This window comes from Bombus terrestris, chromosome 10 (assembly GCF_910591885.1).
Source record: "Bombus terrestris chromosome 10, iyBomTerr1.2, whole genome shotgun sequence".
In the NCBI taxonomy this organism is placed as follows: domain Eukaryota; kingdom Metazoa; phylum Arthropoda; class Insecta; order Hymenoptera; family Apidae; genus Bombus; species Bombus terrestris.
Window position 1 is genome coordinate 11,062,893 of NC_063278.1, and position 288,358 is coordinate 11,351,250.

The window sequence follows — 288,358 nt, forward strand, 5'->3', positions numbered from 1 at the left end:
TCTCTTGATACGAAAATCCAGCTTTTATTTCAGCTTACCTGATTGACGTATGGAATTGGATTTGAAAAGTGTAGAATGTTGTATCACTGAATGAAATCTCCTGATTTCCTCAATCTGTCACCAGGAATTTGCCTGGAAGATTTTCGGCTGGCTTCAGCCAACATATGGTAAGATGCACGAGACCATACTACGTATACAGACAAATTCGCAACGCGTTTCCATTATCTTATTTCGACCTGAAATACGTAACTGCGTGTCTATATTTCGCAATAATAAAAAGCATAAAATTTCAACGAATCGAAAATATCTACACCGAAGAATCTCATCCTGCGTGTTCAAGCACAGATTATCACTGTAATTATCGATCGAATATTTTAGATACTACATTTTTATTCGTATGAAGTTTTAATAGGTAATTCCGTTAAGTTGAAAGTAAACTGGAGTGGAAAGAGGGAAAAGAGGAACGATGAAAACACCGTTGAAATAGCATGGAACGTTGAATGGCAGATGTTACGTGAATAATGGATTAACAGGCGAGCACTCCCCTTAATCCCGAGATTATCTATTCTAATACCGTGGCGCGATCGGAGCTTGGCCGAGATTAAGCTGACCGATCTGACTGATGAACTTTTTCTTCATTCGCATAAATCGAATATCGTATATCGATATCAATAACTTCTCTCGCAATCTGGGTTAAACGACTTTTGCTGTTTCATTTAACTGAATATAAAGTATGTATCCCGATGTGCGCATTCAACGCGTCATTTGATAAATGGAACAACTTTATAAATGAAAGCAGAAATAGCACCGAATTTAAATAGTAAAAAAAGATAGAAACGGTATACTTAAAATATTTTAAACGGTAATCATTATTATAGTCGATGCACCGGAAACCGGAACTGATACGGAACGTCGCGGTAGATATAAGCAATCTATTACTCCATATAATCTGTTACAAATGTTGAACAATCATAACGACATTCGTTTTGAGATTTTTTAAAAATAGATTTTCAGTTATCTTTTGGTCTTTATTTGCGAATTTCTGTGTTTAATAATCAATACTCTGTTTTCATTTCCATAGATTAATTTAGAATTAATTGCGAAAGATACTTGCACATTGCACTAAGACCCTTATTTTCACACACCCTTGATGCAATGGTGAATATCTTAATTTTTCTGACATTCCACTTTTTATTCCATTATTCGTTCATTAATTTCCAGTGTTTTTCACACACAAGTCTATTTGTTATCTTATTTCGTTATATTACTCTCAATGTCTTTATGTGTGAAACTCAATGAATATTTCTACTTGAATTGAGTGTATGTGAAACCATACATGAGTCATATACGAATGTAACAATTTATGTTCGTATAGGAGAATATGCAAGAACAGCGAGAAGCACCGAAATTTCACAGATATGTTAACCACGAATAACGTTATTACTTATTCGTCGTCGCTTATGCTTGCTACAAATTAATTCCCTCGAATCGTATAATCTGAAGCCAAAATCAACGCAAGTATCGTCCATGGTGTATGTCCCTTGAGTGTTAGCCCCTTTGATCTAACGTTATCTTTGTTCTTACACTCAAATATGATTTGGTAAATTACAAAATTTTATTCAAATAGAGATTTTATTAACGCGAATTAATACGAACATATCGGAATAGCGAAAAACCAATATTAGTTACTCGACTAAATCAAATCAATAAAAGCTATAGGATTATTTTATACAAAAATGTAAAGAGTTTAAATGATGCGATAATTTCAAAGGAATTATCGAACGAATAACGTGTCATCGCATTTTAGTGCTAGAAATAATCATGTACCATTATAATTTTTGTGAGAGAATTTCAATTGAGCGAATTCTGTAGCTGATAATATATTTCGATATCCATTTATGTTCTTTAACATTTTAAACACCCACTTCGAGATGAACAATATTAATATATCATCTATTTTTCATAAACAGAGGCATTATGCCTATTCACGAATAAACATCAAAATTTTATCTAAATTGCATTTAGCGACACTCATTTTGTATTTTATAGGTATAGTATAAATTATTATTTTTATAATTCGTTATCTGTCGATTAAAAGACAGTGCGTTTATGAACTAAACATGAATGCATTAAATATACGTGATATGAGCTAAATATGAATTTAGTTCTGATAAATTTCATATACAACTAAAATTATCCATTAACGTCAATTTTAAACTATTCCTCAATACTTACCTACGTTTGTATTGTTATTGTTAAAAGAAAATTAGTTCGATATTTGCTTATCATAATAGATTTATCATAATAATTTAACCGCATTATAAAACCACAATATACACAACAAAATTTAATTTTTTAATATAAAATTTTTCAGCTATATAGATCTTTAAACGCTGCTGTACTTTTACTGTCCAACTCAACTTACAAAATTCTCTGAACTTGAAATCTTGAAATATAAATACCATTAAAAATACTAAAGCATTTTCTTTTAATTGGGAGTTTAGAATCGCATCAATATCTTGACTATTAACAGCTACTTAGTAGTTAGTATTGTATACTATAAGTTTAATTCATACTGCCTATCTACTAAGTAATTTTTATATTCTAAATTGTGTATAAAATATAAAACATAGAAGAGGACTTTTATCAAGGAATACGTAATAACAATGTGTAGATATTACAACTACAATCAATATATTCTATCATTTATAATTTTATTTTACACTGAGAATTTTCAATTCTATAAATAATTAAATTTTCTAAACGAATACTTCTTAGTTAAATTTTGTTTTATTATTAAAACAGTGACATTGATTATAGTAAGCGCTACGAAGTATTTCACTCGATTTATTGCGACAGAAATATAATACATTATTTATGTATGAGCTATTATATACTTTTAGTTTGTCTGAAAATAATATAAGTCAATTTATAGATTCGTATACACAATTACACATTATAACAAAAAGAAAAGCATTCCTTTATAAAGTATTTCTATAATATTGCCGATTAAAAATAATATTAATATTACGATACATAAACGTTAAAAATAAAATTAATATTGTAGATAAAACAATTTTAAAGAGTAATATTGAAAGATGTTCGTCTCGACAGAAATATCAAAATACTTGTTTATTTTGAAGTTGAAAATAAAGAGCGTATATAAATAAATATTCTATCGTACGTAAATATTTCATTGTACATTTCTTTTATCTTGCTTCATTTGAATTTCCCCGAGTATTAAGAAGTTGCTATTATTAGAAAATTCACAGCCAATATCAAAAAGTATATCAAGCTTAAACTCTTTCCGCGAAATGTTTTTGCCGAAGCAAAACGTGAATAAAAGGCAAAGAAAACTGACACAACTGGATGAATACAGAAAGATGAGAAACTCCTTAGTGCAGAAGAACAAACCCATAGCCGAGGAAACAAGTTAGAAGGGGCAGGATCGAAATCTTCGTAAAAGATCGTAATTCTCCGTCTTCCGGCCCCTGGTCTGCGATGCCCACGACGAGATGCTTCGCACAGCGTGTTGCAGGTACACAGGTGCAACGGTGTACGTGCATCTTATCTCTAGACACACCCCCGGACTGAAAGTGGTACAGCTAAGAAGAGCGGGGTATATGGGAAAACTAGCTCCCGGACCAGAGAAGTGGGAGTCGAATTATAGCGAAGGAGAGAGACGGAATGAGGAGAGGAGGGATCAGAAGAGAAAGAAAGGAAACTAACAACATCAGGAGGGAAAGAGAAAGAGAAAAGCAGATATAAGTAGACACAAGGTGAAAGGGGTGAATAAGGCGAAGCAGGAGAGAGTAGAGGAGACATGGAAAGAAAAGCAAAGAGAATCGAAGGACCAGGAAACTTTAAACGAAAACTTGAAAGAGAAGAAGATGAAAGGACGACGAAAGATAAAAAAGGGTAAGATCGTGCGGATGAGTAAAAGACAAGGATAGAGGATATGACGAATCACAGGAGAGAAAAAGAAAAAAAATGAAAGAAAGATGGAGTGAAAAAAGTGAGCGGGGAGAGGGGAGGAGAAAGAGGAGAGGAGGAAAGAGAGAAGCGGAGAAACTGCACGGATGAGGAAGGTAGTTCCGGAGGGTTTGAGGGTGAACCATCCAAGTGAGGACCAGGATAGTCCTCGACGGTGGGCGATGGTAGCTGGCGAGGTGGTGGGGTAATAGCGACGGCGGGTAGGGCGTCGTAGGGGCAGAACCAGCGCCGCGACGCTTCGGCACGCACAGTCGCGGCTCGAACGCCGTCCCATGCGAACGTGTTATTCTCGCGGTTCGTGTATTCTTTTTCAGCATCGTGTATAATATTCACGACCTGTTCACATTCAGATCGGGATTTCGAAAGAACATGATCGAGATACATATTACGAAAATCTTTCGATCCACGTTCCGCCCCGAAGATGGATTTTCTTTCAAGATCGATGAAAATCAACGTTAAGTTTCTGAAAACATGACTGAGAATAGTGTTCATTGACGATGTCGTACGATTAATAACTGTGAGACCGTTTTAAGATTAAATCTGTTATCGATTGTTCGGAGTGATTTTGACGATGACATTGAAGCTTTTCAAGCTTGATCAGAGTTAATCAATCGAGACCGATTTTCAACTGAAACGTCATACGATTGGCCGATCGAAAATCAATTTGATTTAGTGACACTTTTGCAATTTACTTAACCAAGAGTACATGTTTTAAACTCTCTTAAAAGACTGAAATATTCCTGGAGTGTTTTGCAAACAATTTTTACCAGTGCATATATTATTTATTGACATAGTGTTTCTATTTAAACGTACAGTGAACTTCTGTTCCAAAAAATCAAAAGCTATCGTATGTATCGAAAGAAACTGAAATTTAATATTCGATCGGTTTAACATTTTTAGTGTAAAGTCGTGTTCCATACATGCGCTGTTTTCATTGAGTTTCGAGATACTGTCGCATCATTCCGCAAACACGTGTGTGCAAAACCATTTTTTCTCAATCTAGTCATAAGTGCGCGCGGTCGACGCCGTTATTGATCCAGTGATTAAATCAATTTTACTATTCGATGATAGTAATATAATGTATTCTTAATGATCAATAACGTGGCGGTAAAAAAACTTCTGCCACGAGGATATAACCGTATGTACGTAATTACGGTTAATGAGATTTGAAGCAAAGTGTATGTCCTATATTAGAGTGTATATCTTGTGTATGGTATTGTGTATGCTAAAAAATTGACATTAGGAAACGTCAATTAATTAGAATAATTAAGGACGTTCGAAATATGAATAGACACGGTTGTGACTTTACAAAAATTTTATATTTACGTGATGAGTAGCGAGAAGGTGTAGCGATTTTGGGTCTTATTCGTTGATAAATTTCATGAACTAAGGACAAACATTAATCAGTGAAAATAATCGAAGCAATAAATGTCAGTGTAAAATAAAAAATGGCGGCGACTTCCGAGTCCCAGGATAATTATTGAGGAACTCTTTACGAGGGAATGGATTTTCAGAGCGCTATGGACACGTTTGTAGAGGCATGGATGGCTGCAAATACGAAAACAGATCAAGTACAGGTAAATTATATGTGTATCATTAATAGTTAAAAGCAAATGATTATTCAAACATCCCGTTTGCTTTTGATATTCATATCGAAGAAATAATATCCCGATTTTGGCATCCGTGAATAACATCATTGAAAAGTAACCCCTTCTAACATTACACAGCCAATTGGCCACCCTAGCAATTTCTGCCCTCCCGGAACACTTCAACTTGCCACCAAGTTAATTCCCCGATATCAATCTGCCACTTTTCGTTAGATCTTAGAATAGACAGTTTACTTGGATACAAGAGAAAGTATTTCAAATGTAAATTTTTATATTAAATAAATATAAAAAGTATAAACAATCAATTTTATTATATAATGCACGAGACGGACAATGATTTATATAGATATATTAATCATAAGTTGGCAATAATTATGAGTTAAGTAGTTAAGTTAGTTGAATAGTTAGTTGTACAAGTTAGTTGTCTTAACATATCCCAAGAAAATTGCAAGTTAATCACCGATTATAATATTAACAGGTCAGTTCTCAAAAATATAATACCTACATAGAATACGTGTCACATCAGAGATAGTAATTATTAAAAAATCATACCGTGGTAAATGAATAAGAAATAACTTCAGTTGAATCCGAGAATAATCTTCAACATTTAAAAACATCAAATTCTTTTAACAGATAATCAATGAATTATATATTGCCTTTAATAAAGTTAAGACAATTAAAAGATTTAATGCTATCTTGTCTTGCAATTTGCTGATTATTCTAAAATTTTTTAAGATAAAATAATTTACGAAGGAACAATTACGGGTACCACAAAATGCGTCGAGGAAAATAAAAGATTCAACTTGACGATTACGGATTATGTCGAGTACAGAAAGTGCTACAGAAAATGGAATTTAAAACTTCATATGTACTTAGATAATATTGGTTAACTCGATCGTTATATATGGTCCTCCGTAGTAGGAATCTCTTAAGTAGAAGAAGTCGAGTGAGGTAGACAAAAGTGTCAAGTATGTATATAGATTCGGCGCTCTAAAATTTCAGAAAGGCAACCGGAGCGGTACTAAAGGTGGTAGAAGTGGTAGAAAGGGTTGTCAGATAATCCTTGGTAAAACCGCGGGTCGTATGTGTTGCGTGGATGGCCATACGTACGTTTACACGTGTACGTACGGGGGGTCACGGGTTCTGACCACGATACGGATGTGCCCCTGCCTTCTTCCTGTGCTACGACCACGTCCACGTTCTGGCATTCAATGCAATAAGACCGCATCTCCATTGACCAGTCGATCTCTCGATCGTCAGAAACTTCTGATTTTTATTTCTGACCTAGATATTCGAACGTTATTCCGATCTCGGTGTACCAACATCTTGCTGTCTTAAATAAAAACCCTATCGTCTTCGTGGTACGTTCCACTCTATCTGTAAACGTTAAGAATAACAAAATTCTTCGTAAAATAATATTTAATCTCACAACGAATGTTATTGTTTTTATACTACAACGATATTATCATTGTAACGTCAATGGATATCCGAAAATTCCCGAGACACGGAAGTTCAATGTGCTCGTCATATGCATGTACTAGTCACATACTTTTTCTAACTGTTACTTCTAATGCGTGTTCTCAATACGTTTCACTTTGTAGATAGAGATTAGATGGAGCAGGAAATAGTTCGAAAAATATTCCTTGGACTTTTTCTTAGTCGCTCGATTTCTGAGTGCACCTGCACGTATAAAAACACGACTAAACTTGGTGCGTGAGAAGCGACGAAATCAAAGATAATCCGGTAATGCCTGTTACTTCGATTTGTCAGGGAATCGAGAGATTTCCTTTTTTAGGAATGTTGCACCTTGTCAAGATTACGCATAATGCAATCCGTATTTTTCCTCAACAAACACAAGAACAATATTCCGTGAGGGATTCGGTAGTATTATATGGGGTTTGTTGGACATCCAAATCGGCCCCTCCCTTGCTATTCTCTGAAGTGTAACAGGCATTTACCTTCCGCTCTTAAAAATTGAGGGGAAGATGTAGGGGAAGCAACTCTACACGTCATAGCGACAAGTTAGTTTCATATGCAAATAAATTTCGAGTTTTTCTCAACTGGTCACTACCGAAGTACCTGGTAATAAATATTAGCGTTGCGTATTAGGTACATAAATGTCACGTACGTCGAACGTAAATTATCATATATCGTTACATTAGATTTTACGCGCAGAACATTGGAAAAATTTCGGAATAGGCAGATATTTTTATATTCTACGAAATTTACTGACAGAAACTATAGTATCCTATATAATGTTCGATGGCGAACATAATGTACTTTTATTGCAATATCAAGAACAATAACATTTTGGAAAAGAAATTGCTATAAAATAATATTACGTACGTGAAACAATAATCAGCACAAAAGGTTATTAGACAGAATTGTAAAGGTATTCATTAAATCAGATCTTTCCATAGATTAAATTCATTAAAAGAGATCTTGTGCGAAATAAATAACATAAATATTCCACATGTGATATTTAAATCACGAATTTCTTGCACAGACAGCACGACGCGACGTTTTTTAATTTAATGGGCATCGTATGCTTTCTGTTAACATGGTAACCCAATGAGAGTTGGTAGCTTTCAAGATAACCGGAATACATATTCGGTGTTCCAAAATTCCAGTAGTGAAAAGCAGATTCCGGTAGTCGAAGATGCGTCCTTGTCGTATTGCGCGCAGGAGTCTACCGTGTACGAACACCGAGGCCACGTGTGCACTCGAAAGTGCGTACATGTACGTCCGAGGATAGGTTCGAGGCACGCATGGTCACGGTATTTGACCACCCCAGCTACCGGAATGATTGTAATCCATCTATCCGGCCGCCGAAGCCGATACATCAAATGCACATAGAACTTTTCTCGTCCCTTTCCCTGACAGTTCCTCACCCAAGTTTTCTGTTCGGTTATCTTCAACATCGAACACGCTATGAATATCTTATTAATATTTATAAAAGTGTTGATACTTAGCCTTACATCGTACGTCATTTGTCTAGAAATGGTAACATTGATGATTTATTTCTGTAAGAAACGTTTATCACGTTTCTTCAGGTACATCGCGACCCGTTAAAAATGTCTAATCAACACACAATAATCAAGGTATTCCTGTGGTAATACAATTTTATGCGATCACATTCGTTGTAGGTTACAGGTACGTTACAATAAGTGCGACGTTTTTAAGGTGTAAATAGAAAATAAGATATCGTTCGTTATCTTCATTTAATAGGGAAAATTCTGCGTGAAAATAATAATTTTTCGTGACCTCTTACTTATCGTGTTACTAATCGTAATAAATTATTGTAAATAATCCAATTCAATAGTACATAGGAAAGTTTGAATATTTAAAATTTTGAAACACTCGTTGCATGTGTTACGATTTTATTGATTTCGTTCAGCGAACGATTGAAATGATATTCTTTCTGTTTCACGTAGTCTTCTTTCTTTCTTTTTTTTTTTTTTTTTTTTAGAAATGACTAGAAGGCAGCGAACATCTGGTAGCGAAATGAGCAATTTACGTAACGTAGTCGTGGAAGCATCAATCCGTGGATTATCTACCGCGGGAAGAGGGCCAATTATTGTACGTGGATATCGGCCATCTGATATTTCGATAAGCCTGATTAGAATGTTGCACGATTAACGTAAACCACAGAGACATTTAATTCCATTCTATCGATATTGGATAAAAACAGATATTACATTGGTCGGTGTTATTCAATCGCTAATCTCTTGTCGGGAGGACATTTTTTAAGTGCTTTGCTTTTACGAAATTGCTTTCGTCAATCATCCAATGCTACTTATAAATTGGAGTTGAAAGATGAGATGTGATCGTTGATTTTGAGCTTGTACACGCTTATACAGAATATTTAAAACGTAGAAAACCAGTTTACAGCGAGTCACCGACTTGTAAACTGGTTTTTTCGTTAATAAACACTAGAAGATTATATTGATAAAAGGAGCATATCATTTAGAAATTGAATTAAATGTTTTATCTATCGAACGTTTTAAATGCATGAAATCCACAATTCGTGTAAAACGATACAAATTAAAATTGTTCCAATTAATCAATTAACAATCAAAAGTAAGTTATTTAATACGATTTTAATCTATCTTCCGCTTCAAGCAATATATTTTCAAATTTGAAAACCTCCAGACAATTAAATTTAATAAACGCCACTGTTATAAATAAATTACACGTCGTATCTAGCGCTGCTTTCTTGCATAATGAATTATCCGCATGAAGCCGTGTTACGAAAATATAAATTCAAATTCAAGTTACAGGTAATATGCAAAAATAAAATAAATCGTGATCACCGTTTCGGATTTCGTTCGATGCTGGTGCACGTTGTGAAGAATAGAAATCAGCATTCGTAAAGAAAGAAACCATTTAGAATTTATCAGATCAAATGCAAATGGGAATGGAGTCCTACTAAAATTATCTGGATAAGAAGAACGAAAGTTAGAATTTCAAGAAAATAATGCGTGTGGAATACTGGATAATTTACGCGTTATGGATACGGTGGAAGAACACGAGCGGCAAGATTCGACACGAAAGACGTCGCAAAATTTCTGATAGGAAGATGTATCAATTTAGAAGGTTATTGAAGCTGACGCAAGGAGTACTCCGAACTGGACCTATGTTCAATTGCCAAACATTGTAGGCCGACCAGTTCTAGTTCGAACTTACGTAAGCTCGTTAGAAAGACGCGACACAAGTCTAGCCGCAAATAAATTCACGGAATTTCTGGGGCCTTTGATCGTCACAGGACCAGGCAGCATTTTACATTGGTCGGCGATTAAGGTTATCGTCTTAACGGGAAACACTCTAGCAGGAAACGTCGTTGACGCGTATCTCTGTTACACCCGGTAGATAAGCTGATCCGCCGATAAACGATGCCGAACCGTTGTTTGCGATGCTGGCATTAATTCGTGATGATGTTGCATTTTGCATACAACAACCGAGTTTACTTTTTATTATTCGTTTAACTTTTTTCAGACTAACATTGATAGGCACTTCCTCTTTTATTAACAAGAGAAACAGCCACGAATTTGCTCGGTATAATTTGTGAATTCTTTGCTTCGCCCAGAAATTATAGATTGTTACTTTCGCTTGCGAAGGATAAAATCGGTAGCCACGATAATCTAGAATTTATGGTTACATCAGTTATATGTAATATATGTAAGTATATATTTGTATATATACATACGTAACTGCATAGAAAGACAAGGGGTAATTTAAGTAATTACTTAAGTCAAAGAAAACAAAATTCCCTCTCGTGCAGATTTAACATTGAATTCCTATCTTTAAAACTACAGTTGCGAAACTTAGGTACGTACATAAGAGTACTTTGATTCTGTTAAATTTGTCCTCGATTGGGACGACGATATTTAAATTTCGTTTGTATTTTAAGCATCAATTTTTCTTTTTTTATCGAATTTTTGAAGATAATATTAAAAAATCAATTAAATCAATTAAAATTAGGTAATCGAAAAGATAGTACAATTAAGAAACGGAATAGGTAAGCAGTGGAATTTACGTTGATTCGAAAATTGTTGGGATATACAAAGGAACATGAACGCACCTTTGCACAGTGAATAGTGCATCCCCTTTCGCGTCACGTCGAAGTTACCGCGATATCACTTGGGGCGTTAGCCGGATAAGCCGCTAACCCCATCCACCTGTTGCCTTTTCTTATGCGTTCCCGCTTACAGGCCCGCGTTCATCCTCATTCCTCGCGTAGAAACGAGCCAAGGAGCAGTCGTCCTCTTTCAATCCTCGCTCACCTCCGGACTTTGCCTTCCTCCCTCGTCCACTACTTTATACACCGGTGTCAGGCTTGTGCTCCTTTCCTCTCTTCGCCGCTTCCACGGTGTCTTCGTCAGTCTCTTTTCTTCTACGTTTTCCTTCTCCACCTCCTCCACCAGCGCCGTCTGATTCTTTTGCTCCTCCGTCCCTTTCTCTTTCCTTCTCTCCTGCAGTTCCTTTTCTCACCACCTTGTACCCTCTTGCTCTCGCACCCAAGCCCGGGTCTTCAGCGGTCTGACGTGTTTTTTGCGAGTGCATACCTCGAAGCAGCTCCCGAAACAGTAGCTGGTACCCCGGTACAGTCCGGACCAGTGAAAAAATCAGCGACCCGAACTCGGTCCTCTCGTTGCCTATCCACCGATCAACGCCAACCGTCGAATATTTCTTCAATCATTTTCTTGCGATAGATTATTGCACCGAGATGATGGGATTTACACGAATTTAACACCAACGTACCACATCACGTTATATTCGCTTTAGTTGTTTTTCCATTATTTATAGCCAATTCGTGTAGTCGACGTACAATAATACTGTGTAGATTATAAACAGATACATTGAAACAAAATCTACAGCAAAAAGAGCCCGCTTTGTTTATTCTATCGCCTTCGTGATAGGCGAATATGAAAAAAAAAGAAAAAAAAACAGTAAGGAGTAGGTATACAATTTATTCTTGAAAGTGGAAGGAAATGCCAACCTATAAAACATAAGATTTTATCATTTGCAATTATATGTAGAATTCAAGAAAATCGAATCGCGCAAAAGAACGTAAGATCGTGTTAGAAATGGCACGATCAAGCCTACTACTGATTCAATATTGCTTATCTCACGTCTTTATAAAGTTTCGATGATACAATCTGATTGAACTTTGAATCTATTAATTCGGCAGTGGCAAAAATCTATCTATAATGGCCGTACAGAATTATCGTAATAGTTTATCAAAACAATGTATCGAGTATAAGGTGTGTATCTATATTTCGAAGAAAGTATTGTCACGTATTTGACTCTAAGAACTGTTTAAATAGCAAATTAATAAATATCACGAATTGATTAAATGATTTTTTATTTCAAATAAGTTAGTTAAGTTTTGTACTTTTGTTCGTTTATTTCCTATGGATATTTTCTTTTTAGGAAACAATATACAATAGAATAAATATCTTAGGAAACGAGGCATAATGAATTTATTTTCTGTAAATTTACCAGGATTAAACGCAAAGTTTATATCGAGAGTACTGTGTTAGGTATAGGAAAATAATGCGAAGAACGTTGATTCGATATATTCGTAATAAATAAAACTTGACAAATTTTCATAGCATACTATTATTAGATACAAAGATAATAAAATTTGCACAAGGGACTAAATTATCAACCATTTATGTTACTATACAGAGGCTATTTTACTTAACATTCGATATATTACAAGAACGTTATTATGCAAATTAATGTTTTATAATGTAAACTAATTTTATTTATAATTTATTTATAATTAAAATTAAGATTTATTTATTATGAATTTTAGAAAGTGATATTGCAAAATTATAAAATTATAAAATTTTATTAAATTTGATAAATAGTCGATAATATTAACAATTTTGTAAGCAGAAAATGATTTTGTTGATTCATACATTTTTACAGCACCTCCTTTTCAAAAAATAATTTTGAAATTCATTCGTTCCTTACTTTATAAAAATATTACTGATTAATTATGATGATTTATATCATTAATTATAAAACACTCCATATATAACAAGTATTTCTAAATATACTTACTGTATTTTTTTGTGAAATGTGCGCTCGCCTATCTAATCAAATTTGATTTAAGATCTTGATGCAGCCAGTGTATTCAGTATACTTCTACTTTAATTTAGCTATATTTTTAGATAAAACAACATGTCGATCATACTAAATTAAGCATTATTTTATCACTTGTATTATGATATAAAAAAATGTATTTTTAATCTTCTAATTTGATTTTAATCATTATTACATCTCTTACTAGGTTAAGACATTTGATTCAAAATTAATTCAAAATTAATTCAAAATTATTCGTACTGAACTTACTTATAACTCACAAAAATTACAAAAGATATAAAGTAAACGAACGTAATTAATTGTAAGTATCTACTATGGCTACATGGACATTTTTCGCTATTTTTTCGATCGTTTTATTAGCATAGTAGGATAACGGCTAATAAAAATTGAGAGTAAAATGCGTTGCGGATCGAGAAGATAATGACGATAGAGTATGAGAGGGTTAAACGGTTTCTTGGTCGATTTGGTCATGCAGTTCCTCGGAAGCGTCATCGACGATCCAGTTTTCAGACAACGAAAACTGCCACGCGGTGCATTTCGCACTTCGGTCGTAGTGTAGGATTGTCGCATTCTGGGCCCACTTGACCCTCGTTGACATCGTGAACGGCTTAGCCGTTAGTGTTAAGTTCAGTTCACTCATACATAAATCTAAGTCCGCGCTTATGCCTTAGCAGACCGTTGTCGGAATTGAGCACGTGTTCAGATTTCATCGACGAGAACGCTTAGATCATCCGGCTCATTCGATACGACCGAATCGTCGCGGATTCGACTATGTTAAGAGTGTCGTCTCATCGGAATTAATGACGAAATTATTACGTTGTTCTCCTTATGTCTATTATTAAACCGCACAATTAATGCACAGCTTTCCCTGCGTCTACTTTATCTATCTTTACGTGTACGCTAACGATTGTTGATGATCGTTTAAATTTATCATTTTATTTCCACGAAAGTTACGTTTTACTCCTTATTATTAATCTTAACATACACACACACATACACACACAATAAATGTTATATTAATTTATATTACTAATAATTATCAACTTAAAACGTTACAAATTCTCTGTGTTTGATAAGACGAAAGCGAGATTAAAATGCAATGAAATTGGGAAATCGCAACAGTGTTAAGGTTATATTACAATATATAAGCTATAAAGGTAATTAAAGATTACTTTTTTTCGATGTATAATAAATATTTTGCATTTTAATTCACAAGTATTACATCACAAGATTACTTTTTTTCGATGTATAATAAATATTTTGCATTTTAATTCACAAGTATTTCACAGTTTTATATATTTGAAAGATTTGTTATTGCTGTTATCACCAGATATTTCAGAAAGAATAACATATAAAACATAAATTATGCTATTATCACGAATCTTTATATATTAAGTAAAAGCGAAAATATAATATATATTTTCTTAGAATATAAATTTATCTTAAGAATATTTTAATTCGGTATTTCATGTACTTTAATCCATTTAATTATAACCATATCAGTAAATAGACACGTCTATAAACTGAGAATTTGAAATTTTCAATGAAATTAATGAGTATTACAGCCTTTGTGTAACGTAGCATGATAATCATAAACCGTAACTGTAATCCGTAATAATTGCAATTCAGTTATACACGATTTTTGAAAGCAAGATACGCACGTGGTTCTTCGTGCAAAATGTATACAATTCCCTTTTTATTATTTTACACGATTATCATATGTACAGTTCATGCATAAAACATCATGCATCTGACAGTTGTGAAATAAGGAGGAAGAGAAGGGGGGAAGTTATAAAAAATCTCATTGTATTTGACAAAATGATAGTAATTAATGGTTTTTAAATATGCACATGATTGGACGTCTTTCTGACCTATTAGTATTTCTAGTTTAGTATGTCATTCATAATATTGTTACTCACAGTTCACCAACATTTACATCTAAGTGTATGTATGCATTTTTGGATTAATAAATTCATCGTGAAATATTAATATATAAACTATCACTACCTTTGTTGATATTTGAATCTATGAATATTTAATTATCAAATGTATAACAATTTTAACAAGTTTTTCTAAAGTATTGTACGTACTCAACGAACGAGAATTTTTTGCGAGAATTCAATGACATTGTATTATATTAACGACGAGTGTATGTTAACAATATGTACATATTGTCTGAAACTATACACGATAATTTTCTAAGAAATCTTGGGAATGATCCGACATAAGTAAATAATTAATTAGGAAGTTGAACTCTTTCGTTTGCAGAGCCAAGCTTTGGCATTGACACACAAGACCTCGCCACCTTCGAGGCCAAGCAGTGTGTCCTCGTTACCGAGGAGTCCTCAGTCTCACCAGTCCCAACAGTCTCAGCCGCAGAGTACAACTCAGCTTCCGCCGGTGCATCCTCATCAATCGCAGACACCCCTAAGCACGCCCCAGACACCGTTTGCTGCGCACAATCAACACCCCAAGCAAGAAGTAAATACAAGCCCCAAACAGGAGGGATTCGATCTCAGCAAATCTACCTCCAGTACGGGTGAGCTTTATCATTTTTTCCATTTCTTTCATCTATCGTTTGATGATCGTCGATGGTCGAATTAAATCAAGTAAATTGCTTCACAGTGATTTCTGATAAACAACTGAAATAAGATCGGGAGAATTTTATTACAAATAATTTCATACTGTCGGGTGAAACCGCTTATTCATAAAATATTAGAATTAATATTTAAATGATATAATATATTCTATATGATAGAGATATTATGTATCGTACCTTATGACACCGTACCGTGTATACAATACAATAAAATATATATCGTATTTTATAAAACACTTGCATTTGCGGTACTGTGCAAGCTGTTTATAACAAACGACATTGTAAAGTTTATTGATTAATTTTACGAAATTATAATGAAAGATTTTAGCGCGGTTCTTTCATACTATAATCGAATTTACTAATTATTTTGATCACTTTAGGATTATGAAGGCAGAGATTCCAATTTGTATCATATTATTATATCGACATAAAATTTTAATTCCATGAAAGTATTGCGGCATAGTTTCCAAGTTGCATGATTCCAAAAAAAGAAAAAAGAAAAAAAAAAGAAAAAACAGAACATCAACGCAATATTTTATTCGCAGTTATTTTTTAATCAATCTACATTATTCAATTCTGTCTTGTGACACTGTGGATACGAAAGGATTTGCTCGTGAAGTTGCTTAATATTTATTTCATCACTGTTTTATTTTCTACCAAATTGCTATAATTCTATTAAGTTTGAAGAAATTGAAATGTTTACAAGGGTAGCGCTTTTTTTTACATCATAGCGATTCTCTATCTGATTTGTTTAATGCCTTGTAAGAGATATATAAGTTACTTTATTTGTGTTTTTTGATAATGTTGTATTTACATAAATTTTATGTATTATTTTACTACTTGGTGTTTCAAAAACCAGCAAAGTTATTCAATTTTCTTTTTCGTTTTAATTCCTCTTTTGTCTCGCTTATTTATTTATTCTTCTTAACTACGGTTTCATCCAAAATCACATTGAATAGCTCACGTGTTATTTTCTTGGACGTACATCACCTTCATGGTATTGGATCGAATAAAAACGACTTCTATATGTTTACATCGTGAACCTTGGTCTAGACTATCAGTGTCGATGATGCCACCAAACTATCCTTCGCCACGTATTAAGTTATTCTTTAATAGTAATTGATGCGCTTAAAATACGCCCGTTTAAGAAAATATCTATTTGAAACGATTTGATTTAATATAAAAAATAAATGTTTCCAATTAAAGATATTTATTCTACATTAAAAATTGAAAACGTTCTCAAATTATTATTTCTTATTAATCTATTATTTCTAATCTACTTTACTGTGTGCTAGATAGGATGTTAATATTATATTATTATTATATATGTATTTTTTATTTAGCTGTATTAGCTATTATTAATATATTATATGTAAATTTTATATAATATTATCGTACATTATACATATAACAATTAATATGAATATATATGTAGATATAGGTACATATTGCGTAGAATGAAATATATATATAAACAAAGAATCTTTTTTACGAAATGCGTGAAATGTAATACTATCATGATACTTTCACTGGTAATTAATGAGCATTAATAATAAAAATAACAAACCAAGTTATCCTGCAAATATTTGACAAAGTATTTTATATGACAATAAAATTATTAACGAAACATTCTGCAGTTGCAGAAGCACGTAAATGTACGTTAAATTTTGCATTACGATGGTGTCCCTATTCTTGAAAGAAGCGGTTCTTTTTCGTCAAGTTTTACATTTGATTTTCATGATGTCAAATTTTTCTAGCCATACAAAAGCACTACTAAATGATAGGAAGTGTAATATAGGTACTTGGAATTAATTAATTAGTGTGTAAATGCTATGATAAATATCTATAACGGTGTTTTAACACTTTTTGTATTCACTGTATATGCACATGCGATTGTTCTAATTTTTAATTCTACCAAACTTTATTGAATATACTATAAGCGCATCTCTTTTTAATTTACGTATAATTCTGATGCCTTAATTGGTTCATTTTGTGTTGCACTGATTGGTTGTTTTTTAGTTTAGCGTAATGATCACTGTAATCGTCCAATTAATCCCGCGTCTTTTCAAACAATAAAAATAACCCGGTAATACTGTTCGAAGAACAGTGGAACCGTTAACCATCGCAATGTACAAGTTAAAGAACTTGGACTCCGTGTTCGTAGAGCAAGTTTCCATCGAGAATGACGAACAACTCGTGTGCGTAGACGATGGAGGTCGCTCGAAGGGGTCGTTAAAGCTCGTAAACGAGATAGACTATCGGCGGAATTTCCTTGATCCTCGATAATGCAGTGGAAACAATTTGCACGCGTCCGTTTGCCGGAGCGAACGAAAACCGGAGTCCACGCTTGGCTTCGAGACGTATCGATCCCCTTTGACAAGTGTTTCAACGCGTTCCTTAAATAGCAACATGGATCTAGAATATATCTATTTATTTGCTAACGTAAAAAAAGAAAGAAAAAAAGAAGAGAGGAGAATAAAAACAAATTAAAGAATCCTTCCCTTTCGTCTAAATTAGTTAAATTAGTTTCTTTTTAACATACTACTCGTAATAATTACCATCAATCTGTATCTCCTTTTTCTCTCGAACCGTTAATATGATAATATACTGTTACGTTTAACCATTTAAAAAGCTAAAAAGTTTAGAAGAAAGATAGTTTACGGGACATATTCGAATGTTTTTGAAAGATATATCCCAGTGGAATTCCCATGATCGTGACTTTGGGTAAGAAAACGGTGATCGTTGAAATATAGGGAGCGGAAAAGTACATATTTGCCCTTGGAATTTCGAATGACGAAGGCAAAAAGGAAGGGAAGACGTGGAAGCACGCACTTCTTCAATCTACGGATTTCGAGGATCCTCTTTAAATCTTCAGCGTCAAGACTAATCCTCGGTCTTCAGCCGATACCTCCTTTTCCCACTCTTCCGCCGTCTCCGTCGCTCTTATCTCGACTTTCCCTGTCGTTTTCGATTTTTTTAAATCCCATGAAATTCTACGAAACCTTGGGATCGATGGAAAGAACTGTTTGCACAACTAGCTCAGTGCAATGACTATGATGATTTCTCTAGCGCATAACAAACAAATTTATTGCTTGATACTTCATACCGAAAACTATCGAGATATCTGACGACTGACTATGATATTTAATACAACATGCATAAAGTTGTTAGAAGGTAGGATAGTCAACTGGCTCAGCAGCAATTTGTAGAATTTACTTTAATTTAATTTGCTTTATCGACAAACTTGTTACCGTTGTGCAAGAGGATTTATTAACGCCGGTAGCTTAAAACTTGCAACATGTAAAATTTCGTTTAGAATATTAATTTTATCGTACAAAAGAGCTCAGCTAATATATTTGTTTAAGTTCACGTACAGTCTGTTTACATTTAAGTTTGATAAGTAAATTTTTTAACTAGTATCATCCATATCACATAGACGTTCCTTTAATTATTCATATATAAGTCTAATAAATCTAAATCAAAGATTTCTTGCGTTTTTATATTAAATTGCGTCGATTGTGAAGTCTCTTAATTTATTTTTCACGAAAATTAAGTATTTCTGCTTTTACTGTTACTTGCAAATCTTTCTTCTTATTTCGTTAGAATCATGCAGCGTTTACTATTGTTCGTAACACTTTTAATTGGAAAGTAATATTTCTACAGTAGAGTTAGGCAGAACCTCATCGTTAAATTTCATACGTCCTACTACTATCTGTTGGAACTTCTTCACAATAGCTTTACTGGAAATCCAGTACAAAAGAGACGTTGAATAAAAATACCTTTATATTTCTTTGATAGAAATTGCGTCGTCTTGTTCATTGGTTGGCGAGTACGACAATCGCGACTTAGGGTAATAGAGTGCGTGTACATGTGTCTCGGTTCTACCTGTGCGAGGCTAGCTTGATTTCTCGTGTACGTATAAGGGTTGAGTATCGAGAGAGAAGGATATTGTAACCCTTACAATCTAATCCGGATTAAATTTGAATCCCTGGCTATGTGGCTGGGCGATCCGCGAACATGTACTACACCGTCTTGCAGCATACGATTGAACTCGTTACGACATTTAACCCATTCTCCAACTCCATTTAGATTGCTACGGAACTGAAAATCGAACTTTTGATCCCTTTGCCTACTGTTTATCATTCAGAAGCTCTGAATTTATTTATCGATTCACTTACACCGATATATTACGGTTCCATACGTTCGAACGCCCATTATTCTTTAATCATTTTCAATGGAAACTTTAATCAGCTATGTGATATTAACTATGAAAGAATCAAAAGCGACTCGTCATTTGAAGACTTTATCCGTCTTTCTAGTCGGATGTCAATAGTGTTCCATTCGGTTCGAATTATTAATTGGTAAATTAATGAAGGAAATTTGAAGCAAGTGATAAAACTTGTATGGAAAGTTCCCTAAATGTCCAAATTTATGATATTTTTAGTAAAATTAGCACGTATCAACGTTATATCTGATTTATAAAAACTTTGAGACTGTGTCACGTTGTAAGAAATTATTAAACACTTAAAGATAAAAATGATCTGTATTGCAGAAATTATCCTGTACGCATACAGCTATATATGGCTTGTAACTTGACCACACAGAAAGCTAAAGACAAAATCGATATCATTATTTTGACAACGTTCATACGATGTACGAATATGTACGTATCTCTCATTACTTACGTGTGTATATATGCGACTAATTTTCATTGTCTATTCATTCATACGTGATCTTCTCTATTACAAGCTATACCTTTTGACAGAAGATGTTACTAAATATGTATTATCTATCTATTTTCATATTTTCCATTTGCTATTCTAAGAACTATGAACATAAGTAATGAAATACAACTAGTGGAAAGAAAAAAGTTTAGCTGTAAGCTAGTATTTAGTAAAACCAATATCTACATGTAAATGAAAAAGTACGTGTAACGAATAACACGGAAGAAGATTATTGATTTACAGATATTCTATATTTATATGGAATGTATATTACATTAATATATATGAAATGTACGAAAATTTAATGTAATGTAAAATGGTAAATTGTAAACCATCATCGAAAATTATTGCGACGTTGAGTAGTTCTTAACTATGAACGCAATGTAATGTCAAAATCTATACTTGAGCGTGGATAAATCCGCATTACTCGTATTTAATCGTATCGCGATGTCATTCGTCCGAATAAGAACAAAGAATAATCCGCTTGATAAATATCAATCAGCACGCGAAATACCCAAATTTTTAAAAATGATCCTTTAAAAACACCGAGATTAAATTGTTAGATAACGACAGTTATAGTGAGAACTCGTGAAATTAATGTAATCATATAATATAGCATAATACTAGAATTCGAAAGAAAAATGATTTCATTCGGTCGCGGGAATTCCTAGCTTAATAGGAGTTCCGTTTAAGCGAAAAGAAATACACGCGTAACAAAGCTGATTCGGAACTCCGTTTAATTGCATTCCATTTCGACGAAATTCGCGTCTATCGGATTTAATTAAGATTATTCGAAAATGTGAGTGAAATTTGTTCTCCGGAAGGACAGAGAGCTCCGTCGTTGAACTGGTCGTTAAGACGAAAAATCGAACGAAACGAGGTTTAAAACAGAGTGTGTCCCGAGCGAAATGAAAGAAGAGTCGGTTGTAGACTTTCACGTACACCCTGTAGATAATGCCTCGACTGTCGTGGAACACACAGGATATGCCAAGAGTGGAACACTGGTGGTGTGAGCGCGAGATGCGAGGAAGAGAGGATGGGGGTTAGGATTAGCTGAGTTGTGTGCGTTGGATTTCGGATTTGGGCAGCAGGCGGTGGGAGGCGGGCAGCGCACACTCGACCAATAATCCCGGATTAATCCCAGATTCGACCATATACGTATACACATGTACCGAACCAAGGACTCACACAGTTACACCAATATATATATCCTCGCAACGAGTTACCAGTACATTCGCAAGGGACGCGCATGGAGTCCGGTCAAACCAAGTGACTGAAGTATACGTGGTCGCAATACGCGTACATTTACACGAACGTGCACCTGCAGTGAGGCGCGATCGCGCACACCGAGAGAAAACGGTGCACGCGCGTCAGGACTCGGAGGAGAGAACCAGGCCGAGCCGCCAAAGGATTTGGCTACACGCACACAAAGCCACGCACACACGTGAGGACACATCGATGCAACGGCCAAAGATAATCCTCACGAATACAGAACCTGGATAATCCCCGTGTAGAACCGTATATACGGTTGCCGGATCGCGTATGCGTATACACGTACGAGAGCACACCTATCACGGACGCAGATGATGGTCCGTACAAAAGGGTGGCGCAGAGAACGACGGCGGGGGTGGATCAAGGGTGGCGACGCGGGGAGCTGGAGGACTATGGCAGAGCACACAAGGTTTAGAGGCTAAGCGGCTCATCCCCCAGAAAGCTTTACATCCCGTCCTGATACGACGGGAATTCTACGAACGATTCGAAAGATATCCTCTTTGTGAGTTGGGGTCGAGGCGCGAGTATGCGCGGCGTGACGCGCCGTACTGCTTCGGTTTGTATGGAAATATTGGTAGGTAGTCGGTGTGAAAGGGACGCAAGACGATTTTACTGCTCATCGTACGGCTGACGATTACAGGAATGCGCCGTGTTTTTGTGGATTCTGTTTGTTTGCCTGTGCACGGAGAAGTTCCAGTTTTTGGCGAAATCCTGAATCGTTTGCGGAGGATTAAACACAAGGAAGATACGCGCTGGCCGGTATCTGCGACTCCAATTACTCTTCGATGTATGTATATTTCATGCAGTTGGGAATATCGGCAGTAATAATTTATTAACATCAGACGATATTAATTTATAAGACACAAGGTTTCACCGCTGAACACAGAGAACGTGCAAGCAACTGCATGTATAACATAGTTATGTATAACATAGTTATTATGTGAATTCCATTTTCCTCGAGATAGAAGATAGATTATGACTTGGGATTTAATTTGTACTTTTTACTATTAAAATTCGAATATATCGTATGTAAAACCTTATTATTCCACGAAAGAATCTTCCTCGGGGCACTAATTCATGGAGACCCATATGGATTTTATCTCCCTCGTTCCTCTCCGCGGAGAAGAAAAATGCGGGGACACATTCGCAGAGGCCCACTCCTCTGTGACCATAATCTTAATCCTGGATTAAATGATCTGGGGTTTGTATAATCTCGCCATTTTGTCCCTGAAACGAATCTCAGGATTAGAGAGTCTAAAACCTCGCAGTCGTACTATGACGATAAATCCGTGGATCATATAACCTCAATACATGCACATACTCTTAAATACATTGTAATAAATGGCACATATAAAGTTTATTGACTTTGACGTGTTCAGCGATGTTTCAACGTTTGTATAACATATTTGCGAAAATAAAGATAGTAAATATCGTCACTTTTAATTAATTAGTACGACCAAGGGTACATTTCATGTTCTTAAAAAAAAAAAGATATTCAATATTATTTAATAAGGGGAAACAATACTCACATATTAGAATATAATAACGTCTTCGCCATGATATTTTAAAATTCAGCCTTTGTAGAAAAAAACTCTAAAATTTCTGAAAAGAATGTACATTGTACAATCGATTTAATTTTTCAACGAAACATTAGCTAAAACTTTTCGTCTTAATAAACTGTTTTAAATCTAAACTTTGAAATGGTTAAAATATATATTTCGTTCTGAAAGATTTAACGAATGTTTGTCTTAATAATAACCTGTACATTGATTAACAAAAGTGACAATTTAAAAAAAAAGAGTTTTTTACCTATTAAATAAATTAAAGTCCTTATATGAGCGCTCGAAGGTTTCGCGACAGATCATTGTGGCGAATTTCTCGTGTCAGGATAACAGAATGTGGCAAGGATTACAGCACACGGAGGGTCCTTCTTGGCGCGTATCGTCGTAGGAGCGTTCTTAGCCTGTTGCATTTGACGACGAGAAAGAGACAAACGGTGGCACTATAAAGCTTTTACACTTCGAAAGCAATACAACTTTCTTACAATTAGGACTGTTCTGTCTGCTGGGCTGGGTGGATTTTGTCCAGAATCCGGTCAACTTTAACGCGAGAATTGGGATAAAGAGCGAGCAAGGACATTAGGATCGCAGGAAAGAAAAAGGTAGACTTCCTTGTAACATCGATAGCATAGAACATAGGATATGAGGGCCTGATCCTCGTGGATTTTTAGACTTTTCAGGATAATCGATTTGGAACACAGGTAACAGTGTTTTGTAATTCTTCTTCTGTGATCCTGGTGTTCAAGGGTCATTTCTTACCCTTTTTACCTTCCCAAACACCTCCTTACTTAGTATGTTATCCGGATATACGATTTGTGAAGCTTCGGCAAATAGATACAAGTTGTATCATACAACGTGAAATTTCTCTTAACATTTTTGTAGTTTTTCCTCTTTATTTTATATTTTATACGATATAACTAAATGTTGTTATTATTGACTGTAACTTAATTCTGTAATTTCTTATCAATATTAAACTACATACACCAATTATATTCAACAGTATTTTCGTTTTAAATTTTTATTTACAGCAATGCTTTCAGATTTTCCGTCTAGAATTAAAAATTTTAATACTTCATATATTATTATAATTAATCGTATTTCTTTTTTCACTATCGTACCTATGCTATTCTCAAAAATGATCTTGTCCATAATTTTTCCTATTTTATTTTTGCTACTTTTTTATTGATTGAAATTCATTAGAGAATTATTCTATCTACAAATTACACAAGGTCCCAACAGTTTTCAAATGTAAACTTTTCTTAATCTTTTTATTTCTTCCCATTTTTTATACCGTACATTTTCACTATTTACTAGAAGTTTCCGAATGTCGGTATAAATTATAAATCGATTCCTAATAATTTGTAGGCCTACTAGACGTCTCGTGGATTGGGCGCGCATATTTCGTTAGAAAGTAACCTATCTCGGATATTCCCGCCTTGGCCCGTTATTCGTTGGCCAAAAAGTCACAAGTATCCTTTTTACTCGAAAAGTATGCAAATGAGATCCTTTGTTTGACACCTGCCGCCTTATTTTAACGAATGGGAAAGCAGAAGCGTCGAGTAGGTGTCCTAAAGCACATTCCGGATTGTAGAAATGGTTCGTGACCCAAATAAGGGCTTTTGTAGGATCCCGACAACCAGGATAGCAGGATGGCAGGATACCTCGCCCTTGCACGCGAGCTTTATTCGTCGTATAACGCGTGTCTCCCTCCACACTGTTCACTTTCTTACAAAACTTTTCTCGTCGCATTAGTTTTTTTATATTTTATATTTTTCATTTTCCGTTGTTTATTTTTAGAATCTCTTCTATCTACATATTCTACTTGATATATTCATCTTCTTCTTACTCTACTTTTCATCTATATTTTCCTTCAACGATAAATTTCAAAGGATTATAAATACAAGCTGTAGCTGTTCTGCTACTTTCTTATGTCTACAAAAAAGGAAAAATAATGCAGTAAATATATAGAAGTTTAACTTCTACAGAACTCGAAACGATTTAAACTTCTGCTTATCAGTTTCGTCAAGTTCGTTTAGTCGAAGATTTGATGACTTATGCATCGAAGGATTTTCATGTAGCACGTAATTGATTGATTTGTTAAGGTTTTGATTGCATGTCAATTGTTCGAATTCAACGTACAAGATCGTTAAGGAGTTAGGAGATGGTAGAAACTTTTACGAATGCGATCGATTAAATAATGTTCAGCTTCTGTGAAGAGGAACAAGTAACTATGGAAATTATATACATGATAGCGAGGATCTCGGTGGAAAGAATACGGCCAATTGCTCTTCATTATGACTGATTTATTTTTAATAAGAAATCATTGATAAATTCTGCTTTTGTAAGATCCTTGACATTTTTTGTGAATGATTCATATACCTTGACAACGTGTCTATCGTGTTTATCGACGTAGCACATAACGGCGCACATTGATGTTAAATTAATTACCCTGTGTCTATCTTACGTCTAATCCTGCTCTAAATAATCTTCTGGATTATATAATCCCGTCATTTAAGACCCAGACTTACTAATCCCTGAAGCGTCTTTGGCAAACAAAACGGTAAGGTTGCATAATCTTGAGGATTATTTAATCCAAGATTAACAGAGAGACAGTTGGATGCATTAGTAAATTTTTCGCGCAACTTTTACAAGATAAATTAAATGTTGATTTACAGATATACACTAATTATATTCTCAAATATATTCGATTAATTTTTTAAATCACATTTACCTTTGCATGTAAAAGAGAAAAGTAAAAGTTTTTTTTCTTTCTTAAATTCATTACATAAAACTTCTTTGTGATTTCATTTCTTTTTTCCAAATACAGAAATGCTGCATTATAGGACATATATTTATTGCGCTCAACAATATGAACGAGAAATCGTTTTTAAGGAATTATTATTAACATAAATTATATCACATCTTTAGGAACATTTCGAACAAGTATACGCATTTATGTCTGCCATAAAACCGACTTTGATCGACGCGTGACTGTGTACAGTCTGCGTTGTAGATGATGCGCTTAAAATTGTAAGTTACGTTCAACCAAGACCGAATAGAAACAAATGCAAAAGCCATATAGAAACTGTCTTTGTTAGAAATTCGAAAAGCACCGAGGAAGAGAAATCTTTGGTATTGGAAAGATATTTTATTCACTACACATTTCTACTTTGTATTTTGTTTAATAAAATATAGATGTACGTGTTTCAACTATACTTGTTCAACATAATAACTTGCATTTATTATGATTGTAATACATTTTGAAATATTGAACTCGTAAGGTACTTTCATCTCTTGTTACTTTTGGCTGCAGTGTACCATAAATAAATTTATTGACCAGAAATTTGGGAACGTTACAGAAATTGTTGAAATTGTAAAAATTCTTGAGATTGTTCTTTATGTTCGATTGTTGTGATAAATATTGATCTTGCTAGTAGAAAAAAGAACCTTTCAACAGGATGGAAATAGGAAACATCCTGCCAATGTTCCTTGGGAAACTAGGCTGCATGTTTCCCTAATACTCGAGTAAACAAGTTTCGCTTATTTTTTACATCATGCGCATGTATTTTACACGCATCACATGAAGTGCAGGACGCACCGCTTGTAGAATAACAATGGAAAATATATCCATGAAACGATTATGAAATAATTCTGTATCGCTGAAAACAACAAAAGGAACGTTTCAATGAATTAGTGAAATTATTATGAATTTGCAATTTGATAATCATCAAAAGTTATTTAACCCAATTTCATAATACGTGGCATACACAATTTATCCCCTTTTAATGGTTTAACAAATTTCTTTATCCGAGATTTCCAAATTACAGAGTGTTCAAGTATAAAATACAATGTATTCCTTTTGTTTCTGTAATCATCTGTTTACCGGAATGTAACTCGCGTAAAGATATTTGCTTGTCCTTTTTGAACGATCGTAAAAATACTTTGGAAAATAATTTTAAAAAGTCATCTTGCGTTTCAAACGTGTTATGCTTGAAAATATAACGTCTTTCACGTTACGATTGCTTTATCGAACAAATTTAAAAATACAAAGTACCTTGATTATAAAATTGACTAGTTAGAAAATTAAGCTGTACGAATACATATTACAACGAATAAGAGATTCATATAACAGTATTGTTCAATTAGTAACCATTCCGTGCATTTATATAATAAAGATCCTGACATTTTTTTCGAGACCTTTGATATATTCAACAAGCTAGTGACCCCTTATCAGTTCTTCCCATCGTTTCTGTTCTCCTGGGATAGAGAGGTCACACAGTACCCTTACCTACATTCCCATGGGATAACGTGGAGACGCCAACAAGGATAGCGTCAGACAGCAACAAGCGTAAGAACGAACGGACACCGCGTCCAAATATAGGGATGCATTTGTACATGAGACTAAAGGCGATCCAGAGGGGATATACGTAGAAGGTGTTATCAGGATTACAGATCCTTGCAAGCGGTTCAGCCTCCCTTCGCACTATGTGAAAGGAAGAGGAGTAGCTGTATCGTAGCAATTGATCTTGAGGCAGAGGCGCGAAATAGAATTGATATTCACGTTATTGAATTTACATTCCTGCTATTCTATATTATATAATTGTATGATATAGTAACGTGGTATTATGCTAATTCAGTCACTCGCTTCAAAACATTCGCTCGTACTATTGACAATTAATTTTCCTGAGATACGTCGTATAGAAGCTTTATTTTTCGAGTTGATGGACAATAATCGAAATAAAATGTAACAACAGCAATAATTTGGAAAACCGTGATATATTATAGAGGATCAAAAGGATTAATACAGTATAAGATATAATATATAAAGGAGAAACATACTTCTTCAATTTTTGAAGGGAAAATTTGTATTTCATAAGTTTAACATTTGGCGTGTGCTAGTGCAATAAGTATTTAGTTATCTGACACATGTTATTAATTATTTATTTTCATTTGTTAGTATGTCTTTCTAGAAAATATTTTAAGGAGGGTTTTATTATTTCAGAAAATAATCTGCTTCTGAAGTAGTGCAATACTTTCAAATACTTGCGAGTCAAAACTGATTGAAACAAGCACATTTAATTAAGGACTATCCTGCCAGGAATCCTCAAAGAAGTTGCAAACGATTCCTGTTGTGCTTATGAACTCCTGATATTAAAACTCCTTATACTGGGCTTGAATCTAGGATCAACGTGATCCTGTAGCCGTTTAGCCTGCTCCTTACGCCAATAAAGGATTATGCTATACATTCGTCCTATAAAACCCTGATACAGAAGACCCTTCGATTTTAACCTAAACAAGACGATAGGAAACCAACCTCTATAGCTTTCCGATTTCTTTTCCACGTTCCCATTGACTAAAGAACTCGCTCATCCTTAAAAGCTTAAACATTGAGCCTTCCTTTTTCGTTTCTTTCTTGCTGGTCAATTTAAATTCCCTTTAAAGAACATTGCGCATAGCATATAATATGCATGCTACATTTTGCAATACTCTAACGGTGCAACTCATGTTTCGTAAAATACTGCAATTTCATCGCAAACATAGTTTTAAAAAAGGCACTAATTTCGGCTAATGATCCTAAACGCGAGTAACTGTACTTGTCAGTTCCGTAAATACACACGTTCAATACCGTACGATTATATAAGAATTCATTTTATATTACGTTTCGTATATTTTACACATGGTGTTCGCGTTCGTTCTACGATACTTTTGTTATCGTGGGTTTTTTTAAAAGCAATTGGTCCCGCATATGACGTTAGCAGAAATAATTTAATGATTCGCAAAACTGATTGATATCGAAACTCTCTTACGAACGATGAAAAAATTAGCAAATTGCTGCAAGATCGATAAAATGCATTTTCCACTTTAAAAGAGTAATACGTTCGTAGGCCGTTGCTCGCAAATAAGTCAACTCGTCCTCGAATTAATCCTTGATCCTCGAAGCAGGTCGAAATAATCTGAGATTAAACCTCGCACTACGACATCCCTGTACAAACGAAGTGCACGAGGTACTCGTATATGTGTAGCGTTATTTCGAGCAAAAAGGGGTGAGAACGAAGAAAGTAAGAGAAAGAGAAGAAGAAAAGGAAAAAGTGGCAAGAGAGGCCGATGCGAAAAAAGGTCGGAACATGATCTTAATTCCGTCGAATAGGGACCCCCACAAATCTCGATCTTCCTGCTTAGCTGAGTTGTACCCGGTAGAACAGAAAAGGCAGAAGGGAGAAAGGAAATAATTTCCCTAGGTCGACCTGGTTAAGATTCATAATTTACGATCTTGGAAATAATCCGTGGTGTAGAATAGAAGGGAGAGGGAACGCGGATAGAGGGGAGAGGAAAAAGTGTGTGTATGAAAAAAGAGAGCGGAGGTAGGACTTATCCTTTGATCCAGGATTTATTTAACTACGGTCCTAGCGCGAGCTTATCCCGGGGGAGGTTTTAGCCATCGAGGGGCCACGCTATTGATTTTTAGCTCGAGGATTAAAAGCGCACTTCCGTGATGCTGTGTGCAAGACAGCGTATGTGTGCATTGTGTACATGTGTTACAAAATAATCATTGGCATACAAGATGAAAAAAGATAGATATAACATTTACACTCAACATTGTTGTAATATTATGTATTATACGGTAATGAGTAAATTGTATAATATATTATACTTTTGTATATGACCTAGAGAAAGAGAGAAAGAGAGAGAGAGAGAGCGTGGATATGAGAGTAATCGATATTTTTTTTTTACAGGAAATAAAATATTATCTTGGCATTTATTAAAAATTATTGCACCGAGAAATATGATCGTTATAATAATCTGTTGTATAACTGCAAATTGTACAATATTATGTCAGAATTAATATAAACTGGACACATTATGCTGGCTATTAAGCTCTAGCATCATCGTAGTATGGAAGGACAAACTTGGGTAAAATTCGGACTTGTTCGATGCGTATAGTATTTTTCAAGATATACTGGTCAAGTATTTACTCTTCGTTGCTAATGTAGTTGATACTAACAAGCTTAGAAATCTATTCTGTTCTCATTCAATGATCTTCTCATGTGAATCCGAAGTGCTATAAACATTTGTACTTAATAATGATGTAATGTTCAAATATATATCAGTAATCTAAACAATAAAATTTGACGAAAAGCTCATGGAGATTTCTTAACTGAAATGAAGTAAATAATACTATTATAAATACCACCGTGGCTAGTATGAAAATATGAAAATAAAATATAAAATTAAATAATATCATTTCAATAATGAATGATAAAATAAAACAAACTTTGAGGCACATTGCGTAATAATTACAAAATATAGATATAAAGAAGATTTACACGTTGATATATTTGAAAGAAAATAGAATGGATTCCCTTACATTCTGAAATTTAGTTCTGTTATACCGTGTCCTGTTTGTTCCATCTATGGTGAAGGAGCCATTTATAAAAATCTAAAAGTTTATTTCGCTTCGGGTCAAGCAAGAGTAGAAATAACCTTGCAGCGTCATACACTACATCTCTAATAGATCTAGTTGATCCAACTAAGTGGAAATACTTACATATTTAGCAATTAAATAGTCAATGTGAAATCGCATAATAAGTTTCTTTCATACATAGGTATATTAAATTTAAATAATCGTATACGTTTCAATAACAATAATTCCAACCTTTAACAGTCACATAAACATAGTGTTTCGTTACCTTTCTACGATAAAAAGAAGTATAATTTTGTAAATTTTCTAATACCAAAGGTTTAAATAGAATTTCAGCTCGAAATAAACAAATATTTATAATATACCTGTAACAAAGTATAATTTTAACGAAAAATTGCTAAATGTATAACAAGTATGTATATACAGAGTGTGGTACGGATTGATCATAGCGATATTTGAACTGATCCTCAACTTAACGTCACAAAAGCATTTTTCGAGCGAATGTTCATTGACGTTAATTGAAGAGGGTATTAGTATTTTTTTTAATAAAAAAAAAATGGAATTTTTTGAATAACATTGTACGGATTGATCATAGCGATATTTGAACTTTCATTGATATTAATTGAAGGAGATATTAATACATTTTTTAAAATAAAAAACTGGTTTCTTGAATAACATCATGTACTTTCCTTTTCTTAATCTCAAACTGCATGATATATATATATTTCCAAAATAATTTCTCCTTATAATCTAAGAACATGGACAAGATATTTTATATCTGTTTACAAATATGATAAAACAATGGAAGGGTTGTATCTGTACATTGAATAAGAAAGAATAAAATAGTCATCCAGGAACGGCTATATAGCTCCATTAGCTATGGAGTTTCAAAAACAAATTTTTGTCTGTCTGTCCGTCTGTCTGTTTGTGCTTGCGTCACGTAAAAACTACTGAACGGATTCTGATGGGGCTTTCTCTGTTGTATAGCTTAGTGTCGGAGAAAGAAAATAGGGTACATTTCGTCTTAATCCGTTTTGTAGAAACTGAGGAACAGCTTAACATCTGAGTTGTATACGTTCCCATGTTTTGTAGAAGACGAGCAACGATTACGTTATTGTTCATGTCATGTTTGTTCTGAAATCGATCCTTTTCGTAATTTAATATTTTTTACTATTTAATATTTTTAGAAAATAATCTAGCTGATAGCACAAAAGGTATCTGGCCTTTTAATCATAAAAATTCATCTGCTCAAAAATCATTCCGTATATTAATAGTCTACGTGAACGAAATCGCGAGCAAAAGTTAATTCTATTTAAAAACCACAAGATGATTTCGGTTTATCATAGAGAGAAAATATTTCCTTCTACACCAATAAATTCCTGTCTTCATTCGATGCTAATTATCTTTTGCTTGAAATAGTTTTCAAAGCTCAAATATCATGATAATTGAGGCGCGTTTTAGCCCGTATAAATATCCCGTAATCGACTTTAAACGCGGTCTTTGCTAAAAGGGATTTTTATTCTGAAAGATGAAAATTACATTGACAAAGATAAATTCAAAGCAAGTTTTGAATTAACACATAATCTCATGAGTATGTAAATGCACGCATATAATAATATCTATAGCCGAGCATGATCTTGGGTATGGTTACACAAATGCGTAGCATGCTAATTTTGAAGTGTAGGATTTAGTGATCGCTGCGGGTGATTCGATGAGATTATCTAATTTCATGGTGTCAGAAGTGGATCTCAATTTAAAATGATGACGTATTTTTTTGCTACAAGAATGGTTACAAGATAATAATCAAGCGTTATCATAATTTTAGAAACGAGGTCACCGATATTCTAAATGGAATTTCACACTTTCACCTAATCTCTCGATCTTTATCATGTTACATTAAGCTCGTGTCACGTTATCTTATTTTTATCTGTATTATTGTTTACGATTAACCTAAGATGCAGTCAATAAAATTAATTCTTTGAACAAAGAGAGTGATTCACGCTACATTTCATGGTTACAATGTATTGTGCATACAGCATTCAAAATGTACGTTGTCGTATGATTTACTTTTTAATAAACTGTGCAAATAATATATGTATAATCTGTCAAATCCATAACGAAATGGTGATTGTAATCTTTCAATATAAAATTTAATAGCGCTACAGTTTTATAGGGAATAAAAATGATCGATAATATCATTCTGAGAATATCATTTTCAGCATATAAAATCTTCGAAACGTATGTACGTTTCTTTTTTAATAATAGTACGTCACATTTACGATTAAGTGTTCTTAAAACGCATCATACGCAATTTTTAATTTTAAAATGTTTAAGTAATTTTCGCAAGAAGATACGCCTCTACGTGTTATCCTATAAAAAAAAAAAACTCGTTCTTCTCGGCAAATAATTTAAATAGCAAAATTCTTCTTCTCATTACGCGCATAAAGTGTATAATAAATCCAATCGTTTATAATTTCTTGAAATATATCTTTGTCCGAAATTGGATAGGCTCTGAAGCCATTATAAATATTGACGAAATTTGGATCAATGAGAAATGGCGAAAGATATCGGGTATTGTTGCAAGCTGCGGAACAGGTAGATACAGCATTCGCGTACAGAAACTGTTCCTTCCCCTTTTCTCTTTCAACGTCTTGTTTCGCTGGCCGATGAATGCGTTATCTGGAACGCGATTCCTTGCGGCGTAAGCGCGTGCGAGCAGCTGAAAGTGCAATGAACGGCACATCGGAAATCCGAAAGCTAACGATGCAACGCACGAAAGGGGTTGATAAAAAAGTCGCGGCTTACGAGAAGCGCATGGACGACGAACCGATCGACGGCTTTAGGAATATACGGCCGGTTATCTTCACGGGTCACCGGCCACGGCTGCTGGCTTAATCTTCGCCAACGTCTGACGAGAGGAAGAAGACGAAGGAGTCTCACAATCAGAAGAAGAAGGGTCGACACTTATCTTTATCCGAGCGACTAACAACCGTTGAGTGCCACTTGGCTCCTTCGTTTTACCCGCCGCGCCATAACAACGATTAGCCGCTATGTTTTAATCTTTTAATCGGTCCTTGCAGTTTCATCAATCTGTAATATCTTGTAGTGGAATAGCGGCGACATTTCAATAACATCTCAGTCTTTGCCGTTTCTTATTGTTAAGATGGGAGAAAACTGCCGCCTTGTTGTGCGATTGAGTCCATCCTTTTCCTTCGTTCAAGTAATTGAATTAACATTGTAGCATCAAAGAGTAGTTTAATCTTCCTTGTCAAAGATCTCATTGGTGCTTGTTAAATAAAAATTTTCATTAGAACTACCCTCTTCGTTCTTGAGAAATATAGATTGTTTTTAAAATGGCAAGACCGAACTTAAATTATTGCTTGCTGACTTTCACGGATAAATACGTATGAAATCAATTTTATCGAAATTTTTATATATTTCTAGATATTTTATATAATTTTCGATAAAATAACAGTACCTTTCGATAAAAAAACATATGTTTATTACACTATATCTGTAATGCATATTGTATGTTATCATCATAAGTATATTGAATACACTATATTGAATACAAATATGTGTCAGATTAAAGGGAAGGAATAGGAATTAAAATATATGTTAACGTAAGGTAATAATCTTTTCGTACGTACAATATACAGAGCTGTAAATGTATACCTAGAACAGGAGAGACGAAACGATACCGCGACATTAGCGAAGTCCGATGCCTTAATAATAAAGCTTTTCATCCCAAGCTTGTAAATCATTGATTTTAAAAGACACGATTCAATCCCTCTTAACATTTGAAGTTGTTTGCTACATTACATATCATGCGTCTATAATTAACTATATGAGTATCTCTCCTCCTAAACTATAACAATAGTCACGTATTTTACGCCGTTAAATCATAACCAACGAAAACAACCTTAAGGTACACCAGCTGTGTGTTCAAAACTTATTTATATCTTTCAGCACTTGCTTTTTAATCGTTATTTAAATTTATACCAGTTCTCTGGCTGTATACTTTTTATGACTTAATACGCTCACTATCTCGGCTACACAAGTATTAGCGTTTTATATTAATCATATTTCGCTGGTACGATTTATCACTGAATCATTATCTTCGAGCTTTCCATAACAAATTGTACAGCCCCTGCTTATTAATATTTCTCCGAAAGACAATGTAAACTATCTCGAATAAAAAGATGATTTATTCGACATCGGTATCGGTTAATTAAAATTCTTGCGGAACGCGAGGCGCCCTGGCGACAGTCAGGTGCAATGTCGCGAATGGTTATGGGCGTCAGCGAATAATGTGTGCGTCCCTGCGAGCACGAGCTGTGTAAATCGTATTAGGGATTATTGCACGATCAAAAATATCCCCGTAGGATAATCCTCGAAGGTGGCAACGGTGTGTGAGTGGCATTAACTCTCGTGTGTACCATGACGCGTGTAGGTATACACTGATCCCTTCATCTTCGCTCTTTCTCTTTCCACTGTATCTCCAACTACGTTTTCCAATGTACTGGTGGATACGAGTTTGTGTGTGCATGCCACCACGTCGGCCTCTGCGAAAATCCACGCCTCTGCATCCTGTTTTCGATTTATCTTTCTCCTCTTTCAGGCTCACGATGGGGCAGGTGATGTCATCGATGGGTGCCTCCGGCCCTTTCCGTAATCACGCTTTAAATGTTTATTCCCGGGCGTCTATTCGATTAGATTCTAAGTTAAAAAAAATCTTTTGGAGCAAGGCAAATACCCCGAATTTACCTCAGCCATTCTAGCACATGTGGGACTATAAATTATTACATATTAACTTTTGTACAAGTCTAGCGTAAGGTATGCATTAACATTTTAATTTGAGTAATATTTGTAAGATACTTTACACGTGTTTTATGCGATGCCAGTAATCATTATAATGGATATATTAGATATTAAATAAATTTTTACCGTGTTTCTTCCTCTTTTACCACTAGAAGATTGTATATAGAATATAAGGTCCGTTAAAAAAGGCATTAGCATACGAGATCTTTATTTAATGTTTCAATATTTATTGTTCAATAATTTTTCAATATTTACATAACACATATTTATCCAATTTAAGTAAAATATGAATATTTAATACAGGATGTTGGTATGTATTAGATGTTTCCACAAATTATTCACTCAAGCGACATATTTTCATTTGCATCTTTGTTTGCTCTCCAATTTAAAAAAAATACTACTACCTTGTTAGAAAGGATAAAGAAAGTAAAACTTATAGTTTTTAACACAAGAATATTACTGTGTTATTATAATGTAATACATTACATGATGATAAATGCAAATATGTTTTAACCGTATCGATCTTGGATTTGAAGGGATATTATAACAGAGACAAATATCTTATTACATATATAAATAGATCAAGGAAAATATGAAACTTTTATATTAATAGAAATAAATTTTAAGGCGACTAAATTTCAATAACGGTAATTTTCTTTTGAAGTCGTCTTAAGAATCTTAAGAATAGCCTGAAGCAGGATAGAAAACAGAAAGGATGTGTCGTTGAATTACGAATTCGCTCTCATTGTATAATCATAATAGTCTCTTCTGGAGCCTTAATATTCTAAGACTCTTATAAATATAGATATAAGACAACATCAAGTCTCCGCCGACAACGTCTTCTGACTTTATTTTTAATAGGATTTGTTAATTGCTTTTTCCTTATGTTGCAACGCGCATGGACAAACAAACTGTATACTGGATCCGCGACGAATTATAAAGAGTTTCTCCACTCGAAAACTGATATCATAATTATTTTCACATTCATATCGTCCGAATTTAGATATTTATGTTTAACTATTTAATTTTCAAACGTGATTAAACCCCTGCAGCCAAAATTTTGTACACCAGTAAGAGAAGTGATTCTTAATATCGATTACAAATTTTTAATTTAATTTGAAACTTGGGGGATAATTATTCTCATAGATGAAACGTTTACTATCGATATAATAACGTACTAACAAGATAAAATAAATAGCATATCGACAAGCAAATAAAATAAAATTTGAAAGCTATAAACATAGATTATGTGAGTTGCAGAGTCCAGAGCTTCAGATTCAATCTTATAGGTTTTGAAACACAATTACCAAATTGTATGTTAAATATTTGTATATTATAAAATTGTTAAATTTGTGTTGTATGTTATAAAAATATGTACAAGTATTTCCGTTTGTGCGAAAAGTAATTTGGCTTACTTCGTATTATCAGAAGTGTGCTATGTAATTATAAAGTTTCGAATTCTGTTATTGATATTGTAGTGCTGACACCAGGAATTATTGCAAAACATTTGAACTAATTAGTACAGACGGATATGAAGTACACGTGAAGTTTATTATTTTACATCGAATAATTACTATTCGATATTTGAATTATTCAAGTTTTTTCATGGTAAAATTTATTGGCGTATCATAATTGAAAATGAAAGAGGGAATCTCGATCCTTTATATGAAATTTAACAAATCCACGATTAAATTGTATTAAATGTGGAGCGAGGTATATGAAGATATTTTCGTACCAAAATCGATTAATTTCCTCGGCACATGTTATGCAAAGATAAAAAGTCGTGAGATTCAGTCATATTATGTTGAAATTTTGATCCATTCACTAACTACATGATAAATTATAATGAAGACAATGTGGTCCACTCTGTGCTTTAAACGTTTCTAGAACTTCTGATATTACATCTATCGAATCAACTAAACATCATACCGATTTTGAAATTTTTCCAGGATAAGAAACAAGGAATCGCTGTTTCGGCAATCGTCAATTATGTAATGTACTCAAAATATCGGCGAACTGATGCAATTACTTATCCATTGAATTGAATCAATAATCTGTTCCTCGATGTTAATCTATCGTTTATACATATTTGAACATTTTCATATTATTTATATTGTATAATAAATAGATAAAATATACTTTTTAAATAAAACCACACTAACTTAATTTTGAGCCATGATTTTGAATCTCGGTCAACTGCGTACAGTTAGTAAATATCGATACATAAATAAAAGAACAATAGTTGGAGTTGGATAAAAATTAGTTCTACGAAGATACCTGGATCTAGTGAGTTTAAGTGGTTCTAAACTGAGTTTATTCAACGTTAAGGTTTTACAATTGCAGCGATTAAAACACGTGCTTCTATATACCTACGTTCTACAAGAGCATACAGATTTTATAAAGCGTCAGCCATTTCTTACAAATAAATATAAAGCTAGAGTAACGTAATATGTTGGTATATTACTTATTTCAGCTTAAGATTACCAGTATTTCATTTAACCCTAGTTATGGAATACTTTTATACTATAATTCAGAAAATGTAACAAGGATACGAATCTTTTATATCAAATTGCATCAGATGCTGACATAATTTATGCACGGTAACGTACACGATTACACGAATGTAACCAAACGATTATCTTGCGTCTGACATAAAATTAAACATAGCATGTTGCCAGCTGTTCCGTTGTAGTAAAAAAGAAGTTACACTTCCATGAATTTTCTAAGCTAACACTTCTAAGGTGACGCAAAAGGAGATCGTATAAAATAAAGAGAGGCCCTTGGCATCTGCTACTTTTTCGAATGAAAAGGTTTCTGATCTGAACGTATGCAACACGGAACTTCGATTCTTTAAGAAACGCATTGGCAGTGTGCGAAAGAAGACGGAAAACGGCTCGTCACCTTCGAACAGGGGCAGGGCAATCCTATTTCTTTCTTATGCAAAATCTTCGTGCGCGTAGCCGTGTTAAGGGATTAAAAGTCCGCTCCGCAGGGTCAGCCGAAGGCTTAGAACGCCTAACAAGATTAGCTTAAGACGCCGAGTCCGCATACCCCGAGGATTACACATTATGTATTCACCTGGATGTATTCACGCAGAGATCTAGTTCGAGTTCCTGTTCGCGTCGAAGACGATGCTCGCGAAAGCGCGGCTTACCAGAACGACGCGTCGGTGACCGCGCGATTCGATCCGTTCAAGTGATTTCCCGACCAATAGACTTGCGTATTAGGCTTCTCGTAAGTGATAAGTTTTTCTTCGCAAATATTCTTGCAGGTTTAAGACCACGAAACAAATAACTATGCGCTGCATACAGCTCGTTGTTGTAATACATGTTACAGAAAGAAGAGTTTCGAATTTATCGAGCTTCTGCTGTTCACCGAGAGAGAGATAAAATATGTAATTGATAGACTGTGGATGTTTATGCATTTATGGGGAATTCAAAGGCGAAAGAGCCAGATAGAATGCGCGTGCGAGACAAAAAGGCATGAAACATCAAAAAGTATAGTATTCGTTATGATATTTATATAGTGGTTCGTTTCAGAATCTATATTAAAGAAATATATATTAGGTTATTTTCCTTTGCGATACTCTATAGATTACATATTAGAGATTATACACATTTTTCGGTAACTTTAGTTACATTTCAATTTGATACATATTATGCTGAAACTAGCAATGCGAATTCATAAGAGGGAATAAATAAATTTCATATAAATGTTTTGAACTATGATTGAAGTAATTAACTTTATTAGAATCATAGTCGCGTTAAGAACAGATAATATGAATAGAATAATTAATAGTTCGTGTTTAATCATATGTCGTTTTACAGTAGAAAATTATTTTCTCGAAAATTTCTCTTACCGTCTTGTGAAAATATTATTTACGTTGATATTCGAAAGTCTTATGTTTTCAAGCTCTATGTTTGGAAGTAATAAGCACAACAATAAAGTTTGATTATGAGTGATTGCAGTGTACGCTTCAGTATTTGGCATAGATTTAAGTAGTAAAACTTAATCCTAACATACTCGAATAACGATAAAATAAATAAAGGCAGTGTTTATTCGTAAGAGAATTTGATTCCTAAAGATCAAAACTTTTTAATTAATTTAGAGAAGCTTGAAAAAAAGAAAAGAATAATATTTCTACGCAGTAGGGAATGCATTAAACCTTCGATCATTAAGGTGTTATCTAATGCCAGGGGAACATTTTCATAGGATACGACATAATCTTCCGTGGAAGAAGAAATCACACGCGACTCTGTTGAGCTTGGCTGAGTGTATTGTAATAATAGAGTGCGTTTAGACAGCGATCCTATAAGAGTAGAAGAAAGAGAGCAGCGTCGAGGGGGAGCCTTATCTTCCCTGGTTGACTAGAACTTTATTTCGAGGCGAGATACGGGGTCTCTCCGCGGCTTTTAATGTCTTTTCTCTCCGTGGTTTGATTAAGAGAAGCGAGCTCCGACAAAGGTCCCGTGGCAAGAACGTGGAAGAGAAAAGGAAGAATGCGAGTGCCGGAGATAGTGCGCTGGCTAAAGTCTTGAGTAATTGTAGCCTTATGGTCGTCAGCTCGTCAAAAGTCACATTTACCTGTAGCACCGTGACAATTCAAAACAGAGGTGAGACTTTATTATCCGTTATTCTCTGCTGGGAATTCTATCAGATAACGACAATTGATGATGTGTAGTTATATTGTTATGTTATATTTTTGAAGTTAAAATCGAATATAAAAACTTATATTAAGAATCAATTAACAATTATACGTGTATAATAGGCATATATGTAATAGGTATACGCATATGGCAATAATTAAATGCATATGTAAAAAAAGTATATCCATCGTAGTAGGCGGAAATTCAACACAAATAAATATCACAAAGTATTTGTAATAGCGATGATTCTTTTAGACTAAGTTACCCTAACGTTTATGACGTTATATAATATTTAAGCAGTGCATAAACGTAGTTTTTTCTAGAGGGACGAAGAAAAAATAGCAATAAAAATTTTCTTAGGCGGATACCACTGATATCAAGCAAGGATGGTACGAGTAAGTGGTGGTTTTGGCAAGGGGATGTTCTGATGCGATTTCACGCTGGATTTGCCTAAGATCTCCGCTAAGGAGCCCTTTAACCCTCCCCTTTTACCCTCCTCCAGTCTTCACCCTTCCATCACCGATTCGATGCTCGTGGCTGCCGTCTTCTTCGACCCCTCTCTCTTACCGACCTTAGCTTGCTCCGACCAGCGTCACTTCCCGAGAAACCCCCGAAGATTACGTGCCTTAGCACAATGTCGCATAAAATGCCTCCATTGTTCAAAAGAACCGGCGAAACTGTTGTGTTTCAATTATAACCCTTCCTGCGTGGTATTTCCAGTTGTGCGAAAGAAGAGCGATTAGCCACAGAAATGTAGCAGAAACGTGGCAATAGGATATGTAAATTATACATATGATGTAATATAGTTGATATTACGTCGATGGTAACGTGAAATATTACGTAATACGTAATACGTAATACGTAATACGTTAGTAATACGTAATATATTAAATTGAAAAATTCTCCATAAATGTTTACTGTTCGCAATTAAACACAATGTTAAAATTTTTTAATATTCTACGAAATGGAAAGAAACGAGACTCAAAGAAATTGAAAGATAGAGGTTTAAGACATCATTAGCAAAATGAAACTCGTCGGTCCTCCGGGAAGCTATAAGCTCTTTGAAACGTTTATTTTTCCATGGCAAGTCGAGAAGGAATCTTGCTCAGTTCCTTTGCATATCCGATCGTCTTTGATGTTACTTCAGAACGCACGCAGCTCTCATCGATCTCCCTAAATATTTTAGATCGTCCGAGCAAGTGGAATAGCTAAATCCAAAGTGTTCCTCGGCCGATGGCGGGTTCAGGTTTTGCTGAAACCCTCGTGGATTAGGAGCATTCGTGTTGCGCGTATATCCGTATTTTAAGGACGCGTGCAAGCCACTGTATACAGTACGTTTGCTTGTGTGTGTATCCTGATTTGTGCCGGTCTCTCTCTCTGCGCGTGTATGCAAACCCTTATGGCTTAAGCTAAGGCTAAGGCCGAGGCTCTCCCGTGGGATTACTACGTCATTCTGCAGGACTCTCCGGTCGCCGGAAGGATCAGCTCTCTTCCTTCTGAGGATTTCGTGGAGGACTCCATCCCGTTTCTAAATCAGGTTGTCAGCCACAGGCTGAATCATTTCATACCGTTTAGCGCTTCTTTCTTTTAAATAATCTTTGATAACTTTCTTCTTATAACTTTCTTCGTAAGGTACATATATCTCTAGGAAATAGGATATATCTTGAAGGTTGTACGACATTAAGGATGCACTGCATATCTTGTACAATTATAAATGGCAATTTGAATAATTAGACATTCGCATTCTAATACTGTAACGCATTTAAGCTCGGTAATTGCGTCGGAAAATATTTCTTGATAATTCTCTCCGTAAGATTTGTATTCATATTTAATGAATTTTGACAAAATGTCTAAACGATAATTGAATTTTTCTCAATTGCGAATCATCTGATAACTTCTTTACGAGAATTCCTTTCTTATAAGGAAGACTTTGTGAAATAATTTCCCGAACAAAGTGACTTGTACAGGTGAAAAGAATATTTTCTACTCTTCCTCTTATAAAATTTTCTTTCCCCTCTCTTTCATCTTTCACTGTAAAGGAAGCCTAGATTTTCTATAATACGTTTTTTAATTTTCGAATTTCCTTCCTTTTTTCTTCCTCAATTGTTTTGAATATAAAATAAAAATTCTATTTGTCAAATATATTTCATCCTTCGTTTATTTCAGAAATTTTACATACAGTCCCATATAAGTTATATTAATTTTTAACTTTTAACACTGTGACTAAATGTCTCTATCTAAATGTCTCTAGTAGGAACAGATATATTGAGAAAGGCGGGCTTCCTACAATTTTCCAATTGTATACATCTGACGCGAATACGATAGCTGAAAATCGTTTAGAAGCACACTTTATCGATGCATTGACATATAAACGTCTGACACTTACAGGAAATTCCTGCGATGTAAACACTGGCTTTAACCGAAAACAGTTCAGCGACATACGTTAGGCACTTGCAAGGAATCCCACGTTAAGCGAGAATGATTGTCAACATTCCAATTTCTGAACTTTTAAGATTATCTATATTTTTTGACGACTTTTGAGAGTTTAAAATTTTAGATTTTTACATTCTTTGAAACGAGACAATTCAACGACACATAAGAACATTACTCATAGGAAAGAATGAAATTACACTTGTGTGATATATTGAGCTTCGACTAATTTTTAACGGCACATTGTTTCATTTACATTGTTTGTACGTACATGAAAAAGTGAATTCCATTAACTTGTATAAATAAATAAATCGATAACTCAGTAAATTAATAAATTGTAACTGTATAATTGTACACAATTTTGTAAACGATTTTTATTCTGTAGGATATGATACTTGGAAATAAAATTTAATTTGTTATCGTACAAGGAAAGAACTGATGCGTATGTGTCCCAACCACCTGTGAATTTATCGAGAATCATACGACTATTTATAAGTAAGGAACAGCATTTGATTTGTTTCTTCAAAGTGTGTAAAAACGAACAGTGATCACTTTTTATGGTATTTTAAATAAAATATACATATACGCGGAACGTATCGCTCGCGTCATACAGGTCTCCATTGTATGTACAATTGATAAATTTTATGCAACAATAAAATTTTTTTGGATATGTTATCTTGTTTATCCTCTCGCTACAACGCGTATGTGACGCACTAGTTGCTCATTACAGTCCTATAATCACACATACATGACGCATTCTAAAAGCTCCTTGGATCGTCTACCTATCATTTTTTTTATTATTACATATATACGTAAAAATATATAACATATTATGTAACATGCTGAAAATTGGAAACTCGAGCTGCGAACAGCGACTTTTGCCTTAAACGGCGGTAGCGAAAGTGTTAAATCAATGTCGAGAGCCTGAAATTTCGCAACTTAAAATCTTGAGAGACGGAGCTATTGCTTATTGAATCGTTAAACTTTGCAAATTGTTTACATACAGTCGAACAATAACGAAAATATTGCAGATGCTTAGGATGACCTATATTCTTCAGAAACGTGACAAGAATATAATATTTAGCGTATAACTCGTCATGTGAAAGATAGCGCAAAAATTAATTCATGCTCAAAAGCGATGAAACAAATTCATACAAACGATGTGTTCGATTCAGGTAACAAACTTTGTATTTCGTACGTTACGTGAAGGAATGGCCATATATACAGAATCGAGAAATGTCAACCTATGTGTAGTTATCCTTAGAGCGAATAAGATAGTATCATTTGTTTTGCTAGCCTACTTAAAAGTACTATCCGGTACAATACAGTACAACGGTACAACAATTCATTCCTAGAATGTTTTTCACATATTGAATTGAACATAAACATGGTATGTTTGCTGCGGTATATACATTTCGTACATACATATCTCTGTTTCTTAATCTAGCACTATAAACCCTGCGCAAAAACATCCTGATATAACTCGTTAAATTAACATATAGTATTTAACGTCGTTTACGCCACTACGTTTATTGTGCCCAGAATCGAAGCGAAATCATTACTTGTTTAAAAGAAATCAATTAAATTTATGCGTCAGACAGACATCGCGGTTTTTCCGCAAACAGCATATTCTTATTTCTAGACAATATTGGTTAACATTGCATAACTAGGGAAAAATCCATCCATCAGCTTCCACCCCGATATCTCAGGCTCAAATTAAACAAATAAACCGAATCTCATGTTAGCTGTCTTCTCTGATACGCTGCAAGACTTTCGAAAACGACAGACTGGTACCGATAAGAAGTTTCACGATATTGTTCTTGAAAATCCAACGAATAATCCGTCCATCGCCTATCGGTAATAGACGACCGGAACCTGTCCTTGGTGCCACTTAAATCATCCCCCAATGAGTTGGCGCTTACAATAACTCGTTACCGAAAATCCAAATTAAGCTCCTTAGTCGAGAAATTTACGAGACGTTCTCCCTCTTCGAGAATCCTGTCCCCGCTCGCCCCCCCCCCCGACCCCTTCTAGTATCTTACGAAGTTTCCTTCCTTTTCCTTCGTTCGACGCAGTTTACCAAAGTAATTTTAATCTTTCGAGTATAGTGCGTGCACACAAATGTCAGTTACCGCGACGAGCGACGCGAAATCGTACGAACCTGTGCAGATGTTGGAAAACAAACTCTTCGCTCGTGATGTGTGTGCGTGTAAGCGCGCGTACACACGCATATTCCGCATATAGATACACGCATATGCAAAACACCTATATACATAGAAACGGATATACATACAGGGAAACGGTAGCGGAGTACGAGCGAACAACGCCCTTCTCTTATTCTCTGTCTTGTATAAGAGCTTACTCTCTAAGCGTCTTAGGGCAAGTTTTCACCCTTGCTTTCATTCAACGGCGACGCATACGTTGAGAGAATGATCTCGACTATCGAGTAAAACGCGCTTCGGAGGTTCGGATCGAGGTTCAGCGAAATACAAAGAGATTAATATTTGCACGACACAACTAATGAATCCGGTAGAAAGAGAGAGAGGGGGAAGATCACGTTGTTATATCAAAATTGGTCCGAAATAAAAGATTAAGGAGACGTATTAACTCTGCATCCTTGCCAGTCACACACTTTTCTTTCATCTTTTCAAACTTTTGATGCGATTTATTCTTCTCATCCCTGCATTATTTTCATAAAAGAACTTGAAGCAAATTGGAAATTATTTTTAAATTCTACGTACAACATATAAACTTGTTACATTCGTCTCTCATTTTTTCGTCTTCTACATCTAATACACTAATTAACTGAGATAAAAAGTCATGAAAAGACAAGAAATAAAAAGTGCCTATGAAATCAAGAAGGGAATGAAATACCATTTCGTTAGGATCTGCTATTTCGCGCACTTTTCAATCGAGTACGGTATTGAGATGTGTTTTTCAGCACGGTGCGTGATCCTGTCTCTAAGAATCAGCTAACACTTAGATTTAGAAGGTTTCGTCGCGTGGCTGGTGATCTTATAAGCCACACTAGCCGTGAGGTTATCTCATTACATCTTATCTGGTGCTTTCTCCCCAACGCAAGCTTAGCGGTGCTGTGGAGCTTAAATCGCACGCGAACTCACGGACACAGCCTTTGCATGCACGCAAATGGAGCACGACCAAGCGATATCAACTTCTGATTTTTTATGTCGCGAACATTACGAAGAATCTTCTTGATCGAATATTTTTCGCAACGCTTAATCCATAATGGAAACGCATGATCTGTAGTACTAAATTGCGTTGCATTGCTATTGCGAACCGAATGTTACACTGTATCGATATTTTCTAAATTAATCAGACAGAGCATGAAAATTGGCATTACAAATGTTGAATCATGCTGCAAACAATATGGTACGTTGGGATAAAATTGAAAACACGACACGGAAGATTGAATAAACGCGAAAGGGAAAGACTTCGAAAGAGGACGGGTGTAGATAAAGAGTTCGAAAGAGTTGGTCGCTTATCTGTAAAGGCCGACATCCGCCGGATCAGCTTCAGATACCAAAAACGCCCACACTTTCCTTCTAATGTACGCGCTTAGGTTAAGTTTCAAGAACGGAAGTGGCAGACTTCCATAGATCGCAAATTCCATCACGTGTTTGCCTCCAATATTTTTATAGATTCAGATTTATTTGCAATCGAAAAGATAGACGAACATTGAATAATTTAGACGCTTGCTTGCGCTCGAATATTATGTCTCCTACATTAGCCTAGGTTATTCTAGTAATAGAAGATACTCTCTTCGTACATGTAGAAAAACATTTACAAATACCTTCGTGATATTGTCTTTTATTTTATATGTTAACAGTAGACTTATGATTTTTCATTTACCTGTGAATTGTTTTCGTTTAAATTTTTACTGTCAAACATGGATTCTAATATCCCTATTCTTTAGTCGAGGCTTCGGGGCACAGCTTGATTCGATTTTGAGAGATTAGACAAAATCGTCTTGGATTACCAAGTCACCAAGACGAAGGGGAAACCTTAGGATCGAAGACTTGGCCGTACTACGAGTCATCTGCATAGCTCTGCTCTTCCGGATGTAGAACATTAGATTTGGTGCGGATTTCTGTTCTTGGAACAAAGAATGCAAATTGTTGGCAGTATTTATCAAATGTTCGAACAAACATAATATTTTGATTTCTATAATACCGTTACAAAAATCATTCAATTACACGTAATATGTATTTCCAACGAATTATTTGCAGTACAAACGAACTGATTTATATTAAAACGAAATGTAAATGCACAAATATAGTAGTTAATCTCAATCCATCTCCACTCTGTAATTTGCAGATTTCATGGATATAAATATAAATATAGAATTGAATATATAATAGAATTATGTGTATGTATACGTATGTGTATTATACATATGTGTGTGTATATAAACAAGGAAAAAAAATTTCGTTTTTCACCGTAAATTACTTAACCAAAATTTCTCTGCAACGAGGCAAGGAATTTTCTTTTCTCTATCGATGTATCTAAATGATCCTAAGGATCTTTCGACAGTGATTTAAAAACGGTCTCACCAATCTGATATTATAAATAATCATCCCCTAAGAAGGAACAGGGGTCGAAGATATAGAAGAAATATTTAGTAAAGATTTTTCGTCTCATTCCCCTGGCAGCTCCGTGTGCACCTAAAGAACCCATTATCACGGTAGCGTGGAATGGGTGATCACGGGGTGTCGAAAAATATGTTCCAACTTTTTATCTTGTATCTGCACCGCCGACTTGGCAATGGGTGCAAGAACCAGTCTGTTAATTTATCGTGTAGAACTTCGTTAAACGTTAGCTATGTGAATTACATTTACAAGGTATATTCAAATATTTATCGGATCGCTCATATATTTTCTTATACATATATACTGTATAATTTCATTTTCTGTAACACATTTTATCTTAATGACAGTCATGCCGTCAATTTTTTTTTCTTATAAACAATAGTTATTCGATACAAGATGATTTAAATTAAATGATAATCTTTTAATACAATTTTATTTATTTTCTACGCGAATTTACGAATATTAGATTCATATAATACAGACGTTATGCACTATAAATAATTACTTGCTAAAATTTATATGCGAGTATTTCAAAATTTAAAAGACGGTATTTTATTACAGTACTCATTTGCAGTTACGTAGGATTATTAAGTTTTAGCTTGTACCTGCATATTATTTTTAACTTTTCCGTTGAATATTCCTTACAAACGTATTCTGAAAAGACACGTCCGAAATTTAATTTTTATCTCTCCAATTTCGCAAGAAAGACGATTTACGCTTCAAAAGATCATTAAAATATATACAATATACGTGTAGAATAGATATCAAACACAAATATGATAGATTAAGTCGTTTGTTGATCGATTTGAAAATATAGCAACTTTCGTAAACGAGAGAAATCTATCAAGAGAAAAGTTGTTTCGTTTCTTCAAGGGTTGTCTTTGGGATGAATCTTATCTTGTAGCGAGAACTGTCAAAGACGAACCGTCCTGACGCTTCCGTCGTGTTTCCTTCACAGCGCAAACGGGGAGATAACCGGAAGCCCGATAGGGTCTGCACCAGAAATGAGAAATGTCTTTGCCGCTGCAGAGATTAAAGATTTTGCGGATGAGTGGTTGACACTTTTTCTCCTTCTTTCTTTCTCTCTCATGTATTGAATACAAAAAATATATGGAAAGCTACGTTACTGATATTTTCAGCGAAATTTCAAGCACAATGAACATTAACATCGTAACGGATATTAACAATACATTTTGCCATACTTGCTTTTCTTTAATTTAATGTCACCTAAATCGAACTTCTAAATTTTTCTTTCTAAGTTTTATTATCTATTATAGAGATGTTATTTTATTGACTATATGTGATTTTCATTCCAGTAATATTTATTTAAAAACCGAACACGTTCTTATGGATATTTTGTAACGGAAAGAATAAGAAAAATAATATGAACGCGATACATTTTGTGATATTAAAAATTGACGAAATAAATATCAAAGCAGAAGATTACAGCAGCGGATCTGCGTATCAAGAAAGCTTGCTAATAAACAGACCGCATAATACGGCCGGTCGTGGTCAAATCTGCGGAGTATATGCCTACCTTAAACCAGCTGATCCCCATACAGAGACGACGCTAGGGCAGGGCACCTTAATGAAAACTATACGTCCCTGGATTAAGGTGGCCACTGGTCAGCTTTCGGTCTTCCTAGGTACGACCTGTCTTATGCATCCTAGGGGTAGACCCTATAGCAACCAGCGTATTAGATGGAAGTTTAGGGCATTAATACCTAATATCATGCCACCGGCAGTAAATCCTTTGTTGGTCATCTTACTGGTAGACTTAGCACCTTACATCACCGAGTATTGAGAACATCCTATATCAGTTTATGATTTAATATGTAAGTCGATCAACACGTTCATAACGAAGAAATCATGCATATTGAAAATAGTTCGTGGTAAACTTCGATATTTCATATTTAATTCGTATAATTGAAACGCGGAAACAAAGGAAATTAGTAATTAGATGATAAAAATATTTAGTAGAGTACAATGTAGAAATTATCCTTCTTTCTGCTTGTGTATTCATGACATTACAGAAATTTTATCGTTTAATATATAGACAACTTTATGAAGATTTATTGGTTATATTTACATAGAATTATTTAAGTACCTATTTAATACGACTATCTATTTTTCTTATGCTCGTATATCGTAGCAAAATAATTTGCCCTTATAACATCAAAAATTGAGAAAATGGCAGAATCGATTTCTCAATTACTTAACTCCTTACTGATTGTGTATTCGTATAACGAATAATTGGCATCTATTCCATGGAAAATTAAAATTAAAAACGCCACATATATATCCTAGATAATTAAAAGTACGATATAAACCGTGACACAACATGTATTTCCGGGATGAACAACTACTTGCAGTTATCGTTTCATTTTCAGTAGAGAGATACCGCCGGTATTTTGATTAATAAGTATTTCGTTGTTCTCTGAATGAAATCGGCAAAACCAAGTTTCCTTCCTTCTCCTTCTTTCGTTGTTTCCTCTCGTTCTCCATTTCCTCAGTTTCGTAGAAGTCTGGGATTATAACCTGAAGTGGGATAGACTCTGGGACTTAAGTCAGGGTTACACAAGGATCGCAGCTATTGTGCCATCGCCCAGCTCTTATTGTCTCGGGATAGACGAGTGGATCTGCATATGCTTAGCACGAGAGTTAGACTTCTCTCAGCGATCTTCAGCTTCACGAATCATCTGGACCCTCGAATTCAAATCCTGAAATGCGAAAGCGTGTGCCTATTGTCGGTCGAATGTATAGAACCGGAACTAGCTTGATTGTTCAAGAAGCCCTGTTCTCCATTTTGAACGATTGAAAACTTTTGTCGAAATACTCTGACTTCGTATTACGTTCGAATCGGCCTAATCGGTCTAATTGTCGAATTATACAAACTTATAGATTATCATAATACAGCACTACGAGTTATCTTAAAATATATACAAATATTGTAATTAATTAAATTTTTACTCTGTGAATTATTATTAATACGAATTATCGTGTTTCTTTGATAATAAAACTGTACACTTAATTTAATTAACATTAGTCAAAAACGGATAACAACTTATATAGGTACTTAATTTTTTCTAAAGCAGGTTACTTTTATTATTACTGCTATTAGAATTATTATTTATATTTATCATATTACGTCAAATACTAAACATTAAAGTATTTTGAATTCTGTAGAAGTAAAATTTTCTAATTAATGTGTCGACATTTCGGATATTTTTATATATTTCCGAATATTTCTATAAATTCGCGTCATACTAGAAGGTATCTTTTGACACTTATATTTGCGCTACAAAAATTAAATGATGAAAGAGTTTTACATATAAACTCTACAATTTTATGAAAAATGACGTAAACATTTAGAGAAAATCGTTACAGCAACAAGTTTATCAAGATTTTCTACAAATCATTTCTTATTTATGAAAAGAACTAACACTTCACTAATCTATGCGAATATAAACTCGAATGTCATGTTTGAACGAATGTTATATGAGAGAATCTTAAGAAAGAAAACAATGTTGATTTCAGGAAAAAATCTTCCAGTGCACTGTGTAGTCGAGACGATTCACAATATCGTAGAAACGCATGTAAGCAACTCTCGTGAGAACTGGCGGAGGCCTCAAGTAGAAACGGATTCTTACGTTATCATCCCTGTGGCTATGCCTTTCCAAGTGAGTATTTCTCTTTTTTCTTAATGTAAAGTTAAGTATTACTTTCTAAAGACCGACATTTATTTTTCGGAAAGTAATAACTTCAATCAGCAAATACAAAATTCTAATAAACATAGTAGTTACAAGCATACTTTCTACATAAGAATGGTCCAAAGCTCTTTTTCAATTTTAGCTATTTTTGTAGTTTTTTTTTTTTATTGTAATATCACTTTATAATTAAGAACAATTTATACTTTATAAAACAAGCAGTATTTAAATGTCCTTGAATACTTTAATAATACGACAAGCGATATTTTTTAAATTACAAGGATGGTAAAATACATATTTAACTCTAAAATGAAATAAAAAGACATTTTTGATAACATAAAGTTAATTTACAATGTACTTGATTTTAAGACTGATACTCTATAAAAAATGGAAAATGTAACTAAAGCTCTTCCCTTGTAATCTCCATTTATAAATTAACAATTCAGTCTCTCGAAGTTAGAAGAAAAAAATATAACACATAACGTTTAACAAAAATAATTTTCGCTGTGATTTAATAAAAATAGTGTCATATAATCTGAATAAAACGATGCGCCATTTACCCAGAGTTTACAGATTCCCTGTCTTTAACTTGCTTAAACTTAACCCTCTTTTTTACTTCGACTCTCACTACATATTCCAATAGTATTAATAAGATAATTCTTTCGCTTTTTTGCAGGATTTAGTAGGCGAGGCATTAGTACGTCTTGGTTATTCAAGCGATTTGATACCAAGCGCTAGAGGAAGTATCGTCATAAGGAACTGGAAACCTCTGCCAATGGAAAAAGTTGCGGACGGTCCTTTGTTAACAGTGGGTGATATTTTAGCTGAGTTAACATCAGTCGCCACTTTGAAGATTCAAGTATACCGATCGAGGCCGCCGCCGCCTAGTCCAGCGGCTGAAGTTAGAAACAAATTATTAAGATTACTGTTACTCCATAGTCATGCACTTCTCGTCTCAGCTGGTTGTCCTCTAGACGAGGTAAGTTTATCAACTTTAAATCAGCTTTATGTTTAATACGTCAATCGTTATGTCAGTCTTTACGTTTAATACGTATGACAACGTCCAGAAGTACGTTTATACCTGCTCGTTTCTATAAAATATTTAATTTAATTACAAAGTTATAAAATAGAAAAAATAGAAGTACTCATCCATAGAAAAATGTAGGACGATGTTATCTTTTATCAGAACTGTCGTACAATATCATGATATGATAAAATTCATTTTTAAACGTTAATATGCAATAAAAAAGATTTACACCTGTAGACGTTGAGCAACATCATATAAATGTCTCTTATGGAACATCCTTCCTCATCATCTTCGCTTGATTGTCAAGTTACGAATGAAATAGAGAAAACTAAGAAGAATCGATAGATGAAAGAAATTCGTAAATTATGTTACGAACCGGATTAGGCCAGAATCAAGTTATGAAGTATGTTAGTATGGTAAATTCAACGTTGCTGATTAAACTGATTGCCAAAGAAAATATACGCGGGGATGAACCCCTGCAACGTGTGGTTAACGCTGGGAGCCGCAGGAAACGTTACTCGTAGGCCTCGTAACGTTAGCTAATCGTTTACTCGAGCGGCAAAGGTATACCGTTGTGGAGTTTCTCAGCGAATATTATAATTCGATATAATGGTATATAGTGGAGAGTACTGTATATGCATATTCTGTAAACTGGGGCATACAATTGTTCGGTGTAATTATCGCAATTTCTATGCGTTGACTCTAACTACAAATCACAAAGTAAGGCAATAAGTTCGATCACGACTTTGATACCTGATCTTCCAGAATTTTATGGTACAAAGACTCTTGTCCAACTGGACTCACTTAGCTCTTATTCCTATTCTTTTTATAGCCAAAAAAATAAGGAGAAGAAAAGTAATAGGAGAAGAAACAAAAGAAATGTATAGATGAAATCTATGCACTACGCGGGTTTTTCGCGGGGAAGGTCCATGCTTCGCGTTGATCTCACCTCACAGAATCCAAGCCGAGCATCCAATTCTCAAATAAGAAAATTAGCTACGTGGCGCGAATGTAAGAATTATGTTAATAGATTAGATTATATTAAATAAACAATTTATATTTTATGACATTATCCGTTGACTCCACACGTAAAAATAATAAATATTGCTATCATCAATAGTTTCTCGTTAATTCCTATATTTTAGTAACGTTCATCTATTATTAATACATAATAATACATAATAATCAAGTAAAATGTCCACATACTTACGAATAGTAGTATATATTCATATATCATAAACAGATCTGGTCTTGTCTGTTTTAAATATTTCCACAATATTGTTATACTGTTATACTGTTATACTATACTGTTATACATATTTCTATACTGTAACATTGTTTCTTTTTTATAATATTTATACTGTTATACTATACTGTTATACATATTTCTATACTGTAACATTGTTTCTTTTTTATAATAATATTTTTGGAAACTTTTCTAAACAATGTTTTTTTTAACTAAGTTAGAAATGTAATGGCATTACCCAATGTGAAACAGTATTATAATGACAATTAAAGACATAAACAAGTTATTGAATGTTCACGAGATTACAAATTAAATTAACAACAAGTTCAATCAATTGTCCGAACAAAGATTAAGATCGACTAACGGTGTTAAAGCATTAAACCACGGAATTTAAGAACAACTTAAAGATCAAGCAGCCGAAAGGAATCTCCGTGTAAGACCGCTTAAAAATGTTTAAAATGTAAATCTAACCAGAAAGTGCTTGTCTTCGGGACACCTAATCTCATTAAGAAGTCCTCCGTCTTGTGCTCTTGTTCGTCCTTTAAGAACTAGCAGTAATCTTTGCCAGATTTTTGGTCTCGATCCCCGTTGATCTCCGCTTTAAATAAATGTTTTCCCAGTTTCAAGCTACCACAATGGTATCTAAATCCTCCTTGTTCAATATAAGAAACATTTCCAATTAATTAAACCTATTGTTGGTTAATAATTGTACAATTTATTTTGCTCATCTTTATTTTATTTTAGCTCATCTACTAACACTTCCAACATTTACACGACATACTACAAACCATTAATAAATTTGAACAAGAATGGAGCTATAGTATGTATTTTATATTCTAAACTTTCACGATGATTAATTAGTATATTTGTGATTTTTTAAATCGTATTATTAGTACATTGCGTTTTCAGGTGAAAGGTTTTCAGGTCTGAAGAAGTGAACCGGAATACTAGTACTAATAACACTAATACATGCAATACTAATAACACGATCGAAACCCGAGAAATCACAAATATATAGTACACTATAGCATTGTTATCCGTGACCATATGTCCTACGAGTATTTATATTAATATTTATAAAATTATTCTCTACATATATGTATTCATAACACAATGCAAGGATACTCGTTTTGAAATTATTCATCTTTACACTTCGAGATTTCAGCAACTTCTAACAATTTTTTAAATTTATTTAATCAATATCGATTTTCTTCTTAATCCCCTTCTTGACTTTCTATCGCGATACACATTTCTTCGGACATTTCACACTGTGGCTATCAAAATGATACTCATAACAATATATCTACTGATCATAACTTACTGTGCATACCATATATCTGAAAAACTTAACAGTTGAATAAAGTAATACATATTTTCAAGACGAATAAAGGTCCGAAAACCTCGGTGATTTTACACACATCATGTTTAATTCGTAATTGAAATGATCATTCTCATCGATTGTCCAGAATCACGTTCAAAAGAATACTAACAACCGAATCACCGAAATAGAGACATTTTTTCTAATTCCTCGGAAGAGATAATCCAAGGGACTGGGTTCGCTCGACTTCGTTTCTTCGAAGGTTGAGGCATCATCGTACGATTTCCATGAGAGAGCAACGCGAACGCGCCCTTTCGACGGCAACGAAGATCTCATAGCATGTGATAGGATTACCCTTTACTCAACCAAATTCGCAGCCTTCATCAAAAGCCCCTCGATATCGGAAGAAGGAGAAGGGTGATGGGGTATGCCACCCCCTTCGGGCGGGCATTATCTAAGTGCACTCTCTTTGAAGATCCTGCTATACTCGCCCATCCCTGAACTTTAATGCCGCTCGCGGTGGTCTATGATTACCAATTTTCCCTGACAGACGTTTCCTGTTCGAGTTTCGGCCCGTCGACTAATGGCGAACGGCTGTGATGGAGAATCACCGACTCGAGTTCATGCGACTTAATCTGCCGATCATTTGGCCAAGACTCGACATTCGCGCTAGCTAACACTTGCTAACCAACCGATTTATGAAGTCTCGACAAATTTGCATGATTAGCTGTCATGCCTAGAATTGCCTTCCTTAACGTTTAGTATCATTGCCTAGAGCTTCATTGCTACAGCAAGGTCTTTATGTAGACTCGGATCAATCACAAACGCGAATTCATTGTTCCATAAATGTTAGATAATTCTCTCTAGTTGCGCATACAAAACATAAAAACAGTATACTTGCTCTGTTCTTGTAAATATGTACATACATATGTATATCTCACACATGATTTGGCAAGAAGAATTTTTGAAGATATATTAAGAGAAAGTATAATAGAATTTTTCATCGATATTTTTATCATGTCATATCATACCATTATAGGAGAAGAACCGATATATATCATACCGTTATATATATATAGGCAACTAGTATATTAAGTAAGTATCCTCATCCGTTTCCATCGCGACAAAGTGAGCAAACAAAACGCTACTACTTATAAAGAAGTAAAGAAACATATCAGCGGAGATAATAATTTGTACATTGACGTATTGTGTGAGAAAGTAGTACTAAAAACGATATGCGTAAATAAGAGACAGCGGCTGGTAACATTAGCGAATCTAGAATCTCGCAACAACAAATTTAAATCCTTGTCTAATTTTCTTGATGGTTTTCCTGCTGTGTCTCCCGCTAGTATCCAACCGTTAGCCTCTGTATTACGAAAAAGTCTACATTCGAGCATTCGTTGACAATATGAGTTCAGTCGAGATTATTTGATCATCAAAATATTTGATATCAGTTCTTGCGATGACGATTGATTTACTACCACCCTGCGGATGATCAGCTGACGCTACTGCGTCATCTGGAAATAATAAATAGGCGTAAATCAGAGCTCGAATTACAGCGCGATGTTGTCAGATAAGCTTGGGTGGCCCGTCTTTTTTCTTCGACGGTGTTTACATGTATATCAACCGATTTCTGAAATCTCGTGCCCTGTCAACCGCTTTGTGTCTCGACTGCCTACCTGAGTGATTAAGTGCTGGGTTGTAAAATTCGTCGGATGAGAAATTCTAATGGGTGACAGCCTGTGGATAATAATTGTTCTGCGCCGTATCTGACGCTACCAAGGTGCCATGGATACGCGACGGATTACCGCGTTATTAAAGTGGCGTCGAGCACCTTGATCCTCGCGGGCGGAGATATTTGTTCTTATAAATCATTGTCCAGATAACGCACACGTTTGTCAAACCTCGTACTACTTCCTACGAATCTAAACTTTTCCATAATCTGGCTTCTTAATGCCATACCACCGGTGGAATTATATCGCGTGAACAACGATATGTATATATTTACCTCGATACCCTCCTAACTCGTATTATCACTCGATACAGTAATACTTATAACTTTATTACTGTGTAATTTTTATGGACGTCATAGATATTATTAACAACTATTTTCATACTGGATATAATTTGTAAGAAGCAAATAAAGTCGTATAAATAAAAGTGTAAGATACATACATTTCCAGGGTCGCTTTGTATTTAAATAGCATTGTAAAAATCACATCGTACGCGTTAAATTGTTTGTTACATTACTTATCTTTTATTAATCATCTGTTATTTTAATTGAATAAATAATCTCCTATATAATTTTGAATCCACTACTCACGCAGAAATGATTCATTTTTCAATCCAACCATGTTTTGTTCCGTTTTGTGCTTTACTTTTGTTGTATATATTTATATTACGCATAATAATAAATAACAAGATAGAACACCTTAAAACTCGCAATTAAAAATCATTTCAATGAACTTCTGAGACATATGCTTCTGAAATTCTTTTTGTACTAATACGTGAATAAAACGAATACGTATGAAAGTATTTAATTTAGTACTCATTTTTTCTCTTTCATTTAACATTTCAAGTTTGAATAATTAGTTTATATCTTAGTTGTTCAGTTTCTACTTCAATTATATACGAACATTTACAATGCCTTCTTTGTTAACAAAATTGTTAAACTCCCCAGGCACGGCACATACGTTCGTAAAGAAGTATCTATTGCAGATAAAGTAATAATTTTCTTTTAAATTGTATAGTTTTTTCAGTGTATTTATTTGTTTCATTCGCCGCTTATTTCATCAAATCTTAAATGGAAAACAATTGAGATATTGTTATTATATTTGCCGCACTCAGCAGACACTCGGTGTTATTAAAAAGGAAGCAACGTACTTACAAATGTAGCAACAGAATAACGTTCATCGGCAGATGCATGACAATCGTTTATGTATCTGTAACATGTATAAATGAACTTAACCGCGTGTACGCATCAATTTTTATCCGGCGCAAACACGCGCGATATCGCCACAAGTACGCACGTTCATATGCATACATACATATATTTCTCCATGTAATCTAATGAACTGTTGAGAAACGCGCGTGAATTCATTCGTCCGTCGACTCTTAAAAGACGCGATTCTTCGTGAGTTTTCTATGATCTTTATGAGATATAAAAGTGCATAACTTTTCAGCAAACATTTGGCGCTTCGGTGTTTGAAATAAACATTTCCTCAAATTCATATATAGCAATTAATCGTATCTGCAGTTCTTTCATCGCTATCATTATCACTAATGGCACTATTGTATCGCTAATTCGTTCTTAGAATCACATTATGTTCATTATCTTTACTTGCATTTGCAATTTTTCTTGTACCAATATCCTTGTTTGCCAAAATCGTAGCTGCGACTGATAAAACTGAATCGCATTTCAATGGCATCCTGTGTGTAATTTAAACTGTTTAACAAATTCAGCTATCTTAACGTACAAGGGATGTTCTGGACCAAGAATAAACAGAAAGAAAGGATGTTAAACTAAACAACGAAATAACAATCCGGGAGGCGGTAAACATTTGATCATTTATTTTTGCAGCCAAATTTGAAGGTTATTTAGACAGAATTATTACTGTTTATTAAGAAATGGAAAGTCTAGTTACGGGTTTTTGATAGACATAGCCATGGCAAGGCTTTAAATAATTTGAAATAAAAACTAGTTGCACCTTCGCGAAAATGAAATTTAATGTAATAATTAATCGTATCGTGAAACTCAGTAAGAAAGTCTAGCGGATAAATGGAAAATTAATCTGGCCTGGAAATAGTGAAAAAAGAAGCTTAGTGGACTTATTTTCGTACGGCTGAAAATTAATTAGATGACAATCTCATTATAAAATGAAGAAAAAAGACAGTTTGGATGTTATTCGAAGTCACTAAAATATTTCCTGCAAATACCAAGAAATCCGTACGTTTTTTCGTTTGCGATCATACAAAGAACGCAATTTTATTCTCACACGCTTGAAATTTAGCCACATAACAGTTCAATGTATGAAGTAATGAAAAAAAATAGTCTGGCTGTCATTTTGAAGTACCAAAGACAAGCCAGGCTCGCCAAACGCATTAATTGGCGAGCGCTGTAACTCTCTATTGCTGAATGAACAGAGGTGACCGCGGTCTATTTGCTTAATTCCGCCTTTTTAAAATTTTTAACGCAACGAAGACAAGTACGTACAAAAATGAAGAAAGTTTTCAAATTACTTTGTTACAGCAATTGCTGGAGTCCAGAGACAAATTGTTGAAAATAAGTGCACTAACTTCTTTCTGTCAAATCTTCGAATTATCGTCAGACTCGTTCTTCAACGTTGTGCATCAGCCAGACTGTTGTTTTACATAATTTCATAATAACATTAATGATTAAAAAAATTTTCGTATGTGCGAAGATAACTGCACCATACCTTGGAATCAAACTGAATTTTTTAAGCCCGTTGTATTTTTTAATTAAATTTTTTTAAATAAAAAGTTTTTAATCGAATAACGTTACCAGATTGCAAATTCCATAATCGGAGATCAGTCACATTACTTTTCTACTAAGTTTGATGATAGTATTGATAACATTAATTAGTATGTCAAGTTTCATATATGTGAAAAAAAGAACAACGAATTTATATTTTTAATACATCGTTTTCATAAGTAATCAATAGCCAGACTATTCATTTATTAATTATCATCATTAAAAAGAATCGGAATAGCTGTAAGTAGCGCGTATGAAAATAAGCGATCAAAAATGTTCACTGTCTATCGATCTATAACGTGATAAGCAAAAATCGTTAAATAAGACTCAGTACCACATGCCAGCACTAAAATACCTAGAAAATGCGCTTTCAAAGAGAAAATTACGAGGATGCTGCCATATTTATTATTTAAGTAACAACAAAATGCATTGAAACTTGCAGAAAGGTCCTCATCTTTGTTGCAAAGCAATTGTTTCAGTTATTCAAGTACGACTTATTGTTTGATTTGCAGATGACACTGTTATCTCTCTGTAGAGGTGGAAACGATTTATCAGAGGAAACTAAACGAAACTTCGAATCTTGGTTGCAACAGCAACAGTTGGGTTTAGGTCTAAACCCGATGGTACCTTCCTCCAACCATCATCAGCATCACACGCAGAGCCCTCAGCCGGACGGAGGCGGTACCATTGGATCGGCAGGTACGATCGGTCCTCCGCATCCCGCGCTTCTTCAATACTCACATAAAACTAGGATGAGAACGAGTTTCGATCCCGAACTGGAGTTACCACGGCTTCAGCGATGGTTCGGTGAGAATCAACACCCGTCACGTCAACAAATTCAACACTACGTCTCGGAATTGAATGCCCTAGAGTCTCGACGAGGCAGGAAGCCCCTGGACGTAAATAACGTTGTCTACTGGTTCAAGAATGCCAGAGCCGCTCAGAAGAGGGCTGAGAACAGGGGTGTCAATGGTTACAGCCCTCCTGGGCTCAGTCCGAGAGGCGCCAGTATTGTCAGCGAAGATTGTACAGACGAGGAAGAGGATTCAAGGAACCAGGTATGTGCCGAAACACGAAAAAATTAAAATAACTGTTGCTCCTCTAGCAGAGATACGAAATCAATGGATTTTGATTAAAGCTCATCTTGATGCAATTGAAAACAAAGTTGTAATTTTTTCAAAAAGAAGAGCAAAATATTCGATGTTATAATAATGAATCAAGTAAAACCCTAATTTTTGGCAAATTTATTTTTCAAACAAATATTAAAACGAGTATTAATCTTGATCGCTTTTAAAATGAAATTCAGTTAGTAAACATACATTTTTAAATAAAGTATAAGGTACAGCAAATTTATTATTGGTATAACGATTACTACGTAGCTACCGATGTTTAATATGTAATTATTATTATGCATTTGTATTTTAGTCGACATCACCTTCTCCCTGTCCACCTGGCAGCCCACCCGTTGGTCCATTGTCACTTACAACCAGACCCGAGGATCAACAACCTGCACCTTCAACGCCATCCTCGGTGAAACAAGAAGACGCCAGGGTATCCTCTGGTTCAGAAGACGACGAGACAAGACCGACCGGTCCATTGCCGCCTGGATTTTCTCTGGTTCCTAGTTCAATGTTTGGTCATGGAATAATGTATATGTCACCTTATCTGCCGCCACGTGGATCTGCTGGTTGTTCCACTAGCATGTTGGACGAGAGGAGGAAAAGGAACCGGACATTTATTGATCCTGTAACGGAAGTGCCGAGACTCGAAACTTGGTTCACTCACAATACTCATCCCAGTCACGCGGTAAGTTGAACGATGTTATTTAATCATCCACATGTACATTTGTCATTACTCGGCATTAATACTCATCTAGTCATTGGAACAGTTTTACGATATTTCTTGGATGCTTGAAGCTAATACTATTTTTCAAATCATTTCTTTCGCTTCCTGATTTGATGTAATAGGTAAAAGTAGCACTCATGATTGCTCAAGCTTAAAATATTAGTACGTTTTAAATATGACGTTAGTAAAAATAAATTTAACATCGCTATATTATTTCATACATCCTTATGCGTAATTTTATCCTTTCTATGTCCTTGATTGTGACGAAGATGAAGTCAGAATTGTAAATTGCATTCTCTTAAAGATTATGCTTTTAATTCCTGTGGCTGTGAATAAAAAGATATAATACAAAAAATAAAATTTACACACTTTTATATAGAATGGTTCATTCAATATAGTATTTAATGCATATTCATTCGCGTAATTTAAATACTTTCTAAATTATAGTCAAAAATTGTTATATACGAAAGTTACGTGATTTCAAGAAGCACGTAATCTGCGTACTTTTTCGTGGAATTATTTCCTTCGAAAGATTTAATGGCCTATTTTGTTTAAAACAGCATTATATTTTTTGCACTGTTTGTTATATTTTTATACCAAAATTTTAACAATTCTAAATAAAATTGCTTATACTTATACCGACATATGTATAAACGAATTAATTAACTGAATATTTTGTCTAATATATGGAAAATATATTTTATTCCTTTAGTAGCGATAGTATTCTCAGGCTTCTTACGCAATGATGAAAAAGAAAAAGAAAATTGATATTCTGTATAAACGAAAAGATAGATATTTATGTCCAAATGTATAAAAAAAATTACACGAGAAATATTTTTAAAATGATGATGGAATAAACGAAAAATTACGTAAAGGTACAAATTATGCCAAATAAATACTCAAAAGATGAAGCCAAACGCTTTGTAAATTATTAAATTGAAAGTTATCTAGTACTAATACATTTCTGTACAGATTTTTTTATTCTCTAAAATTTTTTTAAAATTTGGACACAAAAAATTAATATCCTATTTGAGAAAATAAAGTTCAGCTTAAAATCTCCGAAACGATTACACGTGAAACAAACTACATTCCATGTGTTTATAACATAATAAATTTAGATGTTATTCAAGATATATGAGTAAGATAAACTACATTATATATTTTATTATTGATAAATGCCCAGTCTCACACTTACTTTTTTACTTCGAAAATTCAATAAGAATCAAGACGTAACTAGAATCTACTTTGTTTATAATTTTCATCCCATTTTGTTACTTTTGTCAATCAATCGATTATTTTAAGAGGTTTAATTTGTTTAATTCGCAGTTGATTCTGAAATATACGGAGGAGCTGAATCGGATGCCGTATCGACAAAAGTTCCCGCGACTGGAACCAAAAAATGTACAATTTTGGTTCAAGAATCGCCGGGCCAAATGCAAGCGTTTGAAAATGGCCCTTTTTGAGGGCGAATCACCACAAACGCACCCATATCATGCAGACTAGCTCGCCCCCTCATGTAACGTAAAGTAGGAACAACCAAGGTGTCACAAGACACGATCATTTATGTACTGTAAAACAGAAGAAAAGAAAGAAGGAGGATTGGAAACATCGTTAATCAACCTGTTATTCTTTAATATCGTTGACTTGTAACCATATTTGCCGGTTACACTTTTGTTGTAATTATCGCGTAATAATTAATATAATTACTATGGACCTTAATAAGTGTACATAATGAGAATACTGTCGAATAAAAACTATACGTCATGATTTATAGCATCGTCATTATCCTTCTTAAATAGTATCGATGTGTCTATACTTCCTTGTTTGTAAATACTCTTCTCCTCGTCTGTTATGGCTTAAGGAACAAATAAATAAAGAAACTTTTCAAACATGCGATGCATTGAGATATTATTATACCCATTTCATAGTATTTATTTTGTTTAACTATTTACTTATGCTACCAATGAGGCACAATTGGATAGTAAATGTTACATATGTAATTATTTATTTGAGGAATGAATTTTGTTGAACTGCGAAACAAATTTTTCACTTTTCTGTATTATTATTAGCAAGAATACGTATCTTTTGATATTTTTACTAAGATTTTGCATAATTTACTAGAACTTGAAAGTAATTTTATCGAAAACATTGATACATTTATCATTTAGTTAATCGTTAAAATGCATTAACCTGTTAAAGTGCAATGTTGGATATATTCAATATCAAATAGGAGGGAGTTAAAATTGATACAATAGTTTTCACATACACCGATGTGAGAAATGTTTATTCGTACAAAGACGAATATACGGAAGACTGAAAAGTAAATGCTTAGCTTTAGCTCTATTTTGAATTATTTTCATATATTTTTATTATATTTAGTTCTATTCAACACCTAGTCCTATTCAATATCTAATTAGATGCGATATATAAGATATGATACAGACCAGCATAAATGTCTGTAATAGTGTCTGCGAGTCTCGAAACGTTCAGTCTGCAGGGTTGAAATCTCACCCCAAGATGAAATCAACGTGTTGTTGTCGAGTCAACTCCGACTCAAGCTTTACAATAATAATCAAAGCCTTTCTACAGATGTGGCAAAGGATTATAATTGTCACATCAACATTAAATTATCATTTCTTATTTTAAAAATCAATACTACAATTTTTTAGTATGTATAATTCGATGTTTAAATCATTTTTCTATTAAATACAGTATACGTGCATGTTTCGTTACAGTTCATAATCTTAATTATGTTTTTAAGTAAACTGGAGATGTTTACTAATTTTAAAGAATGTATATAAAGAACTTTATTAATATGTACTAACTTATTTAAGATCTGTGAATATTATAGCAGATCATATATCTTAAATAAACAGACATTTTAAAAGAGAATCTTATTCAACGTCACTTATTTTTATATATAAAATCTACAAACTTTTTAGATGTAAATGTATACAAACCATAACGTGACGTACACAGACACTGAGCTGCATTAAAATTTGTTTAATTCAGTACAAGATGCAAATTGTTGTCAAATTTCTTTCAAATTTATTTTCGTTCAGTTAAAATAAAATCAAATAAATTTCTCGTTCTTAAATAATGCCAAAATTAAGGAAACCTAATGATACAATTATAAGAGTCAACTAATAACTAAGATTTAAATCAACATTATAGAAAAAAAAATTTAACGACACGTTTTTCCCCATGGCGAATAGTATGCAGAACTAATAATTAAAGAGGAAACGGATCTTTCTATCGAAGTTCCTGTGACGGTATGAGCGAATCTGATCAGAGGATATCAGACTTTCTACTCCGTTTAAGTCGACAATGCTACACGAAGATGACGAAGGGGAAGTGCTTTCGTCATCTATGAGATACACGCATAGGACGACAACAGGGAGATCGTACTGAAGTCAGGGCGGATTTAATGAGGATAGGCGGATTTGTCCAATTAAAATGTCTTGTAAAGATCCACGTAGGTCGATGCTCGTTCATTCGCAAAACATCGAAATTCGACTTCACCGCAGCAGCCTCTTCTTATCCGAGACTATACAGGTACAAACTCAAACTGTTATCCCTTTCGTTATTGAGATTCGTCTCTCGAGTGAAGCAAAGTCGAGACATCGTTAAGAGAGCGGCAAAGGTTTAGGGACGTTCTTCGGGAAATCGGGACTATTTTACCGATATCGGATGAATCATATATCGAATAAGTTTCACAGAACTTGGAAATTCATTAATTTTTTTACTTCAAGATTTCTCTTACCTTTAAAATAATAAAAAGATAATATATTAAATAAATTATAATAAATTACAATTAAATAATGAAGGAAATTACAATGTATTGATATCTTTGTATGTCTTTTTAGTACATTCAATAAACGGATAACAATTTGTTATCGATACGCTGTGGTAAAAATTTATTCAATTCACGTCACCAAACCTTTGATTTTACCGGCGTAGTGTTTCACGTAAATACATACGTATCGTTAACGATTTTCTTTGCATTTTAGCAAAAATTGTGTTAGATAAAAATTGAACTATATTTAAGCTTTCGTACTTCAGTGATGTCGCTTTTGCAATATTGATAAATTATTATTTTCATCGATAGCAAGTTAAAAAGGAAAAGATAAATATGTGCACATAAAAATTTATACATAAGAATAATCTTCTTTTCCGAAATATAATTTTTGGTTTCAAAAAGCTTCACTGCAAAAGAATACTGGAGTTACTAATTGAACAATTCAAAATGTTGTCTGCAAATGAAATAAGAAGACATACTAAGATCAAGCTAAGTGTTTCAATGGAAAACCGTGTTTTTTATTTAAATTATGTTGGTGCTTGTTAAGACAAATTAATGAGGTACCACACTATTTCATTCTATTTATATGAAAGCTTACAAAGTTGAGCGAAACGATGAGTTATCCTCGTTCCTCATTTTTGCTTGCAGAACGCATGGGTATTATTTGTGCGAAAAACCTTTGAGAACTCTGCGTAACACTCGTTTTGTTTGAATTATAATATATATAAACTAGACGTAATAAACATTCAATCATTCTATACAAACATTTTTGTGCGTCGTTAAAAGAGTGTGTAATGAAATTAATCATCTTCCTTTAATGATATGAAAAATAAAAACACTGATGTAGCCATACTGGGTTAAGCTTTAATAAAAAAAATATTCTACCCCGCATATTTTTATAAACAATTAATTATGATTAGTAATAATACGTAGGTAGATTTATGTGTAAGCATTTATTTATAAATTTGATGTTCACAGTATATTTTCTACGGAATTTTATCGCTTCTTGTTGAAAAAGATAATCACCATAACGCGTTAAAAAATTTCAACTTTTGACTAACGATGACGTTTTCATAAACGAAATAGGAATACGACTAAATAATTAATTCTGAACTAGGCATTAAAATTTCACAAATCTTAAACGCGATTCGAATATTTGATTCGAAAAACGCCAGAATGAAGATTCAGAAACAGAGACGGAAATATTAGACTGTTCAGACGGATAAGAAAATTGAGGTCGAAGAGTAAGGAAGAAAGAGGGTGGAATGTAAGAAGCCGGTAGGGTGGCGGGCCGATGCCTTATGAAAATCTAAAAGTCAGCAGCCTCGAGGATCATCTCTCTATCTGATCTTAATTTGTCAGCCGACACAGGAATAATTTAAACCACACCCTCGCTAGTAAATCGTTATAAGGAATGACATTCTCGTCCTTTCCCTTTTCTGTTCTTCGATTAATCCTTATTTAATATTGAATTTTTATTGGATTTTTAAACAACAGATACGACGAGGCTTCGAATGAAATGTAAAACTTCTTCTAATGATATCGAAAATTTACATGTTTTTATAAGTACATTGCAAGATTTAAGAAAATCCCAAAAATATAATCAATCGTTATATAGTTCATTTACAAATTCTAAAGTCGTGTCATTTATTTGATTTTCAATATCCTTTCATATTTCTACGCTTGTCTTCGTTGATATTCCCACTTGACTAATGCCTATTACTTTGCTTGACTGGAAATATGCTTTCAAGTATCAAGTGATATTGAGATTTCTCCACTCGTGCATACTTCAATTTCAGAGACTGAAATGATTTATTATTTTTAGTTTCGTGTTTGCCAACATTGGCTACTTATAAACCAAGTTGATTTCTTTTAAATTTAGTGCTCAATCATATACTGAACATCTTCGTTATGCTTACAATCATAATTCGCGTCGCAATTAACATTTCATATATCCAAATACCGTGTAGAATCGGAAAGAGATCCCGCCAGACTTGTCATGCGATGTCATATACTTTGTTTTGTATATATGTGACACTTTCGGCTAATACACGCAGTTAACTTTACGATCGTATCGATTCTATCGATTCTATCGAAAACGATCAATTAGGTTTGTATTTCGTTCAGAGGACTTTTTCCCAGCTCTGCGCATATATAGCTATTTCCTTTAACGTCATTTTCCATTAGATATCAATGTAACGCGATCTACCTAATCTAACCGAACGATGCTCAACGAAACAATCGATGAAACGCAGAAAATGAATTCGGAAGCGGTCGACAAATCTGCGTGAATAACGAAAAATCGGGATTTCGGAATAAGAACGTTCATGTTATTCGGTAAACTATGGCCTCGTCGCGATTGTACGCTAGGAAAGTAACCACGAGACGTGGGTACACGTCGTTCCAAAGGAGCATTGTGCACGCTTCGGCATTCAGAGGACGTTCTTATCTGCCTATCCGGAGAGCTGTCAGCAAAGTTCCTGAATAATAACGGAGAACAAGACAGAGAGATCGAGAGAAAGAGCAAAACGGAGAGCCACGCTGTTCTCCTATCAGCCGCGGTTAGGATATGCCTAACTATTCTGTTTCCATGCAGCTGCCGGACGTTTCGTCGTAGATAATGTTGTCCATGATGACTAGATCGTTGGATGCGATCAGTAAGAGCAGTAAAAGTGTCCTAATACTGTTACGTATCCTATATAAATGCAGAAGGATTTATACCAGAATAATGGTTAAGGATAATGACCGAGTAATAACCAGGTTATGATTATGATTATAGCTTAATCTGTTGAAGATGTGACGACGCAATACAATCTCTTTATTTGCGTAGCTAAAAAAATTCAGTATTTTTTGGAAATATCACTTTTCGGTTATAATTCTGGAACGTACAGGTTTACGATGAATCATTGATATTTTTATACATTTTTTGGTTTTGGCACAATCTTAAAAAGTTCCTATCTTTTATTTGCTAATCTTGAAAGCAGAGTAGTAACTAATTAAATTTATATAGCTAATTAATACATAATCATGATCAACTTGCGAGTGTTTTCATCCGCACAATTGACTTTTATATTATTGCGTTTTGTGCAAATTTAAAATTCTGAAAATATATCTGTAATTGTTAGCGTCACTGTATAAGAACAATTTTTCAGCAACGAGATAGCGTAATTTCTAATTACTACAGTATGAATTCTAGATCATAAGTTCTTCTTTTCTGAAGATGAATATAAGGATTGTGTAAGAATTATCAATGTTCTGTTCTCATTCATTTCTTTTTACTATTAACTTTGAAAGGAAATTTTTGATCTACTTGTCTACGTTTAAATGCTGCCAAAATTTCTCTCGATACAATAGCAATGCTGCTCAAATTCTGCGATATGTAGGTCGAAGCAGTTACTTATATTAAATTCGAACGATTAGAAAACTACTGTCTATCGTGAAAGTACGTGTTAATGTGCAACTAGGTCAACATTGATCTTCAACATGTAACCAAAAGTAAAAAGCAAGAAATGGCTCTCCTCCACTTTCTATGAGTTATCAATTAATATAAAAAAAACATCGTGAAATTCCGCAAAACTAAAAGAAAGAACATTGTTTATACCAGGTACGATAAAGCAGCATTAAATAGGTTGAAGGAAAAATGAAATTGTTTGAGGTGTATATATTTTCGTGTCTTTTTAGGATTGCGCGTAAGAGCAGAAAGACAAGGAAAACAAGGACGAAACGACTAAAAGGCAGATGAGAGGATGGTTAAGACGAAATCGCAGAATGTTAAAGGGAGAATTCGAGAGTTCGCAAATTAGCCGCAGGATTGGCCTTATAATCCTTAAGGGATGGTAAGGTCGGCGACGCAGCTATTCTCTTTGACTCTTACTCTCCCTTCTGTTATCCCTTAACTTCGTCCTTTTCATTGGTCGATGAAATCGTGGATGAAGCCATATAAACGAAGTCTGACCTCCTCTTTCTTATTCTTTAATCCCACCCCAACCTCGTCAGTAGCTATGGTAAAAATTACGAGCAGCGGGGAAAAAAGGACGAGAGAAAGAGAGAGACAAAGGAGATAGATAGATAGATAAGGAGAGAGAGAGAGAGAAAGAGAGAGAGATATTGAAGTGCTGCGATTGAAAGTAATGAGCCGTGGAAGGAAGATCGCCGAGAATGGTAGGCCGTATCCCTCGGCTCCGTTAAATCCGAGGGTCGGATAATTAATCCCGTTAATTTATCGGCACCCGCTCTACATCTTGACCGTGCGTGCAGCGAAAGACAACCCTCTACGAGAGAGAAAGAGAGAGAGAGAGAGAGAGAGAGAGAGAGAGAGAGGTCCACAGGAGACGGATTTTTATGATTTATATAATATCCGTGGGCGACTTACAAACTCATTTATACATATATCTCGCATAAAGTTGTAATATTTAATACGGTTGATTTTGTACATGTTTAATTACTAAAAGAGACAAATTAAAATACAACGCTTTGATTAAATAATAGTTTCTTTGAAACATACCTGCGGAAAAGAATAGAAAATTATTTTCTATGGTGATTACGTTAATATCTTATTCTTCCTTCCTTAATTTCTTATAAAGGATATTTGTTTCTAGGATTTGTTTCTAGGATTTGTTTAAAGGATATTTCTTTTTATTATCATTATAATATTGTGCGGGATATTCAATATATTGGTAGCATCCGATTATGATAAAAAATTGATGGAGGTATTTTGTTTTCAAAATCCTTTCATACAGTTTTTTAAATATCGTGAAATTGTAAATTGTAGAAGTACTGCTTTTTAAGCTTGTCTATAATTGCATAAAATTCATGTATTAAAATTTTAATCCACGTAATAAATTAGAATGGACATTACTTATCATTTATATTTCAAATATTTACATACATCTATAAATATAGTATTTAATTCGTGTACATATAATTAGAAGCATGAGACATTATTTAATTTCTATTTTAATTCACATATATAAATATAATTAACATGCCCCGAGTATATAAAAACTTACAATTTGATCTGTTGATTACTTAAGTATAATAATAATTGATTATATAAATAAATGTTGCCAAAATTGTTATTAGTGTAGATATATTGCGTATTTGTACTCTTTCTTTTATTTAAAATAATTAATGCTTGCTAGATAATTTTCTTTGCACCAGAAATAATTAACTCACTTACTATCTAAAATTAAACAATAAATTTTATGTTAGGTAGTTTTGCAATTAAAATAGTATTTCTAAATATTAAAGAATGTTATTACGTTTCTTCTTTTACATATCATTTCTTTACGCATGCAATTCATTTGGAAATTAGCAATGCAATGAGTCACTAAAGGTTGACTTAGACATAAAAGATTGAAATGGTTGGCTGATAATAACCCCTGGTTGCAGAGCTTAATCAAACGAAATTGATAGATGTTTAAATTTAAATGATTACGTGACTTATCGGACTTAATAATTTAGCAATACATTTTTCGTTCGCGGTTTCTTTAAATCTTTAATAGAAAATCTTTCACGAACACTTAATTTTTATTTGTTATTCAAATACTTAGATTTATGTTACTCTTATTTGAAATTCAATGTTTCATATTCAACTAAGTTTTAATGCGGAATAATTTCAAGTATCGGAGCTCACCTATGTTAATAACTTTTATACCTTTATCTGACAGAAAATAAGAAACAAGAATTGGGTATAATAGAGAGTTATGGGTGATTATGTTTCGTGATCGATACAAGAAAGTTGCTGGTTCGGAGAAAGGCAACATCGCCTCTTAATTGATCTATAGTCGAATATTACACGATTGGACAGAACATTAAGCCTCCAAAAGTGGCCGCTTAGTCGGTCATTGGCCGAGATCTATCGTAGAAGTAGAGTCATGAGGAGAGAAGATCATACCACTTAGCCCGACCAGCAAAGGAGCTCTTTTCGCGATCGTAAATAAAAGAAATCCTTGTAATGGCTTTCGGCGAAGATCTTGCCAGCTTCCCTTCCTTCCTCTCGGTATTTCGCTTGCCCCTCGCACGGGCTATTAAGCTCCCAGAGGCAAGCACCCTGCACCGAGTCGTATCAGAACCCTGTAGGCTCGCAACAGTCCAGCCAGCAACCACAGTTAATTCCTTAACCCTTATAGACTTCGAGAAAATTTAGGGACCCGCGGAGGAGGTACTGTTGGAACGTATAAACTGCCACCGAGAAGGAGGGCTAAAGAAGGAGGCGGAGGAAGTCTTGGAGAAACCATGAGCCGAAGTAGGAATACCAGGTGCTCCTGGGATCTTGGAGGCATCTTACGCCCGGACGATACATAATTTATGTTGCGCTCTGGTGGGCTTAAGACAGTATTAAGATCGACCGAACACCAACATTCTACTCCTTACACCTCTCTCATCTCTTCCTCTCTCTCTCTCTCTCTCTCCCTCTCTATGTCTCTTTTTATACCTGCATAATCACCTATATACGCAAATGTAAAAAACCGCCTTTATCGTACGCAGAAAGATTATTTGAATTTTAGGAGCCACTGAAATCGCAAGATCAATGAAGACTGGTAATTCAAGTGTTAAGTTTCTAATGTAGGATTTATGGTTGATTTGTGTACCAAGCGCAAATTTGTTATTTCGTACGAAATTCTCTAAAATGTACAAGATATCAGAGAAGGTAATTGAAACAGAGGACAAGTGCACTCATAAAAATGTACAGTAATATAACAAACAAGATGTACGTATGATGATGATTATTAGTAGCGCATATAATAATATTTTAAAGTATACTATGCTTTAAAGAATTTAAAAACGAAGCAGTGGATAAGAACGAATGTCATCGTTTATTTCATTTTCGATAAACTCAAGAATGCTGATTAGTTAGTATTTTAGGAGGATCAGCGGGAATTTCATACAGCTTAAGGCCCATTCTACTAGAAGATCAGGGTTCGACAGAGGGGTTGTTGATACGATACCAATAGCTTTTAGCCATTTCATGATTGGCCAAACAGAATCTTTTCTCTCTTGACATATGATCGTGTCTTTTTGATCCGATAGACGTGTCCTTGCTAGGAAACGGTAACAAGACACGTAATCACAAACTATAGAAGAATTTTCCAGTAGAGACTTTCAACAAGTTCATCCCTTTTCTCATATTTATTTAATAATAAATTTAAATTTACACTCACAGTATTTTTCTAAACATTTTTGTAATCGAAACCAAAAAATCAAGTCTTTTTGCTTAATAAATTTAAAAAAAATTCGTCAATTTTCTTTCTCTGTAAACAATACACGCGTCGTTTGCTATTTGTTTTGTATTTCTGATAAAAATTGTCTTTCTGATAAAAGAAAACTATGAAGTGTCTCCAATGTACATTATTTTCTATTATTTTAAGTTGGTCGCGAAATTAGTACAAATAAACTTATTTTAAACATTTGTATATATAAGGAACGACTAAGCTGTAAATTATACAACAGTTAACTCAACTATCTCTCTTAATTTATTGTATAAATAAACATAGACATTTTACAAGCGATTTATAAAAATCGCTGTTATATTTCTTATATTGTCTTTAATATATCCACAAACATAGTATACTGAAATTGATGTTCCAATATCCACTGCAGAGATTTAATTACATAAATGGATGCTTTTTACAACTGACAGTTGTTTAAAATTAGTACAATAATAATAAACTTAGTCAACAACTAATAATATCTGTGAATTTACAAGATTATTGATCCTATTGTTCGAGAAAATTCATACGTAGCTTCTAACTTGTAACGTAACTTGTAAAATTTCATTAAAACTTCACTAATAATATTTGCTCGATCGTACAGGTGGTCCTGATAACTTTTATAAATTAGAAAATGTTTTTATACAAGAACAAATATGTGTATAATTAAACGATAAGAATCGATTTAGAGATTTGAGTCTTCACAAACAGGCGACGACGAAAAGTGGTGTGATCCCGCGGGACAGGGCAAGGAGAAGAGGACGAGACAGGGGATCGAAGCAGTCGAGGATGGAAAAATAATTGAAAATTTTCGGGCGGTCAAACCGGTGCGATGGGTTGGGTACAACGCCAACGATGTCTTGGCTGGGCGACTCGTGATAAAGCAAAGAGCCTGTGCTAAATACTTACATAAATCTGTATTGCCTTGCGCAGCACGAGAGAAGCTTATACTACTCCTACACGGCCGCGATCACGCGTACACAAGCTCACGTGTAAGCGAACATAGAAAGACATCCCCACAAGAAACGATGTAATCGGTAACCTTCCGAGGAATCGAGTATCGTCCTTTGAAAATTAGATGCATTGAATCAATGTAAGAATTCCTTCGATTCCTTTGCTTCTTTGATTTCCACATATGGGTTAGATTATGTTTGCAATTCGCAGAATTTGTTAATTACGACATAGTAATCAAGGTGTAGAATTTTTAACTTTTCAACATTTGCATTTATTTATGTTTATAATACACAGAATTGGTTAATTACTATGTAATAACCAAGATGTGGAATTTTTTACACTTTTCAACAGAATTTATATTTTTTTATTCGTTCGTTTGTATATATAGGCTCCTATGGAACAAATTTGAATCATCTATGGCGTTTTGTAACGCGATGGGACCTACTTCGGTAGTCGATAAAAAATGCAAATATAATGAAAGAGATAGATGTCCTGTTAGAGATTTGTCCTGTTTGATCTTTCCCCTTAGGTATAACCATTTTTGTCTTTCAAGGGCGTGTAACTGTTTATTTGAATATGTGCTCGACCTGAACTCACTCAACCTGTGATACTCACTTTGGACCTGAATGCAAGTCTGCAGTTAAGATTTATTAATTTGACAAACATTCCACGAACATTTGTGCAATTTCGTATAGAAACAATTCCTGTAAGTTTAGATAAAAAATATGTTTATACGAATCTTTCTTATTGTCTTTATGTAAATTATATGATTATACGATTATATTGTATATGAAGAAACTTAGTAAAACTTGACGAGGTTCTCTAGGTTTTTCTAGGTTCATTTTGTATCATACTAAGTATATCTTCATAAAAAAAGTGAAAGCGGTATGCATTTCTTACACGATTTCGATGAATGACGAGAATGAACAAAATAAACATAGAAACTTCATAACACCTTATCCCTCTCTTTTATATCGAATGATTTTACGTTATAATTCACTAGAATCTTCTAAATTACAGCCTCTAGATTAATTGCAAGGTTAAGAAAATAGAATTTAACATTTGAAAGTAAAGATTTAAAAGTAAGTATGCTTATACTTACTAGAAAATTGCTACTGGATCTTATTGCCTTCTGAATATATTTATACAATTTTCGTAAATAATAATTTGTCAATCTTTTAGTTATTGTTTTAATAAAAAGAGAAGTAGCAGAGAACGAGATACGTTTATACGAATCGGCTGTAAATCGAAGGTAGTATACATTTAATGTTGAATATATAACGACAGTGGTAGCTTCGAAGCTCGCTTGTAATATACAGGCAGCCATAAATATCGAAACACACACCCGTCGACGGCCTCCGCCAAGAAGCGGAGGGTGCAGAATGGTATCTGTAGGGTAGTTCCACAAGAGACTCAATTGATAAACGGATAAAAGCGGAGCCACCGTGGTTTCGTTTCATATAGTGATAACAAAAGTGTTAGCTTCGAAATTATCCTAATTATTGATTGCGTAAGAAAGGAATAAACAGAGAAATAAAGAAGTTAGTTTGCAATGTATAAGTTGCCTGCTCATTTAATCGTTACTTTTATTAGTTATTTCACGATTATCATCAAATTGAAATGACACAAAGTCATTGTCATTGAGAAATGTAATTAAAAATTAAAAACGCAATTCAACTTAACCAGAATAGTTATTTATGTGGATGTGACAAGAGAAAATTGTGCTCAGTGCTCGATTAAAATATAGATCATTTACATATATAGACAATAATTTATAAAAGTGATTTGTTAGCAACAGGACCTTACTTAATTCGCAGTTACAAATTTGCAACAATGTTAACCGAGCGTTTAAGGTATCGACAGCGAATAATCATGTAGCAAGTTCACGTAATCCGATAGACAGAAGGCCATCAGAATCGAAGAAAGGAAAAAGTTGGAATAGGCAAAGAGATTGAGTGTTGCCAAAGAAGAAAGGAAACGATAGCAAGCGAAGAGAAAAGGAGAGGGTGGTGGTTGGTTCCGGAGCTTCGCTGAATCCGCGGGTGTCAGAGCAATAAATCTGGCGGGTATATCTGAGCTCATGAATGTTATTAAGATACAACCCCCCACGAGCTGAACGGAGCATAGAGCATGGGGTGTATACGTAGCATCGTAGGGAGATATAGGCAGAGTCGAAGAAGGAAAGACGCTGCTGGTAGATCGCAGGACCAACCAAGAGAAGGCCAGCCAACCGAACCTGGTGGGAACGACGAAGAAGAGAAAAGAGAAGCAACCCGGAGAAACGGTTATGAAGAAATACCGCCACCGGTAATCCCACCATAGATCACCGCCTCTGGTGGCCGCCTCTGTATCTTCGCCTCTTTTCTTCCTGTTCTTCTTCTTCTACTACGGCGTGTTCCTCTTAGTCCTCCCCTTCTTCCTCGTCTTAGCTCCTTCTTCTTCCTTCTTCTTTATACTGTCCTCTTCGTCTTCGAGGTCCGCGTCTTAATACCATAGACTTAACTCTCACTTTAATTCGACGTTTACCAAGAATCATATCAGCGCAAAACATTTGATTGTCATTAAGACGATAAAAACGTTTAACGATTAAAACGTTGAGATCGTTACGTTAAGGATATATTTTGGTATTTCTTTATTTTTATACGTTTCCTATTAATATCGTCTGTTAAAACAAAAAAGAATGATTCATTACATTACTTGATTATTTAATCACATAGTTAAGATAGCATTGTAAAATATCAGTAAAGTATTTGTAATATTTCATGTACTTGTTGTACTATTTTACAGTGAAACAAATTTAAAAAATATAGAAATCTCAAAAAGTGAAACATTTATAAAAGTATAAAGGAACTGTGCGTCGAATTTATTATTGTAATGCACCTCGATCCTTGGGAAAAGTTTCAAACAGACGATAATCGTATTTATTAAATCATATGACTTAGGATAGTCTTGAAACTCTCGGACATATAAGTTCATCCCTCTTCATCGTTGCTTAATTAATTGAGCTTCCCAGTACGAAATGGACCGCGTTCTCGACATCAAAGTGAAGCTTTCGGTCTTCCATTCGCCCCGAACTGCCTATCAAAGTGTCCTGCTTGCCAATTAATACCAGACCCAGATATTTGTCCGCCGGTCTGCGACACATCTTATCTAGTAATAATAAGTAAATACGAAAATCTGGCGAATCATTGGGAATGTGTAAGGATTAATCTCTTAAAGCCTGAATGTCCTCTCGACGTTATCGAATCTGAATTATACGTATGTAATCGAACTTTCTTGGCTTCTACTGTATATTTGTTATTATTATTAGCTTCTGATTAATTTTAATACAATTAGTCTCTATATTTCAAACCGTGGAAGTGTCCGATGTATGTATCTACTATGTCACTGAGATGGAATCGTTGATTAAAATCCTAATTAAAATCGTCAGCCTGACGAGTTTAGAAAAATTGGAACTTTATTACTAACAGCATTGTGGACAATGAATGAAGTATCTAATAACAGTAGTTTATTATATCTCAGTTAAATTAGATCAAACCAAGTTGATGAAACTGAAACTTAATTTCTAAAGCAATGATAAATATCGAATGAAATAAAATTATATCAAATAAAGTAAGAAAGCTGCCGATGATGTTTCAATATTCTGATTATGATGCTAAACAATAGACATTTGGCTAGCAAGTGGAATCGAGGGATGACCGTGATCACTGAGAGGGTTAAACTGTTACCAATCTCTTGCACTGTTCTGTTCTACTCATTCGCGAGTACAATCTCAAGAAAATATACAAAGTATAATTAATCATTAACAATTACAGCTTTTTAGCCATGGAACATTATAGACAATAACAATGTTATTTAAGATAAATAACACTCTCATATATCCAACAGCGCCGTAACTTTATCACGATATAGTAAAACGACAGACGACTTACAGAAAATTATTTCCTTCGTCAGGATGTCTTGAGCTTCCAACGCCAAATACGGAAAATATTTTTAATTCTTCATGAGCAATAAATTTTAATAATTGCCTTATGTATAGTAATGTTTAACATATAAAACTTATAGCCATCTCTTAAGTTGCCTTTGTTCTTCTTAAAAATACTACATACTTCGTAATTTTTCTGAATACTCTTTTTATTTCTTACGTACATGTTAAAGTTGCGTTGACATTGTTTCGTCATTATTAAGTCGGAAGGACTCGAAAATCACGGAAGATTGGCGTTTAACGGCTGGTTGTTAGTAGGACGATTCGATTCGCTGTCCGACATCCGGAGCCCTTTTCCCGGGCATCGAGAGGAGGGCATCCTTGTTCTCGCGAAGATAGAACGCGGAGAACGGTGTATGAAACGTATACGTGTAAGCTTGAAGGGTGGTTTATGTATCGCGGGGGCAAGATATCCGATGATTTAGCTGCGGTCTCGAGGCCGTTCCGTCGAGAGTACTCGCGCCGAGTGTCTTCTTATCTTGCGGCTGCCCGCAGTAACCGCGCTGTAATCTTTTATTAATTCGGCGACTTATGAAATTTATCGTGGCTTTTGTTTACCGTGGCGCCACGCCGTCTTAAATCTCCCTATTCGCTGCCTGTTCCTCTCTTCTTTTGCATTATCTACTCGGCCGGCACGGTTCCTGCGATATTCACCACGGGGAGCGCCGTTTTTGGAAATCTATGAAAACCTATCTTACACATGGCATGTTTTTACTCGAGGGTACAAATACTTAGAACTTTTTAAATATCAAATGCTTTTACAGTCTATTAGAGCGCCTATTTGGCGTGAGATGCTATTTAGTATTTCATTTCGAGGGTGAAACGTGTTTCTTTCTGTCACTTATAGGGGGCTTCTCAATAGAAACGAAAAATGCTACAAGATTGAATCACAAATTTCCGATATAATAGGAAAACATTTAGAAACGTTAGAGGAATATGACATCTATGCTGGGAATGGATGGAATAATTCAAGATTCAAGATTATTGTGCGTTAGTCTATTAGAGTTAATATTATTGTAGATTAGCATATTTCCTTATTAAAACTATTAACAAGGAGTTTTCAACTTTGTATATCAGTTGAGAGCATAGATTATATTAGATAACATCTTCTCCTTGGAAAACGATTGTAGATATAATTGAAGACATTACTTTGCTATTAGCGTTTAGAGATCAAACTTTCCTACTCGTTATTTCGAAAAAAATTTTCTTGATATATGTAAGACTTAAGAAACAGTCTTAAATCATATAAGTAGTAGAATATATAAACATTGTTTCAGTCAAAATGTTCTACCTAGAATCACTCATAAATATGCAAACGTTTCTTCGGTCACTTTGTAATGGAACTTTATCAGTTTGCGACGTTTAGCGAATTAAATCTTATTGCTTAAGTTAATTACAAGAATCTTCCTCAATCAGTTTAGCAGAATCTACAGCTTAAAAACCAAACGAGTCAAGGATAAAGAACTCTATTGGCATATTCTTACAGGTGCCAATTTCGGCATGTACGAAACAATACTATACTAAATAGGAAGGATCAAATCGCCTTAAATCTTCAGCTTATTAGTTTTTAAATTTGTATTTTTCTAATTAAATTACTTCATCTCAAAAATACGCAATCGTCCAGATGAACGGTAATATATGTATTACACAATATTTTTTAACCTTAACACTCACGCACAATTAACTAAACGTCTTTAACACGTTTTTGGTGCCAATGAACGATCGCATTTTCATATTTATAGAAACACTTTTTCTCTTTCATTTCTTACTTTATATTTGGCATCTATTTAAGTGTATTCTGTAACAAAACTTAATTTTTATTAATATTAAAATTTACAAAAAAGGAACATACTGCTAAGAAACAATTCCATTAAAAGAAACTATGCATATTTGACAGGTCAGGTCGCAGAAAGTTGTACGTTAAAGGGTTAAATCATAGAGAATTCTTAGCTATGCTATACAGTACATGTACTAGAATTCCATATAACGGTGGCGGAATGGCGCTATATTATTATTAGAGTCCCTTAAGTCTAAGAGCCTTAAATCTGCGATAAGTTATGGGTACCCCTTTCCCCGCGCTACCGTATCCAGCTACCCTGCAACCAACTCCCCCAGCCACCACCTTCCACACCTTATACCATTTCTCTGTAATATCTTAGTCTACGACGGCGCCTCTTTGGCCTTTATCTCGCATACATTATACGGCCCTGAGCGGGCCGGGCTACATTCGAACAGGGTGGGGATGCAACTGAAGGGGGTCGAAGGGTAATTGAAAATAACTGCCGTGTCTGAAATACACCTAATCCTTTATATTCCGACTAAGATAAACCTGGTATGATCATCTGCAATTTTTGGTTATCGTACTTTTACCGATGTAATTTCCCACATGTGAAATATTGTAAGTATCCTCAATTGAGATTAATCATTATTGTAGGAGGGTAAGTATTTTATAGAAAATTTTTCTTCTGATATAAGATAGAAAATTCGTTATTTTGTCTATATTGTTTATACACCATAAAAGTATATGATTTTTACATAGATAAACATCCCTTAAATATAAAATGTTAATTGTACAAATTTTCTTGATACACTAAAATATAGATATATCGTTAAAATATAACAATTTATTCACATTTACCTTTATTAAAAAAAAAATGAAGTAAAGAAATATATAATACAATGTTGTAAAAATTACGTACACCTGTTATATTTACATGAAAAATTTTTGTAAGTAATAATAGACTTAATATTATATTTAATATGTTTTAGCTTCCTCCTCCTTTTCCTAAAATAAGTATCAATAATGATCTGCTATTTCTTTCGCGTTGAAAAAATTAAAGGTTTTGTGATTTTTGATATAACTTTATCCTAAGATTTTTGTGAATTAAACGTTTCAACTTTTTAAATTCCCTTTTACTGTCTCTGGTTAGTCAGATACTCAAAATTCCATAGATGTATGTGGACTTCCGCGACTGACTGTAATAAGTGTTTGGACTAACTTTTATTTCAACTACAAATCAAAACAAGATTAATTTTTTAATTAATTTATTTTCATCTTGAACTCACAAGGAATTAGACACGAATGCAATTGAACAAACTTTGTAGTTGATCTTTTTAGTTCGACTGTGTGTTATAATCTCATCAAAAACTGAAAAATAACAGGATTTATTTTGTTTAGTTTTATTTCTAAACTTATTAGGTATAACCCAATGTTTGTATTTTATGTATAAATTAATAATATGAACCAAATTATCAACAAGCAAATTGATATTTTTTAATATTTTCTTCGAATAAATACTTTATATTAATTTGAGTATAAAATTAGAATCTTTTTAAATTGTTTCTCTGTTTTGAAAAAAATTTAAGGTAAATTTAAAAAATTTAAAAAAAATTTAAGGTAAAGATGATAGTATTTATAATACGATAATTTATTTATGATAAAGTCTGTCCACGACATATATGTACGCTCGTTCCAAACATCGCGGTTGGACGGATTGCAGATATGTAGGCGCACTGGCAATGAGTTAACGTGAGCAACGCAAGAATATACGTATTGTGATTAAAATTGATATAATCTCTTTATATGCAGAATAAGTTTAGGTTGTGACGCGAAAGCTCATACGAAGTAGTACATTCTAATACGATCTTCATTAAATGACAGGCAAGGTTGCTTACCTTATCTAAGGAAAAAGTTAAAAACTTCTAGAAGGAGGTTTATAGGCGGAGATGGATCAAAGTTTCCAAGTTTCAAAGAACTGTCGAGGTTCTCTAAGTTAAGTTTTGCGGCGCTACGAACTTAATCGCAGAACGTCCTGATTGGCTCATTATAGGAAAGCTTTAAGCATAACGTAAAGACGATTTATCGAATTTCCATTGACGTCGAACAAAATAGCTCTTGAAGTATTGCGTTACCGAAAATTTTTTCAATAAATCGAACTATTCCTCTCTATTTCCATACGTGATTCGAGCTCTTTCGATAAAGTATGATTGATCTTCGATCAACAGTATTTATAAAATTGCACTCTCATTTAATATTATATAGAAAACATAATGTTTCTTTACCATTGCAAATTTATATTACAGTACGCAAATCATTGATATTACTGAAAATAAATAAATAATAAAATTTTCAAAATGAAATAATAAAAGATCACATTATACAGAACTTAAGAAATTGTTTAATTCTGCAATTATCAAAAAGATTAAATTTACGATTGCCACGTATCGTTTTAAGTATTTAAGTTAAAACTAAATTCATACTCACAAGTGCCTGATCTCTAATCTAAAATTATAAATTTATAAATTTTTAGTGCAGATTGTACGAAAAAGTATAGCGTCGTAAGTAATATCACCTTAAATTAAATCGTTATTAAGGAATTTTATTAATGTACAATTTAAACAATACAACTAAAATACAGTTTAAACCACGACAAGATGTTTTTAATAAGACGTGTCAAAATTATAAGAGAATGTGATGGACAACATAGGAAATGTGGTGGAAATAACTCGATTATTATTAATAACATGCAATTCAAACTGTATTAAAACCGTGTACATTAAGATATATGTACATTAAAATATTATTCCAGATAAAGGTTGATTTTACTGATTTAATACCAAGGTCAGTTCATAAATTCCTATAATTCTCATTCATAATGAAGCAATAAAAAGATACGATGTTGTGATTCATTTCAATCAACGGTATAGCCATTCGTCATTATTTTATGCAATTCCTCTGCATTTTGATAACAGCAGTTTCATTCTATTTTCCTAAAATAATTTTTATCACTCACGTCTTTTTAATAAACGTACAAAGGTGCATACAAATGTATGGAATGATTTGATACAAGTATATATGTATATGCATATCGTAGTATCTATATTATGCAGACACGTCAATGGCTTTAACGTAAATTAAGAGCACTGAATCAATTCAGTTCTCCAATTCACTTTGATATATCTACAGTTTAGCTACTTTTCCCTTTATACCCATATTGCGATCCTCAAATTTTATATCTGAATCAGAAATAAGAGGATGTTTAATGTAATTATAAAACTCGCGCAAAAAGATCAATTTGAGAAATTTGTTAACGATAAAAAAATGTGTTTAGGTTGTGGGTTGACCAAGTACATACGCATACTATATAACATAAATTTGTACGTAATATATAAATATACAAATTTATATATAACGACATACAGATTCGTAAAATAAATCCTCAATTGCTTTTAAGTAGGTATATAGTCTTTTGTCTCGATTAACCCTTATCTAAACACTACAAAAGTTTATCTCATTTTTCCCTCTTTGCCATAAAGAAGATACACTCTGTCAAATCTGCAAGAGATTCAAACTTAGTCGCTAGTGCGTGCTACGTGGCACGAAGGAGCGAAACCGTCCATTAAGGAGCGGTACAGAAGTAAAGATTACATTCGTAACGTTTCGTCGGGTATTTTCTTGTTGGGGGTGTGAGAAGCAGACAGGACAGCCGCTTATCGCGGCAATAAAAGGCATCGAGCAAGATTGGCATGTTGCCTGGCGTAGACGACGCAATCTTTTCGACTCTTTAGGCATATTCGGATGTACACCGGCTCTCAGATAGCGCTATGAAATATGCTCATCCACGAAGAATGTTCTGACATCGCCGCCTCCTTAGCAAGAGAACGGTGTGACGATACTTAATTTGCACAGACATATACATAATATTTTTGTTATCTTTCATCGCTTTGATTTTAATAGCATGCTAACAATATTTAGTTTGGACAGTTCTAACGAGACAGCGTGTTACAAAATCTATTTTAATACATTTCGTTATGTTTAAAGATTTCAACACCAATTTCACGACTGATGTACTACATAGTGGAATATGCTGCAACGAATGAATACTATAGCGAACGATTGTTACGAACAAAATCAGAGTGCATATACCAAATGCGGAGAAGTAATATCAACCCTATTGATTTTCTTACGCCATAAAAGTTCCTGCTTATAATTAAATAGAAGAAATTATTAATCTTCATCGTTTGTAAAATAGATTATTATTTATTTGTTCTTTAAAAATATCCTAATCTAGTCTAAACATATTGTTTATTTATTTTGCTATATAATTTTAACCACGAGGAAAATATAGTAAGAAAGCTAATTGGTTCAGACATAGATACGACGTAAACAATAAATTAATTAATTTTAAAGCATTTTTATAGTTATGTTTCTCACTTTTCGTTAACATTTTCTTGTTTAAATCTCTCAATATATAGTGCGTATTTCAATGTATTCTAGAACAGAGGAGGATCAAGAACGAATTAATTCGTTCTAACACACCAATTCTAATTTTATTTCATGACATCAATGTTTTAAAAATGAATTAGCATTTTTCACTGTTTGAGACATTGTTTTAACCAAGTTTTCAGGCTGTATATCTTGTATATCTCACGTAAGTTCGATATAATAATACAATCAAATATATCTGTATCATCGAACTTTTTAATTGAACTACTATAAATATGTGTGAACCTCTCACGGTAAGATAATTTATGGCAAGAAAATGCTGCAATGATAATTGCCAATTTAAGGAAGTCACCAGATTTAACATACAACAAATTTTTAGTAAACAAATTTTGAAATCAACATTCCAAGTAAATATCTTCCCTGAAAAAACCCTGATCTGAAAAAGTTAAATCTCGTATCTCTTCTTAATCACGCAAAAATTGATGTATCTGCAAACTTTACCTATATATGTTTACCTTGCATCTGTATCATTTCATGTATATCGTATATATTGTGTGTGTGTATGAATTACTATTACATATGATGAATGTTACTGTTGGTTTCTTTATACATTTATATTATGTTAACAGAGGACTCTGGCTGACATTAATCACTGCTTACTTAATTGTTCTATTAGTTTATGTAATTATATACTAATTATATTCCTTTCACAATAAATGTACATATAACATAAAAATATCCATATTTTGTTTACTAGCATTTCTCTTCTTAAACAATAAATTTCATCTACTTTCATGAAACAAGACATTTTTTACGTATTCACGTAATAATAATATAATTACTTCGACGCAAAGATGATAACCCAAATTAAAGTCATCTGCAAAATCTTCTAAATACACCGGGATGTAATTCGATATTCTATCTTCTTTAAATTTTTCCTTACTTACGTTCACACTACGCGAAACGATTTATTACCCAAATTGTGACATCAAAGTCTGATTTCCCTCGAATCTTAATTTGCACTCTCCTTAACGCGGCGCTTCTTCCACCTACGACCTTTAATCGTCACTCGCTCGAACAGGATCCTGTTTCAGGGTTACAGGCTTCGTGCGGAACTCCAATACGGATTTACATCGTCTGAGAGCAGGGAGACGAACGTAGGAAAGAGAAGGCGAATAGAAACGACAGCAAACGAAGGATAGGTCCGGACCACGATTAGACAATGCTACGGAAACATCGAGGATGCCAAGGTTTGGCGTGTCCTTCTCTTTCTCCATAGTTTGGGAGCACCAACAGATGTGCACGGTATCACGGACCCAACGTATATTTTATAGACGTGTATACGTAGACGGAGACTCAAACACACGCGTATCTTGCTGTGTACGTTGTACCTCATCCTCGCGAGGGTCCCGCACCTCAATGTCTCTGATCTTGTTAAAGACGCACTGAACCACAAATAGCCGGCATCCATTCAAATATTAGCGAGAAATCTACCTACATACTTAAGCTAGCTAGTTGCACGGCAATAACAACTTAGTGGTGGGTGATATCGCAGCAGCAAAACAGAAAACGTATCGTTGGTTAACTTAACAAAGTGATAAATATGACAAAATTATAACGTAATCTGTTTGGTGTCTAATCAGAGTCTGGTAAAGATAGCTGATAAACTTGATAAAAAAAACTTGACACTTTTGTAGTTTTGCGTATATTTCACGAATACTAGCAAATTGTTGCACTACGTAATGCAAGAAGTTTACTTACGATATCTAAATGTGGTTAGTCTAATTACGCACATGTCTGCTATAGGAAGGTTACAAGACTGAAATAAAGTTTCTTATATATTTACAATATCAATAATGTGTGACATAATTAGATTGCAATTACAGATATTTTATAGAAACATTTAGTAACAGGTAAAGTATTAAAATAACACACACACGACTATACTAAATACATACGAGCTAAACAACTCCATTCCTTGAAAATTCCTTAATTTTGGTATCAACATTGGTATTTAATTTTCTTAAAACGAAGTAATTAATCTCGAAGGATTTAATCGGTATCACTGTTGTACGATTCGGATGTGAAGCCCGAAATTAAAAAATGTTATATATTAATTAAATTCGCATATTTTATAATTTTCAATCCACTTTATCTTGCTACAATTAGCAATAAAATCTTAAACTTTGTATATTACAACTTTAACTCTTTTTGTATTTATCACCGTCTGAAGAACACAAAAATAATCTATGTATATACATATATATGTTACATACATATACATATATGTACACATTATCATCGAAAGTTCGTATATTATCAAAATATAGGTAATATATATATATATCTTAAAACACCTATAATTTCATACCATCAAATGAAATTATTTTAGTGTCTTTTATTTTTACTTGTAATTTAATTGTTTCTTTACTCCTTTCGTTAAAAAGTCCTTGTATTTATTATGTATTCCAATTTTACTAATTTTAATAATGTATCAACACTTGGAATTACGATAACAATCCCAAACTTTGGAACGTAGGGTAAACCCGTAGGACAAAGCCACGTACAGGATACCGTAAATCTGTACGTACAATCTGTGCATGCTTGTCGATGCGGAAAGACCACGACAAACCGCTGGATTTAATTCAGATACATGCCACAGCAATTACGAGTGCACGTTCCGAAAGACGTCTTCTTTTACGCGCCCCCTTACAAGGCGTAAAAGGTGGTGGGTAGGGTCGTTCTGAGGAGTGGAGTTTGCCTTTGTACAGACTCGCAGTGGCGTTGAAGCCGACAAAAGATAAGCCGTTATTTATAACCGAGCTTAGAGCCATTGCGTGGCGGGGGTGGCTTTGGGGAAAATAAAATCACTCCGGAATCTCACAACTCGCGTGTATAACCCCCGCAAAAGTATCCTTTCCCCGTTTCTAATGTCGAAAGGTGATAAACGAGTAAGTTTAGCGCGAGAATTACCTTAATTACAACAGTCAGTACTTTTTGCATAGAACTTTAGGATATTTGTTCTTAAACTTCCGTCGAAACTAGTAGCATAAACTATACGCAAGTAATTAGAGATTGGAGAGATATGTATCTCTAAGATATATTGTATATGTAAGTAATTTCAATTTACGTATCATTGTACTGTCGCATGAATTAGCAAGGAATTGGCAATTAATATGTAGGATTTAATAGAAGACATGCAACGAATGTGACACTCTCTTATTCGTATTTGATATCTACGAGTCAAATTTCCTGTCAGCATACTATTTTACAGTATACTTTGTCCTACGAATAGATAAAACTAAATCCAATGAAAAACTATCTGCCGTCTTCTTTGCAACATAGAATCGAAAATGATAAAAGTTTCTTGGAAGAGCAATTTTTTCTCGGGATAAATATGTAATAAGAATAAAAAGCGTGAGTTCGACCCTCCCGTCAAGCTTCCGCGTCAGGCGGCTCTGTGGTTCCAAGCTCAACACGTTCGAAAAAACCAACTTGGATCTAACACGTAGCTACGTAATTCTCATTAATTCGACGAAAGAAATATCATATTAAACACAACAGCAACCTAACATTCTGAAGAATTGCGGTTTAATCTTCAAAGAAATTCCACGTCGCAGTATTTCCAATTAAACGGTCCATAAAGTAGCTGTGGCAAATCCTGGAACGTCTCCTGAGAAGAAGCTACCGTGCAAACGATACCAATGCAAACTCGTCCCCGTTTTATTTCCGAAGAGCCTACTGAAGCGTAACCCGAAGATCCGAGCGGAGACGACGGCGATATCTAAAGATTCGTCTTCGATGGCTCGTAGCTGGGTCGCAGGGGATGGAGGCACGGTGGGTGGAGGGCAGTTGAAACTGCAGGTTGGCAAAGAGAAGGGGATGGAGGTGGAGGCGGATGGGGGCGTCACGAGCAACGCCGGTAGCCGGTGGTGAGGGTAAAAGGGAGGGGGTCGGTACAGGGGTCGAAGCTTCCAGTCTGCAGAGGGTGCACCCCCACCCGCTAAGGGTGGGTGGTACCCAGTTCTCGAACTGATCAATACCTGAAACACCGCGAGGTATCGTCCCGCTATTTCCGGTGTCCCAACGTGGCCGGAAATGAAGGCGTTAAAAATATATAGAGAGATGTATATAGTATATAGATATATATATACCTACGTAGACATACAGGACAGAATCTACCAGGCCAGATAGTAGCAACGTAATATCTTCTCCAGCAACTGTTTCGTATAGCTGGCCTCAATAGCGAGTTTGCCGGATGAATTTTTGTTGTCTGGATGGGCAGTGCCTTTACGATAATGGTAACCGCGGCTTTGCCAGAAACACGCATAGAATACGTCTGTTACCTTTTGATTCTGTTTCTAAACGGCTGACAGGCGAGAATAGATATACTTGTTAATACTCTTCGAAATAACGGGCAAGAAGTATGTATTTTCTCTCTTGATTTGTCATACCGAGATGATACATACTTCGGTCTCTGCAAGATTACATATTTTTCAAACGGGTATCGACGCGTTGATTCGAACATTTGCAGGGAAACAGTTTTTTACTTAACAATGAAACATAAAAGAACTGAACAATATTACATATAGCAACTTTATTGAGACGTTCACTTCAAATCTGTCGTATTCGTTCGATCGAATTAGAATTGTCTATTCTAGTGTTTAACTAAGAAGTATATAAATTTTAAAATTTATATATGGATTGTCGCTTAATAATTTGTTAAATACAAAACACGGAATCGTGTCTTGGTAGTAAAAGTAAATTTGGACACCAAATTTACTTTTAATCAAATTTTATTAATCAACGCCACTTCACATTCTCCGTATTAAAGAGCGCCAATTTTTTTTATTACGACTATACGTTGCAGTATATCCACCGGTTGTGACTTGAAATTAGAAATGGGAAATCGATACAGGCTTGATAATCAAACTCATACAGAAACCATTGAATAACCATCATCGTGATGCAAAGTACTCTTCGTTCCATAACCCAATATTTAACTTTTGCTTGGCGAATGCGTAACGTTGTTCTAATAACGTAATGTTCAGCGTAAGATGATTAAAAGCTCGTAGCTTCAATGTTTGAAATTCATAGAATCTGGTTATAACGAGACAGAAGAGTAGGTGGAAAGTAGCAGGTGCAAGAATGCAAAGAATTCGTGTAATCTTCAGTTTGGAGGGCGTGACCAAATGTCTGGTGTGGAACTGTGGATTTGCAAAATCTCGGCGAAGGGGTTGGTTTAGTATATCAACAGGTAGAAGTAGCACGTCCTTGTCCCTACTGGATAAGCCGTCGGCTAAGCGCCGGCGCTGGCTAAACCGGTTGCACCCTCCCGAGGGTGTGACCTATCATCCCCATTGGACCAACCGGACGTGTGAAAAAGAGAGAGACACAGTCCTGCGCGGATAACGACTTTTTTTAAATCTATCAACACGAAGGGAGGAGCCTTTATCGGTGCATGTCACAGCTATCTAACTTTAACTAAATTCTTATCGCATGCATTGATTCACACGTTCTACATTGTAGGTACTTGATAAGTAGCGAGCACTCTCTTTGTAAACTGTAGCTATTATTTTATTATACTAGGCTGTAATCTCGGTAAATTTCTATACGTTTGTCGCTATTTGTTTTCTTACAGCAGACAAGGATATGTAACGAGGTACACGAATGAAGTGATTCACTGAAATTAGAACTATCTTATGAGAAAGTTAAAATCGAATGACCATATTCAGATACGAGTACTAACTGAAGTAAGGCTGTGCGATTAGAACTCGGAAATGAAAACAAAAAAAGTAACGTGAATTTTTATGCTTTTATCTCTTAAATATCTTATGGATTAACGTCATCGCATTCTTGCTACTGATGTATTAACGTTGGTTATCGACATAATTCCGGGTTGCGGTTGTTCCAGTCTGAAGAAAACCTTAGATGCTGCCCTGTTGGATTGATAAAAAAAGGTTGTAATACATCGACAGTAGTTGGGGAAGGGGAAAATATCCGCATGGGTCAGCTGAAAGAGACTTAGACTGCGGAGATGGCCGCCTCAATATCGGCTTTTCGGATGCTTGAGGTACTTATCTAATGTCTTATATTTTCCACTGGACTGCCCATTCAAATTTCAATTCACAGACGATTCACCGTATGCTTCTGTCAGAAAAAGTTTCCATAAACTAGTTTTTTAAATATACTTCCTGTAGTAGTTTATTATGAAATATTTTTACATACCTTTGAAAATTCCTCCTAAACGTTATTAATCCCATTAATATTTCTTAAGTATCAACGATAATTAATCTTTCTATACTTTCTTTCATCACAATAAAATGTGTAGAAGAACATGGTATATTTGTAACAATAGGTAGTAGTACTTTTCTAATGATTTTTTAAATTTTTGTACTTACCACTCTTCGAATTTTAGCACCTCGTAATTTGTTCTAGTAGATGTAAATAATTCGTATATAACGATGATCGTAATTTTTTTAGACGAATAACAGGTGCATTTGTCGATATATCATTTGGATTTTTTCTACTATCACTGGAAATAATGTTCTCCACACCTCGTTGTACGCGCCAGTTATCTTACAGAGATATCATGTGGCATATCCCACGTTACTTATCAAAGATAAGTACTCAGTAGTTTTCAGGACGGTTCCGAGTACTGTTGGCCCACTCATTGATCCGCGACCGTCCATCTTCATTCCAGGAAACTTCAAAGAAAAGAACAGTGAAAATGCACAGTCGAAAGTTGACATAAAAATTCCTGCCACGTTTCTATTAACAAGAATCCGAGTCCGCTTCCGAATGAAAATGTGATTTCTATGGAAGTTCACGCGATCGCGTATGATAGTAGACAATATGAAGGACCGGATAATGTCGCCTCATGGTTTGCTATCTTTGTTAGCCACGTACTTAGGAATTTTCTCGATCACGATGTGTCAAAGTACTTGCCCTACGAGATGTTTGTGCCACCTCAGCCAACAACCAAGAACTGTCATGTGTTCAAAACAAGGCTTGGAAGTGTTCCCTGAAAATATAAGCGACGTGGTAGGTGAATTCTCTCTGTAGGATTAAGCTAATGACGAATTCATCTTCGTAGTGTTGGAACGAAGAGAAAAAGTGTTTGCGAGTGTTGGTAATGGCGGTGTAACAGACATTTTCTATGCTTTATCGCGTTAATGATTAAAAAAGCAACTAAGAATGAGTCATTGCTACAAATGTACCGGTAGAGAAAGGAAATGAGTATCCAACGAATATCTTGAAGAATATTACATATATAGAAATATGTAAAGGTATTATATATGTCGAACAATGTAAAAGTAGCAATGTCAACATACGTAGAAGTACTGCAGTATGAAAATATGCATGCATACACATGTAGGAAATTTTTCGTTCGAATCATTAATACGTTTTTGCTTTGAGAATCAATCAACGTTATATAAATTGTATTCTGATATTATAAATAGCATTTCACATGAAATTTTATATTATCTGTAATAACTTTGGACACAATGGATTTCAATCTTATGAGATATGAGCAATAATCTTTTATAGATTGATGTCATGTATTGATCATAAAACGTTACGTACAAGAAATGATGACTTACCAGTTACAAGAATGTGCATTTGATATTGGCAACGTTTTAAAGAACGATTTATTAACTATTTTGTTGCAATCATCTTTTAATTATGTTTTAGGTAGAACAATTAAATTTATCCAACAATCTATTAACGAATATCAGTGATGACATTACGCGACTCACAGATTTACAATACCTGAATTTAGCAAGAAATAAATTGAGTTCGTTGCCCGACGATTTAAGGTCTTTAAAAAGTTTACGACGATTGGATCTAAGCGGCAACAACATAAAAGATGTCGTTGACATCAGATCCTTAGGACAACTACCATCGTTAACGGTTCTACACCTATCCACAAATCCATTATCCAAATTGGAGGGATTAATGAGCGCCAGTATCGAGGCTTTGGATGCTAGTTACTGCGGTACAATTATATTTCATTAATTATATGAATATTTTCATAATAAACTTGTTACGTACTCTTCAATTAATCTTCGTTCATCGTAAACATGAATTTTCCAAGGCTTTCATTTCAAATAAATTTTCAAAGATATAAAATCCGAAATTCCAAATACAAGTACCAATTAAATTTTATTTAATACTCGGAAGATTTATTTGTTTAATTCTTTCATTGAAAGCGACAGTAACTAAATGATATATTCAATACGTATAAGAACTGTAAATTTATTCCTCGTTTTTGAGAAGAAACTTTAATTGTTAACCATCGATTTTGTTTTTAATACCTTTTCATTTAACAGAGATACGGGAACTCACTAATACATCGTTGGATAATCTACCAGCACTGACTATGCTTACGTTAATGGGAAACCCACTGAAAAGCATCGACAACACATGGAGTCCAAAATTACAGTGGCTCGATATGTCTGACTGCCTCTTAAATTACTTAAGACCCGATACTTTCAATGGATTTCCAGCGCTTGAAGAGCTTCGACTGTCCAACAATCCTACCTTAGTCTACAGCACGAGGTAAGCGATCGAAATTCTAAGCAAAGAAACTATTCCTTAAGGTGAGGACAACGTTTGAGAATTAATTGTATCACGAAAGATGATTCAGTTTTAGTTATGAAGAAATATCCAAAACAAAAAATTAAAATCATAGTCTTGCATGTGTAACTGTTTTTGCAACTCTGGTTGCGGTATCAATTTACGTTCGCATTATCGTACAGTATGATCGTTACGTCGTTATTCGCATAAAAAGTCTATTTTTTACTATAAAAATATAAAAAATATTAAGAACATGTCACATTACAGGATGTCGTTGAAAGGAATAAGAAACTGTAAGAACGAAGACAATTATTCGCAATTAATTAAATTTGCAGCCGTTATTCTAATTTTAATCGGAGAATGAATGAAATTTTATAATTTCCTCTTTAAATTAATATTATACGATCTAGAACATAATATTTTCTAAGAAGCATTAGATTCTTTTCTATTATTACTAGCCTACCAAATTATTATCTTATTATATACACCAGTCTTTTTCTATTCTTTCTCTGTTCTTCTTATACTACTGAACCTATTAAATTTAGAATGATATTACAAAATTCTATGAAAAAGTAACACAAGTAAGAAGTAGTGAACTCCATAAGAAATATTCATTTTGTGTAAAAATATAAAAAGTGGTACCCTTATAACTATTTCGTCTTTAACTTTTAAAAATAAAAAAAAAAAGAAAGAAAAGATAAATGAAATCCAATTCAATATTTTAACAGTTGAGTATGTTAGCCTATCTTACACTTACATAAACAATATCGTGAATATTTTATTTTCAGAAACTCGACATTGACACACCCGAAACTAAAGAAGCTGGACGTGTCGAGATGTAATCTGGATAGGCCAGGCCTACACGGATTTCCCTTATTGACTCAGGCTCGATTATCCCGCAATATGATTCGCATGCTGCCGGACCGAATCTTCGCTAAAAATAGGGAACTCGGCTTCCTCTACCTTAATGCGAATGGAGTTGAAAAATTGAATATGAGCACGTTCGAGGGTTTAGTGAAACTGCAAGTATTAGATTTGTCTGCCAATTACTTGGAAGTGATCCACCCATTGACATTTCACGAAAATGTTGAACTCAAATTGCTCAACTTATCCTACAACGTTTTGTACGAGCTTCCAAACTTCACGTCAACGGTAGCAACGTTGGACGCATCGTCAAACTTGATAAGTGATCTAAATGGAAATTTCTTGGCAAACATGCCAAAAATAAGGAGCGTTATTTTGAGTGATAATCGAATACAAAGGCTTCCAGCAAAATTAAAATCCACATCACTGAAGAATTTAGATTTAAGGCAAAATAGAATAATCGAGGTGCTCAACGATACGTTTCTTCAGTTACCGCAACTACTAAGAATCGACTTATCAGGTTTGATTTTTACCAGTTTATCGATAGATCTGCTACCATACCTATCTTGAGATCTTCAAGTATTTTTGAAACGTATCTCTTTAATAATTTACCTGCACGTGTATCGTGTATAAGTCGACCAATCGAAATACATCGTAGACGTTAATTTTCTAAACTAAATAATCAATAAATTTTTTTAACGATTAATGTTAATCTTAATTAGCATCTTATCACATTAAATTTATGACACAAAGGTAGCGAGAAAAATTAAATAATCGATTATTAATTTGCTCAGGCAATAGTTGTTAATCAATTGTTTTGATAATGCTTAGAATTATTCGAATTTTTTTAATGATAGCAAACTTCTTCAATTTTTAGGAAATCGTTTGACGGAAGCTATAAATCCAGAAATTTTTCGAAACAATCCAGATATAAACAACATAAAATTAGAGGACAACCCATGGCGTTGCGACTGTGAGGACTTATACATGTTGTATACTTTTCTAACTGAACGACCAGCAAAAACTGTGGAACAAACTTTGCTTTGTCAAAGTCCATCGAACGTATCTGGTTATACCTGGCTAACTGCTTGTTTCAACGTATGGAATGGACCTGTTTATTACAACAAGGACAGAACTTGGGGATTTGTGATGCTCGTTATTCTTACAATCGTTGTTTTATGTGGAACTTTCATATCTATCAGACATATGATGAGGATTAAAAGGAGAGCTATCGAACAAAGACAACAATTGGAAACTTTAAGACTATTAAGGCAAAGAAGGTGAGGAAGACTCTTTTAAGGAATTCAGATTTACACGATTTATAAATTTAACTACGCAAGAACTCTCTAAGAATAAAAAATATTATATTGAAATTTTTTATATACGATATTATGAATATCTAATTTGAAACGATTACTTATCTATTTAAAGCTGACGATAATAATCACAAAAGTATTTCAATTCAGACGGGTTGCGTTATTAAAAAATTATTCGACTATAGCAAGCAAAATGATTATTTTTAAAAAAGTGTTAAAAATGTATAAGCAATCTGTTTTAAATGAACAAAGTGTTTTCCCTAAAGATAAAACAGGTAGTAAGGAATTTTCTTTTAAAATTACGAAAGCGAGAACTATAGAAATAATTTTTTACAATTTTTCCGATATAGTGATATTAACCACAAAATTGAAAATTTCAGTTCAAGAACATTTTCATCGTTTCTTAATTATCATTTTGCACAAATGTCAATCTGCATAAATTGCGATGTTACCTATGTACAATAAATTAGAAATCTGTTTTACCTCAATGAAATAAGTTTATTTAAAAAGATCAAAGTATAACTGCGGTTATAAATTAACGATTGTATACTTAACAATCCTTTATAAATCTCATTTACAAAAGCTAAGTGTCTGTTTTCGGAAGTTATATTCTTTTAAAATCCATATTATTACAGAAATTTCAATGATTTCAATAGAAGTTATCATGGTACATTCAGCATAATTGATGAATTCCCTTTTAAAGTTATCGAGATAAAAATCCAAATATTTAATTGACTTTATCTATTTTCATTTCAATTATCTACTCTCAATTCAATTAAATCGTTTTTATTAAATATATTTGTATCGTGAAAAGGAAAGATAATTGTTGATTGTTCGACAGGAACCAAGCTACGCAACAACAGCAACAAGAACAACAGTTGGAACGTGCACCAGAACCAAGAATCCATCCTCTCGAATTAATAGGGCCACCTAGTTACGAAGAAGCAGTACAAATGCCAAGGCTAGCCCGGTCCTTAGATAATTTGGATGAAATTTCGGTAGAAACAAGTTCTGTGCGTGTTATGGGTTCTGCTGATAACATAAGATATAAATATAGAAGAACAAGGAGAGCAAAGAAGAGAATTCAGAGCGAGGATGATTTGCTTAGAAGGGAAGAGCGACGACACGAAAGAATCAGAAGAGAAAGAACTACCTCCGTCGATAACAGCGAAACCGCTTTACCACAGAATCAGAAAAATTCTAGAGCCTATATGGCACGTAGAGCCAGAAGGCAAAGCGTGATAAGTGATTCTGTAGAATCAGGAAGCGGAAGAATTCGACCCAGACCGCAAACACCGAACTCGAAAAAAAGGCGACGGAGGTACACAGTTTACGATGGGCACTCGACCGATGACGAAGACTCAGATATTCAACCAGTTGGTTCTAGTAGATCGATTGTGATCAGAGAACTTCGAAGAGAGCCTAAGAGCGGTTACAGAGAATCTACCGCAGAACAAGATTCTTGAAGAACAATCTGTTATCAATTTCATTAAAATATTTTTTAAACGAAATGTTATTATATTTTGATATTTTTAATACCTAGTTTTTACAGAATGATCGCAATCATAATCATTAATATACCATCGAAAGATATTAAATAAAACTGATTACTATCAACGAAAAAGTAATTTTGTAATAATGCACTTGCATTGTTCTTTAGAACGATCAAACATGTTGCCAAAATAATTAAATAAAAATGAAACGTGCAATTAACCAGGATTACGAATTATTAGATCACGTAATAAAGGTATATTTCTCTCGAACGTCTTTTATGCCAAAATTGTCGACGAAAGCTTACCTTTTATTAAATTTTATTAAATTCATATATTTAAAAAATTCAGTGGTGATAAATTATAACTGCTTAGGAGATTTATTATTTAAATTTTAAAGTTAAAAAGCGACGAATATAATATTTTAAAGATCATACAAAATGATATAATGTGTAGAATTAATAAGTCTAAGTATTTATTAATAAAAGTCGATGAATTAACCCGACAAAGATAAGACAAGGTAAATATAAGGAATCTCTTACACACTATGATTATTTCATATTTTTAATTGGAAATCTTCAGATTACGTTAAGTACTTAATTTTTACACGTACGTATATCATATCACATTTATCTTATCTTTAAGAAGGCGTCATTCTCAAAATTGCAATATTTCCTTGTAACCTGCAATTAATTTTTTACACATGCTACATGATATATTAGAGTGGATCTAAATTTTTCGTAAGTAATAGATAACATTAATTTAAGTTATGTACGTAATAATAATTCGAATGTCTTAATAAAGAAGTCAAAATATTCTATAAAAATATTTTTCTACGGTTAGATGTAAAGATACATTTTTCGTCTAACACAATGCAAAAGATTTAAAAGCATTATATATATATATGCCTGTGCGTGTGTGTATAGAATTAATAACGAAGTGACACTTGCAGTTGAAACAACATATTTCATTGAGGGATTAGGATTTAATGAAGGAACTGTAGAATTACAGTAATTTCAGATCAACTTGAATACAGTTAGAGTCAGCTTGGCACCGTAGCCGGTAATTTGAGCAATAAACGTATCGTTTATCGTAACAAATGATGCGAAGAAAATTCCAATAGTTGTTCAGAAAAATGTAAATCTCTTAAATAGTAAACAATGATGTTAAACAGACATTTTGTATCTAGGAATATAACGTATGTTGTCACCAAGTTGTTTTTAATATTCGTATAACAATCACTAATCGTCATTTTTGGATAATTTTTGGATATTTTCAATATCATTTCAATTCTTAAATATTTCTATTTCTCATAAATTTAAGTTATTATGAAAGAGATAATTATATATATATATATACATAAAAAATATTTATATCCGTTTTCTTGTCATTACAAAACAGTTACAGTAGTCAATAAAAACATCATCATTATCCTTTTCCTTACTGTTTTATGTTATTTCTCTACATTTCGTACGTTGTTATTTATTTCCTTATGAATTATAGGTACTATGGATTAAGCATTTATACTTAATTATAATTAAACGGTACTTTAACAGGATTGATATAATACTGACGAAAACAACCATGTATTTTATAAATATTATCATTTTATTTCGCATCCATTGTTCAAAATTATAAACGCATGAAAAATATATCGATATGATTGTTTCAATTGTATATTCGCTATCATACAATTTGTACCTATATATATGTAACAATGTATATTGCATAAATGTTGCATGGGAAAACTTATCTAGGGAACAAAGTTAATGGCGAAAATAACGATGATATGTCGATGATAAAACGAAGGATCGAACATTACCTTCTCTTAGCGTTTCAGTGATAATCACAGTATCAATGAGATAATTCTCTTTGCTACAAGTTCAACCGAACACGCTTAAACGAAATCAAAACGCTTCGTGTTTTACACAAACAGTTTGCTGCCATAATACAAGGACGCATAGGCTTTCTTTGGAAATAATTTTTACAATGAGATTTGCGCTATCTTAATGCAAATATTTCAATATTTTACGCATTTGGTTTGCAAAAGTTAATAGAAATTTGGTATAGAAGAATAAATACCAGCAAAGCGATAAGTTTCAGAGAATTATTTTTAAAAATATTTTTTCCTCGTTTGAGAGGAACCCCATAATATTTTTTTTTAACTGAATATTATTATAACAATTTTAACGATAATTCTCATTACTTTCAATGCACCGTAACAAATGTTTAAACAATATTTAACATTAACACTTTATAATATTGATTTTCATAAATAGATTATTCGCACTTAATAATATTTATCCTTATGGAATTTTAAAGAATAGTAAAAGGGTTGTTTAGCAGTTGAAGAATTGCTAAAAAATGCAAATGATGAGTCTTATGCGAACTCGTGCGGATACAAGACACACAATTGACATTTTATATTTGAAACGTTGAAGTTTTAATTTCTTTTCCAAACAAATTTCAAATATATTGCTTGTCTCCAACTATAAATTACATACACTCTATATTATCTTACTTTATATCAATATTTTATTTAACATCATCGGTTCGATGAGGATGATATGATTAACTTGGAATGATTATTATAAATATATAGGATATAGATTTTATATAAATTAATTTTTTAATTATTAAGTGTTAAGTTTCGCTAGCGAAAGTCAAACTCTTTTGTATTCTTCCAGAAGAACATTTAATTTTTTATTTAATATCACAAAACGAAACATTCGTTTACTATCAATTATAATATAATTATAATATATCTCAAGAAAAATTTAACGAAAACCGTACGTGCAGTATCATATAAAAATTGAATTGAACAGAGAAAGATTTTTCATTATATATGAAGATTCTTATAGTTTTAGCATCACTCGTGTTATATTGCAACAATAATGGTATACTTCGAGTATAAAGAATTCTAATGGAACTTATCGTATTCAAATTCCATTCGAGTTTACACAGGAAGGAAGATGCTTAAGAGAACTGACTAGTGTGCTAATATTGCATAAACGTATATAAAATGTATCAAATAGTATCCATCCACAAACTTTGTTCAAACAGCGGAAGTATTATCGTGTACGACTATTATTTGCAAATATGTACAAACAACATTTCGCAGAATCGTTCATTCCTCCTATTAACTCGATTAAACGAATCGTCAATAAACTGTACGTCTACAAAGCTGGACTTTCACTTAAAGCAATCCGTTTCTTAGTCAAAACACAGATTCGATGATGGTATAATTGTGTATCTCACAGTATCTTAAAAATCCATTGAAATCAAGGCCCATTCGGCATGGATTTAGGAACACTGGTGGCATTATGAATCCCATAATTCGGCACACACGAATATACTGATCTCTTCTTCGTCTTTGTTGATTCTCCTATGGATTCAAGTTTTTCATCCGATTAAGGCCCTTCGAATCTACTTCATGGCGTCTTGACTAGATTCTCACCAGCCATTGTTCTCGTGATGAGTATAGGCGTTCTTGGCACGCTGTCAGGATTTTCTTGCAAAGTAATCTTCACTCTCTGAGCACCGGGACTTAAGGGAGGTTGGACCTTTTCTGGTGGAATCGGGCTGCCATTAACTACTGGATCTATAGAATCTGTCCGTAACGACAACGTATCATCTTTCAGAGAATTTCCATCTTGACCAGTCGTCTCTTCGATTCGTTGATCGTTTTGTGGAGTAATTGCTCGTGGTGGTTTTACTGGTTCTGTACGGTCGGAAATACCGTTCGGAGATCTCGGTATTTCTGCCGTAACTTGGTAGTTATTCGAAATCCTTATCTCATCGTGATCTGTCGTGTCTGCGACCAAAGGTGTGCTTTCCACGCTTCCGTTCGAAGCTATCTTTGGTTGCGTTGAACTTCCCGTTTCCAACAAAGCTTTCTGCATGTCTTTCAGTTCAGTTCCATTTTCAACATCATCACGTTTTCTTCCTTTCCTGCAAAAGTCACCTTTGTAAGCTGCAAATCCTATGAGAGTCGCCAAAACTGCCAATAAAACGGCTAGAACAACGTAAGAACCCATTCCTTTCTTCGATTGTTTCGCTGGGGATACCGTCAATTCGTCATCCGTGTCTTCCTCGTTCACTTTAACTTTGCCTAATTTCGTCATCTCGTTCAACTTGCTGTCGAATAGCTCAACTCCATTAACAGGTGTCGTTACATCAGCTTTAGTACTCATATCAGTAATACCTGGTACTGCTTCGTCGGAATCCTTTTTTGATACACCTACTGCAACCGGATTTGACACAGATTTGTCGACTAATTGTTCCTCTTCTTCCTCGATACCTTTAGTCGAAGACGCGTCGATAAATTCTTCCTCTTCCAAGTTAGGTTCCTTTTTCGTTTCTAAAGACGTCGTTGATCCCGTAAATATATTGTAGAATCTCTCAAAGAGAGAAACTTCCTTTTCTTCGTCGTTTGTTTGAGGTTGGTAACTTGTATTCCAGTCACCAGTATCCATGCCTGTTCCAGATCCTTCTCCAGAACCGTCTTCTCCATCGCCTGAACTTTCTGTCGGATAAAATAGACCATCTTGGTAGACTTTCTTCCTCTCCGTTGTCATATCCACCGTAGTAGGATTACTTTTTTCTTCGGAATCGAAAAAGATCTCATCGTCGTTGGTGTTTGTCGTTTTGGTAGCATCTGTTGGTTTGCTAGCATCTGTCGATTCGCTAGCATCTGTCGTTCGAGTCGAAAGCTGTAATTCAGTTGTTTTTGATTCAGAACTCGAAGCAGTAGTAGCAGGGATTTCTGGGAATGGTGTTTCAACTGCGATTTCCTTCGGAGTTTCGGTGGTTGAAGCTTCTATCGAATATTCCATGCTCTCTTCCTCTATATCGAACAAATCTCCAGAACCATAATCTTCCTCCGAATACGTAGATGCCTGATCATTTTGCATCTCGCGATCTTGTTCCTCGAATTCACAAATAATCGCGGTATCTAATTTGAATAATGATGTTCCTTTTACATTTTTCGGACTAGCGCAGAGAACTTTCTTCGAGATTTTCACGCCTCTTTTTACGATCAGATCTTTTACTCTAAGTGTGGCACAATTACATTCCAATGGATTGCCTTGAACGTCGAAATGTTTTAGAATTTTTAAGCGAGCCAAGGCTGGTGGCAAGTGTCGAAGATTGTTCTTACGAAGATTTAAACTGTGCAAATGATTTAAACCATCTAGAGAAGCCAGTTCCAAATGTTCAATACGATTATCCGCAAGATTTAAACTTCTTAAATTCGTCAATTGTCTGAAACTTTTTGGTTCTATTTGTTCGATGGCACTTCCTGAAAGATCTAAATGCCGAAGACTGGTCAAATTGACGAAAAGATTTGACCCGAGGGTAGATTTCTCCGTGGAAGCCTTCAGCAAGTTAAGGGAAGAAGTGTCTATATATTTGACATCTTCGAGATCGTGGCAACGAGCTATTGTACCGTTCTCCAGAACGCAAAGCCCGCTGGTCCATCCTGAATAGCTCAAGAATGTTAAGAACAATGGCAACAGTATTCTTTGCATCTTTTTATCCGATTCACCTGTTAAAAAGAAAAGAGAATTTATAATTAGTTTATTTGTAATTTTCATCGTTCCGATTTTGAGATTAATAAAGGCAGATGTTACAAAAATCATAAACAGAACAGGAGTATGTTGTTGTTAGTTCATATAAGATCTTACATGTTTATAATAGATAATTAGGATGATAAAATCATAATAATATTTATAAAATTATTTAATTTATCTTATTCTATAGCTATATTTCAATTATTTTATTTGAAATAAATCTGCGTTAAAATTACAAATAACGACACTTTTTGATAAAATTTTGATAAAATTCTGTCTTAATTATAATTTTATCATAATATCATTTTTGTAATTTGTGAAAAGAGATTATAAATCTTCTAATCACACGTATGAAACACTCGAATCGATGGCATTGCTTCTTTAACGATTTCAATGCTAATTGATGCGTTAACACGAATAACCAAGATCATTAATATACAGATATCTTGAAAACTTTTATATCTATATATTATAATCTATATAAATTGCCAAAACATATAGAAGCCTATCAATTCTATGCAAGAAATTCTTTTCCTTCGGAATAGATATACATTTGAATTTGTTCCTTTTCGACAATTTATTCTTAATTGATTGTTTAAACGTAAACTAAACATTAATATACAGATATCTTGAAAACTTTTATATCTATATATTATAATCTATATAAATTGCCAAAACATATAGAAGCCTATCAATTCTATGCAAGAAATTCTTTTCCTTCGGAATAGATATACATTTGAATTTGTTCCTTTTCGACAATTTATTCTTAATTGATTGTTTAAACGTAAACTGATTTTAAAATTAACAAACATCTCTTGGAAAGACCAAACTCAAGTAGGTTTGCGATAAAATAGTTTTGCAGCCGTAAATGCCACATTGAACCGCTAAATCATCGTTCCAGTCGTTCTATAGATAGATGAACCAAAGGTAAGTCCATTACTTTCGGCATTACTACGTTATTTGCATTATTTTGCATATTACCCACGTTGACGACATTACGTGCCGCCACCAGTAATTAATATATACACACAGTCTTCTTCAAATGAAAGGAAAGGAAAACGTCGTTGCTCGGTATGCGAAGCTCTTACAAGAATGCACAAGCACTGAACTCCTTTTTTCGATTATAATCACATTAATTTGCGACCACGATTGCACATACTACGCGTTCTTTGTATGCCTTGAAATTTCTCTGACTGCTAATATGCATATCAAGTGCCCTTTAATATCAGGGTGATAATTCAAATAATTGATGCCATTGTTTGCCTTTATTTTGTCCATTGTATATCATGCAAACTCTAACGTGAATTAAACGAATATAAAGATAAGAAACGAACGTTTTAAGATTAGTAAAAGTTAATGTATAGACTGGATTCGGAAGATGTTCAAATATTACAGAACTTTAATATAGAAATATAAGATTATAGCTTTATTATAGAAATCTAAAATTTTTAAATAATTGTTAAGGAAATAGATCAATCGAATGAATAATTTAGTTCTAAATAAAGCTACGTGATAAAACTATATAAAAATACGTATATGTGCCGATGAAGCGTATTTTAAAAGTGTGCACTACCCATTGGATAACTCCATCGATCTAAAGTCCAAGTGACGTGTGTGTGGGTATTCTTATGACAATTTCTGCGCCTGATGTGCAAACAGACGCGATCGGTTAATAGAATTTAAGTAGTTACGTACTGCGCAAAGCAGTCTCCAAGTGTTTTGTTCGGACGCGTGGGTGGAGATAGGTCATGGCCAATAAGATAAGGAGATTTTAATACAGATTCTACAATCCTTTCTCGTAAGTGGTATAAAATTCAAACATCTATTGGCCCTGCTATTTATTGATTCGAGAGTGTTCGTTTTTAAAATAATTTCGAGCACAGCAAGAGATATTTGTAATAAAATACTCACGATATATTTGATCAGATGTAGCCTTAGCAGGACTGTGGTTTCGAAAGCATCTGCAGCAAAGTGAAAAATATAAAAATAGAATTGCTACGTGAATATAGTTTATATCAACGATTATCAAATATACGGTATTATAATAAATAGTTATAGCCATTAAGGTAAAATAAGCGGATTTCATTAGTAGTTCAAGAAACTTTTCTCAGAAATGTCATCGTAAGAGATCAAGAACCAACAGCTAAGAGAAATTCGTGTCGTTTAGTTTACTTTGTCACCAGTTTCATTATACATATATCATACGACAAATTCTTCTCGAATGAGGTAACTTTTCGATAAAAATATTCGGTCCGCAGAATAGTAACGAACAAAAGTGAGTAGAATCGAGAAATAAGTAATAGAATCGCGTTATGTTCTTCTATACTGAAACAAATATTATAACAAACGATGTGTCTGTATAACATCAAGCCACCGCTACTTTTATTTATCGTATTAATTTGTCTTATTCTATATATCAAAAGTAGCTTATACTATTAGTTCTTCGTAAAATAATATTTATGAATCAGAAATTATGTTTTGCTAACAATAAGTTATATACAATGGAATACACGAAAAAGAAAAAGAAGGAGAACGGAAGGAGAAAAATAATACTAGTCAGACTCGCACTATAAAGGCATAAGTGAAAATAGTTGCCACATACACATTCAGTAAAAGTTATTACAGGGGAACTACAATTACTGAACAAGTTAGTTTCTCTTAATGTTTTACAACGTTTTTACATTCTTTTATATTACTCAATTCTTACCGCAAGACAACGTTAACCGTTTTGAGTTCAAAGGATAACGTTATTATGTCTGCAACCGCTACTTATATACCGTACATGCTTAAACCTACTTATTTATATTCCCATGCTATACTCTAAGTAAAAATCCTTTTTTAATAAGCACCTAATCCTATTGAATTACACTTATTACAAATATTTATTGCAGTTAACATTTATTACAAAATAGTGAAACAAGTTCATTTTATGATTATTAGGGATATGTATTCTATATAATGTTATTAATAATATAAATTTTTGTTGGAAATATTTATTGGACACCGAAAGGTAATACTGTCTCCTACTTAACTAAAATGGATTACGATACAGCTGAAATTTGTATTACTGTTACGCAAACTACTCTCGTTTTTTTTATTGCTAAGAAATTTATTTAGATTCACTACAGCTTCCACTCTCTGAATTATCATATAAAAAACTGATTTCGTTAAGAGTTTATTAGCGAATTCAATGGTTCAATTTAAAACAGTTAGAAACAGTGGAAAAGTATATAGAACTCTATACAGGAACTATACTCCTCAGACATTATTCCCAGCTTCGAAAACCGCACTGAAAGCTTTCATCTAAGGACTCGTTTTAGTCGATCTGTCGCAATCTTTTCAATATTCCTTACAGTTCCAAGATGAACAGTTCTTGAGATCGGTTCTAAGATTTGAAAACAAGAAAACGGAGATACTTTTCTAGAAATCACATAAAATGTGACACAGGACGTTATTATGATACTTGAAACCCATTTTGCATAAATCTTCCTCAGTTCAAATTACCATGAACAGCTAGCACGATTCAAAACGTTATTTAGATTTAATGTAAAAAAGTATACTTAAGTGAACATAAGGTATTTTAAATTGACGTCACGAAATTTCGAAAATTCTTAAAACTTTACGAGGTACGCTAATTCTTCTTTTTACAAAGGCGACAAGCTTAATACAAGTTAAACAAAGTAACTAAACGTCAGCATCTATTTTTCTTCGAAGCAGTATTGCTTTGTTCATGTTCAATTGAAAAAAAGTATTATCGCGAACAAAAGAAATAACGAAGAACTGATCCATCCTAAATTGTACAATACGAATACAGGAAGTGACAATGATTCCAATAGGGCTGACCAGGAAATCCGAGGTTGTAATGAACGTGGCAACGAGCATACACACCCGCTTTGGTCATGCCTTTACTTTTTGCCGGTTGCACGCTTAACGGTACCTTCGCGGCCTCGTGGTCCAGTTCACCACGTGCTTCTAACAGAGTCGGCAATTCCAGAAGTCGTTTCAAGAGGTCGTGTACCTTTCGATACGAGGAAGACGAAAGTGTCTGTGAAATTCCATCTGAACTCGTCGACCTCCATGAAATCAATGAAAAAAAGTTATATAGGCTTCACGATTTAATCGGCTATTTTTCTTTGTTAAACGATAATGTCTTGTCTACATCAATGATAAAGCGATGATATTGATCTTGAACAAGGCATGTATAAATTACGCTAATCTGAGATTACATTCTACTTTATACCGAGACGTAGAATTGTTGCTTTCCGAAAGATAATAAATAGTACGTAAGTGAAGATTTGCCAAATTAGGATACGTCGTTTTAGATCTGAAGCTACCAATAGTCGAATAGCTTCACGATAGGAAGTAATCTTCTCCCTTGCTAATGAGCATAGATTTCTTGTTGTTACCAAAAGCCAACAAAAATTAGCTTTTCGTTTCTGTATCGTTTATTGCATACTACTAAACAAAAAAAAAAAAGAAAAATAAGCGTATATGTATCGTATCAAAAAATCTACTAATCTACAAAATTTCATACGCCATCAAACAGTAATGAATCTAACCGATTTTTGTACCAAGCCCTTCAATTACATATATGATATGACCTTTAACACGTAGCTTATTCTTTAATTGCTTGAATAGTTACAACGCTACCGATTCTTAAAATAACCTCATGAAAATAGAAACCATACCAAAACAGAAATACTTCTACAATAGTATGTAATTAGAACGTGCTTAAAGCGTATCGAAATTTGTAATATAATCATAATGGGATACAAAACTCATTGACTATTTTCTACTGCTGCTATTTAATAGAATTACACCCTATTAAATAAAGCATAAGGTTACGTGATGATGTGGACGAGCAAATTATTGAACATAATGTATTAACTTAGCGGATGGAGGATGGAATGAACGCACCTGTATAATTATTACGCGGATGTTGCACGTATAACGTAACTACAGATTTAGTATCTGCAGTATCCATTTAAAGGAATGCCAAGGTGTTTCACGGGAGCTCGAAGACATGGTAGGACCCCGGCAGCGTGAAGCGCAACGAAGAGGTACAGAGGGGAAAAAAGGAACAGAAGCGGAACCGAGGAAAAAGGAAAGCGGCGCGAGGGAATGCGGGCTGGTATAAGTCAGGGGGAAAAGAGAGGGAAAGAGCGAAAAAGAGAGACGCAGGCCACACAGGGAGAGTGTCTTAACCACGCAGGTATCGCGGTATCGATGGCAGCCGGTCGTGCGAAACGATTAGCAAACCGTAACGCACCAGAAATCAGGATCGAACCATACGTCAGGACAGGTCAATCAACTCAAAGTAATCGGAAATAACGATTTCATATTTGCTATTCTAACGAGCCTTCCTATTTATGAATCGCCGCTTTCGATTAATCATTCGAACTCCGTGATCGCCGACAAAAATGTAACGACGAGAGAGTTGTGGTGTTTTTCCATCGAATGACGGTACGAGAGAATTGTTTAAACTTGTTTGTTGGTTTTTTGAGCATTATTAAGTAGAAATTAAGAAAATCGATAAGATCTCTGTATTGTGCCAATAATTAACGTAATACGTAATAGTAAATATTATAAGTAATGGAAATTAGTTGTAATTATCCGTTGGCAAACGGCATTAACTTCAATTCGATGAAAAGAGTATTATTATTGTATACGATTAATCAGAAATACAATATAAAGAGTAACTTTTGATTCTTATCGATTGGAATCTTTATTATGATATATATCGAAGAAAAAGTCGAAAAAATATTACAGAAAAAAATATATTCCATGATGCTTGATAATAAGTGAAAGTGAGTTTGCACATATTTAGTGTTCAGAAGAAACTGAAAAGTAAGAAAATTATACCGAGAGAATGAATCATATAATTAGCAATATCAGTCATTTACTTGTACTATAAAATATACAATTTATAAAAAACAGTTTCTAAAAATAAATACAAAATGAAAGTACACGGGTGCTTTTGCAGCAAAAGGTAATGCGTGGATACAGTATATATTTCAGCGAGCAGTGCTACCACTTGTAAAGTAAAATTTTTGTTTCTATAAATCTTAGCTACATCATAAAACCATATTTACATAAAATGTAGATAACACCGATATAGATAACGATGATAAGGATAAATTAGCCAATTACCTAAAATTGAAACATTAGCGCTATCTTCAACTGTATAACGGAATATTAATGACAACTCCTATACAAGTACAAGATCAACAGCACTTTATCTTTTGTAACAAGGAAATTGCATAGAGGCAAGATCAAAGCCGATGGAACTTTAATTTCTCTTATACGAATGTGCTACTATGTAAATTAATACTAAAACTAGATTCTCTCGCATTCATATACGCATGTAACATATTAATTATTAATTTTACGATTATCATTGACCGTTGACAAGTTGTTTGTAATACAATGAAAAAATAATCCCGTTATCACCATGAAAACTGGTTTTCTGTAACTGATGAAAGCAAACCAAATAGTATATTACTTGGTAACGTTAAAATTTTCGATAATGCTTTGCGGTTACACCAACGTCTTCCAATTATAAGAATCACATGGTCAATACTTTTGAAATAGTTCTTATTGACAACCAATGGAAGCAATTAAGGACGATATCTTGCTGCTGACATACATTTCGTAGCGAAGCAAGTGGTGTGAATGTCACACGTGTCATTCGGCTAAGAGAGCAAGGCGAATATACCAAATATTTTTATATCTTTTTTCACCTGTTAATAATAAATATTAAGAATTACAAAATAATGATTTGTGATCTGACCTATTGAAACATTAGTTTTAAATCATAAAAAAACGTATTCCATGATGATCGGTATATGTGTAAATTGTTTAAACTTTTTTTTAAAATGGTTAATAATTATTTCTTGTGTATATTTATGTAATTTCGTTTTCAACATTGAATTTTCCCAATGTTTCAGAAAGAATATAAGTTCTTAGGCATCTAATCTGATCAGTTTAAACAATAATACTTGAAAACAGTAGATACATCGATGAATCTCGTACAAAGGTATATATCCGTTGTCGATCAATTTTTAAACAAATAACTTTACTAATAGTCATATCCTAATGCTGTTACTATAAAGCGATTGAAATGTTCGGATAATATGTATTATCGTATGTATGTATAAAATACAGAGAATGACCATTTCTATACGTAAAATAAATAAATCAGTAACACAATACTAAAAAATCATGCTTCTCAACAAGAAAAAAAAAATGGTACTGAAAATTATTCATAGACTTAAATAAAAGATGTGAGTCACGACAGTTTTTATAATAGAACAGAGGTCAACTCAATTTCCATACTATTTTAAGAGGTACAATCTAAGAACAACATCTTCAACTCTCTCTCCCCCCATAAGCCTGTTATTATTCTGATAACGATTTAATGTTAAGATCGCTTCACAATTATATTTAAACAGTTTACTAATCGATCTTAACTCTCTATTTAATTGCGTGGACCAAACGTAATAAATCCGATGTTTGCAATTATCTCAAATATTAATGAGTGTTTACCATTGAATTAAATATATAATTATACTAAAATCAGTGGAAAAAGTGATATTATATATATATATAAAAATAGTAAAAACGTAACAGATACTCAATTAATAAACAATACAATTAAAAAATTCAATTAACTACGTGAAAAACATGATATTTGTAATTAATATCCCTATAAATGGTAACGTTATAATTATTATCAAACGATTTTTAATTTTCAAGATTATCGGACTTCTTACTGTATGCGTTATTTATGGTAAAATCGAAAAAGAAATGTATTAATTGAAGATTCTGTTTTAAAAAAAGAAGTGTAAAGCATTTTCTGTGATATCTTTTCTTCTTCGACTGCATCTTTCAGGAAGAAAAACGTCATTGGATATGTTTAATGTACATACTGTTACATAAATACATACAAATTCGCAAAGCATCAAGGAAATACAGATATTTTATTTAAACTTTCTGGACGCCTTTGAAATCTCGGGAAGTGGATTTCTTTGAAATTTTACATGTTAAACACAAATCGACAGAAATCTAACTGCATATTAATAAAAAATAAATTGTTCGCAGTTAAGTCTCGGAAGCATGTGTATGTATGTATATCGCACCTCATTAAAATCGATTTTTATATCGCAGTAGAAAAGATCGTGTAACAAAGTCAAATCAAATCACTATGAACCATTTGCTTCATTTTACTTTCATTCGTGACCTGTACAGGAAGAGATCCGTTGATTTCGTATACATGTAGACGGTGTGTTTCGGCATGAAATTAGATCTCAAAATGTTATTGTAACACGTCGATCGTTTTTCAGCTTGGCAATCGGCACGTGTCTATATCAAAAGGTTATGTAATTCAATCTAGTCAAGAAAAAAATATAAATTTCGACAGAGGGAAACAATGAAAAGTAACAACTAATATAATAGATATGATACATAATAGTAGATAAGATATCAATAATAATAATAACTAGTTATAGTTTTATTAAAAATTATTCCATTACTATTACATTATTAAATCACTAAATTAAGTAAAAATATTACATTATATTAAATTAAATAAAAATTCAATCAAATAAAATTAGATCCTTATAATCTAAAATGCACTATAAGAAAATCATTTTTTTATTTTCTATTTTAAATACTACAAAAAAATACTAAAAAACATATATTATCTCAGTAGAAATGTTCAGAACTGTAAAAGAATTTTATATAAATACACATTTAAGGAATTAATTATTAAACACTCTATTTTATTTTTTACGATTATACGAAGAGAAATATATTTTACTATATTTTCTTATTTATATTATTTCTTATCTACATTATCTTATATTATATGTTATATTATCTATATTATTTTTTTTTCAACTCGAAAAGATCGTTCTATAAAATTGTTTTTTTAATTCAACAGCGAAATTGTAAAAAGAAGACTACATAAGTGAATATCGAGTTATATTAAATCATCTTCAAATGAGTGAAAAAGAAGTAACAGACAACGTAAGGAACATAAAAGTTATCTTATCTTATCTAATGCAATCTTTGAAAAAGTTGCCCTTTAAGAATAGTTTCTAGCACACGAGGTATCTGAACAATGAACCATTTCTATTAATGAATTATTTCCCATACATGTAATACTAACGCAAATAGTACACAGTTTTGTAAAAAATATCAATATGATGGAAAAAATAATTTATTTTATCTCTTTTGTTCAATAGGCAGTAATTTGTTAATGTGCAGATAAAAATGCAAGAAGAATGTTCTCAGGAGAATATTTAACATTTCCGTTAATATCACGTGATATAACATATCTAAGTAATTTATAATCGTCGATTAAATGACGTCGATATTTGATAACTCATAATATGTTTACTTCGTTTTTACATGATTTCGGTTTTTCTCTACATTGTGAAGTATAATATTTGGATAAATTTCAACTTTGCACATCTTGATCCTTTGTGCTGAATAATTCTCACTTTATATTTAAATCAAAGTATTTTATATATTATATCTAGGCATATATATATAAAGAAAATTTATAAAACACGGTCAATACTTTTCAACGATACTATAAATTTGTAGGATATATCTCACTTCAGATAAGACTACATTTCAGATTAGTAAACATGTAGTTACACTTCAAAGCTTTCAATTGAAGTAATGTAATACCTACTGTTCAATCATCTCGTTACGCTTTCCCCATGTAACTGTAAAATTTTGAAAAGGAAGTTCCGCGAACAAAATTTTTCATAACTACATTGTTTATAGCTACATTCTGTCAAACGAAGTATGTATTCTTAAAATACTTCGTTCTTTAATTGCTTATGAATATTAAAAAACTAAAACGTGTACGCTTCCTGACATTCAAGTATAAACTATTTGCTTTTAAAATTCTATTTGAATTAGAGACTTAAGCATTCATATTATTTAATATACTTTTAATAAATAATTATGATAATTTCGGTATTTCAACTACAATACTTTCTGTCAATAATAAAAATCTATTAAACGTAAAAGACATATATCATTTGGAGGATTAAAATATTTTTAATTATCAAATCACCCTTTTGATATTACTTATTAATATTAATATTTCTTACTGTCTCTATCGAAGGTCGGCAGTACAGGATTTCGTTATCGTTCCCGATTCTTGAAAAAAATTCAAGGTGTTCCGAACATTTTGGCACGTTACGTGATTCGTAAGTTGCACAATATACTGTATCGTGATATTACATCAGAATTTTGCTGTATACACTATGCTTTCGTTGTTCACTAGCGATTTCGTATACGGGAACGGCGAACGTAATGTGGATTACGCGCAGTGCCGCAAACCGTTTGGAACTATGTAAAACACGCATACGAACAAAATAAAAAGAATGAGACCGACCGGGAAAACTAAAATAAATATGCAGGGGTCGAAGGTCACTTTGTCGACTTCAGTGTATCAGCATTGCTAATGTCGTCAATAACGTCCATTCCTGTTTAACCAGCCAAGTAGATGAAAATACACTATCTTTTTCCTTTCTGACATCTTTTACTTCTTACAATTACTTACGTAAATGTTATACAATGGGTATCGATGACTATTAACCTCTTCGACATGAGCGTTGGACTAAAGTCGACAATTGCAAAAAGCATACAATTTACCATTGCCTTCAGGCAACTGTTTATAACCTCTTGTTTAGTCATTCTGATCGCGTAACTATAAGTAATCTGTCAACTTTTGTGCATATTCTCTCAGTTTAAATAATTATTACAGTTGCCGCAAGTGACACTAAGCGACGAACGAGCGTCGTATGGAAGAAGTTAATTGGCATACGTTCGTTACAAAGTTACTTAAGTAGGAAGAATCTGTTTTACAATTATCTTGTATAATAAGCTTAACGCTTATTGCTAGGATATTATACTTTAAATCTTTTTCGCAGAATATATTTCACATTATAAATCTACTTGGTTTAGATTATATTTTTTCACCATTTGTTTGTACAGAATGTATTTCAAATTATAAAGCTGCTTAATTTAAACTGTACTTGTTTTACTTATTTTTTTACTTGTTTTCGCATATAGAATAACTTCTTACTGATTGTTTATTCATAGCTAGTCGGTAATTAGCCAAGTATAAGGATAAATTGACAAGTTTTTAAACTCTTTTTTCTCGAAAACTGAGACTGGGACAAAAACATTTTTTTCTATATCTTCTTTCCATTTTTTTTCTTTTTTTTTCATAAAGAATCGTCGCATGCTCGCTTATATACATATTATTGCTTATACATATTATTATACATATTAAACATTTTTAGGACAAAAGTAAATACATATTTAACTACGAAAGCAAGAGTCAATGTCTTCGTTTAACATATATTATCAAATCCTTAATATTTTTTTTATGCACATGTCCATTATGTTATGGACTATTTTTAATATAAAATTTTTCATGTGATGTTTAAATTTCTGTTCATTATTATATCCATTACTCTCACTTGCTTTCTGTATTTTATTCTTCATTCTTATTCTTCTTCTAAATTTCTTCTTCTTCGTTGTATTTCAACTTTTCACATGCTAGATATTGCGGTCAGTGTTTTCTTGTTCAAAGGCACATAATCTTCGTGAAAGTTCATAGTAGATGACACGTGCGTTGAAAGATCAGAGAAAATCATGAATTAACCAAGATCAGCCGAGAAACAAGCTCTACAGTTAATTGCTTCCATATTTCTGTGTAGTTTGAGGTGTTGAGTTAACGTTACCTTTGACAGAGTATATAACAGATAAGCGGACTTGCGGTTTTGTGGGATATGTTTAATTGAGGATTTGTAATTAATATCGGAACGAGATTTCGATAAAAATGATAATATTTGAGTAATTTCTATATTAATTATTTGTAAATTGAGAAGGCATGTAGATCAGACATAAAGTCTTTAAGATTTTTAAGACAATATTTACAGGAGAATGTAGAAAATAAGTAGGTACATACCCATATGTACCTATGTCATGTGTAATCTAAATTTAAAACGATACTACTACTACCACCTTTTAAAATATTTATTACATTTATGAACTAGATTATTATTAAAATAGAATATTAAATATAAAAAGAATTATTATATACCGCATTACATATTACAGAGTCGACATTATATGTATGTTACGTAACTGCCTTTAAACACTTGTTGTGAAACTAGAACATTTTCTTTTGGGTAACTCTAGAGTTTTGTAAGGTTGCTGCAATACGGTACCTCAAATCGTTACTATATTAGGCAGTCCCCAAGAATTACATAACACAATTACTTATGTATATTTATATATAATTATTTATAGTTTTTATGTCACCTTACGCGGTTTTTAAATAGCACTACATTCGAAAAATATTCGATTTCTCAATGAGTTTTCAATCGTTTTGATTATATAAGAGATATTAAAACGTTTTTATGTATGAATACCAGTTAATTATTATTAATACGAATTATGAATCAATAAATTGATACAGTAACTGATTACACAAGTAGGTATTTATGTTTAATGATTATTAAAAGTAAAGTTTTGCATAGATAAATGTCTGGAATTATGAACTACATTAATAACAGATTTTTTGATTTGTGAGTTAAAATCAGTGAACTTTTTAACTCCAATTCTCCATTTAGTATTATCGACATATGTACAAATGGAGAATTTATGGTTAATAAGTTATCATTAACACGAAGAAATAACATAACTTACGTGTGAAATTTTATAAATATCATATAAAATTATTGTAAAAGGTTATAGCGAATTAATCGTTATACTATTTTCTCGCTGAAAATTAGACAAAAGATATCCTGAAAATTACTATTCCTTAGTTATCTGTATATTTGTTTCAGTCTTAACAAATACAATACATACTAACACATATTTCTATATCACATAAATGATATTGAAGTTTGTACGATGTGCTGTGAAAAAAAAAGATAAAAGTTGCGGTATTTTATGTTTATCACATATAACGATAACACGCATTGATAAATTTATGATAAAAAGTACGTAAAATCTGCAAACGTTCCAAGAAAGTTTCAGCTCGTTCGAATTATGATAATTACGCATGATGTCACATGACGATAAAAGTATGTTCGTTGGAAAACTTTCAATTTATCACCTGCAAGTATACATGAACCTCCATTAAATTAATAGCAACGCATTACATTTATATGCTTTCCATTATTATGCTTTCTAATTTCTATCACTAATTTCTACATCACGCCATGATTCCGTCTATTTTTATAAATGTTATATTAAATTTTATATGCGTATGTTAAGATGAGATCCATTACTCCCTAACTGACCCTCCAGGTCATTAACAAATAAACGACAAAAGAAACGTAAAGCAGATAATCATGAAATCTGTTAGATTATAACTTGCGTAATTATACAGAACATTACGTTTTCAAGCAAAAAAAGTAAGGTAGCATACGCATTATCTTAATACATATTATCTCTTTACGTATCACAATCAATGAGTTGCAGAATGTACTACTTTGACAAGCTTATCGTAACAGCAAAAGAGTTGTATTACTTAGATCGAAGTTTTTTTGACGGAAGTAGTCACGAAGTCAGAAGTAAGAAATAATCGAATAATTGTTATCATACGTTGCTGCGATAAAACCTTGAAATTCCAGTAACATAACTGCGTAAGTGTGTAAATATTACATGATACAGAATGAATTCGTTTCAGAAGAATTTATCAATGCTAATGTAGTGTGTAAATATAGGGCAAATATAAAATATAAAACAGATTAACAGCGCAAGATTAATAACGCGGAAGTACACCAGAACATTTTTTTTGTTTCTAAGATTTTTATATTTTATATCATATTTTATATTTTAACAACATACATAAGCAATATTACATTAATAAACAATTTTCTGTAAGACTATACGTTTCTTACATGCACATACTTGGAAATTTCCGATAAGAATAACCAAGAACTAAAGGGAAACACGTACATAAAAAGTAAGAGTAAAACGTATCGTACGATACATACAAACATCTACAAGGGGAAGACTGAAGTAATAAAAAAGTGACTTCGATGACGTTGTTTGGTTTCGCTATAAACACCTGAGAATTTATCATGATATCATAATATGGACATATTCTGAGTTACGTCAATTGGACTTCAAGTCAAGACTCCTTCAATTCAATTCGTTTTTGCAAATATTATTCGCACAAATCCTTACAAGACGAAATGAGATAAAAACCAAATAATGCCATCAATGACTGATCTTCGTTTGTAAAATAGTTACTCTTAATTCTTATTATATTATACTATATTCTTACTATATTATGTTATATCCTTATTTTATATCCTTTTTATGTTATATCCTTATTATATTATATTATATTATATTATATTATATTATATTATATTATATTATATTATATTATATTATATTATATTATATTATATTATATTATATTATATTATATTATATTATATTATATTATATTATATTATATTATATTATATTATATTATATTATATTATATTATATTATATTATATTATATTATATTATATTATATTATATTATATTATATTATATTATGTAATATATTATATTTTTCTTAATAAATTGAAGCTAAAATGCAAGAACTTTTCAACAATATCCGTCACATAACAAAATAATAAAACACTCTAGAAACATTGCAAAATATTACGATTGAACTTTATTTGTTCTTTTACAAAACATTCTTATTGACTGTGACAACAAATATATTTATCGGAATATACTAGTATGCAAGGTGTTCAGGTATCTTCCGCAAAACGAAGCTAACATATTCTATGAGTAAAAATGGGAAAAACATTATAGCATAAACATAGGCTCATAGATGCTCTATTAAATTTTTACAATAATAATACAAAATGACTTGTTCTTTTGTTTGGCAATTGTTCTTCGTCTAACTCAAATGATTAAATAAACATCTATCTTGGATATCGATCCAACCTATGATCGGGAGATCATTAGATCATTAGATTTCTGTTACTATGTAATTTAAAGAAAAGAATACACAAAAAGTATTAACATACGTTTTAGGAATTAATATAATTGCAGTGCATTTATGAAAATTAAAGGACTCAATGAGAAATTCGCAGTATAATGAATTCGATTCATTTTATCCATAAAATATATTAACTTTATTATGCTGAAAAAGCCTGGAGCACTGAATACAATCTAATTGTCTCGTATTTTCATTATATGTACATATCAGCGAACGTTCCACGATATTATTTTATGCGTAGATACTGTTTCTTTAGATTTCTACTTGCTATAAATTCTTAATTGACTTATCGAAGTAGTGATTGCAAGGAAATTTCCCGTAAAATATTTATAATCGTGATAATAGACAAAACATTCATGTTTAATTTGAAAAACTCCTCCAGACGCAGCTATAAATATTTCTAAGGAACAAAAAATTGATTTACTGACAAGTTTACAATCATTACAAGCATTAAGCCATTAAAATGAAAATATAATAGCTATAAATCTAACTAGACTGTGGATATTTACGCAAACTCATATTTTTCAAAATACAGCAAATATATTTTGTACAGAAAAGCAGAATATCGATAGAAAATTATTTTTCCTACTAAATATTATAGAAGGCACTATACTTTAGATATTTTATTTATATCTTTTTATATCATCCGTATCGTGAGCAATTTTGCACTTTCAAATTTCTTATAAATACATAAAAATTCGTATTGTTATAATTGTTATATTTATATATAGTATATATGTATACTATATAAGTTATATTTCTGTTACAGTATTTAGCATCCATTATAAGCCAATTTACGCGTCACTTATATGAATTTCTATCAATTGTCGATCAATATCAGCAATCACTTTCAATCAGTATCATCCTAATTAAGTAATAGTATATCGATGCTTTAGAAGGGTTGAACATTTCACTCGTAGAAGAATATTTGCAACATATAAAGTTACATTCCCTTAATCGAATATATTTACAGTGGGATAAAAAGTTGATAAGATATTGTAAATTCATATATGAAAATAGCGATACTTTGCACTTTGGTTTCGATACATATAATGTATTTTTGCAATGCATTTTGCAAAAGTATTTTAGCAAAAAAGAAATGTTTTATGAATTTTGTATAATCTGCAACTAAATTTTCTATTTACTTTTACAACTTTACTATTACAGCAAGTAAAAATCTATTTTTCTGAAAGATTTTTGTGATATTTTATCGCTTATCATTATATTTTATCACTTCATCATTATTTTATATTATATATAATTTTATATTATATATAATTCTAACACAATATAATTAATATTAATGTACATACAATGTTGACATTAATATTATTAGCTAATTCCTGTTGTTTAATATTGTTATTACTATAAATTATTAAGGTATTATTTTATAATTATGTTATAAAATATGTAGAACTTATGTATTCTAGGGAAATACTTATGTGGAATTGTGAAAAATATTTGTTTATAAGCATAAATAATTTTTTGTTTTACAAATTGCCCAAATACAAATTTCGTGAAGAATATACATCTTTTATTAACAAGTACCAGAGAAGCTATATTCATTGTATATGAATACAATTTTCTTTTCATGCTTAACGTTTTGTGAAATATTTAAATTTTCGTCTATATAAATTTGGAAAGAGAAATTATTGAATGAAGCGATTTAACATACGTAGATACGTAGTTGCGTCTTCGACATTTATTATCTTTTAAGCCTGTACTTGTACGACCTCAAGTTCTTGTTGTGGCCTGAATAAGTATTGTGCAACATGTTAATCAAAAGCAACGTATAATCCTGAGCCTGCTTGTCTACAACAAATCCAACGTCATCGTATTCTCACGTAGGAAAATGGGGAGTTCTAGCCTGTTTGTCCTTGAAATGGAATATTCGTATCTTTAGTGAAGCTATTTAGAACCAAAATAACTCACTATGGAACAAAACCACTACAAGTTGGGTGGGATCTAATAATAGCTACATACCTTCGAAGAATGACAATGCAAATTTTCACACGAATTTTTATCAAGTGCTATTGAATGGAATAGTACCGAAATTATTATTTATTTGTGATACAACTTCGCTTTTACTTACAAGTATATATATATATATATACATTTAAAAGAAAGATAACGAATTGAACAGGTACTTGTACAAATCCAGGAATGCAATGTATCGTGACATAAATCCAAGATGATAACAATTTTTTTAAATTACTTGTTTCCCAAGTCGAGTGGAAAGTATGCTTCGGTGGCGTGACTAATCATGACGTACGTGGCAATCCAATCACGCATATACCTGTTAACCCGTCAGTAATATCCCAATGTCGAAATAAAAATAATTTCCATTCACACGGTAAGAAAAAGTCATTAAATTCTACTTCTACCATCATTTCAATGGGAGCTGTAACGTTCGAACCGAAAAAACTATCAATTGGTGGATAACTGCATTTGTTATATTACGTAAAAATGACGAACGAACAGTCAATGTCTTCAAAGAAGAAAAGTAATGAATGAAGTAGTTGTAGGAGTAACGGAGGTGTGTCAACCATCTGACATCATCATAACAGTTTTCCTTTCTACTACTGTAATTTATATATAAAGCTAGGTGTGTTAACAATATAGAATCATTTCGCAAATATTGACACTGATTCAAAGCTATCTAGTTAATATTAATAAGCAATGTGCACTGCGTACACTAATCTACGACGATTCAGTGTTCATAATCTATGGCAATTCACTGTAAGATGCCCTGTACATATTTTGAAAGTAATAATCCCCAGTACAACTTGGAATACAACACAGATTTAGTACAGGATTCAGTATAATTTTGATGATAAAATATAATCACTAGCCATTGAATATGAAACCGCTCATTATTTAAAAATTTAATTATTTAAATTAAATTAATTATTCAAAAACGTTATTTTTAAGGTAGAACATTGCTAATATACAAATTTCACGTCGTTATTGATTTTTTTAAGCTTGTGATACGAATCCAATATCAATGTGTTAAACGTAAGAACTATGAATATGCTGATTTATAAAAAAAGGAATGAAAAATGAATCATTAGCATTTATAATTAATTTATTATGAAATTTATGCAAATGTTCATGTATATCGTGTTGAAAAAAATGTGTCTTAGTAGTGTTCATATTTTTATATACATTCTGTATTTGTATTGTTCGTGGAATTAAGAATGCTTACTAAAATGTGCACGATTATGATGTGAGCTGGAGGCTTTTAGATAGATATATTAAATTAAAAGTATTAAAAATATAATTATTTTATTATTTTGAGGCAGGTTTTTAAGTGTAAAGTATAAGAATAAAGTGAACAATATCTTAAAGATATTCAACACTAAATAAATTGTAGAAAGTTTGTACACTTTTCTACTTGTAAACGATTATGGGAGTAAAAGGTACATGTTATATAAATATTAGTTTTAATGTAACAATAAGCTGCAGGTACTTCTAATAGAATAATAATAAACTTTTTCAAACTACCTTTCTATACCAAGGCTTATCTCTTTATTTTATAAAAGTATTAATACGATCAAGGTAAAATCAGGAAGTACTGCACTATTATTTGTGCACAGTTGAATAATTTTAGAATGAAATAAGGAAGTAGAAGTAAAATAATTATTAACGTTGCTATTTTAAAAATGTAAATTATTGGAACAAGTATTTATGCAGAAATTTAAACTAGAACAACAATACAAAATAAAAGAACTCGTTGTTAATATGAATTAAAATCTTATTCATACAAGTCGAGATTTATTAAGATTTTTATTAATTAGTTTAAAGTAAATCTGTTAATTTTGTAATGTTAAGATGCAGAACCATAGCCTAATAACCTATTATTACCTATCATAAATCAAAATACGACCGAACTACACTTCATTGACCGACCCTGACTGTCTCGAGGTTACGTTACTTGATCTCTAACGATTTATTCTAAGTTTAGAGAAATACAGCTCGACCGTCGATGCCGGAAATACAGTCTTACAAAAATCATGAGATGCAAGATAAGAATTGAATTTAATCTACGCAGGACACAGGTATAAATAGCTATTCATTTGGGTTACAAAGAAAGTGCAGTTAACTATAAAACTAATGGCCATGTTACATACGTATTATCAAGGAACTGGATTTAGATCACAACTAAGATTACTAAATTTATAATCATAGATCGTGCTCGCGATAAAAGCGCCCGTTGGAAGTTCCTTTATCTTTTGAATTTTTCATTTCTTTTAAACTTTACATTTTTGTCAAAGGTTTCATTTCCGCAAAGCGTTCAGTCGATGAAACATTCAAATACGCTAATACGAAAATAAAAAATGAAATTCATGGTTCATTTCTGAGAATTTGCACAAACCTGTATTCGTTATAATCTTTTACATTCTGCCATATACGTACATACATACATTAATACCAATACTACTCGAGACCTGTAGCCGGTAAATGACAGAAAACTGACTTAGCAAAAAATTTTAATCCCAAATTAATTGGATGTCACGATCTACTTGGAAACGCGATCTTTCATTCACACTCGATTTCTCGAATTGATTCGCTTCCAACTGAAATGAGGTTTCTCACAAAGGAAGGCCAACTTCCCTAGAAGTCTTGCGAAACCACGTGTCCTTACCTCCTAAGTTCCAGTTTTTTGGTATGTTATCCTACCAAAGAATCCTTGAAACAGCAAAGTATCCTTGAATAATTGAGTTCACCAGCACTCGGAAAAGAAGAGAAAAGAACCGTTTCGGAGGAACGTTATCAACGCGAGGCGCGATAAAAGAAAGGTATCGGTAGAGTTTCGATGATACTTGAATGGTCTTTCGATCGGTCGCAGTTGAGCGAAGAGGTCAGTCAGGACCGGAACAAGCTGACGCGCGCAAGATGAATTCGCGGCAAGATCGAACCGACGTAAGATACGATCTATCGTAGCCTGAGGCCGAGTTAGGACTGTGGACTCTGACAGTCCATGAGCGAGAGAACGTAGTCAGCGGGCAGGCCTACCAACTCTCCGCTTGCTCTCTCGGCGGCCCCACCACGATTCACGATGCACACTTGGTAGCGATAGGTGTGCGCGATCTGTCTCGGGGAACCGGTGAAATCGTTTTGAAGAACGCCGATCTCCCAGGTTTGTCCTTTATATATGTATGATGAAATTACTAAACAACTGTGAAATTATGTTCCCCTGTTCTTGTATCTTTTTTCTATTAATCGACATATAATATATGATACATCCCAATTTTTACTTAATCAATGTGATCAATTAAACTATTATTTTTTATTTAACTCTCTACCTTATTGTATAAAATTATTTTACTTACCTTCGTAATTAATGGAACAGGGGAAAAAGAATTTAAGCAATAAGTTAGGTTTGCTTGATTTAGTAATTGTAAAAAATGATGGGAATAAGATTTAACGTGAGTGAAATGTAATATATGATGTATTAACTCAACCGATATTTATAGATAAAGGGAAAATAAAAGAAACATCGAATAATATCGAATTACAAATCCTCATCTTGGAATTTCAAATAACGGGAAAAGATAAGTATGAAGATCCTGCATATACATAGATGCAAGTAACGATTCACAATAATTCTGATCAATCCATTACCTGGAACACCTTTAATCATTCAGTTACTGTTAGCAACCCACGCTATTTGCAAGATTGAAATTGCGTAACCCTAAATCATAGTGATTATAACATTCTAACGGTACAATTACATTTGACATTAATGCTAGATATATAGATATATCTGTACACACCCTCCTATATATGAATTATTTAGGCCATGTATGTTCATAGCTACTTTATTAAAGAAGAACAGCTGAAGAAAACAATAGCTATTTGAACCTAATAAAATAAAATTTCTAAATAAATTTTCTGCACAAATACAAAAATGTACTCAAAAGCGCGTGCAACTAATGCATAACGAAATTCGATATCCATTTACATGTGTAGTATCAATCTTTTTAATTTTGCTAAAATTCATAATAAAATCTAAGAAAATAAAGTTAATTGCAGCAATGTAAAATGAACAAGCAACATTTTTGTAACTGTGAAATAACAAGTCTTCAAATGTGTGAGTGAATAAAATAGTAAAAATTTATATCTAATCTATTATACGCAATCCATTACCTGTAATTTCTTATATCAGCGAGTGAAACTTATAATATCGTAATTTACGCAGAATTTAGATATAGAAATAAATTCATTGTGTTAAAAAAAATTTCATGAAAGTAACAAATATAATGACCTATTAATATTAATTATTTATCATTTTATCTATTTTTGCTAAAGAAATCAGTAATATACTCTTAACTACGTAGAGTACAAAATATTTTATTCTAATTCAGTCATTACATTGTTTATTCTAATTATTAGTTACAGATGCAAAATATAACATTCCAAACAATCACCGAAATCGTAGCAGAACTTTAAGATACGATGAAAAAGAATAGTTTACGTCGCACAGTAATCATCCTAGCAGGATTCGCATCATCCACGGGCAAACTTCATAACATCCTACCCAAGATCGCACTAAAGATAAGCTGCTCGTGCATAAAACATAATTTGCAACGAATGAATCGTAACAGAACGATTTTACGACAAAAAATAGAAAAGACGTTAATTTTTCACACGATCCTCGGTAGTCTTGGTTAGCAATGACTGAGCATTCGAACTTAGGATATTCGATTATCGATTATCACTTATTCGTGTCTCCATCATCTCAAGCACTGGCACAGCAGAGAGAATTCTCCAAGGTGGCTTCTGGTCTATGACTTATTGTTAGTCATATCGACCGACACTCGTCGTATATTTTCTGACCCAGAAAGAGATTCTTACGAGCGGAGAAGCGGAGTCGAGAAACAAGTAGTGGATCGAGTCGACCTAAACGCCTAACACGTCTATTGCTTTACTGCCGGTAAGCATACGGTTATTACAAATCAACGATTAGGGCGTTATTGCAAGTCAAACATCGTTACGAAGTGAGGAATCACTAACGAATTGTTTTCACGTCCAATGTTTACTCTTATTTTTTATTATTATTATTGATACTGAAACGTAAAAGAAAAATCAAAATTTTCTAAAGTACTATCACCTGCACGCTGATATCAAATATCTTATCAATCAATGTTTGTTTAGTTTATTTATTTAATTTCCACGTTTATTTTCCAGTGCACACATGTGAAATGTATACATACATCCATTTCTTGAAGTATTTATATTTTAAATATTTAATATACATATATTTCATACATTTTATGTCAATACTATTTGATATTATATATATAAATATTTTTTTATTATTATATATTTACCTTTAAAATGTTATAATTTATTATCTTTATTACATAGAATAATGATACTGATAAAATATATCAGTATTATAAAAAAAAACAGTATAAAACGAGCTAACCATCTTTATTTGTTTTATACTGTTTACTATATTAGTAACACTTTTACTACTTTGGAAAAAACTTACAAATATCGTATAAATCGCGTATACATACATATATGTAGATGTCCTAATGTAAGATTTCTTTTATAGACAACTGAGGAAATTAAATATCTCATTACTGCACAACTTCAGAATTCCTATTATTTAAGATTCACAATTTACATTACAAACATTTGGTCATAATACAAATACTAATGCAAATACTAATATCGTTTTGCATTACAACCTTGGCATGTAAAGCAACCAGTAACACAGGTGCGAGCGTGATATAATATCATTTCCTTTAGCATCGCAACCTGCGTTTGACTCACGAGATAATCAATTATGGTTTCTGTTAAGAGAAAACGAATACAGCAAGTATATATTCACTGACATCTGCCTGTTAATTTAATTGACAGAGTATCGGAGGAAAAGGAGAAACAGAAGAAAAATATAGAAATATCTTTTCAAATTATACAACAGAATATTGTAATTCAAAGATTAAATTTTATAACTGTATTTATTTTTTATTCTAATTTTAGATAATACCTATTTATCAGAGTAAATATAGTAATGCAGTGTAGGTACACATAAACAATATCTAAAGAAGATATTCTTATTCTTCTTAAAAAAGCTCATAAAAAAATTACTTTTGTAAGCTGTTTAAGCGCGTAATGCGTGGAACAATCATACTTTTAGAAGGGTTAGTTATAATACTTACAATCCCATTAAATCTACATGCAACCGATTACACGATAATGAGCATGAGTTTGACAAAGTTAGGGGAACTAGCAATGATTATAGTTTACTATATTACATATCGGGTATAATTTATTGTAGCGTTTTGCTGTTTTCAAAATATTTCGGATTAACACTAATAACGTAGACTTTGCAAAGTATTTTTTCCATAACGAAGTTTTTTTTTTAAGAGAACATCTACTAAATTGTGTCTTTTAATCTAATAAACTACATAAATAAAATTTAAAATCAACCTACTTTTTCTATATCTTTTACTTTTACAGTTATCGATATATATGAAATGTACTAAGCATGATCTTAACTTCGTTCACAATTGCACATCGTTGAAAACAAACTGACCTTAAAAATATCATTTTTATTTAAAAGCGTGTTAAAAGAGAAACTACAATACAAATGTAAGTTTCTTCCGCTTTCTTATTTTCTTCTTTCACATGAAGTCGCTGGAACTTCTGGATACAGACATAGCTTGTACATTTTAGGCGACGTGTAATTGTGAAAGGTTCCTCCTGTGTTATAGCGTAATGAAATCGAAATAAAGAAATCGTTGTGAGCACACCTTTACACAGTGTCTTAGAGAGAGGAACCACTTAGGTAGAGCCATAGTAACTCTATAACATAAGCGTGCCAGTTGGTGGCAAATTTGCGGATGCGTGCAATTGGCATTGCCTATGCCCTGCGTATACCTATATGTTGGCAATGGCAAACCGGCTGTCCAATCGGCAGCTATGAAGCAGTTAACTTAATATAGGCGCACTCGGAATGTGTGCCATCGACGACCTCGAGGCCTTCCCTAGGTCAGTGCTAATTCTCCAGAACCGACCACCTCTTCCGAATTTCCGGTCAACCTTTAAGACATCGCCGACGTTGATCAGAAGCCACTATCTTATTATAACCGATCTGTCTATCTCTCTTTCTCTTTTTCTTTTCTATCTTTTCATCCTATCTCTTCAAAGTATGAGCAAGAATTTCTTCTCTAGTAATAACTATAATTGATTTCCTATCGATGAAATCCGTATTTCATAGTACTTTATTATTCATTCATATTTTTCTCTGATAAATAGAAGTGGTAACTAAAGTGTAATAGTACAGATCCAACGGTGATCGAAGAAATTTACTTTACACAGCGTAAATATAAATGATAACGCGGAATATAGTGATTCACTGATTCCTGAATTAAAGTTTTATCAATAGCTGTTTATACAATATACGGAAAATACTATGAAAAACGCTTGCTCTGTAAATATCAAATGAGTTTCAAAACTATTATACAAATATAGGTGTAAATTGTTACATACGTATAAAACTACATATATTCGTTTTTAGAAAGTCAATGAAAGTTTCCATATATTATTTGGAAATATGAAACATGCTACGATATATTAAATTATTATTATTTTATTATTATTTTTATTATTATTATTAATATTATTTTTCAAATAATTCAGTTCTCTGAAAATGTAGATGACGAAACATATATTATATGAAGATATGTACTTTTCTTTGCGAATAGCGTCTCTTAGAAATGTATCAGTCTCCAACGTATGAAAAGTCGCCTTGTCTGATTCCAAGAATATTTCGTATTTATCCACCTACCTACTCCCGATATCGATATTGCCAGGCAATCGAGAAAATTTGCAGCAACATATTTGCAGTACGAACGGTAACCAATAACGACGAATTGAAGAATGTAATTTCAATCAAAGAATTGAGGAGCTACTAATAAAATTTTAATGAAATCCTACAACAATTTCTATACAAATTCTTTCATTACTATGTAAAATTGTATATATATGTATGATGTTAAATTGGTACGAGAATCGTTTGTTTCCTTTTCTTTGATCGTAGGTGTTTCTTAGCCAAGTTGCGTGTTATAACATCAAGAGGGTCAATTTAGTTGAGACCCATGTTTTCTCAGTAAATAGAATAATTGGATTAAGTGCAGATTTTTGTACGTAAAATTCAAGCTAATGTAATGATTCAATAGAGGATTTATAATTCGTAGAAATACACAAATGATAACATGATACAATACTATTACGCTTATCGTAGATTGTTTTCATCCAATCATCGTTTAAGTAAGTATAATTTTATACACGCAAATGCTTACAACACAGTCATTTAATAAAATTCATGAATGAGATTCTCTTTGTTACGAAGCTTGCAATTCCCTATTTTATGTATGTGTATTATTATTTTTGCTCTATATATTTTTACTGAATATACGTGTCATAAAATTGTATCGAGTTATATCGTCGTTTTTGGCTTAGTGATTCATAAATCAATATGTATTTTGATATGTTCAAATACTTTACAGCGTTAACGAATCAAGGTGTGATAACAAAAATGAAGATAATATTTCAAGAATATTGCTAAAAGCTGCATTTATAAAAAATTTGGGACATTTGGGACATTATTCATATTATGATAATAATGTTTGAATAATTTATTTTCGAACGATGAAGATAATATAGAAATATCTCAATTTATTTGAAACTAACATTCACCTGACAAACCACGTTTTTAGATTATTACACAGCTTAGGCGAAGTCAAAATCAATTATCTTTTATTATTTTCCAATCGTACTACCGTACGTAACATAACGTATCGTACATAACGTACTACCAATACTTCCTTACTATTAGTCATTCTTGACATTCTTATTGAAATTCTATAATAATGAAGTCCCACAATTAATGATATCACTGTCCAATAAAGATATCTGTGAAAAGAATTTTTAAATAATTATATTATATAATAGAAGATAGTAATAATTTTTATGCATAATCATTTTTTATTTTTGATGTGTAATGATGTGCAGAAGTATTCGATATTCCTTCTAACTAGGTTTGACAACCTTCTGAATATATACATATGCAAACATAAATATGTATGTTGTAATAACTGCTTCCGCCTTTCTACCATAAGTCCAAAAAATTTTTAATTCAACATAAATTAAAATTTCTTTAATATTTACTATCGAGAAATATAAACGATTGTATTTATTACAGCATTCATATACTAATTAATTATGGCCAACTATATTAAAAATTGGTATCGTTTAGTAGTAAACAATTATTACTGTATTAAAAAATTATTACTGTGAATTCGTAAGTTTATATCATCGTCTACAGAATGTTTTTTAAATAAAATCTAAATTGTTACTTTCTGATACCTTCTAAATTAAAATTAAACTGCAAGCTTCTTCTCTTATAAAATTGCTTAATATTTAATCGCGAAGCACGGTGTAATCTAAACTTACTTACTTGTATACATCATCGTACTGATTGCGAGTATCATTTACGTCAAGATTAATGACAAAAACATTACCACATGTACACAAATCATTATTAATCTAAATTATCGTTGTGAATGCGAATCGACTTTTACATAATGCAGCGTTCAGTCAACAGAAATTATACTCTTCAATTACAGACACATATGCCATTTCGGTACGAAACATTCCTTAACAACAGATCTAATTACACGACTGGTCAATTAAAAGCAACCAGTGAAACCAAAGCAGCGAATCACGTCGGAGGTTGATACGTTAACTAAATTTTATTAATAGTGTATCTTGATCTTGTTGCCATGCTACGAATATAGGAAAGATTAGCGTGCCTTTTCCTATAGCATATTTCAAACCTCGAGCCGAGAGAAGACAAATCAAAGGGAAATCTAATCTATCGTCGAAATTGCATTAGTTGTCCGTGGCGGTTGTTATAGATATGTCTTGCGTAACACTGTATCGCAGACACTGTGAGTAAAAGAAACTTGGATAGAACTCTAATTGTAAGCTTTAAAAGGTACCGTAATAATAAAAAAAGGGAAACTGATAAACGGAAAATTAGTAAGGAATTAAGAGAGATAGAGAAAGCAATGTAAAAATAGAAGAATAAGATTCGTTAATGTTATACTTTTCATTATATTGTTATTTGAGTTTTTCGATGCTGTATCTACCTTGTGAAATAAATTTTTATAATATGTATACATATATGTATACATATTTATTATTACACATACAAAAATAAATATATGTATATATTTTGCATATTTCTATTGCACACATATTTTACTAATTATATACTTGTTTCTTGAATATTATTTTTATCGTATATTCTAATAATTATATATCTTACGTATTAAACTATTTTCTATTTTATGTAATTAGTTTAAATATCTTTATGCGAAACAAACTGATATACATATAGTTTTATATTTTAAGCTTTCATAAGATGACATATTTGTGATGTTTCGAATTTCAAACGTATCGATGACGACGTTTTGTGAACATTGCAAAATAAATTTTGAACGATTGAGGCCTGAAGCATCAGAAATCACAAGTATGTTATGTAATTATTTTATATGAAATTAATATAGAAGATAATTTTCAAAAGTAACAAAAATAATAGATTTCAGAAAATGACATACCATTAACTGGGAACAAGAACATGGCAATTTCCATCTTTTTATTATTTATATTACTTTCACTTCCGGATTTGTACTATTCATATAAATATTCGTTTAAATATCTGTACTTACAATTAGACTATATGAATTATTGTATTTAATATAAGAAACAATACTATTGACTTAACAACAATCTTCCGTGTATGCGTCATACAGGTAAGAGTATTTCACTTAGTATAAACATTTCAAGGATTTCGACTTTCTCCTTAAACATTTCGCGCGACATATTTTATCGTGTTGCTAACCGAAAATTTGTAAGTGTATCGCTTACTGCTTTTACTTGTATGAATGAAGACAGAATTATAATAATAATGCAATTGCAGTTTTCTACAATCAGAAAATTTAATATTAAAATAAACTATTTAGATAGATATATTTTACATGAAAGATGTTTATGACACCCTACCCCCTACAACCATGTATTTTATTCAGAAAAATTATAATAATACTATAAAAAAAAAAAATACGAAAAATGAATCTCTGTAAAAAATGTATCGCATTCTAAGAGTGTATGTCATAAAAATGAATAAAACATTGATAAACTAAAATTAAATAACAATCTAGAAAAGAGGAAAATGTATATTTTCTAAAAAACTCATAAATGTTCATTTTCATACGTTTTTACACATTTCCGTAAATTCGCTCACACATGTACATTCTAGAAGAAAAGAATTATAAAACTGCTCTTCATGAAATACTAATTATAAAGCTTCACGTAATAAAGCAAACACTAATTGATAAAAAAGATTTAATATCCCGTAAAAGAAAAAAGATAACTTTAATCTGTTTTTCCATAATACAAAAGAGACATAGAAGATACAATGGTACAATGATACAATAATTCAAAGTGTTCACAAGTATGGCAGTATAGATATTTTTTAGAACTTTTTATTATACGGCCATGATTATTTTGATTTAATGAATTCTCCAAAAAAAGAAATAAATTATTACTTACTTCTATTGGATGTCGCGACGTGATTAAGGTGCAGAACAAAATACAGTTAAATGGTGCAAAAGCCTTCGAAGCTCCTTCTAACACACCCGAAGATGGTACCATTATTTGACCTGAGCCCGAAATTTTAAACAATCAATCAGTACCGTGCTGGCCACCTTATAATATATTATGAGGAAACGAGTAATTTAATTCTGAAGAAGAAATTTCTTTTGGATATACTTTATACATTGATTTTAATATCAAATTACAATTAAATAAGATAAACAGATAAACAAATCCAGAATCTGAAGTTGTGAGCTTTTACATGTTTTATCACTTGGTTGCTGACAATTCCAATAATTGATGTCGTAACGTCTACTTAGATACTTGGAAGTATGTGCCGTCTGATAAAATGGTCCACGCGAAGGTATTACGTTACGCCCACGTAATAAACGGCGTTAACGCGAGAATGTTAAGAGCTAATGGACCAACTTCCCGGACACGACGAGTTTCAACGGCCGCGGCCGTAGCGAATCCTCTGGCAATGACATTGCCGTCTGTCACGTCGTCGACGCCGAACAATTCCTAGTTATCATCTTACTGTGTTAACTATTTATATCATTGAAACTATAATATTTCCTTGCACTCTTATTTGTCAGCAATGAAAACAATATTTTTCTGTTGCAAGAGTAAATACATTTCGTTCTACCTTATTCCTAGCAGGCAATTTATATATCTCAATTTTTACTGCCTACATGTATATTTAACTGTGATGGGCATAACTGATTTTATCAAGAGATAATGAACTACAAATGTTCTACTCAAAAAATGTGCTTTAATTATAACTTTAACCACCAGGTTAATTACAGCGCAAGTTTCAGTGAAAAATATTTTCAAACAATTTTAATCGAAATTAAAATACAAATCTCCCAAAACAGCAACATAAAGCATTTTTTGATATCACATAAATATTTTTTAATAACACTGTTTTTTAGGAAAGTTAAGTTCCCGTTAAACTATTATAAATAAGGTGTACTTTGTTAACTTGGAACTACAATTCCTTCCACGATTATGATTCAATGACGTAAAATAAAGGGTATGTATATGACATAACACTATAACTAGCAATCATTTTCCTCACAAATTTAAACACGCCCATTACTTACAATTTTACTATCACTTACCTTATTTATTCATAAACTAGAAAATAGTTTTCTAAGGACTTTTGAATGATTTTCACTAAATTTCGAGATTGTATGTCTTAAAAAATATATGAACAACAGTGTAATAGGTCAAAAGTACCCTTAATATGACTTTACCTGGTGATACCGTTCGATAACTCATCAAAAGAAAACATACACTAATTTTCAAGCTTCTACTTCGATCGGAAAGCTATAATTACAGAATAAATTCTGTCGGTCAAAGATTGTCGGTTTTTACCTTACTTTGCCTATTTAATGGTACGCAAAAATATTGAAAAAATTCGGGAACATCGTAGGGGCCAAAGTATACGAATTCCAAGTATGCGAAATAAAAAACTCTAAAAATGTTGGAAAATACAGATTTCGCATTGAAGTTTTAGAACGATCATCTTTTTATTTCTACAATAACGATATATTAATAGGATTATTATCCTCAAGCTTCTTCGAAATTTTTGATAGGATGCGTCGTAATTAAAAAGATAAAAAATTGGCTTCCACGAAGTGTTTCGAGCAAAAACGTGACCAATATTTTCGATTTTTGCATTTTTTTTTTTTTGTCTATATACTTGAATACATTACATGATTTTTAACATTCTTGCATTCGAAAGGATATTTATATGAATGAAAGAAATCAAGCTGGCTTAATCAATCGAAAATGCATCCACTTGACGTTGTATGTAGGAAAGTACATTAGTTGAGATATCCGACTGCGGAACCGCTATGAATTTTTTCCCCGTAGATTCGATGCAAAGCATCCCAATAAATCTCTTAGGAAATATGTATCTATATTTAACACGATGAGTCATGACCTTAGTCGATAAGAACATTTCCATTCTTCTGTGTATTGAATCGCAAAATATTCTACAATAAACCGTCGTACGAATTGAATTATTTAATCTATTCATGAAACATAGAGCGAAAAGGTATTAAATTTGTTTCTTGACTTTCTCGTGCATCGTGACATTTCGTCATACAATAATTGATATTAAACGTATATTGAATGTAATTTGATTCTCCACACGTAACTTTAAATGTATAGAATTACATTACAAATGTACAACATCGTAAGGTCTTTTGATTCCAGGAATCAAATATCTGAGAATTCGTTAAACAATTAGAATAGCATATAATGCATAAAATTAAAAGCATATAGTTAAGATTGTCGTATTTGTTGTAATGAATAATACAGAATGTCCACTTAAATCGAACATCTAAATAAGAAATAGACCGTGGATGATTATGTATCTATAAAATATTTATAAACACATATATGTATAGAATGCTACATGAAATATTCAAATATATATAGTATATCGAAAATGAAATAACCATTATAATATTTATTTAATAAAACAAGCTTTTGATTCAGTTCCATTTTTCGAGTTGTGTATATTCATAAAGCTAGATACATAAACATCCGTCATCTAATGAGAGAAAACGAATTGTAAGAGGGATTTAAATGGTTTCAAAGGATATATTTGATAGTAGTAAAAAAAGTGCCCAAAGTCGTCTTAAAGGTTACTCCAAAGTTATCGACACTTTTTTACATATTAATATTTACTTTGTTTAACAAATGCTTTGTTCTCTAAATTTTGTTGTATTACAATGTTCTCAGATGACTGTGATACGAACAGTGTAACAATATAATTCAAATATTTGGAAAAATGATGATATTAGATTGAAAAATTGCGTGGAAGTTTACTGATGACAAAATATATCATTATAGTGAAGAAGGAAAAATAAGTATCTATATATCAAGTGTATTATAACTAAAGGTATTGTGTGTGTCCACAAGATACTCTCAGAACTCTAAACAATGAAAACAGAAGACAAGTATGAGAAAAGGTTTAATGTTGGAACTTAATTATGTGTACAGACAAGAATTTTAATATTATAATACGGGAAAAAACGTTTTTATTTATTAAAATCATTATTAAAATAATATAAACAATAAGTAGACCAAAACATTGATGAAAGCCATCCCAAATCATCAGAAATAATACAGTCTTTAAAGAGCAATACAAGTGGTACGAAACAGAGATGTGGTTGCGAAGAAGAGATAATCTTCCACGAATGGTAAATGAATCATGTCACCAATTAATATAGTATGATCAGTAAAATGTATCGTCGTATCTTGTTTTTTCTTGCTATTCTTTGCACTTAATCGTTCTTTCAATGGAATAAACACAAAAATTTTACTGCAATCGCCAATCAGTTAACTTTATATATTTAGAAGATTAAAAAAACTATAAAAAATTTCTTTGAATATTTTTTTCTTCATGTTTCATATATTTTATTTACATATTTACTTCAAATGCAAGACATTCACGTGACATATGTAAATTATTTATAGCAGGTATTCTCCATTTAATCATTAACCTAAACTAAATCAAGCCGAAATTAGTCGGTTAAAACGATTACATATTTACTCCTCGATACGTTTACCGATCAAGTTAATTTAAATTAACGTTGTGCTGTAATAATATAGAGTTATAGGATATATTGTTTATCGTATACGATTACAGGAAATGTATGTTGGCCTACTTTGTAGCGATATTCAGGGAGAAGCAGGGTTTGAAAAGAATCTATAATGACAGTTGAATTGAAATTGATCTGACGTTAAACGGAACCCTTGGTGAAACTTGTCACGTTAGATTAAGCTTTAAAATTATGGATATTGTTAACTAACGAGAACATTAGCTTCAGCGATACCCGCGCTGGAAACGATGATTTGCGAATAAACATTCTAACATATCCATCCGTAAAAAATACAAGCAGTATTATACAGTTCTATTGTAAAGTGATCCACCGTATCTGTGACCACTGTCTGAGGCCAGGTGTTTGTAAGTAATCCATTCCCAGACAAAAGTGCAAAATTCAACCATTCAACCACTCGAAAGACACAAATTGAAATTGATCCTCGATTAGTCACGATATTTATTATTTTGGTTAACATGAATTTGTTACCAATGATACAAACGCTATTTTAAGAAACGCTGTAGTTTAGCACTTTTTTCATCAAATACGCGTGTTCCACTGCAAGCCTAAATATAAATTGCGTTATCTGATAAGAATCCTCGCGATATCATATACAAACTAGATAAAAATCTTTTCCTACTTGCCGCTCATATGACGAAAGAATACCAAGGATAATGATATTTTATCGAAAAGTTAACTTCAAGACTAACTCATTTCAACGTACTGTACAATGCAATGTAATATGTATTAAAACTATTTTTAATTTGCCTTCCTTATGTTGAATTCAAATACTTGTTAATGCTTTAACATCAAAAATTTAGATCGTTATAAAAATACTTATGTCAAAATAACAACATTCTACTGAATATAAAGAATATTAATAATATTAATACAGATTAAATATCAATGAGGAATCTATGATATTAATTTCATTAACCTTATCGAAATCAAAGCATAAATAAGATACGGATGTATAGTGGTAGATAGGTGTGCATAAGGTGTTTGAGACCCATATGGGACTTTGTGTCATATGTTCTGAAATACCGATCGTGCAAAAAGTCAGAAGTGTTGTTATGTCATTGACTAAGGATTGGATAGACGTAACATTAAATGGGACTTTGTGTCTCACGTTCTGGAATACCGACTTCGAACAAGATCGGGATGTTTCTTGCGCCCTCTGAAATTTGCTGCGAGGAGCACAGAAATTATTTACATTCAATTCAATTTTCAGCTGCAGTTTAATTTTAACTCAAACGAAAACGAAACCACTAACTACGAAAATATCTTCTTCTGTTAAAAGTATAAACGCACGGGTGGTATCTAATTATATTTTTAATGATTCTTAAAGAAAATTACGACATTAGCTATGGATGGAATTAAAATTAAATTTTATTACAAAATTGTGAAGAATACAATTACAATACGAATACTTCTACATTCATGCTAGCACATAATTAAATGTAGAATTTAATATATTGTAGGCTAAACTTCAAGAAATATAATGCTAACTTTTGAAATGTTTATGGATAATATCTTATACCACCATATTAGTGTGATATTGAGCATGATGACATACTGTTGGTGAAATACATCAGATGATCTAGGAGTTGGAGCGTGCTTCCACAGTTCAGTGGAAAAAGATTGGGCATGATATAGGCACAACACTATTTTAGAAAATGCGAACGTTCATCAACGCAACTCTAACTAGAAAACTGATTAAAACAATCGCAGTGGAAGGACGCAACATTAATTCTTAAAATAAAAATAAAATTACTATCCATATACGAAGAAAAAGCTAATTCAAATATTGTACTACTAAAAACCGCAATACTATGAAATTAATAAAACGTTAGCGTTTCTAAAACTAAAAGAAGCAAGAGAAACTTCAACATGTATTAATTCTCTACAAAATTCTGACAATTCATAAACAAAGTTGCTAAAGACAATCGCGATGTCATAATTCGCAACACTAAAATATATACGAAAATCATTTTTTCGTAGCACTAAGATATCATTTTATCAGAACTCTAATTCAAGCTGTAATTAATTTCTCGCAACACTAATAAAAAGACCGTAACTTGCCCAATGTAATGGGAGGACGACATATAGTATATCGGCAAAAAAAAAAAAAAAAGAATACTACAACTACAAATACTAAAAGCAAGGATAATGGCAAAGTAGTAACGAGAATGACTTCCTATTCTCTGGATGGTCCAAAAGATAGAAAGCCATTAGTAGTTGCCCTTTTCTATGGCAAATTTGCCGGGCCAGTTACCCGTATCGATTTGGACCTTTCATCCTATGACATGGTTGAGTAACCAGAGGAACAAAAATACATGTGACTCACAATTAAATGCGAAGAGCGTTGTCAATGATATTGTTGTGCTTCAAGGGAAAATACCATCAAGCCATCATCAAACCGAAATCATCGATAGATCATCAATAGAAGAAGTGAAGACTGGAAGAGACCTAATAAAGCATAAAATATAATTATTCTCAATAACAGTACTAATTATTTTGAAAGTTTGAAATAATAAAAGGCTGATCTCCACTAAATAGAAAATTTTAATAATAATATTCAATTCAAGAATGAAGGTTTACACTTATCAAATTTTCAACCAGATTCTACTTTTTAATTAATAATAATTATTGTAAAACACAAGGAATAGAATTAAATGAAGTACAATATAAGATACTCACATTTTTTACTTTTAAAGCACCATTAGGTCCTTTCCGATCCTCGAAAAAGAAAGGAAAGAGTGACATTCCTTTAACAAAAATTGAATGATTATAATTTGTTCTCAGAAATTGTTCGAAGAATTTGAGATAATAAAATATGAAATTCTACGAAAACTTAGAACTTTAATAGCAAGAAAATTCTGATTGCAATAAATTCTAATTTCTATAAAAATTGGAATTCTAATATATAAATTTAAAACCAGGCTTTATTTTTTAATGAATAGATAATAATTACAGCAAAATATGTATAAGAATATGCAAATATTCTTACATGCTTAAAACAGAAGTCTTAATTCATTTCAACGACGAGTACATTTCTTTTATTCTAGTACGAAAAGCGATAAATCGTAATAAATTGTATGAGATTACGAATATAGTTAATCAAATTAAGATCGTCACTATTTTGAAGCAATACTTTGGTGTCATATATTAAATTTTCCATATTTATGACGAACTCTCTACAGTTGCTTCCTTTTCTTAATATGACGCCGCGCTAAATGATGTAATTTCAAATTTTAATCTTAAAATTTACTATCAGGGTGCACTTGGTTCAAGAACGTATCATGTTCTATTAGTACCCGGATATTGTGTGATTTTTTTTACATTTATTTCGATATTCGTCTGTTTACATGGAAATACGATAAATCACTATAAATTATGTTAACACATTGCGGATTAATCGTTTTTCTTACTCAGGATACAAATAAACTGCTCTTTTCTAAAAGACAACGATGAAAATATGAAAATTTTCGTGATCGAGCTCAAACATCGGAATAAACACAAGAATTCTCACAAATATAATTCGTCCTTAATATGTTAATAACTGTGAATACAAAACGATTTAAATTAAGTTTCTCACCGTTTTGAAGTAATGACATGTCGATGTGTATTAAATTTTTCACACTTATAACAAACTCTGCGGTTGCTTCCACCTTTCAATATGACACCGCGCGAAATGATGTAATTTCAATTTTTAATTCCTATTTCTGCCACCAGAGCGCAGATGATTCAGGTACGTATTATATTATTATCAGTTATTTAATAAATAAATTAATTTAAGTCATTTTAATAGTATATATGGCTGTTATGAACAGAAAAGGTGAATTTACTTGTGTTGATTTTATTAACTTTGGCGGTTAGATGTAATATGATTCCATTAACCGCTCTAAATCATAGATGGCATAACAAAACCTGTAATTTTTGCACGATCGATATTTCAGAACACACAAAATTCCATGATGCTGTCAAATTTATTCTGTCCTTGATCTATTATTACATTTGTTACTGATACATACATAATATAAACAAGAGGGTATTTAAGTAGTAAAATAATTTTATGCTTCTATCATATCTTATCCAATTAATTTTGTGAAGTTGTATTTCTCGTACTTATCTAATAATGTACAAGAATGCATAATAAAAATGTTTACTATATAATGAAACAATCATTCTTCGTTAAATTATTGCACTACTTAAATGTTAATTTTCATGTTTAAAATTGTCATTTAACATAGTTAGTATTATGTACATACATTTTATTGTTTGTACATATATTTTTAAAAAATTAAAATCTCATTTAATTTCTTCTATGACTTTTTAGTTTTCTGATGTAAACATTTAATTATAAGAGATATTATTTTTACACTGTTATCGAAATAAATACATAATAAAATATAATGTTTAATAGAAGATTGTCTAATAAAAATGATTAAATTAGTGTTTAATTAACGAAAATTCAATAAGATTAGCTGTTATAATTTCTCAATTATTCTGCACATCTTTATAATTACACATTTTAAAGAAAGGACCTAGATGTCTTCTAAAAAGTTTCAATATTAACTTCGCTAGATGGCACGACGACAATCACCTGTTACCTGACTTTTACCTGAACAACTTTAACATCAGGGACCAATTGACCAATCAGTGACGCGACCCTGGGGCCTTACTAATCCCCACTCTTAGCCGCCTGGCCTGAGTGCAATAGGCTACGTAGTCCACAAATCAAAACCGTCGTAAGCACGGAAGAGGAACGTCAGGTTTCGGTGCTCGTTCCATTGTAGTTGCATTATTGCATACGATCTTACGCGTGTGTAGTTTACCCATGTCTGTGGAGTACCAATAGCAGAAACGAACAGGTGAGTGATCTCTTTATATCTGTTAATGTTTTTCCGACTGCAAAGTATATTCAACATCCGTTCCTCGTTGAATCGGTATCGAATCCCCGCTATTCGACTGCAAGAGGAATTTCTCCAGTAGCACGCCAACTAAGGACATTCCGTTGAATCGTTCCTTGCCATCCTTCAGAATGTGAATACTCGTGGGTGTATTTCCATTAGCTACAGCTTGCTTCTTCAATATGCATTCTTTCTCTGCATACAATCATCTTAGCTGTATTTTTCGATTAAGGTCATGTCATTCCTCGTATATTTATTGCTGCCATGTTTGAAGAACAAACTTGCACGAACCATGCTACCATGTTCTCCCTGTACCTTTTTTTCACGGCTGTTGAAAATTTCATTTAATATCCTATTATTTTTTACTATATCCCTGACAAGTTTAATTTGAATGGGTTCGATTTCCCATTTATGATCAAAGTACAGTTGCAATATTTGTTACGATACACATATGTATATATATAATACAGTCTTAGGAATTGGTACACCAAAATCTTAATTCAAATTCATTGGATTGGTATATTTTGAATTGCTATTTATATTTTCCAATTAATGTTTATTAAATTAAAATATCAGATTATAGTTATAATAATTTTTATCATTAAAACAATGTTTCAAATATCATCGTAGGTCTTGTTCACAAATGCTGACGCGATATTAAAAAATATTTTTAAAATGCAAAAGATTTGTAATTTCTACATATTTAAAATTTACTGTATATTAAATATAATTTTTATATATAATTTTAAAATGTAAGAATGAGCTTTGATATTCGTTTTATTTCGTAAGTTTAATACTTTGCTTTCATTTTTTACGGTTGAGTAAAATTTTAGAATTATTGTGAACGTATGCACCTTCTAGAATTATCTAAACTAAATTTTATATTGTGATTATCAAAGGCAAAACAAGAATAATAAAATTTCATATATGTAGTTATTCGTATTGCGCAGCAGTTTGCATGACAAAATAACATTTATCAGCCAACATTAGCCAACATTAGCCAACATTAACAATAATTTTAGGCAACGATTTAGTGTCGATGAACGCGTTTATTTATTCATCTTATTATTTACTTAGTCGTGAATCTAAATAGCGCTTACTATACATATTTTTGTTTAATTATCATTTGTTATAATCCATGTTTCAGAAAAATCTTTTTATTGAAAACAATACATTCATTTCTAAGTAATTATAAGATTATAAAATTTTATCTTAAGTATATGGCGCTTTTTACGTTAATATTTTCATTTTCACGACTAATTTTTCAACTGATTAATGTTAACTAATCAGTCATGGTGTAAATGCAAACGCATACATAAGTAAAATTGATAAAAAGGACAACCTGGTTATGCTTCAGTTTACATGCTACCTTGTTCAATCTAAAATAACAGTAACGGCATTGGAATAATTGAGCGTAGATTTCGAACTCGTGGGAGAATTAAACTCTAATGTGACTAAATACAGATATAGATACCTTTGCGTATGTATCAGCAGTTACACATTAACTTATATTTTTGTGCCCTCGTTGGCGCCATCCAGCTTTGAAACAATGAAACCGATAAGAAACAAAAGACAAGGTAACATGTTTGTAGCAAGAATTTGAGTCATTCTAGAAGTTTCTGTTATGTCGCAAATGAAATCTCCTTCATTTTTTAGATCTGTGTACATATTTACTTACAGAAAAAGAAATATATATATATATATATATATATATATATATATATATATTTCTTTATATATAGATATATAATATATATATACTAAAAGTTTGATGACACATACATATGTATGTATAACATGTAGGTATATATATTATAATGTGTATATACATATACATATATGCCTGTCTATGTATTTAGTGCAATAATCATGAAATATATTCTGTTTATATATTATAAATATTTCAAATGGAGATAACAGTGAAATAGAATTTTAATATAGATAGTTATCAAATAATTCTCCGTTCAAAATACGTTCAAAATAACTACGCAATATTAATGATTGGTTACTACAGTTCAGTTAAATTCAATTACCTTGAAATTAGGAATAAAAATTTTGTGTTATTTATTGTTTGATGTAAAATGATAAATATGATTTTCAATAAAGGATGGAATACACGGATACTTTAATAGAAGCTTTAATTGAGCTTGAATTCATTATTTATGTTGACGCCTACTTTTAGTTATTTTTATATTATACAATATTTTTAATTGACATTTATCAACTCTAAAAATTTATTAACTAATTAAATATTATTTAATATTTTGTATTATACAATATGATTTAAATTTTAAGCTTTTATTTGTTACGTTTTACAACTTACACAACATAAATTATTTTCAATACTATTAGCGATGAGAAATCAAAAGTTATAAACTTATTAACTAAGATTTATACCTCGCAACTACCATGTTATACATGAATTACAAATGCAATAGAATCGTGTATTCATATAAATATAATGGAAGGTCACAAAGAATGAAGAGTTTTTGTATCATTTAAATACTACGGTTGATTCAAAAAACATGCGTAGTTATAGTAAAGGACATTAATATTAATATATGCCAACAATATTTTTATGCAAGTAATGAATACGTTCTGTTGTCGCGTAGCACGCAGTAGTACGCACACGCTATGCGTACTCTGTGTATGTTAGATTACGATTCAAGAGCTGGCTGACAGTTATTGCACGTTGCTACAACCAAGAAAACAGATTCACCGCGCGTTCTTCTCTACAATGTTTGTGATAAAATTTTGATTTGGGTAGCAAAAATTTACGAAGATTGTGGTGAGTCTTAATCGTTTAAAAGCGTGAACATTCAAGTATTCAAAAGCTTATTTTATTAATTTTAATTGACTTCTTTAACAAAAGTAAATATGGGACAAGTTAATAAATGTCAATTGAAATAACGTGTTATACAGTACAATACAGTGTTATACAATTCAATTTGTGAATCTAATTTTTATTGTTATGTTACGGTTACTAAGACTATTTTTAATTTTATTTCTATTTTCATTCTCGAGTCTAAATATATCCTGTCTAAGAGAAACATCAACTTTGTAGAACATAAAATGACACAATAGGTCAATCGTAATGAAATGTATTTTAAATTTATGGCACGTAATTGTCACATGTCATTGTCTTGTCATTGTAGTATGTTTTTAATGCGAAAGTTTAAATATCTAAATACTATACATTTAGTTATTATTTGTTTCCATATATGTTTACAATCTATATTAGTACATAAATATTCATATTAATTGGTATAGGCGGAAAATTTTATTTATTATTAAATGAGAGTTTCCATCAAATTTTATTGTAATAATTTACGTCGCATTTATATCAAATATTTTTAAACGGAAAGTAGGTTATGACTGAACATAACTTCTCTATTGGACCGTGTGCTAGATATTTTAATTATATTTCAAACATGACCAAAAAATATAATATGGGAAATTTTGTTTACTGGGCGAAAGTAACATCTTATTTACTTTCATAAAATCTGTTGTCAGCATGTCCAAATAATGGTACCTATCGGCGGAAGAATGCTTGCTATAATAATATCTCGCATCCTAGCGTCGAATTGTTTGATTGTACAATAGCAAGGTCAGTGTCCATTTGAATAATCTATTTTTAACCAAGGGAAACACTGAAACTTGGTTTATGCCTGATCGACGTTAGTGATTGTGAAAGCTGGTGGATTGTGCGGAATGACGGTCAAGGTAGAAGCGCCATTCCATCATTACTTGCAACGATTAAAGATGCTATTCTGTTAACGTAGCTTGGTATCCGATTTGTTCTTATCTAAAAGCTAAGCGCTAACTATTTTCATAGTAGAATTAAGAACTGCCCAAATTAATGAGGAGAGGCAAATTGTTTTATCAGTCGAATTGATGATATATCTAATATAATTCTTCTTTATTCAGGGACTCCCTATATTTTTACGTTATGTTTCATTCCTGTTAAAAATTAATTACCTATGTCATATTTATATGTGTGAAGATGTAAAGGCTAAAATCAGCGTAATTGAAGTAAATTTGCTTTTATTAATTTCCAAATTTAGTTACATGAAATTTGATATATTTTACAATATATATGATAATATACATATACTTATACTTAATATACATGTACTTATTTCGTGTATCGTAGATTGTACAACAATTACGTATATTTTTTGCCTTTTCATTAGCATAATGTTAGTATTATTTGCAGAGTAAAAAAATAAGTCTAAATAAGGAGAAAAAAATTTTTTCATTGCATGTTTGAGAAAGTCAAGTTTAAAATGAAGTTTTAACGACACATATTACGAACTGCATTTTCTTGGAAACGAGACGTTAAACAAAAAGAATTTATTGTACTTTTATTATGTATTATGTATTAGGTGGATATAAACATTCTGTGTTTGCCTGCATTATTTACAACTAACATCTATAACTATCTTTTTATTAGGTAATCATGGACTTAAAAATCGAAACTAATTCTGTATAATAACTACAAATGTCCTACTTTAATAATAATATACAGGAATATAACTTTTTGCTTATTTTATGCCAACAATCAAAGTGGAGGATATCCGAGATTAAAGTTCATATATAACATTGTATCTAATATGAGTTTAAGTTTAAGAAAAGTAACGCTATAGCACAAACCTGCAAAGATATTTATCAAATGTCTGAAGACGAAGCTATAAATAAAGAAACATGTCAACAATACTTTGTTTTGTTTTAAATGGTCGAAAATTTTTATATACAGAGAAAGTCAAACTGATAATTTCATAAATTCTAAGGAGCAATAGTTCTTTGTACATAACCTCGTAAATAATTTGTCATATTTTTATTACGTAAAATTAACAGAAGTTGTACATTCGCTCAATGTATACGCAGATTGACCTCCACTCAGGGAGTGCCTTCCGACTTCGCTCACCATATGTATATCTCAATGTCAGTCAAACAGTTCGAAACAGTACCTACATACAACTCAAAAATTCTTTCGTATCGATACGTCACTTAGAAAAATTTAACGGTATTAAAATCTTCAAAATAATAGATAATATCCTAAATATACAGACATATACAGACACAATCCAACATAATGAACAACATTTATTATAACAATAACTTATACAATACATGTAGTACATACAATATACATTATATTGCAATAGCTGCATAAATTGATACATTTATGTAAACAGGAATTGTATATATAATAGTATATAAAATTGTATATAAAAATATTTGAACATTTACTATAGATTTTATGAAGAACGTCGATTTTATTTGAGCAGTCAATGACTGATTTGGTTAATAAGCTGGAATATTTCTGATGAGGCTATTTTTAGCACTAATTAATACATCTGAATAAAGCCATTAGTTATACTACATACTGAGATCGTCCGTTTGCAATAAATGACCTGTCATTTCCACAATACTCTACATATATATCTTTTCGCACTGGCTCCTAATTTTATTAATATAATCATTATAATTACGTGTTATCATAATGTTAATGAAATTTTACAAAATTTTTATATAGCACACATAATATATTCTATGTTAAGTATTGAAATACTTTCGCAAGTCACTGTACATTCGCTGCCGGTCAACAAAATATTAGTTTTCGAATGGAATTTTTAACTCTTTGCAAATCTGCAGTATTTTATACTCTACTCATATGAATTATTCTTCCGGTATTCTACGAAATATTAAAATCCCCTCACACATAATTCGATCTTTTAGTTAAATTCCATCATATGGATTACACTAATAGTATGATTTTTATTATTATGATAATGATTCTCGACGATAAAAGAAATCGAATGATGTCAAAGTTATCTTCCTAGAACATATTTCATTTCATAACTTTGCACTGCTATAGATAAATATAAATACTGATTTATTATTCTATTATATAAATATATTAGAAATCTACTTTATCATAGATAGCAGAATGTTTCACCACGGGTAAACATCAATTTATCAATTGATTTGGGGTATGAATCAGAACAGTAAATGTTACATAATATGTCCATGCAAGTCAATGGTTAAGAAGATGCTCTTAATGAAAGTCGCCATTTGTTGATATAATACCAATTACTTTTAGATGAATTTCCAGATGTATAATAATGCAGACTTGATGATTTGTTGCAAATATTTTAATGTCCAAATGGTTTACGTATAAAAGATTAATAAAATCTATTATAATAGGAAATTATTAAAAAATGTAATATTTTTCTTTATTTTTCTAAAATAATATTTTACTCAATAAACCAAACGTAACTTGAATCTGGTACAGACAGCAGAGAAATAATTTTCTGTGTTATAAGTTACCAACGCGCTTTATAATCAACGTTCGTTAACTAAATTTGCTTAAATTATTACTGAGCCTTCACGGCCTATATTCATATAATGTTTTCTACTTGGAATGAGCATAATTTGAATCAATTGGTAAGTTTTGGTTCATCCATAGTAAAATATACAAGCTGCCTCATTTTAACTTATAAATGCCCAATACCCACGTAACCGTTAAATGTAATGAAAAATGTTTGATTTGCGAATTAAACAGTTGCTACATGGAATGTGGTTAATGTTTCCTTTGGAGAAGCATGTAATTATGTGTAATTAATAATTCTTTTGAGGTGACCACGTAGAAAAGATATAAAAACCAACTTGGATTTTTTCATTTTTTTAATCCAATTTATCATTTCCTATAAAAAGAAAGTATTAAACTGTTTATGTCGAAGAATTGTTAATTTGGAAGATACTTTATACTTATATGTTTTAAAGACGTGGTATCTGCTTTTATAAAAAGATAATGGGACGAATTCAATTATTTTAATATTTTGTATGATTTTATTTAAAAAGTTTGAAAACATACTTTCAAGAAGTAACGTTATTCATACATAAATTGATCGGACGAATTGAGAGCTTACTTTTAGAAATATGCGTTGTCAGCATTCTGGATAAGCACAAAAAAATTGTAGAAGTCATTTACAGGCGGTCAACCTATCCGCCTACCGATCTGTCGTCAGCAGTATTATACGAAAATTCTTTTGGATCGCCGATTGATTGTTCTATCTAAACCAACGTTGGTGACGCGAATAATAATTTTTTAGTCGATTCAAATCGTGAAAACCATTTGCTTTATTTAAATTGAAATTTTTATACTTTTCTATTTGTCGATATTATTTAACATAAATGAGAGAAGAATGATTTAACAATAAATACATATTTCTATTTATTTTTCGACAAAAGATATTATTTTATCTAATAACTTGAATATACATGACTTTTGTACAAACCATGTTGCAAATACTTTGTGTACTTCAAATAAAACAGTTTGTGGAAGATTATTCATCTGGTTATTTTTAGGGACGTTTATATCCTACACAATTAATAAAATCTGTTTCAAAAACATATTTGTAACTTTAGCACACCTTAGTTATGATAAATTTATTTTCTCACCTGTTTAAATAATCAATAGTTCCAATTTATTTCTATTTATTTATATCAATTGACAGGAAATTGTTAAAAATAAACAATTCATCGAATAAATTACAATTTGCAATAAAATAGTAACAGGTATGTTCCAATACTTTTTAACGAGTATTCTGTTTACGTTATACCGTTTGCGAATATAATTGTCGAAACAATTGATATCAAGTTTCTGATATTTCGTTTTTCCAAAATGATTTCCACGCGATCCTATACATTTTTCCAATAACTTGATTACTCTAGATTTAGAAAACTGATCAATTTAAAAATTTCTAATTTTTGTAGGCATCTTTCTTAATAGCCTTTTTTCATTCCGAAACATGGAATTAAATTTTAATGGTTACAAATATACTTAGATATTTGAAAACATGGGAGAATAAGGAAAATGCAGCAAAATTTTATAGTAAATCTTACAATTATCGTATAGTTATTTTTTCACTTGTGTACTAATGCAAATAGTTTCTTTGTTGACTATATATTACATATATGTCTCATATATTGTTCGTACTTTTTAATATTATTGTATGTCTACATTTATAGTAGGTGGTTACAAATAATAGGAAATTATAATCATGAAGTTCTATTGATGATCACCGCACAATTTGTTTTGAATAAAGCGATTATTTCGACATTGGTTTCATATATGTATATTTATCATTTTCAACCCATTGTTTCGAACTTTTCTGTTTGTCACGAATGATACGAGACGATATGTTTTAAAAATGGATTCTGTTTCTTTCTTTGAAATAATGAGGTGGCTATCTCCATTAAGTAATTGTCGAATGATTTACTTTCAGTTAAGATACAATCTCACTTCCTGTTTGTTTTTGGACTATTGGCAATAATCTTTTTCATAACACTATTGTCGATGGAATTTTTTTCCCGACCTTCATTTCTTAGTGGAAAATTATCATAATTATCATATCACCTGGATTTCATAAACAAACTGTTTTAATATTTAGCTAACTAATTTATGGCTTTGGCAGCTTTTACAACGTCGTCTAAATTTAAACTGATAAAAAAAAGTTAAACGAATGTGACAACAGAAAATAAATTTCTAATATTTCTATTATAAACCGTACATTTGTTTATTTAGTGACTATGATTTTTATGTATGTCATTTGATTTAAAAGGGTTTTAATTGGAATAGTTTTAAAAATATATATGTATATATATTTCTTTTAAAAACTTCACGGTATTTTCGCACTGTTTTATTCCCTAGGAGTGATTGGATGTTGTTAGATATTTTATATTCTTCCTTCTGTCATAAATTTTGTTAGCATTTAATACACGTGTATTACAGTAAATCTAAACGATGTTCCTTTTATAATAATGATCAACTGATCGTGACTAATCGTAAATAAAATGCATAACATTTAACTATGTAGATTCTTAATAAAAATAGGCTTTGAGAGATACAGCAGCATAGTGTTAGAAGTTATTATTGCCAAAACATACTTAGGTGATTTCGTAATAAATTAATTTAGTGTCCTCATAACTATATACTTCAAAGATATAAATGGCGTAATTATTATTACATTTTTGTTTACTATTGCATGTTTATAACATAAATTTTATTTATTCTGAACATTAACATATCTCCGTTAATTTTAATATTATATAAAGGTATTTAATTTAATATGGAGGTACCTATATAATATTATTATTATATTGCGTAAAATTACTGGAATTTAACTGTCGGTTGACACAATATCTTTAATGACAGTGATTTCTTCACAGACGAAAATTATTTCTTTAATACTTTACAACGTGTATAACTTGGAAGTTACATTTTTAAATTATTTATTTATTTATTTATGATTGTATTTCATCAGTATATCATTACATTGACACACAATAATCTGTTTATGACAATTACTACTGCTTAATTTGTTACCACAATGTGAACCTACAATTAATTCGAATTTCTAGTTTCATAAACAAGGAAAATTCCATGAACTATAGAACTAATAAATTAACTTGGATAATTAAGTTTGATACATTTTCCTTTATTGTATTTTTCTTTTATACTATAGAATGATGCAATTTTATATCAACATGTTCAATATATTGTATGTGTAATGTATGTACAATATACATAGGGACAATCATGTTTTGCAAAGAATGCACAATTTCTATAGATGCACTTGTTGGTTATCTTTGATGTCGAACAATTTTTATTTAGCCCTTATATCGTCTAAATCTTTTTTTCTCGCTGACACAAAGCACGCTATTTTAAAATATACATTCTCATAAATATTGTTGAGCAAAAGTTGGTCTCCTAAACGAAAAAATCAGAGAAGCACAACATTTCAATTTTTATCTCATAAACTTAGCATAATTAATTTGTACATGTCTCTATAGTTAAATATTTACATTTTATTACATTACTACTTTAAAACATGTCTATAATTTAAAGACAATAGAAATGCTGATATCGGCAAATAATACTAAGTAATTATTCAAGGAAAGTGACTAATTAAATGATTAATTCGATTTGTAACTGTTTGGAAGGTTTACTTAAAATGACTAATGTCCAGATTATTGCTATATTCTTCGTAACATATCGTTACGAAACACTAAATATATTTATTTTGTACGCAGATACCTATTACCACTATATACGCGTATATAGTGGTAATATTTCACATTTCGATTATTTAAACGAATAGCATAATAATGCGTATCAATGAAAGTAACATTAGAATGCGATACATAATAGAATTTTACACTTAAATCACTTAACACTGCATTTATTTTGTTCTAAAAAAAAAAAAAATACCTACTATAACTGTACTTGGTAGAAAATACACGAAACACGATTCCTAAACACAACTGACATACTTGTACGAAGGATCGAGTTCGGTTAAAATCCGACTATTGTATGCTCCATAATTTCATTCTCCTGCTGATACTTTCAGTCAAGATCAGAAACGATCGTTCCCGGTCCCTGAATGAATAAATTCCGAGTGGAAGAGCCGGTTCGCCAGATGCCTCGATTATCTTCTTTTTTTTCCCCTCTTTGCTTTTTCTTCCAGTTATAAACACGATACTCTTGAATCATGGAAAGTGGAGTACTTTATATATACTTCGAAGTTCATACTTCATTAATCATCGGTGAATAATTCCATATATATTATATATTATTTTTTAATATTTATATTACTATATAATATATAATAATATAATATATAATAAATAATATATAATAATATAATATTATATTATATATTATTATAATATGATAAAAATCCGCGCTGTAATTACATTTCTTACAAAAAACTATTTAAATTATGTATTCTGTTTTGTATAAAAATGTATTTTTAATGACACATATGTGCATGATCTTTGCAAATTAAATTTTGTTCATATACATTTATTACTATAAGTGTTTCTGCATGATATATTACATAATAGCACGCATTTAGATATATTTGTGATAAAAATACTTGGATGGGAGTCATAATTATATCGTTATAATTTTATACAGCAAGAAAAAAGTTTTTGATAGCTTATTTAACAAAAGACTGATTTCATGAATTTCACAAATTTTTGATATCATTTAAAGTGATTACATTATCTTTTACGTCTACGATGTTTTACGTAATGGAGCATCATCTTTTTATGTAAATTTCTTCTCTCTGTTTAGGAAGCTAAAAGTAGATGATATAATTAATCGCGTGCTAATTATTTATAGGATAATTCAATAATGAATAAACGATTATAGGCTGCTTCTATTTCATTATAATCTTTTGGAAATCTATTGCTTGTTCGTGCATGTGTTGCATTGTAAAAATTTATTGTAATTGACAATAATTAAATCATATAAATACATGCGCATAATGGAAAAGAACTTTAGGACATAATTTACGATTTGCTGGACATTATATAAAACTAAACAAATGAAATACAAAAATTGATTGCGTAATCTTGGAAGAATTAACTTAGATGTTAAAAATCTGGTCACATGGAATTTATGCGTGCAATTAGACACAGAAAATCGTTAATTGGTCAATTCTTTATCAAAATTGACAAGAAATTTCTGTCATAAGCGGAGATCGCTAATTATAATTATAAAAAACTTATTCTAGCAATGGGAGTGTTTAAGACATAATAAATTAATGCATAGTAAAGTCGTATTGTCGCGTTTTCCTTATGCTGAAACGATCTTTGGAGCATAATTTCCTTATTTATCAATTCGAAGGAGAACTGCAGAAACTCCTTCCTAAGCAGCAAAGCTTCCAGGAAATCATTGTAAAGTATTATCTTTCCATGACAAGACTTGTATGTGAGTTATATTATAACATTGAGGTAGTTGCGACTTAAATCCTTATTTTTAAATTTTTTGGTTTATCCGTTAATTGTCACTTAATCTGTGGAATGTAAATGTTTAACTAAATTTCTGTTTCGTTTATAAAAGTTATTTTCGATATTGTACAGCGAATATCTAAAATTCTAAAGATAGAATACATGATTGGATGTTAATTTTAAATTAAACGATTTACAATGTGTTGAGTTTTTCATTGCAGATTGTACAGGGTGAGTTCTAAATACAGCCTCAATAAGAAGTAAAATAACGTAAAATAACTCGTTACCTATTGGTTTTATCGAAAAACGTCTTAAATGAATTATGTTGCATTTCGAGAGGCTCATCGGATGGATGCAATTTTATTTTCTAATATCATATTTTCTGAGATATCAAGGTGACCTTGAGTTTTTTAAATCACATCATACATTTTTTATAACATTAATCGATACAGCTGAACATTCTTTACAAAAAAGTATTAACCTATTTATGCTAGAAAACTATAGCAATTATTTTAACTTTCATTTGCCAAATTTAATATATAGAAGACTAGGTAACAAACGAATCGGTTGTACTTGTTAGATGATAACATTCGACCACCCATTCGATGAGCCCTTTAAATACAACATAATGTATTTATGACGTTTTTCGATACAATCAATAGACAACGGGTTATCTTAAATGGGAGTTCTGATTGACATACCCAGTATATAACACACAAAAGTAAAAAAAAAACGATGTTTAAAATTTTTTTATTCATCCAGCATTGTAATTCTCTGTGAGAACAGATTGTAATGCGTTCCTGCTTAAAAAAAAAAAGAAAAAAAAAAAAGAAAAAGAAAGAATCCTACATTGTCGGTAGATATGCAGTATAATCATTCTTTTGGATTATACTAGAATGTTATAAAAGATCAACATCTTGTTTGATGCTAACAGAAAAATAATAGAAAGTATCAGTCAACACTATAGGTCTCTAAAAACATTTTTTTAATCTTTTGTGCTATGATATAACATGGTATTTTTAACTGTTTTCCATTTCTTCTCGATTGCTTCATTTCTGACAAAAATAAATATTTGCTTCATAAATGAAAAACATAGATGAAAAACATTTCGATAAATGTTGATAATTTTCATCTTCTATTGTAGATTTATTTTAAAATTAACCCAAGCTTTCGTATTATTGAGATTATTATATTAAAATATGTATGAAAGCTAGCTTTTTCTATTGTCTGTTTTTCGGCCTTTCTAGAAATAAACTAGAGATAAACGCTAGCTCACTCGTTTTCTTTCTCCCTCTAAAGATAATTCGATAAAGAATCTGCGTAACAATATTGCAAATAATTTCACTTTGTTAAACATAATGTTAAACAAAAGTTTGTTACTAAGTGGCACAGCTGCAAGCTTAAGAAATCCTGAAAAGTTTGCAAAAATTGCATTGGGTACATATTTACAGGTGCAACAGTATCACAGCTTCAAATATAAGCTATAAAGGCGTAAAAAAGCAATGGCGTAGTCTCAGACAAAACAAATATATTATCAGTAGGTATAAGATAAACGCACTGATAAGATACACCGATGATAAAAACCTATGTATATTGTGTGATAAAATGGTAACAGCGTACTAGCCAGCAGATGAAATGAAGTTTAACGAACGTTATGCTGTTAAAATGAAAAAGGAAATTAACGCTTACGATAAACAATTTTGCCGCACTACTTTTAAAAATTTAATTCTTATAAAAATTTACAATTTTGGGACTCTGTGAGTAGCATTGTGACTTTCTCTATACGGTTCAATGATTAACAATGAAATACAAAAGAGAAATAATTATTTCCTTGAAACTTATTGATAACATGTTAACTATATTTAAAGACACTTTTTAATCTAATCGAAATGCTTCTGATTCGTTCGGACATTCATGCAAAGCAATAGAATGAAAAGAGCCGAGTACATAATATATACATACAAGCTGCATGCTCTTAATTTCACATACAACAGTAACACATTACGTAAGTGACTATTATCACGCAGAAACATTTATACGATGAAACGAGAGCAGCACGATTAACTAAACCAAAAGAGGAAATCAGGCGCGCCTACTAGTCAGCAACTCCTAGAATCTGATATTTTCAAGAAGATATCGCGAAAAAAAAAGAAGTAGAGTGCAAAAAAATCTTTGTTTCCATCAATTCCGTGCTAAGAATTCACTTATGATATATCTTGTCACATATAAGAGAAATATCTCTTACCTATTAAAGAACAAGTAGCATATAAATTCTCCTTTTAAGCTTTCATCGTGAATCATTTCATTTGTCTTTAATTAGATATTTGATGTTTTTTGTTCATCGCGAACAATAGCAATCAAAAGATCCAAGAAACGATAAGTATGATTAAGTACGACGTTGATTGTACGTGACGATTAATTAAGCAATATATTGATATTTTCTTGAAAGGTAATTCAACGAAGTAAATACATACTCAGTCATGAAATGGTTAGGTACTTTTACTGTTATCGACACCAAATTGCGGCTGTTATGTTATAATAACGCTATATAATAATGTTCCTCTGTAGAGAGTGTCATTTGAGCCGGTTTATTTCGCAAGAAGTCGCTTTACGGTCATACGACGAATTAGTAGCACAGGGATTTAATCGAATCGAGATATAAATCTGACTAGGAGAATGCTTCGATAGAACACCTCCTCGAAGGACGCTACCATATAATAATTATCCAACGCACGTCCACAGAATATTTTCTACAAGACGAAACGTTTTATTCGGCAGACGCGATGTTTTAATAATATTTATCTGTTGGAAGAGTAATTTCTTTTTGTTTTAATTTAAATGATCTGCTTGCTTTAATTTTTTTATTTTAACTACACAATAAAGATTTCGCAGTAACTAGAAACAAGAAATAATAAGTTAAGCGTATCGTTCTATTTCGTTTAGAATAGTCATTTTTCTTCCGATATATTTTTGTACATGATCTTGCGTTGATAATTATCTAGTAATCATAGATACAATAATAAGATAGAGATTACAAATCAAGGAATGACAAACCGTCTTTTTTTGTAACAAAAAAAAATCGTATATTTCGCGACGTAATAGAATATGTAACTTTTTATTATAACTACGAAACAACGATGCATTAGCGTGATATTTCCTTTATAGTTCACGTGTAGCAAAAATTGCATACTTTTAACCAATTTACATTACGTAATGTTGTTTTTATACATCGTTATCGCGAAAAAAGTTCCAAGAAGTCGTTTAATTTTTTTTCATCGCCATTTTTTTATTTCAACTAAATCTTACAATTTTATAGAGAAAGATAGAAGTATTCGTAGTACTATAATATTGTTGTCATTCATAACACTATTCTTTATAGTCACGGAAATTTTGTTTTCGGCGTTAATTTAAAATATCTATACGATAATTAGATTTCTAAAATATTTATCGCGTCAATAGTTCATTTGTGTTCGTATAATAATACACTCGCGCAATTCTTACGCTTTACTCCATAGCTAGAAATTTCCTTGGAGTAAAAATAACAAAAGATTATTACACGAAATAGTATTTGAGCATTTGTTTGTACAAAATATATCCGGATTCGTTTATCTAGTCTCATGTCGGTCCATTTAGATTCATCATCGACTGCATAGGTGGGCCAAAAATGTCAATTCAAAGATTTACAGACCCCCTTTGGAATAAAGTAGCTGTGGCTACGCCTTTTATGCGTGTTTGTTGCGCCCAAATTGAAATGGAAAAGCAAAAGGGACCACCTGCGTTATGTTCGAAGACAGGTAACTCTACCTGGTTTTAACCGCTGAGATTTTTTTAGAGTCGAACAAAGAACCCAACTGGCACTCGTGCACCCTACGACCTAAACCCACCATCCACCTTTTAAGGCAACATTCACACGTATATACCTGATCGTTTTGAAGCCCACCTTCCTTAGATTACATTCCATCTCCGATGACTCTTGCCGTCTGTTATTTAGACATACCTACATTTCTAACATGCCTGTCGATGTACAAAAGATAAATTTTCCTTGATTAGAAGTTTGCTTGGAATGTAGCTTACAAAGCGCGTATATATAACGTATCCTTCCGCCTACGACCTTATATTGTTAAAGAATTATTTAATTCTAATAATGATGACGCTTATGTACATGTGACTTGTCCAAATATAATAAACTATATAAGCATTTTTAATTTAGGCTACAAAAGAAAGAAAAGGAACAATTTAGAAAATACAGTTATTGCTACTGTTAGCTCTACTTAACAAATTGCTATATTTTTCTTGGCGAACTGATCATTCTGAAATTACAATAATTATTATATAGTAAAATAGTTGGGCGTTATAGAAGTCAACATACAAAGAGAGCTATTTACGAATAACAATGTATTCGAATTACATCATACATAGATAATAATTCGCTTACGTCAGTACGTTTTACCTTGGTAATATGAATACTATTGAATATATTCAAACGCATCATGAATTATGTTACGTGGCTGTTTTATTAAAAAATGTGTTTCTCCCCAATTGATAGCATTGTACGTTTGAAGATTAAGAACAATATTTCGAACTTTATATCAAAAATGTGACTGAAAATTTAATTATATCGTACGCTATTTATACAATTTTATAGTTTAGGCTCATTGAAATTATTATCACTGAAAGAAACACTTCAACTGTGATCGTGCTTCTCTTCGAATAAAATGATTTGTCTCATTACGAATTGAATTATAGGTTAAAAAATGATTGTGGTAGTTGAACATTGAACACGATAATCATACAGCACTGACAATGAGACGCGCTTCACGATAACAATGGCTATATCAGTAATGTCGCGGTATAATGCATCTACATCTACAAAACATTATTTCTATGGATCTCGTTAACTCTTATCTCACATTTTAAAGTGATATCGCGACAAATTAAAGTAATTAATTTTATTCTACTAAAAAGTAATGAATAAATTTTTTAATTATTAATTCATCATTAATTTCTACAATTTCATCAAATTCTACCCAATTATTAACGTGCACAATTATACAGGCGTATAAATATATTTATGCAGAAAACTAAATTCTTTCACCATTAGACCATTATTATTTACCATCGGAATTATACGTCATTAATAATTAATTGCATTTCGTAAACAATGAAATGAGTGAAAAAACAGAATGTTTCATATATAAAGTGTATTTAAAGACTGCAGCATCAAAAATTAGTTCTTCAAGTTCCCCTTCACGATGTTTCCGTTATAATACCTTGAGTATTCTTCCGTATTTTATAATCACTAATTAACACTATTTAATTTACATGAGACGTATTCCCAATGCTGTAAACAGTATTATTTTCTTTTTTAACACTAGCTAAAGCAGGAGAGCTCCAATACGTATTGATAATTTGTATTATTGACCGCGTGCAAGTGATATTGAAGGGTTGGGTTTGGATACCGATGCAAATTGAAATATTTTAAAATTCAGGCGTCGGTACTGGCAAGTGACGGAGATACTAGTAATGATATTGACTCAATGCGATCAAAGTCCGATATTTTTAATGAATATTCATAGCGTTGACTGGAGGAACATTTGAGTTTTGTGTCACGATGAATACTCGTTACACCTTAGCTACGTACAAGACATAAACAAGAATAAGTAGAATCGAGATAAAGTGTCGTACCTCAACTTTGAAAGAAGGATGTTCAAAAATGGCCATTTTTGTACCTCCTCGTGGACGAACAATTCATTTATGACATTTAAGAATTTCTCTCAGGCAACAATAAATGTTACTAGTATTTATCAGAAATGTGATGGGAGAATTGAAAACAATGAATCTTAACTTCTAATCTTCAACTTCTTTACATGCTGATCCATCTACGAAATAATTATCCATCTATAACGACATGATAGTTCTTCAATCATTGTGTTGACGAATCAATTGAAGTTTGATGTCGAGTGTACTGTTATAATAAATGTATCAAAGTATCCGGATGCTTTGAACACTAGTGTACTGATTCAAGATCGAAGTACAAGGTCAAGAGAGTAGAAACTTTTCTTGGTTCAGTTACCCGAATGCATTTTCTTTTTTGGTATAGATAAGTACTTCCTTCAAAACCGGTTGTAGTTACTCGAACTTACCTATAAAACATTAGGTACATGCTAGGAAGCATTTAGTATGAATGAAATAAAGAAAGAAGCTATATTTCTATTATCATTACTATTACCTATATTATTGTAATATACGTCTATTGTTAAATTTACATTTTATATCTATATATAAATTTCTAATACTATCATTATTTGTAGTCATACAATTATTCTGTAATATATAAAATAGAAATGAGAATATTTGTTTTATGTTATTTTTTTTTTAATCTATCTACAAACGATAGATCCCTATGTCATGACGCAGTATTCATGCATACTATAGAATTTGTAATATAGACGATATATTTGTAGTGTATATTTTTCAACTGTAAAGCCTAACTGTCGTTCCGTGTAGAAGACAAATAAGAGGAACTTTAGGAACTTCTTCGCTTCTAAAAATATAACATAGATATCCTCTATTTAACATTATTAACGTCTTCGCATTCATCAACGAAATGTGTCGGTATCCAGATCTATTGACAAGATGTTTCACATCTCAACGAGAAGACATTGTGAAATACACATTGTGACGCACAATGATATCAAAAAAATTAATCATGTAATTCAGATTCACTACAACGTAATCACATTTATGGTATTAATTTCATTGAGACACTTTGTCAATTTGGTCAAAATACTTGTAAGCGATATAATTATAAACAAATTTTATTTTTTTCTCTTGATGATTCAACGCTCAGATATCGCCAATCGCAAGTCGAAGATATCGCGTCCCTCCTTCTGGATTGTAAATTTTATCGAAGGAGGTAGGTGTTTTGATGTATTCTTGTTTTGAGTACATATTGAGTACCGAATGAAAGCAGTGAAAGTAGTTGTAAGGTAGGAATAACTCGGCGAACACTACTGAACGCGAAAAATACTATGCATAAGTATAGGATCTAATACTAATTACTATATAATTTAAAGTTTTGAGAAACACCATGTAAAAAGAAAATATCAGACAAATGATATTACTTAATCTAAATGACTTTATTTAAATCATTTTCTATACAAACTATTCATTTTTTTTATATAAAACAAGCAACATCTGTACACAGAGAATTTCTTATCTAAGTTGTGATAATAGTCGTCATCGTACAAATTATTATTTATTAATTAATTAATTTGTAATCTATGGTCGACTTATGCTGAATTTTGTCGATAAGCCGAAGATTAAAAACAAAACGACTTATCTTACTTTTCCAAATTATATCAAAAAACATGTCAAGTCTTTGAGAAAGTAAAGTTTTCAAGATGCTGTGTATGGTATACTGGCTATATATGTATACAACGATGTTCATAATTCAAAATATATTTTTTATATATTTTTATATAAAAACGTTTTTATTTATAGATTATAAAATGAAGACTCTGACCATTTTGCTGCTTACGGTACTCGTATCTGGAGTGGTTCCTCGAAGTAATGCTCTATCTGATCCTAACGACGCAATATCATCTACAGACGAATCGTTAAACCTTATAGAAGATTCTGCAGAATCATCGAAAAAATCTTTACTTAAGACAAACGATACGTCCGGGAAAGTGTCTTATTCCACTGCCGCAACAATAAATGGAGAAGCAAAAGACAAAACGTCCATTTCGGGTGATAAGAGGGTAACTTCAAAATTAAAAAAAGATGATCTACAACTTTTAAAACCTTTCCTTGGTCCTAAGGATTTACTTTTGCAAGAAATTCATACTTTAGACGAAGAAGCTTCTAATTCTAAGGTGATTTGTAAGTTTTTACATAAAACTGACAATCTGACAGTGACTGAAATGATAAGACAAGAAAACTAACGGAGATACACAATATACATATATTTGTTACTTTATAATATTGAGATGCTTGTGCGTAATAATAATTTTGGCATATTGAAACATTTATTAATCCAAATCTCTGATAATGATTAATAAATATCCTTTCTTCCTTCCTATTTTCGTCTCTTTTTAACGTAAAGATATTGGAATAATCGTAGCTAATGCCATCTGATCATAATTTTATAATAACATTGTGATGAAAATAATTGCAGACTCAAGATGGAGCTAAAGTGGAAGTTAATGGTGAAAAACGCGTAAATTTAACATCCTCCTCAAATTCATTAAGGACGATCGGCGATAATAGCATAACTGGAAGCAGTACTAAACCAAAATTAGATAAAGATGAAGACGCACCCTACGAAGATGATATGAACGAGGACGAAGAATATGAAAACGAAGACGAATATGACGATACTGATGAAGACGATAACGAAAACGACCAAGAGCCCGAAGATGATGAACAAGTGATGACACAATGTCCCGATTATTGTAAATGTAGTGGGGAGTATGCAGCTGTATCGACTGCAACGTACGTTTCTAGTTTTTGACGATAACATGATATAAATTAATTATTTCTTTTATACTAGCGACAGATAAACACAATATTAATTTAATAAATATTACATAATTTGATAATTTCTATAAAACAAAGAATTCAGATATTACTCCGAATTTAGACATATATAACTAAAAAAATTTTCCATTTGTTCTGTATTTAGATGCACCAAACTCGTGGAACATCAATCTTTTGACAGAAATATTGTACATTTGCGTATAGAAAATGCTGGTCTAATTAGTCTTGGCCCTCATGCATTTCAGTCACGAGGTTTCCAACAATTGGAATCTATTGTGATTTCTGACACGAGAATAATCGAATTAAATCAAACTGCGTTTGATGGAATACCCTACTTATTTTCTATAAATTTAACACGTAACGATATTCAAGACATTCATCCGAACACTTTCCAAAGCAACAAACAACTATCATTACTTGCTATTTCTGGAAATCCATTAAAGCATACGCAAGATTTGAAATTGGCAAAACATGGCCTGTTTGACGCTCCATCAGTTACAGAGTTTGATTTTTCCTTTAATGGTTTGACAAAACTAAAACGTACAGCGTTTTCAAAAATGAATGGTCTGACTTACGTTAATTTAAAAGGTAACAAATTAAAGGAAATTGACAGCGAATCTTTTAGCACGTTGGAATCACTTCTGGAAGTGGATCTTTCGAACAATATGTTGAACGAACTTCCTGTTGATCTCTTTTCTAACAGTAGGGTTCAAACACTTCGTATTGCTGGTAAGATTAATATAGTTAATCGTACACGTTTTACTATTTAATTGATGCAACATAAATGTTCTTATGAGAAAATTATTTACTAGCATTCTGTTCAGTAACAATGAAAGAAAAAATTTATTAGAGAAAACATATATTAATTAGGGAAAGACAAAAGAGCACGAGTTCTCTTTTTCTTTCAGCATTACAAACTTGAACTTCGTGATTAATATTTATAATCATCAACGATAGTTATTAGAAATTAATATTAATATCTAATGACTAATAAATTAGTTTATATTAGTAGTTAAATAACAATTTATCTTTTTTGATCAAATTGTTTGTATTTATAAATGTGTATTTAACTTTTAGGAAATAATTTGACCAATTTGAGTACTATACAAGCACCGAGAGTGAAATTATTAGATGTATCTAATAATAAAATCAAGATAATAGCAAAAGATGACTTTTCTGATGCAACCCTACTGGATACATTGACAATTAGATCGAATGGCCTCAAGAGAATTCATCAACATGCTTTTACTAATCTTAATCAACTTACTAATCTTGATATTAGTGATAATAAACTAACTTCTCTAACAGAACACCATTTAAGAGCTAATTCGATGTTACAAGTTTTATTAATGAACGATAACCCCGAATTGGAGACCTTGCCAATATTCAAAACATCTGGACCTGACTCTAATACATTCAGGTAAGACTACTTTTTTAAATATTCACTATACATATATAATATTTATTATCATCGTAACTTTTCTAATAAATAGATATACATATGTATATGTATAATTAAGAAACAGGGATAAATTATATTTGAAAATTAACTTATTCACTAGAATAACTTTGTTATTGGTAAATATTCATAGAAAGGAAGCCACCTCCGATTTTGATAATTTTTTAATATGTTGCCAAGATCATCATCCTGAGCAGTATTGTAAAGATCTTCACTAGGGATCACCATTTATTAAAAACATATCAAAAAATCGTTTTTTGTATTTTGATGCAATAGTACATCAATAACTAAAAGGTGATGATCTTAAAATCACATTAAAAAATTATCGCAGCAAGGGGTGGCTCGCTTTCTATAAATCTTTATCTTACAGAAACTTACCTACATAGATATGACTATATATAATGTTAATATACATATAGCAATATGATAATAGAATTTTCGGAACTAATGTAACGTACGCGGTACAATAAATATATTTAAATAGAAAATTTATTATCTAATTTTGTAAGCGTAATTTCCTCAGTACGTCATATATAGATTTTTATAGAAGTTAAGTCATAATTTAAATGTATTTAATAAATGCTCTAAACAAGACTAATTTAATTAATTTAAAATTAAATTAACATAAACACAATATCTCTAAAATATATTATTTTATCGTCTCACAATCTTTTATTTCTGTGTTAATTAAATACTTTTATTTTCGTAGAATTCTTTAATTATTGTTTTATATGCTTTTTTAGTTAAATTCTATACTTTATTTTTAATTCTATCAAGAATTTTATTATTTACAGCATAAACATATGTACATCCAGTTCATTCATATCATATATATAAATAAAATTAATTATTTAGATAATGATTAATTAATATATAATATATCTGATATACTTGTTATGTTAATTGTATATAATTAACTTTTTACATATATAAAATCGCATTTATAATTGAATTCATTTTTACAGTGTATATCGATTTGAATGCTCAAATTGTGGTTTGTATTTCCTCGAAGAAGGAACTTTCAACGCCATGCCAGCCATAGCACGATTAAATTTATCTAGAAATCGTTTGACTGGCCTTCCTGACGGACTTCTGAGTCGCCTCTCGTCTTTGCGAATTCTTGATCTTTCTGACAATATAATTAGTACTTTGGAAAGTAATATGTTCCGTGGTGCCACTAGTTTAACTAAAATCAATCTTGCGGGTAATCCTTTGACAGCATTACAAGTGACACCATTCCTCATGACTCCCAGTCTTAATAAACTCGATGTAAGCAGATGCGCTTTGGAGAGAGTTTGGTCTGAAGCTAGACTTCCACTGAATAGTTTACGGTACACATATTTTTATCGCAACAAAAATTTGTTTTTATACCTGCATTTGCAAAACATTTAATCCTTTTATTCTTACTGACTATTTTATATATTATTTATTTATTTTAAATTAATCATTTTTCCTAGTTATATTTCTCATATAAACTAAAAATATAAAGATAACAATTTTAATATAATATGAAATAATATTGACATTAAATCAAAATAATTGTAATATATATATTGCTCTTTTAGATCCCTGTCAGTTCGGCAAAATCTTCTTCGTCGGATTACTGTAGAAGAACTAAGAGCAATGCCAAATATTGTTGGTTTGGACTTATCATATAATTCTCTTGATTGTGATGTTGAGTTTAAAGATGCTGTACAATGGCTCACGGATCATGGTGTGACGCCACTTGAATTGTCAAGGTATTTATTCATTTTATAACATATAGTTAACTAATATTTAAAAATGTATGATAATATCTACTTTTCAGTTTGGAAGAAATATTTCTATATTTTAATATAGACTTTCAAATAAATTATAATCGCAATATTATCGAGGCATATAAGGATAAATTTTTATATAATAATTCAAGAAAGTAAATTTAATTATTGGAACTTAGTTTAAAAATAAAATAGTAAAAATTAAATAGTAAAATCATTATCAGCATCACTTTCGTATAATTTAATACTAACCATAAACATTATGCAATATTATCTTCACATATATTAAAAAAGACTGAATAGATATTAATAAAACTAAAATCAAATAAAAGAATTATTTTAAGCTATTGCATCATGAAAAAGGTAATAGTTTTGTAGGATTTTTAATGGCTGGTCTTTTTTTGGAATAGTAAAACAGAGAATCTTTTTTCTTTTAAATAAAACTTTATTTGTGCTGATGGTTCACATAATACGAACTTATAAAATTTTAAGCAAATTCAACAATATTGCTTTTCTTAAACCATTTCAATAGAACCATATCAATAGAGGAAACTTTAAATGTAAAATATGGAAAGCGTATAAATTAAATAGAATAATGTGCATTTGTATAATTTACAGTTATATAAGCAATTATGGTGATAGTGACAACTATCAAGACTTGGAAGGTATCAGTCAATGGACGGATTTGGCAAAAATAGTTTGTGACGGCATTAGTTCTGGACCACGACCGAGACCGGTTCCTCATAAAGAAACGAAGTTGAAAATTTTCCTTGGTGGATTTGACACGTCAGAAGATTCAGACCCTCTACTGGGAAGCAGTGTTGAAAGTGATGAAGTATGCATAAATTTTATAATTTTCACCATTTTGATTAATGATAGAATATAATAAAGAAATTTATACAAAATGGCCCACAAATCACTTTGCCATTTAAAATTTGTATAAATTTTCTATTTTATAGTTGTAAATGTTTGTTTAAAATATTTAATATTTGTTTTTTTTTTAAATTTGCAATTAAATATTATAATAATAATGAAATAATAATGAAAAGTTCACAACAGAGCAACGAGAAAAAATAATAGATTTTTATTCTGGAAACGAATACCACATTATTCTAACGCTATTCTAATGGTATACGAAGTCCACTTTTACTTCAATGGATATGTTAATAAGCAAAACACAGCAAGCACATTTGGGGTACTAAAGAGCCAAGAGTTCATCATCGTGAGTTGCATCCTGTAAAGATTGCAATATTACAGTTTCATGTGACGTTATGTCGCAAAGAATAATCGGGTCTTATTCCACGGATTTTTACTTGTTGCTTCATTCTGAAATTTTCAACTATATACTTCCAAAAACAAATTTCAAGAATTTGAAACAGAAATTTAGAAGTATACAATAAGAAAGAAGTTATATAGCTTTTAAATGTGAAAGTAACTTATAAGCTACCCTGTATAGACAAGTTTAATATTATCTTTTTAGTTTTGTCAATACTGTATAAACTAAAATGTAATTGTAATTATTACACTTATATATATAAAAATTATTTATCAGATACTATGCTTCTAAGTCTACTATAGCATTTTTGATCATTATTATATTTTGTTAACAGAAATTATATGTTAAGAAATATTTTGTATAGTGATTCTTATACACTTTTTTCTTTTCTTTCTTATCAAAAATATTTTTAATAATCATACCAAAATTTGAAGTTATATACACTTTTATATATACAAGAATTATACAAATTTCTGGTTCTAATTATTATCAATCAAAATTAATTGATACAATAATGAATATAAAAATTATAAGAAAATTATATTGCTTTCAAGAGTTACAATCGAATACAATTAACATTACAAAATTGTATCTATATACTGTACATATCTTCTACTTTTTAACAATCATAAGGATACTTTTATATAAAAAAATTACTTCAATCACGAATAATAAATTGTTCTTTTGTATTAGGATTTTCCTAAACTACATAACTTTGATCACGGAATAAAGTCAAATGAAGAATCTGAGAAAGCCTGGACAACTCAAGATCAAGAATACGAAGACTTTGTTGCCTCTGAAAATATGGAATATCATCCTTGGTACACTAATGCACTTTGGCCTGTATTTATTGTGATTATCATAATTTTCTTGATTCTTCTACTAACGGCACGTATTGCAATTTATTTGACCAAACGGCGAGGTCAGGGACCTGTCATCAGGCCACCAATGATCCTTCGACAAGGTTTAATTGATAACAAGAACTGCGGTTTAGTATATAAGCCGCTTCAAGAAGAAATTGCTACACCGCATGTTCCGAAACGGGGTAGCTTTTACTCCAGCAGCACATTCCATTATGACAAAATCGTGCCAGAAAGTGTTTAGAATTCGTCATGAATTACAGTTAAATAATTAATTATTTAGCAACCAATATATTTGAATTTAAAGATGATAAAAAATATTTAAAAAGATAGAAAATATTCTTAAATATCGATGCGCAATTTAATTATACTCAGAAAAACGTGCCATGTGCAAAAATATTATACTTTTAATAGTAGACATAAAGGGAACATATAGACTTCTACACTTAATATTATAAAATATTCGTAAATAATGATAAAAATACGAGCAAATATTTTTTAATATGATTAACTAAAATAACTAGATTAGGACGAATACTAAAAAGCACGTTTTTCAGAGTGCCTAATGTCGTTGCATTTTCCAAGAATTTTATAATACTTAATAATATTTTGAAAGGAAATTTATACATTGTATATGAAACTCTTACTTGCATAAACAACTAATATTCTTTTAATTCAAATAAACAATTTTTATTATAAATTAGAATGTTATAATAATAACTCAATTGGACAAACATTTAATTAGTAATGCATAATTACCATACTTTTATTGGTTGATATTGATAATTGTCATTTATAGATAAATAAATGAGTTATTGTAAAAATAACTGAAATCAGAAAAAACAAAAATCGGCAAAAGTTAAAGCAGGATTTTAAAACACAACGAATGTAATTTTACATTTTAAATTTAGATAATTCTGTTCAATCACAGTAATATATACAAACTATAAGATACATGATTCATAATTACGGTGATGGTAACAACATCACTTGTAACATTTGTTTAAGCCATAGAAAGTTAAGTATTTGTACCAAGTACTACATATAGTACCAAGTGAACTAATTCCTCGTAGTATAAATAGTACATTATGATGTGCTATATATTATGCTACATGTTGTAAATAATGTATAACGTTTTAATAAAATTTTGATTATAATAAAAGATGACAATAAATTTCTTCCTTTATAATATTTCATTATGTCTGAATAAAGATAATAATCATCTTAATTTGTAAAAACAATATTTTAATCATTATACTTAATTTGTAAAAAAAATATTTTAATCATTATACTTTTACACATTATACTTATACTATGTATATGTGTATGTGTATTGTTACACATTTGACTTTAAATATTTAAAGAAAATTCGATTAAATAGTAAATACAATATATTTGAAAGAAATAAAATTTCAAACTATAAAATAATAGAGAACTTTCAAAATATTTTAGATTTGAAATATATCATGTACACATAAAATTTAATGGTTTAATTTAATGGTACATACCATACGATGTATGATTCGTATTCGTGAAAACAATCTCAATATGCAGTTAACATGTTTTGCATCTATTATCAGTGACGCTAGCTAATATAAATAAGCCGATAACATGCATATATTTTAATCAGCTTGTTATCTAACTATAGTTACGACATAATAATATTCGAATATTCATATTTTGTACCAGTTTATACATATAATATAAAATTCAAAGAAAACTACATTATTAATTAAATGTATTAATTTCAATTAATAAACGGTATGTACCATTAGAAGTTAATACGACTAAATTGTTATTAAACATTTTTTGTTAGTGGGAATGTAAATGATAATATTAATACGGCACTGACTGCTATCTACGTAATATTATATCACACGTATGTGTGCATACAGTAGATAACTAGAAGAGAATAATATTTAGAGGTTCAGTAGAAAACAGCGCAGGAGATCGAGTGATACTTGAAACATATAGTCAATACTTTTTCTTTAAATTCTTGTTTTATTTATAATTATACATTATATTACGAAAGGATGATTTCCAAAAAACGTGTTATAAATCTATTGCAAGTTATTTCTTCTCAGTCGTGAGTATATATATATATATATATATACATATGTAATATACGTACACATATACATATGTTATTGTTTCCATATTGTATTCGTACTCTAAGTCTACAAAGTTATACATATATTATACACTTAATCTATATTAAAACAATTTCACATCATTTTTTATATAATGCTTAACAAGTTATTTAATGATATTAATATTTACGCAATATACTAAAAGATAGATTTTACAATTTTTATTAATTTTATAATATTAATATATGATATAAAAAATATAAAATAATTTATACTAAAAATTTTAAACAATTATATATTTATATATAATTAATGTGCCTGATAATAAATAAATAAATAAATTTGCATTATTTAACAAAATTACAATATTGTACATAACACATTTAATTATATATAATAATATGTGCTTAATATGTATTTAATATACTCATGTTACAAATGTACAAATACTACAGATTTTTATATATTTTTAGATCAATAATTTTGTTTTTTCATTGGCATTCTTATTGTACTTTAAGTTAATTTTAATTAAACATTTTTGGTATTAATTGATGAAAATTGTAGATGTAAATGTCCAGCTCATGGAAATCCAGGAGATACAACTATACATGAATTAAGAAAAGCTCGTAGTACAATAGCTAATGCTATACCAGCAAAAGAATATGCATTTGAAGTATGTATTTTCAAAATTTCATAACAAATGACCTAATATTAAAGTTAAGTCTGTTATTGATTAAATGATTATAAAATGTAAAGAAGATCGTAATTCATTCAAATATTTTTAACACTATCATACTATGCTGTCATGTGAAATTTATAGCAGAATCCAACATATATATTTAGATTTATTGTGCTTTTTCCAATAGTCTGTGATGTCTATATGATGCTTTTTACTGAATTTTTAAGAAATAGAAATTTAATAATAAATTCAATAACAAATCATTCTCCTTTATTTTTCTCTTTTGATTCATATTTCTCAAATAAAAAGTATAAAAAATAGCACTGGAGTTAAATTTATACATCTTTTATTCATCAAACTTCGACTAAATATTAGTTTTAATAATTTCATCTTATTGCAGATGGCTTGTTCTACGGTGCGGTATGGTGTTGGTGTTACAAAAGAACTTGGTATGGATATGCAAAATTTTAATTCAAAAAATGTGTGTTTGATGACAGATTCCAACTTAATAAATTTACCACCTTTTAAAACTGCTATGGACAGCCTTACTAAATATGGAATTCAAACTACAGTCTACGATAGTGTACGTGTAGAACCCACAGAACAAAGTCTGAAAGATTCCATTGAATTCGCTAAACGTGGGCAATTTGATGCTTTTATAGCGGTAAGAGACAAATATATGCGCAAATCTTATTTGAAAATTATCAGCCTCATTTTTCTAAAATATATTTAGGACATATTTTTATGTCTCTTAACTAGCAAGCAGCAATTCTGCACTTTGAGAAATAAAGAATTAGGAAGATACTTAGTTTTATCAAATCTGCATTGTAAGAAGAAAAAATTAAGATAATTACTCCTATATTTTTAAAATTTATAAGATTAGCTATAGTTTTAATTGCTGTAGCTATAAATTAATAACACATTATTTATTTACTATGAAGTTTAATATAGGTTTAATATTATTGTTAGGTAGGAGGTGGTTCAGTGATGGACACTTGTAAAGCTGCAAATCTTTATAGTTCTGATCCACAAGCAGACTTTTTAGATTACGTAAATGCACCAATTGGTAAAGGAAAACCAATTACAGTGCCATTAAAACCATTAATAGCAGTACCAACTACCTCTGGTACTGGTTCAGAAACAACTGGTGTTTCTATCTTTGATTATCAACCACTTAAAGCCAAAACTGGAATTGCTAATAGGTAATTTATTATCAATGATCTTATCAAGGAAAAAGTACTAATATGATATATAAATAACAATATTGCAATATAATTATTATTTAATTGTAAACAATTTACATTTTGTGTATGAATGAGTACATGTGTGTTATATATTATTAAACATTATTTGTAATTCAAATTATTCAGAACAATTATTTATTTTGAGAATTTTAATTACAACAGAGCTCTGAGACCTACCTTAGGTCTTATTGATCCAAATCATACATTAAGCATGCCAGAAAGAGTCTGTGCTTATTCTGGTTTTGATGTGTTTTGTCATGCTCTTGAATCTTTTACTGCAATACCATATACAGAAAGAGCTTGTCCTCCCAATCCAATTCTTAGACCAGCCTATCAAGGTAGCAATCCTATTAGTGATGTATGGGCAAAATATGCTCTTCAAATAATATGCAAGTATGTAATTGTTTGTTGTAAAAAAAGTATATAATGATTATAATAAACAAGTAGAATATCATAAGAAAATAAATTTTAATATTTTTAATATGGTCTACATTAACATAATTTAACATAATTTACTTTCTTTTTATAACTCTTAAGAATTATTTATATTTACATAATTTTCATATTGTATCTATTATTTCCAATTACAAAATGAAGTTAACAATAAAGTAATAATTGTGTAAATTAAAAAAATGTTTTTAAATATAATATTTATACTTTCTTCACGTAGGTATTTTAAAAGAGCTGTATATAACCAAGATGATATTGAAGCTAGAAGTAACATGCATCTTGCAAGTACCATGGCAGGTGTTGGATTTGGTAATGCTGGAGTTCACCTTTGTCATGCACTTTCTTATTCTATTAGTGGAAATGTACATAATTTTCAGCCAGAGGTATGTACATTTAGAAAAGATAATAATTTTATTAACTTGTTCGTAAAAACAGCACATATTAAATGCATTATTACAGTTTTCTGTACTTAAATTGCTACAATATAAAAGTGCAAATTTTTGTATTACACAGAAATGTAAGAATTAAGGAAAATGTTAATTATCAAAATTAAAGTAGGTATGATTTGTGACATTAAAATCACATCTTATGCCATATACAATAGATATCAAATAAATGTACATATGTATTAAACACAACAGATAGTTATTGACAATTATTGTCATTAAATTATGTTATTGCCTATATAATTATATAGAGTTAATTACATTTAATATATCTAAATAAATATTTGTTGAATTATAATATTGATGCATTGTTTATTGTAGGGTTATAACAAAGATCATCCTATAGTGCCACATGGTCTTTCAGTTGTTATATCAGCACCTGCTGTATTTTCTTTTACTGGAAATGGATGTGCAGAAAGGCATTTAGAAGCTGCTGAATTACTTGGTGCTGATATTAATCGAGCTAAAAGAAGTGATGCTGGCAAAATATTATCAGACGTTGTAAAAGGGTACATGCAAGTGATGAAAATTGAAAATGGTTTGACTGAATTAGGTTTCAAAAAGGAAGATATACCTAATTTAGTCAAAGGCACACTACCACAAGTAAGGCTCATTATTACGATATGGATACGGAGCGTTTTCTGACGAATTAACGTTTTGACATTATTAAGAGATATATAACATAGTTACATCGTCCTTGAGATGTTTCATTCGTCAGAATACACATTCATTATGATCATAGTCTTATTTCGCTCCTTTCCTTTTATATCTTTTCTAAGGCACAATCAATTAATTATTGAATTAGTATTAGATAAAATGTGACATATAATTATGTACAGTGTCCTATTTAAATCGATTCCTGCGAATATTTCCAAAATACATTAATCGATCCGTCTTTGAATAGTTTCAATAGTCTCAATAGTTGAATAGTTTCAAAGACGGATCGATTAATGCATTAAAACATAGGATCCTATCTAAAAAAGCAAAGCTGACCTCCATATGTTTTTCCTAGTATCATAAATAAATTCGAAGATATTCGCAGGGACGCATTTAAATAGGACATCCTGTTTATAGTTATTATAGCTCAATTCGGTTGTTGCACATTTTTCACTGATTATGCAAATGAATTCAGGAAACAGAAATTTTAGACACATATTTTCTGGTTTTTAAAAATTGTTAAAAAGGAAAAAGTTATAAGCAATTAAAAATTTAAAAAACCGAACGTCTCCGACCACATACCGAAAGTATCCGAAGAACGCGTAATGTTACACGTCTGCAAAGGCGCTACACATTTTCTTAACAAGCTATATATATTACTCCAACAATCAGCATGCGCACACACCAGAGCATAGTCGTTACGTGTACGGCCATGCATGAAAGAAACGGACTCGTGATGTCACAAAGATGGCAATTAAGAAACGCGCGTTTCCACGCCACTCAAATATCAACAAGGTTTTAATTTAATTATTTTGATTAATAAGTAAATATATGTAACGAAAATGTAAACTAATTGCTTCTAGGAACCCAAATTTTTGTCTTTAGTAACTTTCTAAATAAAAACGGGAATTTTAAATAGATAAACAGATAACAATTTCTTGCAAATTAAAATATTTTTCTTAATTTCAACAATTTCATTAAATCGAACTGTTTAAGATTATCTCTCACCCAGAAAACATGTGTACATATTTTGGTAAATAGAAAAACCACAATCAATTTGCAATAGTGATTTATTAGTCACTATACATTATGAATTATGACAATCAAATAAATTTGCCATATTTTTGAAATTTCACACTGCTATATATGACGAATTCATAGAATTGTCACATAATAATATATATTTTTACATTTTATTATTTGTATGATCATACAATATTTTTTTCATACATTTTAAAGCTATAAATAATCTTTGAGCTTATTTCATTACTAATCCAGTCTTACATTATTTTCAGTATCGTATTACAAAATTGGCACCACGAGAACAATCAGAGGAAGATCTTACACAGTTGTTTGAAAACTCATTTACAATTTATTAAAAAAATAATGTTTCTCAATATATACTGTATGTATTTTCTCAAAGACAAGATTTGATCTATTTTTTAATATCTACTTTTTCTACATGAAAGTTTGTTATTTTTAATATATTTTATAAACAAAAACAAACATTATTTTTAATGAGAATATATAATTATACTTAATTAATTGTTATATAATTATTAATCTGAACAAATAAACTAAAAACTAAGTAGATAACACTAAATATCCGAAATATTAAACGTACCAGTTATATTATTTTTAAAGTCATTTCATCAGAAAATCCTTTATAAAGCACTCATCATTATAATAATGATGAAAAGGGTTCCTGAATTTAATGACTTGTAGTCTGCAATACAATTACTTATAAATTTTTACTTCTATTCTAACATTGTGCATAATTTTTGTTTGATAACATACAGAATTTGATTACCTACGCCAAATACATCGCATATTACCATTTTATTATCAACAGTAAAACTTTTATATGTAAGAAATTAGAGATTAGCTACAGATTAATATTCATCTGAAGCAGTCAAATTCTCTTTTATAAATTTAACTAAATATTTAATGAATATTTTCAATTATTTATCATAAACTTTAAGTGGAAACAATTTGTCCTGTTTACAATATATGTTATCGAAAAATGTAGGACAGTCATAAGGTAACCGATTTTACACACTTAAGTACTAATATTGTACCTATAGCTCAAATGAAACATTTTATTAATTTCTTTTTTATTATTTAATACTTGAAAGATGACTTTTAGTTATTTTAAGAAATGTATTGAGCATAAAATTTATTAGTACCAATTTTTTTAATATATAAAAATTGTACATGTAAAATATACAAATTAATATTAAGTCATTAAAATATACAAATATCATTTGTAATATACTGAATAAGGTTTTGTAAAATACTTTATCTTAAAAAATTTAAAAGTCGAAATTAATTATTTACTATAGCAATTATTTTAATGTACAAATGATATTTTTAATTTTTAATAATATTAATTTGCATTTAGGAATATGTATCATGAATTTTTATGTTAAAAAGAAAGGTACTAATAAATAATTTACTATATAATTATATACATTTCACAGTTCAAATGAAATTAAGGTATTGTCTTTATTGTATCAAATATTCCCTTCCTTCTGTTCTGTATTATGACGTGACTTCATTTTTCATATGTAGTGCAACATTTGTTTGATATAATAAAGATGTACGAACAAAAATTGAATTTTTTCTTGAAAAATTTGTCTTTTATGATGAATGTTATTAATGAAAAATATTTCTTTTAATTTACGAATATCCTTTTCCGGGCCGAAGTTATTTAAATGATACTGAAATTTATGATATTATTTATGAATATAGCTATACGTAATATGATTTATCATATCAATATAATTCAAAGTTAAGTATTGCAACAAATTACCTTCAACGTTTTATTAGAAGGCCATTTGTATCTTATTTTTTCTGTAATTTCCTGCAGTAAACCTTCCATGTTTAATTGGTATTAAAATATGTTACATTTTATTTTAAATTATGAATTATTCATGTCTTCTTCGAGCTACAAAATGTTAGAAATGCTTCATAATTTATTTCTTCGTTTTAATAATATGTATAGTATACACAATCTATTATTACAATATTACAAATTTTATCGAAAATCATATTAGGTCACTTACCGTCGAACCTCCTTAAATAAATTTCGTACTGATAATAAATATCCATTTCGGTATTTCACAGCTTGAACTGATTTCCTTGACTGCGAGCATGTGTAATACTGTTCATCAAGGAACGTCTTGGGATTAATTCTCTCTTGTAACAATGTTGATGTTTCCTTTCCAATATCAAACTATTTCGTATTTCATAATAGTCGTAGTAGATATGTATCGGCAAAAGAAGAGAAGATAATAATAATATTACTACTGTGGTCTCTCTACGATACTCGTTCAAAGGATATTGAAAGGAAGATTCCAAAATACACATGTATACATATATATACTATATTGTGTATATATTCAGAACATTTAATTCACATTGCTGTTAATATTTATAAATGTTGATATCGACAGAAATGACCGACTATGAAATGAATGGTACACACATTTAATTAAACTATACGAATATTTGACGAATTTTCAAAATCTGTTTTCTGTTACATGATACTTCGTGCTGAAAAATTTTTAAATTAATTCTCCAAATATAAGTTGAACGATTTTGAAAACATGTATTTCTATATATAGTATTACATATACAGGATATATGTATGTATGTGTGTACTATGCTATTTTTGTTATGATTTTTCAAACCCTTATTTTTACAACAAAGATGTTTTGAATAAAAGTTGAGCAGATTTCAACTGGTTACAAATTGCGATATAAAAAATTCCCAAAAAAATTATTTTTCGACAAGCCCAACCCGCTTTGACTTCTGTAAATGACACTACGTATTTTCAATTTCATACTGTTGTACCTGATGTTAAGACGCATTATGTATATACTACTATCATACTACGGCTTTGAAATGACTTTGAAATAACTTTGAAGATTGAAATGTTAACTTAATCAGTGCCGTATTTTTATACCAACAACCTTAAAAACTAAGTTTTATACGCGAATATTTTTTGATATTCCTTACACTTCGATTAAAATTTATTTTATTCCTGAGATATTATTTTATACTTTCAAATTGTCAAGATGTTATCTAAAATTCTAAACTATGACAATTTATTTTATAACCGAATTTAACATTCTTTCATTAAATTTTTCATTAATCATGATATGACAAGTTTATGTTATATATTCTTTCCGTATATCATAAATGTTTATTATATTATGAACAAATTTTGATAAAAAACTACTTTCCGATATGTCTATTTCAATTTTGTATACAAATTCGCACTATTGACTTTTTGACGTTTCGGAACAACTAAGATAAGTATAATACAAATGCGGTATATAATTTTGAAATATTATAAACTGATACTAGGAAACATTTTCATAAAGTTATGGCATTTGTAGGAATTAATGGATTTGGAAGAATAGGAAGAATGTGTTTACGTGCTTGTCTTGAAAAGGATGTTACGGTAACAAATTAGTAAAAAATTACATTTACATGCAAATATTTTTATATCAAGCAAGTGTAAAACAAATATATTGTATTAGGTTAAGATGATTAATGATCCGTATATTTCAACCGATTATATGATATATTTATTTAAATTTGACTCGACTCATGGTCCTTATCCTGTAAAGTTGGAATGTGAAAATGGATTTATTATTATCGGAGGTATATTTAATAATTCATACACTATATTTTACTTGAGTCAATTTAATTAAAACTAGCGCTGAACAAACTTTGTATTTAATACTATATACATATTGTATTAATGATATAATGAAGTAAATATATCATTATAATATAAGTACAAAAGATCGATTAATAAATTATAGATTCACAAACTTACGAAATTAATACTTGAATCAATTTTTTCTTTTGAAGACAACAAAATAGCTACATCTCAAGAAAAAAACCCATGTAAAATAAATTGGAGAGATGCAGGTGTAACATATGTAATTGAGGCTACTGGGCTTTTTACTACCTTAGAAAAAGCAAGCGTAAGAAAAGAGATTATTCTTTCATACCTATTATTTATAATTTCGGTGTATTTGTTAATAGTTGTATTACAATCTCGATTTAATATTTACAATCGTCTATATTATAATGCTACTTAGAAAGCTTTCGTTTATTATCCAAACTTCGTAACTCATTATAAAGAGTAGAAATTTTTCTATTTCATGAGAAAACTGAACTTATATGTAATACATATGTAAAAAATTTATGAAAATATATCTAAATTCTATTACATAAAATAAATGTCTAGAGAATAAAGGAAACATGTTTCATTTTAGTTACATATGGACGGTGGAGCTAAAAGAGTAATTATTACCGCACCTTCTATAGATGCATCAATGATGGTTTATGGTGTAAATCATACTTGTTATGATCCAAAAAAAGGTAAAATAATATCAGCTGCTTCTTGTACAACAAACTGTGCAGCACCTATCATTCGATTGATGCATGATAAATTCGACGTTATTGAAGTAATGATCAGTAGCGTACACGCTTTAACATCGATGCAACGAACTTTAGATGGGCCCCTAGAGAGAGGAAAGGTATTTACGAAATATTTTATCAAACTCTCTTTATTCACGAAAACCCGTACTTTTAATAGTTATAAATTCTTTGAAACAATTAGTATTATTAATGTGTTACACAAAAAATATTACAGAAATAAAATATGTTACTTAATAAGAAAAGTATTACGTTCCTAATATAGCAATAAAAACACTCATTAATAAAATAATGTATTTTTTGTCCTTAGTATCGCAGCTATTAAAATAAATCAAATTTTGTCGTCGAATCTAATGTTTACGTTACTTAAAAAACAATAATTTTATATTATGTATTAATAGAGATAGTAACTAGGAATTGATTACGATGAATGATTAACTTAATAAGTTCTTTTATTTTCATATAATATTAGAACGAACGAAACTAATTCGAACTTTAACATTTACTGATATAACTTGTGCATATTGATTTGTTTTACTAATTTAAGAAAATACGTTATAATTGTATCTGTATTATAGTTGTGGAGAGATGGTAGGGGTGCTCTCCAAAATATTATTCCGACGTCTTCAGGTGCTGCCAAATCATTGGACAAAATTATCCCCGAACTGAAAGGCAAAATATCTGCTATAGCCTTTAGAGTACCAATTCCAAATGTTTCTTTATGTGACATGACTTTTCGGTAATGCCAATTACAGTAATTTATTTGATTATAGTAAAAATTTTATTACTATATATATATATATATCACATACAATATTACAAGATTTCAAAACAAAAAACATTGATTTTAAAGAACAAAGTAACTTTATATTAACAGTGATTAACTTTCCGTAATTTATAAAATTAATACAAACAAATATCAAATGGCAACATGTGTCATATTTATACAGTTTTATGTTAATTAATTTAATGTTAGAGTTAATAAACCGACAACATATGAAGAAGTGAAGGAAGCAATGAAAACAGCGTCAGAGAATGATCTAAACGGTATATTGGGTTATACAGATGATGATTGTGTGTCATCCGACTTCAATAAGACAAGCTTTTCGTGTGTTTTCGATGCTAAAGCTGGAATACCCCAGACAAGCACATTCATCAAAGTTGTTGCTTGGTAATTATCAAGTCAAATTATTTCATAAACAATATTTTTGACTTTTGTGAACTTACCGAATCATTTCTTCTATTAATATAATAATCAATTTAAATAATAACACAAGCAATGTAAATCTTTCTTAATTATTTATTATTTATTCGTATATGTACATAAATTATATTTATATGCATTTGAAATTTATATATACAGATATAAATACTATTATCAAATTCTTTTTGAAATCGTAAAATAATCAATCTTATGTTCAATTACTTTAGATTATTTTGTAACAAATTTTCAAACTGATTAATCATTAAATATAAATACATAACAAAATTTAACTTAAAATCATTAATGAAGTAAATATAAAGTTTGTTAGTTAATTAACGAAAATATAAATATTTGTAGGTATGATAATGAATATGGTTATGCACATCGTATAGTGGATTTGATACAATACATGTATCAAGTTGATTCCGGTAATATACCAGTACCTGTACAGGAGTTAGATGAAAGCGAAGATTAATTACTTCATTTAGTAACAAAAATGTATTATAAGATTACGTTTTATGCAAGGTAATCTTAATATGTATTCTATTCATATCTCTTATTAATTTATATATCTCCTATAAGTTTAATCCCTTATTAATTTTAAACAAAAGATCACTATTGCATTAAAGTTTCATTTATTGCATTTTGTTCTATGTATGTATGTATATCTTGTTTGCTAAATAAAATTGTTGAATAGAGAAAGTTTATATATTGTATAAATATGATGAAAATAAATCTGTATTAATTATATCTATCTAATTCATTTTTTAAATACACAAATGTTACACGAGAACAAATTTAAATCTAGCGGCTTCTGAATACGTCGATAGGAGCGTGTACTCACGTGATACGAGAATAGCCGATGGTGTGCGAGAATAAGGAACGGTTACAGCGCATACGCCTAAAACTGGTACCGGTTATATTAACGTTGCCTGCCCTTCAAATGACACTGCTTTTGCGGTAAGCGTAGCGTTCAGATTGTTCTTTCACGTAAGTACCACTAGTTTATAACTTACTTTTAATTTATCGTATGTTTTCCTACAATTTAATTTTTCCACTACGTCATATTTATATACAATAAACTAGTCTTTCAATTGATGTTAATAAAGCAATAATAAAATTCAGAATTTTGCTTATATCTAGAATTACATAGCATGTTCTTAGTACATATATATGTACGTTTTATTCACACCGGTTGATATGACGTCATTCAAACTAAGTATCTTTCTATAATAATTTTTGCGATAGTAGATACAAAATCTGTTCCAGAATCTCTGCGAAAACGTGTACTGATAACTTTCTAATATGTCTAAATTTGTCTTTTCGTCGAATCACATTATTTCAATTTTTATTAGCGTTGGTTTTATTATATTTGTTACATATATGCTATGTATTTCATTCCTACTCACGTAACCCAACTTTTTTACTTACTACGAATTTGTTCCATTTCGACATTGTACAACATTAATTATTTAAAAACGAAATTCAGAATTCACGAACTTTATTAAATATGAAATTATTTGTGAAAGATTTTGATTTTATAAAAAAATCTACTTTTATGCATACATATGTGCTGTTAATTTGATGTAACATAATCTCTTACAACAATAGATTTTGTTACCGTTACATCAGTATTTTTATATGTTTTGAAAAAATCTAAAAGCTATATTTTAAAATTCAGACAACTATTAAAAGCTACTAGTTTTAGTTTAAATATAAATTATAGTAACGAATTTTTAAATCGAATAAGATAGTAATACGGTTCGTTCTATATACTAATATACATTCCGCTGCATACATTTCTTTTGTAATGTTTCAATATTATTACAAATAAAATATGTGTATGTACATACATATATCATCGTAAAAGTCGAAGCATGAATATGTGAAAAAGGTCACGTTCGTCTTTAAGTACAAATTGACGTTGAGAGATCTTATTGACCTTGAGTGACCTTTAGTATTAAACCTTATTTTATAAGACAAATATCTGAATTATAATATTATTTCTGTTTGTAATAAATTATTTAATTTAATAATGCAGACTACAGAAATTATTTTTAATATTAATGCAAGAATATTAGGAACATCCAACTTTATTTGATGTATCTATGTTTATACATTAAATTATTCACGTTTTCGTTAGAATAGTAATATTTACAACAAAACACAATTGAATTTACAATAAATCAAAATATGCATATATGTGTATTTTACTTTATGAATTATTTATAATTCAATATTTTTATATTTGTAATCTAATCAAAAAAATAATGCTATGCTTTAAATTTAATTATACCAAATAACATTCTGAATATAAAATCATTATAAATCGAAAAAATATATTACACCTATTTGAGGTTATGCCGTTAATATTGAGATTAACTTCACTTATATCGATCACACAAAAATTACTTTATAAAAGCAAATTGGTATATTCCGAGTCAAAAATATGTTATCAAGAGTTAAACCGCACATTTTCCAGTTGCATAGAAGAAGACGACGACATGAGCAAAATCGGAATCAACGGATTCGGCCGCATTGGCCGCCTTGTGCTTAGGGCCTCTCTTGATCGTGGTGCCCAGGTAAATAATTTGTTAATTTGCTAATCATATGCTTTTGTACTTTCAATATTTTTCATTATTATAATTTTAATAGGTTGTAGCTATTAATGACCCCTTCATTGGTTTGGACTATATGGTATACATGTTCAAATATGACTCCACTCATGGAAGATTTAAGGGAGAGGTCAAAGCCGAAAATGGTTGCTTAGTTGTCAATGGCAATAAAATTGCTGTGTTCAGTGAGCGTGAGCCAAAAGCTATTCCATGGGCAAAAGCTGGAGCTGAATATGTTGTAGAATCTACTGGAGTCTTTACTACCATAGAAAAAGCTTCTGTATGTACAAACTTGTATATTTATTTTAAAAAGAGAGAGGGAGAGAGAGAGAAATGTATTCATATATAAATAATTATTTTAATCTTTTAGGCTCATTTGGAAGGTGGTGCAAAGAAAGTTATTATCTCTGCACCGTCAGCTGATGCACCTATGTTTGTTGTTGGTGTTAACTTGGAAGCTTATAATCCAAGTTACAAAGTTATCTCTAATGCTTCCTGCACTACTAATTGTTTAGCTCCTCTTGCTAAAGTTATTCATGACAATTTTGAAATCGTTGAGGGTCTTATGACTACTGTACATGCTATTACTGCTACTCAAAAAACTGTTGATGGACCTTCTGGAAAGGTATATCAAATTTTTTCTAATAATATATTTCTTCACTCTATAATTGGTTTTTGTTTCATCATATTTAATGTTTTCTATTTGGTTTCATAACAGTTATGGCGTGACGGTCGCGGTGCAGCACAAAATATTATTCCAGCTGCAACTGGTGCAGCTAAAGCTGTTGGTAAAGTCATTCCAGCCCTTAATGGAAAACTGACTGGTATGGCATTCCGTGTACCGGTACATAATGTATCGGTCGTTGACTTAACGGTTAGACTTGCCAAACCTGCGTCCTATGATGCTATTAAGGCTAAAATAAAGGAAGCTGCTGAAGGACCCTTGAAGGGAATTTTGGGATATACAGAAGATGATGTAGTATCTTCCGATTTTATTGGTGATAACCACTCCAGTATTTTTGATGCTAAAGCCGGTATCCCTTTGAATGATAACTTTGTTAAGTTAATTTCGTGGTATGATAATGAATATGGTTATTCTAACCGCGTAGTTGATTTAATTAAGTACATACAAACGAAAGATAACTAAAATTTTACTCATATTTATGTGTAACACATTTCGTAAACTGTTCTATATGATAATGTTATATGAGTTATATATCGTTATTTTATAGATACTTCAGATTAAATAACATTCTAACCAGTAGAGTTTCCAACCAACAATTGAGAATGTAAGATTGAGAATATTTTTAGTAAACCGTTTCTTTCGCACATTACATAGTTGTAACTAATAATATCTAGGCAAAACAAGTACAAAAGGAAGCTGGTTTTAGGGTTTGTCACATTACTTAATTCGAATTTCTGTTTATGGTTTTCAAATATGTTCATAAATATATTCAAGTGCAAGTATAATGCATATTTATGAGAGTTACGTAGTCAACTGTAACGTAAATTACTCTTGGATCATATATAATATTATCTAAGTAAGAGTAATGTATGTTACATTCAATTACTTTATATCATTTTGTTCATTCATCAACATTCACAACCAGGATTTTAACATATTTGTGATTTCTTCCTGTAATATTATTTGCCATTCAACACATTGATATCAATAAAAATTGTTATGAAACTAAGAGAATGTTTTATTTAGTCTTTGAACATTTCTTTATCTTCTTATATATTGATACATTTTTACAGCATTATATGAATAGTAGGAATGGAATAAATCAACAGTTAACTTCCGGTTAACTTACATAATAGTTAACTCATATACTTTCTGTACAACTTTTGTACATTTACAAAAAGATATTTCAATATGATTATTGATTGGAATATTTCTAAATAACTTTAACAAAAGTTCTGGCCATCAGAAGTGGCTGCAATATTAATTACAATATTCTTAAAGTATTGTATTATATGGCACAAGGAATAGTTACTTTATATTTCTCATTTATATTAAATTAGTTTTTATAATGAGATATCGAACAAAACATTTTGCAGAACATTACGTTTATATACAAATTAAGTCATACGATTTATGATTTAATATTTTTTGTTCCGATTGAAAACAATACGTTGAATAATCTAAGTAGAACAAAAGTAGTCTATAAAAATTGAAAGTATCAACGATTCTTTTTAAAGTATATTTATTCTTTGAGTGTTCTGTTCCTGCAGACTTCATTTTCTCTCATTCCTTGTTCTAATTCTATTTGCTATGTACAATTATCATCATGAAATGAAATACATTGTTACATTTTAGGAATACCAATTTGTTATGCCATGCTGTGAAAAATTTGATGGTACAGCAATATGAAAATACAGTTTTATTTTGTTGTCGTAAACAATAAATATCTATCACTCGCTTTTATAGTATGTTTTTTTTATAGTTTTGTAGTATACAATAATCATCAAGCTTTCACTATAGCTTGATGCGATTATTCAACTTTAAAAACTTTGTAATATATAAAGAACTATTTCTCAGCAATTTAGTACAGTACTATGCATAAAAAATATAAGTTTTTAAAATTATTTGAACGTTAAAATGCTGTAACATTTGAATACTAGAGAGTGGCAGATGTTACTACAATATTTGTACCCACGCTTCTATAATGCACACTGGAATTATCTGTGAAAGAGGACAAAATGTGAATAGTAGCGTAACCACAAAGAATTTTCATTGATATTTCTTCAACGTTTCTGTTTTAGAATGAAAGAAATATCCATTTCCTTTCAATAACACAATTATTCAAGAGCAATTTAAATATTTCTATTAAACCATACATTATTAAAACATGGAAAATATATAAAGGGACATTTAAAATCTAATATTTTAGTAATTAACGATAGAAATAGGTTGAATATTTAACATTGGATAATTTTTATTAATATCTGCTCTATAATGTTATTTTTTTGGTTACGCTAACTGTTGTGGATGTACGAAACTTTGCAAAAGGAAATACTCTAGACTAGCATGACACATGAGTTACTCGATTTTACAACAAATTTAGGAAAAATTAATAATTCATAGTTTGGAGTTTTTACAAATGATAACAAATTACATCATGTTAAAAGTAAAAGCTTTGCACGAAGATTTATACGTTCCTGAAGTGCGCTAGCTAATTCTCGTGTTAATTCTTCACAAACTAATCGCAGTTCGGCATTTTTCTCCCGTAATTCTTGTAATGTTAATTTCTTTGATTCTTCTAATTCATCCTTAGGAGCATCTTCATCTCCTTCTCGCTCTGTAAATAAAGCAAAAAGTTAAGATATGACAATACTCTGTACATTGAAATTCAAATAAGAAAAATAAAAAAAATGAAAAACTCACTTGGACTTGGTTTTCTATAAATATGAAATGCACCACAGACGCCAGTAAATTGCTGTGATTGTGGAGTTTCCAGAGGTGGATTTTCAGGTAGTTCGCTCTTTGGAGAAAAGTGAGAAAAATCAGCAACAAAACCTTGACTTTCATTTAAGGTTTTTTGTCCTTCTCCCTCACTTTTTTGACCAACCAATTTTCGAGGTGAAGTCTGTAGTAGAGATACATGACAAAATTTTCTTTATAACAATAATTTTGCCTACATATTTTAACTTTCCGAATCCATAACATTGTTAACATCTAAAGTATCTGAAATATCTACTGTGCGGATCCATAAAAAGCAGCTTAATTAAACGTAGTTCTCATTATTAATAATTTTAATCTAGGTGTTTGGTAATAAAATGATTAAAAAATGGATAAAAGTACTTACAATTCCAGGAGAGATTCTTGGTGGAACTAGCGGAGGTGCTCCAAGGAAACTTTGACCATTTTTCCCTACAAGAACGCGCACAGTTTGAAGCGTAAAACTTTGCTTTCTCAGCCACAGATGAAAAGTATCGCAGAGTATTGGTAGCAACATATACCTAATTTATTAAGATCAAGACTAGAACTTCTTGCATGTGTTCTGTATGGTCTGGGTGGTGGTGGAGGTGGTGGTTCCTTCTTTGGAGTTACTATAATAGCTTCTTCAGGAGGTGGAGGTGGTTTTTTTATGAGAGGTCGTTGCACCAATGCACTTGCAGTACGTTGGAGATCGTCATCTCCCAACGTAGTGCAGCTGCTACTGTTACCATTTGCTCCAGAGGCAAGAATCGCTGCTTCAGGTGTTAAACGTAATGGTACTGGATGTAGAATTTTAGGATCTTTTTCAACAGCAGATTTTTGAAAATCAAAATTCACTAATTGCAAACCAGGGCTAGTTAAAGAACTGCTAGTCCCAGTTGGTGAATCAACAAATTTTGTCCATTCTTTATTTCTTTCACGAGTACCAGTGGTATTAGGTGGAGTTTTTTGAGTAGTTGTAGTTTGTGGAATAGGTGGTGGACCAGTCTTTTGCTTAAGCAAAGGAATTAATAAAGGTGGCGGTAAGACATCAGGTAGAGGCACATGATTTCTTCGTAACACAACAAGATGCATAGCCACAAAAAATTCTTGTAAACTCAACGCTCCATCTCTGGTAATATCTGCGAGTTGCCAAATGCGACTAAGTTCTCCTAAAGGAAGTCCAGACTTTTCAAAAAATGTTCTGGCTATGGGTCCGTGTAAAAGCCCCTCAGGATCAAGTTGGAGTTGTGTAAATTGAGCAGCATAATATTCTCGCTGTTCATCACTAATTATCCATACTTCTTCAGGTGGAAACGAGCCATCACCATCTCCTTCACCTTCATCACTGCTATGACGTTCTGAACTTTCTTCTTCGGTTCCTAGTAATTGCCTCTGCTCTTCGGATACCAACAATCCTTGCCAACCTCCAGATACAGAATCTAATATAGTTTCACCACCTATGTCATTGTTTCTTTCCTGTATTATACTATTTGTTGGAGTAGGTGAATCTGTACTACCGCCAGTTTCTCTTGGAGATTCTGCTTCACTTTCACTTTCTGTGGTACTCTCAGGAGCATGTCGATGACCTTTTATGTTTGAATCTGAACTTCTTCTATCATCTTCTTCTCCAGATGCTGGCCAAGTAAATCTTGGTAAGGTAATAACATCCAAGGGCATAGTAATTATATCTTTACGGATACTAAGTCCTGCTTGATGAGCTGCTACAAGTTTCAACAGTACATAAAATTGTTTCTTTCCAAGATGTGTACCAATATGCGCTGCTTCAGTTCCAAAACAGATATCCAATATCTATAAATCAGAAGAATTTATTTTGCAAATAAACAAAATTAGTATTTTATTTAAATTTGTCTAATTTAAACATAAATATTTTTATATCTATAGTTGTGCACATCTATAATACATTATTTACAAATACATTATTTACAATTGTGCATATCTATAATACATTATTTACAAATAATGAATATCATACAAGAAACAATAAATTACATTAATGTATAACACATACTTACGAAAGTAATATAAAAGTTTCTTATGTTCAGATAACATTTGACAATATTTCTTAAACAATTCATATTTTTATTTTATATTCTACTTAGTTTATCAATAAAATAAAATATCTTAAATATTATCATTAATCTACTTTATTTGAAATAAACTATTAACGCGAGGTTTGTTTCATGTATTTTAAAAATATTGTTTAAATTTGGGAAATTTGAAATTTCTCATTACTTTATTATTTTGCAAAAACTTCGGAGAAATACTGAAATTGATGTATTCTTTAAACTAATTTGCAAATATATCTTCATACATTCGATGATCATTGTAATTTTCATTTTTTAATTTTATACTAGAAATTGTTAACATATACATATTGAGAATAATAACATATCGGTATTGACATTGTGACAAAATCGATCATTAAACTATTGTAAAAATACTGACTGATCTTTTTATTCGGAAATGCAAGTACGTAACTGTTTAGTTGTGGTCATTTAATTAGGATACTTATAATCACTTCGTAACAGTTCCATAATTCTAACCTTCATAAGCTTTTGTAATTTGCCGATATCACATCACGTTCGACAAATTAAACGCCCACTTCTATACGATTAAAGAGATGTTATGATCTCAATATTGCAATCGCGTGTGTGACAGAAAACCAACAGCTGACAGACGTACAATGAGTTGATATAATTTACCTTCATCGTGACAACCCCTGGTAAATTCGCCGAGCGCAGTAGTTCGGCAACTTTGATCACCGGCACACTGTCGCTGTCTGCATTTTCACAGCAATAACTAAAAATATCTTCATAATATTGATGTTCGGTCATCGTCAGGTGAAGACTCGCCATCGTAATCGACTCCCAATCCATCTTGGCGACAAGTCAGAGCGGAGCAATGAACCGCTTCTACACTCGTTCTCGTTACGTACAAACTGGGTCCGTTCTCTTTCTCTACTCTCCTCCTCTCTCACACCTTTTAGCTTTTCTTCTATCCGTCTCCGTTGTTGTCCTTCCGTTCTTAACACGGTCTGCTTCACAGGACGGTCGTCTCCAGTATATAGTCACATTGCACGATGATATGATGATCTTGACGAATCCCTTGGGAATGTAAGACACACCATTTGTAGACTACACCCCATGCATCACAAAATTACCGCTCGACCGCCATCTTTCTGTTCCCTCTGTGTTTGACATTATTATAATCCATGTGCGCACACTACCTGAACTGACATTTCTACGGTATGTGCGCATTAACTTTACTGGATTATAGAGGCTATACTGCGCATGCGTTTTCTTTCATCGCGATAACGCGGGATTTTCCATTTTTTTTTCAACTATTTTATTTGGTCAATTTTTTATTTGCTTGACAGTACAATTTTATATTATAGTAGTTATTTTTTTCTCGTATAATATATTTTACGCATATCGATCATATTACAAATGGAAAATTATTTTATTCTTATAATATTTCAATTGTTTTCACTATTTTCGTTTAATGCTTTATGCTTCAATCTGGATGAAGGACAAAATGCTCAAATTATTTTTCTTTTAGTGATAATTGAGTATTCTCAAGTTGTGGACTATGATCATTGCAACGTTATTAAGTAATTCGTATTACTATCTTTTTTCGTATATATATATTTATAATATCAATGATATAAAAAGAGCAAGTAACTATCGTCTTGTTTCGCATTTAAGATGCATTATCTTATACGGAGGTATGTACCAGAAAACTAAGCGTTTAAACTTTCACTTGTTTGAAAATAGACGAAAAATATTTTAACGTAGCAAGCTGCATTACGAAAGAAAAACCGTAGAACGCTTACGATGCGACAACAATACGAACTGATGCGTGACTAGAGCATATTATTATGACCGATCCTTACAGATATACTTAATTTCGAATCTAACAATTTTACATAAACTCGATGCAATCAGTTATCTGTTAATCTAATAGTAATATGAGTTATAGATGCACAACAAAATGTCACCATGAGTGATAGGCACGATAATTCTCCAAGCGCAGTTTGATGTCGCAGAAAGCATATACTCTAATGAGCAATATTATATGTTATCGGTAATCGAAGAAGACGGACATTTCTTCGTGTTGCCGTAACGTCCAGTTACCGGTTTTTGACCAGCCGTCTTAAATCGATGCAGCACCGGCGAACTTTCTCTTGGACTACCGCTAATATTATCGAAGTCCCAACTCGCAAAATGTTCCTCGAATAGTTCTTCGAGTTTCTTCGACAGTATTTCAATTGTCTTTACTCGATCATGATCATCCTGCGATCAGATGATTAAGGGAACTTTATAGTCGTAGTAGAAATAAAAGTTTTCGATAACACATTCGAAGATTGCAATAGGTCTTGCCATTTTATTCAAATTTCTATGCGATATTGACTGCATTATATCCACGATGAATATTAAATATTATTTATTGAAAGACTATATTAGTTCAGACCATATATCGTAGCTTAATCATATTAAGTTGATTCTCTACATGTCTAGCAAAGATTTGAAAATCGATAAATATAATAGCCTGCGTACCTTGTGATATAATTTTGAATTATAAACGATACGACGAAAGTCTCTAACCACGTGTTCTACTTTATGGTAAACTCGATTCTTTAGTTTGTATTCAACCGTTTCCAGGAACATCGGACTTTTAATAACTTTACAATAGTCTTCGATCTAAAAGAAGATTATATAATTATCCATTTACGATTTAGAGAAATGGACATATGCAAAGAAACTAACCGTGTGAGAAGAAGATTGTTTTCCATTATTGCTTCCTGAGGATGGACACTTGAAAATTTCTGCTTCTTCCATTTGCCAAACTGTTTGATGTATCATTTCTAATTTGCTAAGCGCAAGCGGACTGAGACTCTGTTTTCTTTTCGAGCTATACCATACGGACCAACCTCTGTCACTGGCTTTCCCACCAAATTTCCCGTCTAAAAATTCGATGCATCCAGAATTCTCCCGTTTCTTCCCGTGTTTTGTTGCGATTGTAGATTTCGATGTTCCCTCCACTAGAGTATCATTGACCTCGAAATTTTTCGTAGCTTTCTTCCCGGAACATTTACGAGATCTATTATGCAAGAGATAATATGATTTTTCGAAATCTTTTCTTTGACACTTGCGCCCAGGGATCGGTATTACAGTGCTACAAATCGTTGATACGTTGGCGATGTTTAATTTGCTCTTCTTGCAGAATTCTTTCTTCTCCGAGAAGGATGTACTTAAGGATGCGCAACGTCGAAGAGTCTCCGAATAAGTTGCCTTCCCTATGACACGCTCGGCCTCTCCCAACGTTGTTTGGCCATTGTTTAAGGAAATGCACGAACTTTTCCTTGAGCAAATAGTCTGTTGAAGATTCTTCACCATCGTAGTTGTTGCGACTGTTGTTACGGTACTGTTGGTCACTAACGAAACGACGGGAGCCGGCTGTTCATTCTCTGTTACGGAACTGTTTGACGATTCTGAGCTATGTGGAACGGCATTGTTTTTTCGTCGTTTCTGCTTGTTTGCCATGTTGGCGTTGTTCAAAGTTTTGATTAACCACGAATCCGTTTTTACATTCATTTTACTAGAACCTGTTAACGGGTAGCTGCATAAAATATTGCGATATTTAATGCTGGAAGAACGGAAGTATTGCCTTAATGTGACATCAGACACATGTTTCCATTTACTTTTCTAAATATTTCAATATTTTATACGTACGGAATAAATACATAGTAAAGCTTGTTTTACTCTAAATATATTATATTATTATTATTGTTATTATTATTATTCTTTAAAGCAGATTTACTTTCTCTCCCCCTCCCCCCCCCCTCTCTGTTGCGTCTATGTTAATTTATAATTACGTGTTATAAAAATTTAAAGTTCTCAAATTTCCGTCCTTCTAGTATTAAAGTGATTAAATTTTATTTTCACTAAACAATTAGAATTAATGCTGGACATTGAAAGTAATTAAATACTCTGCTTGAATATCATAGTAATATGATAGTCGCGTAGAATGTATAGAATACGCAGAATACATACGACTTACGTTTTTAGTTCCAAAGCGACATGCGAATGTTTCGAATGAAAATATTTTTCCGATAGAAGCGATATTTAAAATAAACTTTAAGCGATTATAATTATTACCATTTTTATTACCAGACAACTGTAGAGCTTCGTTGATACTTGTGTTGAGAGAAAAATGATTCGTGGAGCCCGAGTCATCTTCGGACGCTTCGTAGCTTGAAACGCCTCCGCAACCATCGTTACTGTCCTTCAAATTTTTCGAAAGGCTTTCGTCTAATTTTTCACGATCCTGCACCGCTTGAGACGTTGTATCGTCATTCTCGTTCTCTTTCACACTCTCAAACTTTTCGCTAACGTCGACTCGATCGATCTCTGTTTTCTTAAAGTCCGTATCCTCTTTTACGTTCAACGCCTCTAACAGAATCTCAGCGGAAGCGCAGGCTGCTTTCCAAGTAACATCTTCCGACACGGTATAATTGGATGTATCGGATCGTTTTAAAATCCTAGGTGAATTTTCAAGGGAGAAGGTAGGAGGTGGTACGATCGGAGTCGCCGGGAAAGGCACTTTCATTGTATTTGCGAAAGTATTAACATCGTTAGATATAGGTGTTGCGGTAGGTCGAGATACAGGAGTGGACGATGCCGGACCGCAAAACGTTTTCTCTTTGTTGTTAACGTAATGATTGCGATGATTGTTCGAGGTCCCGTTGGTAACGTTTCGAGACGCGGAGCTCTCTAAACGACGATTTGATCTTCTTTGATGTCTTTTTTTTGGCACGTTGTAACTTCCTGGTTTCATGTATACTCGAACATCTTCGGAACTGTCATATTCTTCGGGTACCTGCTGCACTTGAACGCGATTACTGATCAAATTATAAGCGTTCCAGGGTGTAGTTTGAACGCTCTGTATATTTTGCAGCGTGTGGAACTGACGATTTGCGTCGATATGCAACTGTCTGATGCAACTACCGAGATCCATGGCATTCTTTGACATTTCTGCGCGCGTCGACCCACGTGGCACAACAGTCTCCGTATTCACATCCGCCGGATTCATAAATGGCATTTGTCTGTTATCAGAGTTTCTCATACTGGCGAACCAAGCTGACAAATTGGCAGTCATCTCTTCCGATGATTTTTCCGGGATACTCGGTTCGATTTGGCTAAGCAGCGTCATCTTATCCTTTGGCACAGCCGCTAGCTCCAGTTGACTCGTGGACGATTTGCCAACATAAACCAAATCCATATTCGTTTTATTCCTGTGATTTTGTTCGAAGCTCTTTGAATTTTTGTTACCGTAATCTACCGTATACGGCGGACAAATAGCGTAACTAGGATAAAAATTTTCGTGGTCGTTGGTGGCTGGAAAGTATATAGATTCTAAACTAATGGAAGGGTTCAGAAACGAAGATTCCACCCTCGATAAACATTTTTGAGCATAATTGCTCTCACAATTTTCATCTAACTGTCGCTGTAGTCTAAACACGGTGTCGGCATTTTCCTGCGGCGAAACTTTATTTTCGGGGAATTCTTGTTTCTTCTCCTTGAATAACCATTGTCTAGAAGGATCCTGATTGCTTTCCGTAAGAATTTTGCTTCTTAGGTGAAAAAACTCTGCGTTCAACGATTGCGTGGATGTGTCCGTCTTGGCAGAGGACGAGCTTCCTCTCGAACGAAATCTACTATTCGGTTGACCTGCAGGTTCCGCGTGCCCTAAGAACATATCAGGCACGGATTTCGTGCTGTCTATTGTCGTTAGGTTCTCAGTAACGGTCCACTTACTTCGTAATTTTGATTCTTTTTGGGACGGCTGTTTCTCCTGGCTGGAATTGTACAGGCTGAAATTTCGTAGGCTGCCGGTCGATAACTGCGCACCGTTACTGGAATCTCGATTGTTCTTTTTATTATCGGGCTTCTGTTTTGATGTAATCATAGTTGAAGATGGATCAAACAAGTCGCGATTCGTGTAAACTGAAACGTCACCTGGAAAAGAGGTTCCAAATGATTCTGGTCTTTGCTCGAAATTAGAAGCATTGCCGTTTTCTTCGAGCTTTAAGAAGGCGTGGATGATCTGATTCAGTAGCTCGTGTGTGCTCTCTTCCCACAAACGAAAGCATCTCAGCAACTCGCAGTCGAATTTATCGTTCAAGCTTGGATAGTGCTGCTTGTTCAAATAATTATCAAGAACAAGCCAACCGTTGCTAATGCGCAACAAAGCGTTTATCAGATCGCCGACGAAAACACGATCTCCGGCGAAAATTGGGAAACAAGTGGAAGATTTGGTAACTGCTGTTTTAGTGGCGGTAGACAGATTTTTTAACCAACTGCATCTGGCGTTTGTTTTGCAACTATCGTTTAAAACGATTTCGGCTTCCGTGCATCCCCAATAAATGACTTTTCGCAACAGTTCCGGATACTGTGTCCTATCCAGGCACGGTCCGTCCGTTTGAACAGCTATCGACGTACCACTCCCATAATCCGCACAAAATTCGGTGAACCAAGTATTCTTATTTGACGCGGTATCGCCAGCTCCGCTAAACAACGGCGTCGAATTGGATTTCTCGGTTTTCGTTTCCTCCTTATTAATATCGTTCGAAGATATGTTGCAAAGCGCTGAAACCATCTTTTCAGCCTCGATCGTAAAATCGAAGCTGGTAGATGATTCGTCGGAATAATGTTCCTCCTGCGCTTTTGTACACACGTTCGATGTAGCTTTTTCCGAAGAACTCGTCTTGGTTTCTCGGTTAGCCTCATCCTCTGTACTCGGTTTTATGTTGAACAAGTCGTTACAGGGAGAGGTAATCGTTTGAAGGGGCCATTCGTCGTAATTTTCAGAAGATATCGGGGTAACCCGAGAGGTATCGACTGTAGGTATTTTGTTTTTGCCGACTTTAAGAGGCGCAATGTCAAGTGTGGCAGCAGTGACTACAGGTTTGTCTCTCTGTAGGCTACCGTAGACTAAACTCGCTGGATGATTAGGGTAGATTTGATTAGAGTGTACTGTTTGAACAGGACCCGTGACTTGGCCGTTGGTGAAATTTGCCGTAGCTGCGTACGGATTGAGATTAGGAAATTGAAACGCTGAATTGCCATTAATTGTTTGCAAGTTGCAAGTGTTTGTAGCTGAGATATTATAATAGGAGCTGTGCGATAGTTGTTCCTGTTGTTGAATATTTTGTCGATCTTGAATTAGACAAAACGTTTGTACATCCGGAGGCTTAAAGTAGGGCTGTGGTATCAACGTAATTCCGGAATTGTTGTACTGATCGCCAGAGAAAGAGCCATGCGTGTACGTCGAGGAAGCAATTAAAAAGGAAGTAGTTGGTGGAGGTATCGGAGCATTGTTCGTCGTTTGATCATATAGAACCAAAGGTTTCGGGCTGTAGGATAACTGTTGTTGAATATGCTGCTGCTGCTGTTGTTGTTGGCAATATTGTTGACTTCGTACGAGCTTATTTTTGGCTGGCCATCTGCTGCTTTTGCCTATATTCATGGGTGGGTTTGTACGAAAATTTTAGAAAACTGAAACTGTTATTTAATATAAACATTGATACCGATAATTGATAACAATTAATATTTTGCGTCAACGATAATATCATTCTCATTCTACAAAATTCATTTTGTATATCTGTTATTAATTATTAATTCTTTCCTTCCCGCCCATTAAAAAAATATTCTTGAAATCCAAAAAAAAAAAGAGAAAATATAATCGATAAAAGCAAGATCCTATTAACTCGATCAGTGATAAAACGAATTCTGTGGCTGTCGATAAAAAGATTGCAGTCGGTGGAAGTATGTAATCGTTAATCTGGTGCAAATAACGGTCACATCTTTTACTCGTTTAAAGATTAACTAATTATCGTAATATTTTTTAAAGCTATCTTTTTTTTAAATATTTAAAATGAACCAAATTTTAAAGGGAAACGTAGTTACACCTTGTATATGCAAAGGAGCAGGATTAGCGAGACCAGCGTTACGTTGCGTTCCTGGATAAATACACGAGGGATGCAGACCACTTCCGCATGCTTGAAGAGTTAACGTCGGATTAGCTATAGGACCATAAAGAATTTGTTGTTGCTGCGGATGTACGAGGGACGACGGGGTTGATGCGGACGGAATCGAAGATTGTATGGACGATCGACTAGCTCGTGCGGCTGTAGGGTGCATGATCCACCTAACCCCGGCTTGAATACGATCCTCTCGTTGTCTTCTTACTTTTCAACCTCTGTTTAAGGAAATAATTTATTCTATTTATCATACGCGCCTAAGATTCATAATTTCGAATCGATGCGCGAAGCATTGTTACTTTTGTATTAAATCATTTTGAATTAAAATAAAATAAAATTGAAGAGAAATGTTGTTAACAAACGATACGTATAGCTAACGATATTTTATCCAAACGAAATGAACTTGGCTACTATGTCAGCTGTTATTTGACACGTCGTTAACCTAAGCACATTTCCCTTTGATTTATTTTATGCATATACAACGACGAAGAAATTTCGTTTTACCTGATATTCAGATGCCTCTTTGTTCCTCTTGAGTAAACCATTTGTGTTCGGTAAACGATGCAATAATATAATCGATGACGAAAAGAGTGACAAAGTAAGGGAATGTCTTCACGGGGACGACAGGTAATGAGATAAAATCATATCGAGCTTAAATAGGTACAGTACAGGAGAACAGAAAAAGGAAAGGGTTTAAACTCTTAACGAATGAACTTGCGGTTAAATCAAAGAACTCGATGTTAATCCAGGATTTTCCAAAATTGCTCCACTCCTTTCTCGAGTCAACAAATGTACATGTTGTCGTTTTTCTCGTCTAACGTTTCTTCTCTCACGGAAACAAATCGAAATTCCTTGCGAACGAGAAATGACCAAACTTATATATACATATTGAAAGGCAAATGGTAATCTACGAAATGAAAGTCAACGAACATCACGAAGAAAAATGGCAGATTACTGGCTGTTGACCTAAAACAAAATTCTCTACACGGAACAATGAAACGAGCGAAAAATTTGACGTACGGCGTGGGTATTTTTATCCATGAATTATCTAACGTTTTCAACGTATCTGTTAATCTTGTATAAATTTCAAATATTTTCGATCCCATTAAATCACATAAAAATAGATATGTTTCGCGATCGATTTTAAGAATAAAGTAAATTATAAAATTCAACGCATTTAAAACGACTTCAGATATAAATAATTCCAACGAACGTCGATTGCATTTTATTGAAATACGTGTAACGTAAATCATGCTAGATTTAGATAATGCACCTTTTTCATGTATAAAAAGATTCTCTCTCTAACGTCTAAGAAAAGCATGAATTCATTCTCGATACGAGTTGTTCGTTATATTGTTTGATAGGATGTAAGGAAAATAAGAGACTTGATATTCTCCGCAACGGCAACCCTGATATATTTTTCTCGCTTCGCACAAAAACATATCATACAGATGTTTTTTCGCGAAGGTTGTCACAACATATAGACTTTCAACAAGTTGCGTAATTATTACATATGTAATATCATTCTTAAGCTCTATGCAGAAAATTGTCGAGTGAACACAATGTGACTGTCGTCACACCTTCAGCACCTAAATTGAAGATTTTCAAGAAGATTTATGCATGATCGAGGAGTGCTCGCCAAGCTGTTCGACATTTCGCAAAAAGTACCAAAGATCACGCCGTTCCTGAATCTCTGCACGATCTTTTCGTGAAAGCTAGTCTAAGATATGTAATTATCTAAATTATCTCATTAAAAATTTATATACGAATATCACTATAGAATACGTTAGCAGATGTGTGTATGCGATACTTTCTTGATAGAAATATCTATTTACTTTCCTAAGACACGCTTTTATATATTCTTCAATTAATTCTATAGCGACATTATAAAAGCAATTACACGTAAGAGATTGGTAATTACGTTAATTTTTCTTCTTGGTATATTTCACTTGGAAACGTCCAGATAATCAGGAACAGCAGGAATATCTCGTCTAAAACTACTATAATCTTGAACCGATGGACAGCCGGAGGCAGAAAGCCACCGCAGTGTCTTTAGAATTTCGAATGAAACGTATTCTCGTCGAGAATTTTTCCGTTCGTTCGTACATTTCGAGGTCGCCAGCGTTTGTTCTCGAAATGCAACGTGAAATTCTAGATAGAAGAAGACATTTTGCGCTTTAAGTGCTGTTTCGATTGTTTTATACGCTTTTTTCTTTCATTGACGACGAAAGTGTGGGAAGTGTGTGAGATAGTATTTGCTCTGAAACGCATCGTCCTCTCCACTTTCGCTTACTTCCGATCCGTTAAAATGCGAAGTCGAAGCTGCTTGCAGGTACTAACGATCTCGGACGCATCTCTTCGTCGACTGGTCGAGTGTATATTAATTTTCTCAAAATTAATTACGAATGTATGCTAGAAGAACACTGCCAATAACACACGACAGAATCAGAGACGTCGGTGGTAAAACGTTTGGTGTTGCCGTGTTACAAAAGTCTGTCAAACACGAACAGACTTCCTGACGACCGCCAAAACCGCTTCTTTGGTAACACTTTCCTTTATAACTTGACTCGTCCCATCCGCAACCTCTTATGACTCGGGTATCAGGTGGAACTGTTTCAAACACACAGTAATAGTTCAGTCTATCTTATTTACTAATAATCGATACGATATTATGAAACTAATAAGTTGTATTCTATGTTGTGTGCGAAATATCAAATTACTTGAGCCAGTACTGTATCATAACTGGTATTGCGCTAATCACGCCGGTGCGTGACCACGTATTGCAATTTTCTACAACGTAATAAGGATACTGTATTAGTCTAGGTTAATAGTAATAGCGCACTAAAGTTATAGTAACCCATTAAAGTTACTGGTTCTCTAAAAGATTGGTATTGTTAGCATCGTAGCTGTTACAGTTGCCTTCATCAATTTTTCGTTGAAACGTATTTTAATGATATCGAAATAAGATAACATAAACGAATATAAATAAAGACGATTAAGAATTTATTTTAGAGATATTTCATATTAAATGAAATATTAAAATAAATTAAAGAATATTTCAGAAATATTATAAGAACTATAATTTAAAAAAGATTTTCTTTTTCCAAGGATCTGAATGTCACTTACGTCCATTAACGCTGAACTCGATTACTTGCGTAATCTTCCGGCACATGGTATATTTCGAGCCGTTTTTGAGGTCGGAGCAATCTTTTTTGAGGGCGTCGGGTGGATTGTCATCGGCGCATCGACTGTCGTTGTGACTGTTGCAAAGATAGCATTGCATCGCGTTTATGCCTAGAACATAATAATGATTTGCTTAAAAATTCTTCCCTCACAAAAGTTTATTCTCTTAAAGCTATAAATAAATTGCGAGTGTCCATATATTTATGAGAAATTAAAAGCTGTAAAAATGCACAAAAGGGAACGATAGGCGATGAGATAGTGGGCAAAAATATATGAATGAAATGAAAAGAAACGAATCTCCGGGTAGGTTCTATTTTTTACAGTTGTTTTGATGACTTCTCGTCGTACAAAAATACAGACTTGGATAAATAGTTGTGATTTCGATATAACTACATCTTTCATATTAATGAAACTTATAATATCTTCATCAACGCAGATAAATTTACATGATAATTGTTTTAATGTGACTAGGTATTATCCGCATTGCGGTAGCGTAGATAATTTATATTCAGTTTCGTAATTACATGAAACACGAGGTTATAAAAATATTATTGGATGGTTGATAAGAGAGGTCACTGTGAAACGAAGATAATGCGATAATTTAAACTTTCATGCCAGGGGGATCGTGGTACTATTTTCTTCTAAATGCGTTTTATGTCAGCACAATTGAATAATTTGTTGTAGTTATGTATACGCGTCTGTTTATATGGGTCAACGTTTGGACACTCGGATTACCACAGAGCATCGTAATTTAGCTGTCTTTCATGAAGTTTGTTTTATAAAAACCAGGAAACGTTTCGAAATGGTATACATTCCCATTGAATAAAGGTTCATTGTACTTCCGACCCTACTGATATAAAAATCAATGCAGCTATCTGGCCTGGAAAGCCATAGCTACAATAAGTTTACGCGCTTGTCTTCGCGTTTTAATCTTGTCTCTACGGTCATTCATTTTTTTGAGCGTAATAGGACATAAATAACGAATGTCTAACAGTATAATTTACATAACGAACTAACATAGCAATAAATATCATAATCACTTAAGAGATTAAACGGACTACAAATTAAGAAATGTTAGAAACGAAAAGATAATTATAAAAATGTCGAATATCATTTCAATGTTGATACCGATGTAAGTAACCACTTTCTGTTCTTGAGTTTTATATTCCACGATAAACATGAAATTTTATACAAGTGACTTGGAATGTGTTGTGTATGTGAAAACTGCTTTGCGCATAGCTGGTCGTCATTGATCTCACTAACGTTCGCACCAGTCATTTGGTTAAATCAAACCGCGGAATTATAGGTACTTTTTGGACCATACAATTTCGATCGTTTAACTTCATGAAGATTATTTCATATTCAATTGCTTCCGCAAACAACGTACGGCATATTATATACGCTCGTCCTTATTGTTAAACCAGCTGAAACAACGACGTCGCATTTAAACGCTTCCCTCGAACGAGGAAGCTAGTTGATCCACTTTTCGAATAGGGTATACCATGACTTTATTGACGAGAATTAAAAGGAACTAGGCGAATATGGAGGAAAAGGGAATAAGAATTATACATTAAAAGTAAATGTGTCGCGAATTTCGATTAATTTATATTATATTTTTTAATTTATTTAGATAGTCGTAACCAAGAAAGATATAAAAAACAAAAGAATAATTACATAATATACTGGCACATCGCACGTTCAATCAAATCGAAACAAGTACAGTAATTATTTTTTCAATTAAAGAATGTAAGTTAACATAACGAAGTATTATCGTAGAGAAACGGAGACCGAACTATTTATCAGTTACATCACACACTGAACGACGCGATTCAGGAAATGAACTTTTATACGATTATACGACTATAACGTAGTAAAAAAAACCAAAAACAAAGAGGAACAAAAAAAAGGAGAAAAACAAGGAAATGGCGATAAAAGTAGGTCTTTTAGAGAAGGATACGAGGATCGATAGGAAGCAGACTCGTAAACCCGCTCCGATCGTTGAACCAAAGACAGCACAGACTCGACGCGTAGACGCTTACCATAAAAACCGAGAATGACCAATAGGCAAACGACGAGGATGAGAAAGCGCTTCATGTTGATTTCGGTATTATCCTGGCACGTCCTTCTACGATTAACGTTTCTCGCGGTCACTGGCGTAGATTACGCGCGACCGAGCGGTGGGAAAGAGAGAGAACGCGGTCAGATCAGGGGTTGACGAGGCCAACCATCCGGCCTCGACAGCTGCTGAAGCACTGTTCGCGTTGGCTGTCGTTCGGCGCGATTGCAGCGCAAGCCCGCAACTAAGGCGACGATGCTTACACCACTGATAGAATCATGAATACGTGATTGCGCGCGAGGAATACTAAGGTCGACAAGACGAGGCGAGACGAATGGGAAAAACGATCTCGCCCCAACGAATAATCCAAGGACCAAACGATCTAGCCACGGTCGCGCGAAAGCTTCGTCGCTTTTTGCGGTCCGCGATTTGGATTCTCGTTTTCCACGTTGCGTTGTACAGATTTTCTACCGTTGCTGCTATACTCGCCATATCAAGAAATCAATATTTTTGACGAACAATCAGTAGAAGGATTGCTGCTACCTGGGATTGGTTTTTACTGTGTTTCAGTGATTGCACGCTTTTTATTTTTGCCAAAAATATCGCTAGTAACAATAAGTCTACGTACAAAATACTCCATACTCCTATCAGTGGTAACTACTAAGTACCAGAAATCTAATTGAAGCATTTTGTTACAAACGCGCGGGGTGTTTTGGAAAGTGTCGTAGAATTATCAAACAGGGTATGATTTCTCATAAAAAAAAAGGTTGATTCGTAACAAAGACCAACGTTCTCTTAAATACGGGTTGGTCCTCGAGAAAGTTGATCTCGAAAATGAAGCAAGTATATCTGCGTTTTATTCGATATTGATAAATCAATTCAAACTGATAGCTCGTATCGACAACTGGTAAGATGGTAAACAACAATTTACAACATTATTCGTGATTATGAACGCAATCGTGTACAGAAACATAGGCGAACATTGAAATCAACAATCTAAAGTTAAATCTATTTTGCGAAACATCCTGTATAATTTTTCTTCTTAAATTATCACGAATAACGAGTTCACCTATGCGCACTAATATGTTCACTTGATTTGACAGTCTTCCTCCGATACGATTTTGCAATCTCGTCGTTTATGTCATACAAGTGGGTGGTATTACAATTTTCTAATTTACTCAAGATATTTCTTTAATTTTTAAAGTATACGCAACCTTCGATTTTGAAATTGTCCGCGAAATCTCTTAAAATTTTGCCAGCGTATATCATCTCGTCGTTTCAAAGGTTCAGAATTGGTTATCCTTGGGATGAACCATATAAACGTCGTTTGTCATGTTTCAATGAAACTCAAATTAATTTTTTAAGAAGTACCAACAATTATCCAGATATAACGTTAAATATACCATGTATGATAATAAACAACAAATATTGTTGGAATGTTTCTACTTCCTCCTAGGAAGTATAATTAGAATGTTAACTTTCTGTAGCAATCTAAAGCCTTAATCGTCGAGGATAAAAAATACGATTGTTTTGACGGATAAGGCAGGGCTGGATGTTAAATAGGGAAGGCCGTGGGCGGTACGAAGAGCTTTATGTTCAAATGGAGCGTAAAGTGGTGGTTTGGAACACGATAAGTGGATAATATCCCTTTTCCTGTGACACACTGAACGTCATGAAATGTCATGGAAGCTACTGTAATAAGTTGCACGCGAACAATACGGAAAGGAACGTGAAGGATATTTTTCCACTCTTGCTATTAAGCTTCTGAATCATCGTTCCTTATGACCTATTTTTTTAAACTCGCCAGCGGAAGTAATGAGAACAAAATACTTAAGCTTATTGTTATTTGTCCCATTTGGATATAAAGATAAGTCTTTTATATGTTGTTAATTAAAAACAAATAAAAAAAAATTGGCAGTAATATATAATAACAAATAATTAATAACCGTAATATCTTATGCTAAGGGGAAATACTGATTAGAAAATAAGAAATATTTCTGCTTGTATAACCAGATTGTTTGACATTTTTTATATGCGTATTATTATTATTTAATGTTTGCATTAATTTAGAACACGTACATGTTTCTGCTTAAGAATATGATGTGGCTAATGTAAACAGTGAAATTATTTTCGTAATAAAATCTGTGAAAATGATACAGAACTGAAACGTATTGAATTTACTGAAAGTCATATATGTGATCTGATTTTCACTGCACGTTGCTCGTCGCAGTTAGTATTTAACTTATTTAGCAACATAGTGAGTCCCTGACACCTCTTCGATGATTATATTTTAAGTGATAAGTATTCTGAAATCTTTTAAAAATGTAACAATGGGATCACTTTTCTACTAATAATGAGGAATCTATCACTGCCAACGAATACTCTTCTCAATTTTTGCACGTTATTTCAAGAATTTACGTGTAATGATTTATATGCATCATAAATTATAAATAAATGTAATATAAATTATAAATTATATGCATTCTAAGAGATAGAATAATTCGAATAATTTCCAAGTTCCATAATATCTTTAAGATGAATTATGAATATTTTAATACTTTTTTGTAGAAGATCGATCACATTGCTTAGGCCAATCTACTCAAAGGCACGAACTTCAGTTTCCACAATACAATACAATAAAAATACATCTTGTAAACGGTGTAAAATACAGTACAATCTTTTCTTATGACATTCTTTCATTATTAATAATTCATATCTTTTTTTTACTTTTCCAAGGTTCATGCTATAGCGGCATTTGTACTAATTAAGAATCAGTTCGGCCTTTTTGTTTCAGATGACCAGAAGGGTTGAAATCATCACGTCAGGACACTTTTTTTGGACCCTCCACTTTGCCAGCTCAAAACTTTGTGAATTTTGAGTTTTTTTTCGGTTAATTTTTTAAAATATCAACAGATAAATGATAAAAAAATGGATAGTGAAAATATTTTTTGTTTCGTTTGCACAGAGCTTCAAAAACCGCCCGAAATTCATGCCTCTAGACTAGAATACCCTCTTAACTCACCTGTCGTTTAAGAAATACATTTCGTTTGAATTGTGTAAAACATCGCGTGTATCTTGATAAACATAAAACTCAAAATAAAATCTTTCTTAGAATTTATATTTACATTGAACTTATATAAAGTCATAAAATAGTGTGCATGATAAATATTTAGTTCAAGTTTTTTATCCATATTCGATAGTCTTACATGATCACATTGAAATAAATACTTCATATCTTGAATATGAAATACGTATTTCCCTTAAAACAACTAGGATATATATAACGCGTGCTGTCAACAGCATAACGTTGCTCTAGTTTTAAGTATTTAACAAATTTATACATTTCATCATCATATTTGAATCAATTGATAATTGTAGACATTTCATATATAATATTATCAGTGTTATAATATACCTAAATATACTTATATTAAAAATGAGATTACACGAATATTTATACCACACAAACATTTTTTCTTTAATGTGATATTACCTCTTCAAGTAAGAAATAAAATAGGAATTTAATTCTACGTTTTTATTAAGCATTTAAATAATTTTCAAATATTAATTTACTTGCAAATTTTTCCACGTGAAATTTTTATTCCGTAACAGTAACAGATACGTTATCTTATATTTCATCTAAATGAATTGAAACTGCCCTATGATATAGATATTAATGTTTAAGATTTTGCAATTTACAGTTTATCTAAATTGTTATAATTACACTTTTTTGTATGAAGATTTAAATTATAATATTGTGAATTTATTCTTTAAAAATATATAAAACTATAATAAATTAAGCTATCCCCCTTTTTAAATTGAATATTTCTAATATTATTATTTTTGTTTCAATGAAACTTTACAGTTCCTCTTATTATTCTATAGTTTTTTGTATTTTAAGGCTGTAGCGGTAACACTGTTTAGTGATAACATGAAATTAAATTTAAAGACACTTTAGAAACAAATTCTTCCACGCATCACGAAAATAGCTATGTATTGATTTTGTCACGTTTATGTCTAAGAGGTATTTACTAAATTTTTATGTCAAAGTTAGTGAAAAATTGTTAAATTAAATTGATTGTTTCTGTTTCGCTTGGACAATATTTATTACTGTATAAGTTAATATATAGAAAGTTATGTAAAGCGTTGCAATACGTGGATAAAAGTGCAGAAAATAAATTTTTCATTTCGGTCACATTTGTCAAGGTATGATTATATAACCTTTCAATCATTATTATTATTACTCTCAATAGTAATATTCATTCCCATCATTCTTTTAGCTACATCTTACGATAGTCAAATAAAAAATAATGTTACAGTAATTTAGATAAAGTGGCTGTAATTTGAGAAAATTCGACAATTGGTGAACAAATGTTAAATAAATTGTAAATATAGAAACGCAAAAGAAAGCTTAAAATGCGTGTAAAAGTAAATGCATTACATATACTGTTGCTTTTACTTGTATTTCAAAGAGGTAAGTTTCATAAAAGAAATATCATGTTTATCAATTGTAGATAAAACAGAATATATGTTTATCAATTACGAATAAAGTGGAATGCAGACAGATATATACTGACTGTTAGTAAATTGAAGCAATAAACTACACAAATAAAGCGAACAATACTTTTAGAATAAGTTTCATTTTGCATATTTTCTTTAATGCTCTGCTAATCGTTTCGATTTTCTTTATGGTTATTGTAGGAAAAATTTTCAAACGTTTCTTTATTCCAAATTTTGTTATATTCTGTTTTATAAATATAAATAACAAACAAAAATAAAATATGTTATTCATTAATGATGATAATACTATCATACTTTATATTAATCTTCTTATATACGTAAATTCATATCTGATACGTTATTGACACGCATAAGAAGAATCGAAAGCTATTACGTGTTATCAATGTAACAGTAAAAGGGATCAAGATTGCACTATTAATACGGCGGATATAAGATATTTGAAGCCATGCTCCTCGTCACAAGCATTTTGTCGTAAAGCTGTGTACATATGTAAGTTGATAATCACAATTTCTCTTTTACATTTCTTTACTTATTTATTATAATTATTTCTTTCTGTTATTTTGAAAGTTACATTATCTTTCATTGGTATCACGTACATTAAACTATTATTTCTTTACTTTTCGGAATATCTTTGCGATATAGAAGATAAATTGTAAGCTAATCGTAAACTAATCACATAATTTTTAGATTATTTTATGAATTCTCACGAGTACATAATAATACGCGAGTGTGCAAAATGGGGAAGTTCTGACAACGAATGTTATAGAGGTCGTTACCCACGCGATAGTTATCAATTTGTATGCGAATGTAAGAGTACAGGATGCAATCGATCTACGACATTCTCATCCATGACGACCACAGTTCTGTATGTTTTGTGTCAATTTATAGTTTTTCTCGTTAGAAGTCCTACCTGACAAACGAAAAATGCCTGAAAAATGGCATTTCATTACTAATATATTACGATAAAGTAAATAAATAAATAGATACATCTAATTGATCGTCCGGATAATATAAAATGTAATAAAAATAAAATATGTATATTATTAGAAAGAGTATCTATTAAAAGATATAGCAAGTGCGTGAAAACGATGCCATTTAAATTAAAAGGAAAATAGAACGAAACAGAAAGTGGTTTTATATATATTAGAAATAAAAAAATACTGCGTTACTGTACATTTTTGCAACTTACGCAATCTAAAGTAGTTGGTACATACAGTCGTCCCGAAAAGTAAGTTAACGCTTCCACTGGAAGTTTAAACGTAATATCCTTAACTTACTTTCCAGAGCGGCTGTAAATAGATTTTATTATTTCTAGCCCATCCCCCGGCACTTTGCTTTCATTTTACAAAAAACCGAAACCAAATAAGTTATTCTATTTATTTAATATAAAATAATATAACTCTTAAAATCCAATTAAATTTGTGATATATTCGCAAATAATCTACGATATATGTATTAGGTTGTTCGGAAAGTGTTCTTTTTAACAGACACGTCTTTTACAATGATGCATCTTTATACAAACATGAAACCTAATCTATTAAACGTTTTGATCTTTATCTTGATAGAACAAAATGGATCATACGTAATTCAATAAAATAATATAAAATGGAAAATGTTGTGCATCCATTATTTCCTTATAAAACGAAGGAAACTTTTCGGACGACCTAATATATAATAATCTAAAGTAAATTGTTTTAGTTTTATCTCAAAGAATAAGAAGTTCATAAAACCAAAAACATGAAGTGAAAATTTTTTATTTCTTTTATCCTTTAAGTTCAAAGTACTAAATACAAGCATTACAATAATATATAGTATATATGTATATATATGTATACATTATAATAATATATAATAATGAATATACAGTTATAAAAACAGTTTTTATAAGCTACTGTATGAAGTTTTGTGGTTGAAATGTTTACACCAAACTGTAATAATATATAAATCATCTTGTAAGAAGATTATTAAGACGTAATAAATATGAAATAATAATTAATTGCGAGTGTTGCAAACGTACAGCACTTACCAAAAAGAAAACAACGATTACTAATCAATTTCAGTTTATAACTTTTGCAATTATAGGCCATACATTTTTTGTTTGTACAATGAAGACGACGCGACAAAGTTCATCTCACAATCAGTATGGATAGAATAGTTTTACACACCTTTCTTGTTTTTAACAAAATAAGAAATCTTTAAAGCACATTTGGAGTTGTTTCGGAGGAATCATGAAAATAAATCTAAGATGAAAGATATGACGAAACATATGAAAATATATTGTGAAAATAAAAAATCAATCTTCTACCGTTTTCTAAGGTCATCACATATCTTTTTCGAGAGAAAATGTCTATTTTTCTATCGCGTCTTCTTACGAATGTTACAGCTGCATTCGGGCATTTACGTATGTACGTATGTCTGAATCATGGCCTCTTAAGACGACTCTGAATATCAAAAAAGGAATGAAATTCCAGGACGAGGCTAAGGTGTTAAGAACATTAGAACTTACGGTAGTTGATACACTTTTTACGATGAGTGATCACGAACTGTAATGTCTTCTCTGTTTCTGACATAATAGTTTTCTGCGATGCATCATGTTTTATGGAACGATAGAAAAAACTGGCCACCATATATGTATGTTTCAAATTGGCCACGATTACACATAAGAGGATTATGTATTATTACGTACAATATGTACAAACTATATGTATAAAGTATTTCGTTTATTTCGAATTCCTTAAGATTTTAGTCACATTTACTGATAAAAGAGTTGTGTCTGCGCAAAGTTCTTTGATTCAGAACGACGGATCCTCTAATTCGCGTTTTGAACTTTATGATTTTCTCAATAACATCGCTTTCTTCAAGTTTTTCATGGTATTGATTATTTTTGAAAGTGACGCTACATGTTTCTATTTTTTACGGATCAGTACGCGTGTTTTCTCATCCAGGTAAGAAAATACTAAGGTATCTGTGTCCGAAAAGATTAGTTTGAAAAATATTTTAATTAACTTGAATTTTGTAAAATCTACCTTACGAAGGATAAGAGCAACACGACCACAAGAATACGCGTTTTCCTTATCTTTCGTATGATAAGCTTCGCACTGACATTATTTTAATGTAATTTAATGCTAATATTTTAATGTAATTTAATGCTAATATAGAACAAGAAGAAATTACATTTAATTATACACGTATTTGCGGATATTTTTGTGTGAACAGAATTTCGATGTTCGTCGTTCAATCAATATAAAATTGTTAATCTGAAACTACTGATAATGAAAATGAATGAAATAATCTGATTTAGGACTAAAATACCCCATAGTGTGCATACTATGATACAGATAAGTTGAGAGTCTATTTTTTATTTATTTCTTATTTAATTATACTAACGATAAGCTAAACTGTTACTTAACAGGTAATCTGCTACGAAGATGTTCTGTACTCTGCGCTGGGAGCCACAATAGATTCAAATATGCTCTGTAACATTTAATTTTTTGCAAAATATTATATCGTACTTGCGCGCTTTTATATCTGGATCATTCGCATGGTCGACAATTTTTTAGTCGATGAAATTTATCTTAATCGTTCCAAACGATTTAACGAAACTAGAGTCACCGATGACCATCGTGGCAGTGAACGCGTCAGACGCGAACCTTACGCGTTAGTTGAAAAGCCATCTGATACCGAAATCGATACACGCAGTTGGAATGTGAACGAATTAGCCAGTTATTCCCGACAATCTGTCGGAAACAATCGTTAGACAAGTCGCATTCCGGTCGTCCACCCACGTTGCCCTTATTATTACATCTGGTTGGCGGAACTTCTCCGAAGGAACATTTCGCGGATGTTGTTTGCTGATTTATCAGCATGAGAAAAGTTTCTTCTTTCCTCCCTTAATATCTTCCTTGATACGACATTTTTCCGAAAAGCAGGATATCTCTCGCGACGAATGTCAGCTAGCGCAAACAGCCACCACATAATCATCGATATGCGCGCATAGGGACCAGAATTATTTTTCCGCTTCGTTGTACGGGTATAAGCGCGTACATTTGTCATCACGAAACAACGATAATGTGGAAAAGCAAACGAGCAACGGAACAAAGTGTTATCGATGTGATGGCTTCATAAAATCATTGACTTCAGGCAGTGAAAAATAGCGTTATGTAGGAGCGACTCACTACGTCCAAGGTTCAAGCAAATGTAGGTAGTGTACGGTCATTCTTCCTCGTCCTCCATCACTCGCAACAGCGTCTCCGACCCTCCGCCGGCGGTATTATTACTATTTGGGTCGCAGCAATGTGGCGCCGAGCATCCTGACGTTCCCCGAACAGTTTTCACCAGCTATGCTTTCGTTAGTGCGCACCAACGATTCCTCCTGTATTACGAGAATCTTATAATGCATTTGTCTGTACGTAGCCGTTTTCTCTTCAACACAACTACGAAAATTGTTTGAACAGACCCTAATAAATTCTAATATATGCAGGTTTCGCAACATTGTAAACGCTGTTCTGTAAACGCTATTTGATCTTGTTTCTGAGTTAAGTTACTGTTTTGAGAATTCTTCTTATAAACAGAATTGGTATACTTTACTTAATCACTTATTATCGATACTTCTTATCTCGTTCGTTATTTGTAAATACTCTCACGGCATGAAAAATTATAAATGTGCATGTCTCGGAATTCTTTTTAGGAGAAACGTTAAATATTTTAAACAATAGCAGAAATTTGCTTTTATTAAGTGAATAAACTGAAAGAATTCATAATGTACTAAGGAAGTACGTATTTATGAACAGCGAGGTTGTATCCAGGTAAAATATAAAGTATTGACAAGATAATATCTGCAGCCTTGAATATTCTTGGAATACAAAATTACTTTATAAACAAAGTGGAACGAAACAAATATTTATAATGCTTGTTGCTCGTTTTTTCTTAGTTACGCTAGTATATATTAAAACATTCTGTATATCGAAATTAATAATGATAAAGAATAAATGGGTACAGAGTTCTTCAAAGTTTCAGTTATTAATTATAACTTGTTCTTTGCCATTGTAACAATAAATGCATAGTAAATATTGTATACAGGAGATAATCATGCACGTACCTTTTTATGACTCAATGGTATATTAGGTAATTCTGCATATGAAATAATACATTTAATTTATCAAAATTTTAGTAAATAAATCAAAAGCGACTGAAATTGACGAAATTCGTCAGACGTGTTACTTTTCAACGGAAAAAAGTTCTGTACATATTCATCCATTAAAAGATTTCTTAATGAACAATTTCTAGATCTATAGTCTAACTTTATTAACGAACTTGAACATACATAGTAGCTATATATGTACGTATAATAATTTACTTTTTTTTTGTTAACGTGTCTGTAACATTTTTTAAGTTTGTCACATTCTATTAGATTATTAATTAAATTTTAATTAAATATCTTTACTAATGGCGTATATTCATAATCTGTTTCTAAAATAATTTAACTATTAATCCGAGATAATGAGCTACATCCATTGTTCGAAAATTCGTTGATTGTCTGTGAAAACGATGCTCAACACGCGTTGAACGTATGCCAAGGGCATTATCTGCATTACAGAACGTTTCTTAGCTCCGAGGATAACTTGTTACTAAAGTAACGGGTATCATAATGGTGATACGACTCTGGGCTCAAATTTATTAGTTTGTCGTAATGCTTTCTAATATATCACCGAGAAAGGATTCACATGTATACATGTAGATATACATGTACATATACATGAAAATCGTCTTTAACTTGCGCTTATAAATTTGGGCAAGACACGGGCGATTTTAAAGTTACTTGAACCTACTTTCATTTATAATTTATTTATGATTTATAATTTATGATCAAGGAAATATATGTTCGAGACATACAAATTAAAATGTCTTGCAAGAGTTACACAGTCATATTGCTTTATTACTTCCACTTTTATAAAAAAATTTTATTGCATTTACACTCTATAAGAACCATATAAGACGTTCTAGCTATAAGGATAAAATTTGTTCCCTTCGAGAACTGCTTTTGTTACTATAGTGGATCGTGTGTGAATAACAGTCAATCGCATATCGTGTTTTATTTTCTTCTTCTTTTTCTTTTTTTTACTTTGACGCAGAAAAATATATTAGACAAAAGTCGAATAGCTACAAAGGAGACAGAATTTGACAGTGTAAATGAACATGTAAAGCATATATGAATTAGCGTATTGAAAGAGTCTAGGAAGAAATTGCTCAAGACACACCCAGAACAGGTCATTCTGATACCGTTTGAAGAAATGTAAAGGGGCAAATGTTGAAAATTCTGAACACATATTCTGAATAAAAATATTAAGAATAAGTGAGCCAACCGTACTCGATAGTTTTTAGTGTTTCGACAACTGATCGTTCCGTTAACCGGTTTTCTCATAATGGTTTCTGAGCAATTTCGTCGTACTTGAAGCGACAAATTTGACGAAATCAGTTACTGCTTTTAGCACTGTTTCTACTTTTTTCACTTTTCTCTTAAATGTAGTGAGAAAAAGACTCTCTTCATCGCTATTTTATATAGAATAATATATAAATGTAGTATCTTAATGGGTCTTAGAGGAAAGGACAAGTAATGATGTTTTGATTTGATAAATAATATTCGAAGCAACGAAATGAATACAATGCTGTTGTACGTCCTATTCTCACACGCGGCTTCCGACTTCCCGATTCACACTCTTCGGCTTCTACACTCGCTCGCTCTCGCTTCTCAAGTCACACTCTGCACACCTTTCGCATCCGTCTTCTCCGGCTTCTCAACTAACACTGACTTCAACGTCTCTTTGTCTTTTCCCGCCGTTCGAGACACGTGTCCCGAAACGCCCGTGGCCAGGGTACGCGGGCCCTTTCCACGAAACTATCCACTTAAAAAGGACCGACGACACATTGATGTACCCGACGATGCCGCGGCTCTCGCGACATTGTTTACGATTCGGCAGATATCTTAGGCCTTTTGTCCACGATACTACATTCGGCCATCCTGCAATAACATCTGCCCTCAGATGTGGTCTTCAATTTCGCTATCGGATGCGTCGTCTTCGGCGTTGAGGACCCAAGGCTTCATGAAGTCGGCGGTCGCCGATGTGTGCGTAGGCCCCTCATGCTCCCCTACTTCCGCATCGTTCGCAATACCCGGTACGGACCTAAAAATTTTCCCCCGAGTTTTAAACCCGGGCCAAATTGAGTTCTCTTAATTGCTACCAAATCTCCCCTTAGGTACTGCTTCGCACTCTTCCATCTTTTGTCGAAATTCCTTTTGTTTTCTTCTTGCGTCGCAGCGATCTTCCTTTTTGCGTCCTCACGTAACTCACGACGCTGTTTTTCGAAATTCACGCCCCACTCTTCGTTGATTAATCTTCTGGTTACATATCCATCGGCCTGACTGCACGTTGCGGCATCTAAAATCTTACGGACTTCAATGCCCTTCTTCTGTGCGCTTTTCAACCATGCAATCAGCCCGTCCTCACACTCAGCCACATACACAGCACCCGGCAGTGGATTTCTACTCGGGGTATCCGCATACTCTATATTTTTGTCCGGCCTATGACATACCTGACACTTAAAATCGCCTTCGTTTTTTCGCAACTTCACCAAGTCATCTATTTCTCTTTTCTCAGACGGCGCCAGTCTTCGCGGTCTTCGTGCCACGGGTTTGTCACTTTTCAAATCGACGTTCGCGGTTATCCCGACGTCCTGCTTTTTCTCCGTTTTATACCCCCTAACGATATCGCGAATCGCTTCACGGTAGTGAGGTTCCTCTACGTGCGCTACATCTATCTCGTCAAACTGTTCTATCACGTTGACCCTCAATATATCCGACGCGTCTTCGTGACCGTCAGTCTGCCCGTCGGCCGTCATTACCTTCGTAAATTCACCCGAGGTCTCATTGTCAGCGGAACTCTGACCATCAAACTTAAGTTTACAATTTCCTAGCGGTGGTGATCCTAACCTCGCATACTCGTCTGATCGTATGAACGTGAGATCACTACCCGTATCTACTAACGATATAATCTTACAGTCATCTATCGACATTTCTTTCACGTACTCCTTCTTCTCGGGCCTCGAGATGACGTAAGTCTCCTTTGGTCGTGCAGTACACTTCGCCGCAACATGTCCAAATTCGTTGCAGCTAAAGCACTTCACACCTTTCTCTTTCTTTGGACACGTAACACTTAAGTGATCGTCACCGCCGCAATTGAAGCACCTTTTGGGATCACTGCTCGTTTGCCTCGACTGCTTCCGTATTGCTGATCGTTCCGCTTCATCGTCCTTGCATTCCCCAAATTTTGTTTTCGCCCTCATCTCACTTTTCATCGCTTCATACCGCTTGAAGCGTTCCTTCAGCTGCTGCATATTCCTGGCCCCGTATAGTATGGCTTTATTCGCGACCTCATCGGGAATACCCTGGATAATATAGTCGATTACCGACTGTGTATCGACTCTTCCTTGTCCAGCAATCTCACGCATATTATACATATACTGAAGCAGACTCTCGTCTGTTCTTTTCGTTCTATGTGCTAATTCTTGATGTACCTCCCGGTCACTCACTATGTCTGGGAATTCATCTACCAACGCCTTTTTAAACTTCGCCCAGGACTTCGTGCATCGTTCTTGGCGTGCGAAAGCTTGAGCAGAGCCTGTGAGAAGCTTCCTGGCGAAAACCACCATGTGGATGTCCGACCAGCCACACACTTCCGCCATTTCCTCGAAATCCCTTATCCATTGGCTCATATTCGGTAGGTCATCTCCGCTGAATTTTCCTAACGAGTCTTTTACGTCTTCAAACGTTAACACCGTGCACTTAGGCTCGTCTTGCCTTCGTCGTCTTACCACTGGAGTCACCCAAACTCCACCGTCTTGACTACTGAGATCGTGATTCCCTGGACCGTTGCCGTCTAAACGGTCCCCAATCACGCCCATCTCATCGTCATCGTCGTCTTCTAAAACATCATCGTCGTCGTCGTCTTCTTCTCGTGCACCGTGTTCCCGCTCTAAGCGTACCGCAGCCAGCAATCGCGCTACCAGCTCGCGCTTTCTGCCCGCTAATCTCAGCCGTCGTTTTCTCAGCTCGTCTTTTAACTCAGGTATTCGCATCTGAGCCACCTGCTCGTCAGTCAAATCTGCTTCTCCTGCATTGTAGTCACTCATCGTTCCGAAATATCACTTTCATTTGTCACTTAGCGCTCTAGATCCCGGCTCGAGCCCCCAAAATTATGTAGTATCTTAGAGGAAAGGACGAGTAATGATGTTTTGATTTGATAAATAATATTCGAAGCAACGAAATGATTACAATGCTGTTGTACGTCCTATTCTCACACGCGGCTTCCGACTTCCCGATTCACACTCTTCGGCTTCTACACTCGCTCGCTCTCGCTTCTCAAGTCACACTCTGCACACCTTTTGCATCCGTCTTCTCCGGCTTCTCAACTAACACTGACTTCAACGTCTCTTTGTCTTTTCCCGCCGTTCGAGACACGTGTCCCGAAACGCCCGTGGCCAGGGTACGCGGGCTCTTTTCACGAAACTATCCACTTAAAAAGGACCGACGACACATTGATGTACCCGACGATGCCGCGGCTCTCGCGACATTGTTTACGATTCGGCAGATATCTTAGGCCTTTTGTCCATGATACTACATAAATATTTATGACATAAAAATATTTATAATACGTATAAGGAGGTCTGGAAAGAATAGTTTGGAAAGAAAATTCGGGGATGAGGTAAAAGATATTAAATTCAACTTTTCATAGCGCTGAACCTCATTTATTAACCACCCAAAATTCATCACATTCTGTTGTTTCAATACTGTTTATCTTGAATGTGACTTATGTATGACGTGGTTTAATGATATTACTATTATGCAACTGATATGCAGTATATCGCTACGTTTATGCACTGTGGACTATGGACGGTACTTCGGCTTTCTCGCGACATTGTTTATAGTTCGCCCGATATCTCTTAGACCTTTCATCCACGATACTACAATATTTTTCAGAAAAAAAAACAGTTTTCTTCGTTTGGTATGTCCTAAGGACCACGCCTAATACTTTCTTTCCGTTTTTACAAATGTAAAATATTTTCTCGCGTTAAGAATTAATATCGTCAATTAAGAGCTATTATTTATAATGTATTAAAAAATAACGTTCAATAAAACAAATGACTATCATCAACATTTTTTACACTTGATCTTCTCAGTAACAAATAATCTCACATTTTTACAGTTTGGAATGTTTTTAGCATGCTTTTCGTGTATAATTATGCGAAAATTATTTCTTATTCCCTCCTATGCAAATTATTATAACTTTAATTATTATTATAGTTGCTAATTCTTATAATTGTTATAATACAGAGCCAGCAGCATTATCGAGAGCTACCTCGTTTTATGTGTACCTACTGTATTGCAATCATCATTGCCTGTACACAAGGATTTGGGAAATTCACAGGAAAGATCAGACGTAAAAGTTTGGTCTCACAGAGCTGCTAAATAAATAAGAAAATATAAGCTTATCGTTCATGTTTTCTGATAAAATTTGATGGATTCGCCGTAATGATAATTTCAAGAATGACGTATGATTAATATCAGAGTTCAAAATTGCAAGAATTAGGAATTATTCTCTAGGAAATTCGGTATAATTAATACAAATTGAGGATTTAATATAGTATACGGGCTGTAAAATTCTTATTCTGAATGTGTTTTTCCAATAGCGTTTTAGGTCGCTAAAGCTGAAAATGAGTGTCATTTTTTACAGAAATTAGCGGTTTTAACAATTCGTTCTTATGAATGTTTTTTACGAAACATTCGTCGTTATGAACATCGACAAAGGTCATTGGACATACAGAGTGGATATACAGAGCGATAAGTGGTAAGTGGAAAAACAAGGGTTGGCACAGCCAATGTCAATGTTTCAAATGCCAATTTTTCTGCTCACCGCTTACCGCTTTCTGTTTGGTCGTGACCTCACGACACGGAGAGTGGAAAATAAAAAGGATAAGTCAAACCTAATCCAATACTAACGATTCAAACGCATACAGAGTAACCCTTCAGCGGATTAAGAGAATCAAATTTTGAAAAAAGTACCATCAAAATCCATAAGGACGTTACACATTAATAGATCGATTGCAATTTTTTACGCGTTATTTCCACGAAAAACGACCCTCATTTTTGGCTTCAGCAACTTCAGAAATCCCCAAAAAGTGTCATTCTAAGAGAATGTTTTGCAGTCCGGGTACTATACCACAGTTCAAATTGATATAACTGAAGTATTGTACAATTGATAAGTAAAATGAATGAATATACTGTAATAATCAGTCAAATATAATTGATGGATTAGTGTAGAATAAATGTAATTTTAAATATTACTTTTTATTCGCGAAATATTTTTAAACTGCATTCTTCGTCAGAAATCGTAATAATATGCAATCTCTTATAGTTAGAAAACGAAGTTTTCGCAACTTGCGACACAGACTATCTAGAAAAATATTAAAGTATATTATAGAAAGCTTTTACAATTTATTTACAAGAATTGAATTTAAATATTAATGAAAACACTCTTTTTAAACAAACATAAAATACATTATACTATTATGCTATTAAGAAAGGATTATTTCTTAACATTTTTCAGTTAGAATATGATTTTGCTATTTTTTATGCTTTAAAAGTTATGCAAGCGAATAATTCAAATTTTTCACCTGAACCAATATTGCCAACCAACCAACCAACATTGATGTTTGACATACGCAGGTATTTCTGAAGGATAACTTCTATACGTAAGATGAATTGTAGTGTACTATATTTACATATTTCTCGAGTTTTTCTTTGTTCTTTGTTTGATCCAATAACTCGCGTTCCTGTTTATAGGATTCCATAAATACTAAAGAACGTAAATGATATACCGGTCATAATTTCAACGACGAGAAGAGAAGCTTTTGTATTAACTTTTTCAAAATTTAATATAATTTCTATAATCTGCATTTACTCCTTTAAAATATTAAATCTCTTGCTGTATTATAAAAATATGGGCTGTCTACTTGGTATTAATTAAACAAAGTAAATCTATTTCGTAGTTCAATCTATTTCTGAATATTGCTTCACTGCACAGCATAAACAAGTGTCTGAATATCAGCAGGATATAAAAACAAGACAATTATTTGATAAAAAGGTAAGTGATAAATGATAGGATTGAATGCTATTCTTATGAAGCAATTGTTTACATATTTTCACGTTACTATGAACGATTCGTATTCTTTTAGAATAAGTAACACAATATTTTATCCTTTCGAGACTATTGGGACAACACGTCCCAAGATAATCTTCAGTATGTCAACTGGGATATATGTTTCCGAATTCAGTTGCTTATCTTTATTTACGTTACAGATATATGACATGCAAGAGGTCCACGATAGTGAGAGCAATACATAAATGAGCGAAATAAAAAAAAGGAAATTCACGTCGATAGTCTCACGTTATTAACATAACCTTATATATATATACATACATCTACAGCCTTTTATTTATGTACATATATAATACAATTTTTCCTATTCTCACTAAGGCCTGTTGAGACATATGTCTCCACTGTGAAGAACTGACGAGACTATATATCTCAATTTCAAAGTTATGCTTAACTTAATTTTTTTAACCATCGAATATACTACGGTACACGTTATATTACTGCATTCATGGTCGGAAAAAATACGCCTCAAAGGGGTTAAATTATTCCATCTTGTACACAAAGCAAGAAATACAGGGATAGTGCTGTGTTCGAAGTGATTAACGTGAGTAATTGTATATAATTATATTTTATCACTGTACAGACTTTTATTTAATTATTTGTCGAATGCGTATTATTTATTATTTGTACAATATTCATATTTATTTATGTTTAACTATTTAACTATTGCCATAAATTTCGTGGTTAGTATTCAAAGGTAGCGAACAAATGATACGAAAGGAAATCGATTAATATCTATTACAAAGTTAATCAAGAGAAGCACAATATTTGCCGACACAGGATTATGTATTTGAAAATAATTTGTTAAGACGAGATTATTTGCAAGAATAGAAAACCAAAGAAATATTTGAATAGATCGATTTGTAAACCGCGATGACGAAAATAAAGGAAGTTCTGTGCTAGATCTTATAGTAATTGCTAAATTCAAAACTGAGCTAGACGACGGCGTCGTTCGCGTCGTGGATAGGCGCCGCGGTGCCGGACGTCTCTCGTTTTCATCCTTCCCCTCCTTTATCCTGTTTTCTTTGCTATACCGTACTGATTTTACGCAAGAACGAAGTTTACGACGTATCCGACTACACAGCGAGCAAAATGACTGGACAACGATTAATGATGCTGTCTAATGAAAATTGCAGTACAATTTTATAAGCAGCGATTTTCTCGGAAATTTCAAAACTAAAAACGTTTGAACGAAAGAGGTCATAGCGAGTATAAATCGTAGGCGAAAAGCACGCACTTTATTAAATTTTCGTTCAACCGTAAAACTGAAAGAGTTCTAGTCATAGACGTACACTATTTATATAGACAATAAATGGGCAAAATAGCTTTAGCAGTTTACGAGGCGCAGCATAAACAATTCAAGCAACTGAACCGAGTCATTTATGAAATCAGGTTATTGTTATTCTCACTTGATTATTTCTAATCTAGTTAGCATTAGCAAAGAGTACTAGCGCAGAACAATATTTTTATACGTACAATTTTTATTGCCAATATATGATCATATTTCAATAGTTATAAATTTTATTTATTTCTTAATCGTCGTTAAATTTTAGTAAGCATCCTGATAAATTAAAGTGTATATCCTTTTTTAAATAGGAGAAGTAGTGAATGTAGCGAACAAGTAAGGTAGGCGTAGTTAAGTGGAATTAAACACTGCGTATTATCATGCCATATCTTAGCATCTTTGTGCCTTGATGCGTTACGCTGTCCTCAGACGATCAATACATATTGTCAATACAATACTGTCAATATTTATTGATAAACTGTGTCTTCGTTGAGATTCTTAAAATATTGACAATATTATTGATTGTCGAGGGAGACCCCTATAGAAATATGATTGCATGCTTTTATTTTCCGTAACGAAACTTTTTTCAGTATATTAATCCAAGTAAATGCAAACAATGATATTTTAATAATTTCCGGATAAGTGAATAATTTTTGTTTATTAACTTGTCAAAAAGATTGACAAGGGAAATTTTCAATTACGCTAGATGTTGGGAGTAGAATTTTGAAGAATTAGGAGCGAAATTTTACGCCAGATCTATAACATAACAGATAATAAATGTAATGTATAATAATTTTGAGGTACTTAGACTGTCTGCAAAAGTAAACTTAAATCGAATTAACGAAACTGATACTACCTGATCCAATTTGTACTTAATACACAAATATTAAGTGTTTTAATATTTTACCAGTAGTATACATTTCTTAAAAATCACAAAGTTATTTAAATAGTTAATAAGTTTCAGCATTATTAGACTATTCGTATCATACTAATTTCTTTCTAAACGTATGTTTGGAATAAACGTCTGAAACTTGTAATTTTTACACATATACTCAGATTGATTTCAAATTTTACTAGCATAGCGATATCTCATTACAGTGTTAATGAAAAAGATTTCAAAAAGTTTTATATAATACCTACAAATTAATATACTAATAAATTTCTCTATAATAAGAGTTCAAATACTTCCATAAGCCATTGTAGAGTTCATAAAAAAGTACGTTAGAATTTAGTATTGAAGACGATTGATTGAATTTAGTATTGAATTTAGTATTGAAGACGAGTTTAGAAAGACTTTATTATTATTATTTGGTAAGGATGAAAATAACAGAAGCAGAAAATATTGAATACATGAGAGACCACATTAAGGAAAGTAAGGAAAATTGAAAATAAATTTCATGCTTCGTAGGTAATTATTTCAAGATTTTTACGAAAAGTTTCTTGATATCATTGTATAAAAATGAATATCAACGAATCCTATTAATTTCTTCAATGAATAAGTGTCTTATTGTCACTGTACCAGTAGCACTCGATCAACGCGTGATTAGGAAAATATTAATGTTGGGTTAAAGAATGCGATGAGAATGTTGCGTTGTCATAGATGAGTGAACGTATCTATATCTAAATTACCTATAATAATTTTAAATTGATGCCACTTACGTACTTACGATGCTCTAACGTTAAATGAGCGACAGTGATAATAGTCTGCACGGTCGGAGGTCAGATCTAGAGGGAAATTCTGCGATTTTGCCAAAAATCGTCTAGAAGCTCACACCAGTGCAGACAATGTTTATCTCTTCCACGAAAAGGCATACTAAGAGCGAGTAGAATAGAAAAACGTTCGCAGTACTATAAAAGGATACTAATTGGAAATCACCTGTATTCAATAGGAATTATTGGTATACCATACTGAAAGTGTAGATATACTTTAGTATACACATTTCCAGAAACTAAACTAGGAATTATAGTAAATGGAAGGGACATGGCGGGATAGTAAAATTGGTCAGTGATTAAAATTTACAACTTTCATAATTGGAAGTGGCAATCGTAAAGAGTAGAGTCTCGCCTACGAATGTATCATGTCAACTCAGAATTAGGTCTTCCTTTACGCTGCCTGGATCTAGAAGAAGTGTATCTCCCTGTAAAGGAAACGATTAGATCAGTTGGATTACGCATGTTTGCTTAATAGGTAAATATATTGATTTATAAACTCCATTAACAACGAAACTGTTAAATAGGCTAATGATAATTAGACCAAATAATACAACAATGATTATTATTACTATTAAGGAATTTTGTGACTGTATTCTATTAGACATGTTTCGCTTTAGTTGCACCGAATATAATTATAATATATTATGACCATAGGTGACAATTAATAGTAAACAGTCAGTAAGACGGAACTTTCGTTGAAAGAAACAGTGGAAGACAAAATGTCTGCATTATTGGTCCTGCTATTAACTCATGGTAAGTCCTCATGTACTCTAAATATTATCAAATGAATGCGTTGTTTTCCTATTTTCTCATATAAGGAGAAATATTTCTAAGAGAAATATAGAAATTAAGCACTGGAGTGGTTAAAATATCTTCTCTGATAAAACACACGAGATCGTAGAATGACCTGGCACGTTATCTACAATCTACCTATGCGATATTTACATACACCGTGGGCCGTAATTCGTAGTGCGAGTGAAGTTGAGAATATTCTGCGTCTCAAGATAAGATGAAAATGAAGAATATCAAAATCGCTTTGTAGGTATCATTTTTTAGAGTCAATTTGTTTTAATATTATTTACAACTTGCCTTATGAACAGAAATTTGATTTCCGTTTAAAAAATTCAAGACGATCTGGAGTCAGTTATTCGAATCAATTCTTCTTCTTCTTTATTAGATTGCCGGTGAAAATAAGTGAAAATACATGAAAATGTATAAAAGGCGCATAACGCGAGAAAGTATATAAAATATTCGAATTCAATATTTCGTAATATTTAGTTATTAAATAATTTAGTACTTTTCATAATATTTAACAAGAGAAACAACAAATCTCTACTTCATTAGTTCACTGAATTTATGGTTGTTTCTGTTAAAATTTTACTATGCTGTTCTATGTTTTACAGTATGGTCACTTTGCATTTGAAAAATTACATTGAAGCGAATAATTTTTAAGAAATATATTTTCGTGTTTCGTACTACAAAAATATGGTCTGTGTGCCGTCTTTGTCATGGATATTGTTAGCTTTAATTAGGCTAATAGACAATTAACGTTCTTCGACGTATTCGCGCTGCCCTTCAACCCCCACGTCAATCGTTACTGCCACAATTTATACGGTTCTCTTTAGTAATGTGTTACTTTGATGTGATCTGCAAGGAAACGTATTTGGAATTCTTGCCAACTAGTTTTAAATGTATTTCCCACGTGGATTGTATACTAAATCTTAATTCAATGAGAGTTATACAATCCATGACTCATGGTTGATTAAACAGATGTGTACGTGACTAAACATATTAAATGTAAAATGTCTCATTTATCATGTTACGTAATATTTAAATTAGATAATATTTAAACTAGGTAAATGAATTAATATTTTTAATTGTACTGTATCAGGTATGTACATATATGAGAAATCAAAAATGTTTAATAAGATGTAAGTACTTCCAGTAGTAAATTCTATCACTTTATCATGTCACATAATTGTCGGTTGACGAAAGATATTTTGAGAGGAAGTATTCGCTCGTAACTAATGTAGCTAGTCGTCATACATTAAATGTATTTAAGGTCTGACTTTGATGAGCAGCGATTAATAAAGGTTCAGTTTTAATTATTAAAAATTATTGTAAATTATAGCGACAAGCAGTGTTGCGTAAGTTCATATTATCGATTTATTACTAATTACGTAACTTAACCAGTTTAATACTAAACCTATCGGCGCGGTCAAATTGACCGCTCTCGCGACTTATACACAAATTTAACCACATTTAAACTTTATCATATCACTTCATAATTTCTGACTTTTCGTAAAACATGCATACAATATATTTTTCGGTACTTAATTTTAGTTTGCTCTTTTATTTTCTGAGAAAAATTTCTACTCTGCCTTGCCTATCGTGAGCGGTTATTTTGACGGCCCGACAATGTATGTTAGTTATTTTTAGAATAAATGCAATCAGTACAAAGAAAAGGTTATTTCAAGGTCAGATGATAAAAAAAATCAGTAATAAAGATCGATGAAGATAGCCATCAGCTGTCAAGACATATCAACTCAGGCCCATAATAATCCTAAGGAACCGCCACAAAATTTAGCCTCTTTTACGGTCTATTGTTACAAACATTTTAAAAGTCGAGAAGTTTCTTAGGGTTATTGCTCATTGCTATAAAATACTCATCAATATTTTCGTATAAATATCGCCGTCACAGATCATATTTTCACTTGCTATTGTCTTTTCAATTAGAATACATCTCGGTTTGTTAGTCAATTAGTCGACATCTAAACTTGTTATTTCTAAAACTCAGACAGAAAGCATCTCAGAGCGGTTTGTGTAAAGTTGTTATAAAAGGAAAAGTAAAGCATATCAAATTTGACAATAATTTTGTATTCCGTACATGTTATTATTCTGTGATAAATATTTACTTTAGAAATGTCAAGATTTAAAAAAAAAAAAAAAAAAAAAATGATAAAAATAAAAATAACGGACATAGAGGACGACTGTTCAATGTGCGATAAACAAGAAACTTCAGCAACTGAAAACGGTATGGAAACACATGAAAAGCTATTTACGACCGAATCAGAATTGAATATTATAAATAAACGTTTACGTAAGGGCAAAAAGGAAAGAAATTATCGTTGACAGGAGAGAATGAAACTGGGCCCGATGGAATAGTTTGGAAAGAAATAGATGCAAGTTCCAAATCTGGCAGGACATCAGTTCATAATATTTTTAGGGATATGTTAAACGACATATAATGAAAGGACTAGCAAAGACGGCATATTATCTTACCATTGATCAATATTTTTTAATCAAATTATATTTTATAAGGGATCATATAATAAAATGTACGGAAGTAGAACCATTTAGAATATTGGGGACTAAGAAGGAGCTAGATGTAACAAAACTGGATACATTTATTGCTCTGCTACATATCCGCGGTGCATATCAGGTAAAGAATTTAGATGTCTCATATTTGTGGAATAATATTTGGAGACCTGCATTTTTTTCAAAAACAATGAGACGAATGACTTTGCTGAAATTATGAGGTTTATACGATTTGATAAGAAGAGCGAAAGAAGCTAACGTTTACGAACCAATAAATTTGCAGTGGTATCTACAGTATGGGGCCAATTTACAAAGAATTCACAAAATTGTTATAAACCTAGTGCATACATTACTTTTATATAAAGAATCGCGGGAAAAAAGCCATACAATAAAACTATCAACAAGTTCAGATTCATTATAAAAAACTTGTCAAGTAAAAAATTGTAAAGGTTACAAAATTACGAAAATTTGTTTATGATGTGGGAAATATTTATTTATTGATTATAAGATAATTTGTAAAAAATGCAGCAAAATTAAATAAGATATATCTCTATATAAATAAAAGAGTAATTCTATCTAAGTCTATAATTGAAATTAAACAGAAGTAAATTTGGACGAAATTTTCTGAAAGTTTATTATTTTATATACATTAAGTTATAAATTAACCATTATCTAAGTTAAGTCATAAAAAATATTACTTCTTTAATCACCGGTCATTTTGACCGCTCACGGTAGGAATAGGTATACACGAAGTGTCAATAGGTTTAGTGTTAATGGAAGAGGTCGGTAAAGTTCGTGTATAACTAAATATTCAACTTATGATAAAAAACGAATTCCATTTATAAAATGCAAAATCATTTTCGTATTTCGTCGAAGATTTTTTTCTATAAAAAATTATTTTGACAACGTGAGTAATAAAATGTCTACAAATTGTAGACGTAAATGCTATAATATTATAGTACACAGAGGATTTTTAATAAAAACGTAAAACGTGTTCCCGAGATTGATTTCAATGTTAAAATTGGTTTAATTTAAGCAATTTATTGATTTTTATGACTTGATTGATTCCAGGGTAATGAGTCCTAAAACATACCAGATGTAACATTGTCATAGTTTCGCTTTCAAACATAGTATGATGCTAGATATTTAAAATTTTTTATTGCGATACTATAATACATAATTCGACTATGAATTTAATACTGTACCAGTTCAGGGTTAGTCAGCTTGTTTGCTCAATTATGTTTTATTTTTCGTGAACGAAGTTTTGCACTATTTGAAACGTGACAATTTACAGATACAATTATAACAATAGTACACAAAAAGCAGAGAAATAGAATAAATAGAGGAAAAACGAAAAAATGTAGAGGAAATTAAATATCTAAGGATCTCAAAAATATATTTTACGTGATACATAACAATAGTGAATTTCAACGAAAGTTTCATAGAACTCTGTTTATCTTCACAATTAAGAGACGTGTACATATGTTGGAGAACGTTATTTATCCATATTTCTTATGAAGATATTAACAAATACCTAAAAAAGATAGAGGAAAATATACGCCTAATAAGTATTCCTATATGAAATTGTACATAACGTGATGATATATACACATGTACATGCGTGAAATGTTAGTATAATTAACATCAGTATCTAAAGGTATCGGTACAGATAGTTTTTAAAGTAACGAGAAGGCAACTAAATGACTGAAAAGGAAAAAAGATGTTATTGCAAATTTTCATAACAAGTGCGAAGTTCTGCACGAAGTTTCTAAAGTTGGAAATAAACTAAGGTCAACAATTCAAGGAATCATAGATAGATATAGCGATGGAAAAATTAAAAGAGAAAATAAACCAGGTAACAGGCGTTTAGGAAAGGAAAACGAATATACCGGTCTGTGCATAATTGGCAAGATAAAACAGCAGAAAACAAATGCGATGAAAATAGCATAATGCGTTTGAAAACTGTTTTAATGTTGATGTGCAGTCTGCCGCAAAAATATTCGGCCATCATGGTATTAACTATTTTACTCTATAGTTTAAGTAATTATGGGAATAAGTAAAAGTATGCTCTACTTTATATTAGATTATAATTTGTAGTTAACGCAGACATTTTATTCGTTTATTAAATATTAAATAGCTTTTCAAATACTAAATTACAAATGGGAAGCGTCCAGTTTTGACGTTACAAAAATATTCGGAAATACTTCGCAAAGACTATAGGACATTAATTTATATCTAGAATATAAAGTATGGCGACAAAGAAATACTAAACATAAGGCAGTTGACTATAAAACATGATGGAGAATAAGATCAGTCACAATTTGGGGTTGTGTGAATGCTAGCTAGTTTATGGTATATCTTATTTATCTTATATTATTTTATCTATATTATATTGTCTTATTTATGGTATATATTTATGGACCGTAAAGCGCGTATCGATATTTTGAAAGGACATATCCAAGTTAATGTAAACAAAATTGGTCTAGAAGATAATTATATTTTTTCACAAGATAATAATACGAAACACGATGTTTACAAATTTAGGTACGATGTAAGATGAAAATCCAAATTCCAGTATATCAATATTTTGTACAATTATTTCAAATTTACACATGTACATTTTACAATAAAAGTATGTCAATTTCTATTATCATTTTTAAACAAATGCATTTTTAAAAGTCCTATTTACGCAAATGAATTCCTTGTTTAAAAACAACCAATTTTGATAGTTGAACCACTTTTCTAGACCCAATAGTTTTCGAGATATCCTGCGAAATATGTTCCCAACCCCCAACTTTCTCTTCATCCCTCCAACGTGAATGTGAGCACGTAAAAGAAAACGTGTCTGTCAAATATTTTTCGAGAACTACACATACATAATTTTGGTTACAATGTGAGGTGAGGTAATTAACGCTTGGAGATGTTCCCTTGTTAGTTTTGATATGAAACACCTTACACATATTTCGTTAAATGTATTTATTTCTACATCATTCTCATTGAATTCAATTCAAGATATTTTTTAATCAAACTATATTTTATAATAAGTTATCATTTCCAATAAACTCATATTTGTGTATCAAATCTTATTCTAATCTTTTTTTACTAGTGAAAAATGACCTGTCTGTGTTTAGTAATTCGAAAATTTGTTATGATTACATACAAGGATTTGTTGTTTAACTATGGTTGGGAAAGGTTTCATTGAATTCACCGACACAATTTTTATCGACACTGTTTTCACCAATAACAATCCACCGGCGATAGCTTTAACCGACGACAACCTCGATAGCAGCTTTAACTGGCAAGCAATATTAGCACAGAGAAATAAGAGAGGGTTTTTGGTTATGTAGGTTTATCGCTGCAGATAGTTGATAACCGGTTGCCTCACGACGATCGGATTAAAAAACTAACCCAAACGCAATACAGAGCACGAGCTGACCAACAATTAAATAAATTATTCTTTTGTTTCAATTAATTTACGTTCGTAAGTTCTAGTGTAATCTTAACACAAATCAATATCAAATTCATGGTCCGTGTTAGATTTGAGATGGCATTTTTAATGCAATGCGGTGTGAGGCAGCCGATCATCATTAATTACAGCAATAAATAAAAAAAAAAAAAAAGAAAGACAATAAAAATACAGCAAAGGCACAATAAATACAAGTACGACAAATAAGCAAAAATACCTACATAGTAGTGAAGATCTTTTTCTATTTCCCTTTGCTAATACTGTCAATCATTTGAAGCAGTAGATGGTCAAAGCTGTTGTTAGCGAAGTTTGGTGTCAGTGAAGTCTGGGGTTGATGAAATCTGGTGTCGGTGAAGTCTGGCGTCGATGAGATCTGGTGTCGGTGAATTGTTGTCGGTGATTTCAATGGGAACCGATTGAAAATGATTGAAATCGTCTCAGTGATTACATCTTTCAATCTTAGAGGTAACAGTAGAGTAACTTGCTTTATATATTTAATACGTATATCCCATTTTATATAATTTTTAAAATCCAAGTCAATTTTATTAATTTCAATTTTTCACGCGAATACAACAGATTATATTTCAACTGTAAATTTTCCATACATTCAGGTTGTAACAAAGTACCTTTACTAAAAGAAAAAAGAAAAAGAGGACAAGAATGTAATGCCTACAGAAAAAATGTGTATACAAATTAAAAAAAATTTTAACTTTATTAAAATATAAAAATATAAAAAATTGTAACTAATTCTCGGCCAGTAGTTTAAAATAATTTTTAATTTATTTCCACATTTTTCTTTAAATTTCGCTTTGCTTAAAAAAGTTACGTCAACGCGTAGCAATGAATATTATTGCATGATATTCTAGGAATTTGGAGGAGTATTCAAGAACTTCAGAGGCTTCTACAAAACACAAAAATCCAAAAAAGGACTGTATGGACTTAAACGACCCAGTGTTCGAACGACGTCAATAAAATAAGATTACGGACGAAGGATTAATAATAGTAATGCATAAAAGATTAGTTTCCTTTTCGAAAAATAAGAATTCACATGAGCATTTGATGAAGCTGAATGCGTAATACTGATCCAGACGTCGAACGATCTAGAGAAAAGGAAAAAAGAAGCTAAATCTCTACGCGACTTGCGCAATTATGCGATCTGTGGAGGAGAGGCGAAAAACAGTGAGGAGTGGTGAAAAGAGGAGAGGAGGTCGGTGAGTGGCGTGGTGAGTGGCGGACCTCGCAATCTCATACTCGCGATCAGGCTGTCGACTCGACGACAATCCTTCCTTGTGCCAGTGCTTCAACCTCCGTCACGAATCGCAGTTTGTATTCTGCTCCCCGAGAGTAAACTTCTTCAGGTGAAACCTTGTCTCTCGCAACTCCCGGGATGTATCGAAGAATCCTAGTGTTAATTGTTAATCTCGCGTTCGTGTTGACGGCTTGTGCAGGTGATTATATTGAAAATTTACTTTTTACAAAATGATGCGAAAAGGTATCTTTTTTTTTCAAATATGGTGGAACACTAGTGAAAATGCAAATGAAAGTTTGTTAAGCAATACGTTGATTTGATAAGCTGTTGGTGTGCCAATATGAAATATTTTATTTTATGTTTTTAACATTGATTCCATGTTGTGATTAATTTATTGAACACTTTTCTTTGCAATTTTTCTTTAGTAACGCTCGTAGGATATATAGTGGTTTATAAAATACGGTCTATTAGAGTAATAGGATAAACATAACAGTACACATATTGTCATATAGTATATGTATCTGTTATTCTTATATATATATGTACATAAAGTGCTCCAGATTTCTTCCACCAAACTTCTGCGTATTTTATGAGTAACAATTAGAAGAGGAACGGAACTTATATATAAGCTCATAAATATTTTATTAAACACTTACAGGAGAAGTATGAAGTAACAATGAAATATGTTTAAAAAAGCATAAAGGCATGCGTATCAGCAGTATTTAAGTTAATTCCATTTCAAAGTATTTTATAAAAATATAATTGGTGGAAGTTGAATGTACTACGTTACGAACTTTTTATTCGTTTCTTTGAATTTTCTTATATTAATTCTTTGTATTGACCCTTTATATTATCTCTTTGTATCAATTCTTAGCGTACAATTAATTCTTATCTGGCAAATCTTTCGCTTTAAAGTTTCTTACGAGTAAGAATGACATAATATTTGATCATATGAGGGGGCGAATAATTGGCCCTCCTCAGCTTGTGGTTGAGGTTAATGCTCGTTTAAACATTTTATCAAACGAAAATCCACTTCCCTGTTGTTTCGTATTTTTATCATAGTCTGTGTATGACATTTTTTCATATTTTTATTCTAGAATGTAATAGTACCGTTTGACGGAAAAAAACTTTAGACACTGTATATACACATCATATGTGGTACTTATTGTTGTGTCTGATCTCTTTGCATTGCCTTTTAGCATAAAAACTTCAAAAATACGAAGGTACCCCTACTAGCAGGCAATTTGTTATACACAAGCCGCCCTAGATATTTCGGTAATGCTTTGAGTAACAGATTGCATATTTCCTGATTTAGAAGCTGTATGTATTTAAATTTTATTACTGGCTAATTATATCAATCACAATATTTTTGTAAATATCAAAAGAAATTTCATCATGTTATTTTCATACTGATTTCGGAATAACCGATTAAAAATGTTCCTTACAATCTAATGAATAAACAATATTAGCTACTAGATTCTGCTATAGTTGTGTACTATGATAACTGTTGAAATTGTTGGGAACTTTAACAGTATTATGATGTTGCCGTATACACATTGGTATAAAGATATTCTAATTAATATTGCTAACTGTGTTAAAACTAATGTACATAAATTAATCATCATATAGTATCTAAACAGTATAAACAATGCAATTTTTATATAAAATTATGTCAAAATCCTATACATTGTATAGACGTTAGGCTAGTACATGACAACTTAACGTCAGTAAACGTCCCTTTGCATGATTAAAAATGTTACCGGAGATTACGACTAGATCAGATATATGTAGATTTGCCGGTCAAAGATATTTCCCAATATTCCACATTGTTCAGCTTTCGATTAGTTATTTGTCCTGTATATATAGTAATCATATTTACAGTTGATGTTAATTAACTGTCAGAAACTCTTGATAACTTCGAGATGTCTTTTAATATACATTTATGAGACAACGTGAAAATAAAAAAGATAAAAAAAACCGTTACTCTCTAATCGCGGATATTCTCAATCGATTCGAAACAGTCTGAAACTAGATGGGTAGTACGTAGGAGTAGGTTAACTATCGTTTGTCGAACTACGAGATATGGAACAATTTGTAGGGGTGAGTAATATAGTGTCGCGACTCTTGGCGCCACAATACTGCGACCCAAATAATAACTACATTGAACATGCGTATGTTTGAAAACGGGACATTGGAAATATACGCTCGATTATAAACATTCTCACTGTACGTAAGCACTATCCATTGGTTTGTTAGAATTATGTGTGACAGTAGGGAATGTTTCGACGTCGTAGAGGCGTCTACCAGGCGCCAGAGGAAATAGATTATTTACTTCTTCCGGAAAACAAACAATCGTTGAATTGAAATGGACTATAATCTAGAAAAATGGCTTCTATATTTTTCTAAGGAGATTCATACGTTATTATTCTGGAACATTTACGTCTTTCTCTATTTTCTTACCGTTATTGTACTAGATATACACTGAACAAGAATGAAAAACGTTTCATCTATGTAAGATTAATTTTGGAATCTATATGTTTCTGTATATATTCTTATTTGTTTGGATTTCAAAAATAATTATCGCGATCTTTTCACGTTTTTATTTTTATTTTATGTAACATTTAATTCTATATGTTGTTCACTGACTTTTTACCATATTTTTTATATCAATTTAGAAAGTTGCAAAAATCGTAGCGCTTAGTTTTGCAATGACAACAGTTTAGTCTAATAATTATTTGAGTGTAACTTTAAATAGTTAGAAAGCTAGTAATATCTTTTTTATTATTTCTCGAACAAAATTTAAATTTGTTATTAGCTCTTATCAACTCTCTTGTCTGTTAAAACTAAAAATCCAGTGTTTTATGAATCAAAGATATATAAAATCACTTAATTATAATCTCATCTATTTTCTAAAACATGAACTTTATAGTGTTTATAATAACGGAGTGGTGAATTGTTTTGATTTTTAAGTAATAACATTTCTTGCTGAAACAAACATTAAGCAAATACACACAACCGTGGTCATATCTTATAAATATTTCGTGTCAAACATGAAATATGTAAAGTACTTGTGAGAGGCGTATGAAAATACTGCAATGTCAAACTCAACAACTTTCGAGTGATACAAACGTTGAAGGTGAAGAATCGCGAGATAATGACGAAAGAAGTGACTGTCCGTGCACAATGGGAAATGAATTTGCCGATTGCAATTTATGAAAGAGTTCGAATGCTTCGATATTCTATTTACTTGACAAAATGGAACTCTTGTAAATTTATCTCAATTTTCAAAATTTAATTAGAACTGAAAAATCAACGTTTTGCAAAAATATCGATTATTCAAGAAAATGTTACAAGTGAACCAAATGATATATGAAAACAAGCTATTGTTTATTACTTTTCTGTTGTTGAACGATTATTGCAAAATATACTATGTTCATGTAGTTTTATGTATGTTTACTACATGTAAGTAGAATTACAAGCAATAACGTCATTAGTGGTAAGCTTGTACTTAATATTAGGTTGTCTGAAAAGTTTCTTTCGTTTTATGAGGAAATAATAGACGTACAACGTTTTTTGTTTTATATTATTTTGTCGAATTACGTACGATCTATTTTGTTCTGTTGAGATAAGTACCGTGACATTTCACAGACTTGGATTCATGTTTGCTTGAAGGTGCACTGTTGTAAAAAATATGTTTGCGAAAGAAAGACACTTTTCGGATAACCTAATAATTACTTCATTAAATAATCAATTAAACTGTATTATTTCATATTATTACAACAGGACTACTGGGGTATTCATAATCCTCAGAAACCTGACAATATCAAATCTTTATTATTATAATGTTGCATGATCCATCAATAAAATCTGATATACAGAGAATATCTTTTCAGATTATATTATTTGAGAAAAATGTTTCAAATCAATACTTCAAGGTTTTAAACATTCTATTGAATGTTCATATTCGTTTGATCTTGAGTGGATCTAGGTCATATCAAGATCGACATGATTTTTGCAAATGGAACACCCCATTTTTTATTATGCAGTGTTAGAGCTGACGGCAATGACCTTTCCAAAACACTGGTTGATGACCTATATTTGTTAAGAATTACTTGAGTGATTTAGAAGTGCCGCCAGCACTAACATTATCCAGGTTGCACCTCGTGCCTCGAGGTCGAATTTTATGGTTTTAAAAGATCATATTAACCTTGATGCAACCTTGGCCGTAAAACTTTAGTCCGAAATATTTTTGGAAAAAATGTTTCGTTTTCAAAATATTTGGCCGTTTTCAGGCTTATCTAACGTCCTGTACGTTTAATATTGTGCGACGGAAACAATTCTAATTCTGCAAAATTATTTTTATGAGAACGTATTTTGTATTACAAATAACTGTTCTTTTTGTTTCACAGATAAGAATGTAAGATGCTATGTGTGTACTTCATTAACGCATCCTAATTGTGAAACAGATCCTAAGGCACATAACCTTGAACTTGTCGAATGTACTTTAGACCATATGCTGGATTGGAAACTAAGAATTCAACAGCACAAAGCTTTAAATTGGGCAGCTCCAATTTTTGAGGTTGACGATTTGGATCACCAACTTGTCGCTCCAATGGCGTGTGCTAAAATGATTTTGAAGGGTAAATTATTCAGAGTATGAGAATATTAGCTCATCATCGTGATAGATTTCAAATTTATAAATGGTGTGAATAAACGAGCGAATGCCTGAATACGAGGGTGAAAGTGCCAAACGAAAATCTGTCACACCATACTTCTACTATTATCTTTATATTCGAACGAATAATTATTATTCAAATTATCATTTATCTGATTAATTACCTATCTGAATATTTAATTATCAATTATCCATCGAACGAATGTAAGCGAAGGAACTTTTATTTATGTTTATTAGATAAATATCAAAACATCACAATGAGAAGTTGCCAAACAGCGAAGACTGAGACCGTTGACCCGTGCAAATCGATAAATGCTATGATCCCTACATTAACTACGGACGATAAGAAGTTGGAATTTTGTGAATTATGCACGGAGGACGCTTGCAATAGTTCGATTACAATTTCGCCAACAATTTCCGTTACTTTGTTGTCCGCTCTTGGAGCTGTAGTTTTGGGCTGTTTTTATAACAGCGCGTAACCTTTATATATCAAAATATAGAGTTGATTGCGATCGGCCTTACAGGCGTTGCTCGTTAATCGATTCATAGCGTATTCTAAGACTTGAAAACACACACATTAAGCATATACATTGTTCACTAATACTTCACATCGTGCCACGAGTATGTATCATACAATGAATATTCGAAAAAAAGAAAAAAAAAATTAAAAATTCAGCGTTGTTAGATTAATTTTTGACTAACGAATAAATTATTTTTCTGTATATTTTTATCGTTTTCTATATACGTACATAATTTTTATTTGTATTTTCTGTAGCGAGATCGTAAATTCCTATTTCGTACAGACGAAAGATACAAATTATTAAATAATCAAACTTCTTTTCGCGGTTAAATTAAACTTGCGATAGTCTATAAGGGAATTCATCAGATTTGTTCCATTACTTTAGAATGACTTCTGATATATATAAACGTTTCTGTCTTGTTTCTTTCTTGTTTCATAATGAAATGAAAACAACGAAATACTTATGAAAGAATTCCAGACAGAAATGTGACTTTCCACACAATTTCTATTGTCCAAATTTTAAGAATAAATTGGCTAGCAGATTTTGTATATCGAGTACTTCGAGAAGCTCATGTCTATAGAATTATATTTAACGAATAATAACTTTATGCAGATTGAGCAATGGTCATTGCTTGTATGTGTGTTCATTATAAAAATTCGGATGTTATTATGTATATTTGTCAAATTGCATTTGCGATTAAATTCATTAAGCACGACCTTATAAGCATAAAGAAGTAAATATATGTATATTATATATGTACTTGAACTTATATGTGTATTGTACATACAAATGAAGAGGCTTATGAAATATCAAATTTGGCTAATGTTTATATCACGGAATGCTATTTAGCTTCTAAAGATGGAATATATTATTATCGAAAATTGTGACGAGCAATAAATATATATCGACCGATTGTACTGTATTATCGTTAAAAATTCAATCCGCAATTTTTCGACAAATAACTGAAGACACTAAGCAGTAAGAATTTTAAACTTTGTACATAAATGTGCGCATTAGAAAAATATACGTAATCCGTGAGGTTTCTCTAAGCGGATAAGAGCGATGTCTTTTCATATTAATGGAAATATACGTTTTTGAGAAAAATTTTAAAGAAACGATATTCTCAAACATAGAAACGTAGACTATCAATTTCAAGCTTATCAAATAGCGAAATAAATGAAAATTTATGTATGCGTAGTTCTTAAAAGAAACGATAGGTGATATGCGGTTAAAACTTGTCACGGCATTATCTATTTTATTCACTTTTCTATTAATGTTATTTGTAAATATGTATTAATATTCACACTTAGTTTTAATATTAACACCGTGTTTTTTTACAATAATTCGAAAGATATTATAGCTTGATTTTTAAATATGTATTCTAGTGTAATATCTGTGCACTATAATTCTAAACGAGAAGAATTTAAAAAATATAGTTGGGAGGGTTTGAAAATGGAATTACTCTGTACAGTTTTTTTATGGTACTTATTTTATGATGATTATTCAATTATTAAATGCAACACTGAGGAACAATGTTGTTTGATAATTTTAACGTTTATAGATTATTACGTACACGAGGAAGATTGTATGCATAATATGTATGTATTTCTTAATACGTTTAACATCTGCACTGCAGACATCTGCTACAGTCCTTACCTTTATTATCATAGATAAGATAGCAGGTAGAACCAATATGGCCGCACAAGTAAGTTTGGCGATAATAATCGTTCTCATAAATTTGGGTAAGTAGAGCTTAAATCGGTAGCTTTTAATATTATTTTTGTGCAAGTGTCCAATGGAAATGACACTTAGTTAAATTTGCGCAATTGATAAGTATTAGGACAATTCAAAACGAATTTAATAGACAATAATTATTGCAAGTACTTTGTTATAATTCTTAGTCGAAAAAGTTTAGTAATTCACGAAAGAGTCACTTAAAATTTACAAAGAATAATTGCAATTATGCAAAGTGTCACTACCATGATATTCATTAATATCTTGTATATGGCTGTAATGATTTACAGTTAGATTAATTCCGTTACTTCACCTTTAACTTTGTTTACTTCTAAGCTTAACATTCTTTTCAACCTTACCTGTTGACCACTTTAAAATCGAGAAAATTCAACCACTTAACAGAATACACGACAGGAGGAAATCTATGGTGTTACCAATGCAATACCGATTTGACAAACGGACATACAAGAGAGTGCAACGATCCTTACATCCCGACGCCTTATTTCGACTTAGTTCTCTGTCCCCAAAACGAGTCGCAGAATTGTCTTAAAAGCGTCATCGATTGTGCGTATAAAGTATATTCAGTTGTAAATTACTGTTGCGTGCGCTCACTTTCATTATGTGCACGCATCGTATATATGTATGTAAGTCGCACATGCACATATCTACGACGTGCTTATATTAACGTTGATTGCATTCGCACACGCTTCTACATACTAAGCAGCTAATACCTTGGTATTCCTTAGAATATATCAAGAAATGTGTTTGTATTGTCCAAATGTCATATAAGTGATATATGCGAACACTTACAAATGAAACGTTTACTTATCTACAAAGCGTTTCTTCTTGCAAAACTGTCGGTATATTTTATGTATGAGTAAGAATGAAAAAAATGTTATGCAAATGAGACTCGTAAATGCTTTATTAGCAAATTTACTGCGGAAATACAAAATGATAACAAATTATTTTTCATCTAAATATAGTAATTAAAGGAGCACAAGCTTAATATTAATGCAACTCTCATTACTAGACATTGCGACATTGGATTTTTCATTGCATAAAATATCAAAAGAAAACGTTTGCACGATAAGGTTAAGGAATTTTTTTACAATAGAAATAAAACAAATAATCTTTTATGTACATACAGTAGTTGCAAAGTATTTGTGCTATTTTTGACCTATATTTCATTTTCACAGTACGAATTTTTCAATAAAAAAAAAAAGAAAATGCTATGATAAATGCAATGATAAAAGAAAATGTATTGGGGGGACTTTACATACCTAATGATGTTTATATTTATGGTGGTATATAGACATGTATCTATCTATCGTATACAGACTCAGAAATGCTATACTTTATGTAGCCCTCTCTATATATCATGTTTCTAATTACAAATATGCAAATTTCAAATTGAACAACAATGTTACGCAATCGAAATTAATGTACGTTTTGCAATTAACACAGCACAGATGTTTTACATTTCTCGAGAGTATATTCAGTTTTTGATGAATTATTTATTAACTGCGATACAAAGTGTTTCAATTAAAAACTGGTTATTGTATTATAACGCAATAACACCGTAAAGGATTTTTAATTATATTTTCGTAGCTTAAGAAACATATGATTTTATAATGATTATGCCATAATTCAAAATCATGTAGTTTCTCTTATGGTCTTCAATTGATTTGTGATATTTTTGAAACATATGCCACAAACTACACGGGCACTCTTTATACATCTGAATTTTCAGTTAAAACTTGTTTTATGCTTTTACTAGTCATTCTTTTTTATTCCTTAGTGTTAGCTTTTCTTTAATTCAGGAGTCTTCTAATATTACTTTTCAATCATTAAAAATTTCCCATATAGTCTAGGTTGCAATTCTCCATGATTTACGATTATGTATTCATAATTTATTCATAATAAATCCATAATATCATATTTATTCATAATTATCATCTCATGATTTTGAGCTTTATCTTATTTCAATTGTTTACGACACTCGAACATTATTGAGAAAATCTAAAGAAATATTTTGATATGGCTTTCTTTCCAGTTAATAATGTTTACTTAATACTTGTACTTTTAGCGTAACACATAAAATTTTATAATTTAATCGAGTATTATATTATTTGCGTTTGAGATTAATATATATATATATATATATATATATATATATATATATATATATATATATATATATATATATATATAAATTAATTACTTTAATAGTTCCTTTGGAATATGTATAGGGGCATCTGTTTCGTTCAGAATATACTAAAGATTTCGTGAGATCTTCGCGAGTAAAACTTACCAGCATGGTCACAAAGAAAGAATATTTTTGAACAGGAATCTTAAAATATTATTTTTTAGAAGTTTTAGTTTCTTCTGCAATCAATAATCGGCGTACTAAAATAATAAATGAAGTTTTATAAACTCAGTATTTTCGAAGGATAATATAGAGACACGTTGCTGAAAGATACAAGTTGCTGAAGTTTTTGACCTGGATAAAATATCGCCAAATTTTCAAGAAACACAAATTATTTCACGTCATGTCAGTTCAGATACCGTCACATTCTCACTAGAAAAGGGATAATTGCGACACTGATGGTGATCGGAATATTGACTTTTTAATAATAATCATATGCATCCTAATATATGTATGTATCCTAAGCATACTAAGGATATCTTGGACATTCTGAACAAAATCCGCACTAGGCGTCTTTTAACATTCAAAGCACGAACGTTAAACAGGCACTTAGGCATCTTTAACATCTACGAATTAGACATCTTCTAATACTAACAGATCAAACATCAAGCGAACACACAAAGATATATTCTATATTTACAGGAATTCGATTATATAAACACATATAGTTATGTGTAAAATATTATGTAATAAATCTTTCGCATCTAAATGACAGATACGAACTTTTGAATGATTAATGAAACATCAAAATACGTTTGAATTCTTCATTTTCTCTCATAAAGAGATATGCCACTTTCAATGCTGTATTGAATAATATAAACGTAAATTAACAAAATTATCGATTTATAGAATTGATAAATAGATATATCACCGATATTTATCACTCTTGTATTGCTTGTCACTACAAATCAATTATAGACGTGGATTATACGTACGCGTTTACTCGATGAATTTTTAATTTCAATTTTTTCAAAACCGAAGCTTCTTCGGACAGACGTTACATTTAATTTTTTGATTTATTTTCACATGCAAAATCATTCTTCGAAGTATCACTTTCTAAAGACGATAGGATAATGCTTACGCTTAAACATAAACATAAAATTTATGATCGTATAATAATTTAGTCATTTATTGAAAACCACAACAAAAATCTATCTATCTTAGATGAGTGACATAAAGTAGTGATAACAATTTATAATAACTATAACATGGAAATATTTATTTATTTACTGTTAATTTGTTAGTAAAATCAAAATCACATTCAGTCTTCTGAGAAGTCAGTTGTTTTAATAGCATCGTAAGATTCTTTCTCACGTTTGTAAGTAATTATATAAAATAAATACTTGATACGCTATATTCAACGCTAAACTTAGCAATGCTGGTATCCAATCTTGCAATTCTTGCTTTTCACCACCGTCATATTGATTTTTATTTAGCTTAGCTTTAAGCTTTTTCTGTTTATGATGCTGCCGAGACTATAAAATAACTACATATTTCCTTTATGATGTAGATGGGCACATATTGGTAACGGTGCGAGGTTGCGTCCCCTCACGAGAAATCGATGGATACTGCCAATTAGAGGAATATTTTCAGGGATCCAGCATTGCGTGTTCTTTCTGCGAAGGCTACGCTTGTAACAATCAAAATTCTATTCGTGTATTTCTGCTACACAATTTAGTATTTCTTTTAGCTTCCATTGCTATAATATTATATTTATAATAATATTTACTTTGCGTCTTATTTAATTCTTAATTATTCCATTCCAGAAATATTAAGTTGCAACATACGATACGATCGATTCCACAAACACGAAAAATGTTTCAGATTCTAGCGTAGTTAAATACGTTAGTAGTCTGTAATCAATGTTAATATTTTTATGATTAATATTTTAAAATAAATGTAAATAATAATTCCTCGCTGATATATAATTTTACAAATAATCTGTCATTTAGTATTTTCATAGTGATATAATTAAAAAAATTTTAATATGCGCGATTCCGAAGTTACGGAACCGATTTGTTTTCTCGTTAGTGATATTAAAAATTATATTAAAAATTTATCAATGAAAAGATCTAATTCTGTGTGAAAATTTGTATAAATCACTACCTAGTCTATGAAAAGATGGAGATTTAAAAACGATGAAAATTATTGAGTCAAAATGAAATTCAATCATTGATCACTCTGGAATATTTCAATTTTTGAGAATAAAGATTTTGTACAACAAAACATGTGAAATGTAAAATTAAAAGTATAAAATTGTTTTCTACACTCGATATATCACCGACATGATCGGTGTTTTATCAGTTGCTTTATTTTAAAATGACAGGAATTGCATCGATATGGATTATAGATGAGAATCAAATTTGTATGCTTTTTTTGTATAAATTTGGATTTGGTTATATCACAGTGTAAGGTGTTCACCATATTGACATAGTTTTGAAAAAAGATGGAATAAATGAACATACCTAAAGACGAGGAGATTCAAATCTCGACGACCAAACCAAACAAGTTTCGGATTAAGTTCAATTAAAGATTTCAATTGAATATCGTATGCGTAAGTTCACCAAATGTTTTATACAAATTAGATTTATACAACACATTTGTGTCATCTATCAGCCACAGAGAAAATCAAAAGTTGGTCTAATGATTTTATTATTTTTAGAAGCAATAATACTTAGAAATATACAAACTTTTTTTCTCTTGTACAAAATAAAAAACTTAAGCACTTATACACAAAAAGGCATACTTCATCAATTTCGTTCATTGATACATATTGTCAGGCTCAATGTTCGGAATAATTTCGCTTATACATACATACATGCATATATACACAGTCTGTCGTAAAAGCAACCGAACTTTTAAATAACAAGGCAAGGCATTGTTTTGAGGAAAATGTTTTATTTTATTCAAACCACATTTCCCCTAAGACTATACAACGATTTGTATGACAAAATAATGTGATAAACAATTGTTACACGTTTTCTCATTCCTTTGAGAATACTCGTCACAGTCTTGCAAATGTCTTGAATGTTGAATATTGTCATAACACGCTATATTGTATTACGTTATAATCTATTACGTTATATAGTATGACGTTATATAATATTACGTTATAATATATTACGTTATAGAATATTGCGTTACATTATATTGCGTTACATAGTATTACGTTATACAGTATTGAGTTATATTATATTACTTTATAATGTATTACGTTACAATGTTTTTCGTTATATAATACTACGTTATATCATATTACGTTATATTATATCACGTTATAATGTCTTGCGTTAAATTATATTATGTTGTAGTATATTACGTGCTATTGTATTGCGTGGTATTGTACTACGGTATATTATATTATGTTATAATGTATTGCGTTAGATTATATTATGTTGTAGTATTATTGCATGGTACTTTATTACGTGGTATTATATTATATTATATTATATCACGTTATATGATGTTGCATTATGTTCTATTACGTTATATTATATTACGTTAAATTGTATTGGTTTTCCATTGCGTTATCTTATATTTCGTTATATTATATCGATTAAGTATCACTACACGTAATTAATTTATGAACTTTTATGCACGAAGAATTTAGTACAGAATTTAAGGAAGGTTCTCCAATCCTTAGAGAGTGAATTAATATCGCAAAGAATTCTCACGTATGAAAAATCGCAGACCCTTATCGCGCAAGTCGCGATATTTGCTACGATAATTGTCCATAACTAATTAATTAAAGGGAAATTGTTTCTAAGAAGACTAAAACAGAAAAGAATTCCTAAATTTGAGAAAAAGCAGATATGGGAATTTTACTAGGTTACAATGTGGTCGGTTATGGAGTTCCTGTAAATAATAAAATAATAGTTGCGACACATGTTGATATCGTAGAAAGAGATGTAAAATGTATCGGTTTAGATGAATTAGACGAAGAAAATAACGATTGTGTAAATGACGAATCATCGGATGATAGCTTCGAAAGCGCTGATGAAATTGAACAAGAAAAAATTAAAGAAAATAAAAATGATTCAAAATCTAAGATTGATTTTAAGCATATACCACGTAAATCAAAACGCGAGAGAAAAGAAGCAATTAAATCTCTAGGAAATATATATAGTAATAATATTTACGCAAATTATTGTAGTGTAGATACTCCTCTTACATTTGGCGATTGCAAGTAATGACTGTAAAAATTAGAAAAAGGCTATGGATAAAGTAATAGAACGTCTAAATAAAAATAAAACGTGGGAATTAGTTGATAAGATGTAAGAAAAAAAGATTTTGGATGTAATGTGGATTTAGAAAATCAGATGGAAGATATAAAACTATGTTAGTCGTAAGAGGTTTTTAATAAACAGATGTAATTGATGACATATATTCTTCTGTAGCAAAAATGCAAACGTTAAAAATATTATTATCTCATTGTTGTAAAATGGGCCTAGTTATTGAACAAATGGATGTAGAAACTGCATTCTTAAATGGTAAAGTAATCTCTGAGATATCTGTCAATTAAACGAAAGGATACGAAGATAGTACGAATAGGGTATGTAAACTGGAAAAGTTATTATGTGGTTTAAGGGAGAGTCTGGGAACTTGGTATGAATATTTAAATAAATTTCTGATAAATTTAGGATTTAAAAGGTGTAATATAGATTACTGTCTACATACTTTTAAGAAAGGAATAGATATTGTTTATTTACTTGTATATGTAGATGATTTATTGATTTGTACCATGAGCAAAGAGAAAATACAAGATATAGAGAAACTTTTAGCTGATAAATTTAAAATGAAAGATTTGGGTGAAATAAAAGAATATTTAGGAACTAACGTTGAATATGATTATTATGAAAAAAAAAAAAAAAAAAAAAAAAATGAAATGAACCTAATTCAGACAAAATGTATTCAGTCATTAGTAAGCAAGTATAAGTTGTAAAATAGTAAATTATATAATACACCGATGGAAACAAATTTGAAAATTTAAAAGGATGATGTATGTGAAAGTAATATTAAACATAGAAATTTGATTGATGCATTATTATATGTAAGCTCAGTTACAAGACCTGACATAAGTTATAGCGTTAATTAATTAAGTAGATTTCAAAAACAGTAAAATTAGAATATAAGAAAAATGAAAAGGTTGAAACTTTAGATTGTTATGTAGATGCCGATTGGGCAGGTGATAGTAATGATAGGAAGTTTACCATTGGGTATGTAATTCGATTATGTGATAATGTAATTCATTGGAAATAAAAAAAAAAAAAAACAAAAATGTGTAACAAAAGATTCGACATTTGCTGAATACACACCATTATCAGAAGCAGTTTACGAATCAATATTTATAAAGGAAGTAGTTAGAACATTCAATGTACGGATAGATAAGTCAATAAAGATTTACAAAGATAATTCCGGAACTATTAATATAGCGAAATATGGAAATTTTACGAAAAATTCAAAACATATAGAAATTCATTATCATTATATACATAAGTATATAGAAGAAAATACAATCGATCTAATTAAAATTAAATCTGATAAGAATATTGCGAACATATTCACAAAGTCTTTATGTAAAGAAAAATATGAAAAATTTGGGCAACTAATGAATGTAAAATGAAAGGAAATATGTAAATACAAATACAGTGTACAGTGTACAGTGTACAATATAAATGTAAGGAGGCGTGTTAGAAAATAGATGAAAGAGAGGAAGACAAAAGGAAAACGCAGGAAAAGACGAGCGCATCGCGTATGTGTTGAATGAATGAATGTGCAATAAAGGAAATTCATTCCTGTTTGAGCTGTACAAGAGAATAAAGCACTATTCGTTAATACTTCAAGTTATTATGTTTCATGTAAAGTAGTTATTCTGTTCTATATAAATTTTGTATTTAATAAAACGTTATATAGTATTACTTAAAAAAACTGTTAATTTATAACGTTTGAGCTATTAATTTATTATATTATATTAACATTTAAACCATTAATCTATAACATTTAATCCATTAATTAACAACATTTAAACTATTAATTAACAACATTTAAGTCATCAATTTATAAAAACCTAAACTCGTTTAAGAACTCTACTCATATAAAAATCTAAATATTAGAAGGAAAAGGGATAGTATATTATATGTGTAGGATATTGTACGGGATATGTCCTCTTTTGTTGGTTCTCCAATGGTATCTGTAACAAACTCAAGTCGGATAAGGTTTAGTAGAATTTTACAAGAATTTTGGTTATAATTTACAGCAGATAAGGATGAAAATCTGTTTTGTGTTTTTTTAGCTTTTCTCATATCTCTTCAATTCATATTTTATTTATACTTTTCAATCTATATTCCAAATTCCACTATCCATCCTTGAATTTTTGATGTAATACATATAATTTGAAATGTTGTTTATTTATATAAGTGTACTTCCTAGAAGTTGATAAATCTACAACAAACTTATTTATTTTATTAGTACATATGATAGAAGAAAAGGTGAAAGTTGAAGAGAGGACGTTTTAAATATAAAAGCGATTAAATTATAAAAATAAATCATAGTATTTTCTTATATATCCAACATTTTATCATATTAATCAGAATTGTGCAAGATTAAAGCAACTTGAATTTGAGTTTGAAATTAAATATTTCAATTTAGACTTTATCAAAATTGGAAAATTTATTTTAAATATGAAGATGAAAAAAGAATCGATTAAAGTCACAATTTGCTTTATCGAATTATTCAATAATACATCTATACTTTTTTTTATAAAATGAGTTTAAAATGAGTTCTGTTTGTTGCATTAAAAATTTCCGACAATTTTAATGTGCTCGTTTTTTTTCATTTCAATGACTGTGTGTGTGTGCAGTTTCAATTGGTTTCAGATATGACGTTTTCCGTATAATTTCTATTTCATTATGTAATTTTTGCACAAATTACCGAGAAAGATACTTTTTAAGAACTCGAACTCTACTATATCTTATTTTAACTTGGAACTTTTCTTTTAACTTTTTGGAAAGGCCAAATGATCTTTATTGTCAATGCGAAGAGTCGAACTCACGTCGAATTACATTCGCACAACGTTTTCTGTGCAAGATTCTTGAATATAAACGATGATCGCGAAGAAACTTTGATTTATGCACATTTATGCATTGAAACATCTACAAAATTACTTTGTGCTTAATTAATCGAAAGTACTATGAACGAGAAAATTATAACCCTAATAACAAATGGTCACTGTTAATACCATAAAGTAATGAAATAAGATCTTAATGGTATAATGGTTTATTTCAAATAAATTAACAGACTACAAAATGTTATTAACTTCATTATCGTTGTCCCCATTTTCTTTTCATTTAGCAGAAAATTTTTATATCGTATAATTCAGATATATTAATATATCACCTTTCATTTTTTTGAAATGCAATATGTTTCTTATGTTTTGTACGTCTTGTAATTATGAAATAAAATCATGTATAATAATTTTAAATAATGCAACCTCAAATTAAAAATATTCATCAGTGTCGAATAGATATATTGTACAACAGTATTTCCATTAACAAACGCCCAGAGCGATACTGAAAAAGAAAAAGATCTGAAGGTGGTATATGTTGTCCGTGATAGTTATTGGTTGCTGGTTATAGATGTCGCTGCTGGGGTACCGCTAATTTTTCCTCCGTTTTTTGATGCATGGAAGAAAAATTGGACTCGAAATCGGAAATCAGGATTCGAAAACCCGGGTTCCGAACGTTCGTAACCTAAACGCTAACCACTGCGCTGCCGTCGTCCAACCCTAGTTAGTATCGAGTCCCGTGATGGACGATGACCCACCACGACGAGGACTTCATGGCGACGGCCGCTATAGCCGTCGCCTGGTCGGAAGAATCCCTGATCGACGAGGAAGCGGAGGCGGGAGCGACTCGGCTGAGGCGCGACTTGCACGCGATCTACGATTCGTGTATGCCGCGGTCCGGAGTCCCGCGCCGTGCTGGCGCGGTGTACTGATGGTCCGAGAGGATCGCTCGTCTCCGCGAGGCGTGCATCCGTGCTCAGCGCCGATACACCAGATCCAGTGGCGGGAGGACGAAGTCACGGTGGCTTGTTTGTATGAGGCTTACCGCGAAGCGCGGAGGCCCCTGCAACAAGCCATCAAGGAGGCGAAGAGACGGGCTTGAGGCGAGCTTCTGGCCAGCCTCGACTCTGATCCCTGGGAGCGTCCTTACAAGATGGTATTGAACAAACTTCATCCATGGGCGCCTCCCGCAACGGAGAGCTTGGATCCTCGGTTCCTGGAGGAGGTTGTCGGCACCCTGTTCTCGGGAGCGACAAGCGAGGAGAATAGCAGGTTCACCGATGAGGAGGAGCAGGAGCCTCAACCGTCGGAAGAAGAGCCACGTGACTCCGCGGGAAGTTGGAGCCCGGAATCGAGGGTCACCGAGGAAGAATTGGCCGAGACTGTCGGGAGGATCGGAGCGCGGAAAGCTCTGGGTCCCGATGGAGTCCCGACCCGCTTGTGGAAGGACGTCACCGGGGTCTTGGCCCCGAAATTATTACGTCTCTTTGACAGATGCCTGTCTCGGGGCGAATTCCCCGTTTTGTGGAAAGAGGCACGGATGGTCTCGCTGCCGAAGCCAGGACGCTCTCCGGACTAGTCTTCCGCCTATCGGCCGGTCTGCCTTTTGGGCGGAACTGGCAAGCTACTGGAGAGAGTGGTGGCGGTCCCTCTCGAGTCGCATTTGTCCCGGAGTGTTCCTGGACTGCACGACAGCCAGTTTGGCTTCTGGAGGGGACGGTCTACGGCCCACGCTGCAGCCCGTGTCGGCTTCCTGGTTGAGGGGACCGAGCAGCGCGGTTACATGGAGTTGGCTGTGTCGCTGGACGTGGTCAACACCTTCAACAGCATCCTCTGGGACAGGATATGCCGGGCCCTCGAGTTTTATCGGGTACGCGGATGCGTACCCGTGGAGTGTGGTCCGGGCATTTCTCTGGGACCGAAGCATCGTCTACACCGTTCGTGGCGAGGGGATGACTGAGAGGGCGGTGTACCACCGGGGTCCCGCAGGGCTCCGTGCTAGGTCCACTGCTATGGAACATCGCGTACGATGCGGTGCTTCGAGTGCCGATGCCTCCGGACTCGGGGCTGGCGTGCTATGCCGACGACACGTTGGTGCTGGTCTGGGGCGCGGAGTGGGACGGAATCGTCCGTCTGGCGGAACTGGCTGTGACCCGTATGGTCGCCGCGATCAAGGGATTGGGGCTAACGGTGTCCCCTGAGAAATCTGAGGCAATGTGGTTCTGCCGCAGGGCCGATCACGGGACGCCTCCAGCGGGCTATCGCCTGAGGTTGGAGGGGGCTGAGATCGAGGTCGGAAACAGCATGAAAGACCTGGGCCTGACCCTCGACAGTCTCTGGACCTTCCGCGCTCACTTCGGGCGCCTGGCACCAACGGTCGAGGCGACGGCGAATGCATTAGGACGTTTGCTGCTTCGGCTGGACGGGCCTGGCGTCGGAATGCGCCGTCTTACGCCGGCGTGGTGCGATCGAGGCTCCTCAATGGAGCCCGATCTGGGCAGAGGACTTGATGGCCAGCCGCCGCAGTCTCCAGAAGGTCAGGAGGTTGCACAGGACGGTGGCCATCAGGGTAGTAAGCGGCTTCCGCACCATTGCCGAGGCAGCAGCGGCAATGCTCGCCGGGTGCCCCCGTTCGAAAAGCAGGCATTGAGGTGTCGCGAAATTTACCTCCACAGGCGGGCTCTGTCGGACGGGGTCCAGTCGGTGGGCGACGACGTTGAGGGTCGGGCACGACGGGCCCTGCTCGACAGATGGCGTGTCAGCCTCGACATGAGGGAGGGCGCGACAGGGACTAAGGGTTCTCGAGGCCGCCCTTCCAAAGTGGGACGATTGCTTGGATGAGGCCGGCCCCCACCCCCCTCTCATACAGGGTGACGCAGGTGCTCACCGGGCACGGGAGCATTGGCGAATACTTGCACCGAATCAGGAAAGAAGCGACCGCGCGTCGCCACCACTGCGATACGAGCGTAGATTCGGCGCGGCACACGTTAGAGTTCTGTCCGGCGTGGGCATTTTATATATAACGTTATAAGTTATAACGCAACACTATATAACGTTAAACGTCATAACGTAACAGTATATAACGTTATACGTTATAACGTAACACTGTATAACGTTATACGTTATTACGTTATAATATATATCGTTATAAGTTACTAGGTAATAGTATATAACGTTATACGTCATAACGTAACACTATATAAAGTTATACGTTATTACGTTATATTATATAACGTTATAAGTTATTACGTTATAGTATATAACGTAATACCTTGTAATAGTATATAACGGTATACGTTACAACGTAATAGTATCTAACGTTATATGTTATAACATAACACTATATAACGTTATAGTATATAACGTCATACGTTATAACGTAACACTATATAACGTCATACGTTATAACGTAACACTGTATAACGTCATACGTTATAACGTAACACTGTATAACGTTATGCGTTATAACGTAACACTGTATAACGTTATACGTTATAACGTAATAGTATATAACGTCATACGTTATAACGTAACACTATATAACGTTATACGTTATAACGTAACACTATATAACGTTATACGTTATAACGTAACACTATATAACGTTATACGTTATAACGTAATAGTATATGACGTTATATGTTATAACACAACACTATATAACGTTATATGTTACTACCTAATAGTATATAACGTTATACGTTATAACGCTATAGTATATAGCGTTATACGTTATAAGTTAATAATATATAACGTCATACGTTATAACGTAATAGTATAAAACGTTATACGTTAAAACGCTATAGTATATAACGTTATACGTTATAACGTTATCGTACATGCCGTTATACGTTATAACGTTTTTTTTTTTTTGCGTGGGGAGGGGAAAATGCTATTACGCATGCCCAGTGATCCGCATCACTGGGTTATGTGGGAGTCGATCGGATGTCGTTGCCATACCCACTAAAAACCCCTCCTCCTTCTTCCTCCGCTTAGAGGGCAGACAACCCCGGTAAAACCTGTCGGCAGTCATCAGGGTTGTCCTTTCGTGCCCCGTTGTATCTACTTCTTCGGGCAGTTACTGCTCATGTCGTCCTCTCAGCCAGTTCAGAATACTGGGCTGGTCTCCTTCTGCGGTTTTTCGTTGTTTCATGTTCTTGCCCTCATTGCTCCGCGTAGTTGTTGCTTCGCTCGTTCTCCTCTTTGCCTCTTCCCAGGCCCTCGTTGTCACCCTCCTGTGACACATGACGGTCTTGCAGAATTGCCTGAATTTATTCCAGCTCTCGTCCTTGGCGGTCACCGTGGCGATCAGATTGCCCACGTCTATCTTCCCGCCCAGAGCGTTCTCCAGCTCGATCCTTCTGTCCGTCCACTTCGGGCACGCGAAGAGGGCGTGCTCTGCATCGTCGTTCGGGTCTCCACAGTCGAGACAGTTGCCGTCGCTATCCCTGCCAATCCTTTTTCTATAGACACCGAAGCTCCCATGCCCGGTTAGCAACTGCATGGTGTTGTGATCGATGTCCATCTTCTTTTTGGTAAATAGCAGCGCACTCGGTATTAGCTTCTTTGTGATATTTTCCTTTTTGTAGTTGTTCCACTCCTTCTGCCAGTCCTCTTGGGCCTTCTTGCGAATCGCCTCCAGTTCCTCCTTCAGCTTGCAGCCGTCATCCGTGCCAATCCTGGACCCATGGATCTTGTTCCTCTCGTAGGTCTCTCCGAGCATCTTTATCTTTATGTAAATCGGGAGATTCCCGGTCAACACGCAAAGTGCCGCGTGGGAGACGGTACGGTATGCCGTCGTTGTTATGCACAGGTCCGTTCGTTGTGCTCGTTTCAGCTATTTCCTGTTCTTATCGGTATTCGCTGCTCTAGCCCATACCGGTGCTCCGTAAGTTACGATGGACTCCCACACATTGTAGTAGAGCCTACGAGCCAAGCTGGGCGGCCCGTTGATGTTGGGTAGAATTCCCCTAAGGGCTCCTATTAACTTGTCGGCTCTATTACACACCATCTCGATATGCGCACCGAACCTCCGACTGGAGTCGATGACGACTCCGAGATACCTGATGCGATCGACCGTTTCGATGTTCGAGGAGCCCAACCTGAGTTTCACCACTCTCGGCACTCGCAAGCTTGTGATGAGCATGACCTCCGTCTTTTCCCTCGCCAGGGTGAGCCCGACACTCGTGCACCAATCGTTGGCGATCCTTAGCATCGTGTTGACCTTGACGGAGGCCTCTTCGTTCCTCCCGACGGAACATGTGATGGCCAGATCATCCGCGAAGGCGGTTGCTCTGACCATTGGCATGTTGTCGAATCTCTCGAGCAACCGGTCGTATACCAAGTTCCACAGGAATGGTCCGAGGATGGATCCCTGCGGAACTCCCGCCGCCACCTCGTGCTCCACCGTGCCGTGCTGGTTGCTCACGATGATCCTCCTTCCGGATAGGTAACTGCCGATTAGCCTTTTGACCTTCCATGGCAGCTTCCTCTTGTCAAATTCCTCGTATATGCTCTTCCAGCTAAGCGAATTGCTAATATCCAGGGTCATCATCACGCATATTACCTTCTTCTGTTTGCAGATGTTGGCAAACTTCATCACCTGCGTGATGGCATCTACCGTACTCCTCTTCTTTCTGAAGCCATATTGCCTCCGATGGAACGGGTCCATTCCGATGCATCTCTCGATGATCTTCTTAAAGCATTTTTCCCAGATCTTGCTCGTGGTTGGGAGTATGCTTATCGGCCGGTACGCGTTAGGGAGACTGGGATCCTTTCCCGGTTTCCTTAGCAGTATTACTCTGGCCGTCTTACAGCAGTCTGGGATCCTTCCTGATTCTGTGATGCCGTTGAACGCCCTTGTCACGAGCTCGCTTCTGCGACTCGCTACCAGCTTCGCGATCTCGCCCGGCACGCCATCGACTCCTGCAGCCTTCTTGGTGTTCATTCTTCCGGCGGCATCGACGACATCGCCTTCGCCGATGGCGACGCTGAGGCTAGTATCTCCTTCTTCTTCGGTCTCTGCCTCTTCGCGGCCCTCATAATGGGGGGGGGGGGGGGGTCCGTGTCCCAAGGCGAATAGCCTCTGTAGGACTGCCTTCACCATGTCGATCGGCATGTCGTTGGTTGGTCCTTTGCTTTTACATTTCTTCATGACCGTGCGATAGGGTTTGCCCCAAGGGTCGCTCTCCAGTATCTTGCAGTATTCTGTCCAAGCTGTTTTTTTGCTGCGGGCGATCTCCTTTTTTAACTGCCTTCGGATCTCCTTGTAGGCGTTGACGAGAGGCTCGGTGTTGCCGGCATTCTTCTTCCTTTCTCTCGTCACCTTCCTGAGCGCTTTGTGCGCCTGCGCTCTCAGTTCCGCGATCATCGGGTTCCACCAGTAGTTCGCGTACTTGCGGCTCGCCGCACAGTTCGACTTCCTTAGCATCCCTTCGCACGTACCTTCTATGCTCTTTTGCAAGGGCTCGGCCCCATCCTCTTCGATAGGAGCGTTGAGGTCCTCCTTCTTCAGTGTGTCGTCGAATCTGCTCAGGAACTCCTCCGGCGACATGTCCTTGGTCACGTACCTGTAGAACTTCGATACGGTTCGGGTCTTCCTCGCCTTAAACCTGTGGAGCACGTACAGATGGTCCGAGGCCGAGTATTTGTCCAAGACCGCGCTTCCGGCGTGTATCTCGCTGACCTTGTTGGATACGCTTATTATGTCGGGGAAGCTCGTCTTCCCGTTCATGAAGAAGGTGTACTTTTCCTTGAGCCTCAATGGAAACACCCGGTGGCCACTTAGTGCCTCCATTAAGACTCTCCCTCTCTTGTCTGTGGTCGATCCTCCCCAACAGGTTGACTTTGCGTTGAAGTCTCCGGCCACGACGACCTTGTCGTGTCTTCTAGCAATGCTCTTCGTCATAGTCGACAGCGTGTCTATGTATTTGGAGTATGCTAGCTTATTTATGTTGGGCGAACAGTATCCGCTGAAGCAGAAGACGTCGCCGACGCGGACGCCCACTATCCCGTCGCTCTTGACCTCTGTTGTTTCATCAGGCAGTTTGCCATTGAGGAGTGTGACCCATATCGAGGCGTCTCCTTTGGTGTCATTAAACCAGTGCGGTAGCTGCCTGTTCGGCTCGGAAATTATTATTATATCCGGCCTAAGTTCGATCGCGCATTGATGCATCATGTCCTGCGCCAGCTTGCATCTGTTGAGGTTTATCTGCAGTATCCTCATTTATTCGCTTTCAACCGCCTTCTATATTCTGGACAAGCCAGGGATCCGGTTACGTGGTCAAATTTCACTCCTTTCTCCTTGCTGCAGATGGAGCAGCAGGGTGCGTTGACGCAGGCAGCTATCGTGTGGTCTTTGGCTCCGCACTTCCTGCAAATCTCCTTTCCAGGGCTTATCGCCGTGCACTTGTTCGCGATATGCCCGAACATGTGACATCTGAAGCACTTTACCACGTTGGGTAGTGCCTTTATCGAGGCTATCGTCAAGCCGGTTCTGATCTTCCGGCTCGCCCCCTCTTTGGCCAGATAGGCTTTCGGCATCGTCACTATTGCCGATTGGGTGCCCCACGGCGCCATTTTTAGGGTCTTTACTTCGACCTCAGTGATGTCGCTTATGCCCAGTTGCATTACTATCTCCCTGGCTAGTTCTTCCTTGCCTACGAGCGGGTCTATATCCCTGATCTCTACGGAGGTCTTGTCGCGCATTGGTAGCGCTCTCACCTTGCCTCTTAGCGCCGTGTTCATATCCGCCGCGGTCTTTTTGGCGTTGCTACCTGCTTTCAGCTCGATCAGAATGTCACCTGTTCTGGTCCTCCTAATCCCACAGCTCTCTTTTAGGGTCTCCCTTGCCCCCATCAAGTCTTTGTAGACCTGGATCCACTCCTTGTCTTGCCCTACTTTGACGAGGATGGCTTCGGGTCTGTTACGTGTCCTCTTCGGTCCCTCCGGCCTCTTTGGCTTGTCCAATGCCGCCCTTCCTGCGTTCGCCTTCCTGACCACCGTCGGGGTGTCCGTTCTTTTTCCTCTCCTTCCGCGGACAGGGATCCAGTCTTCCTTTACATCGCTGTCCGTGCAGTCCGTAGTCGCTTTTGCCGAGCTGTTGCCGGCACAGGCTCTTGCGTAGGAGGCCTCCACGGTCGTTGGTCTCTTTCTCTTGGTGTCGCCCTTCCCCTCGACGGGCGATATCTCCTTCCTTTTTCCTTCCTTCTCCTCACTCCTCCCCGGAGGCGTGGTCATCCTGGTGGCCGCGACTGTCCTAGCGTTCCTCTTGAGCCTCATCTCGTCCAACATCGACTGGAGCTTGATCGCTTTTTTACTGATAGCGTCCCTCCTTTTCTTGATGTCGGTATCCTTTTTGCTCATGAGGTAGAGTCTGCTACCTATGCATTGGATTTCGCGTAAGACTTCTGTGATGATTTCCGTCATCGCCTTCCATTCGCTCATTTTAATGACATACTGTCCTCGTCATTGCATTTGGTCTCGGCCGTTGCTCTGTTCGCCATGGCCTTCCTCCTGAGACATTCCCTTGGTGCCGCCGCTTCGCTGCCGCTGTCCGACATTTCCGCCGGTGTGTCTAGCTCCGAGGTGCTGGCCGCTTCGTCCCTCGTTGCCCTCGGCTGGCTCCCGACCAGGCTTCTCGTTGTCTTGCACGCGCTCCCCTCCACTGGGGACTTTCTCATATATCTGGTGATCTTGTCACCTTTCAAGATTTTTTCCTTGGCGATTCGGGTCGCCTTTTCGGTGGGTGGTGTCTTATCCTTGAGTGCCTGCATTGGCATCTCGACATCCTCGATGATTCCCGCGATGTCTTTATCAAATTCGAGGTATCTTCTTGTGCTTTTCTTGCACATCTTTTCCTCTGTGACAACTGCGGGTGTCTCTTGGTCCCCGGTCGTGTTTACCGAACGAGGGGAGGCCCTGGGATCGACCTTCCCCTCGCCGTTCGTCCAGTCGGTGACCGTCGGGTCGAGCCTGGGACGCTACTCGAATCCCCGATGGGGCCTGGAAGCTCCGAAACCCCCTGAGCCGTAAGTTTACTTACCTTATAGTACTTGTCCATAGTGTATTTGTATCTTTAATATACATATATATGTCGGAGATGAAAGAACACCGGAACTCCTCCTTGGATTCGCGGGAATACCGCAACTCTGTAACTTAGATTAAACAAATGCCGCACCGATTATTCGAGATTTATGATCATGAGCTTGGGCTCGAGGCGACAATCAGTCGCCGAACGTAGCCGCGGTCAAAGGGATGAACGTTTTATCTAACAAAGGCACAGAGTAACTCTATACCTCTCCTTAAAAGAAATAGTCGTAGCGATACGTGGCAGTAAATACTTCAATAGTTTCTATCCCGTGGCCCGCCACACGCAGATTTTGTCCTCCGGGTAAGATGATCGCCGGGTGTCGGCATGCCTTTGTGGCGTATGTTTAGCTAACGTGAGGACCCGCTATAGATCTTAAGATTTAGTCTAGCGAAGTCCGTCAAATAGACTTTGTTGCAACTACAGGAAGATAGGAGGAACCTATCTTCCACGAGCGTTGCCCCCCGTCAACAACCTCCCCTCAAGGGCGGCCAGCATCTCTTTCAAAACGCCGATATGGAGATCGACCAATTAGCAACAGCGCTAATTTCCCTCTCCTTTGGAACGAAAGCTTTCTTTGACGAATCCGAGGATCTCATATCCTTAGACGCACCCAATATAGTTTTCCTCGACGACATCGTCGAGACGGAGAGTCATTCTTTCGTACGATCTCATCGACAAATGGCAGTGCCACCTTACAACCAGTGAATACCTCACATCTAGTTAACAAAGAGTTAGACTTGAGCTGTGCGAGAACATACGTTTACCATCCCGTGACCGCGGATTCGTTTCGAACCTAAGGTCATTATCACTGGTGCTACGAGTGCTTAATCTTGTTAATAAGCCCGTGCTAATAAACTCTCCGTTGTATCACGACAATGGTTAATTCTAATGAAAATTCATTAAACGCCCATCTCCATAATCCTGACTTCAATCCGACATATATATGTCGGATGCACGTCAGGATTGTAGGTGGGGGTGTTCGATGTATCTTCGTTGGAATTAGCCATAGGTGCGGTCTAACAATGGTTGAGTTTATTGACACAAATTAGAGAGATTTACAGCGTCGATAGATAATCGCAAGGTTTTGATATTCGCGGCACTATGACAATGGTCTCGGCTCCGGCAACGTTTCCGCGGTCAACGGATACTGGACTTTACCCTTCGTTTGCGTCTAAGTTACACTATATGTTAGAGCACGGGGGCAATTATTTCGTATACGAAAGACAGATCATCAAAACAAGATCATCGGATTCGCGGAGAAAAGTCTTCGCTCGAAGGGTGAGGGAAATTGACGTTGCTGTTAATTGGTCAATTTCCATGTTGGTGGTTAGAGAAAGATATTAGCTGTCCTTGGGGGAAGTTGCTAGCGAGAAGCGTCGTTCGTGGAAGGATAGATTTCTCTTATCTTCCCGTAGTTGGGGCACAGGCCATTTGTCTATTGGAGAGACTTTGTGTAATTGAAATTTAATATTCGTAGCGGGTCCTCGCCCAGCTAAACATATACTGTGAAGATGCGTTGGCATCTGGCAATCGTCTTACCCGAAGGACAAAGTCTGCGTGTGGCGAGCCACGGGACAGAAATCGTTGAAATGTTTACCGTCGTGCCCCGTCCCAAGTATTTCTTTTAAGGAAAGCTATAGAGTTACTTCATGCCTCTGTTAGGTAAAACGTTCATCCCTTGACCGCGACTACGTTCGGCGACCGGTTGTCACCTCGAGCCCGAGCTCACTATCATAAATTTCGAATAAGTACAGTCGGATCGAATTACAACAGTTTCTTAGTGCGGCTATGATGAAATCTGGGTTACAGCACTAAGGGGGTCCTCCCACCGCTCCAAAGGGAAGGCTCCGGTGTTCTTTCATCTCCGACATATATATATGTATGTTTGAAACGGATGTCCTTCGACGTAGCCGGTCGTCGTATAATCCCACTGTATCCTTCCGCGTGTATGCGATTCGTGTCCTAAATAACTTGCCGATGGCGTCGTAAAGTCGCCAGTCGTATGACTGATGACCGGATATTTCTAAAACTGGCTATGTCACTATCACTGTTCAACGCCGGGAGTTTTGACTGGCCCTCCACGGGGGCACTCTCCACCACTCCTTGGTTACCCAGGTAGCCCGCTCGGTGGCGCTTCGGTCGCGCGACCCAAGATGGCCTCCGCTCTGCCCCTAACCTCACTTTTCACACACAGCACATTCAATCGTTTCTCTCGCTTTTATACCAGCGAGCTCCCCTATTTCTTGTGTTCCCACTCATTCCGGAGCACTAGAAACTTCACTTTCGTGCACTTTTCCGCCCGAATTCTTTAATATACACAGATATTTCGGTTATGCCTACGGAGCGACGTGTACGTGTCCGGTCTGCTTGCCGCCATCATTTGAAGATACGTTATAACGTAATACCACATAACGATATACGTTATAACGCTATAGTATATAACGTCATTCGTTATAATGTAATACTATATAACGTCATAATGTAATAGTATACAACGTTATAATGTAATAGTATACAACGTCATAAGTTATAACGTAACACTATATAACCTTATACGTTATAACGTAATAGTATATAACGCAGTACGTTACTACCTAATGGTATATAACGTTATACGTTATAACGTAATAGTATATAACGTCATACGTTATAACGTAACACTATATAACGTTATACGTTATAACGTAATAGTATATGACGTTATATGTTATAACACAACACTATAAAACGTTATACGTCATAACGTATTATTATATAACGTCATACGTTACAACGTAACACTATATAACGTTATACGTTATATCGTAACACCATATAACGTTATATGCTATAACGTAATGGCATATAACGTCATAAGTTATAACGTAACACTATATAACGTTATACGCTATAACGTAATAGTATACAACGTCATACGTTATAATGTAATAGTATACAACGTCATACGATATAACGCAACACTATAAAACACTACAAAACGTTATACGTTATAACGTATTATTATATAACGTCATACGTTACAACGTAACCCTATATAACGTTATACGTTAAAACGCTATAGTATACAACGTTATACGTTACATCGTAATAGTATATAACGTTATACGTTATATCGTAATAGTATGTAACGTTATACATTATATCGTAATAGTATATAACGTTATACGTTGTATCGTAATGCTAGATAACGTTGTACGTTATATCGTAATAGTATATAACGTTATACGTTATATCGTAATAGTATATAACGTTATACGTTATATCGTAATAGTATATAACGTTATACGTTATATCGTAATGCTAGATAACGTTGTACGTTATATCGTAATAGTATATAACGTTATAAGTTATATCGAAGTAGTATATAACGTTATACGTTATATCGTAATAGTATATAACGTTATACGTTATATCGTAATAGTATATAACGTTATACGTTATATCGTAATAGTATATAACGTAATACGTCATAACATAATGCTACATAAACTAATAAGATACATCGTAATAGTATACAACGTTATACGTTATATCGTAATACTATATAACGCTCTACGTTATATCGTAATGGTATATAACGTTATACGTTATATCGTAACACTATATAACGTTATAAGTTATATCGTAATAGTATATAACGTTATACGATGCATCGTAATAATGTATAACGTTACACGTTATATCGTAATAGTATATAACGTTATACGTTATATCGTAATGCTAGATAACGTTGTACGTTATATCGTAATAGTATATAACGTTATACGTTATATCGTAATAGTATATAACGTTATACGTTATATCGTAATAGTATATAACGTTATACGTTATATCGTAATAGTATATAACGTTATACGATGCATCGTAATAATATATAACGTTATACGTTATATCGTAATGGTATATAACGTTATCCGGTAATATCGTAATAGTATATAACGTTATACGTTATATCGTAATGGTATATAACGTTATCCGTTATATCGTAATAGTATATAACGTTATACGTTATATCGTAATAGTATATAACGTAATACGTCATAACATAATGCTACATAAAGTAATAAGATATATCGTAATAGTATGTAACGTTATATGTTATATCGTAATAGTATATAACGTTATACGTTATATCGTAATAGTATATAACGTTATACGATGCATCGTAATAATATATAACGTTATACGTTATATCGTAATAGTATATAACGTAATACGTCATAACATAATGCTACATAAAGTAATAAGATATATCGTAATAGTATGTAACGTTATATGTTATATCGTAATAGTATATAACGTTATACGATGCATCGTAATAATATATAACGTTATACGTTATATCGTAATGGTATATAACGTTATCCGTTATATCGTAATAGTATATAACGTTATACGTTATATCGTAATAGTATATAACGTAATACGTCATAACATAATGCTACATAAAGTAATAAGATATATCGTAATAGTATGTAACGTTATATGTTATATCGTAATAGTATATAACGTTATACGTTATATCGTAATGCTAGATAACGTTGTACGTTATATCGTAATAGTATATAACGTTATACGATGCATCGTAATAATGTATAACGTTACACGTTATATCGTAATAGTATATAACGTTATACGTTATATCGTAATAGTATATAACGTTATACGTTATATCGTAATAGTATATAACGTAATACGTCATAACATAATGCTACATAAAGTAATAAGATATATCGTAATAGTATGTAACGTTATATGTTATATCGTAATAGTATATAACGTTATACGATGCATCGTAATAATATATACCGTTATACGTTATATCGTAATGGTATATAACGTTATCCGTTATATCGTAATAGTATATAACGTTATACGTTATATCGTAATAGTATATAACGTAATACGTCATAACATAATGCTACATAAAGTAATAAGATATATCGTAATAGTATGTAACGTTATATGTTATATCGTAATAGTATAGAACGTTATACGTTATATCGTAATAGTATATAACGTTATACGTTATATCGTAATAGTATATAACGTAATACGTCATAAAATAATGCTACATAAAGTAATAAGATACATCGTAATAGTATATAACATTATACGTTATATCGTAATACTATATAACGCTCTACGTTATATCGTAATGGTATATAACGTTATACGTTATATCGTAACACTATATAACGTTATAAGTTATATCGTAATAGTATATAACATTATACGATGCATCGTAATAATGTATAACGTTACACGTTATATCGTAATAGTATATAACGTTATACGTTATATCGTAATGCTAGATAACGTTGTACGTTATATCGTAATAGAATATAACGTTATACGTTATATCGTAATGCTAGATAACGTTGTACGTTATATCGTAATAGTATATAACGTTATACGTTATACCGTAATAGTATATAATGTTATACGTTATATCGTAATAGTATATAACGTTATACGTTATATCGTAATGCTAGATAACGTTGTACGTTATATCGTAATAGTATATAACGTTATACGTTATATCGTAATAGTATATAACGTTATACGTTATATCGTAATAGTATATAACGTTATACGTTATATCGTAATGCTAGATAACGTTGTACGTTATATCGAAATAGTATATAACGTTATACGTTATATCGTAATAGTATATAATGTTATACGTTATATCGTAATAGTATATAACGTTATACGTTATATCGTAATGCTAGATGACGTTGTACGTTATATCGTAATAGTATATAACGTTATACGTTATATCGTAATAGTATATAACGTTATACGATGCATCGTAATAATATATAACCTTTATACGTTATATCGTCATAGTATGTAACGTTATACGTTATATCGCAATATTATATAACGTTATACGATGCATCGTAATACTATATAACGTTATACGTTATAACGTAATAGTATATAACGTAATACGTTATAACATAATGCTACATAACGTAATAAGATATATCGTAATAGTATATAACGTTATACGTTATATCGTAATAGTATATAACGTTATGCGTTATATCGTAATAGTATATAACGTTATACGTTATATCGTAATAGTATATAACGTTATACGTTATATCGTAATAGTATATAACGTTACACGTTATATCGTAATAGTATATAACGTTATACGATGCATCGTAATAATATATAACGTTATACGTTATATCGTAATAGTATATGACGTTATACGTTATATCGTAATAGTATGTAACGTTATACATGATATCGTAATAGTATATAACGTTATACGTTATATCGTAATAGTATATAACGTTATACGTTATATCGTAATGCTAGATAACGTTGTACGTTATATCGTAATAGTATATAACGTTATACGTTATATCGTAATAGTATATAACGTTATACGTTATATCGTAATAGTATATAACGTTATACGTTATATCGTAATGCTAGATAACGTTGTACGTTATATCGTAATAGTATATAACGTTATACGTTATATCGTAATAGTATATAACGTTATAGGTTATATCGTAACAGTATATAACGTTATACGTTATATCGTAATAGTATATAACGCAATACGTCATAACATAATGCTACATAAAGTAATAAGGTACATCGTAATAGTATATAACGTTATACGTTATATCGTAATACTATATAACGCTCTACGTTATATCGTAATAGTATATAACGTTATACGTTATATCGTAACACTATATAACGTTATAAGTTATATCGTAATAGTATATAACGTTATACGATGCATCGTAATAATGTATAACGTTACACGTTATATCGTAATAGTATATAACGTTATACGTTATATCGTAATGCTAGATAACGTTGTACGTTATATCGTAATAGTATATAACGTTATACGTTATGTCGTAATAGTATATAACGTTATACGTTATATCGTAATAGTATATAACGTTATGCGTTATACGTAATGGTATATAACGTTGTACGTTATATCGTAATAGTATATAACGTTATACGTTATATCGTAATAGTATATAACGTTATACGTTATATCGTAATAGTATATAACGTTATACGTTATATCGTAATGCTAGATAACGTTGTACGTTATATCGTAATAGTATATAACGTTATACGTTATATCGTAATAGTATATAACGTTATAGGTTATATCGTAACAGTATATAACGTTATACGTTATATCGTAATAGTATATAACGTTATACGTTATATCGTAATGCTAGATAACGTTATACGTTATATCGTAATAGTATATAACGTAATACGTTATAACATAATGCTACATAACGTAATAAGATAAATCGTAATAGTATATAACGTTATACGTTATATCGTAATAGTATATAACGTTATACGATGCATCGTAATAATATATAACGTTATACGTTATATCGTAATGGTATATAACGTTATCCGTTATATCGTAATAGTATATAACGTTATACGTTATATCGTAATAGTATATAACGTAATACGTCATAACATAATGCTACATAAAGTAATAAGATATATCGTAATAGTATGTAACGTTATATGTTATATCGTAATATTATATAACGTTATACGTTATATCGTAATGCTAGATAACGTTGTACGTTATATCGTAATAGTATATAACGTTATACGTTATATCGTAATAGTATATAACGCTATACGTTATATCGTAATAGTATATAACGTTATACGTTATATCGTAATAGTATATAACGTTATACGTTATATCGTAATGCTAGATAACGTTGTACGTTATATGGTAATAGTATATAACGTTATACGTTATATCGTAATAGTATATACCGTTATACGTTATATCGTAATAGTATATAACGTTATACGTTATATCGTAATACTATATAACGTTATACGTGATATCGTAATAGTATATAACGTTATACGTTATATCGTAATAGTATATAACGTAATACGTCATAACATAATGCTACATAAAGTAATAAGGTACATCGTAATAGTATATAACGTTATACGTTATATCGTAATACTATATAACGCTCTACGTTATATCGTAATGGTATATAACGTTATACGTTATATCGTAACACTATATAACGTTATAAGTTATATCGTAATAGTATATAACGTTATACGATGCATCGTAATAATGTATAACGTTACACGTTATATCGTAATAGTATATAACGTTATACGTTATATCGTAATGCTAGGTAACGTTGTACGTTATATCGTAATAGTATATAACGTTATACGTTATATCGTAATACTATATAACGTTATACGTTATATCGTAATAGTATATAACGTTGTACGTTATATCGTAATGCTAGATAACGTTGTACGTTATATCGTAACAGTATATAACGTTATACGTTATATCGTAATAGTATATAACGTTATACGTTATATCGTAATAGTATATAACGTTATACGTTATATCGTAATAGTATATAACGTTATACGTTATATCGTAATGCTAGATAACGTTGTACGTTATGTCGTAATAGTATATAACGTTATACGTTATATCGTAATAGTATATAACGTTATGCGTTATACGTAATGGTATATAACGTTATACGTTATATCGTAATAGTATATAACGTTATACGTTATATCGTAATAGTATATAATGTAATACGTTATAACATAATGCTACATAACGTAATAAGATATATCGTAATAGTATATAACGTTATACGTTATATCGTAATAGTCTATAACGTTATACGATGCATCGTAATAATATATAACGTTATACGTTATATCGTAATGGTATATAACGTTATCCGTTATATGGTATTAGTATATAACGTTATACGTTATATCGTAATAGTATATAACGTAATACGTCATAACATAATGCTACATAAAGTAACAAGATATATCGTAATAGTATGTAACGTTATATGTTATATCGTAATAGTATATAACGTTATACGTTATATCGTAATAGTATATAACGTTATACGTTATATCGTAATAGTATATAACGTTATACGTTATATCGTAACAGTATATAACGATATACGTTATATCGTAATAGTATATGACGTTATCCGTTATATCGTAATAGTATATAACGTTATACGATGCATCGTAATAATATATAACGTTATACGTTATATCGTAATAGTATATAACGTAATACGTTATAACATAATGCTACATAACGTAATAAGATATATCGTAATAGTATATAACGTTATACGTTATATCGTAATAGTATATAACGTTATACGTTATATCGTAATAGTATATAACGTAATACGTCATAACATAATGCTACATAAAGTAATAAGATACATCGTAATAGTATATAACGTTATACGTTATATCGTAATAGTATGTAACGTTGTACGTTATATCGTAATAGTATATAACGTTATACGTTATATCGTAATAGTATATAATGTAATACGTTATAACATAATGCTACATAACGTAATAAGATATTTCGTAATAGTATATAACGTTATACGTTATATCGTAATAGTATATAACGTTATACGATGCATCGTAATAATATATAACGTTATACGTTATATCGTAATGGTATATAACGTTATCCGTTATATCGTAATAGTATATAACGTTATCCGTTATATCGTAATAGTATATAACGTTATACGTTATATCGTAATAGTATATAACGTAATACGTCATAACATAATGCTACATAAAGTAACAAGATATATCGTAATAGTATGTAACGTTATATGTTATATCGTAATAGTATATAACGTTAAACGTTATATCGTAATAGTATATAACGTTATACGTTATATCGTAATAGTATATAACGTTATACGTTATATCGTAATAGTATATAACGTTATACGTTATATCGTAATAGTATATAACGTTATACGTTATATCGTAATAGTATATAACGTTATACGTTATATCGTAATAGTATATAATGTAATACGTTATAACATAATGCTACATGACGTAATAAGATATATCGTAATAGTATATAACGTTATACGTTATATCGTAATATTATATAACGTTATACGATGCATCGTAATAATATATAACGTTACACGTTATATCGTAATAGTATATAACGTTATACGTTATATCGTAATGCTAGATAACGTTGTACGTTATATCGTAATAGTATATAACGTTGTACGTTATATCGTAATAATATATAACGTTATACGTTATATCGTAATAGTATATAACGTTATACGTTATATCGTAATGCTAGATAACGTTGTACGTTATATCGTAATAGTATATAACGTTATACGTTATATCGCGATAGTATATAACGTTATACGTTATATCGTAATATTATATAACGTTATACGATGCATCGTAATAATATATAACGTTATACGTTATATCGTAGTAGTATATAACGTAATACGTCATAACATAATGCTACATAACGTAATATGATTTATCGTAATAGTATATAACGTTACACGTTATATCGTAATAGTATATAACGTTACACGTTATATCGTAATAGTATATAACGTTATACGATGCATCGCAATAATATATAACGTTATACGTTATATCGTAATATTATATATCGTTATACGATGCATCGTAATAATATATAACGTTACACGTTATATCGTAATAGTATATAACGTTATACGTTATATCGTAATAGTATATGACGTTATAAGTTATATCGTAATAGTATGTAACGTTATACATTATATCGTAATAGTATATAACGTTATACGTTATAGCGTAATGCTAGATAACGTTGTACGTTATATCGTAATAGTATATAACGTTATACGTTATATCGTAATAGTATATAACGTTATACGTTATATCGTAATAGTATATGACGTTATAAGTTATATCGTAATAGTATGTAACGTTATACATTATATCGTAATAGTATATAACGTTATACGTTATAGCGTAATGCTAGATAACGTTGTACGTTATATCGTAATAGTATATAACGTTATACGTTATATCGTAATAGTATATAACGTTATACGTTATATCGTAATATTATATAACGTTATACGATGCATCGTAATAATATATAACGTTACACGTTATATCGTAATAGTATTTAACGTTATACGATGCATCGCAATAATATATAACGTTATACGTTATATCGTAATATTATATAACGTTATACGATGCATCGTAATAATATATAACGTTATACGTTATATCGTAATAGTATATAACGTTATACGATGCATCGCAATAATATATAACGTTATGCGTTATATCGTAATATTATATAACGTTATACGATGCATCGTAATAATATATAACGTTACACGTTATATCGTAATAGTATATAACGTTATACGTTATATCGTAATGCTAGATAACGTTGTACGTTATATCGTAATAGTATATAACGTTATACGTTATATCGTAATAGTATATAACGTTATACGTTATATCGTAATGCTAGATAACGTTGTACGTTATATCGTAATAGTATATAACGTTATACGTTATATCGTAATAGTATATAACGTTATACGTTATATCGTAATAGTATATAACGTTATACGTTATATCGTAACTCTATATAACGTTATACGTTATATCGCAATAGTATATAAAGTTATACGATGCATCGTAATAATATATAACATTATACGTTATAACGTAATAGTATATAACGTAACACGTTATAACATAATGCTACATCACGTGATAAGATATATCGTTATAGTATATAACGTTATACGCTGCATCGTAATAATATATAACGTTATACGTTATATCGTAATACTATATAAGGTTATAGTTATATCGTAATATTATATAACGTTATACGATGCATCGTAATAATATATAACGTTATACGTTATATCGTAATAGTATATAACGTTATACGATGCATCGCAATAATATATAACGTTATACGTTATATCGTAATATTATATAACGTTATACGATGCATCGTAATAATATATAACGTTACACGTTATATCGTAATAGTATATAACGTTATACGTTATAGCGTAATAGTATATGACGTTATAAGTTATATCGTAATAGTATATAACGTTATACGTTATATCGTAATAGTATATAACGTTATACGTTATATCGTAATGCTAGATAACGTTGTACGTTATATCGTAATAGTATATAACGTTATACGTTATATCGTAATAGTATATAACGTTATACGTTATATCGTAATAGTATATAACGTTATACGTTATATCGTAATATTATATAACGTTATACGATGCATCGTAATAATATATAACGTTATACGTTATATCGTAATAGTATATAACGTAATACGTCATAACATAATGCTACATATCGTAATATGATTTATCGTAATAGTATATAACGTTATACGTTATATCGTAATAGTATATAACGTTATACGATGCATCGTAATAATATATAACGTTCTACGTTATATCGTAATGGTATATAGCGTTATACGTTATATCGTAACTCTATATAACGTTATACGTTATATCGTAATAGTATATAAAGTTATACGATGCATCGTAATAATATATAACGTTATACGTTATAACGTAATAGTATATAACGTAACACGTTATAACATAATGCTACATCACGTGATAAGATATATCGTTATAGTATATAACGTTATACGTTGCATCGTAATAATATATAACGTTATACGTTATATCGTAATATTATATAACGTTATACGATGCATCGTAATAATATATAACGTTACACGTTATATCGTAATAGTATATGACGTTATACGTTATATCGTAATAGTATGTAACGTTATACATTATAGCGTAATAGTATGTAGCGTTATACGTTATATCGTAATGCTAGATAACGTTGTACGTTATATCGTAATAGTATATAACGTTATACGTTATATCGTAATGCTAGATAACGTTGTACGTTATATCGTAATAGTATATAACGTTATACGTTATATCGTAATAGTATATAACGTTATACGTTATATCGTAATATTATATAACGTTATACGATGCATCGTAATAATATATAACGTTATACGTTATATCGTAATAGTATATAACGTAATACGTCATAACATAATGCTACATATCGTAATATGATTTATCGTAATAGTATATAACGTTATACGTTATATCGTAATAGTATATAACGTTATACGTTATATCGCAATACTATATAACGTTCTACGTTATATCGTAATGGTATATAACGTTATACGTTATATCGTAACTCTATATAACGTTATACGTTATATCGTAATAGTATATAAAGTTATACGATGCATCGTAATAATATATAACGTTATACGTTATAACGTAATAGTATATAACGTAACACGTTATAACATAATGCTACATCACGTGATAAGATATATCGTTATAGTATATAACGTTATACGTTGCATCGTAATAATATATAACGTTATACGTTATATCGTAATACTGTATAAGGTTATAGTTATATCGTAATATTATATAACGTTATACGATGCATCGTAATAATATATAACGTTATACGTTATATCGTAATAGTATATAACGTTATACGATGCATCGCAATAATATATAACGTTATACGTTATATCGTAATATTATATAACGTTATACGATGCATCGTAATAATATATAACGTTACACGTTATATCGTAATAGTATATAACGTTATACGTTATATCGTAATGCTAGATAACGTTGTACGTTATATCGTAATAGTATATAACGTTATACGTTATTTCGTAATAGTATATAACGTTATGCGTTATACGTAATGGTATATAACGTTATACGTTATATCGTAATGCTAGATAACGTTGTACGTTATATCGTAATAGTATATAACGTTATACGTTATTTCGTAATAGTATATAACGTTATGCGTTATACGTAATGGTATATAACGTTATACGTTATATCGTAATAGTATATAACGTTATACGTTATATCGTAATAGTATATAACGTTATACGTTATATCGTAATGCTAGATAACGTTATCCGTTATATCGTAATAGTATATAACGTTATACGTTATATCGTAATAGTATATAACGTAATACGTCATAACATAATGCTACATAAAGTAACAAGATATATCGTAATAGTATGTAACGTTATATGTTATATCGTAATAGTATATAACGTTATACGTTATATCGTAATGCTAGATAACGTTGTACGTTATATCGTAATAGTATATAACGTTATACGTTATTTCGTAATAGTATATAACGTTATGCGTTATACGTAATGGTATATAACGTTATACGTTATATCGTAATAGTATATAACGTTATACGTTATATCGTAATAGTATATAACGTTATACGTTATATCGTAATGCTAGATAACGTTATCCGTTATATCGTAATAGTATATAACGTTATACGTTATATCGTAATAGTATATGACGTTATCCGTTATATCGTAATAGTATATAACGTTATACGATGCATCGTAATAATATATAACGTTATACGTTATATCGTAATAGTATATAACGTTATACGTTATATCGTAATAGTATATAACGTTATACGTTATATCGTAATAGTATATAACGTTATACGTTATATCGTAATGGTATATAACGTTATACGTTATATCGTAACTCTATATAACGTTATACGTTATATCGTAATAGTATATAAAGTTATACGATGCATCGTAATAATATATAACGTTATACGTTATAACGTAATAGTATATAACGTAACACGTTATAACATAATGCTACATCACGTGATAAGATATATCGTTATAGTATATAACGTTATACGTTGCATCGTAATAATATATAACGTTATACGTTATATCGTAATACTGTATAAGGTTATAGTTATATCGTAATATTATATAACGTTATACGATGCATCGTAATAATATATAACGTTATACGTTATATCGTAATAGTATATAACGTTATACGATGCATCGCAATAATATATAACGTTATACGTTATATCGTATTATTATATAACGTTATACGATGCATCGTAATAATATATAACGTTACACGTTATATCGTAATAGTATATAACGTTATACGTTATATCGTAATGCTAGATAACGTTGTACGTTATATCGTAATAGTATATAACGTTATACGTTATTTCGTAATAGTATATAACGTTATGCGTTATACGTAATGGTATATAACGTTATACGTTATATCGTAATGCTAGACAACGTTGTACGTTATATCGTAATAGTATATAACGTTATACGTTATTTCGTAATAGTATATAACGTTATGCGTTATACGTAATGGTATATAACGTTATACGTTATATCGTAATAGTATATAACGTTATACGTTATATCGTAATAGTATATAACGTTATACGTTATATCGTAATGCTAGATAACGTTATCCGTTATATCGTAATAGTATATAACGTTATACGTTATATCGTAATAGTATATAACGTAATACGTCATAACATAATGCTACATAAAGTAACAAGATATATCGTAATAGTATGTAACGTTATATGTTATATCTTAATAGTATATAACGTTATACGTTATATCGTAATGCTAGATAACGTTGTACGTTATATCGTAATAGTATATAACGTTATACGTTATTTCGTAATAGTATATAACGTTATGCGTTATACGTAATGGTATATAACGTTATACGTTATATCGTAATAGTATATAACGTTATACGTTATATCGTAATAGTATATAACGTTATACGTTATATCGTAATGCTAGATAACGTTATCCGTTATATCGTAATAGTATATAACGTTATACGTTATATCGTAATAGTATATAACGTAATACGTCATAACATAATGCTACATAAAGTAACAAGATATATCGTAATAGTATGTAACGTTATATGTTATATCGTAATAGTATATAACGTTATACGTTATATCGTAATAGTATATAACGTTATACGTTATATCGTAATAGTATATAACGTTATACGTTATATCGTAATAGTATATAACGTTATACGTTATATCGTAATAGTATATAACGTTATACGTTATATCGTAACAGTATATAACGATATACGTTATATCGTAATAGTATATAACGTTATACGTTATATCGTAATAGTATATAACGTTATACGTTATATCGTAATAGTATATGACGTTATCCGTTATATCGTAATAGTATATAACCTTATACGATGCATCGTAATAATATATAACGTTATACGTTATATCGTAATAGTATATAACGTAACACGTTATAACATAATGCTACATCACGTGATAAGATATATCGTTATAGTATATAACGTTATACGTTGCATCGTAATAATATATAACGTTATACGTTATATCGTAATACTGTATAAGGTTATAGTTATATCGTAATATTATATAACGTTATACGATGCATCGTAATAATATATAACGTTATACGTTATATCGTAATAGTATATAACGTTATACGATGCATCGCAATAATATATAACGTTATACGTTATATCGTAATATTATATAACGTTATACGATGCATCGTAATAATATATAACGTTACACGTTATATCGTAATAGTATATAACGTTATACGTTATATCGTAATGCTAGATAACGTTGTACGTTATATCGTAATAGTATATAACGTTATACGTTATTTCGTAATAGTATATAACGTTATGCGTTATACGTAATGGTATATAACGTTATACGTTATATCGTAATGCTAGATAACGTTGTACGTTATATCGTAATAGTATATAACGTTATACGTTATTTCGTAATAGTATATAACGTTATGCGTTATACGTAATGGTATATAACGTTATACGTTATATCGTAATAGTATATAACGTTATACGTTATATCGTAATAGTATATAACGTTATACGTTATATCGTAATGCTAGATAACGTTATCCGTTATATCGTAATAGTATATAACGTTATACGTTATATCGTAATAGTATATAACGTAATACGTCATAACATAATGCTACATAAAGTAACAAGATATATCGTAATAGTATGTAACGTTATATGTTATATCGTAATAGTATATAACGTTATACGTTATATCGTAATGCTAGATAACGTTGTACGTTATATCGTAATAGTATATAACGTTATACGTTATTTCGTAATAGTATATAACGTTATGCGTTATACGTAATGGTATATAACGTTATACGTTATATCGTAATAGTATATAACGTTATACGTTATATCGTAATAGTATATAACGTTATACGTTATATCGTAATGCTAGATAACGTTATCCGTTATATCGTAATAGTATATAACGTTATACGTTATATCGTAATAGTATATGACGTTATCCGTTATATCGTAATAGTATATAACGTTATACGATGCATCGTAATAATATATAACGTTATACGTTATATCGTAATAGTATATAACGTTATACGTTATATCGTAATAGTATATAACGTTATACGTTATATCGCAATACTATATAACGTTCTACGTTATATCGTAATGGTATATAACGTTATACGTTATATCGTAACTCTATATAACGTTATACGTTATATCGTAATAGTATATAAAGTTATACGATGCATCGTAATAATATATAACGTTATACGTTATAACGTAATAGTATATAACGTAACACGTTATAACATAATGCTACATCACGTGATAAGATATATCGTTATAGTATATAACGTTATACGTTGCATCGTAATAATATATAACGTTATACGTTATATCGTAATACTGTATAAGGTTATAGTTATATCGTAATATTATATAACGTTATACGATGCATCGTAATAATATATAACGTTATACGTTATATCGTAATAGTATATAACGTTATACGATGCATCGCAATAATATATAACGTTATACGTTATATCGTAATATTATATAACGTTATACGATGCATCGTAATAATATATAACGTTACACGTTATATCGTAATAGTATATAACGTTATACGTTATATCGTAATGCTAGATAACGTTGTACGTTATATCGTAATAGTATATAACGTTATACGTTATTTCGTAATAGTATATAACGTTATGCGTTATACGTAATGGTATATAACGTTATACGTTATATCGTAATGCTAGATAACGTTGTACGTTATATCGTAATAGTATATAACGTTATACGTTATTTCGTAATAGTATATAACGTTATGCGTTATACGTAATGGTATATAACGTTATACGTTATATCGTAATAGTATATAACGTTATACGTTATATCGTAATAGTATATAACGTTATACGTTATATCGTAATGCTAGATAACGTTATCCGTTATATCGTAATAGTATATAACGTTATACGTTATATCGTAATAGTATATAACGTAATACGTCATAACATAATGCTACATAAAGTAACAAGATATATCGTAATAGTATGTAACGTTATATGTTATATCGTAATAGTATATAACGTTATACGTTATATCGTAATGCTAGATAACGTTGTACGTTATATCGTAATAGTATATAACGTTATACGTTATTTCGTAATAGTATATAACGTTATGCGTTATACGTAATGGTATATAACGTTATACGTTATATCGTAATAGTATATAACGTTATACGTTATATCGTAATAGTATATAACGTTATACGTTATATCGTAATGCTAGATAACGTTATCCGTTATATCGTAATAGTATATAACGTTATACGTTATATCGTAATAGTATATGACGTTATCCGTTATATCGTAATAGTATATAACGTTATACGATGCATCGTAATAATATATAACGTTATACGTTATATCGTAATAGTATATAACGTTATACGTTATATCGTAATAGTATATAACGTTATACGTTATATCGTAATAGTATATAACGTTATACGTTATATCGTAATGGTATATAACGTTATACGTTATATCGTAACTCTATATAACGTTATACGTTATATCGTAATAGTATATAAAGTTATACGATGCATCGTAATAATATATAACGTTATACGTTATAACGTAATAGTATATAACGTAACACGTTATAACATAATGCTACATCACGTGATAAGATATATCGTTATAGTATATAACGTTATACGTTGCATCGTAATAATATATAACGTTATACGTTATATCGTAATACTGTATAAGGTTATAGTTATATCGTAATATTATATAACGTTATACGATGCATCGTAATAATATATAACGTTATACGTTATATCGTAATAGTATATAACGTTATACGATGCATCGCAATAATATATAACGTTATACGTTATATCGTATTATTATATAACGTTATACGATGCATCGTAATAATATATAACGTTACACGTTATATCGTAATAGTATATAACGTTATACGTTATATCGTAATGCTAGATAACGTTGTACGTTATATCGTAATAGTATATAACGTTATACGTTATTTCGTAATAGTATATAACGTTATGCGTTATACGTAATGGTATATAACGTTATACGTTATATCGTAATGCTAGACAACGTTGTACGTTATATCGTAATAGTATATAACGTTATACGTTATTTCGTAATAGTATATAACGTTATGCGTTATACGTAATGGTATATAACGTTATACGTTATATCGTAATAGTATATAACGTTATACGTTATATCGTAATAGTATATAACGTTATACGTTATATCGTAATGCTAGATAACGTTATCCGTTATATCGTAATAGTATATAACGTTATACGTTATATCGTAATAGTATATAACGTAATACGTCATAACATAATGCTACATAAAGTAACAAGATATATCGTAATAGTATGTAACGTTATATGTTATATCTTAATAGTATATAACGTTATACGTTATATCGTAATGCTAGATAACGTTGTACGTTATATCGTAATAGTATATAACGTTATACGTTATTTCGTAATAGTATATAACGTTATGCGTTATACGTAATGGTATATAACGTTATACGTTATATCGTAATAGTATATAACGTTATACGTTATATCGTAATAGTATATAACGTTATACGTTATATCGTAATGCTAGATAACGTTATCCGTTATATCGTAATAGTATATAACGTTATACGTTATATCGTAATAGTATATAACGTAATACGTCATAACATAATGCTACATAAAGTAACAAGATATATCGTAATAGTATGTAACGTTATATGTTATATCGTAATAGTATATAACGTTATACGTTATATCGTAATAGTATATAACGTTATACGTTATATCGTAATAGTATATAACGTTATACGTTATATCGTAATAGTATATAACGTTATACGTTATATCGTAATAGTATATAACGTTATACGTTATATCGTAACAGTATATAACGATATACGTTATATCGTAATAGTATATAACGTTATACGTTATATCGTAATAGTATATAACGTTATACGTTATATCGTAATAGTATATGACGTTATCCGTTATATCGTAATAGTATATAACCTTATACGATGCATCGTAATAATATATAACGTTATACGTTATATCGTAATAGTATATAACGAAATACGTTATAACATAATGCTACATAACGTAATAAGATATATCGTAATAGTATATAACGTTATACGTTATATCGTAATAGTATATAACGTTATACGTTCTATCGTAATAGTATATAACGTAATACGTCATAACATAATGCTACATAAAGTAATAAGATACATCGTAATAGTATATAACGTTATACGTTATATCGTAATACTATATAACGCTCTACGTTATATCGTAATGGTATATAACGTTATACGTTATATCGTAATGCTAGATAACGTTGTACGTTATATCGTAATAGTATATAACGTTATACGTTATATCGTAATAGTATATAACGTTATACGTTATATCGTAATAGTATATAACGTTATACGTTATATCGTAATGCTAGATAACGTTGTACGTTATATCGTAATAGTATATAACGTTATACGTTATATCGTAATAGTATATAACGTTATACGTTATATCGTAATAGTATATAACGTTATACGTTATATCGTAATAGTATATAACGTTATACGTTATATCGTAATATTATATAACGTTATACGATGCATCGTAATACTATATAACGTTATACGTTATATCGTAATAGTATATATCGTTATACGTTATATCGTAATAGTATATAACGTTATACGCTATATCGTAATAGTATATATCGTTATACGTTATATCGTAATGCTAGATAACGTTGTACGTTATATCGTAATAGTATATAACGTTATACGTTATATCGTAATAGTATATAACGTTATGCGTTATACGTAATGGTATATAACGTTATACGTTATATCGTAATAGTATATAACGTTATACGTTATATCGTAATATTATATAACGTTATACGATGCATCGTAATACTATATAACGTTATACGTTATATCGTAATAGTATAAAACGTTATACGTTATATCGTAATAGTATATAACGTTATACGTTATATCGTAATAGTATATAACGTTATACGTTATATCGTAATGCTAGATAACGTTGTACGTTATATCGTAATAGTATATAACGTTATACGTTATATCGTAATAGTATATAATGTAATACGTTATAACATAATGCTACATAACGTAATAAGATATATCGTAATAGTATATAACGTTATACGTTATATCGTAATAGTATATAACGTTATACGATGCATCGTAATAATATATAACGTTATACGTTATATCGTAATAGTATATGACGTTATACGTTATATCGTAATAGTATGTAACGTTATACATTATATCGTAATAGTATATAACGTTATACGTTATATCGTAGTAATAGATAACGTTGTACGTTATATCGTAATAGTATATAACGTTATACGTTATATCGTAATAGTATATAATGTAATACGTTATAACATAATGCTACATAACGTAATAAGATATATCGTAATAGTATATAACGTTATACGTTATATCGTAATAGTATATAACGTTATACGATGCATCGTAATAATATATAACGTTATACGTTATATCGTAATGGTATATAACGTTATCCGTTATATCGTAATAGTATATAACGTTATACGTTATATCGTAATAGTATATAACGTAATACGTCATAACATAATGCTACATAAAGTAACAAGATATATCGTAATAGTATGTAACGTTATATGTTATATCGTAATAGTATATAACGTTATACGTTATATCGTAATAGTATATAACGTTATACGTTATATCGTAATAGTATATAACGTTATACGTTATATCGTAACAGTATATAACGATATACGTTATATCGTAATAGTATATAACGTTATACGTTATATCGTAATAGTATATAACGTTATACGTTATATCGTAATAGTATATGACGTTATCCGTTATATCGTAATAGTATATAACGTTATACGATGCATCGTAATAATATATAACGTTATACGTTATATCGTAATAGTATATAACGTTATACGTTATATCGTAATAGTATATAACGTTATACGTTATATCGTAATAGTATATAACGTTATACGTTATATCGTAATGGTATATAACGTTATACGTTATATCGTAACTCTATATAACGTTATACGTTATATCGTAATAGTATATAAAGTTATACGATGCATCGTAATAATATATAACGTTATACGTTATAACGTAATAGTATATAACGTAACACGTTATAACATAATGCTACATCACGTGATAAGATATATCGTTATAGTATATAACGTTATACGTTGCATCGTAATAATATATAACGTTATACGTTATATCGTAATACTGTATAAGGTTATAGTTATATCGTAATATTATATAACGTTATACGATGCATCGTAATAATATATAACGTTATACGTTATATCGTAATAGTATATAACGTTATACGATGCATCGCAATAATATATAACGTTATACGTTATATCGTAATATTATATAACGTTATACGATGCATCGTAATAATATATAACGTTACACGTTATATCGTAATAGTATATAACGTTATACGTTATATCGTAATGCTAGATAACGTTGTACGTTATATCGTAATAGTATATAACGTTATACGTTATTTCGTAATAGTATATAACGTTATGCGTTATACGTAATGGTATATAACGTTATACGTTATATCGTAATGCTAGACAACGTTGTACGTTATATCGTAATAGTATATAACGTTATACGTTATTTCGTAATAGTATATAACGTTATGCGTTATACGTAATGGTATATAACGTTATACGTTATATCGTAATAGTATATAACGTTATACGTTATATCGTAATATTATATAACGTTATACGTTATATCGTAATGCTAGATAACGTTATCCGTTATATCGTAATAGTATATAACGTTATACGTTATATCGTAATAGTATATAACGTAATACGTCATAACATAATGCTACATAAAGTAACAAGATATATCGTAATAGTATGTAACGTTATATGTTATATCTTAATAGTATATAACGTTATACGTTATATCGTAATGCTAGATAACGTTGTACGTTATATCGTAATAGTATATAACGTTATACGTTATTTCGTAATAGTATATAACGTTATGCGTTATACGTAATGGTATATAACGTTATACGTTATATCGTAATAGTATATAACGTTATACGTTATATCGTAATAGTATATAACGTTATACGTTATATCGTAATGCTAGATAACGTTATCCGTTATATCGTAATAGTATATAACGTTATACGTTATATCGTAATAGTATATAACGTAATACGTCATAACATAATGCTACATAAAGTAACAAGATATATCGTAATAGTATGTAACGTTATATGTTATATCGTAATAGTATATAACGTTATACGTTATATCGTAATAGTATATAACGTTATACGTTATATCGTAATAGTATATAACGTTATACGTTATATCGTAATAGTATATAACGTTATACGTTATATCGTAATAGTATATAACGTTATACGTTATATCGTAACAGTATATAACGATATACGTTATATCGTAATAGTATATAACGTTATACGTTATATCGTAATAGTATATAACGTTATACGTTATATCGTAATAGTATATGACGTTATCCGTTATATCGTAATAGTATATAACCTTATACGATGCATCGTAATAATATATAACGTTATACGTTATATCGTAATAGTATATAACGAAATACGTTATAACATAATGCTACATAACGTAATAAGATATATCGTAATAGTATATAACGTTATACGTTATATCGTAATAGTATATAACGTTATACGTTCTATCGTAATAGTATATAACGTAATACGTCATAACATAATGCTACATAAAGTAATAAGATACATCGTAATAGTATATAACGTTATACGTTATATCGTAATACTATATAACGCTCTACGTTATATCGTAATGGTATATAACGTTATACGTTATATCGTAATGCTAGATAACGTTGTACGTTATATCGTAATAGTATATAACGTTATACGTTATATCGTAATAGTATATAACGTTATACGTTATATCGTAATAGTATATAACGTTATACGTTATATCGTAATGCTAGATAACGTTGTACGTTATATCGTAATAGTATATAACGTTATACGTTATATCGTAATAGTATATAACGTTATACGTTATATCGTAATAGTATATAACGTTATACGTTATATCGTAATAGTATATAACGTTATACGTTATATCGTAATATTATATAACGTTATACGATGCATCGTAATACTATATAACGTTATACGTTATATCGTAATAGTATATATCGTTATACGTTATATCGTAATAGTATATAACGTTATACGCTATATCGTAATAGTATATATCGTTATACGTTATATCGTAATGCTAGATAACGTTGTACGTTATATCGTAATAGTATATAACGTTATACGTTATATCGTAATAGTATATAACGTTATGCGTTATACGTAATGGTATATAACGTTATACGTTATATCGTAATAGTATATAACGTTATACGTTATATCGTAATATTATATAACGTTATACGATGCATCGTAATACTATATAACGTTATACGTTATATCGTAATAGTATAAAACGTTATACGTTATATCGTAATAGTATATAACGTTATACGTTATATCGTAATAGTATATAACGTTATACGTTATATCGTAATGCTAGATAACGTTGTACGTTATATCGTAATAGTATATAACGTTATACGTTATATCGTAATAGTATATAATGTAATACGTTATAACATAATGCTACATAACGTAATAAGATATATCGTAATAGTATATAACGTTATACGTTATATCGTAATAGTATATAACGTTATACGATGCATCGTAATAATATATAACGTTATACGTTATATCGTAATAGTATATGACGTTATACGTTATATCGTAATAGTATGTAACGTTATACATTATATCGTAATAGTATATAACGTTATACGTTATATCGTAGTAATAGATAACGTTGTACGTTATATCGTAATAGTATATAACGTTATACGTTATATCGTAATAGTATATAATGTAATACGTTATAACATAATGCTACATAACGTAATAAGATATATCGTAATAGTATATAACGTTATACGTTATATCGTAATAGTATATAACGTTATACGATGCATCGTAATAATATATAACGTTATACGTTATATCGTAATGGTATATAACGTTATCCGTTATATCGTAATAGTATATAACGTTATACGTTATATCGTAATAGTATATAACGTAATACGTCATAACATAATGCTACATAAAGTAACAAGATATATCGTAATAGTATGTAACGTTATATGTTATATCGTAATAGTATATAACGTTATACGTTATATCGTAGTGCTAGATAACGTTATACGTTATATCGTAATAGTATATAACGTTATACGTTATATCGTAATAGTATATGACGTTATCCGTTATATCGTAATAGTATATAAAGTTATACGATGCATCGTAATAATATATAACGTTATAGGTTATATCGTAATAATATATAACGTAACACGTTATAACATAATGCTACATAACGTGATAAGATATATCGTTATAGTATATAACGTTATACGATGCATCGTAATAATATATAACGTTACACGTTATATCGTAATAGTATATTACGTTATACGTTATATCGTAATGCTAGATAACGTTGTACGTTATATCGTAATAGTATATAACGTTATACGTTATATCGTAATTGTATATAACGTTATACGTTATATCGTAATAGTATATAACGTTATACGTTATATCGTAATGCTAGATAACGTTGTACGTTATATCGTAATAGTATATAACGTTATACGTTATATCGTAATAGTATATAATGTAATACGTTATAACATAATGCTACATAACGTAATAAGGTATATCGTAATAGTATATAACGTTATACGTTATATCGTAATAGTATATAACGTTATACGATGCATCGTAATAATATATAACGTTATACGTTATATCGTAATAGTATATGACGTTATACGTTATATCGTAATAGTATGTAACGTTATACATTATATCGTAATAGTATATAACGTTATACGATGCATCGTAATAATATATAACGTTATACTTTATATCGTGGTAGTATATAACGTAATACGTCATAACATAATGCTACATAACGTAATATGATTTATCGTAATAGTATATAACGTTATACGTTATATCATAATAGTATATAACGTTATACGATGCATCGCAATAATATATAACGTTATACGTTATATCGTAATATTATATAACGTTATACGATGCATCGTAATAATATATAACGTTACACGTTATATCGTAATAGTATATAACGTTATACGTTATATCGTAATGCTAGATAACGTTGTACGTTATATCGTAATAGTATATAACGTTATACGTTATATCGCGATAGTATATAACGTTATACGTTATATCGTAATATTATATAACGTTATACGATGCATCGTAATAATATATAACGTTATACGTTATATCGTAGTAGTATATAACGTAATACGTCATAACATAATGCTACATAACGTAATATGATTTATCGTAATAGTATATAACGTTATACGTTATATCATAATAGTATGTAACGTTATACGATGCATCGCAATAATATATAACGTTATACGTTATATCGTAATATTATATAACGTTATACGATGCATCGTAATAATATATAACGTTACACGTTATATCGTAATAGTATATAACGTTATACGTTATATCGTAATAGTATATGACGTTATAAGTTATATCGTAATAATATGTAACGTTATACATTATATCGTAATAGTATATAACGTTATACGTTATAGCGTAATGCTAGATAACGTTGTACGTTATATCGTAATAGTATATAACGTTATACGTTATATCGTAATAGTATATAACGTTATACGTTATATCGTAATATTATATAACGTTATACGATGCATCGTAATAATATACAACGTTATACGTTATATCGTAATAGTATATAACGTTATACGATGCATCGTAATAATATATAACGTTACACGTTATATCGTAATAGTATATAACGTTATACGTTATATCGTAATGCTAGATAACGTTGTACGTTATATCGTAATAGTATATAACGTTATACGTTATATCGTAATAGTATATAACGTTATACGTTATATCGTAATATTATATAACGTTATACGATGCATCGTAATAATATATAACGTTATACGTTATATCGTAATACTATATAACGTTCTACGTTATATCGTAATGGTATATAACGTTATACGTTATATCGTAACTCTATATAACGTTATACGTTATATCGTAATAGTATATAGAGTTATACGATGCATCGTAATAATATATAACGTTATACGTTATATCGCAATAGTATATAACGTAATACGTCATAACATAATGCTACATATCGTAATATGATTTATCGTAATAGTATATAACGTTATACGTTATATCGTAATAGTATATAACGTTATACGTTATATCGTAATACTATATAACGTTCTACGTTATATCGTAATGGTATATAACGTTATACGTTATATCGTAACTCTATATAACGTTATACGTTATATCGTAATAGTATATAAAGTTATACGATGCATCGTAATAATATATAACGTTATACGTTATAACGTAATAGTATATAACGTAACACGTTATAACATAATGCTACATCACGTGATAAGATATATCGTTATAGTATATAACGTTATACGTTGCATCGTAATAATATATAACGTTATACTTTATATCGTAATACTATATAAGGTTATAGTTATATCGTAATATTATATAACGTTATACGATGCATCGTAATAATATATAACGTTATACGTTATATCGTAATAGTATATAACGTTATACGATGCATCGCAATAATATATAACGTTATACGTTATATCGTAATATTATATAACGTTATACGATACATCGTAATAATATATAACGTTACACGTTATATCGTAATAGTATATAACGTTATACGTTATAGCGTAATAGTATATGACGTTATAAGTTATATCGTAATAGTACGTAACGTTATACATTTTATCGTAATAGTATATAACGTTATACGTTATATCGTAATGCTAGATAACGTTGTACGTTATATCGTAATAGTATATAACGTTATACGCTATATCGTAATAGTATATAACGTTATACGTTATATCGTAATATTATATAACGTTATACGATGCATCGTAATAATATATAACGTTATACGTTATATCGTAATAGTATATAACGTAATACGTCATAACATAATGCTACATATCGTAATATGATTTATCGTAATAGTATATAACGTTATACGTTATATCGTAATAGTATATAACGTTATACGATGCATCGCAATAATATATAACATTATACGTTGTATCGTAATATTATATAACGTTATACGATGCATCGTAATAATATATAACGTTTCACGTTATATCGTAATAGTATATAACGTTATACGTTATATCGTAATATTATATAACGTTATACGATGCATCGTAATAATATATAACGTTATACGTTATATCGTAATAGTATATAACGTAATACGTCATAACATAATGCTACATATCGTAATATGATTTATCGTAATAATATATAACGTTATACGTTATATCGTAATAGTATATAACGTTATACGATGCATCGCAATAATATATAACGTTATACGTTATATCGTAATGCTAGATAACGTTGTACGTTATATCGTAATAGTATATAACGTTATACGTTATATCGTAATAGTATATAACGTTATACGTTATATCGTAATATTATATAACGTTATACGATGCATCGTAATAATATATAACGTTATACGTTATATCGTAATAGTATATAACGTTATACGATGCATCGCAATAATATATAACGTTATACGTTATATCGCAATAGTATATAACGTTATACGTTATATCGTAATGCTAGATAACGTTGTACGTTATATCGTAATAGTATATAACGTTATACGTTATATCGTAATGCTCGATAACGTTATACGTTATATCGTAATATTATATAACGTTATACGATGCATCGTAATAATATATAACGTTACACGTTATATCGTAATAGTATATAACGTTATACGTTATATCGTAATATTATATAACGTTATACGATGCATCGTAATAATATATAACGTTATACGTTATATCGTAATAGTATATAACGTAATACGTCATAACATAATGCTACATAACGTAATATGATTTATCGTAATAGTATATGACGTTATACGTTATATCGTAATAGTATATAACGTTATACGATGCATCGCAATAATATATAACGTTATACGTTATATCGTAATAGTATATAACGTTATACGTTATACGTAATGGTATATAACGTTATACGTTATATCGTAATAGTATATAACGTTATACGTTCTATCGTAATATTATATAACGTTATACGATGCATCGTAATAATATATAACGTTATACGTTATATCGTAATAGTATATAACGTAATACGTCATAACATAATGCTACATAAAGGAATAAGATAAATCGTAATAGTATATAACGTTATACGTTATATCGTAATACTATATGACGTTATACGTTATATCGTAATAGTATATAAAGTTATACGATGCATCGTAATAATATATAACGTTATACGTTATAAAGTAATAGTATATAACGTAACACGTTATAACATAATGCTACATCACGTGATAAGATATATCGTTATAGTATATAACGTTATACGTTGCATCGTAATAATATATAACGTTATACGTTATATCGTAATACTATATAAGGTTATAGTTATATCGTAATATTATATAACGTTATACGATGCATCGTAATAATATATAACGTTATACGTTATATCGTAATAGTATATAACGTTATACGATGCATCGCAATAATATATAACGTTATACGTTATATCGTAATATTATATAACGTTATACGATGCATCGTAATAATATATAACGTTACACGTTATATCGTAATAGTATATAACGTTATACGTTATAGCGTAATAGTATATGACGTTATAAGTTATATCGTAATAGTACGTAACGTTATACATTATATCGTAATAGTATATAACGTTATACGTTATATCGTAATGCTAGATAACGTTGTACGTTATATCGTAATAGTATATAACGTTATACGTTATATCGTAATAGTATATAACGTTATACGTTATATCGTAATAGTATATAACGTTATACGTTATATCGTAATGCTCGATAACGTTATACGTTATATCGTAATATTATATAACGTTATACGATGCATCGTAATAATATATAACGTTACACGTTATATCGTAATAGTATATAACGTTATACGATGCATCGTAATAATGTATAACGTTATACGTTATATCGTAATAGTATATAACGTTATACGTTATATCGTAATAGTATATAACGTTATACGATGCATCGTAATAATATATAACGTTATACGTTATATCGTAATAGTATGTAACGTTATACGTTATATCGTAATATTATATAACGTTATACGATGCATCGTAATACTATATAACGTTATACGTTATATCGCAATAGTATATAACGTAATACGTTATAACATAATGCTACATAACGTAATAAGATATATCGTAACACTATATAACGTTATAAGTTATATCGTAATAGTATATAACGTTATACGATGCATCGTAATAATGTATAACGTTATACGTTATATCGTAATAGTATGTAACGTTATACGTTATATCGTAATATTATATAACGTTATACGATGCATCGTAATAATATATAACGTTATACGTTATATCGTAATGGTATATAACGTTATCCGTTATATCGTAATAGTATATAACGTTATACGTTATATCGTAATAGTATTTAACGTAATACGTCATAACATAATGCTACATAAAGTAATAAGATATATCGTAATAGTATGTAACGTTATATGTTATATCGTAATAGTATATAACGTTATACGTTATATCGTAATAGTATATAACGTTATACGTTATATCGTAATAGTATATAACTTTATACGTTATATCGTAATAGTATATAACGTTATACGTTATATCGTAATACTATATAAAGTTATAGTTATATCGTAATATTATATAACGTTATACGATGCATCGTAATAATATATAACGTTATACGTTATATCGTAATAGTATATAACGTAATACGTCATAACATAATGCTACATAACGTAATATGATTTATCGTAATAGTATATAACGTTATACGTTATATCGTAATATTATATAACGTTATACGATGCATCGTAATAATATATAACGTTATACGATATATCGTAATAGTATATAACGTTATACGTTATATCGTAATACTATATAACGCTCTACGTTATATCGTAATGGTATATAACGTTATACGTTATATCGTAACACTATATAACGTTATAAGTTATATCGTAATAGTATATAACGTTATACGATGCATCGTAATAATGTATAACGTTACACGTTATATCGTAATAGTATATAACGTTATACGTTATATCGTAATGCTAGATAACGTTGTACGTTATATCGTAATAGTATATAACGTTATACGTTATATCGTAATAGCATATAACGTTATACGTTATATCGTAATAGTATATAACGTAATACGTCATAACATAATGCTACATAAAGGAATAAGATAAATCGTAATAGTATATAACGTTATACGTTATATCGTAATACTATATAACGTTATACGTTATATCGTAATAGTATATAAAGTTATACGATGCATCGTAATAATATATAACGTTCTACGTTATAACGTAATAGTATATAACGTAACACGTTATAATATAATGCTACATCACGTGATAAGATATATCGTTATAGTATATAACGTTATACGTTGCATCGTAATAATATATAACGTTATACGTTATATCGTAATACTATATAAGGTTATAGTTATATCGTAATATTATATAACGTTATACGATGCATCGTAATAATATATAACGTTATACGTTATATCGTAATAGTATATAACGTTATACGATGCATCGCAATAATATATAACGTTATACGTTATATCGTAATATTATATAACGTTATACGATGCATCGTAATAATATATAACGTTACACGTTATATCGTAATAGTATATAACGTTATACGTTATAGCGTAATAGTATATGACGTTATAAGTTATATCGTAATAGTACGTAACGTTATACATTATATCGTAATAGTATATAACGTTATACGTTATATCGTAATGCTAGATAACGTTGTACGTTATATCGTAATAGTATATAACGTTATACGTTATATCGTAATAGTATATAACGTTATACGTTATATCGTAATGCTCGATAACGTTATACGTTATATCGTAATATTATATAACGTTATACGATGCATCGTAATAATATATAACGTTACACGTTATATCGTAATAGTATATAACGTTATACGATGCATCGTAATAATGTATAACGTTATACGTTATATCGTAATAGTATATAACGTTATACGTTATATCGTAATAGTATATAAGGTTATACGATGCATCGTAATAATATATAACGTTATACGTTATATCGTAATAGTATGTAACGTTATACGTTATATCGTAATATTATATAACGTTATACGATGCATCGTAATACTATATAACGTTATACGTTATATCGTAATAGTATATAACGTAATACGTTATAACATAATGCTACATAACGTAATAAGATATATCGTAACACTATATAACGTTATAAGTTATATCGTAATAGTATATAACGTTATACGATGCATCGTAATAATGTATAACGTTATACGTTATATCGTAATAGTATATAACGTTATACGTTATATCGTAATAGTATATAACGTTATACGATGCATCGTAATAATATATAACGTTATACGTTATATCGTAATAGTATGTAACGTTATACGTTATATCGTAATATTATATAACGTTATACGATGCATCGTAATAATATATAACGTTATACGTTATATCGTAATGGTATATAACGTTATCCGTTATATCGTAATAGTATATAACGTTATACGTTATATCGTAATAGTATATAACGTAATACGTCATAACATAATGCTACATAAAGTAATAAGATATATCGTAATAGTATGTAACGTTATATGTTATATCGTAATAGTATATAACGTTATACGTTATATCGTAATAGTATATAACGTTATACGTTATATCGTACTAGTATATAACTTTGTACGTTATATCGTAATAGTATATAACGTTATACGTTATATCGTAATACTATATAAAGTTATAGTTATATCGTAATATTATATAACGTTATACGATGCATCGTAATAATATATAACGTTATACGATATATCGTAATAGTATATAACGTTATACGTTATATCGTAGTGCTAGATAACGTTGTACGTTATATCGTAATAGTATATGACGTTATACGTTATATCGTAATGCTAGATGACGTTGTACGTTATAACGTAACACTATATAACGTTATACGTTATGACGTAATGGTATATGACGTTATATGTTATAACACAACACTATAAAACGTTATACGTCATAACGTATTATTATATAACGTCATACGTTACAACGTAACACTATATAACGTTATGCGTTATATCGTAACACCATATAACGTATTATGCTATAACGTAATGGCATATAACGTCATAAGTTATAACGTAACACTATATAACGTTATATGTTATAACGTAATAGTATACAACGTCATACGTTATAATGTAATAGTATACAACGTCATACGATATAACGCAACACAATAAAGCACTATAATACGTTATACGTTATAACGTATTATTATATAACGTCATACGTTACAACGTAACTCTATATAACGTTATACGTTAAAACGCTATAGTATATAACGTTATATGTTATATCGTAATAGTATATAACGTTATAGGTTATATCGTAACAGTATATAACGTTATACGTTATATCGTAATAGTATATAACGTTATACGTTATATCGTAATGCTAGATAACGTTATACGTTATATCGTATTAGTATATAACGTTATACGATGCATCGTAATAATATATAACGTTATACGTTATATCGTAATAGTATGTAACGTTATACGTTATATCGTAATATTATATAACGTTATACGATGCATCGTAATACTATATAACGTTATACGTTATATCGTAATAGTATATAACGTAATACGTTATAACATAATGCTACATAACGTAATAAGATATATCGTAATAGTATATAACGTTATACGTTATATCGTAATAGTATATAACGTTATACGATGCATCGTAATAATATATAACGTTATACGTTATATCGTAATGCTAGATAACGTTATACGTTATATCGTATTAGTATATAACGTTATACGGTGCATCGTAATATTATATAACCTTTATACGTTATATCGTCATTGTATGTAACGTTATACGTTATATCGTAATATTATATAACGTTATTCGATGCATCGTAATACTATATAACGTTATACGTTATATCGTAATAGTATATGACGTTATACGTTATATCGTAATAGTATGTAACTTTATACATTATATCGTAATAGTATATAACGTTATACGTTATATCGTAATGCTAGATAACGTTATACGTTATATCGTAATAGTATATAACGTTATACGATGCATCGTAATAATATATAACGTTATACGTTATATCGTAATACTATATAACGTTATACGTTATATCGTAATAGTATATAACGTTATACGTTATATCGTAATACTATATAACGTAATACGTCATAACATAATGCTACATAAAGTAATAAGATACATCGTAATAGTATATAACGTTATACGTTATATCGTAATACTATATAACGCTCTACGTTATATCGTAATGGTATATAACGTTATACGTTATATCGTAACACTATATAACGTTATAAGTTATATCGTAATAGTATATAACGTTATACGATGCATCGTAATAATGTATAACGTTACACGTTATATCGTAATAGTATATAACGTTATATGTTATATCGTAATGCTAGATAACGTTGTACGTTATATCGTAATAGTATATAACGTTATACGTTATATCGTAATGCTAGATAACGTTGTACGTTATAACGTAACACTATATAACGTTATACGTTATGACGTAATAGTATATGACGTTATATGTTATAACACAACACTATAAAACGTTATACGTCATAACGTATTATTATATAACGTCATACGTTACAACGTAACACTATATAACGTTATGCGTTATATCGTAACACCATATAACGTATTATGCTATAACGTAATGGCATATAACGTCATAAGTTATAACGTAACACTATATAACGTTATACGTTATAACGTAATAGTATACAACGTCATACGTTATAATGTAATAGTATACAACGTCATACGATATAACGCAACACAATAAAGCACTATAATACGTTATACGTTATAACGTATTATTATATAACGTCATACGTTACAACGTAACTCTATATAACGTTATACGTTAAAACGCTATAGTATATAACGTTATATGTTATATCGTAATAGTATATAACGTTATAGGTTATATCGTAACAGTATATAACGTTATACGTTATATCGTAATAGTATATAACGTTATACGTTATATCGTAATAGTATATAACGTTATACGTTATGTCGTAATAGTATATGACGTTATCCGTTATATCGTAATAGTATATAACGTTGTACGACGCATCGTAATAATATATAACGTTATACGTTATATCGTAATAGTATATAACGTAATACGTTATAACATAATGCTACATAACGTAATAAGATATATCGTAATAGTATATAACGTTATACGTTATATCGTAATAGTATATAACGTTATACGTTATATCGTAATAGTATATAACGTTATACGTTATATCGTAACACTATATAACGTTATAAGTTATATCGTAATAGTATATAACGTTATACGTTATATACTATTAGTGCTATACTATTATACTATTATACTATTATCGTACTACACGTTATATACTATTATCGTAGTGCTAGATAACGTTGTACGTTATATCGTAATAGTATATAACGTTATTCGTTATATCGTAATAGTATATAACGTTATACGTTATATCGTAATAGTATATAACGTTATACGTTATATCGTAATGCTAGATAACGTTATACGTTATATCGTAATATTATATAACGTTATACGATGCATCGTAATACTATATAACGTTATACGTTATATCGTAATAGTATATAACGTAATACGTTATAACATAATGCTACATAACGTAATAAGATATATCGTAATAGTATGTAACGTTATACGTTATATCGTAATAGTATATAACGTTATACGATGCATCGTAATAATATATAACGTTATACGTTATATCGTAATGGTATATAACGTTATCCGTTATATCGTAATAGTATATAACGTTATACGTTATATCGTAATAGTATATAACGTAATACGTCATAACATAATTCTACATAAAGTAATAAGATATATCGTAATAGTATGTAACGTTATATGTTATATCGTAACAGTATATAACGTTATACGTTATATCGTAATAGTATATAACGTTATACGTTATATCGTAATAGTATATAACGTTATACGTTATATCGTAATAGTATATAACTTTATACGTTATATCGTAATAGTATATAACGTTACACGTTATATCGTAACAGTATATAACGATATACGTTATATCGTAATAGTATATAACGTTATACGTTTTATCGTAATAGTATATAACGTTATACGTTATATCGTAATAGTATATAACGTTATACGTTATATCGTAATAGTATATGACGTTATCCGTTATATCGTAATAGTATATAACGTTATACGATGCATCGTAATAATATATAACGTTATACGTTATATCGTAATAGTATATAACGTAATACGTTATAACATAATGCTACATAACGTAATAAGATATATCGTAATGGTATATAACGTTATACGTTATATCGTAATGCTATATAACGTTATACGTTATATCGTAATAGTATATAACGTTATACGTTATATCGTAATAGTATATAACGTAATACGTCATAACATAATGCTACATGAAGTAATAAGATACATCGTAATAGTATATAACGTTATGCGTTATATCGTAATACTATATAACGCTCTACGTTATATCGTAACACTATATAACGTTATAAGTTATATCGTAATAGTATATAACGTTATACGATGCATCGTAATAATGTATAACGTTACACGTTATATCGTAATAGTATATAACGTTATACGTTATATCGTAATGCTAGATAACGTTGTACGTTATATCGTAATATTATATAACGTTATACGTTATATCGTAATAGTATATAGCGTTATACGTTATATCGTAATAGTATATAACGTTATACGTTATATCGTAATGCTAGATAACGTTGTACGTTATATCGTAATAGTATATAACGTTATACGTTATATCGTAATAGTATATAACGTTATACGTTATATCGTAATAGTATATA

At 31.9% G+C, this 288,358-nt stretch overlaps 12 protein-coding genes and 5 long non-coding RNA genes across 26 annotated transcripts; 10 read left to right on the forward strand and 7 right to left on the reverse strand.

Annotated features, from left to right (window-relative positions):
* Positions 1–4,224: 4,224 nt before the first annotated feature.
* On the forward strand, positions 4,225–62,818 carry LOC100649219 (homeobox protein dve-1). 3 transcript variants are annotated; one of them, XM_020864964.2, is made up of 9 exons: positions 4,225–5,570; positions 9,070–9,179; positions 15,483–15,753; positions 50,830–50,972; positions 51,676–51,978; positions 59,595–59,889; positions 59,953–60,140; positions 60,508–60,888; positions 62,254–62,818. In XM_020864964.2, exons 1-9 carry the CDS (start codon positions 5,534–5,536, stop codon positions 62,428–62,430), a joined length of 1,905 nt encoding a protein of 634 aa, XP_020720623.1. In that variant the 5' UTR covers positions 4,225–5,533; the 3' UTR covers positions 62,431–62,818. The 3 variants fall into 3 exon arrangements, with proteins under 3 accessions (XP_020720623.1, XP_020720622.1, XP_012167739.1); XM_020864963.2 differs by having other exon boundaries at positions 59,595–60,140; XM_012312349.3 differs by lacking the exon at positions 9,070–9,179 and having other exon boundaries at positions 4,226–5,570; positions 59,595–60,140.
* Positions 62,819–89,704: 26,886 nt separating this feature from the next.
* LOC100647933 (leucine-rich repeat-containing protein 15) lies at positions 89,705–95,373 on the forward strand. Its single transcript, XM_003398157.4, has 6 exons — positions 89,705–90,146; positions 90,798–91,101; positions 91,436–91,664; positions 92,471–93,066; positions 93,424–93,826; positions 94,704–95,373. The coding sequence occupies exons 1-6, from the start codon at positions 89,943–89,945 to the stop codon at positions 95,326–95,328; spliced, it is 2,361 nt and encodes a 786-aa protein (XP_003398205.2). The 5' UTR covers positions 89,705–89,942; the 3' UTR covers positions 95,329–95,373.
* A 1,566-nt stretch (positions 95,374–96,939) lies between these two features.
* LOC100646790 (protein windpipe) lies at positions 96,940–120,943 on the reverse strand. Of its 3 annotated transcripts, none has more exons than XM_003398150.4 (3): positions 120,622–120,942; positions 102,834–102,883; positions 96,940–100,897 (listed from the first exon to the last, which is right to left on the reverse strand). In XM_003398150.4, the coding sequence occupies exon 3, from the start codon at positions 100,878–100,880 to the stop codon at positions 98,784–98,786; it is 2,097 nt and encodes a 698-aa protein (XP_003398198.2). In that variant the 5' UTR covers positions 100,881–100,897; positions 102,834–102,883; positions 120,622–120,942; the 3' UTR covers positions 96,940–98,783. The 3 variants fall into 3 exon arrangements, with proteins under 3 accessions (XP_003398198.2, XP_020720671.2, XP_012167738.2); XM_020865012.2 differs by lacking the exon at positions 120,622–120,942 and adding an exon at positions 111,050–111,263; XM_012312348.3 differs by lacking the exon at positions 102,834–102,883 and having other exon boundaries at positions 120,622–120,943.
* Positions 120,944–120,977: 34 nt separating this feature from the next.
* LOC125385881 lies at positions 120,978–126,067 on the forward strand. The gene is made up of 3 exons (XR_007225612.1): positions 120,978–121,116; positions 121,454–122,913; positions 123,541–126,067. It is a non-coding gene; the product is annotated as an uncharacterized LOC125385881 (long non-coding RNA).
* Positions 126,067–137,045, reverse strand: LOC125385882. 2 transcript variants are annotated; one of them, XR_007225614.1, is made up of 4 exons: positions 136,869–137,045; positions 135,971–136,038; positions 135,618–135,739; positions 126,067–126,908 (listed from the first exon to the last, which is right to left on the reverse strand). It is a non-coding gene; the product is annotated as an uncharacterized LOC125385882 (long non-coding RNA). The 2 variants fall into 2 exon arrangements; XR_007225613.1 differs by lacking the exons at positions 135,618–135,739; positions 135,971–136,038; positions 136,869–137,045 and adding exons at positions 129,612–129,721; positions 129,916–130,680.
* Positions 137,046–137,989: 944 nt separating this feature from the next.
* Positions 137,990–165,043, forward strand: LOC100651887 (extracellular matrix protein 2). 3 transcript variants are annotated; one of them, XM_048409643.1, is made up of 9 exons: positions 137,990–138,144; positions 157,492–157,865; positions 158,168–158,484; positions 158,675–159,258; positions 159,607–159,949; positions 160,954–161,319; positions 161,554–161,727; positions 162,364–162,580; positions 163,715–165,043. In XM_048409643.1, exons 2-9 carry the CDS (start codon positions 157,500–157,502, stop codon positions 164,123–164,125), a joined length of 2,778 nt encoding a protein of 925 aa, XP_048265600.1. In that variant the 5' UTR covers positions 137,990–138,144; positions 157,492–157,499; the 3' UTR covers positions 164,126–165,043. The 3 variants fall into 3 exon arrangements, with proteins under 3 accessions (XP_048265600.1, XP_048265602.1, XP_048265601.1); XM_048409645.1 differs by having other exon boundaries at positions 157,492–157,751; XM_048409644.1 differs by lacking the exon at positions 137,990–138,144 and adding an exon at positions 140,840–140,971.
* Positions 165,044–165,741: 698 nt separating this feature from the next.
* Positions 165,742–170,874, forward strand: LOC100643126 (probable hydroxyacid-oxoacid transhydrogenase, mitochondrial). The gene is made up of 8 exons (XM_003398364.4): positions 165,742–165,967; positions 166,536–166,644; positions 167,051–167,314; positions 167,620–167,852; positions 168,057–168,287; positions 168,565–168,727; positions 169,112–169,393; positions 170,743–170,874. Exons 1-8 carry the CDS (start codon positions 165,915–165,917, stop codon positions 170,824–170,826), a joined length of 1,419 nt encoding a protein of 472 aa, XP_003398412.1. The 5' UTR covers positions 165,742–165,914; the 3' UTR covers positions 170,827–170,874.
* On the reverse strand, positions 169,192–170,271 carry LOC125385859. Its single transcript, XR_007225558.1, has 2 exons — positions 170,030–170,271; positions 169,192–169,564 (listed from the first exon to the last, which is right to left on the reverse strand). It is a non-coding gene; the product is annotated as an uncharacterized LOC125385859 (long non-coding RNA).
* LOC100644411 lies at positions 170,500–172,646 on the reverse strand. The gene is made up of 3 exons (XR_001099013.2): positions 172,513–172,646; positions 172,260–172,394; positions 170,500–172,167 (listed from the first exon to the last, which is right to left on the reverse strand). It is a non-coding gene; the product is annotated as an uncharacterized LOC100644411 (long non-coding RNA).
* A 202-nt stretch (positions 172,647–172,848) lies between these two features.
* Positions 172,849–176,797, forward strand: LOC100651765 (glyceraldehyde-3-phosphate dehydrogenase). The gene is made up of 7 exons (XM_003398028.4): positions 172,849–173,915; positions 173,995–174,118; positions 174,332–174,447; positions 174,742–175,005; positions 175,483–175,643; positions 175,881–176,075; positions 176,466–176,797. The coding sequence occupies exons 1-7, from the start codon at positions 173,838–173,840 to the stop codon at positions 176,581–176,583; spliced, it is 1,056 nt and encodes a 351-aa protein (XP_003398076.3). The 5' UTR covers positions 172,849–173,837; the 3' UTR covers positions 176,584–176,797.
* Positions 176,798–176,972: 175 nt separating this feature from the next.
* Positions 176,973–180,417, forward strand: LOC100648830 (glyceraldehyde-3-phosphate dehydrogenase 2). The gene is made up of 5 exons (XM_003398087.4): positions 176,973–177,098; positions 178,591–178,690; positions 178,764–179,003; positions 179,094–179,348; positions 179,442–180,417. The coding sequence occupies exons 2-5, from the start codon at positions 178,613–178,615 to the stop codon at positions 179,868–179,870; spliced, it is 1,002 nt and encodes a 333-aa protein (XP_003398135.1). The 5' UTR covers positions 176,973–177,098; positions 178,591–178,612; the 3' UTR covers positions 179,871–180,417.
* Positions 179,755–185,422, reverse strand: LOC100651290 (ralBP1-associated Eps domain-containing protein 1). Of its 3 annotated transcripts, none has more exons than XM_048409646.1 (5): positions 184,871–185,418; positions 182,687–183,956; positions 182,533–182,597; positions 182,112–182,208; positions 179,755–182,025 (listed from the first exon to the last, which is right to left on the reverse strand). In XM_048409646.1, exons 1-5 carry the CDS (start codon positions 185,042–185,044, stop codon positions 181,844–181,846), a joined length of 1,788 nt encoding a protein of 595 aa, XP_048265603.1. In that variant the 5' UTR covers positions 185,045–185,418; the 3' UTR covers positions 179,755–181,843. The 3 variants fall into 3 exon arrangements, with proteins under 3 accessions (XP_048265603.1, XP_003398314.1, XP_048265604.1); XM_003398266.4 differs by having other exon boundaries at positions 182,112–182,313; positions 184,871–185,417; XM_048409647.1 differs by lacking the exons at positions 179,755–182,025; positions 182,112–182,208 and adding an exon at positions 182,293–182,446 and having other exon boundaries at positions 184,871–185,422.
* Positions 185,423–185,567: 145 nt separating this feature from the next.
* LOC100651530 lies at positions 185,568–193,456 on the reverse strand. Its single transcript, XM_012312345.3, has 5 exons — positions 192,139–193,456; positions 188,327–191,686; positions 186,935–187,773; positions 186,725–186,868; positions 185,568–186,460 (listed from the first exon to the last, which is right to left on the reverse strand). Exons 1-5 carry the CDS (start codon positions 192,368–192,370, stop codon positions 186,239–186,241), a joined length of 4,797 nt encoding a protein of 1,598 aa, XP_012167735.2. The 5' UTR covers positions 192,371–193,456; the 3' UTR covers positions 185,568–186,238.
* A 145-nt stretch (positions 193,457–193,601) lies between these two features.
* LOC100643086 lies at positions 193,602–197,708 on the reverse strand. Its single transcript, XM_003398121.4, has 3 exons — positions 197,433–197,708; positions 195,337–195,504; positions 193,602–194,820 (listed from the first exon to the last, which is right to left on the reverse strand). The coding sequence occupies exons 1-3, from the start codon at positions 197,485–197,487 to the stop codon at positions 194,606–194,608; spliced, it is 438 nt and encodes a 145-aa protein (XP_003398169.1). The 5' UTR covers positions 197,488–197,708; the 3' UTR covers positions 193,602–194,605.
* A 4,026-nt stretch (positions 197,709–201,734) lies between these two features.
* LOC105666113 lies at positions 201,735–203,454 on the forward strand. Its single transcript, XM_012312343.3, has 3 exons — positions 201,735–201,923; positions 202,325–202,459; positions 202,658–203,454. The coding sequence occupies exons 1-3, from the start codon at positions 201,866–201,868 to the stop codon at positions 202,882–202,884; spliced, it is 420 nt and encodes a 139-aa protein (XP_012167733.1). The 5' UTR covers positions 201,735–201,865; the 3' UTR covers positions 202,885–203,454.
* Positions 203,455–225,254: 21,800 nt separating this feature from the next.
* On the forward strand, positions 225,255–231,924 carry LOC100652008. Its single transcript, XM_012312342.3, has 3 exons — positions 225,255–225,469; positions 229,680–229,910; positions 230,183–231,924. The coding sequence occupies exons 1-3, from the start codon at positions 225,409–225,411 to the stop codon at positions 230,422–230,424; spliced, it is 534 nt and encodes a 177-aa protein (XP_012167732.1). The 5' UTR covers positions 225,255–225,408; the 3' UTR covers positions 230,425–231,924.
* An 827-nt stretch (positions 231,925–232,751) lies between these two features.
* On the forward strand, positions 232,752–236,319 carry LOC105666112. The gene is made up of 3 exons (XR_007225271.1): positions 232,752–232,764; positions 235,917–236,039; positions 236,173–236,319. It is a non-coding gene; the product is annotated as an uncharacterized LOC105666112 (long non-coding RNA).
* Positions 236,320–288,358: the final 52,039 nt, after the last annotated feature.

Excerpts from the sequence above, each read along its gene's own strand:
- LOC100649219 (XM_020864963.2), top strand. The coding sequence starts at position 5,534 with ATGGATGGCTGCAAATACGAAAACAGATCAAGTACAG. Across the intron at positions 5,571-9,069 it reads CGAAAACAGATCAAGTACAG|AAATGACTAGAAGGCAGCGA; the intron begins GTAAATTATATG and ends TTTTTTTTTTAG. Across the intron at positions 60,889-62,253 it reads ATACTCATCCCAGTCACGCG|TTGATTCTGAAATATACGGA; the intron begins GTAAGTTGAACG and ends TTTAATTCGCAG.
- LOC100647933 (XM_003398157.4), top strand. The coding sequence starts at position 89,943 with ATGATAGTAGACAATATGAAGGACCGGATAATGTCGCCTCATGGTTTG. Across the intron at positions 91,665-92,470 it reads ACCTTAGTCTACAGCACGAG|AAACTCGACATTGACACACC; the intron begins GTAAGCGATCGA and ends TTTTATTTTCAG. Across the intron at positions 93,067-93,423 it reads ACTAAGAATCGACTTATCAG|GAAATCGTTTGACGGAAGCT; the intron begins GTTTGATTTTTA and ends TTCAATTTTTAG.
- LOC100646790 (XM_012312348.3), bottom strand. The coding sequence starts at position 100,880 with ATGCAAAGAATACTGTTGCCATTGTTCTTAACATTCTTGAGCTATTCA.
- LOC100651887 (XM_048409643.1), top strand. The coding sequence starts at position 157,500 with ATGAAGACTCTGACCATTTTGCTGCTTACGGTACTCGTATCTGGAGTG. Across the intron at positions 159,259-159,606 it reads TCAAACACTTCGTATTGCTG|GAAATAATTTGACCAATTTG; the intron begins GTAAGATTAATA and ends TTTAACTTTTAG. Across the intron at positions 162,581-163,714 it reads GCAGTGTTGAAAGTGATGAA|GATTTTCCTAAACTACATAA; the intron begins GTATGCATAAAT and ends CTTTTGTATTAG.
- LOC100643126 (XM_003398364.4), top strand. The coding sequence starts at position 165,915 with ATGATTTCCAAAAAACGTGTTATAAATCTATTGCAAGTTATTTCTTCT. Across the intron at positions 167,315-167,619 it reads AATTTGATGCTTTTATAGCG|GTAGGAGGTGGTTCAGTGAT; the intron begins GTAAGAGACAAA and ends TATTATTGTTAG. Across the intron at positions 169,394-170,742 it reads TCAAAGGCACACTACCACAA|TATCGTATTACAAAATTGGC; the intron begins GTAAGGCTCATT and ends CATTATTTTCAG.
- LOC100651765 (XM_003398028.4), top strand. The coding sequence starts at position 173,838 with ATGGCATTTGTAGGAATTAATGGATTTGGAAGAATAGGAAGAATGTGT. Across the intron at positions 174,448-174,741 it reads CTACCTTAGAAAAAGCAAGC|TTACATATGGACGGTGGAGC; the intron begins GTAAGAAAAGAG and ends GTTTCATTTTAG. Across the intron at positions 175,644-175,880 it reads TTATGTGACATGACTTTTCG|AGTTAATAAACCGACAACAT; the intron begins GTAATGCCAATT and ends ATTTAATGTTAG.
- LOC100648830 (XM_003398087.4), top strand. The coding sequence starts at position 178,613 with ATGAGCAAAATCGGAATCAACGGATTCGGCCGCATTGGCCGCCTTGTG. Across the intron at positions 179,004-179,093 it reads CTACCATAGAAAAAGCTTCT|GCTCATTTGGAAGGTGGTGC; the intron begins GTATGTACAAAC and ends TTAATCTTTTAG. Across the intron at positions 179,349-179,441 it reads TTGATGGACCTTCTGGAAAG|TTATGGCGTGACGGTCGCGG; the intron begins GTATATCAAATT and ends GTTTCATAACAG.
- LOC100651290 (XM_003398266.4), bottom strand. The coding sequence starts at position 185,044 with ATGGATTGGGAGTCGATTACGATGGCGAGTCTTCACCTGACGATGACC. Across the intron at positions 182,598-182,686 it reads TCTTGATCTTAATAAATTAG|GGAAAAATGGTCAAAGTTTC; the intron begins GTATATGTTGCT and ends GCGTTCTTGTAG. Across the intron at positions 182,314-182,532 it reads CAAGAATCTCTCCTGGAATT|ACTTCACCTCGAAAATTGGT; the intron begins GTAAGTACTTTT and ends TCTCTACTACAG.
- LOC100651530 (XM_012312345.3), bottom strand. The coding sequence starts at position 192,370 with ATGCACCCTACAGCCGCACGAGCTAGTCGATCGTCCATACAATCTTCG. Across the intron at positions 191,687-192,138 it reads TGCTCCTTTGCATATACAAG|GCAAAAGCAGCAGATGGCCA; the intron begins GTGTAACTACGT and ends CCATGAATATAG. Across the intron at positions 187,774-188,326 it reads GTTGTCTGGTAATAAAAATG|GTTCTAGTAAAATGAATGTA; the intron begins GTAATAATTATA and ends ACCCGTTAACAG.
- LOC100643086 (XM_003398121.4), bottom strand. The coding sequence starts at position 197,487 with ATGAAGCGCTTTCTCATCCTCGTCGTTTGCCTATTGGTCATTCTCGGT. Across the intron at positions 195,505-197,432 it reads GGTCATTCTCGGTTTTTATG|GCATAAACGCGATGCAATGC; the intron begins GTAAGCGTCTAC and ends ATTATGTTCTAG. Across the intron at positions 194,821-195,336 it reads CGAGTTCAGCGTTAATGGAC|TTCCACCTGATACCCGAGTC; the intron begins GTAAGTGACATT and ends TGTTTGAAACAG.
- LOC105666113 (XM_012312343.3), top strand. The coding sequence starts at position 201,866 with ATGCGTGTAAAAGTAAATGCATTACATATACTGTTGCTTTTACTTGTA. Across the intron at positions 201,924-202,324 it reads TTTACTTGTATTTCAAAGAG|AAGAATCGAAAGCTATTACG; the intron begins GTAAGTTTCATA and ends GACACGCATAAG. Across the intron at positions 202,460-202,657 it reads TCGTAAAGCTGTGTACATAT|ATTATTTTATGAATTCTCAC; the intron begins GTAAGTTGATAA and ends CATAATTTTTAG.
- LOC100652008 (XM_012312342.3), top strand. The coding sequence starts at position 225,409 with ATGTATCGAAGAATCCTAGTGTTAATTGTTAATCTCGCGTTCGTGTTG. Across the intron at positions 225,470-229,679 it reads CGTGTTGACGGCTTGTGCAG|ATAAGAATGTAAGATGCTAT; the intron begins GTGATTATATTG and ends TTTGTTTCACAG. Across the intron at positions 229,911-230,182 it reads TGCTAAAATGATTTTGAAGG|ATAAATATCAAAACATCACA; the intron begins GTAAATTATTCA and ends TATGTTTATTAG.